This window comes from Syngnathus typhle, linkage group LG20 (genome assembly GCF_033458585.1).
Source record: "Syngnathus typhle isolate RoL2023-S1 ecotype Sweden linkage group LG20, RoL_Styp_1.0, whole genome shotgun sequence".
Taxonomy (NCBI): domain Eukaryota; kingdom Metazoa; phylum Chordata; class Actinopteri; order Syngnathiformes; family Syngnathidae; genus Syngnathus; species Syngnathus typhle.
Genome location: NC_083757.1, coordinates 975,729 through 1,264,086, shown reverse-complemented (window position 1 = coordinate 1,264,086; position 288,358 = coordinate 975,729). Strand labels below are relative to the sequence as shown.

The following is a 288,358-nucleotide window of genomic DNA, read 5'->3' as shown; positions in this document are numbered from 1 at the left end:
CGTGGGTTAAAACGCTAACAGCATCCTCCCTATTTAGGGACCTCAATGACTCACTGGAAAACTGAATGGCAAATCCCGACTTGCTGATGTAAAAGTCAGTCTCAAACTGAACAGTGACAATGTTGAGCGTGGAGTGGATGCCCTCGGGCAACAGTGACCCGCTAAGTTCCGCCAGAGACATTTCATTGGTGGGAGGTCCGTCCCAAACCCGTAACATGTCGTGGCTGGCCTCGGTGTCAAACGCCAGGAACTGAAGGCTACGGAAAAGAAAATAAGGTGAAGATATCCAAAAAGTATTTGGTTGGCCGTGGTCTTTTTCTTACCTGACAATGTTTCCAGAGTCCACCTCAATGGTCCAGGTGCACCGCAGGTTGTTGTCATAAGGAAACGGATAACCGGGAGAAAGGATCCTTCCCGTCGACTCGCCTTTGAAACGTCCGCCGCACTCGGCTAACGGAAACACAATTCAGAATTCAAAGTCAGATGTCTCATAATTGTAGTACAAAAACAGGACCAAATATATGAAACAAACAAGCAGGGTGCTAACAATTTAGCATAAAGAAACTACGAATCAGTTCACGTTTCTCCAGGAGCAAAGCAGCACACATATGACAAAGTATAAATTGCACCTCGCAATCTGGCCGTTCTATATTTCCACAATTCCTATCCCATCTTCACTTCCCCTCTGCGCCTCTGTTCCCATTTCCCGGCGGCGTCCGTCCCTCCCTCCCTCAGTGTAATATATTAGTTTGAATATGAGGAGCAATTTTAAGAGTCCACTCCTTACTTTAAAAAAAAAGAGATAGAAAGTAGAAATCCAAAGGTTTGGGGGGTGCTAAAGACAGAAAGGGGTAATAAAAAAAAAGCAATATAACATTAAGATGGGAGGGGTTTAGGGTTAGCTGTAGTCATAGTATGCGACTGCTAAAAAATAAAGTCGCAGAATATCGGCCCTCGGTTTTATGAGCGTTCCATTATTGATAGTGAGGAGGGACGGAGGCTTATTAAGCTGAATTTCAAATCGAGAGTGTTGAGGGCAGGCGGATGAAGGAAGAGAAAAGGTTCTTTAAACTTTTACGTTTCATGTTGTGCTTATTGCGGCCATCTGTTTTCCAAGAATTTGCTGCTAGCTAAAGCTGTCGCCCCAACTTTTGTTGCCGCAGTCGAGATGAACCGGCAACCCGAGTCGGAGTAACCGAAGAAACAATTCTGCTTCAAGACAGATAAATAAAAGTATGATTTTATCGAACTGGATTCGCATTATCGGAGGGGAAAAACTGCAAAGAAACAAATCTGTTTGGGGAAAAAGCTTGATAAGATCTTTGGAATGAATCTGCTTTTTTAGAGCGGATGATATTATCCCGGGAAATCCACAAAGCCATCTGTAAATAAAACTCTGATTAGTAGCAATTCCACGCGTCGGGTCCTGGTGGTTTCGCTGCTATCCGGCATAAAGAGAAGAAAAATAAATAATAAGTATATAAAAAGTACCGGTAGCGAAGCACAAAACCAATCAGTTGCATCGGTAGGTTGCCGTGGCGACGTACCGATACAGGAAGGAAGTGGGTTATCCCAGGCTCTCCTCTCGCCCGTCATGCACTTGAGCACGGTGGCCCCGTGCAGGGTGTAACCGGGTTCACATCGGTACGTGATGCTGCTGCCGGAGAAATGCCCTTGGTCGTTGACCTTGAAGCCAAACTGCGGCACGCCGGGGTCCTCGCAGTGAGACAACTCAAAACCTGCAACAGAAACCAAACAGCATCAGCGAGGCTGACGTTCTGAGGGATCGTATTTTGGAGATCTCATCCGGATCTAGTGTGTGGATACACACTCAAGCACGTAGTATAAATCATTTCTCATTTGATGTTGAAGAGTCTGAGCTGTTTCCATGGTAATATTAAGAAGATTGTTATTTTTCTGGCGCTCAACCATTTCCAGAGCAGGATATGAAGCCGTATAAAAAGAGTGTTTATCCTGGCAAGCCCCAAGCCAATATCTACGAAGATCATTTAAATGGAGAAGAGTATGATTGGATATGTTTAGCTGAGCAAAAGATTTCTATAAGCCATACGAGTTAACGGAAAGCTAAAAGAGAGTAACTCCTGGAAGAAGTCGTTTCACACTGCAGAATAAACGTCCTTAAACGTCCTTTGAGCACGTTTTGTTATTCTTCACCCGGACTACCCCCTGCCACCATCCATCTTATCAACATGCTCCATGCCCGTCTGGCAATTTATGAGGCCGCACAACCCGGCCAAAGCGTTGTACGTGATTCCCCGGAGACATGAAAAGAAAGTGGCGTCAACTCACTGGAGTAGACCAGTTTGAACCCCTCCCCAGTGGCTTCGGGGTCACTGTAAAACTCCAGCCACAGGTGGTTGGAGGTGGAGATGAGCGTCAGGCCCAGCATGGACGTGCCGGTGAACGCCCCCAGGACGTGGGCTGTGTTGTCCTTGCCGTCGTGAATCTGATTTTTGACAAAAACGTAGACCACAAGGTGAAAGCAGATTATTATTTTGGTCAGTATTATACGCGTCTCCATACTTTGAGTATGTCCCCCTGGGCCAGGTGAAATGTCCGGGCAGAAATGTTGATGCCTTTCCCAGCCTGAACCTGATTTAGTGACACAGAAGTAAATGGCAGAGGTTAGCGTTCATGATTTTATTTATTTTTTTATTACTGCTTGAAAATAATGCTGAGCTGAAATCGGTGGCATTTATTATTTATCAGCTGCTAGTCACCTGGATGCTGTAGATGCACTCGTGGTTGTTGTCGTAGTTCATCGGGTAGTTGGGCGAGAGCAGGATTCCTTCGTTGTTCATGACGGAGGAGCCGCACTCGGCTAAACGGAAAAAAAAAACAATAACAATAATCAAGTCAAATAAATAGTATTAAATAATGTTCATATTTGCCAATGCTGAACCGCAAAATGGCGCCGGGTGCAAAGAATGATATCATTTCCCAACCCATTTTCCTTTTCCATCACCTACCACCCCCGTAAACAATTGAACGTTCCTGATGTGAATTAGTGCGCACCTAATTCAATAACTGGGCATAAGTGCTGTGTCGTCAGCAATCCACCGCCTCCATTCTGAGAAAATGAGACACCCATGCAATCCCGATGGGTAATTCCAGCTCGACTGGGAAAAGATGCACCCCACTTTCCACCATCTATCAGCATGTCTCATGTTAATACACCTTCTCCAAAGCCCGCCTCTATGTCGCTACCGGTGTAATAGTCGTATTACAGCTGTCATATCGTCAATAAATCACCTTGCGGCAGCGTTCCATTTAGAAAATTACCTCTCTGCCCCGCCTCTCACGCTCCATCCCTTCTGCTCGGCCTTTTTATGAAGAATGCTATTTCCCCCTCACCAACTTCAATCACTCTCACTGTTTTCCCCTTTTCGTTCCCCCTCTTCCTTGCTAAATGGAAAATAATGCGTGGGAAATTGCAGGGAACAATAGGAGGGCAAAGAAAGAGCCAATGGAACTTTTAATGCTATCTAAAAAAAAACACCACTTCCCTCTGCTTGACCTACTTGGGAATAAACATGCCAAGACAAATGTGCAGCACTCCTAAAAAAATAAATAGATGGATCCATTTGTTTCGATTTTACTTTACAAAGCACTCGAGGAAAAACAGCAACAAAAAGAGCTGAGAATTAGCAACGCTACATTGGAGGCGCAATTATTTGACCGCGCCACCACACAGCCGTGCAACAGGGACTAAATATAGCGGACGTAAAGAGGCACGCCATGCCGTCACTTTGTATTATGCGTGGCGACAAACGGGCGCGGCAAAGCACGAACCGCTCCGGAATGAGGCTGACTTCTTTAACAATAATAAAAAAATCAAAAATGACTTGACACCTAGCTTTGCCCACTATGATACTATCTTTCCATTTTTTTTGTAAACTTGTCTGACTTTTGGGCAGCGATCCTTTTCCGATCTGTGTTTCCTCATTCTTTATTGACTCTTCATTGGTTGCTATTATTTGGGGACATTATCCGATTTCATTTCCAACCTTCTTGGCTGCAGATTCTGAGTTACTGCAATTTTTTATGCGGATCTGTAAGCTTCCAAGAACGCATTGAATATGAATTCTGAGGTACCGCAGGGCATAAATGAGCCAATTGAGTATTATGTATGCAATCATTGGATATTTCTTTCACACTTTTTAGTTACAGGTGCTTGCTCTATGTAAACACACACTTCCATTATGCTGATCCCTTGTCGAGGCAAGACTGTGATTTTTATTTTACTTCTATTTGTTTTTTTCCCTTCATCTCCAAGACGGCTTAGGCAGTGTATGCGCGTTGCCAGCATATCTTCACTGATCTACGGCCAACATCCACAGTCTTTGCTCCGAGAACATGCTCTGTAATCCCTACCAGTAGACATCTCGCTGATTGGGTCCCGAGGTTGAACGCAATCGCGGAAACCGGCCAAAACGGGCTCGGCGGCCGCTGCGGAGGTGTGCGAAAATTGGATTCTGTCCAGAAGAACGGCTGAGAACAGACTCTATTACTTCATTAAAATAGATGTTGAGTGATGTAAAGACGTCTGCTGCGCTCACAAAGTCAAAAGTCCTAACCCTGACGCGCTATGGACAGCCTTTTCGTTTTTGTTGGAGGCCATTAAAGCTGCATGTTTTGGTTGGCTCCACGAGCTGCCCAAGGCCAAACCATCCGCCTGCAAACGCCTCAAAAAAATGTTTTTGATTTTTCACTATTGAAAAAATGAAATCAAATGAAATTGAATGCCGTGCACATACCGACGCATCTCGGTAGCGGGCCGCTCCACATTCTTCGGCCGCCGCCCAGGCAGATCAGCTCAGGCGCCCCCTCCAGGCGGTAGCCCATATTGCAGGAGAACGACAGTGTGTCTCCGATGCCGAAGCTGTAACCGTTTCTCCGACCGAAGCGCGGCATCCCGGGATCCTCGCATGGCTCCAGGGTGTACTCTGTGGAAAAAGACGCAATACGTTATGTATATTTTTGGTACGTGTGAGTGTCTGGGTGTGAGCTGTGGCTGACAGCAGCTCTTGCAAGAATGTTGTTTTAATTTTACTGTCCCCTTAGTGGCCGATGAATGGCTAAAAATGACTTTGGTGACGGTATCTGTTCTGTGAAAGAACACAAGAACATTGCTGCTGTTTCTTTTGGAGCTTTTGTAACTATCTAGTGATTTTCAAACGTTTTCAACATGACATCAAGCCCCATGATTCATACATGCCATACACTCCAATATGCTGTGAGAAGTCACTCTGGACCTAATTAGACTGCATTTGGATCAGGTTTCTGCGGTTGGCTGACAACCAGTCAAAGGTGTAGCCCGCCCGCCTCTCTCGCAAAGTCAGCTGGGATAGGCTCCAATTTACTCACAAATGTGCACAAATGGATAGCTGGATCTGGCTTCTGTTTTAGATACGCATAGTGGCCTTTTGTCTTCGCTTTTCCAGGCTGCCGATTGGTCAAAATATGCTTGAGAGCCCAGAAATATTTTCACATGGAGCTAAATCTTCCTTCCCCTAGAAGTTTGGACGACTCCAAAATCTGAATGGACCGCTTCCTAATACGACATCTGGCCATGTGTATTGCCAGACGCTCCACTCAGCCGTCGTCCCTTTTGTTTTCTTGTTTGTTTCTAATCCCGTCTACGGACTCCCATCGCATTTATTTTCCCTCAACCGCCAGCCAAACCTTTAACGCATTTGGGTTGCCGTATCGCATCCAAGTCTCTTAGGAGACATCGCTTGCTTGCAGGCACTCAGAATTGCGCCTCAAATGACTTGACATACTTTAACAAGAGATTCCTAAAACCCAATACAAAAGTTCCGAAGCGGCACCTTTTGAGAGACTTTACCCGTAAACGTTATGTTGAAGCCCTCGTAGGAAATGGAAAAGTCGGAGATGAATCGTAATTGGGCTTTAAAGTTGCCATAGAGACCGGCGTTGATGTTGCCAGGCAACTCGTTGCCGGTCAGGCGGGCCAGGGGCTGGAGGAAACTCCCGTTCTCCGTGACCAGCAGGTAGTCGTGCTGGTCCTCCAGGTGGAAGGAGTTGAACTGAAACTGGACGCCTGTCGGACGCACAGAGACAGAAAGTTCTCTTTGTAGTGTGTTGTTTGCGGCAAACGCAAAACCCTTGAGTGACTTGCCTTTGCCGTGGCTGACTTCCACAGTCCAGGTGCAGTTGAGGGAGGACGGGTAGCTGTCCGGATAGCCGGGACTCAGGATGGTGCCCCAGGGGCCTCGGACGTCACCGCCGCACAGAGCTAGTAGAAACAATGACATACTATTGATTGTTGATCCTTCAGGTGTAGCAATCTATGTATGTCCAGTTGAGAGAAAAACAAATACTCAAGTACAGATCGTACATGAAAAGTCAGTGGGGTAACAATGTAATTGTTACTTGTCATTAGTGGTTACGATCCATTTTATGTTGACTTCACGGCAAAGTGATTTTATTTATGGTTTGACGAGGCAGAGTGACCCCGAGATGACCCCACGGGCATTCAACCACGCACATCGTTATGCATCGAGCGGCGCTCCCGAGTTGAAACGGAGGCGAAAAAGATGCGTTGCTGGCTTTATGCATACTAATGTAGCATATGGGCCGCGGCTCCATTGCGGCTCGCTCCGCCTGCTCCGTCTTACAGTCGGACAAGTCGCCTCATCATCGCCGTGGCAATAAAGCCCCAGCGGAAATACCATTAGCCTCAAAAACTGCAATGCCGGCAAGAGACGTTTGGCCGCCATCACCGCTACGCCATAAGGTCGGGAAGTAGCAGTTGGAAGAAGGACCTTGCGGAGGGGTCACAGATTATCGCGGACTTCCGGTGCCGCAAACAATCTCGCCAGGATATTGAAAACATGCTTAGACTGCAAACAAAGCCACAGCATGTTCCAACGCAATCCTGTATTATTATTTCTTTTTTCACACAATCGGAACACTATCCACTGCTAAGAAGAAAACAAGTTTGAGCAAGTTGTGAGATTGAGTCCACGTCGCACAAAAACGGCACAGACACTTGACACTTGTGCTCTGACACTAGCTCACGCGTCCGCATTGAACTGCAACATTACTTATTTATACTTTGCAGCCAGGAAGCTCTGAATATTGGATGCTGAGCCGGGTGAGAAATTTGGATTCTGATTGTCTTTTCTTTTTTTGTTCCTTTCCCCGCTGGCTCGGCTTCAACATCTGCTGTCAGTTCCGATGTCTGTCGTTGCTTTCTTTATTCCGGCAAAAAAACAAAAACAAAAAAAAACCTCAACGTCGCATTAGCGTCAAGACAAAGAGTCTTATTGCATCAATCAGCTCCCACAGAATGTGCGAGAGAGCTGGAAAGAAATGTTTTTTAAACACGGCTTCAGGAATTTGCAGATTTTTCGTCAGTCCAATAAAATTCCAGGAACGGGTTTCTAAGAACATAGCAGCATCATCTACCACATTAGCGCTATTTGTATGATCATAAAATAAACTTTTCTTACCGTCGCAAGTTGGTAAAGCGTGGCTCCACCAGTGGTTCTTCTCGCACACAAGCGGCTCCTCGTGGCTCAGCCTGTAGCCCGAATCGCAACCGAACGACACCGTGGACCCGATGGAGAAGTCCTGACCGTAGCGGATCCCGTTGAGGGGAATCCCGGGGTCCAGGCACGAGTAGCTGTCCACCGTGACACCTGGAACACAAAATAATCGGCGGTGAATGCTGACAGAAGCTATCAAGGTTAGAAAGGACGTCTGGCGGGTTCGAGATGTGATTCCAAACACCTACTGTGAGGTCAGTCAAAGTTTTTTTCGTACTTACTCTCATATAATATCTTGAAGCCAGCATTGGAGCGGCTGTTGTCGGTGGTGAAGAGCAGGTAGAGGAAGTTGGTGGTGCTAAAGAGGAACTGCGGAACCTGGGTGCCGTTGAAGGAGCCCACCAGCGGAGAAAGGAGATTGGGGCCGTCGTGGATCTCCAGGAAGTCGTAACCCAGTTCTGTCTGGAATCTGCGGGGATAGATTGAGATTGCCATTTTGACACAATTATTTGCATCGTGTCCTGTAGTGCAACACGGTGTTTTTTTGAAGCCACTCACTTGTCAAAGGTGATTTTGATCGATCGCCCGGGTTCGGATTCAATCACCCATTCGCAACTGAGGGAATCCTTGTAATAACCGGGCCACCCCGGGGACAGAATCACTCCGTTGGGGGCTGAATAATGTCCACCGCATGGAGCTGGAGGAAGAAACGGGACAATAGCCATGAGCTGTGAGGTCATCCCAGCTGCCGGCCCAGTTGGGAGCATTACACGCCGCCTATGAACCGCGCCAACTGTTCGATGCCGCAGTGGACAGAAGCTCATTCCGATCCCTCTGGTGCTGGACAGATTTCCACGCAGTCTCTCCTGGATTTGGACACAACTACCTACCCACCCGAGCGGCAGCTCAGCAGCAGATGGATAGCGGCGGAGTTGCTTTGTCTTGTAACACTAACTCGTGCTGGGGGAGCCAGTGACGGATGGACCCAATCTGACTAAAGCCCAAATTCAAATATTCATCTCGGCGGCGCTCAAGCACTGTTGATTTGGTGCAAAACCGTTAAGTTGTCGTCTGAAGACGCTGACATGGCGTACGTGCAGGTGGCAATAAAACAGGAGTTCAAAATATTCAATAAGTGTACTTTTCCAAGGTCATACAATTGTAAGTCAACATTTTACCTTCGCATTTGGGGATGGGCCCGCTCCACATGACCTTTCCTCTCTCCAGCTGGCAGGAGATGGTCTCGGTTCCTTGGGTTTTGATAAAGCCATCCTCGCACACCACAGAAATGGAGCTGCCCAGCTGGAAGCTGTCTCCGAAGCGGCGGGCATTGATTGGAATGCCAGGGTCCGGGCACTCGTTGTGGCCAAACGCTTTAGGGGTGAAAAGTTACAAGCGGACAAAGATGGAATTGGACTGCGGTTGGAAATGTCATTAGACGGGATAAAACTCATATTTTACAGGCATCTCCACTTTGATTAAATTCGGCTTCACGACTTGGAAGCGTCGGCCTTGAAAAAGATGTGCCCTTGTAATCTATCCGCTCCATATTCCAGCTCGTCCTTTTTAGGATTTTACTCGAATGCCTATTCGCTTGCTCGGGCGGACGATAGCAAAGCAAATCGGGTCGTTGATAAAAATCATGCGAGCGTGCCCGCCTTGGGGTATATGGTCCACTTCGTCGTATTACAAGTCGCTCCGGTCCCGACTCCGAAACGGCCCCGAAAAGGGGAAGTAAATGACGAGCTCAGCGGCCCGGAAATAATCGAATGGGACACCGGTGTTTACGAGCCGGACGTAGGGAAGTGGAGGAAGATTGGCGAAAAACATCATGATAGCCAGAAAGGGAGAAGAAGCGTGACATACTGCTATAGGTGATGTTGAAGCCTCTCCCCGACATGGAGTGGTCCGCTTGGAACTCCAGCCTCAGCGTGTTGGTGTTGGACGTCAGGTGAGAGGGACTCTCGGCGCCCGAGAACCTGCCGACGACGGCGGTGTCGCCCGTCTCGCCGTCTTTCACCGTGAGCGCGTCGTAGGGCGCCTCCAGGTCAAAGTCGTTGAACGCCAAGTGGATGCGCGAGCCCGGTTCCGACTGGATGAGCCAGACGCAGTTCATGTTGTTGCCGTAGCCTTCCGGATAGTCGGGCGAGAGGACGGTTCCGGAAGGCGCCGTGAAGTTGGACATGCAGGGGACTTGAGTTGGGGGAGAACACAAAGCAGCTTCCTGTTAAATATTCATGCCCGCATCATCGCCGGTCATCATCTGCTCCGAGCTGTGGCAAACTTGGTCGCCATGGCGACTGGTCAGATAGAATGTTATCAGCCTCGCAGCAGGCGCCGAGAGTTGGGGAAAACTCACAAATGCATATGGGAATGTTTGCCGACCACTGGTTGTTGTCCTGGCAGGAGATGCTTCTCTCCCCGATCAGCTCAAACCCAAACTGGCACTCGAAGCGCAGGAGGCCGCCATTCAGGAAGCTGTCGCCCTCCCTTATTCCATAAAGGGGCGTCCCGGGATCGCCGCAGCTTTCCTTGTCTATTTCTGGAAAGAAAGACGTTGACGTTCTGGCATTTCTATTTCATTTTTGAAAGGGAAATAGACTTTTTCATATCTCGGATAGAAACCAGTTTTTTTTTTAAATAGGGTCTTTTTAGATAATGGATTTTCCTAAGTCCCTCGATGAACAGGGGATCACTGGAGTTAGATGAAAACGTGCTATAATTCTTTATCCTCTGGGCTTTTTTTTGACAAAAATACCTGGAAACTGTTTTAAATTGGAACAGGAAATACATCCTTTAAACATCTTTTGGGACATGGTTGTGGGACACACATACACACAAACCAATGGGGAGAAGAGATGGGCTGAGGCGTTTGTGGATTTTGCTCCTCACAGGAGACCTGCTTTAAAAATAATAATAAAGGATAACATAAAGAAGCCCGCGCCTCATCGTTTTCTATTTTTAACGAGGTGGCACACCTCACATTCGATAAGATGTGGCGCTTAGATTGTGACTCATCGTTGGTCGCATTTTGCACAAGCAGTCGGCCAGGTTTTTGTAACACCCAAAAAAAAAAACAAAGAAAAAAACATCGGAATGTAGACATTATTGAGGATGGAGAGAAAAATGACTGCGGAAAAAAAATATTGCAATGTTGTTGCCTCAGGCAATATAGAGCAAAGTCAATGCTAAATCCAATAAAGAGGAGGATATGGGCTCCATAAAAGCCGGCCAGATTTCAGCCATTTTCTTGTTAACCCTCCAACTAATGTATAAGGGGTGAATTTAGAATGCTAGTTAGCAGCACAAGTCAAATCGTAGACTGGGAAAGTCTACAAGAAGCAAATGGGCCGTAGTTTGGAACTAACTATAAAACCACAATTCATCTATTTTTTGCTGACGTCCTCATTTGTCAAATGTTTTTACAAGGTGGGACTCAACCCTGAATGCTCTCAACTGCGAGGCAGACGGATCAAGCCCGTCACATTAAATTGCGCCGCTCTCCCGGCCCGGAAAGAAGGCCGTCTGCGTTTGCTGCATCAGACAAACGACTCCGGGTTCGAATCCATCACTTCCCGCGCAGCGTTTCAAAGGAATTACCGTGGGCCGTCTGGCGATAAGGTTAGACGGCTCCCCGTTTGAGTCTGCGTGAAATGCCACCGTGTCGCCATAAGTCTTTTTTTTAAAAAGTTGCCGAATGGCATTTGTGGGGAATCTATTTGGCCCTTTGGTTCCTGTTATTTACCGGATGGGAGGGGGGAGCTTGCCTTTTTTCGCTGTATGTACACTTCTGTGTGTGTTTGTGTCCTTTGTGATATATTGCATTAATTTCCGTCATGACACCGTCTTTATGAGAGGTGCCGACTCCACCAATCACTGCGCCCGACGCACAAGACCGGAGAACAAATGACTTTTGTTGAAATAATTCGACAGTACGACAGCCATTGTGTGTATGCGGCGTGTGGAACATGGCGTCTTTACGACGCACATGTACAGTAGGCGCATTTTTTCTCCCAACAACGTGTCAGGGGATTGCACCGGCCGCTCTCCTCTCATATAAATATTCCATCACGCCAGGGTCGAATTGTTCACGCATGCGATGACACTTAAAGATCCAAGAGGGAAGGGTAATAGATTTTGGGAGGATAATGAGATTTGGGGAGAAAGAAAAAAATGGACAGGTTGCTTTTGTGACCATTGTAAAATTGATCTGGCTGCTAGAATGCTAAAAGCACGGCGTTCTTGCGTGCTCTGAGCTTTTACTAGGTGCAATAAAGTGCCCGTTTCTGGGCTTTTGCATGCTCTAAACAAAGACCAGGATGCATTAAGGGATTAGGTGAAATATAAATAAATAAATAAATAAATAAATAAAGGGGTGGTAGGAAATCACCCCTTTTAAATGGCTTGTGAAAAGCAGTGATATATCGACACAGTTCTGTATTAACAGCATCAAACGGGAGTTTCTTTAATTATTGATATATAACAAAACATATTTGCAAATGAAGGTTAACAGACAGCGCTCACTACTTCATACAATGCGAATGTTTCCAGCTTTTGAGGTCATATCAGAGCCTCAAGGAAAGTGAGATAACAGCTGTGTAATTGGGCAACAGACAGACACAGCGCTTACATTTAACACCCATTCATTGCTCCGGCGTCGGGTGTTATTGAGATATAATTACGCGCACTCAGTTGTCTTTACGGGGTTCGCGACGGCATTTTGGTGGAGCTTACTATTTTGTGGGATTTACTAGAATCATTTTTGATAGTATCAAAACCGTAAAGAAAGCGCGATGACATCCGGACAAAGTTGTGAAGTGGAACACCAGACACTCACTTCCTTGACGCCTTGAAAACAATTGCCCTACAATTTGAGAGTCTATTTTACAGATGAGAGTCATTTTTGCAAAGATGTGAGAGCCGAGATCATTTTGACCTTGGCAGCTGTACTTAAAACTGTTCTGCTTTCTGACTGTCCTCAAAAGAAGCTCATGTTATAAGCAAAGTGGCGACGACGCCAGCTAAAATCACTAGCGAGCCAGAAATACAACACGAGATCATCGTCAGAGAGAAGGGAAATAGAAATGCATGTCCATGTTGTATGCACCAGCAGGAACGCGGTTGCTTCCTGTTAGTTTATCAGCACAGGTCAATAATTCATGAGCAAAAAAAAAATATTATCCCGTTGACGGTTTTGTGATGAAGCTGGTTCGTCCTTCGCGGGTTACCTCGACAGCACAATGCCCAATGGGAGCCTTATAGACTGTAAACTTAGTCGAATTTATAGGCATGCCATGACTGAATATTTTATAAAGTCATATTTCATGCTCTCTCGCTATCCACCAAGAGTGCTTTTTAAGATACTCATAATTAGCGACCTACGCTACGGCACTTTTGTGGGGGGGCTGAAGGACCCAAAAGCATTAACGAGCAACTTTTTTTTTTTTCCTCGTCTGTATTTTACAGGTGACAAGCGTCCCTTAATGAGCTCAGCAATGCTCATAAAAGATTTGTTGTCCTCCAAATTACACGCCAAGTGCCAAATTAAATTAGATGCTGTTGGTCTCTCATAGACTGATCCTCCTTGTTATTAAAACGATACGACGGGGCATCATTCTTGTTGGTTTGGACGAGTCAGCAATAACGTTAAGCTCCCACATTTTTCCTTCAAGACAGCTTATGGAGTTACATGCTTGAGTCTAGAGAGAACCTGCCCACACATTAAACACAATCAGAGAAACTTTTGTGAACTACCTATTCCTCAAAGTCTCTCTATGAGCGAGCTGTATTGTTAAACCACAAAAAAAAGAGAAAGAAAGCTCAGCCTGCACGAGGACCGTCACCATACCCTGGACATTTCTGGTGCTAATAAAAAAAAAAATCATATTAAAAGCCGTAAAACAGCAGATGAAGAACGTAAAATAAAATCTCAGATGAGACTCGGAAAAATAGGGGAACATCCCCGAGAATTACTGTGTAGTAATACTTTTTATCTGTTTAAGATATTACATATTAACCTATTCAAAGAGGAATACTACCTCAAGCCCAATATAATATTTGATGGCTTTATTCTACGGCTATTCGGGCTGCCGAAATTCTGAAATGCAAATTTATACATGTGCTCGGGTGCAGAGGAGAAAAAAAATCTCAGCGGTGGAATGGAGCCATGTTTGGATCGTGCAGCCCGAATTGGTGTATTCATATTGCGGGCACAAACTCACTGAATCTTTAATGCAAATGTGATGTCAATAATGTTGCAGTGCTGCCTCAAATCTATAGCGGGGGGGGGGGGGGGGTAATGCGTACGTGTGTGTGTGTGTGTGTGTGCATTGCAGCTGGCAGCAGAGACCAAGTGTTACCAGGTGGGTGAACTTGGCATTAATAATAGATGAATGGAAACATGGGGAGGAAGAAACGCCAGCGAATCAGACGGACGGAGTGACCGGGAGAGACCGACCGAGAAGCAAGAATAAAACAAAAGAATGAAACATCAAAGGAAATAGGGACAAGTTATTTGCTGGAAAACAACACCATATGAGGCAAAATGAAAACGTGAGGCTGCATACCACCGTGGGCTTTTACCCGTGAGGAATTGTACAAGCTCTTCACTCGCCGAGATGTACATTCAAGAGGTGACGCACTTGAGAACGTGCACATTTGATTATCTTTTGTGTCCATTTTGATGGCGTCTCCACACGAGCACACACGCACGCACCTTTGTAGTTGATCTTAAAGCCGATGGAGCCCACGCTCTCGTCCGACTGCAAGTGGAGCCACATCTGGTGGGTCATGCTAACGATCAGGTCGGGGACGAAGCTGCCCGACAGGCTGCCAAAGACGTGACATTTTAGTCAAACTGCAAATGAAAGGCTCATTTCCGACACAGTCATCATCGCCGCTCGTAATGGCGTTCCCCCGAGCGGGAAATGAAGAGATGCTACTTACACCTGAAGGATGGTGGTCGGATCCCCCACCTCCCCGCCGTCTCCGATGGTCAGCGTGTCGTAAGCGATCTCCAAGTCGAACTCCTCAAAGTTAATCTGGATCACCTGCAGCATACGGGAAAAATGCAAATTACAAAGAGGAAGGCCGGAGAAGTACGGGAATCCGACCTTGCATCTCTGAACTCCGAGGCAGATATGGTACCCACTAGTGCACCGTGCCACCCCATGTATGTAACCATGGTTGAGAGGAAAAAAAAAATCATTTGGCATTATACCTACACAAAAATAAACCACACGCTCATATCATTGAATAAAAAAAAAAGGCCCAAGATCTCTCTGGAATTTTACTGCTCCAAAGAGTTCACAAATGTATCAAGGTGAAGAGAAGCACAATTCTAGCATGACACTGATCGAGAATTATTCAACCGATACTTTCTGTTTCATGTGAGACCATCGAGAGACAAGAACAGGAAACCCGAGAAGGAGAAAGATGATGGTCACTAGGGGGAAGAAAGGGAGGCGGGAGGAAAGGGGTGGGGGTATAATAATGAGCACATCTTTGATGCTCGCCGAGAACGGCGCAAGAATATTTCAAACTTGAGTTCACCCTCGGGGAGAGATTGAAAGCTCGCTTGCTCCCTCCTTCTATCTCTCTGGCTCTCTCTCTCTCTCTCCTTCCGCTCTCTTGCTGGAGGGGAATTTTTCCAGATTTCCAGATTCAATATCCCGCTCGTGGACTTCACAAGCATCTCGCTGGCTTCAATCTGAGTCGAAATATCGACGTGACCTCAATGCCGACACACGCTGCAGCTTGAGCGTTTGCTAATTTGCTTTCTTAATGGTAATGATTGTCTTTTCACCAATCAGTGGGCTGTTTTTTATTGTCCAACATAGCTTCAGCAGCAATTAGTATGCAGACAAATGGCTGCATCTGAGCCTCTTTCTCGTGGAGATGACGTCAAACTCCCAAGGTTGACTCTGAAAAGACGAAAATAAAAGCGAGAACAGTAGCTCCGACTTTTAAGGCACGCGTAACCAATTCTTTTCGGTGTAGCGCCCGTGTACATATTTCTGCCCGCCTCGAATCGGTCGGAGGCCATGCGAGCATTCGTCTTTCCCTTCACCGTCCTCGACGGTCCGCTGCCGCTTCTCGCCAGTCGGACGACGGTTGCTGGCCAATGAGCCGGCAGAATTGAATTTCTGCATGATGAAGCGTCACCTTTGCTTGTGGCGGTAAAACATTTTTTAAAAAAACAAGTGAGGGTAGAGGAAGTGATGCAAAGCGGGTAGGCGCAAATGCTGCCAAGTCGATTCTTATCGTTGGAGTACCGCAGTCCAATTGACAATCAAAAAGTTAGTTCGGAACTTTTGCTTGAATCTACCATGGCCGTTTGAGTAGAAAACTGCGAGCAGCGCTGCCGTGAAGTGAATATTCAACACGGCGGCCGCGTGGTCCAGCCTCGCCGCGTTCCGACAGCGGCGGCCGGCGGGGGCAGATGAGGGAACGTGAAGGGAGCCAATGAAATAGAGCAAATGAGAAGGGGGGGAGGATGAAGAAGAATGAAGAGGAAGGAGGCGGCATTGCTAACGGCCTTACTGCGCCGCCATCCCCAAGGTTAAATGAGAAGAGGGGGAATGAATTGGCTCTAAAGGCTCATTCCGCTCAAACTAAATGAAGCAATAACGGCAGAGAGCCATAGAAGGCCATTAACACTTAACCCCGGCCGAGGGGAGAGAGAAAGCGGCCACGGAAAGAAAGCAGAGAGAACGGGTCGGCGTGAAGAAAACCTGCCGCTCCTCATCCTCGCAGATGGACGCACGAGCGGAACACCCGGCCGACACTTTCGGGCTCCTTAATGAAGAAAATGAGGAGAATTCAGAAGGGAGCATTTCCAAGCCCGGTGCGGGGTCACGACCACCTTTCTCTTCTTCTACCGTCGTCTTTGGATGATGTTGGTGTTCATTTTTTTTTTTATTTCCTTCTCACGAGATCCAATATTCTCCACAAGCTGCTCCTCCTTCACCCATCAGTGTTCTCGCTCATTAAAAGCAAGTCATTGCAAATACGCTCCCAGCTATTAAACTTGCTCCGCTTGGATTAAAACATGTGGAAAACTGTACGTTTGCCACTGGCATGTATCTTTCGGATAATTGGCCGAGGTCCTCTTCACTTTATATACTATAAAAAAAATGAATCTAAATTTAAATCATGCAGACATCATGCCAAATAATGACATTGGTATTATGAATATATTATTAGGAGTAATATTAAATTGACACAAAACTGTCACAAAATATAAAATAATTCAGCTAAAAATATTATACATAGAGGCATTAATCAGCAAAAGGATCATCAAATTGTAAAACACATTCTAATTGGATTGCATAATTTAGTCACATGGTTAAAAAGTACTGACAGGATTCAGGTGACTTAAAAGTTAGGGGATTGTTTTTGGACTTTCAGAACTTTAAACATAAGATTGATTGATGCTCTACTTTGGCGTTAAAACCTTTCCGGAATCTTCCTCGAATTCAACCCCCGGCGGGAAAACGATGACTGATGGCGCTGACACAAAATCCATGAGCAATATGGAACATTTACATATCACGTTTTGAAAAGATGAATCTTTAATTCACGTGGCAAATCACACGAGTCTAATATGAATACGAGAAAAAAAAAAAAAAAACTGCCAGGATGTAAAAAAAAAAAAAAGAAAACCGAAGGATATTAGAAGTGAAATTAAAGGATTTGTCACTCACGCGTCATTCCTTATCGCCGGCTGCTTCGGGGATTGTATTAAAACGTGGCCGTTTTTATTGTCGTTCACGCACGGAACTGCAATGACAGCTCGTGATGAAACTATTAGTCGTCAAGTTAACGCCTGCTATTTTTTTTCCTCTACTGACAAAATGACCACCATTTTTCTTGATAAACTACATTAGCAGATCGAATTCAGATGCAATCAAATAAGACCGAAAAGGTAAGGTAAGACAAAATAAAAGGAAATGCATCCACGCACACTCCCCATATAGCAATCGACCTTCCTCTCGGGACATAATCAGCTTTCTTTCATCCAGGCGGCTACGCGAGGCCGACGAATCGCAGAGCCGCACTCCGTGTCTACGATAAGTGCATAATCCTCGTCGATTATTATCGAGTAGCATTTTCAATGATTTAAAGCATGTCAGTGAATTGCTTGTAATGTGCATTAAAGTGAGAGTGGATGCTAACATGGACAGACAAGTTTCTGTACCAGTGAACCTCAATGTATCATTAAATCATTTCAAATAAGACCACCATTCATTCCACAAAGATCGCGTGAAATCATAAAACCCCGGGACTAGAGATATTTCAAGTCAATAAAGAGCAACTTACTTTATTGGGATTGGATGCCGTGATGATCCAAACGCACTGGGCGTTGCTCTCGTACTGAATGGGGAAGTTGGGCGAGGTGAAGGTCCCCGAGGGTCCCTGAAGGTTACTGCCGCACGTCTTGACTGTCAAACCACAACAAAAAGAGATTCTCAAACTTTTATCTGACCGAACATTGCTGAGTACACAAAGGGAGGGGTCAGCTAGAAGATAGCGATAAGGTCACCGACATCTCTCACACTTAATTGGAAGCGATCGGCTGCGGAATAGCGCAGGATTAGCCGGAACGGCGCTGGTGACTGATAGGAATGCCCATCAATTCGATCTCACGCAAGCGAACAATAAAACAAATGAATGGACCGCATTAGTGGTTGAATTCACGGTTAGTACACAATAACGTCCACGTTTTAATTTACAGCCAGATGACATAATAAGATGGTGTGAAAATGATGCACACTAGTCGTTAACACACCAAATAAAGTCTCATTTAGGTGGCGTAGAGTGTGACCATCAAGAAGCGCAGCTCGCGCCGTCCTTGGTTCGTCCCGGGTCGAGTCGGGAGGTAATTTTCTGCTTGGTTTGAAGCGACGTTTGTTCCTTAATTAGTTTGTTCGCACGGCGCGCGGCTAGTGAAACAGGCACCACACCCACAAAGAAAAGAAAAACAAAAGCACAGACGCTAATCTGAAATTCTCAATGGAGGCCTTGCACAAGTATACTGTGGTTAAATGATTCTCTTTACATGGCTTCTTTCATTTAAAACATCTTACATTTGGACCACACTAGAGAAGAAGGCAACCGGTGGCGGTGGGGAATTTTGGGCAAGTTGGGCAGTGCCTGAGAATATTCATTCATATGAAATCAATTTCTAATACAGAAAATGTGGCGAGTAAAAACAAACAATATGCAAAGATATACATTTAAAATATACATATACAGTACATTACTATTTGAACGCAACCTAAGGGTTTGGATCTCTGCAGAATTTTTGACAGCTGAAAAATAGACCGCTGCACTGAATCATCCCACAGGGTGTTTTTTCAAAGGATGCGTGTCCATGAAGTGTTCCATGGAACAAGTAAGAGACCCTTTAAGACGATCTATAGCCCCGCGGTGTGTCGTGGTGACCCTCAGCCCCTCAGCTTCTCCACAACTAACCCATGACTTATTATTCCGCTCATACGCAATGCATCTTCTCTCGGCCTTCTCGTGTTTGGCTCGCCGCAATCTATACACCCATACCGGCATGTAATGTGTGTGTGTGTGTGTGTGTGTGTGTGTGTGTGTGTGTGTGCGCGCGCACACATCTGCATGTGACAAAGTATGCATGTGTACACTTTGACAGCTCAATCAGGGCGGCCTGAATGGATGGTCACAACATTGGCATGCAACAAGGCGATTGGGGCACTGTGTTGCCATAGCAACAGCATAAAAAGAATTAACTCTCCTTCATGACTAGCCTTCATCTTAGTCTATTATCGCAGGAATCCTCTTTTTTTTTTCTCTCGAGTTCTTCATGCTAGCACAAAAAACATTCTCCAGGAGTTCCGACCTTCAAGGTTACTGGGTGGTCCTGGAACCCCAACATCTCACAACAAACACACTTTGGAGAACTAGTAACAGAGCTGATTAGCAATCAAGTTCTGTTGGGCTCGTTGGCCCAGATGATCATCATCATACTAAATGCGCTCGATTGCACGCAATCGATTTATCGTGTCGTGAAACAACTGAAGCAAAATGGATTTATTGGACCGTATCCATCTCACTTGTGCATTCAAACGGCTACTGTGATTTCATAGATATGCGGCGGCGTTAGCGTGACGGCAACGGCACCATGCAAATTATTCTGGGCCATCATCATTTCATGTGGGGTCGATCATGAAATTTACTGACATTCCATCTCAGCTTTTAAATTTAGTATACAGGACATGAATCAACACCTGTAAAATGTTCTTTGACGATGGCAATTTCAACACCAGTGGAACAAAGTGTAATTAATGGGAATGCATTATTTAAGGCCGGGGGGATTTTATTACAGGGATATGATAGGTAAAGCCGGCAGGTAGGCTCATCTTCGTGATAAAAAGCTTTGGAGGGCATCTTTTATTTTTAGGACGAATAAAAAAAAAAAGAAAAGGGGGAAAAAAACGCTTGAGGGGTTTTAATTATGAGAGTGTCCTTGTGAGTGTTTTTGGACTTTTCCCCCCGTAGAAAACGTGTAATGTTTTAAATGATGATACAGTTTTGGAGTCGGCAATCTACTCTATAAGCAATCACCTAGGCTAATATCACATGGCCGACATCCCTCTTTGAAACAGTACGTCGGCCATGTTCCATTTTCCTTTTCTGTAAATGATGAAAAGTTTCAAGTCCAATATCTAAAGCTTTTTATGTTAGGCAGCGTCACTCCCAAACGAGCACTTTGAAGCAGTAAGTAGGGATGGACCAATCGGTTTGGCGGCTGATTGATGACATCATTAAGTTGGCAAGGCGTCCCGAGCGTCGCCAGTAAATGGCTCGGCGCCTAGCAAAAACTTCTCTGAAGTGATTCACTTCTTTTTTTACACATACGTAGACAATGAGGCATTCTTCCTTCAGGTTGGTGATTGAAGAAGATCAAATCAACACAAATGCATGCACGCACGGATTGTTCTGGCTGGCGAGCCTCACCATCTGTCCATTCATCAACAAGCCACATGGACTCTTGCGACGTTTGTCCGTCTGTCTTGAAAAAGTATAGTCAGTGTGGACAGAAGGACAATCTGCCTTGTTTATTCTCTCCGAGTTTCACAGCCACTAAATGGCCGTTACGATTCCTCTCCATTTATTTTGCTTTACACTTTTTTATTTTTTTATTTAGCCCGCTGACTCTATTAGCACGGATGAGCGTATTATAAAAAGCTGGCCGGATGCTTCGCCGACAGATTGCTTCCTTTTGAGCGCTTGTACACACACGAGGTGGCGCGGATAGAAAAGGTCAAGCCTCAGATGTTATTGAACTTTGCGGCTTTGAGTTAATTGCATTGTTTTTGCCATTAAGGTGCTCCCGATGTCGTGCTCAATCGCCTGTTTGATAACTCACTAATTTGGTGTCCTGGCCAATGCCATCAAAATGTGCTTTGCCGCCATATTCTGGCATGGTGGTAGCCAGGAACTATGTCAAAGTGAGTTGAGATGATTCCCTGAGTGCATTTTGATCGTGAAAATGCCGTAAACAAATCAATGTAATGGGAAGGAGGAGGTTTAACAATCTTTTTGCAGTACAAGAGACTTAAAGATAAAATGCCTGTTTGACTCCATTCAGCTTCTTCTGTGACAAAGAAGAAGAGCTGATGCGACATTTACATTCACCGGAGCCCACCGTGACGCTACCTTCGCTGACAACGTAATCCGCCCGCAATTCCCTTTCTATATTTTTTTTCTTTTTCCAAATGCAGTCATGTTTGCAGCAACTTAAGCTCAACACGCCTCGCCTCGGCTAAAATTGCCAAAAGGAATTACGTGCGTTTGCGGTACAATAGAGGAGTTGGCGAGGCTGCTGGATTTTTCCAATGGCGGCATCATCTCGACAAACCCGCTTGCTAGACGAATTAGCTAATCTCAAAGACTCGATTAGCATCACACCTGCATATTTTTAAAAAAGAGATTGCTAATGTCAAAGGCTTCCTTGGATACCTTAATGCTCCAAATGGGAAGTCAAACCTGACCTGGAAACCACGCTAAGTAGCAATCCTTGAATTTCCTGACACCCTTGAACCCCTTCTTCATCCGCCGCATAAATATGACAAAAACGATACACATTATAATGTGAATGAGTACAGCCACTTAACATTATATGCGGTTAAGCGTCACCCGGAGTATATTATTCCCGTGGTGTACATCGCACGGCGAGGCCGAGAATATAATGGCCTGGTTACTAAGCAACAACCGGCGGAGCGGCACGGAGCACTCTGTCATGTCAAACAAAGTTGCCCGCTGTGCAGTTGCTCATAATGCCGCTGCTTTATTGCAAACAAATCAATGTTACGCAACATTCTTAAATTTGGTGGCTTCCCGGGAGGGAGTGCTCTTAACCAATTGTCACGTGGTGGAATTAATGGTAGGCGTTTAAATGCTCATTATTTCATCTTTGGGTGATGATGATTCCCTAACAGGCGTTAACCAGAATCGAGAAGTCTAATATCTCGAATAATGACTTTGATTGTTGTGGAGCCCATCCGAAACCGAGGGGGGGCGTGATAGCCAAACATTTAGGTCGACTTGTATGACCTCGACTTACGAAGGGACCTGTTCAACAATCCCTGACCTGAGAATTAGAATCCAACTGTCTCCTCATCTGCAATTATGCTTACCTCATTCTTTGAGCACGCGCCTGATTTATTATGAGTCAAGTGATGAAATAATTCCTTTCATTCTCCCACAAAGGGACGTGCACCCCATAAATTTCGTCTTCCGTCTCGTGGTATGTCTCGTGCCCCCGAGTCTGAAGCCCATCCCAAGGCCAACGTTGACAAACGACTTTGGCATTTACAGTGACGGATGCCCTCTGTCTTCGTCTCGCATCGCGTGGCTTTTGTACGCGAGTGCATCGCCAGCCCGGGAAAACCAGGATGGGTCCAAAACTGGAGGCTCTTTGGCCAAACATGGTTTTGCCCAAAATGTCTTTTTACAGTTTGCTTGTGATGGAAAGACAATACCCGAACGTCAATGCCAAATTGGCATAAACTACATCAATCATGTCTTTTTTTTTTTTTTTTTTTTTTTACCTTTGCAGACGGGCCTGTGGTCACTCCAAGCTGCAAAGACCTCGGCCACTCGCTGGCAGCTGATGCTTTTGCTGCCTTGGAGGACATAGTCTTCGTCACAGGTGAATTGGACCAGGCTGCTGATGCTAAGTGGAAAAGAAAAATAGACAAGTTAGGAGAAAAAGCTTTGAGGGAAAAAAACAACAGACCAATGTGTGACGGCTAGTGCAGACAATACCTGAAGTCGTTGCCATGGCGTTTACCATTTTCAGGTTCTCCAGGGTCAGGGCAAGAGTTTGACGCCTGGCGCACACCACCTTCATTTACTACAAGGACACACGGACGAGCAGAAGAGTCAGAAGCGGCTAGCTTAAAAATACATACTTCATGCAAATGGGAAAACATTCTCCCAATATATCACAAGGATTAAAGGAGACGCCATCTGAAAAGTGAATTTCAAATTCTACCCAGTTTTTCAGACTCGGTTGAGGTCTTGCCTCTCGTGGGAGTAGCCCTAATTCTACTTTACAATGGCGCTGGCACGACTTACTCAGAAACAAAAGTACACCAGCAGGTAGTTTAGCGCTAAAAAATTAAACACAAAATCCTTAAAGTTTCAACAAAAACAATTGTCCGCCGAGAGAATACGTTTTCCGCAAGAAGGCAAGAATGAGAGATTAAAAGTGCAAAACTTGTTTTTTCTCTCCCCGTTAAATCTTTGGAATATCATCATTGCGTGAATAAGTAACAACCCCATGGTGTGTCATGTTTGCACCACAGTTGTCCCTTCAGGAAACCTCTAAAAAGGGTGACACACTTGAAGATCATGTGAATAACTTGTTGAAAATAATACCTAATGAGGCCATAAATCCACTAAAATAGGTTAGCATTGAACCAAAGATAAATGACTAACTCTATTATTCATGATGTTATATCTTATTATTCACAATATGAATGTGTTTGTCTTCTGGTCCCCCGCAGCTCTGGGAGGGAAGCCCGGAAGCGACTTTACTTGTCAAAAGTTTCCAAGGCAGAAGGTCCGACCATTTTTTTTCTCTTTTCACTTTTACTCGTCAAAGAAACACAAAACGTCGGGAGTCATTGCTTGTTTGTTTGCAATAATCGGCTGCAATTTGTGTTGGCATAGCGACGATGTTACTAATTCGGCTGCTTCACAATCCACGTTCCAAATACTTAACATGGCAGAATTGACATGAAAATTAGCAGCAGGCCTTTCTTTGTTTGGGGTGTCGTGGCCAGCGGAAAAAATGCATCAGTGTACACTCAGCAGGTGGCGGTGGATGCGCGTGTGTTGTTTTGCCGACGGGCTAGTTTGTTGCTTTGCTGGAGCGGCTAATTTGGCCATCTGGACTGTATTGGAACGGCGCACCCCGGAGGGACTAACTTATAGGCGCGTAAACGGCGTCACAGCGGCGTATACGTACGTCCAGGCAAATGCCGGGTTACGCCCGACACGCGTGTCAGAAATTCGAAAATGAACATCTGAAGCGATCATGGTAGTGCCATCTGTGGAAGTGTGACTGGGTGACCTGTTAGGAACATGAATGGGCTTCTGTTTTGACTGACTCAACCGGCATCGGGGAGCGGTGGAGAACTCCCGAAAAATCATTTGAAATACGTCTTGTGCCAATGCAGTAAGGTTGCTAACCAAAACAGCAGCGACTTCAAGAAATTCAAGCGCAGAGCTAAAATTCCAGTCGACTGACATGGAGCCATTCCAAACTGTCGTGGTGCTTTCGCCAACTTTTGTTTCATATCTCCATAAAAGTCACTTTTGTTAACTTCTCAGTTCACTTGAGAAACTCCAACAGCAGATTATTGAGCCAAATAAATGCATCTCCACTAATGGTTGCTTCCACCCACCTGGTGTTGAGTAAATAACCGCCCCAGGACAGTATTTGCGGAGATGCAGCGCGTCTGTATTTATTTCTCGAAGTACATTGCTCATTCTTATTTGATGACAGCATTGTGCTCTTTGAGCAAACATGGGATTCCTAAATAGATCACGACGGGACTCGGAATCCAATTAGGCAAAAAAGCGCAGACGAGCGCACTCTTGTAGCGCTGCCTCGTATTCATGCATCTGGAACGATGCGCACGACCGTACGACTGTGTCCGCGCATGGCCGCGGGACTCAGGATGAAGTGAAAGGGAAAAAATAATAGCGTGCGTCGTCATGGTTACATGCAAAAAATATGTCTCAAAACAGCATGTCTGACAGAGAGAGTACAGGGAGGGAGTTGAAAAAGAAATGTGTGAAAGCACTCGAGAGTATATGTGATTATCGTGATCGCTGACAGCTTCAATGACTGGCAAGTCACTTATAACAAAAAAAAAAAAGAAAGCTAACCATGTGGCTTTTACTCCACATGGAATCATATCAAGCTATCTAACCACTGTCAAAGGTCCTGTGAAGCATTCGCAGCCCACAATGTGATCATCTCGCCGTGTATACGATTAGCCTGACCAGTGGGCAGGATTTATTTCATTCCAGAAAATATTGCACGCCCCAATAATTAAAAATAATGTCCACTTTGCATTTGTGCTCCATGCTAATTTAAGACCTCCATGAATTCATATGTCCTGATTTTATAAGTTAGTGATTAAAGCGCATGATGACTTACGCGAAGATTCTCGGCTTCAGATAAAGGAACGGAATTTAAATGTAAATGGAGAAGCCCCTGTCAGTAGCATTCTGGGAACAAAGATGACGCAGCGAGCAGAATTGAAAAGTTCTAAATGGGCCAGCCGAAAATTGATCAGCCTCATGATTAGAGGAAGACATGTTAAACTGAGACACAATCATCCAAAATCCAGATAGAAGAAACAAAACAGGCAAAATAAGTCACTCTTCAAAAGGATTTTCAACATATTTGTGCTTCAGATAAATTTGGGTAAACTGGATTGATCTGAGGCACTCAAGTGTTGAAAAGCCGTTGTTTTTTTGAAGCAAAAAGCAAGCAAAAGGAAGACAGAGACACGAAGAAGCAAGGCCATCAGCACATGTTAGTTCATTAGCCACAGTGACATTAAGATGGGAACTCACAGATTGAAAACTTGCCGCCGGAGTCTTTGCCAGGGAACAATTTAACGCCCCGCGACTTAAAATCTACTGAGCGCTTCACTGCAGAAGAGAACAAAAGACAGAGAGAAAAGAAAGAAATCAGAACAGATTGGATAAAGAGGTATGAATAAGAATCATAATAAGACAAGCCAGGAAGGGGGGGGGGGGGCAAAAAGCAGACAGTTCTTCTCCACTTGCAATGCTGAGAGAGGGAAGAACGCAAGCTCAGCAGAAAATGAGAGGCAAATAAATAAACACACATTTCATGTCAGGGTGCCGCATTTGCGTAATAACAAAACTAAGTCAGGTTAGAAAAAAAATAAAAGAGTTATTGGAATGGACCACTAAATAGAAACAATATTCGTCTGCAAAGCGATTCAACTTGTATCCGTCCGAGCGAATTCATTGGCCGCGTTTAGTGTGCGTCTTAAAACCTGCGTGAATATGCATTAAAGTTAAACATCCCCATGGCGATGGAGGGCAAGATGTATATATACAACTAAGTAAGTGGATCTTTTCAAACAAACAAAAAAACTGGATTGAATTAGAGCAAACGTCAAATTTCGTTAGGCAAGAAGCCGTTCCGCCGTCTAACATTAGCTTGGTGCTTCTTAAGGACAATTTAGGTTATATTTTTATTTATTAATAGACCACATTAGAAGAGTGGAATAGCAAGGGGGCACCCAGAGGGCTGAAACGTTTTTATTTGGAGGAAAGTCATATTGAAACAACGCCGAGCTTTTATGATTAGGTCACCACGTTCTCTGAGGACCTTATTTAGGCAGACACACAAACAAGCACCGTTTAAACTCAACATTTGGGTTTAGTGTATGTTCTAATGTGGCCACGTGAGGATGGCAATTACGATCTGCCACGGCTAAGAAGAAAAAAAAATATGGGAACTCAAACTCCATTCTTGCCATTTTGTGCTGCCCTGTTGCAGCGCTCGCCATTCTCTTGTCAATTTTATTTTTTTTTCCCAGTGACTGATAGTCGTTGTGGACCCTTGCCATGGCGACGGGTTGAAGGATGGCGCCGTCGTCTGTTCATTAAGAGTGGATGGTAACACCCCGCAGACACAGAAACTCATGAATAGGTCATGCCGAGGGACGGCGGCGAGGAAAGCGCGTGATTGGTGGCTGGCGCCTTTGGGCAAGGAAACGCCATCGTTGGCACCTGGCACTTACGACTTGCATACTAGAAGTGCTAGATTGACATACGAGTCGCCATTTTTTTTATTTCAATCGGTAAGTATGCTGTATTTAACACAAGGCATCCTCAAAGGACCCCAGTTTCTATTTTTCTCCGATGTTTTTGCATCTGACCGCACGCCACGTTTGTCGCTCGATTTCAAGGAGGTTAAAGTTGTCATTTTTAAAACTGGGGAGTTTACAGGTAGAACGAGAAAATTGCCGGAATCTCTGCCAGGTTTTTAGTTGGGCTGGCACCGTTTCAATTTCTTCTTTCACTGATGTTAGCGTTGTTGAACGGGGACCAAATTACAGATTTGTTTTTTACCTTTGAATTTGCATATGGCAGCTTTTATAAAGTTTCAAAAATGCTAGCAAGTCCACGTCTCAAATGTGTGCAAAACAAACAGCATTTTGGCGCATACAGCGAGTCGTTCCTCGAGTTTCTACTGCTCCCTACTCCGACCAGCAGTAATGACAAAAGTTGACCTATTTCCAGGGAACCTGAAGTGAAAAATTTGTGTCGACATTTATTTTTGTGAGCATGTTGACAAGTTCCAGCAGCGCGCCGCTATTCCGCCTCTAATGGAATTCATGTTCCTTTATTCCTTTTACCGGTGGGAATGAGAAAGAGCCGCAGCCACCACCACCATCGCCTGCGAATAATGCATCTTCATACACAGTCGATGGTGCATTCGCTTGGATGTGATCCGTACATGAATAAAAGATCAAACCTGTGCCGTAATTAATCCACACTTAATAGCTTTTTTTTTTCCCTTTTCCCTTTGTGTAATTGCCCTGAGGCCTCAAATGCTAATTCACAAATATCCAAGCAAGGCAACAATTACTGTTTTAAAGCATCAATAATTAAAACAAAACTCAAAAGGTCTTTGAAATCATACCGGTGAGATGGGGAGTTGCAAAACTCGAGACGTCTCCTTGATTATTCGAAATGACTAATGGACCCGCCTGGGCATCTCTTATCATGTTAGCACTAGCAGGAGGCTAAATACCGTCATTAAATTTTTCTCCAATACGTGTGATTATTAGAAAGTGCATTTATGAATTGCATTATATTATTTAGAATTATTGTATTTATGGAACAGTATAATGCACATCTATGTCTACAAATAATATCAATAATAATAATAATAATAATAATAATAATAATAATAATAATAATAATAATAATAATAATAATAATAATAATAATAATAATAATAACATCACCAATGCAGTCCCATGACCAGTGGGACATGTTTTCCTTTCTCCCGCATGACACATGACCACCCCAGGCTGAAGGACATCCAAGTACCACATGCAACCTGCTCCACGCTTCATGCCGTAGGTAGAATGTAACATGCGTGTCAAGGACCCCCCTTGTGCGGCGCATTATTAAGGCTGACTGAAAGAAGGCTATTATTCAAAGGGATTCAAGCCTTCGAGATGGAATAGTAATTGACAAGGCCAAGGCCTAAGAGCACATTATTCACTTTGCTTATTTGTGTGCGGTGATGGAATGCTGGCTGTACAAGCTGCCCTGCATGATCCTAAGGGCTAGTACCTCATTCACCACTGGAAAAAAATAGATATCAATCATACTCTTATAACCACATTTCATACATGGAGCATTCTATTATTTTTGGAGCTATTTTATCGAGTAGTAGACTTCATACCAATCTGCACTGTATTATAACAAAAAGGGCCAAGCCTCATTTCGACACCACAACAACCAAACATCGTCATAAATAGCATTAGCATAGGATTATTATATATCGGATGCGACCGGGGTGCAAACGTCCTCTCATCAATGAAGCGCCATTTAAAATGGCGTGTCTTTGGCCGTGAGTGATTTGACGCACTCTACAAAGCATCTATGACGGCATATGCTCATTAGACACTAGTTGACAACAGCAGGGCAAATATTAAGACAAAGCCAAGCTAGCCTGGCTGAATGTCACCGTTCCCCCACTCTTGTCTAATTCACCGCTTCGCTATTTGGAAAGCCGAAGCACAATTAGATGGCTATGCGAGCCAATTGGCTGACCTCCTGTGGCTCAACACAAACAAGCACACACTAAAACAGAGAGTCGCACAAAGAACGCCTGACCAGCTCGCTGGCAGTGCCAAAGCCTCGCCGGGAGGTCTCGGAGCCAGCGTCTTAGGAAAGCGACGCCTGCCTGCCTGCCAAAGTATATTTGCTCATGTTGTCTCTCCGGGCAGTGGGGAAAGTAAAGAAATATTGGAATTTTTTTGCGTTGCTAAACTGAACTAACCTTGACTACCCACACAGCGGGTCCGAAGGGCGAGGCAATTTAGATCATTTCCAAGTCACAGCAAATACGTTGGCTTCCCGTTCCCTATCAGCAATTTTGCTTTTGTAATTATGGCCCTTGTTTCGTTCAAGTACGACAGCTAGTCAGAAAATGCTGTTTACACGGAAAAGAGTTTGACATTTTCTTTTATGCAGTAATAAAGTGGATGTGAGTGTATGAAGCCTTCTAATCAATAATCATAATATTTTTGCAGTGGGGATGACTGACAGCTCCCGTTAGCTCGTTAAGGAACCGGCGGCTGATTAATCAAGGAACTTTTTCCAACCGCAACCCTTCATTAACAACCCTGATTAACCTTTTAAAAGGGAATTAGGCAATCAATCAGGATCAATTAGGCCGACCCTGAGGGGAGGCGGTCAGCTTGTCAGTCAGCCAATCGGGAGTGAGAATCATAAATGGTAAAACGTAAAAAAAGATCCCGATTTTCGCCAGGCTTGTGGAAGGTGAGTTTTTGTTCACGTTTAGTTCATTAAAAAATGAGAGTCGAAGAATGTTTGATGATAAATGAAAATATAAGAAAAAAATGAAAAAAAAATGATATCAATGATATCAATAAAATCAACCACCATCCCCTATTCTCACTTGCTTCTACGTCATTAGCCGAACCACTGCTGATTTGAATCAACTTAATTAAAAACTGACAGATATGTGAGGCGCCATATGCGATCATAACAACCATATAAGAGCATCACATTGGGGAATCATTATGATTAAACCATCATAATAATAAATGACTTTACATTGAGACCATCTGGGTACACGTAGGTTTGAAATGGCTAAAAAATGAAGAATATTCTCACTGGGGATCATAAATCTGTCACATATTAGCCACTAGCCGATATTAATAACGCACGTATCGAACGCAGTGATGGTTGGCTGGTTGTAAATATGAAAGAGAGATTTACGATGTTTCCACTGGCGCGCTTCTTGTCGGTTTTATAATCTTTAAAAAAAAATGGGCTTACATTAGAGTAGAGATTTTGTATGTTTACACAAATACTTGACCTGGCAAATTGGTGACAGGGTGATCCAATATTTTGTGTGTGCTCACTCACCTTGATAGTGTGCGCTGAAACCACGGTACCGGTGATTGTTGTCCGTAACAAAATGCAAGCGGAGCCAGTTTTTGTTGCTTATGACAGGTGACGGTACATTGCTGCCTGACAACCTGCAACACACACCAAAAACACATTTCTAGTATAACACACCAAGCAAGACGGCAAAAAGTCAGAGAACGACAGCGGCAGCTTTTAAAAGGGTCTCACCACATGCTCGACACACAGTGTGCAAGAATAGCCTTATGCAATGAGCCACATGCTGCTTCACCACGACTCAGGATATAATTATTGGATTGCAATCTGGTAAATCCGGGATTACAGTACGTACATTCAGACGCCGACTGTCTAATTGTGCGGCTTTCCTGCGGTGACGTGAACTGATTATTATGACGATTATCATCATTATTAGTGTCATTATTATTATTATACGCGGTATGCTCCGAATGTCTCAATGGCACATAATGAAGGAGCAAATGATCATTGGTTTCCATAGTTCTTGCACAGCTTTCCCCAGCGGCGGGAGGATTTGACCTAGCCAATATCACAGTGGTTCGTACAGTTAGCGGCCCGGCTAACGCCGCCCTCGCAACTACCTACACTGAATGCAAATATAGACACTGGCACAGCTTGCTTTTTTTTCTCTTATGGGAGGGGTGGCAGCAAGGATATATAAACAACAACATATCTACAAAAAAAAAAAGAAACCTAACCAATCCGGGGAAAGAAAATCAGAAAATACCCAAATGATCTGCCCTTTGGGGGGGGCAGTGACCCCACACCGCCCCCCATGTTCCTCCGCCAGTGAACATACATGATTTATAGTTGAATCAACACAGTGAAATGTGATTTGTTTTCCACACAGAGCTTCTACAATGTTAGCGTGTAGTATGTCAAGTGGGCCGCCTCCTCGTGAGCAGTGCTTAACCTTCATTTTGCATTAACATCACAATCCCACAAATAACTAGGAACCCTGCACAACACAATACCTTTAGTGCCATCTACTTGTAGTCTAGAAAATGGAGGCTGCGATGAGTTGTACAAGGATTTCATCTTAAAGGAATTGATTCATATTTTTTTTTCCCACAAAGAAAGAATGGAATTGACCACCTTGTTGTACACTAGAAAATATAATACATTGAGGTTAATATTTAAAATAAGAGTTTAAAAAAAGCATTGCATGCCGCTAAATGATTGTGAATACACACCAGATTAAAACTAATCGTGTATAAGTATGCACGCTTATTTAGCGCGTTAACTTTATATATATTTTTTTTTAAAGGCACCGGCTGTAAAATATTACTGCCGTGAATTTATAATAAACAACAGACAAAGCCACCAGACTCCCCCGGGGTGACTCGCGGACGTTTGTGATGGATTAACACGGCCGCATGTTGCGCATCCTGAGTTATAATTGTGACGGGTGGCCAACAAATGTACTCTGTATTCCGAATAAGTCGCTTCATTTTGGCAGTGGCATCATTACCTGCAGTGCATCATTAAAAGTCGAGGTGTGTGCATATCTAAGACCATCTAATAATAAAAGAAGAATGAAATCATAAATCTATAGAGGATCGTGTGCGCTGATTAAAAAAGTTGCAGCGTGAAGCGTAATTGAAGATGAGCTCAATTAAGGTGTGCAGAATAAAGCAAAAAGCCAACTGAAGCTGAGCAAAGTGAACTGAGCTTGAACCCGACGTGACTAAAAAAATCCAATGAAATAAACACTAACCAAAATTAACTAATCAATCACAGTGAGCTGAAACTAGAATACCTGAAGCCACGCTAACAGTAAAAATATTAGGTTACCTGAAGCTTAGCTAAGTGACAATATGATTCCAAAATATACTGAAGCAGAAGATGTCGCTGAAGTTAAATGTGTAAGGCTTGGCGAGCTGGAGGGCTAAGTTACTCCAAGCTAGGCTGATTCAAGTCAAGTAACATTATTTAAGCTCAGCCAACTTGCACGGAGGCGAAGCCTCCGAAATTTTGCTTTCTATTGACTGCATCTGTTTCATTGTATAAAATCTGAATAAATCCTCATGAGTACATTCTCCACAGTGGAGCTCTCAAACCTAACATGAGGAGACTCTAAGTGGACTCGACTTCACTTCCGCCACGAGGACAAAAGCATTATTAAATCATTAATCTGCGCTCATGGCATGCGTTGGCGACGGCGGACGCACCCTCCAAATGTACAGCGGAGGCTGATAAAGCACTTCGGGGGTGTCACAGAAGACGAGCTATGTGACGTTTCCCAAGACGGGGGTGGACGCCACTTTCCTACTTGGACTCCAGCATATTAATAAAAGACAAGAACAATGTAAGGCAACTCTTGTTCAAACAGGAGAACTCAAACAATGCAATGGAACTAATTGAGCAGTTTAAAGCATGACAAAGAGAAAACTATAAAGTCTGTCCTTGTCTGTTTTTCACTTCTTGGACTATTTTACCTGTCAATCATTAAGAATTCACCTCTGACTCCGCCAATTGGCCAAACTACATGGAACATGGCTAGCACACGTGCTTGCACAGTGCGAGCGCCCATTAGACAGTTGGGGGAATGCTTTTTAATCAGGCAATCTGTCTTAATAGCCCCGGCTAATTAAGACAGGTGGGAACTGCTATACACACTCGCGCACACCGACGAGCGTAGGCACTCGGTGGAAGTATGCCGCCGGGCCGAACGTAGTCTGGATGGAACCGTCATCAATCAGTTTGCACAGACAGCAGACGGCAGACAGATGTATGTGTGTGTGCACACGTGTGTCACTTGCTATCAATCTCGAGTGGGCAGAGGGTAATCAGCGCTCACGACGGGGGGGGAACCCCCCCCCCCCCCCCCCCTCTAAATGCATCCCCCTACCAATTGTCTCCTGAAAGACAAAGGACATTAAACACGACGGCACGCGAGCACGTATCTAAGCGGATGATGAGAACATAAAACGACGAATGAGTATCAACTTACACATTGTGGAGATAAAACACCCAAAATGCGTGGCCTATCACTCGGTGTGTCAGCATGTGCCTTTCACACAGAACCCTGCGAAAGCACTTTCACAATAATTGGTGCCACCTATCAATTTGGGACGCTAACATATCGAAAGATGACAACCTGCAGATGCAAAAGTGTTCCACATGTGGCCTGCACGTGCGCATGTAGCAAGTCATCAATCTGAGTTGGCAAAGTGTTTGCAGATACTTATGAACGGCGCCTGGTGTCATTTCTAATGAGAATTAATAGTGTTAACTTGCTAACACCTGGTGTTAGTATAAAACAACGCATCAGATTTAACACTATAAATATATCGGTCTATTGATGGAGCCATTCCATATTTTTATACTCAAATCTTTGGAAATGTATGAAATAGGTTTGTTCTCAAGGGGTCAATAAAGTAGTTGTATTATTTATTTTTAAATCACTATTTTAATGAGATAATTACACCGCTGAGACACAAATGGATGCAAGAGACCCATTAAAAAGGTTTTGGCAGGACACTAAAAAGAAGCATCCAAGTACATACGCAGACATTTTAGTTTCCACTTTATTTCTTCACATTGCAGTTTTGGCGCCGACCAATCTGGCAATTCCACTTTTTCCTTCTTTTATATATTTTTTTGATTAAATATTTCTCCAAGACGTAGACCACAGATATACACAATACCAATATCGACTAAGGTTTATTTTAGGGTGGACTATCGACAGATAATGCTGGATGAGCTCGAGTAACGAAAAAGAGCTTCAAAAGTATATTGCGATCGGCTGGAGAAACTTTAAAGCAGGGGGTAGAAAGAAGAAAAAAAGACGGCGGCGGCCATTTTTGCTGTGGCTGCTTTGTTTCCCGACAGATTCACCAAACATCACCGCAACAGTTCAATGGTACATTGATTAAACCCAACTGTGAGCGTCACTTTGTGTTGTCACCGCGTAGAAATAGCTGCATCTTCATTCAAACCATCCGTCCGAGCAAAATCTTTTCAAAAACAAGTTCCGCCATAGCAGGAGTGACCTATTTTGTTTCTCTTAATGTGCTTTGACGGTGACTTTCTTTGCGCACATACAATGAAATTATCATACCTTAATCTAATGATACACCCGACTTTGATTCTTCCCTCTTATTTTTTCCAATGGCAAATTTGATTAAGCTGTTTTGAAGCATATCGGAGCCTGATTCATTTCAATGCACCATTTCAATGCAATTGTGCACAGCGGGTATTTAAGTGTGTGTTTGCCTATAGGCAACATGTCGAGCCTTCCCGACGCTTGCGTCATGTTTACACCGTTTGGCAGATTAATAGCACCCAGAGTAGAATATGGGTCGCCTTTGCCGCCATTCTGTGCCTAATTTCACACGTGCTAATCCTGTACAGAAGATACATTCAAGTCGCATGGCGGCGGATTAGCGCTTAATTGCTTACACGCTTGTAATCTAATTGCGGTATTCTTATGTTTGACGAGTTTCTCGTGTCCTTTTAGCTCCAGCTAGCTCTCAGGGGACCCCAATTGGGCACCCCGCCCCTTCTGTCGGTCTGCAAGCACCTCTTCGTCGGCGATGCATCACCTCGCGCATTACCACATAATGGTCTCCTCGATTGCCTCGCCGGCATGGCAGAAGGTGGCTTTGGTAAATGCGAAGGTCGCAGGGAGCCTCCGACCCGCCGGGAAAAATAGTCTCAGTCGAAGTCTGTTTACAGTCATTTGGCCAATAGTCCCGCTAATGGAATACCGATGGATTGATATGTTTTGCAGTCAGGGTAGTTCATTTTTAGGGGTCGGAGACTAAAAACAACAAAAACATGTGGGCCAATTTGCAAGTCATATTCTTCATTTGTCTCATTTCAGTCTTATACAGTTGTTGACTTCTCTTTACACTTGTATGGCAGCTAACAATGTTACCAAATAAAAGTTTCATGATGGCAAATGGAATAATTTCCGAGGAGCAACTACCGCTAACGCATCAATCCGACTCCTCGACGCTTGACATTTCACTGGCTTCAGCTCCGACCTGACTCTGCACATTTCTAAGGATGCTAATAACAAATCTTCCCAAAAAAATCTATGATAGAAGCCCGACAAGCCGGTGATGTGCTGTCAAGTGCGGTGGACGCGCATAAAGATCACTAAACAGCAGGCTACTTCCTGGCAGATAACACATTTTCAAGGGCAACAACAAAATGCAACACTTGCATTTGTGTGTGTCTGTGTGCGTAATGTTAGGCTAGGATTACAGGCACTTAGCTCATATTGATATACTCCTCTCGCAGGCACGAGTACCCACTCGCTGCATACTGATTAGTTGAGCGTGAGAGGGAGGCTGCCAGATCAAGTGCGTGGATGTAAATAGGCCGTTTGTGTGCTCAAAAGACTGCTGCTGTCTGATAAATAGCTAACTCTCGTAACCGCTTCGCAGTATTAGCGGCGGCCGCCATTAGCGTTGTATGTTAATTGCCGGCAGGAAGTGAACATTTTAACGTCTGCCTTCATTGCCAGTGGAAAATCAGTAAACATGGAGCTTAGCGGCAAACTGACCTAGTTTCCAGAAAAGCCCGTGACGACTACAATGCAAAGGTTGTTGTGTGTTTAAATCATGCAAACTTGATTTAGAAATAATAATAATATAAAGCTTTCTCGTTAACGTTTAGAATTGCTTTTATTGTGAACACATGCAAAGCTAGAGAAGCTCATTTTGCTCTTTTGCCAAAGATTTGATAGCAGTTGGACATAATCTGTACGATTAGTTTCCGTAGAAATAGCAATAATAATAATCTCAAAATGGCTGCTTCGAACCAAAACGGCAGACTCGGTGTATCTTTTTAGGCATGGTGTCTTGAGACTTTTTTTGTGGCTCTACACACAATAACCACAGCGAACTAATTTCATTCTGCTAAGTCAAATTGCCTTCAGGGTCTTTCTTTTTTTTTTTTTTTTTTTAAATAATTCCGGTCCGGCTAATGGGAAGAGCCGAGTCAACAGAGCCACTTTGTCAACATGAGGCTTCAGCAGTTTTTGCAGGGGACACAAAGGACAAACATTAACTAATTGTAGTGTGTGAAGACGGCCGTCGCACAAAAAAGATTCATGGCTTGATGGCGACAGCTGTTTGCTTGAGGTGCACGCAAGGTCCTCTGACTAACATGGCGGCTTCTTCCCTCACTGCCTCTTAACCAAAAACATGCAATCGTTGACAATTACTTGAATGACGATTCCAAAGACAAATTTGTTATCATCTGCTCCCATACGGTAGCCTGATTTCCGTGACACAAAATGGCCTTTATGTATATCAAAACAATATTTCATAGCCTCCAACTGCTCATCGATTTTGGCAAATTAGGGTATTGATTAGTCGAGGTTGTAACCAATGTGGATCTAATCACAGTGCAGGCTATTAGTGTGTCATTGATCTGAGGGGTGGGGGGGGAGTCATGATGGCTGCTAATGTTGTCTACACCGTGAACCCGGGCCACTATTGACCAAAATACTGTAGTACGCTAGTTTCTCTCCTTCTGTGAATGCCGTAGAGACCTTTACTCTATGAAAAGCTTTCAAAAATTGGTTTGCACACGTAAATGTTTTGACAGGATTTTTTTCAAAAGACAGAAGTGAGTCAGCGGACGGGACGTGCTGACGTCTCCAGGGAGACATTGTTAGTTTATTCCACATCTCAACCGAGCCCCCGTCTGGAATGGAGTTGAAAACTTCATATTTGCTAAGTAAATGCGACGGGAGATTTCAGTTGCGCACCGTAGCCCATTCAGCCAGATCGGTGTGGACGTTGACACATAGTTGGCGTGACTTATCCTTCTCGAGGAAAGTAACATGGGATTGAGTCTGTTATAAGCCTGTGGTCGCTGGCTGCAAGGTCGGGAGATGCTCTACAGTCGGCTCGCTTAATCCAAGACTCCTCCCTTCCTTTTTTTAGGCCCTATCAAATCGGACATCGACTTGCACACAATGAGGGGCTAAATGACTAAATCTATTTTATTGCGCATCAAAATAAAGCAAACGCAGTTCCAATATAACCTATAGTACATTATGCTCTGGTTTCTTGGCTAATAAGCAGCTACATTATTATAATTCCCACAACATTTAGTGGTGCACATGGTATTTATGCTCAATTGGCATTTGGATTAAAAGGGCCTTGGAAAAACTCTCTTCCCTGTAAGGGGTCCCCGGAGAAGCTCTGCCGTAGGCTATGGCTTCCTCACTTTAACGCATGATCATAAATACGGAAAATATCGCTACGGAAAACGTGAATATATAAACAAAGCAATTAAAAAGAGTAATCATCAATTCTCAAGTCTTAAGCTTGAAGGAACTCAAATGTATATTTGTCATGCAACATCTTGCCATCCAAACAGGATAATGAGCGGAACTCACCAGATGGTTGGGGGCTCTGATCCCTCCACCTCCAGGTAGTCATATTTCTCCTCAGTGTGGAAGTCTGTAAAGACGACAGAGATGGTGTCTCCGGGTTCGGCCAATAGGATCCAAGTACAGTCGGCCTGGTTACCATAGTTGCCGGGGTAACCGGGACTGGTCACCACCCCACTGCCGCCCCGCACAGTGCCCCCACATGTGTCCTCAGCTGTCAATCAAATCAGAGTGACAAATAGAAAAACCTGGGTTAGGGAGAGGAGGAGGGACTTTTTTTCTTTTTTTTTTGGACGGGTGGGTCAATTCGGAAAAAAAAAATGGAATGGGAAACTGATTTCCACTACACCAAGCAGGCAAGACAGCCCGACGCCCCAGCTTCTCTCTCCCAATACGTGCTGATGTTAAAAATGGACTTGCCAATTGTTAATGATCAGAAAGGTAGCAATTAAAGATTTGTGCGGGAGGTTAGGCTGCAATTCCCGTGGTCGACATTTGACGCCCTCTCTCCTCAATTGGCGACTATTGCCTGATTTGCTGCGTAACAGATAAAGACACATGGATCGGCGCTGTGCACACGGCATAAATTATAAACATATAATTTATACAGAGGACGGGGTTGGAGGGGAAACATCGTACGCCATTGGACCTTTTTGCTCCGCTGGGGCATCAGATGTTAGTAGTTAGCGATTGCTGCTTAATTTGGTCCCCCAGTGGAAAAAGATGCAATGTCAACTGTGAATATAAATTATAACTGTATAATTTATTAATAGACACATGACAAATTGGGTCGACAAAGGACACAGACACCAGCAAGTGCAGTTTCCCAGCAAGTGCAATCAAGCTTCCGACTGCAATTGCTGATGGGTTCTTTGACAGCGAAGCGCTCCAGGTAGCCACAGGGGTTGCCGCCTTCAGGGTGACAACACCCCGCCCCAAAAAAGCAGAAACACACTCACCACATCAGGCACGCACACTCGCACAGTCGACGCGAAGTACGCCACAGAAGGAGCCAGGAATAGAAGCGGGGATCTCGGGAGCGGGTGGGTGAAAGCAAAACAAGACGTATGATGAAAGAAAAAGGAGGATTTTCTTTTCAATGTATTGAAGTAATGTAAAGTAACAAATGTGTTTGTTGTTCACGCTGTTGCCATGTTTCCTACCATCAAAGAAGCACTATCAAGGTAATGTTTAAAAGGAATTCGTTTAAGACGGAACTGTCAATGTCATCCACCCGGGGGGGGTGTTGCCGTGATAGCCTGGCTGCTTAAGGACAAACATTTGTAAGCTGCCTTCACACCTTTGCCCTCAAAGTCCCTGGAAATAGCTGCTGCATCGATGGGGGAGCGACCTGGCAATTTGCAGAAGGTGAGAAAATGTCTGGCACCGGCGCCGTCTCCCGCCGCATTCTGTACGGACATCACTGTGGTTTGTCGAAAGAGGAAACATCCCCCTAGGTCATGTGTTTGTGTTATCACAAACCCGTAGGGCACGTGGGAAATGGCGGGACTGACTTTACCGCTGTGGTTTCATGGCAGAGGCCAATGGAGAGTTCATCTATCAGTAAGCGCGTTTCTTTGCCGCCCGGTTGCACTTTAGATATATACTCGTGCTGCACACGGCAACCTGGGGAGGCCCAACTTGTGTTTCAGCACCTAAGCATTGACCCGCAAGATGGACTTGCGTGTGTCATTTCAGATCACATCAGCGAGCTACACTTCAGCCCTTTCTTCACCTTTCCCTGCAGTCGAGTGGAATCTTTTCCGCCCAACGCAAGCTTTAACACAATGTGGACCCATTTTTAGTTACATGCCTTAGCTGGTGCTGCTCTTTTGGTATGCAGAATTCCGAAGAGCTCAGGAATACATTCTCTACTACCTGTGCGTAAACAATTAGGCGTCTTCAAAGTGTACAAATACAGTTGCTAACCAAAACAGCAGCACACGAGTGTCGATAGGCCAAGATTTTATAACATACATTGATGAGTGCTTTTTTCCTGTGCTATATTTCACAAAATTCATTTTGTTTTTAAACCTCCCTTTCACCGCTCACATTGTTTAATATGACGGACTTGTACGACAAACGGTCACCAACGGCCAACAATGAATCCCAGTGGAAATCTTCACACTGGTCTTTTCTTCTCCTCCACTCCTTCTCATGAGGCCTTGGGAGCTTTGATCCCTGCTTCTTAACTTGCTTATCCCTGCCTGCGTTTACCATAAACCCCCCGCTGCGCCGTCATCAATATCCCAGTCATCGGCGTATTCCTTCTTTATCCCTCTCCGTCTCGCTGCGTGCTTTCCGGAGATCTCCTCCTCTTTGCTCTTCTCGCTCCTGATTGCTTTTGATATTTTTTTTTCACCTCTTCTACCACAACCACTATAACTCCAGCTCTTGTTTGCATCGAGTGTAATCTCCGATATCCCCCGGCACACAAATTCCAAAAACACCACGGGTTCAATCAGCCGCTGTCAGCATGAAGGGATTACGACCCGTCTACATCATATGCTTTTTTCCCCGACTTCAGGCTGCATCCATTCTTCCCCGACCGCTCTTTATCTACATCCGCACAGCCATCCATCAAGGTCGCCTTCTATAGTGTGTGTGTGTGGTACCGCTCCATGTATAGCCATCAGTCAGTCTCAACCAGTACCGCTTGCTCCCGAGTTTACCTGCTGGGAACAATTAAATGGACTCTATATGTGCAGTGAATTTCTCCATAACAACCCTTTTTATTTTTCCACTTCACCTGACATAAAATGTAATATAACTGCTCACTGGCGTCCCATCTGCAGTTGAGTAAACGTCTCAAACGCCTCCAGACACAATTTGTTGAAAGACCTCCCCATGTCATTTTACTTTCCTCCATTTTCAATAACAACGCTTCATTCCTCAACAGTAACTCGTTGAAGCGTTCCAACATTGCCCATCAGCACTTCCATGAAAGACGTCAGCCTCACTTTCCTCCGAGGGCAATCCATTTCCACTGCGCGAGGAACCCTGATGCCATCTGACACCATCTGGACTTTCCCAACCAATGCTAATTTCTCTTAACCCACCTTGGCTTTTTGTGCGACGACAGCATTAAGCTAATGGCTATTTATTTGACAAAAGGAGTGTCGAGTAGGCGTTTATAGTCAGGTGACTTTTATAAATAACGACCCTGGTCAGAGTCTTTTGTTGTCAGTCGTCGTCCCCCGCTCTACATACATAGCATCAGAAAAAGTGACAACGTGGAGTAAACAGAGTCGACACGGTGACCTTCAGTGGCGCCCACCATCTGCCCACAAATCAAGGAGCAGCTGCCGCCTGCCACTCAACTAACTTGCCCGACATTTAGTCCAATTAAGGCAGAAGCGCCATGGAACGCTCCATCATACGGAGGAGATGCGCGACAACGTCCATGATGGATGGCGTTTTTAATTCCGACGTTTGACCCCCGATTACATTCGATTTCCAAGTTGGATCAAATCCGCATGTCACTAAGCGGCTATCGTTCATTCCCCAACTATTGATATTGTTTAACCCCCTTTCTTTTTACAATGAATGATTCAATGACTTTTTAAAGCTCTGTAGGAAGTCCAAGTTTCTGTGATGGGCCACTTTTGAGGGGGTGCGTGATTAACACCTCACAGCAAGACACCAACCACCGCCGGAATCTTTTTCTTTTGCGTCGCCACGAGTAAACCATCCATGGCGGTTGACAAATCAATCATTTTGCGTGCGTCCCGACGACGCTTCATTTCTCTCGCCGTCGTTGAGCGAACGCCGCCCCCGTTGCTTTGGAAATGATCTCAGCCAAGAAGAACGATCAGAGGCAGGGGTACAAGTTAAGGGTAAACAAAGCAAAAGAGACAAGACGGCGTCTGTCTGAATCTGGAGCGGGTTCCAGATGAATGAATCAAACAGCCACTCCGTTTTCTCATTTGGGTGTTGTGAAGAGTTTCTAAATGATCCAGCCCGACGACTAACTCCTCAAAGTTGTGATTGATTGCCTCTCCCGCTTATTCGTTCCACACAGCTCCCTTGCTATTATTCACACGCATTTAAGTTGCATTGGCGGACGTGTTGGTAACACCGCCGTTATCGGTGAACGTTAAATGTCATCTGTGACATCTAAAACAAATAGCGGCACGCCGGGAGTTGAACGCATCATGGCCCTGACAAGAAACGCTCCATTGGTCTACAAGCAGCTAATCAAATTCATTCTTCTTTATCCCAGAAAAAAAAGGCGAAGAAATCAACTCATACATCTAACAGGGACAATGTGAGAAATTTAAATCTATTTATTAATATAGTCATACTAATAATACTAACATGACTACTAGCAATATTAATAATGCTAATAATAAAAACAACACATTATTTTTAATCTAGCTAATTTGGGGGAGTCATCGGTTAATTTTGAATCTCTTCCAAGCAGGTGCGAAGTGTCCAGTCAAGCTTATAGTAAAGGCGAAATCACACAGACCACCACGTTAATCATCATTGTGGATGGTTACAAGTAACATCCCCGGGGTCCCATTAACTTTTAGCGCAAGAGAAGAAGAAGGAGAAGAAAGCGTTTGTCGCATCAAAAAAGGTCACCCACGACAAGAAAGCGCTTAGGAAGGGGAAAAAAAAAATGAAGACGCCGCGCTGTGAGAAGTGTCACTTGCGTTTCCGACGTGAGAGTTTTTAGCAGATTGCTGTCAGCTCTTACAGCCGCCTTAATAAGATGCTGTCACAAAGAATTTGAGAGATAAATGCCACACGTCTCACAAGGTACAAAAAAACTTTTAATTGTCCATATCCTGGCAATTCCTTCAAGACTACCTCGGGTTTATACAGGCTGTAAGGTGCCATTAAAACACAACAAGCTCACATATAATGCCTAATTTTATTTCATCAGCGCACCCATAAAGATGCGGATAAAAGTCACAATGTGAAATGACTCATTTGTGCTTGGGTAGAGATGGCACTTCAAGACTTCCCAGCTTTTCTGGCGACCATTTCCCTCGACTTGTTGAGAGATGAAAATCAGCAATTGAGAAGCTGACAGATGTTTCAAGGACTTTGCAATGGTTAAAAGTCGTAAGTGGAGGCTATCTTGTAATCCTGTCAAGACTGGGATGAAACGCCACCAGATGATGGACAGAAGAGAGAGTCATCAGCGATGTGAAACCAAAACAAGGTCAACTTTAATACGTCTCGTCCAATTGTTTGTTCACGGGCGAAAATAAAAAGCGGGGGAAGTGACAGCGAAACAAAGCGATACGGCAGCTTTTCATTTTTTTGGTTGCTTTATTTTTTTGACAAGTTTAGCGAACCTGACCTATATGGCAGGAAGAAAACAAACTACTTTTAGCATGCTTATTTTATCTTTTTTTTTTTTTAAATAGCCTCTTAGCCACCAGGCAAGATAGGAATTTTTTGTATTTATTTTTAAACAAATCCACGGCAGGGCTCCTATCCTGTCCTGCTCTCTCACATGGTGTTGGTTTCTCACTAAATGTGTGTCTGGAGAGTTTAATCTGCTCTGTGACAAAACTCATAACATTTCTTGTCATCCGACTCCATTGAAATGACTGCAAAGTCCATTATTCAGGTGCTGCTACCACCCCAAAAAATATGATGTCATTTGAATTCGGAATTTAGGAACTCTATAATATTATCATTTACGAAAAACTATATCGTTATAATAATAGACTTTTAAACAGCTTGAGCATCCTGATTAATTCATTGCTGCTCCATCTGTTGTGTCCACCGGGGGCAGCATCATGCAGTCATGCATAATCAAAAAGCTTTTCACAACTTCTGTAAGTAACTCCGTAAACGGCTAAGTTGTTTGTTTTTTTTGCAGAGGACAAAGCATATGTATCTGTTACTATGGTTAAATTGTGTGTCGCCATGTGTTGCTCCATTGTTAGTATTCAATTTGATCATATGAACAACACATTAAACTAAATTGCCAAGCTTTTTTCTCATCTACCATCCAATGCGGGCACATTGATCGCAACTCTAAACTCAAACAAGGCCCGAGTTAATGTTATGCTCCTTTTGCTTTGGTATCTCTCCACTTCAGGACCGCCCAGTAACAAAGTCACACTCCATCCTCGTCACTCACGCGTCAAGAGAGGCCTTGCGGCAGAGCCAAACGCAGAACCTGGCTCCACTCGAAGCTAACTTCCAACCAACGGGGGAAGAAAAGGGGAGGTGATGACGGATGATTTCAAAAGTTGGGGGCTTGAGGCAAGGCAAAACCAATTAGAAGTCACAGGGGAAGCGGGTGGGCGGCCCACCGCAGGATGAACGTATGACGAATGGATATTGGATCAAGACGAAGATCAAGACGGTGATGGAGGGGCGGGAGGATTGTTGGGAAGACAAAAGGGAGATGAGATGACAGATGAATAACTGAGATGCAGATAGTCACAGTGAGAAAGAGGATTGAAGATTGTTTGCGGAGGTAAATTAAAGATAGCGATCGCAGATGGTCTGCGCTGAGCCGCCTTGTTGTTTACTCGCGAGACGCTTGTTCGCAATCCGCAATTGACATAGTGGATGAGAAGGCTAATAAGACGGCTGACGAAGCGAGCGATGACTTAAGCCAAACGAGACAGCTGCGCGCTGTCGTTGACGCAAACACATGAGTTGTGAAGGAAACGTTTGGCATCATGCAACAAGCAAAAACAGTCACGCAAATATGGCTGACATATCACGAGCTTTCTGACTCAAAATGAAATAACTCGTTAAAAAACATGAATGATAGAAGCACGCAGTCAGACCACCACCTTCGGGTGTTCTACTTTGGCTTTTCCATCAATTTTCTCCAATTTGTAACCCACCCACCATCTCCTATTCATGTTGTTGAGTCATGACAGAAAGGCCAATTGCATTCATTTTGTTTTCTTTTTGAAACGTGTCTCTCTTTGCTTGCTGCCTCTTCATTCTTGTGGAGAAAAACAAGCTCATTTCTAACGCGCAGAATTTGACCCTGCCGGCCTTTGAATAATTGATGACCCCAAAGCGGTCCGCTGGGGGGCAATGCACTTCTAATATTCAATACGTGTAAGTTTAAAAATTTAATGTCCGACCGCAGATCAAAATATTTTGACATCCTGCGACCAACCCCTTTTGATAGTACGTGTTATCACCAATGCATGCCTTCAAACATTTAACTAGCTTCCCTTTGCTCGCCACCGACTATTTCCTGGAAATATCTGAATATCTCAATGCCATGCATAGGTGAACAGCTCAATTGGCTTCCTCCCTGTGGGTGAGAAGAAACAAAATGCAAACCTGCAACAGTGTGTGGTTATTGTTCTCGTGTCATCGTTGCGCGTTCATGTTAGTTGAGCGTCCAATCTAAACAAAAATAGTGTTTCTCCTCGGGGAATGTACGTTTGTGAGATTACTTTTATGCCGCATGTGCAGCCGGTCCATGGGAAATGAATAGAAATGACTTGAATAGATGTGAAAAGACACTTCCTTCATTGCTGTTCTAGGATGGAAGGAGAAATGTGAAGTGAAAATGAGCATTCACACACCTGACTGTGTGATGGCAGAGCAGTCCACATGGGAATTAAGTGGAAAACCCTATGAAAATAGGTGTCTCGGCAAAACACACCAAAATAGACGACTGGTTCCCCTGAAATTTCAATTTGATCACAAAGTCCACAGTGCAGACCTCCGCCAAGCAGAAATTTCATTAGGCGTTTCGGCTCTCACTTTGACGACGACGTGCGGATTTCCCGTGCAATGCGTCCTACTTAACGGAAATTTCCATCTAATCTGTATAGCGCACGAGCAACATGTCGTCTCACCGCGTGGCCTCGTCTATTTATGCTAAAAAGGGCATTATGCATGCAGATGTAGCACCACAACAGTGGTCTCGGCGGTAACCCCCCCCCCCCCCCCCCCATCCTCCCCGAAAAAACAAACACATCCATCATCATTCCCATGACAACTGGGGATAGGGCTGTCAATCAGCCAGGGGTTCCGCTCCCCAGGGCGGGGAGAAGTCTGTATGGTAAAAAAAAAAACGAGGAAGACGACCGTCACGCACACCCAGGTGCATTAGGTTCATTAACTCGAAACATTCAAATAGTACACAGTGTCACTTCCAAAACTGCAATGCATGACACATTGCTCGTTATTGTCATTTAAGAATAATTGAGCAAGATTATCATCAGACACGTCACACGGTAAATGCTCGGTGGAGCTGTGACCTTGCTTTGCTGATTATTCGCTTTTGTGTAATTACAATTTCACTGGGAGATGAAAAATGGGACCTGCACGGTTTGAAATTTTTGCAGCAAAGTTAGGTGCAGTCCAAATACCTGCTTGAGGTTAGGGTCCTTAGTGGAGGTCAGTCAAATTTAAAGGTGGGATGTGTTTTTCATAACTCTAGCCTTGTCAGACTTCATGGAAAAACGTGCAGACAAAAAAGTGAGTAGTCACGTTTCCATTTTAACGAGCTTAAAAAGCTTTTCGTGTTGCTCCTCCAAAGTCTTCCTCATCTCGCCCCCGGCATGAATCGCAACGCTTCTCTATTTTATATTATGAATCGAGTTAGCTGCTCCCATTGTTGTAAAGGCATTTGTGATTGGGCACCGCATTTCATTTTTAACGTTCCGCTGATCGAGGGAAATCCTCATCTTAAACCTCCAACTTCTTCCTCAATACAATTTTGGCCCTTAAAGTATGACATGTCCCTGCACTCCACTGCTTCCACACATTTGTAATCACGCAGGAAACGCACATGGGCAAGTGAACATCCTGAATCATTTAGTGACTAAATGAGTCCCTGCTGACTCCAGCTCGAGCTTGCGTTAGTGATTTTGTGCGTGAACGAAAATTTGGTTTGTGTGTTGTGTCCGCATTGTGGCTCCCCTTTGCAGCGTCAGCATCTTGTCGCGGGGAAAGAGCCATGGCGGTAAACACACTTTTAATTCAATCACATTAGAGTTAAGTAAAGCGCACCTGCCATAAGCCTTCTGCATACGGTGCCGGCCAAAGCGCAATTAAGTCCACCCATTGAAACTTTTTTTTTTCCACTGACACGGACGGTGGTGTCATAAGTGAAATGCAAGACGCTGATAAATTTGTCAAAAACTTGCATAACAACAAACAGCGTGACATTTCTACTGATTATTACGCCTTGTTTATTTTGAATTAAATCCACCCACTAATCCAACAGCACCTGGCATTAAAATCGAGATACCGGATGAAAAATCCTCATTAGTCAAAACATGTTTTTTAAGTCATTTAAAAAAAAAAAAGTTGAAACAGTCTTCCTCGCCCACTGAAGATCAAAACCTTGTCTAGTGCAAAGCTAGCGCTTTGGCGCCTTCTTGTGGAAGGGAACTATGATGAAGTGAGGGGTGGAGCTTCAGTTAGTCTGTTTTGATCAACTCGCTATGTTGCATGATTATATTTAGGATTTTTTTTTTGTACAACAACAATGATATTTGTTGACAATAAATGAGACTCAAGGTCATATTTTCACTTATTAGTTTTGTGTCGAGTTCAAGACAAAGTCACAGTAGACGCGAGCACATTGGACCCGAATGCTACTTTCTTGTCTATGATTTTATGCAACAGGAGATTAATGAGTGTTTAATTACGTTGAAAAGTTCCGTAGTGAAGCAACGATGATTTGGAGTGTATCAGGCGGAGGGAGCATCAGGTGGCGTCGCGCTCCAGTTAAAGCAGCCGAGCCGAGCCGACCCCCGTCATGGTAGCGCGCAATTGTGCTCTTTGTCACCACGTGCACCTCCATAAATAGACAAACGAGCGGGTCGTATCGACTGCCTTCCAGTGCGATTACGCTAAAAACACACTTAATTGGTTGTCGCCTTCGCTCTGGTGGTTGCTACTGTGTAAATATGATTATCGGCCAAATGTGTTTGTTTCAGATTATTGGTCGTCCATCCAGCATGTCTTCTTTTTAAAGACAATTTGAGTTTTCCAAGCTGCATATTTGCGATTGAATAGAAATGAGGCTTTTTTTTTTTTTTTCAATTACTTTTTTCAAACACCATTACAGCCTTGAGGCCCGTACAAACAAATGTTAAACAGATGCAAACAAGCAACTCTACAAAAATCTAAGGAAACAAATCAGAGATATTATGTGTGGTTTGCAGGTCATGTAGAGCTGGTTGTTAATGAATGTTGGATTGACAGAAAGTGAATGAAGGTGAATGACGATGAGCAGGGGACCCGGGATAGAGCCCTGGAGCACACCTGGATAAGACCCTTGCTTACTATTTTCATTTTAGCCAGAGCTTTAATGCAATGCAAAAGGTACTTCAACATGGCCATTTAAAAGTTCTACAATGACATTTTTTTATATTCATAATTACTTAATGGGTGAATTAATTTTCAAGGCCTGCTCAAATGGCGGGTCAGACTGTTCCCAGGGCCCAAAATACAAATACGGCGGGGCTTAAGATCATCCTTATCCCCCCCCTCCTCCGATTGTCAAGGCTGCATCCGTTGCCCCGGTAATGAGAGACGAGAACATTAGAGGGGATGAACTAAGAAATGAAATATGTGGCTTGTGAGTGTGTGTGCGTGTGTGCGTGTGGAGTAGGAAGCAGTGAGCAGGTCTGCAGGCGAGAGATAAGACCACTTCAAGTGTCACTACAAGACACTACATTGATCTGCGGGAGACGAGGCAAGAAGACGGAGGGGAGGGGCAGGCGGGTAAGGAAGGGACTGTGATTAGTATGAATAATAGACTTCTAAACACAATTCCACATGCACTTAAATTGTTCTTATAAATGAACTCGGCTCACTATCTACCTGCCACATAAATAAAACCATTTGCAAAATTCCAGCAGGGGAGGAAAGGAGTCAGGATATCATATTGTTTACGCCGAGGATATATGACAAGGCAGTTCAAACGGAAGAATTAGCTCATGTTATTGCCGTATTTCGGCATAAAAGCAGCTGCCTGTCTGTCTGTTAAGTGGGAGGCCTTTATTAATATTCAACAATGTGAACAGGATATTACAATTTATGTCTCGTGAAACGGGAATTGAAAATCAGATAAACGGGACTATTACGGAGAGACGCAGTAAAAGGAGAAGAACCGAGGCGGACCGGGGGGGAGCCAATATACGGCGTACCTCGTTCAAACATCATGGACACGTGTCATAATTGATTGACTTGGGTATGTAGCGACTGTGTGTGTTCAGTATTTGTGTGTGTGAGCTCCAGATGGTAGCTTGAGTGTGCTCGTCTACTCCAGGGAATAGTTAGACTACTTAAGAGCTTGTGCATATACCAAACAGGGTTAGCCCAGAGTGGCAGCATTTTGTTTTTCCAGGCATTAAAACAAACAAAAGAAACATTGCGCAAAAAGAAAATCTTTTCCCATATTATTCATAAAGTGCGCTGTCGTACCTCATGCACATGAGTCACTGCTCACCCCCTCCCTCACCTGCTGGGCCAATGGCGATATTAATTGAAAATGAGAGGCGGAGCCATGGGGTGCATGGAACCCAGAGTCTAATTTAAGAAATAATTTTACCCATGGAGGTGGTAGTCCATCACGAGGTAGGAGATTTGTATTCATTTCTAATCGATTTTTTCCTGTATTCTGCTAATTCTAAATCCTTAATTTACAAATAATGGCATTGATTTTCCATTCAGTCCAAGAGATGGTATAGCCCCTGTTTTCTTTTTTTTTTTTCTTCGCTCCATCAAGGAACAAGTGCGGATGATTGCATGCCCTTTACAGGATTATTCGGCTTGATGTCACCAGAATGGGCACAGACAAAAAGTGAGCGAGCGACGTAGCATCTAAAGTGTGTTCAGGAATTTCAAAGCGATGACCCGACTTCGCCGACCACCTTTTTTTAATACAACATTGCAGGCTATTATTGTAAGGGTAGGAGGGGGGAAAAAAACAGTCGAAGGAGCAGGCTGCAAGCGTCCGTTTGATGAACAGGTTGTGTGAAAGGAATCCAGCAGCTGCACATCATCTCATTAGTAGCCGCCGCTGCCGCCATAGCAACCCGCATCAGCAGCCAGAACCAGAGCCGCGGACTTTACAGAGCGTCCCGGCCCGGCCTTTGTATGCTGGAGAAAGTGACTACTGAGAAGCACTAAAGCAGACATTAAGAGTATAATAGTAATGAGCTCAGACAAACATTAAGGACACTTTTGAAGGTTTTAGTTTGGATTTTTTTTTCTTCTCTTCATACAAATAGGAACAATGATCCAAGTAAAAATATATATTTGATCTCATTGAAACAAATTTCAAAACATGTACATTGACCACCGTAATTTTCGGACTATAAGTCTCGGTTTTTTTTCATCGTTTGGGTGGGGGGGCGACTTATACTCAGGAGCGACTTATATACATATATATGTTTTTTTTTTTCACTTTTTGGGGCATTTTATGGCTGGTGCGACTTATACTCCGGTGCGACTTATAGTCCGAAAATTACGGTAGTTAGCTTTAATATTTCATTCTTAGTACATATTGCTGTCACAGGATGGCATCAAAGCACGATTTTTCTTTTAGGCAAGGCTAGAGGAGCTCCTCCCCTCACTTCAACATGGTTCCTTGAGCCCAGAACAACCTTTCAATTGGCTCTAAAATAAAAAGTGAGCTGCCATCCAAGCATGCACAAAACAAATACGCTCAAATGATTCATTCTAAAACGGATTACCCGAATTGCACTGCTCGTAATTTGAATTAAGTGTATGACAAAATTTGTGAGGGGGGGGCGAAGGCTCCAGCCTGCTGCCCTGCGTTCACGGTGCTAGCTTAACCCCTCTTAGCCTCGCTGACAAGAGTGACAGAGACATTACTAATCCGCCAGTGACAAGTGGCTTTTCCTGCTCCCCAGCAGCCTCCTTCCCATTTTCCATCATCATCCAGAGTGACTTGACACTGGCGGAAAATGTTACAATATTACTCCTAATCGGCTGCGTAAATCAATACGGAGATAATATGTCTTTAATACAACATTAAATGATGTGAAGCGAGTTATTTACCCACTTTGGTATCGGTCACCGGTATCGGCTGACGTCGTAAAAACCCGATAGCTTGAAATAAGGCAGGCATTGGCCCGATGCATGAATACAAATCGAAAGTCATCCATTTTGGTTTGAGGCGGCAAATGAACACACCCCACGCTCTAAATTGTCCATGTTGTCATTTGTTGTTTGTCTGTGTGAATTCTAACGAGTCCTGAGTGCGTCCCGCCTCCCGCTCCAAATCAGCCCTGACCTTAATGAGGACCAGCGTTATAGAACACAGAATTGAGAGTGAATGTTCCCTATTAGACAAAACGCCAATGAACTCTTTGACCCTCCTCAGCCAATCTTAGGTGTCTTCAATTAGAAAAAGTAAAACGGCGGCTGTATGAAAGATGCAATGCGAGTCCAAGCCATTCTGCCACCACTGATGTCTCTGGCGCGGCTTCCATTTGAGTTTCTTTCATCATATTGGCAACCGCGCGCACCCCCCTCAGGACCCCCCGCTATTGCCGAGACTTGCGCCGCGTCTTCGTGATTGACACCCACTGTGTCCTTCATCGGAATTCGAGCAATTAACGGACTCATTTCCAGCAAAGGAGGGAAGAGGGGGCGTCAAAAAGCAAAACACGAATCTGTTTCACGCTGCGATTCTTTGGCGAAAGCCACGTTTGAGTCGTCTCCGTCATCGCTAGTCACTTTTAATCACATTCTAATGAGCTTGTTTGTGTGCCACCGTGGTTTTGTGTTGACAAAACCTGCTAGTGAGGTGGCGCAGCGTGAGTCCAGGACGTTAGATATGCCTTCTATTTGGTTTTTGGGATTGGGGGGTGTTGACTCATTTCATCTCAAATAACAACCATTTTGTACATGCTACATTTGTATTATGGTCCATTTTCTAGAAAGCTTGAAGTTAAAACAAAACTTTTGCTTTGGGAGTTGAGATTTCTAAGGCTCTAGGAGTTTGCGGATCATGGGTATGTTTAGAGTTTAGGTGTTTAGGTTCAGGATTAGATAGGAGACTAGGGGTTGGGACATAGGGTTAAAGGTGAGTGGTTTGTATTTTGGATTAGGGGTTGAGGCAAGAATTTAAGGGTGATGCTCGGGTGCTCAAGGTTTAGGATTAGGGTTGGAGATTCAACGTCAGTCGGGGTTCAAATTAGGGGGTGGGATTAGTGGAAATGGTCAAAAACATGGACATGATGAACAAAGACGGCAACGATCCGAGATCCCTTCGCTCACACATACACAAGCACGCACATGCATGTGCCAGGCCTTTCACCTCCGAACATTCAGTGAAGCCAGAGCACGCCAAGCGGCGGCACGGCGTGTAGTACCTCGACATATGGGCGCGGGGAAGTCCCACACGGCAGTGTTCCCGGCATTGAGCACACAGGTGAGCGTGGCGTGGCCGTCCAGGACGTAGCCGGACACGCAAGCGTAGCGCACGCTGTCCCCCACGGCAAAGCGCCCGCCGCCGCTTAGCACCGCTTTGGGCGGGACGCCGGGGTTCCCGCAGGATGTACTGTGCAGCTCTGTGGGCGGAGAACAGAAGAGAGTCAGTCGGGTAAACCGGGCGGAGCGTCACTACAGCTGCAAATTTATGATCATACAAAAGCACAATGCATCCCATCGGAGCGCTTATAGATTTCAATTAGCATGTGGTTGATGACTGGAGTGGAACTCCGAGGAGTGCAAAGCTTTATGACACTCCAAAAGGCAAAAGAAACTGGCATCTTTTTTTCCTGAAAATATTGCTCCTGCTCCAGTTTTCCTTATCCACATTCAAACCTTTGCATTCAACGGAGGCAAATCTAACGTGACTGAAAAATAGGTTGCCAAAGGTCGCTGAATTCCTCAATTCTGATTTCTGAACAGTGAGAGTCGCACAGGACTATGTTAAGCAATTATAAATCAAGATTACAATGGTAAGTAGCGATTCAGCTCGATTGTTTTGATGAACACCATGCGTGAGGCCCCGTGGGAAGCCAGACTTTCTTCACACACTGCCAACGGGAGACCAGGCCCGTGAAGTCGAGCAGATGTTTGCCTCCGTGCGCCGTCGTTTCTGGCAGCACAGACCGCCGCGTCCTGCGAGAGCATTTGCGTGCTCTCCGGTCGTGGCGGCCTGATGCCAAGAAACGCGATTCAACTTTTTTGGAGATCCAGACGCCGAGGAAAGCGCGCTCGCTGGGACGGAACTGACTCGTCTTCCGCTTCCTTGACAAGTTTTTCAGCTCTGTCAAGGTGCAGGACATGTTGAGAGCAAAAGGGTCTCCCGAGAGCAGGCACCATTATGAAAAGCGGGATCCCTCGGCGCAAGTCAAAGATGTCAGATGTCATCAAGATAGGCAAGGGGGGTGGAGTGGGGGAGAGAAACGCTTTCCAGATAAACAACTCAGGGTTGCGCAATGCAGGCTGAATTTTCAAAAAGTTTGCATACCGTACACACACATATACATACATTCTTGCATATTTCACTGAGTACAATATTACATCATATATTTGACAAAACTCCAAATGAGATGGAAATGATCAGCTGCAGCCGTGCAGCCTTTAAAGTCAAATGACTTTTCTCCCTCAAGACGCATTTGCCTGTATGCATATGTTGCTGGCAGATGTGTACTGTATACACATTGACTCGATATTTGAATCGGAGAGCGAGAAGGAGGGAGGGAGAGCGAGAGGGAGAGAGGAAAGGGGGAGCAGAGGACGCTACGAGCCATAAAGCAGGATGCTGATGGGAGACCGGGGACCAGCTCTGCTCTTACAGTTTCCGCGTGATTGATACAAGGATGAAAGCGTGCAGACAGATAGGATTTAGGGAGGGTTGGAGGGGGGAGGATGATTGAGGGGCGGCTGGGAAGGAGGAAAGAAAGGAGGAGGATCGCTCAGACTGGTTAAGGGCAACCATGTTACCAACGTTAGCGTCATACACGCTAGCGCCACTACATCAAAGTCAAGTTACTGCCCTATGTAGAGCGAAAGATCGTATCCTATTGTGTTAAGGCTTTCATCAATGATTCCATACGTCGTTTTTATTGGAGTTCAGATATTCTAATGAAGCCTTGTTACTATAAATCTTTTGTTCTTTATTATTAATGCCTATGTCAATGGTTAATCACTCTGTAACAGATGTTTCATTCCATGCTAATAGATGTAAATACAGGGAAGCCCCGCTGAGGAGCCGGTGGGCGGCGACGACTGATCGCTATCACGCCAATTAACGACTTCTAGATCGTCATTTAACTCCGAGACGCCTCGCTATTGTTGCCGGAGCGACGCTCATCGCTCGCCGTGAGACGTGCCTCCCTCTTTCTTTCTCGGTAAAAAGCTTCCACGATATGAATAGCATCCATTACTCGGCTAATGAGGGCCGCGGCGCTTCAAACTTTTTTGGGCGGAAAAGTAGAAAACGAGGACATAATTGACTTAACGGCGGGATAAATTTGCCTCCAAACGAGTCTCGGCTCCAGACGAACCAGTAAAAAACAGAAAGGAAATGAACATACTTTTACGTACAGTCATTAGTTGGGTTTGAGCTTCCCGGTAGAGTCTGCCTTCGCTGAGGACCCCCGGCTTATCTCAACACACACATAGAAAGGCAGGGTCATCCATCATTGCGGCGGCCCCACCGTGATTGGATGTCGGGTTGTGACCCGGCGGCCTATTGATTGTGTGGCGTCGGGATGCTCGCAGACAGATTTAATACGACGCGCACACATGCTATTGCCACGTTGCTTTCATGACTTTTTCATCCGGGCTTCCTTTAAATGACATTCCCTCATTCCAATCGTTTGCTCTACACGGTTGCACGTGAACCCCCGCTTTATTGCTCTTCATCTTTTACACCGCCGCTATAGTGTGTCATTTTTAAATCAATACTTTCGAGGGGGGCGTTTACATTTTGACCTTGAGGTAAGTATTACAGTTGGAGTTGAGCATCTTTAGTTCAGAGGTGGAGCTATAATAAATGACAGAGAAGATTTCCAACAACTTGAAGCAGTAGCTAGTCGTCATTGCATGGTTTGCATGTATTGCATTTGAAGACTTAATCCATGCTAATGTCCAGTAGCCTGTCTATGGACTTTCCCATTATATGTTAGCATTAGGGTAACTGATACTTATCTATCTTGTAAGCTAGCAGACCTGGGCAGCACCAGCAATCGCGCATTCCGCAACACCAACTCACTATTTTACATTATGAAAGTAAAATTGTCTTTGATCCGCCTCCCCGAGTTTGCCGACATTTCATAGTTCCATCACGACACTGGATTGGGTCGCCAGCGGTCGTGCCAGACTCTCGCCAGTTTACTGCCGGGCGCCCTCAATTATTTATCATCACCTTTTCTTCCTCCCTAATTACTCGTTCCGTCTTTCCGTCTCTGCCTCGCTCTTTCTCACCCCTTGTGGCTCTCCCCTCTGGTCCGCCATAACGATCATTCCGGTCTCATTCGCTTCATTACAAGCTGCTGCTTTTTATGGCCCATCTGTAGACTGATCTGCATTCGTCGCACGCACGCAGATACGGCAGGCCGGGATACAGTCATCTAACCTCCACTCCGGGAAGCATTTACCTGGACTTTTATTTCTCCCTTGATAAGCAATTACAGTTACGGCAAAAAGAAAAAATGATAATAAAGGAATGATGGAAGAAACGTCAGACGCTTTTATGCTTTTACCGGGTTTTAGTGAGATGGATGACACACCCAAAAACAAAACGTCTGTCAGCACCGTCTTGGATTAAAGAGGAGCCATCTTTGTTTTTTGTTCTTTCACCTTAACAGAACAGCTCAAGGAGCGCACAAAAGATACATATGACGGACGAATCGAGCAGCAAGAAAAAAAAAAGGCATTTTCCGTTAAAAATCTTTCAAATTTGGAGAGATACTCAAACGAGTAGTGTTCATCTTCTCGCTCCTTCTTTGACTCAAAAAAACAGAGTGGATACTCCACAACAAAAATCTTTGCTATTTCTTGAAAAAGTGAGCAGTCAAATGTTTCAGGCTCATGCTCCAAACCCGGCAGAAAACTTCAATATATTCCTAATTCACTGGCACATTTCCACTCCAGAGGCCTGTCCCTCCTATCGCCCCTGAGAACCTTCACGCTCTTCTCATCCCACCATGCATCAAGTTCAAAGTAGTCCTCCTCACTTTCAAAGGCTTCCCAAAGCACCTAGCCCTTTCCTCCGGCTCCACCGCTTGAGGTGTCCAAATACATCGCGGTCATATTCACATCTTTACAAAGTGCGCAAAACGGTACGAGTTCCCAAACGGAAATATGAGGTGTCTATAAAATGACTTGAAGTGTGAATAGCTGAGGGACATCCATCAAGGATTTAAAGTAATCACGCCTCTTTTGCTTCAATATACATCAATCTAAAACGGATCGAAAAGATCCAGCAGAAAGCTTTTTCCATTTGTTTTCTTCCCTTTCAGAAGCTTGGCGCTCTCGGCTGTAATATTTGTGCGATATTAGCAGTATTGACAGCGGGAGGACGTCTGTCTCCCTTCACTTTTAATAACGTCTCCGCTGAGCTGTCTGTCATTCAGACAAGAGCAAATTCTTTTTCTTTTGGATGACGGCTGAAAGCGCGCATAGGCCCTGCGCACACACATACACACATACCGTGAGATAATGCTATTATTGAATGCGTGGCATTGAAATTGGATAATAAATGTGGCCATGAGCCAGTCGCTGTTGAACAAAAATGTGGAATTCGAAAAAAAAAAAGTCTTAGCATGGTCAAAGTAAGCTGTTTAAAGATGATCAAGCTCGGGAAATGTCAAACAAAAGTGTGACAGATCCACATGACATAGTTTCATCTATTCTGCTTAAGCTCCAGTAAGTTTTTGAAAAGCTGCAATGTCAGCAACTCACTTTCACACAACATCCCAGCACAACCTTACAATGACAGTGATGAACATCTCTAATAAAGCAACGGTCGCAGCCACTTCAGCGCCGGTGTGATTAAAAGCAATTATCATTATTTATGGAGGCATCAACCGCAGGGGGAGGGGAAAGAGACTGCATCCGACGACATCTGGCAGCCGGGAAGGTGTCATTTCTCCGTGCTAGCGTGTCGCTAATGCTCGTGGAGATCAAACGCGACAGGACTGGGAGGCAACATCTCGCTGGATCTTTATTACGCTGCAAATGCACCTTCATCCCTGCAGCGAGCGGGAGTCTGGCTTTAGAGCGTCCGTGCCTTCATGTTATCCGGGTGCCGCGTGAACAATTAGACACGGGGTTAGCTGAGAAGTTGGTAAGCAACTCCAGGCCATTTTAGCTCCGTTCTGGACAACCAGATAAAGAGCAGGTTAGTGCTGAGCCTACTGCAAAAAGCCTTGCTACATAAAAGGCTAAAAGGAATTGAAAAAAAGGAGCAGGTTGCTGTTTTCCGTCAGGTCGACACAATTTAAGGGCATTGTGGTCTTTTGAAGATTCATTTTCTCCATTGCAACGCATTCATTCATTATTAAAGTCATAAGAAATTCATAAGAAAGTCAAAAAATCTTCTTTGCAATCATTTGTCAAATGCACTCCCACTAGTGTAAAAACTTTATTCTGATTTATGGAATATACGGTGCTGCAACATAGCTCATTAAAAAAAAAGAAATACACATCGCAAACTGAAAAATGCCATCGCATTGATGCAATGTCACAAGGCGCATCTAATAGCTAGCGACTTTAGAACAAACAAAGGCTAACCAGCGCCAAATACATGATAATTCACGGTTAGCTGCTAAGCAACCAATTCCAAATATACCAGATATAGTTAGAATAGATGGTCCAGCAGCGGAAGGCAGTCACAGGGGGAAAAAAAATATTACCGAGACAATCCTTCCACTAATGCACTGAATTGTTTTACTAGTGAGGACGAGATATCAATATTGAATCACTGCTCGGAGGGCAGTGACAATAAAAGAGCATTCTTCACCTTGGCGTGAATTAAAACTTGCCGTGTGCACCCGTGAATATCAGGCCCCGGTATTAATTAAAAGGCGACAATGCTAATTGGCTCGAACAATAACGGCTCGTTAGGCCCAGAGGGACGGAGCCGGCGTCCAATAGGAAATCGTTTTGTGCAACACATGCGCACCCACGCACGCACGCACGCACGCACTTTGAAATTGGTTCCATCTGGAAAGACGGCGTCACCTCGCATAGCGAAAGCAGAGGCGGACGGGGTTAGCCAAGGCAGATCGAAAGCTACAGTCTGTCCCGAAAATTGAATCGATATCCATTAAGAGACTCAACAGCACAGTGAAGCGGAGAGGCTGAGAGAAAGGGATTTCCAAAAAAAGATCAGATGCCATATGTGACATTGAACAGAGCTGAGTAAATGAACGCGGCCCTCCAGAGCTGATCAATAGCGCGCGACACTTCTTCGCTGGCCGAACACACATGCACACGACGCATCTTTTGCCTTTCGCTGTCTTCTCGGCTTTTAGTGTCAAGGCTTCATCGGCGATTGTCGCTACGATGTTCAGTCCCGTGGAGAAGATGCTCTGTAGCTTCACCTTGAGCAGGTCATAGTATCTTTGCCTTGGGACAATAAGAAGATGTTTGTTTGCGTGGAATGTTTGTCTAAATACGATAACCGTGATGTCAGCGAAGGCACGGGTAGATTAACTCTGCAGACTAACGATAGCTCAGGTCTGTTGAGGAACCGATCCACCCAGTCACAGTAGATGTTCCGCATGACAACAGTCGCCTTGCCAATTGTGACTCTGATGTCTCGGTCTTATCTTCCAAGGTAGACCAAATGAGTCCGCCTCCACTGACCGTATTCTGGCACTGGCGTTGATCTTCATGATCTTCTTTGTATTGATCCACAGCCCTGTCTCTACTGATGTTCTTCTTATCTCGCATCTGGTAGAGGCTATCTGAGTGCAAAGTCAAGGTCATCCAGTTGTGTTCCATTCCTGGTCATCCCTGCTGTGGTGCTCTTCACGTTCCAGGAGGAAGCAGAATGATGACAGTGGACAACTGGGCTGACTGTTTGACCTAAACAACTCCAATTGGTCAAACTAAATGAGGTAGATGATGTCTCTGGTCATTTTCTTCCATCTTCTCCAATGTAATTCTTCACATTGTCCAGACCATGATTCCATTGTAGGTCTTGAGATCTCCTAAGATGAGCTTCATCTGTCTCCCAGTAAAAATTCAGTTACCATTTACTAATTTAGAAGAGACACCTTCAACTTTATAAGCTTTCCTGTAATTCTCATGCCAAGAAGTGCCAACTCTCAAAAGTGTCTCTCTGCTCGATGTGACTGCGGTAACAAACATTGACGCCCCTAGGGGTCGCCAGAGGGTTTTTTCTTTTTTTCCTTTTGAAAGCCTCCATTTCAGCAGCCACTTCAGATGGATCTTTGACTTATCCTCAAAGAAAGTGACAGCAAGTGTGGTGGCGTAGGGGTGGAAGCCTGCGCAAGGTTAATGCTGCTAAGTGATGGATGAATTTTTAAGCGGTGTACACATTAGTGCCAGTGGGGACACACCCAGCATGTGTGCTGTCTTGGAAAAACTCTCTTCCACTGGTGAAGACTTTCTCGAAAGTTCTAGTCATTGTCTTAAGCAAATGGGAGGACTCTGCAAATGCATTAAAAAAAACAACAACTAGTAGCTCAAATATGTTTTTTAAATGACTGCAGCACGTAACCATTGCATATCAGCAGTTACGAGGACCATTGTGTTTGTTAGAAGACCATGCATCTGCTTCTTGCAACTATTGTTTTCTTGTGGTTAACACACCATTATACAACTTACCCTGGCACTGTCTATTAGGGCGGCAATTGGAGGAAACATGCTATATGTTTATTTGCGCTAACACCATCGGTGCGTGCGTTGCTTGGCTAGCTTTAGTACGCGCGTGTCAATCTGTGTGGGTATCTAATAGGCGCGCTTACTGCAGTGTGACTTATTAAACCCAACGTCACGGAGAGCTGAGTGGCAAATACAAGCATTACATGCAAACACACGCTCGTCAAAACTTCAAATATAACATTTAGAGATCGAAATGAAGAGCTTGGATATCTGGCTTAATTGGGCATCAATGGATCATTTTCAAGTTGACTATGATTCCCAGACAAACAGTTGTGAAAATCATTCCGATGAGGTCAATAAATCATCTGGCGCACATCGAACTTCTTTTATGTCGCTCGCTACACTTTCATTAAAATACAAAGGCCGATATTAGACCGATAACCACCTTTTGGGACATGTTTTGTCAGGCTTACACAAATTGGAAGTTGGTCATTGTTTTGGCGATGAGACTTCATCAGTGTCCTGTCAAGTCAAGATCCATTTACTGTGAGGACATCATTACGTCGTCACACGGACACACTGTCATTGGCGAGACTTTTGATGATGTAATATTACACCATTGAGCAACGTCTGTTAATAGTTGTACGACAATTACCGTATTTTCCGGACTATAAGGCGCAGCGGCCTATAAGGCGCACCTTCAATGAATGGCCCATTTTAAAACTTTATCCTTATATAAGGCGCACCGGACTATAAGGCGCACCATTAATGCATCATGTCAGATTTTTAATCCAAATCAAATCATTCTCCATTTGATCTTTTTTATTTCAACTTCAGACGGAACAAATTACTTTATAATCATAAAATAATGATCCATAGTCTTTTTGATTCATGATTCATAGTCTTCAGCGGGCCACTTATGATTGATTTCATGACACAATGCTTTGGGCCAGTTTAAATTTAGGAATTTGGTCCATATATAAGGCGCACCGGACTACAAGGCGCACTGTTGGTTTTTGAGAAAATTTTAAGTTTTTAGGTGCGCCTTATAGGGCGGGAAATACGGTAATCATCCTTAAACCAATAGCAATCCAGTTGGCGTAAGTGTACTTTCCACCCGGACGGATTAACATGGGATATATGCGCCGTACATGGATTTCCGTTACGGACACACACCTCCGCATTCATATCCAGGGCTTTACACCTCCCCCGTTTTGTCTCCGGGGACAGTGCTGACATTTTCTCCCTCATTTGAAATGCATGACCCGAGCCACACTGGTGTAAATGTGCACAGCCCTCATGCGTATTTGCTGGTGTGCTGCATGTAACAGTGTGGGGGGGGTATATAAGGGATGAAAGAAATAGATGTGAGGGGGGTGGGGGGAATAAAACAAGACGTGTCTCCTGTGGTGGCAGACAATATGTTAAGTCTAAAATTGCCACACACACACAAAAACACTTGTTCAGGTATTTAGTCCGTCAGTAAAACACCCATTCCCAATGAGAGCAAACATCATTTGGACAAAAGCAGTGCTTTGGCAGCGCCAGTAGTGCAGCGCCTTGTAGGCATTTATCATATTACTGCAATCGGATGACAGTTAATAATGATGAAAGTCCATATAAGACTGTCTCGAGTTAATTAAGGTTTTATGATCGGACACAGTAACACTAAGCAGACTCGGAAGGTTACGGGTCACCTTTCCAGGCCAAATCAATGGAAAGGTCCACATGCTAGCGTATGCATCACCTTTGTTCGTCCGCCGCATAGGATCACGTTTACTCGTCGATTAACAATTACCACAGAAGGTCAAGTATGGCCGCAAAGGGTTACATGTTTGATTACAGAAAGGTTGCCGTCGTAGGTTACTTTTTATTCACCGCTAGCCGAGGTTGCATCCAAATGTTTTCGCCCAATTTTTGGCTGACTGTTCTGTTTCATCTTGAGAAAAGAAAAGCTCCTTTGAATGGGATGTGCATCTTAAGCCCAAGCTGAATATTAAACAGTCCAAAGTCCACAATGGCAACATCAGACATGTTTTTTTTTTTTCCTTTTTGGTGCGCAAACAAAAACAGGCTGGCTCCCTGTCAGTGAAAAGGCCACATCCATTACATGACTGAGTGCCTTTGTCAGCTCACACTTGAGCAGTGTCACTACAACTGATATCGTGACTTGATCACGCTCGCACGAGGAATATGACACAACACTTAAAAATACACACCAAGTATGCTTGGGGATATTTGGAGTTGCGGGTAGCGTCGCACAATTGGTTTTAGTTGACTATAGGAAGTTTATGATGTCATTCATTAAACTTTGATTTTTCATTCCGAATGTTTTCTGCTTGACTTATTTTTGATTTGGCATGATCGATTTAATTGGCAAGCGCGCACCCGGCCGGTCCTATTGACTATTTAAACAAACCTAACAGGTGGGTTGGATTTCTGTTTTTGAGTTTCTAACTATTCTATTGAGTTCTCAAAGTTTCAACTTATAAAACTCTCAAGTCAATTTAATCGTGGTTTGCGAAGAGCTGAAAATATCCCGTCACGAAAACAGAAGCCTAGTGCTCATTATGACTTTCAATCATTCATAACTGAGGATGCTTATTGGGCATAATAATGAACACATTTAGTCCAAAAAACAGAACCAAAACAAAATTAGCGATTCAGAACATTCCCACACGATCTGACTTTTGATCCTACGAAGACGGAACACCCAAAGCAGGCGTCCTGGCCGCCCTGGTATGTGATCAGAACGCGGCCACCGCCATTCCAAATGGACGTAAGTGAACAATGTGAAAGAAAAGAGCGGAAACAAAAAGAATAATTATTCAACATGGTGTGTGTGCGTCTGTGTCCGCGCCATCATCTGTGATTCCTTCTCATCAGCACAATATCAAACCGCCTCTGACATGATGCTAAATAATACATCACTCCCTTTCTCTGCGCCCTCACACACACATACATACAAATGCAGCGTGCATGTGTGCTGCCCCATGAATTAATGATGGTCTGGCGGTCTTCACAAGGAAAAGTGCATGTGTGGAGATATCCCACAATGACATCAGAGCAAGAAAATCTCAAATTGCATGGATTGGAAGAAAGCATCGAGGAATCTTCGACACATTAACATGGCGGAGGACCTTCGCCGGGAGTTCACATGATCACGTCTTGTTTAGATCATTGCACTTGCCCCAGCAGGCCCCACACCTTTTACGCTAACTTCCACATCAAAGTTCTTCTGAATCTAAATTTGATCTCCACATGGTGACGACGGTGCATAATGAGTGCTAATTTTAGCCACCGCTTCAGCTATTTTTATTGATGTATTGATTTGGTTTCTATCCGGGTTTTCATCCGAGAGAATCACGTCGAGTTGGTTACCTGCCGCAAAAAAAGGAAGAATTAACGTGGACGATATGGGAAGAGGGAAAATTCTTCAAAGTTAGCGCCACACGGTAGTACGGAAAAAAAAGAAAAGGGCCATGACCTGAATTACTTTCCAGGCCAACGAAAAAATGGAGTCCCACAAACTCAGTCGTTTTGGAGAGCGACCAGAGTTTAAATCGATTCATCTGTCAGTCGGCTGGCCGGTTTTAAAATTGCACTTGGAACAGGCTTAATTTGCACGCTCTGTGCTCAACTTTTGAAACCGTCCATTTTCACTGACTACAAAAATGGAGGCCTGGCACTTTGGATACTTTGTCTTTTTTTCCCGTCGCCTATACATGTGAAACGAAGAGTCTTCGGTAAGTGGGTTCATCTTGAAAATGTCCCACTTTTTGGGTCACACCGCGGCACTTTTACCGCCCGACGCGATCGCTCGCACAACGCGGGCCGGGCTTGACAGCAACTCGCTGTGGAGAAGGAATTAAAGTGTCACCATTGACAAGCTGAAAAGTGAACATGTCAAATTCCTTGAGAACTTTCTCTGAGGTCCGTCAAAGATGCTGGACTTGGGGGGGGGGGGAAAGGGAGGCCTGCATATTGCCACGGAGCAACGCGGTGCCTTCAGGGACATTTTGTAACTCACTCCGAGTCTCACATTCAAGCTTGTTTTTTTTCCTACAGCTTGTAAAATACAATTCTCTTCTTATCACTCTCCTTCAGATTCAGTTCTTTTCAACGGAAAAAATACGAGAGCCCATCACAACCTTGGCTCGACTGAAAACAACATCTGCGAGAAGTTATTTGCTCATTCAAACCGAGGCGAGCTGTGCTTAATTTTTCTACCCAGCGCCGTTGCTGCAAACACACGCATACACACACACACACACACGGTGACACGTTCTGACCTTCGTAGATGAGCTTGAAGCCGTGTGCGGAGACGGCAAAGTCGCTCGTCAGCCTCAAAGAGAAGACGTTCCCGGTGCTAGTGACCGGAGGAGGCACCTGGAACCCGGTTAACCTACACAGGCAAAGAAAGAAAATGCATCAACAGCACTGTCATCATTTCTGAGTTGCCTCAAAGTCAGCAAAATACAACCTGAAATTTATTGGCTTTGATTTGATTTAATTATTAGGTTTTATTTGATCTAATGTCAAATTCTACCAATGGAGCAGCCTCCCATTACTATCATTTTGAATTAGTCTCAAATTAGAAACACATGCATAGTAGACTGGGAACCTAATATATATATAATATAAATAATAATGAAATAATTTACAATATATAATGCAAGATAAATCCATCAAGTACATTTTCAACAGCTGTAACAAAGCGCTGTCTACATGAGACAAAGACGAAAGGAAGATAAGGCACATAATTACACACTAATGCATTTAGCATCTCATGAAGAGGTTTTTAATCATCGAGTCAAAAATTGGTAGCCGCACCGAGAGTATAGACGGTGTTGAACAACAATAGGCGCACACGCAAATTGTCTTCCAGGAAATCATCTTCCTACTTATACTCGGCCGCTTTGATTACACCACTATTTGTGTTTGCTCCCCTCAGCCCAGCCTCTGAGGTACAACGCGTCTCCATTATTTCAAAGTACATTTTAAAAAAGGACCAAGCGCTGGGGGTGCGTGCGCTAGCTCAGTGGAGTGGGCTTTTAAATAAATCATGCCACAAGATTAAAGCTCATAGACTCGTGACATCACGCTGTTGCTTGATATATAAACAGGAAAACATCCAGGAGGAAGCACAAAGGCGACGGAAGTGGTGGATTTTCACTTTTTTGCCCCCCAATTACTTGGATTGATTTTTCAATATTGTCTTCGGAGCTAGAAGAAAACGAATGTTTTAACGACGTGCATATAAAGTGTGGAAAAATACTTCGTTCTTTTTCGATTCATATGGAACTCCGCAGCGGTTAGCTGAGGTCGTAAAGTAATAGTTTTTGTTTTAATTGACTGAAACATAGTAAAAAAGGAAATTATAATTTTTGTACATATAAATGTGCCGATGCACAAAATGCACAAGGCGATAATAGATCATAAAGAATACCTCTGTGAGCTAAAAAGAAACTTTGGCTATCGCTGCCAAATAGGCCAAAAAGGGATCTTGTTGCAAAAAGCACTTGGTTCCAAAGAGCCGTCTTCGAAAATTCGCTTTCCAACATCTTCTGACAGTTGGCTTTGTTGTTGCCGACCTAGCTCTGCTCCTAGCACTCTCTTCAATCACGCCTTTTCATCTTTTCGACCATTTCTTTCTTTCTTCGACAAACATGAGGAAAAGTCTCCTCGGTCTCTTCTGCTCTCTGGCATCCTCTGTTTGTGCAAAGACACTTTTCTAGCAAAGATATAGCAAGTTGTTTTTATTCAGGTCAAATATGAAGATAAATATGAAAGAGACCTGGCTGCAGAAACTCTTGAACTCGTTTACAAGCCGGGGCTATCTGCCACAGTATTTGTTAAAAAGGCCCAATTACTTATTTTACTTAGTTAGCCTCCAACTGAGTTTTGCATTTCACATTAGCATCAAGCTAGCTGATAGACTTGCATTTTGCACGTATTCTCCACATTGAAATAGATTCAAAATAAAGATAATGTCCTCACCGGAGATGGCTGTGTTTGAAAGTACGTCAAAATGAGATCGATACGCACGATAGCGAGACGTAAGTCACAGCCCGGTCGTCCAACGCTCCTAAATATGCCGTTTAATCAAGAGGCTTTATGGCAAGTCAGGCGTGCAGGGTCGCCGGCGGTCATAAATCAGTCTCGGTGGAACCGAGTTGTTCCACCCCACCCGGCCCGGCCCACATGTAGCTGTTTTGTTAGTATTTTCACTTAGTAACCATGACAACTGAGCTCCTAAGTGTCGTCCTTAAGTGAACAACACAAAGGTGGGCACTGTGTCAGTCATGATACCAACATGAAGTGAAATTGGAGGAACGCTGAGTTGCCATGCAGGATCCTCTTATCCGGGAATAGATTTCCAAAATGTCCAATCAAGTTTCACAGCTTATCATTTTCATCTCAACCCAACATCTGTGATTGCTTTAATGCCTTGAACGTTTGGGCCTACTACGCTACTGTAGTCCAACTGTGGAAGAAAAAAAAAAAACTCAATTTTTTTTTTGATCAGCATTATTATCACTCAAGTCCTTTCTATTCAAACATCTTTTCTTATCGTTTGCCATCACCTCACATTAATTCACCAGCTCCACAGACGTGCACGTTCACGCGCGCTTCCCTCGTTAAGGCCGTTAATGATGTTTTTATCTGAGTTCACAAACGTCTGCTTCTGTTATTTCGCCGCGTTTCATCACGCGTCATCTCGTTAGCATTCATATAATCATCAGATAAACTCTGGGTGACACGAGAGCAGGCACACACTGAGGAGGGAGATGAGGTCCAGGGGTTAGAATTGTCCAGGTTGGCTGCTGAGTCAAGGGCATGCACATCCATTTTTCTATCATGTTCTTCACTGCGGAGATTCACACTTTTTAACTTTTATATTATGTGCAAGGAGGTTGAAAAGCAATAAATCTCTCTCAATTATCAGTTGAGAAGATTCCATCAATACTTTTTCTCCTGTCTGCAGCTTGATTCATTTTCCCAGTCAGGTGCAAAGTTCAGGGTCTGGAGTCATGGGATTGACTAACAGCACTGGTCTCTGTGATATGTATACGCACACACAAATATACACATGCATACTCACACATACAATCACACACCCATTTTTCAGTACGTGTTTACAATCGACGGCGAGTCCTCGGTGTCAAGTAAATTAGTCACTAGCCAAGCCACATCAAGGTTCTTGGCTATGGTGGTGGGCCATTCATTAAATTGGTCTGTCTACCTGTGTTGCTGCACCGTTTGTGTTCAGCTGAAACACACTGTCCAATGATGGCTAACTTGCTGCAAACATGGTGGACATCCCATTACAACAGTCCACATAAATGGCAGTCACACCAGCTCTTAGCACCGACAGCCAATTCCTCGCAGGTTCGGGATTCGACAGACACCCCCCACCCCAGGAAGCGAGGCACTCTGACGTGGGGGGTTGAATAGCAGATTAACCTCGCTGTCAGCCCCAGAGGTTCAGAGGGGAACACGCTGTGACTCAGACTGACAAGTCGTGATGCATGCTAAAGACCAAGGCAGCCTTTTCTTGTCAGGAAATACATTTTCTATGCATCTTCTAAATAAAAAAAAACAATGCCTCTTCATTTTAAAATTTGCATTTAGATGCTGAGGTTGGACGGATAGAACACATTTCTATAAATAGTCAATTAAAAAAAAAAAGAAAAGCTACACGGACGGAGCATAACTGTTCAACTTCAAATGATATCAGGCAAGCTTTTGGCAGCCATCTTGTGAAAACTGTTCTCCCACTTCAGGTAACAGCAAACAAGACAGGTGGGTAGGCCTTTTTTCCAGTTAGTCTCCCTTGCAATGAGTATTTCTGCAAAATGTCACCTGCTGCGAGAAAAAAAGCAACACACGCATGGGAAGAACGCGCACGGATGGATTTGATGGCGTCCGCATGGAAAACGGCGCTCTCCGCGCACCCACGACACCGCCGCTGACTTTTCTACATTTGCCCTTTTGCCGTGCTGAAATAAAATGACTGCGGAGCTTCAATCTCAACAGGTCCCCCCAACCCGCCCCGCTCCGCTCACCCCCGCCTCTTCTGGGAGCGTTGTGACATGCCTCCTTGAGCAAACTTGATTTTCCTGGCGGTATTTTCAACAACATCCGTAAACAACAGCCCTGCACTCTTTAATAATAAATGTTGTGTACCTCTCTGTCTTCCCGCACCCTCTCTTTTCCTCTCTCTCTCTCTCTTTTAGACAGTTGGATAGATAGTGACTGCCGACCCCCCCTCCCCACCGCACTCCCCAAACTAAAGCTTGTTTAGGCTTCTGGCTATCCCATCACTTACTATTACACTTGACGGGCATTGGGGAAGAGTACACACATCGGCACACTCACATAAGGAAAAGGGACTAACACAAACGGACATGCATGCTGGTGCACACACACACACACACACACACACACACACACACACCTGTGTTGGTCAGATAGGCAGAGACAGATTGCATGCCTCCACTGGCATTCAAAGGGAAGGTGTCAGGCCTGACAGCGACTTAAAGCTACAGTCGTTAGAGCGATAACGGGGGAAGCGGAGATTAGATGCGCTGCTGAGAGAGCCGGCCAAAGAAGAAATATGAAGGCCGGCCGGGGATTGAACACGTGCGCCCAGCACACGTGGGAGCTCGCAAAGTGAACACATGACGATTGGGTAGGAAATTGACAAACAGTTAGCCGCCGAGAAAAAATCCAAGTCAAGCACTCCACCGCCAATGACTTTGCAGGTCTATCATGGGATGCTGTTTTGCCTGCAGAAAACACATCAACACACAAGTACGCACGCCCAAAGGCCCCTTTACACATCGCCGAACATGACAGACACACATCCAAGTTACAAGTCAGACGATGTCTTAAAAGCAAACAGTAAATCGAAGTTCCGGACAGCATTCTAATCGAAAATACTGCGTGGAAATGTAAACATCGACCTTGGAAATGGCAGATAGCTTCATCGGGAAGCGGGCCGTATATATTCCCCGACTTGGCATCATGAATCACTTTTACATAGGATGTCCTTCCAAGTCGGGTTTCAGGCGGTGTGGCGCAAAGCGGAGCAAATCCGAGTGGACGCTTTTACAAGGTTCGGCGTGATGAATGGTCACGCCGCAACTCCCGCCACATACGAAACACTTGCTGTTGTGCTTTTTCAACACATAACACATTTGGCAGTGGTCGTAACTAATTACGTTCAGTTACTTTATGCTTTCCAGCCTCTACCAAGGTCCCAAAAAAGGGAGATAAGGTGGAAAAGAACAGCGACATGGAGGGACGGGAACCACAGAACATTAATGATGATGGCAACCGATTCGGACAAGCAAGATATTCCCCATTGGCCTTATTTAACCCAAACTAGTGGGAACAATGTTGGTGGCACAAAAATGCTTGTTGCAAGGTGACAATATTTCAATATTTCTTGCCAGTCAAAGGTGCTCGCTGTTTGCCAAACACGCCGTTAATACGACCATTAAATAAAAGCAGTGACATTCGCAGCGTGCTGGGACATACAGGTGGCGAATTAAAAGGAATAAAAGGCATGGCCGTGCTCCTGTTCCACAAGCGCAAAGCTCTCCAGGGGTCACCGAATGATGGGATGATTACCAGAGTCATGGGTTTTGGTCTCGACCCTCGCGTGAGGGGACTGGGAACAGATGTGATGGATCCCGCTATCATCGCAGCACCGGATGAGGCCATAATGTTGGCAAAAGTGCTCTTTCCCGTCTTTTTGGATGATCTGGTACCGAGCCGTGGGGAGCATATTTGTGGAGGGGGTCAGTGCCCTTGTATCCCTCACCCTAGCTCCGCCAGAGCACTCCTGGCACAAGGAAATAATAAAAAAGAACTCTGCCCTGATTTGTCTGTACATGTGCCATTAGGTCGCCTGATCCCATCAACGCATAAAAACAACATTAACGCGACTTTCCGCTGTTCCATATTTGCATATTTTTAGCGCTTGCTAAATTATTTTGTATTATTGAGGCAGAGTGTGCTCTGTTTTAGCCAAGGCATTCGGGCCACATTTTGTCATCTCGTTTTAATGTTTAAAAACACCAGGCTGGCAACGGCTGCTGCATACTAATCGTAATACACACACACACTCATACACTCAAACAGACTTATTAGTGTGGCGCTAATATTTTAAAAGTTTGGGGATAACAATGGTCATTACAAAGCACACACACACACCAACGGCAAAAGTAGGCCACGGTCCAGTGAGGAAACACAGTCTATAATGGTCAAGTGACAGACGGTGATTAATTGATACGTCAACAAAAGGACCGTGTCCATGTGTTAAGGTCACTACATGCTCTTTTTAATTGAATTCTTGTACTTGTGTCTGCGAGGATAATGGAGCGAAGCACCGGAGCAGAGAGTAACACGCATTGTTCCCGTTCTGCTTTTTTTCCCCCGAACGACCGAACGAACGAACGTCCGCTCCATCCCTGCCGTGGCAACGTTTCAACGTCATTAGGCCGCCGACACAAAATCTTTAAACACGGCCGGTCTCGTAAATATGTGCGCACACCTGAGCGATTACCGATGCTTTACTAAAAACTTCTCCTTGCTAATGAGGGCGGCATTAGGGAGCTTGGGCTTTTCTAGGATTTAGTGGCATCGGGGCGCGGCTTTAGAAAAGAAGAAGTTGCCAAATGTAAGCGATATTTTGGCGAACAGCAAAAATCCATAGTGGAACTGATTCAACTTCACTTCCGATGGTGTTTATCTGTCCTTGTTGGAAACCCCCATACACGAAATGGTCACAAAAATAAGCAAGAATGAAAGTCAGAGGACTCAATGAAGTGCCGCTGAGATCAAATGGGCATAGTCCTCAAGGCAGGACACAGCCGGACGCCTTTTTACAATAATTGCGTTTTCAGTTCCATTTGAATGAGCTCATTTGTTGTGATTAGAAAAAAAAATCAATGACAACAAGAGAAAGCGGGCCGGAATATCAAACGGAATGTTGAGGTGCTGCAAAACTACGAGGTAGTATTTGTCCTCCAGCTAACCCAAAACTCCAAAGCCAAAAAGAAAAGAACCAAACCATCAAAGAGTCCAGATGGTGGACAGTAGAGGATCCCGCAAGCCTTCTGTACGATTGAGTCACCCCGTTTTTGTGAGTCACGCTCCGAGGAAAGAATTCCACATCGGCATCAATGCAGGAGAACCTCAGGCGTCGGCGCTGTTGTCTTTCAATAACGAGACAGGCGCGTCGATCCTTGCCTACGCAGCTCACCGCTAAACATCCTGTGGGAGGTCAGGTGGGCGTGAGGCTCAAGAAAAGACTGCACAACCAAACACTGAATGGAGAGGAAGAAAATCTCCCAATTCAAAAAAGTGTGGATTTTCTCCCCCCCAAAAGCCTGCAAATTTTTTTTAAAACAGGATGACGAATGGCGTTAAGAGTCTTGAGGTCTGTCATTTGGTTTTGATTCATATTTTGAGTACTCTGCGATTCATCAATAAAATATAGTGACTTCTGCAAAGGCATTGAATGATGCCATTTTCGAGAACCCCGGACCACCCACCCACTCCCTCGCATCATTTCCTCCGGCCTTTAAACTGAGCGCCATTCTCGGTTTTCTCATTTTTGGTCTTTTGGCCCTTGTCGCTTGCTCCGATTCCAGGCTGCAATTGTCAGAAGGCTTGCCAAACATCCGCTCTCATCCCCCCGGTAAAGAGAGGGGGGGGGGGGGTAGAGGCCAGCTCTGTGGCTCATCAAAGTGATCCCTCCCAAGGGAAAGAGCACGCCTGACACCTGGGTGACCACCCGCAAGGAGGTTGTGAGCGTCAAGAGGCTAATGGGAAGCTTGAGGGGATTACCAGTTTAGCCGCTGGGATTACTGGAACGCTCCGCACACACCGAAAACGCGGCGCGCAAAAAGACACACTGCTGAGTGTATTTACCAGACGGGGGAAAGTCATCCAAGACATATTGGCTGGCTGGCTGGCTCTCGGTGGCCCTCCGTTCAAAACAATCCCCGCTTAAGTCGACAAACCCGCCGGGATCTGGTCGCAAAGATTGTCCGACGGCGTTACGACAGAGACGTTGAACTCGTACGACGAGTCGCCCAACAAGTGTTTGCTCGGTCCCTGCTCCATTATGTAAAGGCGCCGATCCGTATTTATGAAAAGTGGAGCAGCGGGTACTTACTATCTTTGTCTTTCCGTGAGCACTGCCAAAAACTCTTAAGATCTGCCATTCATGATTCACCAGCCAGGAACATTATGCGCTTTTATTAGAGCTACATAATTCCTAATTTTAGCCTTTTTGCTGGATTTTATGTTTGAACAATCAAAACACTTGTCAGGAAAAAGAGTCGCACAAAAACCTGACGTTTGACAGACGTGAAAAACTTAACTCAATTTACATGTTGTCTTTTTCAACATGCCGTCAAAGTCAGCCTTTTTGCTCATTAAATCGATCTCAACTCATTCGGGGTACTCGTATGATTCTTCCCATTGTAAAAAAGTCAAGATTGATTGGGGCAAAGTGCGAGAAGCAGCCCATACGAGCCAGGAGTCCATTTTTAATAAACGTCAAAAAGAAGGACAATGACACAACGCTGGCTGTATTTTTCCCTCTTTGAGCCAATGGCGCCGTGTTCTTTGGAGATTACAATTGTAATCTGCGGCTGAACGGAACCAGAGCCCGGTTATCGGCGGCGAGTAAATGACGTTGACAAAATGAGTCGACACAGACGCGGTTACTGAAGTCATATTTGAGAAGAGAGATGAAGGAGTCCATTACAGGTACAGACACAGACAGACTGGATGATGCTAGATAACGGACACCAAACCAAAAGCCCCACATGCACTAATACTGTTACTCATTTTTACAGTGACAAGAAGCTGCCTGCTCAAAGAAAATGTAAAAAGTCATTTCCTAAATGGCTGTTAGAAGCTTCCAAAGTTCCCGTGAAAGCCTGCCCACCCCCACCTCCCCCTTAAAAATAGTCAGCTGCATCTTCCTACACATCAATTACAACACATCAACTGAAATGCTGATAGAGAAGCCAAATGTCCTTAGTTCACCTTGTAATAGTCTTTCAGAAGCCACTTACTCCTATTAAATGGCTACTCAAGCATTATTCTCTTTTTACAGGAAATGACATGCACAACTTGCTCAGGCTTGAGCTAAAGAGGGGCCACGGTGGGCACAGGCCCCCCTGAAATATGCCAGATGATTTTCCAATTTTTCCCCGATTTTTTTGAAGAAGCATACAATTAATCTTGGGGAAATTTGGAGGGGGGGTAAGATGCCCCTAAGAAAAAGAAATCCTAGCTCCGCCAGTGCAACTTCGATTGGTGTCATATTTAAGCACATCATCGTCAAGGTAGAGGCAACAAGGGGTCGAGTTAAATTACCCATACATAAAAAATATAAAACATTAAAAAAAAAAAATAAGGCAGCCTATTATCGCTTCCATCTTTGTGGCCTATAGGCAACGTTATCCACCAACACAAAAGAGCTGCACAACAAAAACACACACACACACAAACACACCTCTTACCCTCCTACAGGGCAGAACTGATGCGGCAGGAGATGAAATATGACAACCTCAGGGGTAAACACACCTCCATTGGAACTCCACACACACACACACATTTAGTGCACAGCTCCACACACACTCAATGGCATCCCCGCTAAAATATATTGCGCCAGCATCAAAAGTGTTTTCATAACCTTTGTATTTATATTGGAGTGTTTCCTGTGTTTATCCCTTTGAATCCTTTTTTTGGGCTACATTGTCCTGTGTTGTGTGTTGTGTGACCCCCGCGTGTCCCCCCACAGGAGAAAATATAAGAGTGACTTATTGAGTGTAAAAGGGGGCATTGCAGAAGATTACACACAACAAAGCAGGTCAGACAGAAGTGGAACGGTCAAAGAGCGCTTTGGATGGTGACAGATCGTACAAATGGTGCTGAAGCTATATTAACGTGCAAAATATGACAGCGTGAGCGTGATGACGTTAGTTAAGGTTGAAATTCTCTGCACTCGTACTGAATCTCATTAGACTGCGGACGCTTGAAATCAAAATAAACAGCAAACATTATATTCCCATTAAGAGGCCATTGAGGGAAAATACCCTGAATAAATCACACCAGACAAGCAGGCTAAACTCTGCTCACCTTCTTCACCTCAAACATAATTTTTTTTTTTTTTAAATCCCCTATACGGAGTCACAACCAGCGCAATGCAATTGGAGACCCGCATCACGACAACGAGTGCAGCAACCTCTCGGCCCTCTCCAGCAAGCTCATCTCTAACCTTGCCGTTCACCCGGCTGACCCGCCTAAAGACGGATGCCCGACACTCCGGGACATACGCCCTCGCATTGATTGCTTTTCTAAGGGCTTCTAACTTCTTGCGATTGTTTTTCTCCCCGCCTCATCTGACCTCAATTGTACTCCTCATTGCTAGCATATTGCATTCGCCGAACATCTAACGGCGGCAATAATGAACTGACGACAGACAGAAGTGCGCTTTCAAAAACCCCACGCACAAAATGCTTCCCGCGGTAAAATCTCGGGGGTGAATTATTGAAATGGCAGACATTTTGGGGGCTGCTGACGACAGTAGATGTTTTGCAAAGAAGTTGACTTTCCACACATTATCAGCAATCGACTTCACTAACTGAACAAATACGCTTTCTTTGTAAAAGACGTCATTCGCTGTTCTAACGATTGCTCTTTCCTCATCTTTCTATTTCGAGATTACACTTCCTAATATTGTTTGCCGGTAGCCGGTGAAAAGCCCGCTTTATCGACTTTGCGATACGCTCGCTGCACGTGTACGACATTCCTATACCAGACGCTGGAAAGACGTTTGCAAAGAATCCAGCCTGAGACGCGACGGATCGAAGCCAATCAGACGCCCCGACACCCCCAACCCACTTTGCATCGAGGGCCCCGAGGAGAGCCTTGAACGTATTGAGTTTGTTCTGGTGCAAAAATAAATACGGCCAGCTTTTAAAGCATGCTTACGCGCATAAACGTAACCAGTCACATGGAATAATAACCGGGAAGATGCGGAACTGAATTGAGGGAATGACGAAAGGGGGCAAAAGAAGAAAAACAAAAATGCGGGAACTTGATGCAAACGCGTCAGGTTGAATTAGCATGAAACCTGAGCGGATCTGTCGATCCCACGAGAGGCTCGGTATGCGATGAGCAACTTTTCCCGGAGTTGCATGAATACACGCATCGCTAACTCGCTGTAACTTTGCCAACCTGCGGGCGCGCACACTCAAACTAAAAACCAGCACATAAACATAACAAGGCTGAGTCGCCTCGTCCTTCAATCGGCGTTTCTCATCCAAAGTGGCTAAATGTTGCCATGCTGCGGGCCAACAACACCAGCGGCTGTCAGCGGGCCAACTTGGAACTGCTCTACGGAACATGCGGCACAAGCGAGGTGCCCTTTAATTCATTATGAAAACTTGTAATGAGAACAAATTGTTGCCATTGAAGTCGTTAACTCATAAATAGACGCAGTGCTGATTAGCTTGAGCGTGTCATTGAAATATAAGTTTGGCTCGTTTAATAAATATCTCCACCGTGACATCATCGAGACCTTTTTTTTTGTTCACTCTTTGACTATTTAGAGACACCTGATATTTAAAATTCCATTCATTCAATGAGAAAATTCAAACTTTTTGGAACCGACAAGTGAAACGAGCAACTTCTTTTCCAACAGTCGCAATTATTGCGCAATAATGACACAGATGGCATTTGGACGCCAGCTCGATGTACCGCCAAGGGCTTATTACAAGCCGTGACGTCTGTGAGTCAGAGGCAGAGCCGCACTGTGTTTGTTTACGGATTACAGCGGCTACATGGAACACATGAAGCTCTCCGAGCTGACTGACAATTGCAAGCTGTCGAGGCAGTCACGAGTCAACCCAGGACGTCTTTTGACTTCAGCTTTCCCGCATTATCTCCTCCCTGGGCATCCCAAACCCGAATCCCACGTTCACCGTTGCTTTTTTTGGCGTCTTCACACGCCATTTGAACAATAAAGGCGTTTTTGTTTGAGAATGCTGATTGCGTCAGGCTTCTAAGGGATGCCAGCCAAAGCGTCCCATGGTAAGAGGACTGCTTTCCAGCAACTATCAGGAGGACTCATTTGCATCTTTTGATGACCTAAAATCGCTTCCCCCTCATCTTGCCTCATCCCAGTAAATAAGTCAGACCTTGGCGTGAACCCTGGAGACTTTTTGGATTCTGCTGGCTCATGTTGACTGTGGACCTTATGGCCTGGGGGAGGTGACACAGGTGTTGGCATAACTTGGCAGATTTTTGTCCTGGATTCAGATCTGATATACATTTGTGTTTTTTAACGTTGGCGTAACCCGCCGATGAACTTTGTGGAACGTAACAGATGCAACGCTGGCATCTGCGTTCTTTTGCGAGCTGTGGGTCAGCTTTTGAATGTTTTGAGCTATTTGTTGACGACAACATACAAAGACACATAGACGCACCAAATGTCAAATCTAAATGACGTTCGGCCTACCTGGTCCTGAAATTGGCCGGATGCGGGTGGCCATCGTACAATGACAAAAAGTCGTACTCCTCTTCGATCGCAAAGGATAAGAAGAGGAGTTGGATGCGACTGCCTTCTTCGCCGATAATGACCCAAGTGCAGTTGGCCCCGTTAGGGTAGCCGTAGGGGAACCCCGGTGACTCCACGCTGCCGTTTCGCCCCTTGAGGGTGCCGCCGCAAGTGTAGATAAAACCTGCAAGAGAGACCAGAAAAAAAAACACTTTTAGTTTCCTGCCGCTTCATTGACGATGCTAAGAATGGAAACAGACGAGATTTGGGGTTTAGATAAATGTGCCAAAAAGTTTCCTTGCTTCCATTGACTCAGATGCACATTTTGGAGGTGTTTTATCTCACTAGGCTGAACAATACGTCAACATTGGGAAAAGGCCCCTGAGGTTAATATTTTCCCCCGAAGATATTAACCCAGAGGTTAATGTTTTCTCATTTTTATGCGCCAGAGGAAAATGTTGTGGAGCGCTACATTGTATTTGCAAATACTGGTCACCATTCAGTCATTTCCAAAAATAAAAATGGATGTTCTTTCTGCCGACTTGCGCCCTAATAAAATCCAAAGGTGGACAGCAGCAGCAGCAGACTATCTTTGCCCCCCTCTTCCCCCTGGCTGTGTTTAACGTAACACTCGGGCAGATTCGCTGACAAGTCCATCAGGGCTTCATCTGAACTTAATAGATTAGAGGATGTCTTGGTCTGAGATGAAGTGGAGTCATTAAATCGGATGGGCGGGTGAAAAGCGGACAAACCAACTGCAGAGCAAACAGAGAAAAGGAGTGTTTCGGCTTTTTTCTCCCATTCACCGCTCCCTGACGTTAGTCACCGTGATAGAGAGAAGAGGGGAAAAAAAAAAGGAAGATGATTTAAAAGTCATCACTCAGAGCCAGGAGATGTGGGTGGCGGCAAGATGTGGGGGAGGTAGGGTAGATGCAAGATGGAAAGAGAACGAGAGCGAGAGAAAGAGAGAGAGAGAGAGAGAGAGAGAGAGAGAGAGAAGAGAGGGAAAACGAAGAGTACACAGCGGTAAAAGAGAGATTTCTAATTATGCTGACTGCCAGACCGAAACTGACAGCCCTCCTCAACACAAACACACAAACAGCACAAACCAACATAAAAGACGCACAAGCACAGTTACAAATAACCGGCCAGAGTGTCTAATCATTCCCAGGCGTCCTCAACCGCTTGCACCCACCACTCATGGCGTGGTTTCTTCATTTTGCCATCGCTCACCTCAATCGACCTTGTTTTCGAGACCTCGATCACATCGCACGACGGCCAACACCCGCAAAAACAAGCAAGAAAAAAAAACATCGGGCGGTGGACGTTTATGGAATTCAAACCTTTACAAATATATAAGACAATGCAAATATATTTATATAACTACTGTATGTTTCTGATGGCTGATGACAAATAGATATGTGAAGATGACGGTGTTGTATCATTTGGGATTCGAGATCAGCACAGCTTTTAAGTAGACGATAAGATACGATGCTGTGTTCCCTAAAGGAGCCGTAAAAGTTTTTTTTGGTGGAGTTAAGTGACGTTTCCCGATGGTCAAAGAGATAACGGCCAAACTAGTTTTCCACGCAGGATTTACGCAGACACTAATTGGCAAACTGTCAAAGACTCGGGAAGAAATTGGGTGAGCGCGGCGGTGTTAAGGAAGCAAGCGGGCTAATGAAGAATGGGAAGGCTTTGCTGGAAAAGAGCATGCCCAGTCAGCAAGAAAAAAAAAAAAGCTGCTTAACGACAGAAATCTTGCTGGTGAATGGAGAGGATTTAATGACTTCTCCATAATAAGAAAGTCTTCTGGAATACCTCAGATAATGACGAGTAAACATGTACCGTAAATTCCGGACTATAAGCCGCGACTTTTTTCCAAAATTTTGAACCCTGCGGCTTATAGTCAGGTGCGGCTTATATGAGGATTTTTTTCGTGATTTTTGTGATGACTTGATCACTTTTATACACTGCGGTATCTTGAAGAAAAAAACAACAACAGAAATACTATTTTGAAACACTACTATGGCTGCTGCTTATTCTGGCTGTGTTGCTTGTGACTATTATGAGCTTTAGTAGGAATGCACGCTAGGTGACCTGCGTCAAAGGGCTCTAAACCCTTCGTCACAGGCAATGTTTAGAAAGACATGTTAAAGTATGTGATTAAAACTTTAAAAAGGCTTTCTGTGAACGGTCTTTCCTTGTAAAAAGACGCGTGTGCACGTGCGGCTTATAGTCCGGTGCGGCTTATATAAGAAAAAAACTAAAATATCCCCCAATTTTAGCTGGTGCGGCTTATAGTCCGGTGCGCTTATAGTCCGGAATTTACGGTACACTTGAAGAGCCCTGACTTGGAGAAAGACGTTTTGTTAGTATTCAAATGTTAAAATCTTCAAAAGACACTTGACGCCCTAGCAAGCCACTGCCCGTGTCGGTCGGCTTGAGGTTGGAGTGGAAAGTGAAACAGCAGGTGAGCTGGCACAGGCAGCAAGTGAGGAGGTATATTTCCACCACTTCCATTCCGCTCCACTACAGTCTTCGATGCCACTTGATCACAGAGAAATGGAATTGGACTTTTTGGTTTCCTCACGACCATCAATCCTCTCATTCATGAACAGGAAGAAGAATCCAACTGCGGCATTTCCATCGATATTGGACAAAAATAACATGCAACTTGAAATCTTATATATGTGTTTTGTTTTCATCAGGAAAAGTCCAAAAATATTTCGATACATTTTGTTTCGGATTCAAACCGTTTGAGCTACGCTCTAAAAAATGCGGAGCTCTTTGCTTTTCAGTTGTCTTGGTAATTTAAGAGGATATCTTAAGCCTGTCACAACGCAGGAAAATCAATTATCGGGCTTGTCATTTTCCACAGGGGAGAGGGAGGTATCCTGTGATCAATACGCTCATTTGGTGATGAAAGCAATCTTTTGCTCAACCACCGTAACAGCGGTGTCCATTGTCCATGTCCAATCCGTTCACGTCATCTTGCTCCTGTTTGTCCGCCTCTTTGAAGGGGCTATTTGGTCAGATCTCACACTTTCTAATTTCTGATTAATATATAGATTTCGGCCAGTGGAGCTACGTGATGGCCAGGGCCACCCTGGGCCAGTTTCTGAGTTAGCACCGTGAAGTTAGCACTTCTTGGTTACAGAGGGGGGTTAGAAAAATAATGAGGTCACCCTGGCCACCCCATTGAAAAAAATTCTAGCTGCGCCCCTGGATGGATGCAAAGCTCCCTTTTTTGAGATTTTTCTCAGATGGAAGAAAAGTAAGACAGACAGTCAAAGGTCAAACTAAGAGGAAAAAAAAGAAAAAAGAGGCTTCACCAACAGGGAACCAAGCACATTTGAAACGTCCCTCGGGGATTGTCAAACCTAGAATTAGACGCCTCCCGTCAAACGGGTGGTGGTGGTCGAGACTATACCCTGGAGTGGTGGAGGCGAAATAAGGGGAATGCCTAGAGAGTGTGAGACAGAGGGAACACACTGGGCTGAAAATCAATTTCTAGGCCTGTCAGTCACTAGTGAGGGGCCAGGGGGGAGTAGATGTGAATAAAAATGAGGGCCAAGGTAAAAAAAAAAAAAAAAAAAAAAAAAAACCAAGGGAGGGGATAAAACAAGAGAACAATACACGAAATAGGATTATGCTAAAAAAGTAGATTGACACAGGAAAGTTGAAATTGAGATTCAGCACTGCAGTCGTGTCGGTGAAAGAAGGAAATGTCACCAGCCAATACTCTTGGACATGATATCCGAAGAATTGATCCAGTGAAAAAAATAGCTGGACTTCAATTTTGGAGGGAAAAGTCACCGTAAAGTCACAAATGGATAATATTAAGCCATTTAAATTGCGTCCAGGCTTCATTTGCGCACGATGCAGCCATTCTGTCTAATTCCACGTCGTCATATTGAAAAGATACCCTCATAGTCAAATGTATGGGCTAACGAGCAGCAGGCATAGATATTGAGCAAACTCATTTGAATAATAATTAGCCATAATGTGCGCTTTTATCAGCATGCTGGCTTTTACGGTAATGGCAGCTGGCTCAATACATAACTATGCCAACCAACTTTTTTTTTTTTTTTTAAGGACTTCATTTGAAAGTGGGTGAACAGAGGTACTTGTGGCTGGGCCTATTTTTCAGGGGCATTTAGGGACCACGGCGGGGAGAATTGTCTCACGAGTCGTTGATTGATTGCTTTCATCCGTCAAATATCTTTAAAGTGGCCCTCCATCATGCACAGCCATACAAGGAAGTGACTAGTGCACTAAAGCCTTTGTGATTGGCACCAGGCGCAGGTAATGAGATGTTGATAGGTGTCGTCTGAAGGGGGCGCTATTGATTACTCTAGTGTCATTGATGCCGACCTCGCTAATGAGACCTGAAGCGGCTCTTGTTTGGTTTGTGAGGAAGATGTTGCGAGCATGTTACTGGGGAAACTCGTGAATGTATGTCGCCATGGTAACATTCGACCTATTGTGCACCTGTGTTGTGTAAGGAGTTTGCTTACGTCATAAACGACAAGTCTAAAAAACCTCCCAAACGCTGCTGTAAAAATATTGTTAATGTTTTCCATTTTAAAATATTTCTTATTCTCCATTATGCTCATTTTAGGCTCAAGTTAAAGTACGTTGCTACTTTCTTGGTGCCTAGGATCTATATGGAAGGCAATTGAGGCGATCCATTAGGATAAAAGTAAAGATACATTAGGACAAAAGTAGCGCTTTGTCACCATCTTGGTGATAAAGACAGGCTAATTTGATAAGAGACTACAAATCAATGACCCATTTTCATTGAAAAGAGCCAAAAAGTCTTGAACATTTTGCTAAGTGGGCTAGCCGAGCGAGCGAAACTCAATCAAAGCAGGGAAATGTTCATTCGCAGCCAGGGGAGGACAAGTTAGCGAGCGTTCCTTCGTCAGCTTCTGTGGGAGCGTCATGTGGAGGCTGTGGTGAGGTTCATCCAAGTGGTTATTTACCCCAAAAAGCGCATATTCAAACAAGCAAAGGTATTAAAAAGCCACAACCTTGCCTTTTCTTTTTTAATAGCGGGCGTAGCTGCTTTAATCACACACACACACACACACACACTTTCTCTCATTATGCTGTTCGCAGACAGAGCCTTACTTCAAAAACAAAAGGAGGCTCCATTAGGAGCTGAACAGTCATTAGAAATACAACAATCCCGCTGCCCTAAATATGCTGGATCCAAGTCAGCTTTTTTTTTCCCCCTCTTCCTATTTTGCACTAGGAACAATTGAATGATTCCATGCCTCAAAATCACCTCTGTTCATTTTATAAGACAGCCATCACCTTAACAGACGGATGGAGAAGTTCTTTAAGAATTATTACGATACATCAATTCACAACAACTACCATTGCTGCGTCACAAAGTGGGTCAATGTCAAGTGTAGCTTTTGGTTACGATGACGAGGCAAGTGAACCGCTGTTCTCGAACGGAGCGCAATCGCAAAGAAAATGTCACACTGATGACACTTGGACAAGTACAACAACTAAGAGGTCATAATTGAAAACCACTCAAGGCTAATTAAGGCACATTCGTGGACTTAATCACCATGGCAGCCCTGATTCCAAAATGGATGCATGTGACTTCCGTAGACTGACTTCCTTTGTCGCAATTTCACCTGATCTCAGTGGAATTGAGTCCAAATTCGGAACTAAAAATGCACAGTGACACACACACACAGCAAGATGTATCTCATGAAACATGAGAATGTTGTTGAATAGAAAAATAATGTTGCAAACTGCTCGTATATTCAATTTCGCTCTTCACGACGGATACACAGAAACATTTCTCGAGAGCAAGGCTGCCAAGACAAATGATTGGATTCTCTTCCTGTTCTGGCTTTTTTCAATCAGTTGAATGAAAAAATAAATAAAAAAAAGGAGGGGGCAGAAAATCTGGCTGTCAAATACGCCCGTCCGTGCTCAGCATGCATGCTTATGCTCAGCGGGAAGGAAGCAAACCTCATAAAGCCCACCACTTTCCGGGCCAAAATTAGATTTTGAAGCTCGCATCTAACGCTCAAATGACAATTTGTTAGAGTGAAGAAGTCGGCCACGGTGTAAACCTGATTCCATTTCCGCCGTTCTGCACAAATATGTAGAGCACATTTCAAATCAATATTTCCTCCAAAAGCACAAGTATGGCGTCAACAAAGATATATTTCGGAAAAGTTCACAAAGACACAATCCCGGAATCCGTCAGGCCAATTGTTCATTTTCAATGAAGTCAGCGCTTGGCTTTGGGGCTCGGCTTCTCACGGATTAATCGTCACCTTGAAAGAGTCCCCACTTGGTCATCCGTCACTTTCGCCGCGCTCTCTCGTGCACATGTACAGTATGTATTGATAAATCGATGGCTGCCGATGGAGTCAAAGTGGCGCCACGATTAATTACGCCGTCGCTAAGGAACACTTTGATCGCTGATTAATTATAGCTTACTTCTTAGTTAACTGTTCATTATAGCTGTGTATAATTTATCACTCACGACAGAAGGGGAAAAAAAGGGAATAAGTGATTTAAGGTGATCGATTATATTGTACACCGAAACATAAAAAGTGATGCTGCTAACAAAACGACAACAAAGCAAATGGAAATCGCAATGAGACACACAAATGGTTTGTTTGTAACTATGTCAGCATCCAATCTGGCAACCGCTTTTGACTTTTTGGGAAAGCATTTCCAGCCTCCCCGCCGCCTTTCACTTTTCAGCTTGCCAGCTTTTAGGCGGCAGAACTAGATATTAAATCACAGTGCGGTGGAGAAAAGAAAAAAAAAAAAAAAAAAAAAGGGGGGGAAGAAAGCGATTATGCAGAGCGCATTTTCAACCTAATTACGCTTTTGACTCGCCAGCACAACGAGACGATGATGGAAGTGTAGAAATTGGGAGAAATGGCAGAGAAATGCGCCACTGGATGAAAGATCATTAAGAGTTCATTTGCATGTCAGTGCAAATATACGGCGCCCAAAGCAGATCATGGATATTGGCTTCTGTGCTCGGCGAGTCTTAAATGTACCTTTAAGGTCACAGCGTTTTACTTTTTACAAGTGTTGAGGCGCGTTACCATGATAAATGTCAAGTAGCTTGACTTATTGTCGGGACTTATTGTCGGGACAAATGTCAACTCAGCATGCAAACATCAAAAAGCCACAGTCGTAAATCAGGAGCGTGCTGGGACATGAGGGATTTGGCTCACGCTTAACCTTTTCGTCGCAAGTCGCTGACTGGCCGATAGTGTGATATAGCCCGTCTTATTTAAGAAACAACAAGGCGCATTTACTCCTCCATACTTGTTACGTTTCAAATGACCTCAGAGAGCTGGAGAAGTTGAAACATCAATACATTATGTGCAAATGATTCATATAGTCTTAAAAAGATGCATGGTGTTATATATCATATATAAATCTATATTTCAGAACATTGATTAGTTCTCACTTTTCAATGCATAGTCCAAAAGACCGGCCCTATTTTTTTCATTTTTATTTCATGCATCATTTATTTCATGTCTTTAAACCAATTGAATCATTTCTTTGCTAGCCACATGACAAAGAAACAAACAACGTCAATGTCAAGCATAAAAAAATCCAACTGAAATCAGAGTGTTATTTCAGCACCATGGACAGCGCCTCTGTTCATTCTACCGAGTTCAGCGTCTACTCCGATTCACAAGTGCAAGGAAATCAAAAGTATGATTCATGTAATATTAACCAGCCGCAAACAACTGACAAACGAAGAAAAGCTTGAACTTCCCCAGCCGTCGCTTCCTGAAGATGAACTTATTTATGCAAATCTTAAAACGTACGGACACTTCCGCTTGGCTGGCGCTCCAAATTGAACCAAATTCTGTCGCTTTGTGGCATCTCCCCCCCACCCCCCACCCCTACTCAGTAAAACATTGATGCCGTCCATCATTCATGGAATAATGAACAAGTGAGTAGAAGGATGAGAAACACTGGCGGAAGAAAGCAAGCCGGCAAGCCTCGATGACAAAACACACGCACGGAAGAGCACATGTTTTTTTTACACAACAAACAGACAGATCACAACATTTGGGTTATCTTTGGATCATTTGGAATTTTGCTATTCCACTCGCAATTAAACTTTCAGAACCTTGCGGGTGGCCGCCACTTCATCAACAATTTAAACTACTTTCAAGCACGGAGAAGGCATGGGGGGGGGGGGGGGGGGTCTGGTGGTTGTGCTTTAAATTGAAAAATTGCTAACCCATTTTAGCAGCAATATTTTTAGCCATTTCATCAAATTGCTTTCATTTCTATATTCCGTTTAGACGACAAGCTGTTCAGCCCGTCCACTAAATATTTGCCCATTTAGTCAACATTTGACTTCCCCATTTCTACCGCAACCAGATTAGGGAGCAGATGACCGCCATTTACTCAAGCACAAGTCAAATCAATCCTCATCCCTAGTTTAGTCTCGAGCGATGCCTGCTCCAAATGTTTGTTTGCTGCAACCCATTCAGGCAGCAGACAACAGTCCAACTTTGCTGCTCACCGCCAAGTCGTAAAATCAATCACATGGCTAACATAACATTTAGACCACAAGATCAAGCCATTCCCAATTTAATACCCGCCGCTTCCTCCGACCTTGAATCTTAATGAACCCAAATGTATATGTACACAAAATAACGCCGCTCGACCCTCATAACATTGTCAATCATCCACTTGCATGCATTCCGAGCGGCGATAAATTGTTGCCAGGTGCGCCTTCCATTCTCCTCTCCCATCTGCCTCTTTTTCTGCTCCTTGTAAGACAACCGTGTCTTTTTGGCTGTTTCCGATTTCACGTCCCAAGGCGTAAATCTCCCCTTTGTGCGCATTTTCGAAAGAGGAAGGGGGGAAAAAAAAGGCCAAAGTGCGCAGGCTTGGGCTGATATTGGCCACGTGGCAACCCGCCAATCTCATTAACTTAGCACGCGGCGGGCAGGCTGCCCGCATACCAGCGTACGCGCATGGCCGAGAGCGAGCGAGCCTGTCTGAGTGGGCCAACGTCAGGGCCAGTAAATGCCACCACTCTGTCTGATGGTTCCAATAATGGTATTAAAGAGAGCGAGAGGAGGAGAAACAAGCCAGGAGAGGAATTTATGGATAGTGACAAGCGCGTAGACGTGTTTTTTCCTCCAAAGCGGCAAAATGTGCAACATGCATGTTAACGCGAACACCAGACAGAAGGCCGCGGCTGCTCGCTAATTAGGACGTTGTTGCATTCGCTGCTGACTGATAACATGAAAAACAGCCGATGCCGGTGGCAGAGGAAAGGCATGTCTACAGGCAGGTTAATGGGAGAGCCGAGATGTAATCGGGGGCTTGCTGTCCGCTGGCCGAATCATTGGAACGCATTTCGAGAATCAGAATTTCATAGCCATAGCAGCATAAGGCTAACCGCGGAAATGCTCCTCATTCGAGGGGAAACCTTTACGATCATTGTTATACAGAATTCTAGATTAGAAGGTCACCAGCAAACCTTGCAAAATTGGAAAGGTTAAAAAAAAATGACTTTTTTATATTTGAGCTCCTTTGAGGTAGTTGCTTTTTTTTTTTTTTAGGTATTTCAGGGGGGTGCACTGTATGCAGCCGTTGCTTTAAATGTAGTATCGGCTGTCCACACGTCCGGCGACATTTTAATGAAGCCAAAAGTGGAAACGAGAGCGAGCGAGAGAGAGAAAAGGTTAGCTAGCTGCAGCCTCCCCCATGCACGCATGCGTTTCTCCCTCGCCTTCATCAGCACTTCCTCCCATCCATCATCTTCCCCTCCACTTTGTACACTCGTCCTTCCTTTTGCATTTAAACGAAAACTTGGACTGACCGTAACGGCTTACAGGACGAGATGATGGGATGATTATTTGTTTAATTAGCCAATTTGCATAGTTAACTTAATCACGTCAGAAAGCCCACCTGCGGAGAACACCTGTTTGGAGCGCGTGGAGCATCCTGCCGAGGCTCGGCCCGCAAGATGCTGCTTGCTCAGCTAGAAACAAAAGCTTTGAGTGCACCAGGAGGTGCTTTGCAGAGCAATTGAATTTAACGTGTTGATCTGAAAGTATGGAAAAGCATTGCCGCAATTTGTCAGAAATGTAATGTTCCGAGAGCATTAAAAATTAAATGGGGTTAAAGTGCAGGCTAGGAGCTAATAATAAAAGCACACATGGGGATAATAGCACGCCTATAATCAACGTCTTTGTTTGCAGTCTAAATACCCCTCTCAAATGACACAAGTGACATTTAGCTGGTGTTAAAAAAAAACAACACACAAATAGTAATGAGCACACATTCCAACACCGGGTGCGCGTCGCTAAGGGCCCCTTTTGAGGAGCTAATGCTAATGAAAGTCTCTCATTAAAACGTTCAACTTTTCCACTGATGCCAATTAGCCAAAGCCTTTGGAAAATGAGATAATGGTATTATTTGTTCCAGCGGTGTCAAACAACACAATGTGGAACTAGAGTGTTAGAGGAAAGTGCACCAAAGGGATTACATATCAAAGGTTACTTTTTCTTATTTACCGTAATTTTCGGACTATAAGTCGCACCGGAGTATAAGTCGCACCATCCATAAAATGCCCAAAAAAGTGAAAAGAAACATATATATATGTATATAAGTCGCTCCTGAGTATAAGTCGCCCCCCCACCCAAACCGCGACTTATAGTCCGAAAATTACGGTAGTTTTATTATAGTGTCGTGCTCCAATTGTTAGATAAAATGCCTCTTAATACCGCACATTACATGTGACTGAAATCAACTATTGTCATTTTATTGACAAAAATAATTGCCAAAAAACGGAATATCATGACGTTTTCATTCCATACTTAAATATAATAAAATTCAAGCAGTGGCTTTCGGGTCGATTGTTTGCTCCAGTCAAGTCAATGAAGTGAGGGGGCTTCTAGTTCAGATATGCATTCATTACGCACTCATTTCAATTACATGCGAGGACACGGCGCAACGGGCAGAATTACACTGCGTGATGAGCGTATATTCAAATCGAGACTTAATGCAATTATCGGCGAGGCTGCGAGAGTGAGTTTGGCTCCACGCGAGCGCCTTTAATTCCCCACCCCTCGCATGGTAGAGACACACACACATTTCACATGTAGCTACATGTGAGAAGAGCACGCTAGGTTGCCCGCGGCGGCATGAGGTGCTAGATGTGTTAATGGCTGCAATTGACAGTCGGACTGAGAGGTAAAAGGGCGAGTGAGTATGACGACAAGTGACGCTTTCAAGACTGAACTTTTGGAGCGAGAGCAAAAGTAGCACACAGATAGCGTGAGGCGGTGAGTGATATGGACGCCGACATCCATTACTGCAATCTCCGATGTCCCCATAAGACCAACGAGTGACCCAGGTCCGGTCTTCTGTTCTTGTAAATGTTCCAAAATGGAAGCTCACAACAGGAAATGCTGGCCATCAAGCATTTCTGCTAGCAGGCAATGACAACCCCGCCCCTTCCCCCATCCGTGTATGCCAAAAAGTCTTTCTCAAAGAGAAAGCATTTTCTTTTTTTGCAAAGTGGGATAATGCCACAACTCGCTTGGCTCCGCTTCTACCTCTCAGGGTTGGGCTTAGCTATTAATGGGACGACTATGTCGCCTTCACGGCCTGTCTGTGCCGATTATAGCGAAAGGCGGAAACAAGCTGGCTTCTGGAGACATTGTGAAAGGAGCTTACCATGGCAAAGGGGTGGCTGCGTGTGTGCATCCAACAGCACTGCGAGCGTTTGGCTCGGAGCTAATAGTGCCTCTGTGTAGTGGTATAGAAAAAGGGCCATTTTGCATTTGGAAATGATCATACGGAAATATAAAAATATCTGAATGACGTCCGACGGGAAAAACGACTTGGTTGTGTCATTTGAGACTCGAGAGAGAACTATTTGGATACAAGCAATTCAAAAGCCCCATTCTACGTCATTTTGCGGTGCATGTTTTATTCCGACGTGAAGCACTTGCAAGCCTTTTCCGAAGCTACACTATCACAAGCGTCAAGAATCAGATGACGGAAGACATTTGATTTATCTCTTTTATTCCTAACCGCCGCGCCGCAGCAGGGAGGCGGTCACGGGGAAGGACCCGGATCAGATCAGATTGTGGAGCAAGCAGATGGAGAAAAGACGGGAAACGGGAACACGGAGGAGGAGGACAAAGATGGGAGCGATGATTGCAACCTTGGCGCGATGGCCTCTCGAGATTGCGCACGCTGATTTCGATTCCCTTTGAAACAAATGTGATTTAATCGGCCTTGCACGCAGCCTTGTGAGCATTCCCCAACATCACGTCAAAAATGCTTTTCCGACCTGGTTTGTTCGCCAAAACAAGCGATGAAAAGAGCAAACAGGCTCATCCGCACGTTCTCCGTTTTTGATTTGATACATTTGACACATTGCCGTAACATATTTGTGTTGTTTGATCCTGTCAGATATGCACATTACACACACACGCACACACAAAATGACGCTACATTACGTATACAAAAGCGTTATTTTTGACACACACAAGGAGACACGCTGGCGGCAATATTCCGCGTTGCGAGTCACAACAATGTGGCAGAGCTGACAGCTCGCGTTAAAACCACAAGGCTTTGCAAAGACCCCGTTTGCACGTTTCTTTGCCACTGTGTGTGTGTGTTTTTCACCAGCGTGAGTCACTCTTACGGGTAAATGTCAAGGGTTAGAATTAAGTCTTCAGAGGTGCCCAAAGCTATTTTTAGCAACGATGTTAGACTCGGGGCCATTTTTAAAATCAATTTTGAAATGAAAGCCATTGTGACACTAGCATTAGGTGCTGCCGTTTTGGTTAGCAAATGGTCATTATGTGTCTGCCTCAAGATGACAAAGTGAGGCGGTCAATATTTGTGCCAATGCAAGAAATTGGAAATTTAAATTTGACAGTCAGGTGAGATCAAAAAGATATTTTTAAAAACAGCTGAAAGAGCATCTAAGACCAGAAAGAATTAATTAATGCCTAATTACAACGATTCATCTGTGTTTGTTTCCCCGAATGATTTCTAGAGAAAAAGCCTCTAATGGGGACTAAAAATAGCCTCGCTCGTCATACAAAAGGCCGAGGTGAGCATTAAAATGTTCCAACCTGTTAAAATAACAAAAACAAAGTCTTGGTAAATGTTCAGGGACGGCGCGTGGGCTAATTTATAACATGCTTCATTTCATTAGCGATTCAGTCGGTGATGTCATTAACAATCAGCAGTTTGGCATTAATTGGAAGCCACTGTGAAAGCTTTTCACGCAAACAAAGTGTGACTGGTCCTCCGCTTGCTTTTGTTATAAGTCGACAGCATACTGAAACTGACATTTTGCTTCACATTCATATAATGACATGTCGTGAAACAATTTGTTTTATTTTCCGGCAACTGTCAAAAGAATTCCGCAATTACCCAATCGTCCTAAACGCTGTCCCGACATCGCCTCAGAAATCTTTTGCTATTCCGCCGTAACATTTTGCATTACCTTCCCACAAAATCCCAGGAAGGAGATGTCTTCCGAATCACGAGACAATTTTCGCAGAAGATACCGCTGACATTTCCTCGGTCGAGTCAGTTCCTCGCGTCAAAATAAGCACAAGTTCCACCTGGACAACCCGTGACATTTTCTCATCTCATTTAAACACGTACGTAACAAGTGCGGCGGATGTTGCGCCGAGGCCAACCGTCTGCTTCTTGGATGTCGTTGTCACAACGAGTCTTATTTCCTGTCCCCTAGTTACCTATCTATCTCTCATGCCCATGTCTTTCATGAATAGTAATGGAGTCTTGTACATTTGAAGTCGTTGTAAAAGCTTAATTAGGAGAATGACATCAGAAAGTCAGTCACCAACTAATTCCCAATTTCCCTTTTCAGTGTCATACTGAACAAATTGATGACGTCCCCGTATATAAATTGTAAATCTCATTGTACATTGAAATATTTGACGCACATATTTACTCATGTCACATGGGCCTGTTTAGTTGAGCAAGCAAAGACAGAACAATCCTGGCCCAGTGAAGTACATTTTCCATCACTTGGTACTTGCTGCAGACAGCAAACAAGTTTGGACTGAATCAATACCAACAATGTACGTGGCTTCATGTACGTGGTTTTGTCTGGCTAATTCTAAGCACAAGCCAGCGGCTGAAAGTCAATCCCTAAATCGCCGAGTAAAATCCCTCACCGTGCACTTTAATTAATACCCACTTGTCGATAGTGAAAGTGTTGCGTCTTAGGGAGTTTTCGCAGACGTCACCAAATCAAGGCTTGGCAAACATCGGGTGTCTTTTTTTTTTTTTTTTTTTACTGTTGCTCCGCCAGCTACCTCGGCTTTGCAAAGTTGGCCGGCGAAGGCGCGACAGCTGCCAGTGAATTTGAGATGTACGACAGCCCGGCAAGGTTGAAGCGAGATGTGGCGGCCGCTCTTGCCAGCATTATCGTCTGCAGATTTAAGAAAGGATACCTGTTGTGTTGATGAAAGCAGGGAGACGGAGGAGGCCAGGAAGGTTTGTCACCGTTTTGGGAAATAAACAACACCTGCACGATTGAATGAGTTTCAAACACAAATCAAATATTTCGGTCTCACAGAACACAAGTTGTTTTACATTAGGATTATAATAACTCATTTCTGACTCTTTGTGATCAGACATTTAGTAAGACTAATGATAATTCAATGAAGACATTTTTTTTTTTTTAATGAATGTGGGTCATTTGTTAATATTAGTCAAGATAAATTAAAAATATATATATATATATTCCGCATTTTACCCCCAACTTTTGCGTCTGAGGAAGCTGAAGTGATGCAATATTGTTGTGGCCAGTATAAATAATCCATAGTAGACCTTGTTGACTACAGATGCTCTTTTGTTTTTATGAAGCAGTCAATTCACATACGCTCCTCCGAGGACCCCGCCGTCTTTTTCCGTGTTTCCATTCAATGCTAATTCGATTGAATCCTCCGATTTAATTCAGCTGCTCTCCCGAGTCCTCTTTCCTTTGATCGCCTTCTTACGTTGCCATCCCCTCTCCCTCTCCACCTCTTTTTAATACCCCCCACCCCCCAAAGCCTTAGATCTACCCTTTTACTGGATTTCATCCTCTTTTCAATCTCATCTTCTTTTCAATCTCCCCCCTGCATCTCCAAGAGTGGCGGCGAGAAGGAAGGGGGGGTAATAAGAGAAAGTAACGAAGCTGAGAGAAATTGGAGGAAGGAAGGAATGGCGGAAATAAATGAAGTCAAAAGTGGGGGGGAGCCGGCCGGACGAGTAAACAAGATATGCTGATGTGTGAGCCGTTTCTCGTGGTTACATCATGCGGCAGAGTGTAGAAGGTACACAGCACCTTGGGAAACCCGCATCTTCAAAATGGAAGCCTAACATGGAGCAACAGCAAAATTCAACACTTGAAATCCAACACAAGCTTTCTCCTCGCATGGCCTTTTGAGATATTGGCATTACGCTCAAGCTAATCTCTTTCCTCGCTGGCTCATTACAAGCCGACCGCAAGTCGGCCGACGCATAAGCCGGCAAACGCCGAGGCCAAACGACACCCCCGGTGATTGGACAACAAGCCGACTATTTAATTAAGGGTCTCGTCCATTGGCCGCTTCCCGTTCCCTCGGGCAGGGAGGCAGGGAAACGGGCCTCCTTCGCACCATGCCTTATTAATGAATTACGATAAAAAGCCATCGGCTAGCTCAAAGACGTCCTTTTGCGTAGCCTTTGACGGATTTCATGATATTGCCATCTTGAATTGCAACGTATGATGTAGTGGATGGAAGGATTTTCTTTTTTTTCTATGGAAGTGGGGTGTCAGCGAAGTGGGTTGGTGAACATCGGAACCGCAACGGAACCTCCGTATCATACCGCAAACGTCACTGGAGTCGCTGCAGCGGCGCTAGCTGTCTTTCCAGTGATTCTGCAGCGGCGGCGAAGGGAAGGAGGAAGGGAGCGAGGGAGGGAGGGAGGGAAGGAGCGAGGAAGAGGCTCGTCCTTCATAATTATGATTACAACCGCGCTCGTTGACGCACTCGCAACCTTTTCTTTTATTTTCTTTACAGTTTCTCTCTCGCATCAGGGTTTTATTGTTATTGCCTTGATTGCCGTTTATTTTATTCCCCTCTGCTGGAAGTAGGGCATCCTCTCGCTCTTAACACACACAAACTAGCCTCGGGCGCAAGACAAACTACACCTGGTGAGAGTCACGCACATATGGGCAAGAAGAGACAAAAGGGGGGAAAAAAGAAGAGCAAATGGTTGGCCCTGAAATTGAGGACAGAGAGAAAAAGGGGGTGGGGGTGCACACACTACAAACACGATTGGTGACGATATGCTCACGATTCCGCACTAAGGAGACGTAGACGCGCAATGGACACAGAGCGCCAACAGCGCCACCTGCCAAGCGCCAACGAGGGGGCAAGAGATTGCGAATCCAGGTCACAGAGATGAGGGAGGCTCAGCCTTCGGGAACGCAAGTCATTGGACAACCCGAAACAGAATGACCGAGGGGTGGAATACAAACAAGGCCAGAAGCATTAATAAATGGATTTAACGTGACGCCGTCCTTCCGTCTAAGTTGGACGGTAACGTGAACAAAGGGCTTTATTGTGTTCTCACTAAATCAGAGATGCAGAGGTGTCGACGTGTCGGCGTTTGAGCTCTGCCGAAAAGAAAAAAGAGAATTGAGATGAGGAATAACTGAGTGAGGTCAACAGGATTGACTCGGCGGCCATATTTCTTTGTTTAAAGCGCACACACATACACGCACACACGCAGGCTAGCAAATAATGAGAGAGGGGGCAGCGTTTCACTTTGAAGACATACAAAGACGGAAAGGCAAACAGTGCAGCAAAATAAACATGATGCCAAGATGAAAAAAATCCTTCCGTTTGAATGCAAAAAAAAAAAAAGGCAGACTTTACTGCCTTTGCCACAATTTTCGTAGTTTGCAGCCATATAGAAGCCACATGTGCGTATGCAAACACACTAAAAATAGCACAGGGCCGAGACACACACACACTCGTTACATGAAAGGAAAACAACTCATGTGGTCAGCGAAACATTGGCCCTCAGGAGGTGGATGCTATCTCAAGTTTGTGTGCGCACTTCACCTAAAACTAGGCTAGCTGATACCTGAGGGTTGAAAACACACACACACACACACACGGCTGCAAGGAAACGCATCAGTGGTCGAGCACGGCCGCAGGGATGGAGCATGATCCTTCTATGCTTTTGTTTGACTGCTGACTCGGTCTGACTTTGCTGCAACTTTAAGCACGGCAAATGTGCTAAAGTTCGCTCAAGCTGCTAATCAAAATGCTTTGCTTTTCTTCTCAACTCAATTAAAATCCACCGACTCGTGCGGCAAAGGAAAGCATTTTTCCAAATAAACCCAGGGGCTGTTAAATCGACGGCCTTGTAATCTGATCACAACAAAAGCCATTAGCAACTTCCACTTTCAACTTTTGGATGCGAAATATGGATTTCTTTTAGGGATGATAACGTGTATTGATTTTCCCGTGAAGTCTCGGTGGCCCCCAAGAAACAAATCCAGATATTTCATAATGGATTTAAGTGTGTATCAACACTTCATTGCATTCCTTTTACAGTAGTAAAATTTACTGGGAAGCCATGCACAATGGAAAATAAAAAGGAGAAAATAATCACTGTACTGCAGCTTCCCTTTCAACAGCCACCTAGTGAGCCAACATCTTTCGCTTTTGCAACCCTCAGGGCAGGCTCCGCATGAGAAAATCTCTCCGTGTTCCACGTATAGAGGTAGTCTTCTCCGAGGCGAGCTTCCCCCTATGATACTCATTGTAATTGCACTTTTTTTTCCTGATCAAAAGCAGCAGCAGGAGTGAAGTGGAGATCTTTTGGACTGATGATGTTAATAGGCAGCAACAAGCTGAATCAAGTGAGCTACGATGCAGTGAAGCCGAAAGATTTGCGTGAACATTTGATCTTAGGCCTTTATCAGGAACTAAAATAAAACAGGTACAGCAAGTCAAACTAGCATTTTCTCCCCCCCCCCAAGTTGTGAAGCAGAGCTACATGAGCCGACGTTAATGATGCTCTTAATTAACCGTGTTTGTGTGTGTGCGCGTAAGCTCATCAAACGGCAGGCGGGTGGCTAAGAGTGTGAATGAAACCCGTTGACATCACATCCGAGTTTCACGCAGACATGATTGAAGAAGTAACTGGGACAATCAAGGGGCACGTACTGCACAATGCAGTTTTTCCAAATGATTGCAATTTAAAAATAAAAGTCATGAAAATAGCAACAAATCATCTGCATAGGCTTCTATAAATGGAAAATGTCCAAAGCGGCATTCTTTCATCTGGTTTGTATAATTGCTGTCCGCAGACTTATTTTTAAAAAGTCTCCTGTCAATCCAGATCAGTTCATTAAAATGAAACAAGCTCACAGCCGCACTTGTGTTTAGCTTGGGGAGATGTTTTTTTTTTCTTCTTCCATGATTGACATGAAGGGTTCTGGCATTTGTGCAATAGGTGTGTCTGGTGGCAAATATTCAAGTGATTTCAGATGACACTTTTCCTTCTTTCAATGAGTCCTAATTAGATGTTAAGTCCTCGTGTTCACATGTCGAGTTGATTTGTCACTATAATAAAATAAATCCAGTAAACTGCCCTATTACTGATTCATGGGTGCAGCCTTCTCCTTTCATTTGATCTGTGAGAAACCACCGCGTTGGAGGAAAAACCACCAAAAAGAGGCCGTGCACACCTGTTTTTCATCACCTCCGTATTTAAAGTGGCCTTTTTGTCATAAATCCGCTCTTAAATCCGCTTGTTCAGATGACAATCGAGGCCCTCTCAAGCATTTAAGTTGCGCAACCCTCGAGTAGCTAGAAAAGGCGAGTAGATGCCATCGCACAAAGCTTCGGTCGGCAACAGTAAGCCTAATGAAATAAAAGCCGTTTTAAAAGGCGGCCAATCTTTTCATGCCTCGGAAGTGGCTTCATTGGCTCATTTGATGCAAAGAGCTACAGGAGTCTACAGAGAGCGACCCGCATCGATTTTCCGAGGCTGTCTGACTTTGAATCTCCTCCGGCCCCCGACCAACCCGATCTCCAACGAATGCACGGCCATGGACGATACACCTGTCTGCCATTTGCGCCATATCAACACACATACATAGTGAGGGGGAGGATGTTTGCCATGGCCCTGCCTGCGTCCCTCCCTCAGCTGGACTTTGCACTTTTTTTAAACTTGACCAAAGTCACTCCAATAACACACTTGCCCGCGCACGCACGCACGCACACACACTCCCCAGTTGCGTCTTTCGGCCTCCTGCAACACACTGATAAGAAGCGTTCTGCTCTGCTCCCCCCCCACCCCCCCTTTGCCTCTCTATGATTGTCTTTTTTTGTGCTTGTTCTGGATTTCTCCTTACTTTCTATGTATGACCCTTGTTCCCCATCTCTCCGCTCCATTTGAGTGACAATGTACCGCCTGATTCATTTCCATGCAGCCGCAATGTTTGTGTTTTGCATTTATCACAGTACCTGAGCTCCCAACACGGGCTGAAAATGGCGATGTGATGTTTCGGCGAGCTAAATTCTCATCTGGGAAGTAGTCAACTTTAGTGACATTTCACATGCGTTTCCATGACGACATGTTGCCTATTGGAAATGTCGGTTTGAGCAATTTTTTTTCTCATTTATCTTTTATCCAAATGGGGGAGATGCTTTGGAAGCATTGTTCCGATCCAAACGCGACCATGCGTTTCATTCAGGCCGACTCGCTTCCATGAAGTGGCGTGTAAAAAACAAATGTGCGTTTATGCCTGCGAGAAAGCGAGACAGCGTGTCCCTTAGGACAATTTGCATCGACGCTGTCAGATTGAAGACGGGGCATTGGAGCTTTTGCGACATCACCAGTAAACACACTTATGTACTCTAACCAGTCACACGCAAAGCCAAGCCAAGCGAGGGCGCAAACGGCAATGTGAGGTTACATTTCGTCAGCCTTTTGAAAGAACGGGCCGTGACCAAAACAAAAAACGGGGATCTTTTCAATTGGTGGTGTGCAATCACATTTAAGGCCTTGTTTTGATTATTACAAGCGGACAGTAACTTGACACCGGCTATAAATTGCCGACTTGACATGGTAGCAAAGTGTCATTTCTTCAGCGCTGCCCGATAAAAAGATGTCATCAAATATTTACAGAAACGTGATGGGTGGATTCCCTTGCACAGACGTATCAGGCTGGCTGGCAAGAGTTTTATCAATGCCTACCCCCAGGCTGAATCCAACACCGCAGCATGACTGTTTGTACCGACTGATTCCACATCATCTTCAAAGCTGTTTGCGCTCCCATGAGTCACGGCGCCGCCGCCTTCGCCATCCCGCACACACCGGTTGCACTGTCACGCCGTCATGGCCGGCCGAGCCGTCTCGCCAATGGACGGTAACCGGCGTCAAAACGACCTTGAGCCGAAACGGCGATGGGCTTTTTGCCAGCGCCGCCGTGAGCGACTTTGATTGAGGTGCGACTGGAACGACAGAGCTCCATAATTCCACTTCCTTCTCTGACGACTAGAGCTGTCTTTTCTAAAGAGCTTCGGGAGGCTTACCGATTCCAAAGTAGCTAGTGACACGTAAGTCACGTTGCCCCGCAGTTGCCCAGCGCAGTCGGGATGGAGGGAAGAGTGAAAAAGCCGAGTGCAGAAGCGCTAACTTGTGGTCGGTCCACTTAAGAGTCGACTTGCAATGGGGTTGCTATGGAAACAACCAAATGTAACTGGCCTTGTCTATCACTAATCTACGCAATCGCAGGAGAAAAAGAATTCAAAAGGCTATGGGGCCTGAAACGTTCCAAACTGTCCATTGCACAAAGTAGGAATCATGAAATGTCAAACGTTTCATTTTAGGACATCCGCATCTCAACGAGGGATCAGCACCCGGCGGACGTGACCTATCTGGCCAAAGTCTCTGGTATCAAAATCCCTGACGTCCGCTGAAAAGCCTTTTTGATGGGCGGCCACCATTTGCTCTTCTCCCCAACACCGGCCCTTCTGAAAGCCCTTTTCTCCTCGGGCCGTTAAGACACATTCGGCTAATTGCCGCGATAAAGGGCTTAGCCAAGGGATCACTATACATTAGCACTGCTTCGTGCACAGATACCGAGTCCAGGTGCTTCCCTGCAACTGTCAGCCATGGCCGGGGAGCTTTCCAAATCCACCTACGAGCACTCCGATAGTGTTCCTATTATTACGCACCTGATTAATACCCAGTGCTTATGGCTCTCTAAAAGGATTGCCTCTCCAAGTTTAACGGCGATAATAACATGACTACCGCATGCATGAAGCGTACTTGGGGTGGAGTTGCTTGAACGCAGTTCAAGTGGTCGTTTTGAAAGGGCTTCTGCGTCACACGCCAGTGTGAAGAAAAAGCTGGAAATCGAATGTTCTCACATCGCAATAACGCCTCTTAAGTGCAGACTGGGGGGGGGGGGGGGGGGGGGGGAAGGCTCAAATAAAACGCGGTAATCTTTCACCACCCCAAAATCCAAAGGGCTTCCATTAAAGTTGACGACGGAAACACGAATCGATGAGTACTGCGTTTGTATGACACGATGACATTTTATCTTATCTAGAAGCGAAATATAAATTCAAATGTAACTGACTCCAGTGTGATCTGTCTAATTTGTGTTTTCATTATTCCGTACTATCTTGAAATAGAAAAAAAGGTAAAATTCCAGATAGGAACGGAAACACTTGTTGTTTTTTCAGAAGCTGTTTGGAGTTTGACCACTGAAAGGAAGCTTCCCCGAGCTCTCCTCCTACATGCGCAAACCTCGGCGGAATAAAAGTTCAGGGTCCCCCGAGCGTCTGGGGACCGTTGAAAGGCATTCTGTGTAGGCGATGGCTAAGTGCAGTGGGAGTAGACAAGGCCGGTAAAGTTAAAGTAAGAGTGTCATAAAAACAAAAGTACAATATTTCATCCACAAAGAACTTTTGAAAGGCATCAGAGTGCACAATGAGAAGAAAAAAAACAAAAGGTGCACGCCAGCCGCCAGGCAAATCCCAGTTGGGCCGTCCAATGGGAGCCGAGGGTAAAGTGGCCGCTTCTTAACTATTAACCTTAAAGTAAAAGTAAGAAAGAGAGGAGATCGTACAGGGAAAACCGACAAACTGCCACACTTCAAATAATAAAGGTATTTTGCGTCCAATGAATGAGTTAACAGGTTTTATATCATCGCTCATACTTTGCTCACTCCACTTTTGCTCAGTTTATTCAAGATGCATTAAGTCCAGTTTGGCAAAAGCTAATTAAGCTTCTTGAATGATGATTCCGCTCGGTGGGGCAGCGCAATTTAAAAATGACTTATGCCTTTTTCTACACAATTGCTTGTTTGCGTTGGGGAAACGCTTCTCATTCAGCACTTTTCTTAAGTCTCCAGTGACGTTGCTCAAGCTTGAAAAATGATACGGAGCGGTGTTTGGGATTTTTCTTTTTTTTCATTGACTTGACGTCATTGTTATTGTGAGCAATTGTGTTGTGTCAAACTCGGGGCAAAGAGGCAATTAAATAGCTTGAGTGTGGAAAGCAAAGAAAGGAATTACTAAAACACTTCTTGGGCGAGAAGCCGCCAGGGAAGACTGGGCAGAACAAAAGGGGGAGAAAATAGCCCGCAATGGAGAGATTCAAAATGATGACATGAAAGCGAGAGCAACCGGGGAGTTCAATATTTCCTCCGAGATACCGGAACGGTGGCGGGAATCAAACCGCCGCTCTTCCGGCTGCCCAACAGACGCCCCGTGGGCACGTGTCGTAATTGAGTGGAGAACAAAAACGCGGCCGTGTGACATGAAACCACACTCGTATAAATAGTCAGCTGCTTAGACCCGGACAAATAGAAAGAGGGAAAAAAAAAAAAGGCTGATTATTCTCTTTCAATCATAAGTGAAGGCAGTTTCTTGGATTTGTGACTCAATATTATTACGCCTGCCATTCAACAGATATGATAGATGTGCCACATCATCAAAAACTGAAATCAATGAACTGGATGAAAGATATATTTCTTTTAAATATGCACGCCATTCAAATTGAAAATTCAGACAATGTGTATGGAATAGGATGAAAACGTTAAAAGTGGCGTCGTGTGTTCATACCCCCTCTGATTTCCGTGACCTTTCAGGGCGGACTTCTGAGACGCTCGTAAGGTCAAGCAAGGCGAGCCGTTGCGATAAACCCGACGTAACATGCTTGTCAGAGAAGCACACGTACACACAAGTAGAAGAGCACACGCACACTGGATAGAGCGGCGTGGCAGAGGTGGCCTTTCGCCTGCGGAGAAACAACAACGCTGTCTTCATCCCAGTTTTTTTTTTTTTTGCTCGCCAGCCTCATGTTTGTCCCTTTCTTGCCAGAAATGATTGTCTTTGTTTTGTGAGGGAACATTTTTTTTCCCTATTATGTACCAGCTTTGCGAGACACAAGAAAATTGCTGCACATAATTGGATTGTCAGTTATGGAAAAACAAACATCTCAACCGGTCTTAATTATGTTCCATTTGTTGTTTTGTCGTCTCGTTTCAACTCCTGTCGTTTCATTCGTCTTCTTGAAAACAGCGAGGAAAAGCTCGAAAGTGGGGGTGCTTAAATTTCAGCTTGGGAGGCGTACGTGGTCAGCTGTAAATAAACATTTGTCCAAGTGAAATGTTCCACTTGGGCTCGGTTCTTCTCCCTCCTTCTGTCAGTAGCTAGCGGTAATCATGAGGTTATCCAGTTAATTAGCAAGGCGCACCCAGCTGTTTCATCCCCGCAAGACAAAAGGGCCGTCGCACACGCACACACGCGGCGTTACATGCGTTTACCTGGGGGAGTCTGGCGTTAAACAAAAAAAAATTGTCAGGGATGCTCAGGTTATAATTAACGGGAGGTTTGCTATGTTCTCTTGCTAGGCCGAAATAACCCAGCGGAGTGAGGCACGTGGTAAAATGCGGCTGGTTGCTTGAGAAAAAAAACGACGACCACTCAAAGCGAGAAACTAAAGCTCAGATTGTCGCGCTGGTTATATCCAGTAAATATCAATTATTCTTAATACAGCACTACTGAAATATAAACATTGATTTGACTTGGGAAATTCAAGAGTTCTGCACATAGACTTTCCAAGAAGATTTGTCACCTGGGTGTACGGAGCCCCAAATTGAAGTCAACTCTAGCAATTGCCAAACGCACTGGAAGCATTTCATTTACGGAAATTGTGTTCTGTTGAGATGAAAGCGATGAGATCCAGCATGTGGTCTCTCGAGAAGTACCTCTAATGAAATTGCCTCTAAGCAAGAGCACTGCGAGACAATCAAACCGATAAAGTACCTTACATTCTAAGCTAAAGCTTTCCTGGCCTCATTACCGGGCCCGTCAATCACGTTGGACTCATATTTTGATGAAAGACGCACATTTGTTTTCAAGACCTCTGATCAAATGCAATGATGTCTCCTTTAAAATGGATTTTTGTCGGGAACAAATTACACTCAAATGCTTCATTGTTAAGCGGCACTATACAAAAAAAAAAAAAAAAAAGGCTGCAGCTGGCTTTTAAGAACTCTTGAATATGTTTTGCTCTTTTTATGCAAGACACATATACATTTACATAAAAGAGCAGAGTGGCTTGAATGAGGAGGCAAAAAGAGACTTAACACAGGTACGATAAAACGAAATATAAAAGATGTGATCCGAATGACACGAGGCGAGTCCGGTGTTGGGCCGGCTTGAGTGGATTCCACGTCCGACTCAAAGCCTTTTATTCCCCCCTTCCTTATCGCCTGCCGTCTTTTGATCCGGCAAAGTCATTTGAGCTGATCCGCGAGCAGGTATTTGGGATTGTTGGAGCAGACGCAAAAGCCTTTTTATTTCCTCTGTGTTCTTTGAGAATATACAGTAAATGACCTCCACCAGATTGCGGCGGTGACGCCAAAGTGGCTTTGACATTTAGGATTTCATGATTTACCCAGAGATGAATTTGGGCCGCCTAATGTGCCGAGTAGAATAAATGTACTTTTTACTTTGTTGCAGCAAAGTCAACCTATTTTATCCAGACAGAATATTGGGGGGGTGTGGGGGTGATGCTTTTAAGGCCTTTGTGGTATTAATGATTTTTTTTTTTTTTTTTTTGAGGAGGCCGCAAGAAGAAAAGGAAAATAATTACCGGGATACATGGTTAACATTTTAAGTTGCTTAAAACGTTTTGCCAAGCAAATTTGGAAAGTTTTGCTAAAGCTATGTTAGCCTGCGTTTACGATTGGAACCGTGCGGAGTCATACGGACCGATGTGCCGAAAGCCTTCAAAGTCCGAATGACGTACAAAATGAAAACGCAAACCGGCTCAGCAATGGAAGTGTTTGATTGGAGCTTTCTAATAAGCAGAAGGGAGACTCAATCTTTTGGCTTGCATTGGACTCGAAAGAGACTTTTTTGGTTTGTTTGTTTTTCCCCTCACAATCCCATCAAACGTGAAGCAACACTGGCACTGAAAGGAAGACGAAGAAAAAAAGTGGACGGCGGGCTCGGCTTTGCCAACGACATCAACACTTTTCAATCATGACAATTGTTTGCGTGAGAAAACAAACCCGGCGGCCATGTAAAAAGCCTACAACGTGCAATTAAACAATTCGCTTCGACTCCTGCGTGAAAGCTTGAGTGTGAAACGAGTAAACAAGAGGAAGTGTGGAAGCGCCGGATTGGTTGGAGTCATGCCGTGAAAGCATCTGCTTGTTGTCTGACCTGCTGACCCACAAGTGAGCAGGTGAGGGCTGAGGGGGTGACAACATTGGGGGTTTCAGCTTTGGGACATGCGTGCACACAAACAAATAGCAAAAATTGCATTGAGGTCATAATTAAGCAGCTGTTCACTGATGTTAATAACATAATTGTCTGACCTTCTGCTTGTTAGTTCAGCCTATTTTGAATTTAAATATCGCATATTTATTTGACACGCTCCAATGACAAAATGATATTCCTAAGCGATGGTGCATGGCGTGGAGAGTTTAATGGCCATCTGCTATGATAATGACACATTGATTTTGGCTTTTTATACTAATAAAGCTTTAACGTCAGGATTACATCTGAAAATGGGGCTACAAAAGATGATCTCAAACAATTCCTGCCAATACAATTACTATTCACAGTGGAGTCTTAATCTTATTGCATAGCATATTTTTATCCATCTCTGTGTCCTGACTCGGATGGGCAAAGAAGACAGACAGAGAGGATGTTTGGTAAGAAGGTGAAAGCGGCACCCTCGAGCTGTGAGCTGAGTGCACCTCCCAACAGCCTGACAGGGCCTGCGGGGGCACCGAGCGTGCGTGCACACACACACACACACACACACAAGGCATATGGCATAACAGCACAAAACTGTCTCCAAAGGAGGGAAATAGAAGGAAGCCTTCCCGAGATGCTCATTGCCAACACGATGGCAACAAAGGATGCACGCACGGAAGCGTCACTTATTCTTACTTAGAGATGCACTGATATCAATATCAGTTTCAAGTGTGGACTATGTCTTGTCCAAATTCTTGTCATGAATTTCCCCGAGTGGGCTGGAGAGAGGCTAGAGCACAGCATCATTAAGGCCGGGGGATGTCTTACTCAAGGACACACTGACAGCAACACGCAACTGTCGACTGGGATCTAACCTTTGACCGACGCTGCCCATCTAACTTCCTATTCCACTCGCGTCACCATCTTCAAGGAAATACCTGCCACAATCCGAAGCTCCGTTTCTACTTCGCGAGGAACCCAAAATACCTTCACGCACGCACGAGTCGAGAGGAGGCACCAGCTGGATATGAAACTGTCCGTGTTAATTTTGCATCACAGAGTCGGTGTTCGTCTGCGGTCCCCTAAGGTTGACTCTAAGTAACAATCTTTTTTTTTCTTTTCTTTGCACAATCCTACTCAAACCCAAACGCTGACATCTTGAAGGCAAAAATGGGTTTTAAAAAATGTATTCATACGGCGGACTCTCAGTGACCCTGTATTGTTTCTAAGGCAGGAAGTCTTCTTTGTATTCACTAAGAGGAATTTGCATTACACTAATAGTGCTTGTGCAAACACTGTGTGGCCAAAGGCAAAAGTCCTTGGAAGAAAGCTACAACCACACCAAAAATGGACTTGTTAATACAGAATTCAGCCAGTCTCATAAACATGAAATTTGGCAGCAGAAAGCCAAAACAACAAGTCCTTGGAAGAAAGCTACAACCACACCAAAAATGGACTTGTTAATACAGAATTCAGCCAGTCTCATAAACATGAAATTTGGCAGCAGAAAGCCAAAACAACAAGTCCTTGGAAGAAAGCTACAACCACACCAAAAATGGACTTGTTAATACAGATTTCAGCCAGTCTCATAAACATGAAATTTGGCAGCAGAAAGCCCAAACAACAAGTCTGCCATTTTGCTTTAAAGTAGCCATGCCATTATCCAGTCTCCTTCCAAAAACGATTATGGATCATAAATTCATGCATATGATGACTGCATGCAGACTTTCATTTCGTGTCCATCAGTGAAAAATACACGACATCCATTTTCACTACAATAAACTGGCTTGGGAAAATTGGTTCGTTTTTGGACATGTTGATGCCCCCATAAGAAACAAACTCATTGGAAGGAAAATAAAAATCGACTCCGATAGAGGCTTCTCACCGCCTGGCCCTCAGGTCCTAAATAAGCAAGGAACTTGCAGTGATCGGCAAGTGCTTTTTTTTTTTTTTTTAGTCAAAGCAACACACAACAAGACGAGGCCAGATGGTGAGTATCCATCTTCCGAACTGAGAGAAAAATACAATGCGAGCAGCCCGAAAACCAACACTCTGCCTCAAAGAGAAAGCAAATGGACTGATTCCAGGTGCTCTCATCACTAATATCAAAAGGAGGCCATCATCCAAAGAATCCTAGATAGGATTTTTTTTTTTTTTAAGGCTACGGGGGTTAATTTAATTTTGATCTCTATCTGGAAAGATCCTAATCCAATAAGAAAATTACAACGCGCACGTGGAAGATATTAATTTAGAAATGTTCTCCTTCAGCAATATCTTTGACTTGAAAGCTAAGTTGCGACTGAGCAAGTGAAGTTAATTTAAGTAATGCTGAATGAGTTTTAAACGCAAAAGTCAGCCACTTTTTGGATTCACCACGGCACCTTAACTCCTTTTCAAAGGACTTCCTGAGTCTGCGTAGGATTGTGTTTCCGTCCCTAAGCAATCAGCAATAGAACATTTCAGCAACACCAGTTTATGACCTAAAAGAGGAGAAAACGATCGAAAATTATCACGCAGGAGTGACTGATTATACATCAGAATCATCGACACCATCCACTTTGTTGGACTGCGAGAGGCCTAAACGCGTGAAACTTCCAACTCCTTGATAATCAAGCCAAGATTCAGCGCCTAATCCAGTGCTTCTCAAATAGTGGGGCGCGCCCCCCTTGGGGGGCGCCGTGCTATACCTGGGGGGGCGCGTGTGACCCTGGGGAACAGGCTTTTTTTTTGCAGTACTAGAATAAAGTGTAATTGCGCATCTTCCCAGCAGGGGGCAGTGGCGCTCTCATTGTTACTTCTGTGACGTTTGCGACAGTGCAACATTTTACGACTTACAAGACAAGTTAGGATAGTCACGGTGGGGAGGGGGGGGGCGCGAATAGTTTTCTTCTTGCTAAGGGGGGGCGCGAATAGTTTTCTTCTTGCTAAGGGGGGGCGTAACAGAAAATAATTGAGAAGCACTGGCCTAATCCAAGCTTCCCTTCCCCTCAAAAGCCTCTCAAATCCGAGAGCTGCAACACCAGCATCTGCGGGGATATTTGACTCATTGCGGTGGTTTACAAAACAGATTTTCACAGTCAGGCTGGGTGGGACCCTTCGTGCTCGGCGATGTGGGAAAGCAAGAACCCTCTTGATGTTTGAAGAGCCACGGAATTAAGTATATGCTGATATGTGTGTCAAAGTGTGTCCACAAGAACACAAAAAGTATGATCATGTTTGGCCTCGGTGTCGGCTCGTAAAACAGAATGACTATCCATTACCGACTGAAGTTATTACAGCCCCCCCCCCGAACCAATAAACTAAAATAAGGTAAATGATTAGCAATGGCATGCTAATGGTTGACATCAATCAATGATTCATAAGCGCGCGCCGGGCGCCGATCAATCTACGATATCCGGTGACGGCTTAGGGGAAAGCATCACCGCGCCTATTTAACAGCCAGGACTTGCATTCAATTACCCGGCCGGGGATGACGGCTACTTTTCAATCGGGCCACATATGCAAAGAACAAATCGTTACGTTTTCACGCCTCGTCAATATGGATCGAAATGCTCTTTTTGAACCACGCGAGTAATAATCACGGCAAAATGTTGTTGTTTTTTTGTATTAAACCATCTTTGGACAAGACTGGAATACGTTGAAAGATTTGGGGGTTGGCTTCCCCGGTGTTCAAGTGTGACGTAGCGTTGTTTAAATCAAGCCTCTGGAGGAGGTAAAAATAATTCACCTTTAAACGACTAAACCTCATCTCTGTTCACAGGAACCTCCTTTACAATCAAAAATCTCTTGTGGATGAATAGTCTGAATTTAGACACTTTACACAGAAAAATGTTAAAAATAGAAACGGGATCAACGCTTTGCTATTTGAAAGATGGTTTTGACAAAAATGTCTTTTGCAAATGTCGCCATTTTGGATTGTGGATCTTTCGTCGTTATCCTTCACTAGCATCGCCAGTTGAATTGCGTTTAGCGCGACTAGTTTCTTGGTCACCGTGAACGAGTTGACCGTTTCCATTTGAAACGTCGCACGTAGTGAATCTGTGAAGGAAAACTTTGGTGGAGAGCCAAAAGCACTTGAGTTTACTCGCAGGTTTTCTTTCACCGCACGGGTTTATTTTTTTGGTTCCGATCCAAATGAGGGTTGTTTAGCTTTATGGGGCGGTCTGCATGAGTGCCCCCATTGTGGTTGGAGAGAGAATGACACCTCCGTATAACTGCCTATCCATTCCATTGGGTTCCTCCTGCCAAAGTATTTGCGCTATGCACCGCAATCTCTCCAAAATGTCAGCAAATGTCATCAACTATCAACGCTTTTTATTATTTACCTCTTCTTTGTTCAGCCTTTTAATGGATTTTATTTGCTTGGCTGCTTGGCCCACGTCTCTATTTACCTTTGACATTTTATTCATCTTAATTTGAATCTGCCCCAAGGCTACCCCCCCCCCCCCCTACTTGCTCTTTCCAGTCAGCTCTGGAAGGGTGTGAGGGACATAGTGGCAGGCTCAAATAAAACTCCAAATTAGATCTCGCACGTTGGAGGGAATCCTGTCGCACTGCATTGCCACGAAGCGAAGATTGAACTACCATCTGGAGATAGGATGCTATGACACAGAATTCAAGGGAGTCGTTGTTGTCTAATTATGGCCATTTAGCAAAAAGTCAGGCACTTCAAGTGAAGCCTTTTCCCCAACTGGTGCAGGTGCTCGTGCAGATGTTGCTCTTTTGCAGAGGGATTTTTTTGGGACTCCAAATGATCGCCCTCCACTTGGCCCTGACGGTGACAAACACTCCTCAGCGGCGTCCAGCATTTAGCTACCCACGTCCTGTACAAGCTCCTCCTCCTCCTCTTCTTCTTCTTTCACCCACCACTGGCAAGTTCTGAAAGTCGGGCCAAGGTGTCGGTCCATTCTTTAACCCACGCAGCATCTTCCTGGTCCTCAAAACCAAAGGATGTGACGCCACATAGTCAATATCGTAACATTTGAGTCCAATTGGGAGAGGAGGGGGGAGTGGGGGGAGCACCCTGTTCATTATATAAGAAATTTCGAATGAAATAGGGTGAGCTTTATCTATGGGAGCAAAAAGTGCTGCGTAAGGAAGGCTGGGAGATGATTGCTATAAACAACACCCGCACACATGCACACACACACTCACACACAATTTGGAATAATCAGCTCACGTTCACGCCGCCACAGCCCAAGAGCTACTGCAAGAATATTTATCGGCTACCGGCTCAATGGCTGTATTGAGGCGAAGCCTCGGCGGGAAGGAGGGAGGGAAGCAGAAAAACCAGCAGAGGAGAAGAAGCTACAGCTCAATAGCTCTTCACCCATTCCTCACACTCTATGCATTCATATCAAAGAAAGGGCAGAGAAGGATGTTGGCCATGAGAAGGAGGGAGGGATGGATGGATGGATGGATGGATGGATGGATGGATGGATGGATGGAGGAGGGGGGGGCTCAACCAGTGCCACGACCCTGAATGCACGCGGCCGTACCTTGCGCGTGCGTGCAGAGCGAGCCGAGGACGACGATCCACAGGAGACGGCGCGCAGTCATCCCTCCTTCGGTCATCCCTTGTCGTCCTCCGACACTTCCTCCTCCTCCTCCTCCTCCTCCTTCCATCAGACGGCGTTCCGTGCCGCTAGTGCGGGCTCCGACGCATCCTCCGCGGCGAGGTGAGCGCGAGCCCTCTGAGCTCTCACCGGGCCGCATGCTGCTTCACATCCAGAACACGAGGACGGGAGGGGAGGAGGGAGGGGGTGCGAGGTAGGGCGGGCGGGCGAGATCGGAAAGGAGAGCGGATAGGGGGCGAGGGTGGGGAGAGGGGGATGCGCGACTTTGCTCCTTCCTCCTACTCCTCCTCCGTCTAACATAGACTAAATAAATCCATCATATGGCGCTCGACGGCGAGCGGAGAAGTGACTTGTAAATCAGCCATCAATGTTAAGGGAGACTTGGCGTGTCAAATCCACATTTTTACTCCTTTGGGATGCACCCAAGCATCCTGGATGCTTGGTATTCCCCCTCCTTCCCCAAAAAATAAATCCTTTTTTTCAGTTTTTCACCACCTCACAGCCTCTTCCACTCTTCTCTTCAAGTGCGGATGCGGGAATTGTTGCATCCTGGTCCTCGCTGTGGCGCAAAACAATCAGCCTCACTCTTTCTTGACCCCCACCCCCCCCCCCCCAGAAAAAAAAAAATAGTCTTGCCGTGATATGTTCAAGTTATGTTCCCCCAGGATTGAAAAAACAAAGGGAAAGAAATCCCGGTGGTCTCAAAGCAGAGGAGCCGTATCCCGCTCCATCCTTCTGCCTCGTCTTCCTCCTGCGAGTGCGGCGGGCTGGTGCGAGATGCTGCCTTCAAGTGCTCCTCGGAAGCTCCTAAGTCACGCGCATCAGTCGTACGCGAGTCACAGCCCGAGCGGCTCCGTGATTAAAACCCAAGTGGGAGGAGGGAAAAGGAACACCGGTGTGGGCTGTTTGAGCTGGCACACACAAACCACTCCGCTACCCTCCTCTTCCTCTGCTGCTGTTTCTGCTGGTCTCGTGGAATTAAGTCAATAGAAGGAGTTGGGGAGTTGGTGGCGGCGGCAGCGAATTAAGCTCCTAGGCAGCGTGCGTGGGTGGGTGGGACTACTGGTCAGGGGATGGGCCGGGGAATCTATGCAGCATTATAAGTATGCCAAGTCCAACGGCACAAGAAAAAGACTGAAGCAAAGAAAAAAAAAAGCGGAAGCAAGACATTATTTTCACTCACGGATGCAGCACTTCGTCAGAAAAGTCAAACTACACCTATTGTTAGCTATATTATATTTCATCATTGATAACTAGCAACTAGCAGCAAAAAAATGCCAGAGAATTTTGTCAAATTCTGAATTGCGACCCATCACATCAAAAGCCATCTCCAACCATCCGTTACTCGCCGCATGGCATGTGCCTGTCCTGCAAGGTCACAGCGACAAGTTTGGGTCTCGCCAACTACCGATTAAGGATTTCCAGAGTGGAGTCGACAGAGCCTTTCGGGTAACAAGGTGACTTTTAATGACGGGGATTAAAGACTGCATTATCCAGATAAATGTGCTCCGTCATGACAGGAACAAGAATTAAAATCGAGCAATTTGCTTTGTTTGTTGTTGTTTTCCTCCCTAATCTGTCACCTGCATACAAGCGGGTCTTGGATTACAATGTTTCGAGGTTACAAGTGGCATTAGATTAAGGCGGAGCTTAGGAACTGCAAGAGAACATCATAAACGCAAGAGAGACTTTAAAGTCTCTCCACCAGATGGCGCCACTTAGCACCTCATTCAAAGCCTTCAGCAAAAGGTCACTTTTGACCGTTTTCGAAAAGGTTGCAAAGTCGGGATACGGAAACGAGCCTCCGCTGTACACGATTAAATTGCTTTCATTTTGGTACTTGGCTTTCCTCGGTTTTCCAACTACAAAGCCGGATCCAACTTTAAACAGTAAATAGAACATTTGCACGCATCAATGGTTAAACCAATCAAGTTAAGTCAATCTCTCACCCGGGTATAATCATCCAAGAGCTAAATGATGCTGCTGCTGCGGCTGCTTTTGATTCATTCATTTATGCAGCAATACATGCATCTTTAGTGTAATCTATGCAGGCCGATTCGAACGAGAGCATTTCATCAAGTCATATCCAAACAGGTGTATCGACGCAAATGTGAGGGGGTTCATGGACGTTTGTGTGTGTGTGCCAATGTGTGTGTGCTTGGCTTCATGAAGCTCTCTCCTGCCATCTACAGGCGCACTCCCTACACCCGCTCCTGCAACAACCTTCCGAGCAAGCGGCTTCACTCTATCTCCTCGCTTTTTCATCTGCATAGTGTCTTCCCCCCGTCTCGTGGCAACATGCGCACCTATGTGTTTTTGCTTTCTGAAGACTTCCAGTGGAAAGATTTCGCCGGCCGCCTTCCTCTCCCTCTAACGTCTGCTGCTTGTTGCTGCTCGGAGAAATCAATAAGTCATGTGTGAGGTTCACGTCCCAGTAAAGAGAGACACAGAAAGAGAGAGAGAAAGACGCTGGAGGGGGATTGGCAAGAAGGGAGTGCTGGGAGGTTGCAGACGCCGAGCTCGGGTGAATAATATCGAATGAGACGAGGAGTGGGGAGACGGTGGGCAGAGAGAAAGGAGGCGATTAAAACAAAATGAGAAGCAGCGGAAGGACGGGCGGGCCGGCGTGAGGCTTTCGGACTCGAAGGGACAGCAAGATATAACGAGTCGGGTAAAGATGGCCGAGGATGCGTCCGCTCGGGTGCTCCAAACTTGTTTCAAGTCAATCTGCTGACAGAAGCTGTTAGCTTGGAGAGCGCTCCACCAAGTGCATCAAATGAGTTGAAATTTATGAACTCTTCTCTGGCAACAGCCCATTTATTTGCCGCCATTAGGGTTGCGATTGCTTCAGTACCGGCGATCGGCTCGGCTTTGATACATTCCCATTCCGGTCCAACGACTCCTCGGCTTTGTAGCTGTCAAGATGGAACATTTATTTGTTATCGCCCTAAATTCCATGCCATTTGCCGTGTCTGTGAGGGGAACCCGAGGAAAAATTGAAGTCTGCGGCGGGTAAAGGCTCAAGGCAAAAGGAAGAGAAGATCTGTCCCTTCACTCGTACAAAGATGTGCACGGCAAAAGTCAAAAATCGATGATGTTAGCGAGACTGTTGCAATTGTTGCAACCATTAGCAAGTAGCTACTGGTGCGAGCTAGGTACGTAAGCCTCAAGGAGCGCACCAACATTTGATTCGGTGCATATTTAATGTTGTTTGCGTGGGCAAATATTTATATTCATGTAAAAAATGAACGGACAGAAAAAAAATGGACAAATGCTTTTCAACCCTACTTCTGATTTGCCGCACGAACTTCATCTATACTATACGAGTGGGAAAACGCTTGCCAAAAGCTTTGGTGCCATGGAGACAAGTGAAACATGATCCTCAGTAAGAGGAAAGGAACACAAGCAGGAACATTTGCTGCTAGGAGGCATTGGAGCGCTGACAAAAACAAATGTGAAATGGCTACGGCGGGCGTAAGGTGTTTTCAACATGCCGCTTCTCTTGACAAGCGGCGGGTCGCCGAGACAAAGCGGGAGCGACACTTGTTTGCTTCTTTTCAACAGGCGTTCCAAAATGTGCCGAGGCGGGCGCGGTAGGAGAAAGAGGTCGCCGATGTGTTAACGGAGAGAGATTACAAGTCGGGTCAAGGATCGCCTTTTAAAACAAAACATTTCAGCTCTTGATAGGAAAAAAAACCAAACAAGCGAGCTCTCATCCCAGCTTTTGGTCCACGTGGCATAAACGAGAAGTTTGCGGTTCGCCCCGACCTCTCCGTTGACTCGCAACGAGTTATGTACACCCGGGCGCAAGGCGAGACTTTGCCAGAAGATTGAGGCGGAGCGCATAAGAAAAAAAGTCGTGTTGGGCTTTTGCCAAGGTTTTCAACAAAGGCAGTCCGCTGGTTCGTAGGCCAGCTCTGCATTTAGCAAATTAATTTTAAAAAGAGTACAAAATGGAAGGCAAGGCCAGAAAAAAAGCAGGATGTTGGCGAAGCTAATACAATTTCAACTCATTCCTCGCTTGTGTGTCTCAACTTATTTTGTCGAATTAATAAATTCATCTCGGGGGTTGTTTCTGAAGCTACCCAAGCGATGCAACAAAGCATTTTTAGGCAAAGTTAACCGATGAGCTAACAGACAAGAATTTCGCGGGGGCTTCGTCGCTTCCTGTTTTGCAAACAGCGACAATGGCGCTCACGCTCTCCAACAAACACACACAACAAGGCAGACAAGTGTTTGTTTGTCCCCAGCTGCCTGTTTACAAGTGTTGTCGCTCGCGGGGAGGGTACGTCCACAGACAGATTGCTGGGGTGTGTGTGCGTGTGTCAATGCGGAGAGGCAACGTCATCGACTTTTCAGCAAGATGCCGGGGGCTAGCGTTGACACAAACACACACAAGTTTGACTGATGGCTTTTACACGTCGAGACAATATCACTCGCTCCGGCGTGATAAAAGATACGCAGACGCAATTTGATGAGGTGGAGGGTAGGGATGTCATTAGGCTCAATATCCTGAATGAAAAAGGGGATGATATGAGGTGCGGGAATTGAACGAGCCCTTTTCAAATCCAACGAGACCTAAAGTGTCATTCTGACGTCAAATTTCAAGATTACATTTCAGATGAAATCCTAAAGAATGTCTTGGGAACCCAGACTGCTTTTTTGCCAAATATATTTTGTCAGCGGCAGACCCTTCTGATGTCACGGAGAAACCTTGAAGGTTGCGATAAGGAACTTGACAAATATTTGCTCTTGAAAGATTTACCACGCTTGTCTCGAAAAGCCCATCGACTGCAAAGGTTTCCTGGCCAGGATGTTGGCTTGTGCGCTAATGCTAATTGAGCTATTCAAAATGGAAGCAATGTGCTACGTGTGTTTCTCCTCATTTCCAATCAAGACGTGACCAAATGTTAGTGCAGCCATTCTGGACTGAATTTGAGTTTTCGCTCCCTTTCTTTTGGTCTGTTTATCGCACTTTACTTTTAAGTCCCACATATTGCCCACAGGAGTAAAGTCTTTTTTTTTCCCTTATCCTCTATCGCAAGAGAAGAGATAACAGTGAAAAGACTTGGAGGGGCAGACCCAGGTGGAGGCCGGGGGGGGGGGGGGGGGGGGGTTGTTTCTAATCTAAAGGTTCAACCACTTAATCCAGGAAATCATTTGTAGCAGTTTGTCTCCATCTCAGCCCTTTGGAAGCAGTCGGCTGTTAATCCAGCTCCAACGTACAAGCTGTCGGCCGCAAACTCATAAATAACAAGTGTTTGTGGATAGGGGAGTGGAAAGGTTGAAGCAGGGCTCTCTCGGTGTGTGTGTGTGTGTGTTTGGGGTGATCTAATTGATCGCTTTCAGTTTAATGAAGAAAAACAACGAGGCTACACTTGTTCAAAAATTGTCAACAGAAGAATCATGCGCTTCAACCAGAATAATCCAAATTTTCCAATGAGCATTATTGACAGCAGATTTCCCCGCGCTACATTTCGCCGTGACGACAGAATCGCAGCCAACCTGGGAAGAGTGACGACTCGTGCAAATCAAAGCGACTCCAATGCGCAATTCTTTGCTTCCGTGTCAGAACGTGAGTCAGCCGGTGAGTCGATCCCTATCTCCTTTAAAAAAAAATCTCCCCATATCTTGAATCATTTAATGATTGGAAGGCCGTCAGCAGTAGGCAAAGGTCAGCAGGCGATGGATTAACAAGATGCAACGACATTTGCGGGGCACGGTCGCTCAACATGATCCTAGCTAGCACTCCACGGGTAGTCCTCAAAGTGAAAATGAAACTCGGTTGCAATTCAGCTAAAGGAGTTAAGAAGTGTCGCAGGGAGCAGAGATGGGAGCCGACAAAAAACACCGCGCCGACCAGAAAGTGAGCCGAATACCCGATAGGCCCAGACTATTTGGGCGCCAACTCTTTTGCGGTCGGGTCAAACATTTAATCTTGGAAAGAAAACAAATGTATACGATGTCACGCCCAAATCCTTTGCATCCCGTTCTGACTGAGCAAACAGCGACAGTTTGGCCTCGCTTAATCCGCCAGGTCGGAGTAACGCGACATCCATCGCCCAATTTAAATCTTGACGCCATAATCCAATCTGAATGGAGTCATATTCCTTTACTGTACCCGAAACATTTCCTATGCGCATTTATAAAGCACGTGGAAGACATTGAATAATAGAAGATATGGATTACGCAGATATCCGAAACAGAGCACGTGTAGGGAGAAGCAATCAAAGCCCGAATATGTCAAGGGAGCGCTACTTAAGAAAACACACTGATGTCAAACCGCCGCTCAGTCTGAGAGAAATCTGCACGACAAAGACCAGATTTTATCTGGGCTGTTCTTTTCCTTCGGGTAGCTCTTTTTGAAGCGCTATTCTGCCACTAAGCCCTCGCCGAGAACCTCTGAACCAGCCTTGACTGACTGAACAAAGCAGTTGCCAGCACTTGAAGGGAGGGCAGGGGTTGCTACACCACAGAGGCCGACATTGAATCCCAGACTTCAAGCGGCTCTTCTGCTCAGTTGTCGGCTCGCCAGATTCGGTGGGGCCGCTTGAAAGGACCGAGGCATTTTAAAACCGGACGGCCGCCCGGCATTTCTCGTGGATACGTTAGGCTTTGTGACTTTGGCTCGGCTTTAGGTGGCTATTTAACTGGGTTAGACCCGAGGTTGAGTTTCCAAGCCCACTTGGCGTGGAAATCTTTTGTTACTAGCCAGTGTTGTTCCGAGTATCAGCGCCGGAGATGCAATGAGAGTCATCGAGCGATAGAGATGCTAACTTTTGTCAACAAATGATTTTTTTAGCGTAGCCCTTTCAGAAAGACAAATGGCCACAAAATGGTGATTCACTTTCCAGCACAGGCAATGCCTCAAGCGGTAGGAAGTTGATTTGCCATCTGCGCCTTCCAAAATAATTTCAATTCATAGCCGAGAAATCAATTCCATTTTTCAATTGAACGAGATCCCAAATGAACTAGCAGCAACATGAGCTGGTTCTCCAACTTAAAGTTCAGAAATGGACAGAGAGGAAACGACTACAGTTGAAATAATCTCCTTAAAATTCCTGCCCAGCTGCACTTGCTGATGAATATGTCATGTGACAGCTGACAGGAAATGCTGCTGTGATTGACGCCTGAGAAAGTGAGCAGGCTCGCCTAAACTGGAATACACGCTTGATGTTATTTTCGGTCGGCTACTGCAATGTTTTTTTTTTCCTCTAGGGACGACGCCCATTTTATCTCTGAGCTAAATTAATTGGAAGCTCTAGATTTCCCGTAGGAATGAACTTTTTTCCTTTTGCTTGTCTGTATCCGTCAAGCCCAAAGCTGTCACGGGTCTTGTTTTCCATACGCCCCAAAAAAGAAGGAGAGCAAAAATCTTTCCGTGTAGGTCCAATGTGGTCGGTTTCCGTAACGGCCTCCATTGACTCCCGTGGCTTTAAAGTAAGGGCTAGGGCAACCTTGACCTTGGCCATATTTTAACTCAAAAGATAAAACCCTGATCTGAGGATGATTAATGACCACTTCAACAAATGACAGAATGATAAATCGAAAACCTTTAGCCTAGTCGTGTCCACAGACAAACCAATGTCGCCTAAATCGTCAACGCCTTGCTGGCAGGTAATTACAAACTGGGCCTAGCAATAAAAAAAGAATACAACGTGGGCAGTGCAATAATGGATCCAGAGTTGGTCACGCTTATTCGCGCGGAGGGAAAACTCCACCGTATATGTTGAGACTAATTAAAGACCAGGTCCTTGCAGCCAAGTCCTTCAAAACAAAGTTGCCGCGAATACCCACCAAGCATTCTCGATGAGAATAATGCAAAGGCAAAACAAGAAACGTAAAGTTACGTCACAAAATGGTCCATCTCGCAGTACGCCCAATGTGTTTGGAAGGGTGGTCAAGTTCTACATTTGCATTGTTCTTTTGCCTCCTGGATTGTTCTGAATAAAACATCGCCTAGTCGGTTCTAAGGTTTGAAATGGAGCGCTATTGGAGAAAATCACGTCTCCTGGCAAGATAGCTGTCCGATTTTTCGCCTCGTAAGATTTGCTCCAGCAACCCAAAGCTCGTCTCGGTCAGGAAGTGTCAGATGCTCATTGCATTGGGACTAGCTGTGTAGTCGTGCCACGACTATTGCCTCTTCTCAGGATCCAAATAAAGCAAAACGGAACAAGACCTCCTTGCTATGCGACAAACGACTACAAAGGATGTGCTCAATCTGTCGTGTTTGTCAATTCATGACATTCCTGCTGCTCTTTAACTAACCTGTAGTGGCCGATTCGGCTGGAGTTTGTTTTCTCTCCCTCTCCACCCCCTCCCTCCCCCCTCCCCGGCCGGGGAGGTGGTTAGGTGGTACCCATGCTGACAGCGGCTATCTGGATTCTCGTGGCCAATTCAGGATAGGGGAACTGCAGCTCAACCTCCTCGAAGAGCACTGCCAGGACAATTGAGGGCTCCTTTCGGCAGCCCTCTGCTGTGACATGGACATCCACTTTTTATTTAATTGATTTTCATGTTGTATCATTTGTGCCCTCTCTGCATCCATTTCAACCTGGTGATCCTGAAAGGGGGATCCTTCCATCTGTGGTCCCTTCTCAAGGTTTCTCATTTTCCCCCTGCTAGGGGTTTTTAAGTTTTTCCTTGCCCTTTTGGGAGCTTAAGATCAGGGGATGCTTTGAGAATAATTGTCAATTTCTGTCTATGTGAAGCCCTTTGAGACTGCTTGTGATTTAGGGCTATACAAATAAACTTGACTTGACTTGACTTGACTGACCATCGTTAGTAAGCGACAATATAATCGCATACGATTAAGCGTACATTACAAGGCTTCCGTTACTCCTCAAACAGAACATTTTTCCCCCTCGCATCATAGCTCAAAGGCCATGGAGATGAGAGGAAAGCTTTTCTTTGGAACATTTTATTTCAAACAACTCTGCTGCTCCCAATCAATGCGCATGGAATTTAAATGGCGGCATTGCTATGCAGGAAGCGGATTACATTACATACGGCCGAAGAGTAGCGCAAGGTCCAGATGCGAGAGGTGCGGGCCCATTTACTTTTTCTTATGTTTTCTTGGAATGGGCCATGTAGAAGTTGAAAGTGATGAGGTGCAACAAGCGGAGGTGGCGAATTGCCTGTGTGAGTGTGCAACAGGCATTCCGAGAGGCAATCGGAGTTGCTGATTGCGCACATTTCTAATGGCTTCTGCGGCACAATGGCTCTGACTTTTCATCATGGAGTGCAACAAGCCATAAAGAGGATGAAATATGTACACGAGGCGCGCAAATCGCTCGTTCGTGAACTAACAGAGGCCGCCCGCCCGCCCGCCCGCCGCTCATTGCTTTACCTAAAAGCGCTGCCCGGGGGTAAGTGTCCATTGTACACGATGACGCTCAATTCTGCTAGAGCAAACTCCAAATGCCGAAATAAAATATACTCCTTTTTGGCTCGGTGGGTCTAGCATCACTTACTTGGTCTCCTGCTAATGTCCGACTTTCTTAATAGTCACCTTTAGTTCTCCTTATCTTATCAGCCGTCCTGAGTCCTCCTTCCTGCCATGCGGCTGACGATTCAAACTGTCCGTTTTCTGTTTGGGAACGATGCTGTATTCATTGAAGCCCCTGACAATACAATTGATTCAGACAAATTCTACCAGATTCCAACTGTTCACGCCTCATTATTCTCACGATCGACAGTGATAATTTGAGCCATTAAAAAGCCCTTAGATGTATTCCACTCACTTTCTAATGTAGCGACGGCGTTCGCCTAGCCAATTAACCCCCCATCAGGCGGCTGGGCTTCAAATAAAGTGCTCGATACAAATAAAGGAAATTATTGCAGGCTGTTGCTGGAGGACATTTTTGTCTCGGTGATGGACAGCACAAAGACTCAGTTACACAATTGTCTTCAACGGGTATCTTTAAAAAACGATACAAAACAATCTTCATTGATGAGTGGCAGAGATGGTTAATTAAATTTCAAAATCATGCCTGTTAGGTTCATTGAAAATGATTTCCCAGACATTTTGAGAGTTGGCTACTGAACTGAAATGTGTTGCTAACCAAAACAGCAGCACGTAACTTGAATTTAAAGGTGGTGATTCAGAAGATGGACCAATCTATCAACAACCTGTTTACCGTACAGTCACGCTACACTCAAAGAATTTTTCTCCACAAATGCCCGATTTTGACTGAAATTTGAAAATGATGACTGAACTCATCAAGGACATCCCGGTCATTGATGCGCTTTCATCAGCACCTTATCTTCTCTCGCCTCGCTGTTTGACACACAAAGTGAGTGTGTTGGAAAGGAAGAACATGCCTTGTGAGTCTTGCTGCAAAGAGAAAGGCGCCGGGAGGGAGGGGAATTCAATGGAATGGATTCTTATTGGTTTCGCACTGCCGACACGCGACATCCTCAAAGTAAGCCGCTCCCAGCTGAGAGCAATTTCAGCTCTCTGAGAAGGGGCAGACTTATCGCAAACGTTTTTTTGTTCCCTTATGTGTGTGTGTGTGCAAACTGGATTACCATTTTTGGGGGGGGGATTAAAAAATTGAAGGGTAAACTTGTAAAGGAGACAGCAGGTAAAGGGACAAGACAAAGGGTTTAAAGGCAGCCACTGTTGTGTCTTAAGGAAAGGCGTGACGTCCCAAGACGTTGACGTGTGCAACGGTGTTCTATCGCGTCCTTGCAGTCCCTTCCTTCCTTCCCTCCTTGTCCAAGCGCTCAGTCTGCAGCAGGGCTGGCAGCGTCAAAGTGGCGCCCGGACTCTCAAATTTGGACCGAGCCCGGGCTTTGCTGGCAGCGCTAGAGCAAAGAGCGTTAGTCAAACTCTCGGCTGTGCCGAGCGATGTCCTTCAGCCGCTCTTTTGGTGACAGCGCTGTCAACCTGTCGCCAGGCTGTAACTCCTGGCCATGGCCTCCTCCTGCAGCTACATCAGCAGCAGCGGCGGCGTTGCCAGATTGGAAAGTGGCCAGATATATTTTGTATACATAATCTCCCACCGCCGCACATCTTTGCTTTTAAAGCCCGACGGCAGGCAGTGAGGGGAGTACTCGGGACACGGCTTTTACCAAGCTTTCAAAAAAGAGGCACATTTCAAAAAAAGAACTATTAAATGTTCACCTCCTGTGTCGAAACTTTTTGAAGTTGCTACATGCTAAGTAATTGTATGATCAAAGTATTGACCCGCACTTTGAGTGCAGTTTAACCAAATTGTGGGCAAACGGCCTGGGCTGATAACACACCAGATCCAAAGGACACGCGGCACTTGATTTATCGACTCCCCTTGGGACCGCACTGTAAATTCCGCCCGCCGAGTGCCAGCGTGAAAGATCGGAATCGCTACGGTTGCATCAATTCAATTCCAGGGATGCCTTGGGCTTTCCATTCAAAATATAAAACGTAGCGAGAGCACCTTAATTAAATGAGAACAGGAAAAAAAAAAAAGACGTGTTGCGCTCATTTTCTTTATACTCGGGGCCAAGCAATGAACTACATTTTTATATCAAGGACATCGAATTGGGAGGTAGGAAGGCAATCGAACTTGATTTTCATTTTTCCTCGACATCCACTTCGGGCCTTCAAATTTTGAAAATAAAATGCACTTTCAGGAATGGAATGAATGACGGAACCCGTCAGGAGTTACATGGTCCAGAATAGTCCCACACGTATGTCTACCTTGCTGCATATTCTAAAAGGGCAGACAGTAGAGGAGAATGTTGAAAGCCAGACGATTCCCCGAGGTATTAACTTTCCCGACGTCGTCCCACAGAGCTGCGAGCGCGTTGATAATCCCCTTTCTCGCGCCGAGCCTGTTCGTCACTCTTTCCCTGAGCGTGTATATATACGTCCGTCCTCGTTAAGAAATCTGCTGCTTTAACCGGCTTTATCTGGCTCACTGGCATCTGCTCTCCCAGCGGCCACATTGACGACCGCCGGAGACGACGTGACGGAACAGGTTGAGAAAAGGCGTATGGGAGGTGAAAGCAAACCAAAGTGATTCATTAGAAGAGGGACAGTGATGACGACGCACCCCCCCCCCCCCCCCCGCGAGGCAACTGTCGCATTCTTACGGGAAGGTCACATCACCCACCGTGGGGATGCCACATGATGTCTGAGTCGTCGGGGAAAACTAAAAGGAATGGAACATGTTGTTGAAATGTCTACTTAGCGGCGTTTCCGCACTCATCCCGTTATTTTATCTTTCCGAAAATTCAATTTCACGAGTACCGTCGAAGCGATTTGATTTAAATCGACTTAAAGTGAACTGGGTATCGACCGTTAGGAATGCAGCTCAGGCCTTTTTATTAAAGCGGCGCAACTCGTTTCATTTGTCTCGTTTCTTCAGCGCAGAAAATTTCAACTTGGCGAGGAGCGGGGAAGAAACGGCTCCGAACGGCAGTTAGGATGTAAAGGCCCGACGTGCGCTAAGCAGGAGGACGAGGTGACATTTTCATGTCATCTCGCAAGCATGCTGGGAGGATTTCAAACCTTTGGTCAAAATAGAAAGACCTTATCACCTTGCTTTATGTTCTACACTGCACCGATTCATCGCAGTAGATTTGCACCAATACATCATCCACTTTGCTTCAGCACTATGTCACGAGAAATGATCGACTCCAAATATCTGACTTGACTCATTAAAAAACGGATTACAGGTTGCTCGTAGTGAGACATACTAAATAAGAACGTTGGGGAGCTGCAGTGCAAACGAAGCCTTGAAAGGCTTTCTTTCATTTCATCAAAATATTTCTTTGCAGGGGGAAATGCCAAAACAAATTATATCTTTGCAGTGCTTTCAGGATGTAAACACCAGCTGGCCTTCCGGTGTCAAAATGGCATGGGAGGGAAGAGTATGAGCATCTAAAAAAAGCCCGACGGTTCCGGCACGCCATTCTGGTTCGTGCGTTCATAAACGCCCTCGGATAGACCGACTCGGCAGGGCGGGCGTGACCTCCGGCGGAAAGGGAGCTCAGGTGCAGCAGCTACCGCGTTAGCTTTCTCGCCACTGTGTCGGAGACATGTGGATATGGACGAGAGGGCAGGATGCCAGTGTCCTCTTTTGACAGGCGGACTTGCTGACGGGTCTCAAGGTCTGCCAGCGCGCACCCGTACACACTTATGCGGCATGCGCTGACAAGGACTGCCAACTGACATCTGTAAAACTTTTCATGACCGCGGGCTGTTATCAGGAACAGGGTGGGGGGGGAGGTGGAGAAAGATAGGCAGGGAGATAATCAGGGCTGAAATGCACAAACACACACACACACACACACACACTCAGAAAGGCTTCTAATAAACCTTTACGAGTAAAAGCAGAAAGCTGTTGGGAATTTGGAAGGAGGGAAGAATCGATAGAATAGAAAAGGCAGAGAGAGAAAGAGGCGAGGCGGCGCAAGGGAATCCATCAAGCCCAAAAAGGCTTAAAACCTGCTTTTTAATTAAGACGGGCAAACACTGGGCAAATGAAGCCCATATCAAGCACGATTTTAACTGTCTTTCCAGACCCGCTGAGTGTTGTCAGTCGGCACCACCGATGATTGGAAGCTAACGATCGGACAGCAATCTTCTCGCAGAATTACGACTGCGACGTCAGCCATCTCTTACAGTGTGAAGGATGCTATCGCGATTTTTCAGAAAGGACCAAGGCTACACCGTCTTGTAAGGTGAAATCAAACAGTCAGATGGCGCCATCACTGATATCCACAACTATTACCACTTTCAAATGGAACTGAAAAATGAATCGGAAATAGAAAGGGCTCGACGAGATCCCACTGCAGCGTTGGTGTCGCCAGCGTGCAGACAACTTATTGTTAACTTCAAATGAGAAAATACATACACAGCTACCATTAGCATTTCCTAGCTAGTGTCACTACGTCACGGGTTGGTCTTATGTTGAGCCACCGCGTTTCGATTCACCTCCAAACGGCCAAAATCGGACTACAAATGGCTCAAATGAAAAACAAGCAGAAATGTGTTGCTTTGTTGTTAGGGAGCAGAATGAATTTGTTTTGACAGTTGAAAGTAGGGCACCGGCGATACATATTTTTATTAAAGCCTTTGCCCGTTGCGATATTGCACGTTTTTTATAATAATTCAGGTGCATGACTTATCTGGCAATTCATTTCAATAACAACGATTGAAATATTTTTTATGTTTGGGAACAAGCCAGGCAACAACTGATGAATTTAGCAGGATTGGTAAAACATTAATTATGCGCATTTCTTCTTTGCTACGTGACCTAAAATCCAGAGATGACTTTCAGACACAGGAAAAAAACGTTGTCTTGGACAGAGATTGATTTTAAATATACGATATAGGCTACAGAGAGTCAAAGAGAAACATTTTGAAAAAGTTTCCAGGCAACTTTCGCTGTCGTACTAATCTGCTTGTTTAAGTGGAACTGTGACAAACACAATGTCGAGCCTAAGTATTTCACTTGTTATTGATTCTCACAGCGTGGGTTGGAATTTACGAAACGCCTTGGAAAATTGTAAAGTGTAATCCTCGCTTTGGTGAAACAACTGTGAGATTTGTTTACACGTTAGGAATAGCTATAGGTGGAAAAATGCCAGACTGCTGAAGTGTTCTTTGGGCGCTTTGCACAGAACAGGCTTTCATGGCTGATATTAAAAAGAAATAAAAATTGCATTCCGAGCACGATGGGTTCGTATTTAAGAAGCGGATTAAGTCGGTATGCAGAGATGGTGTGGCCGTATGTGTGTGTGTTGCATGAAAATCCAGAGTTCAGCTATCCAGCGCGGAGAGCAGTTCCTAAATGTCAGCCCGGCCCCCGCAGGGCTTAACTTCCTGGTCGTGAAGGATTATGGGAAAAATGTCAAGGAGAATCTGAGGTACTGACGAGAGCAAACGAGGGCAAGATTGAGGGAGAAACGGCACACTGGGGAGAGAGAGAATTAGAAAGGGAGATCAAGAGCGAGACAGCCAGAGAAGGTCTTCACAGGTAACCCAGTGGACAAGCGGTGGCTGACGTGCCTGCCAAGATGCTTTCCCACGTTTCCCTCCTTTCAAATTCTCATCATCATACTTCTGACATACCAAGTTTACCACATTTCATTCGGCATAATTGCCTTTGTTTCTTTTTTCCGCCCATGGGAAATAATGGGAATAAATTCATCAAGGTTTAAAACACTGCCGACGTGAAATGTAAATTGAGAGCTAATTTTACGAGTGCTCTGACATACAAGATTCCCAGGTTGTGAATCACACACAATGGACTAGCTTGCCAGGCATCCATGGCAATAGCTGGGCAAAGTACGTCCGAGATACGCACCGATTTGGCCGCATCCCTGGTGCCATTAAAACACAAGCTCCTTTCTTTGATTTACCGTAGCCTCCGCTGGCATCATCACAAAGTGTGCGTTACAAGCCGTCTATAGGGCCACGGACGGGAGTGGCGGCGCGCAAGTGCATTGTATCGCAGCCGAGCGCCATCCATCACCATTAGGTTGGAGCGCACCGGCCCAGTCATTCCCAGGAACAATTTCATTGGGCTGAAAACACCTTTCACCGTGTCGCTTCTGTGAGACCCCATCTCCACCCTCGCTTCCTTCCTCCTCCTGGTTTCCTCCATCTGCAGGATTGAAGAAACAGACTGCAGTAATACCTCAAGCACCCGCGATACGTACTTGTCATTCCGTAAGCAGATCGGGAAGTCGGCCGGAGCGGATCCCGCCGCGTGCTGCCGCAGCAAACGGAGGCGTTCCGACGGACGACCGCTCGAGCGGAGTCATTTTAGCGCCTTCAAAGCCGGCGGCCTCGCGTGCGTGCCATTAAAGGCGGTCGGTCACGTGTTAATGGCAAGTGAACAGCATGAGTTTTACGGTCCGAGCACACTCAACACTGATCAGGATGCACTCGTCTATATCAGACTAGCACGACGTTGATTTCCCAGTTTGAGTCTGGGAGATTTAGATGGCGGGATGGCCCTTTTCCCTGAAGGGTGCCCAAAGTTGATGGGTGCAATGAATGTCGATGTTTATCGGGGGAGGCCCTGACTCTTTTCCGTTTGAAAATGAAGTACATTGTCATTTTATTCCGATGTTTGCAGCAGTTCATGATAAATGCTTGGGAACGTTTCTCATATTACCAGGGGCTGCTTGGGCAAATGCACGCCACATACAAATTCGTTCGAATTTCAGAGTACAATCAATGAAGCCTAACTGTGACCGTCAGAAAAAGATTTGCTTTCGGCGCCACTTGGTGTGTTTGTAGAAAAGACAATCTCAAAGTCATTTCCACCTGATGACGTGTGTGTGGGTGTGTGTGTTTGCGCGAGAAAAAGCAAAGACTGTTTACAAGTGTGGCGCATGATGGAGAATGAAGCCCGCTGGAGCAAACCCAGAAAAAACACTTCAACGACAAATTCACTTCCAGCTAGCTCGCTCGCTCGCTCGCTCTTTCTTGCCCTTCCGCGCCAAAGAGTGCCTGAGAGGCCGCATCGCCGGATCAAGCCTGAGTGTGTGCTGTGTGTTTGTGTGTACGGGCGAGTGTGTGTGGAATTAGTTTCCGACGACAGGTGCTTGAGCACGCCACCCTGATTTCACAGAGATGAGGCCGACCAGCTCCTCCTGATGCACCCAAAACAAACACGATACACTGAGTGGGAAGATGAGTGCAATGGAAATTGGAGGAGCGTGAATCCAATTTACACACCAAGCAAATCCATCTCTCCTGAGCTTGATACGTTTGTCATTTAGTACTTGGACTTGCTTATTAAACAAATTCAATTACTGCTAATTAAGTCAAAGCGAGTTACTCACATTACAGGTCAAATTTGAGGTCAATGAGACTAAGGCCGGGGGGGAAACAACTCGATTGTGAGCCAAACATTTGTTAATGGAATCAAAAAGTCGCAACATGAAATAGGGTTTTAAAATGACGCAGTCACGCAATAAGAAAAGATGCATCGATTCAAAGCCCATCGATAATCAGTAGACTGATCGAATAATAGCCCCTGGAATGGAATCGTCAAGCGACGATTCCCACCCCCAGCGGGTAAGAGCATCGATTGCAAGTGTTGAGGCCCGGCCAATTTTAAGGGATGCTGTGCTCTTGTTCATCACCTTGTGTGACTTTCCATTTTTTTGCACATGGCCAGCTATTGTCTCTCCGCTCTCAGCCGAAGCCAATTAGCTCGGCCGCTCGGTCGCACACAGACGCGCACATTTGCGATTTGCATTTGCTCCTTTTGGTGAGGAGACAACAGTTAAGAAGCCATTTCTAGCAAGGAGAGAGTTTAAAAGTGCAGCATGGAAATGGCAGAGTCGCCTGTTGCTAAGATACGCCACGCAATACTTGGGTGGTAGCACCACTGCGGCAATTAGCTCTGTATCGCAAGATGACCGGTGCTAAACTACATGGCGAGCATGTGAGACCAGTACCAACGGACATTCTTTTCGAGGGAAGAAGGCGGAGAAAAATGATCAGAGTAGAGATGGAATATAAGATGGCATGGTCATTTTCTAGTAGATTTGGATTCGTAGAGGGTCTCTTATGTTTTGTAATTTGTATCATGGGAATAAGTGTGGAAACTAAGTATCACTTGTGGATATCAAAATACATGGTAAAAAGACCTTGAAAAAAATCATGTATAATGAATCACAATCGCAACATTAAGAATGAAAAACACATTGAAATATCTTGATTTTTTTTTTCTTTCAATATTGTTGGCGCTAATGCGAATGGACCTATTTTCTAACTCTGCTTGGTCAGCCATTTTGTGCAAGATACAGTAAAATAAAAACAGTGTCCAACACTAAAAAGTAACAACAATCAATGTTGTTGTTTTTTAATGGGTGCTATCCAATGGAAAATTGACTTTTTTATTGTTTGTATAGAACTAAATGGGACTCCGGAATGCCTGGCCACCCACCAAGCGGGAAATAAATGACCAAGTATATTTTATGAGCCACCTATTTCCTAAATATATCTCTCAGCAGTATGAACCACAATAAAATGTTCAAAAGCACGTCGCCGCAATGCTGCAAATTTACCTGACACTACCGCCAGCCACACAACGTTTATTTGTGGATTGGATTTCTAATCCCTGGAAGTCGGATCAGAGACGTGAAGGATTTAGCACTTTGCTGAGACAACAACTATCTCACCTATCTTATTCATTTATCTATTATTTAGCTAGCGCTCTGATCATCCGCGCTATCAGATGATTTCTTGTGGCATGTCAAAGAGTACACAATAGCGACATAGGACAGAGGCTGTGTCAGCAAAGGGAAGAACGCATCGGCTGTTTGATCAGCGAGGTCACTTTCACGCGTGTGGCCGGACGTGACCGAAAAAGTGAGCGGCGGGCGGGCGGGCGGGCGGGCGGATGCAAATGGGCGAGCCTTGCTGAGCGAGCACATCACAACCGGCCGGGTACTGTTCACGGAGGCTACAAAAAGGCAAATGAGGCAAAAAGAAATAACCCTCTGAGGGATCGGCGTTACGGCTCCGCTGCATGCGCTACATGCACTGATCCACATACTATCATTTCCTGCTGGTTTAAAGCTAGCAGAATATTTTCGTTGTCATTCAAAACAATGCACAGGGAGGGCGTGAATGCAGAATAAAATACCAATGATACAAGATATTTTGTTTTTGATACAATTACCCACTATTAGTTTTTACAAATGCATCAGATATTACTCATTCAATGGACACTTACCGTAACAGAAAAAAATACTAATTAGTACTAGCTAGCTACAAGATATTTCCTTTTTGACACAATTACCCAATACATCAGAAATGACTCATTAAATGGCCTTACCGTAACGTCATCTGCTCAATTTCTAACGTCCACCAGTGCCAATAGCAATCTGGATCATTCTCCTTGGATCCTTCTTTGGATTATTGAGATGTTTATCCAACTTCCATTTCTTTGGGGTCCTTGCCATAAAGACTCTTACCTGCCTGTTGGAGCAAGCAGATTTCAAATGGAAAAGTCGGTTCAGTCCAGCTACCGTCTTTCTAACTCGTCTCAATTACATTTGGAGTTGTTGCCATTGTCATTGGTGATATCTGTCACCTCATCGTGACAAGGAAGACTGACAACTAGACGTTATTTAATTTTTCCAAGTAAAAACTGAATTACAAAGTCTATTTTACAATTCACGCGTATGACTTTTCTCATTACAGACAGTTACAATTCAGTGGTGGATCATTGCAAGTGAATTACAGATACGCTTGTGGGTAGTAAGAATGTAATTATCGCTATCGAAAATGTTCTTTCTGCTCCGGCAAAACGGAACTGTAGATATCCAGTCTAGCTGTTAATTGCTTAGACGGGCTTGCCGTGGTCGGACTTGTACTGGAACGATCCATCACGCCGCTGTTCGCCGTCAGGGCCAGCGTCTTTCGGCTAACTACGTGGCGCTCGGAACATACGGAACTTTTTAATTACTTTTGAATTTAATTTTTATATAAAATGTGCTTCAACATTATTCTCATTTATGCTTTTCACTCATGTGTTCTGACAATTTGTTTTTATCATTCTGACCAAAGTACATAAGTATGTTTGCCATCTTTAAATAGGAGGTGGTAGTGGATCTGGAGCCAAATATCAAAGCCGGAGAAGGCCTTTTATGCCCGTATTGTTCCATTTGCAAACATGCTGTGAAAGACCACAAGCGGCGGCGTGCAAAATGTTTGCTAATGACTGATGGCGGCGGCGGCAGCGGTGACGCTGAATAAACAACATTACGCATCGAGACGCACTGGGAAGTCACAGTGAGGCCTCACTTCTTCTACTAATCAGCTTCCCATTACGGAGAAGACGGCGCTCTCCTGCAGGTATGAGCGAGGGAGGAAGGGAGGGAAAGCCAAGCCAGGCAACAAACAACTCCCACGGTTTATTTTTTCATCGGAAAAATGAGCGTGGTTGTAGTTTAGCACCCAAGAGACAAACTTGGAGAGAACTTATGTATGCTGCAATCATTTGGTTCGATGGTTCTTTTTGTTTTTTTTTTAAACGGCCAAATATCTCCTACCGTATCAACATGATAAATTTGCCATCAACTGAACTTTTCTTAAGGCCATCACTGCTTCCATTGATTTAGCCATGAAATGAAAAAAAAAGTGAGCTGCCATCCACCCGGAATGAATGACCTCATAGGGAGCATGTGGAGCGAAATGCTTTGCTCAAAGTCATCGCGGCGTGTTCTTCTGGACTCTGAAATCAGAGAGAGAGAGGATTTTAAAATACGCAGTGCATTCAGAAAAGTCTGCTGTTGAGACAAAGGGGATGGAGGGAGGGAGGGATTTAGAGAGAGAGAGAGAGAAGGGACATTGAATAATGTAAGCATCTGGGTGGGTCCAAAAAAAATGTGGGGGAACCCGCCAGTGAGAGCGAGTGAAAACGACTGTGTGTATGCAAGAGATATTTCCGTGACCTTCTGCCTCGCAAAGCCCCATCTGACTAAGAAATGAGCTGGAATGGAGTGATGTGGCAAAGAAGACAGGAGACTTTTAATGAGCAAGATGGAGGAGGTAGGAAAGGGAGGGGGGGGGGCAGCAGCAATGGATTTTTGACATGTATTCCAGTGACTCCACCAAGCCTCATCTCCAGAGTGCTAGAGAAATATGATTCGGTCTGAGCGGGCGGATTTGCAGGTCCCTATTTTCCCCTCCGCCACCTCACAAAGCAGTAGGGAGAATTCTAGCCCATCCCCGGCGTGTACGGTCAACAATTTGCCGTTCCTTTGTCGTTTGCGCCAGATCTATGTCACTGGGGCTACTTCATGCGTGCCTGCCGTGGCGTGATCTTTCTATTCGTCTTCCAAACGGAGCGACCTTTGTCTAAAGGCCACACTGTGACACGGCCCACATGCACAATACTCTCACGGAAGCCCCAAAGACATGTGCATGAACGTGCCCACGCAATGCGGTGGCGCCTCAAACACCGCAGGGGTGTTGAAGGGGCTTCCGAAAGCCGTCTAACCTTTGTCGACGTCGCGGCCCATAAACAAGACAATGTTGCTTTAACATGGCCATAAACGAGGCTAATTGAACATCTTTTCCTCGGCTGCAATTTCTGATCTTTACAACAGCGCGACTGTGACAAAAATATACCGTAAATTCCGGACTATAAGCCGCGACTTTTTTCCAAAATTTTGAACCCTGCGGCTTATAGTCAGGTGCGGCTTGTATAGGGATTTTTTTTCCGTGATTTTTGTGATGACTTGATCACTTTTAGACATCTTGAAGAAAAAAACAACAACAAAAATACCATTTTGAAACACTACTATGGCTGCTGCTTATTCTGGATGTGTTGCTGGTGACTATTATGAGCTTTAGTAGGAATGCACGCTAGGTGACCTGCGTCAAAGGGCTCTAAACCCTTCATCACAGGCAATGTTTAGAAAGACATGTTAAAGTATGTGATTAAAACTTTAAAAAGGCTTTCTGTGAACGGTCTTTCTTTGTAAAAAAATGCGTGTGCACGTGCGGTTTATAGTCCGGTGCGTCTTAAATAAGAAAAAAACTAAAATATCCCCCAATTTCAGCTGGTGGGGTTTATAGTCCGGTGCGTCTTATAGTCCGGAATTTACGGTAATGATCATTTCACTCTGAAATGACGTATCGTGTCTACAATTTACGTACGTTTGCCGAGGCCGTATTTCCTAAATGACGGTACAAGCTAAATGAATGTTTTGCATGATGAAATGGATTATAAATGTTTGGTTGTACACCCCTTTGCACCGACCGGAAGCTTCCCATTTGCATGTCCCTCTTGGCACGTCACGCTACATTTCAGGTCGTCTTCTCTCAAATCCTGCCAAACTCCTCTTGTCTCTTAATGATGGATTAGACTTCTCATGCTATGACCGCTCAGCCAGCCCTAATCCGGAACTGTGAAAGGCAGACCAAGGCCAGAAGCAGGCAGCGGCGGCGGCGGCGGCGGCGGCGGCTGCGGAGGTGGGAGGAGGACACAACCAGACTGCAAATAGTTTGGTCAAATCACAAGTATCAATTTCACAAGGGTTATTATGATCGTCATATATGACAGCAGTAAAAACATACAAAAGCACTTTGAACATTTTGTGGACGCCACGCCGCTTTGTTCTCGGTTACTGCAAAGGTCTCGAAGCTGATTAAAATGACGCTCTCATAAACGGGAGCCATAAAAAAAAAGTGTTTTATGAAGTTTCGTATTATCAAGTGAGTGGGCTTGATCTTTGACATTTCTCAAAGGCTGAAAACCTTTCTCATTTCCTCCACTGGATTTAGTTTCAAAAACGATATATTGCAAGGTCACTTTGACATTGCTAAAACACCGCAGTCACAAAACAAGATGGATGACAATGTAGTCCTGCAAATAAGTGAAAGAACGCCATAGTGTCCGTGATAGATCTATCGAGGGCCAATTCGATTTCAGAGAAGCCTTTTATCGGCATTAGCTATCAGAGTTTTTTGCCAAGGCAATTAAAAATCCATTTTTCATGATTCCTAATCATTTCAGGGAGTTTTATAATATCTCAAACACTCCACACAGCTTTATCCAAATTGGGTTTTAATGAGTGGACTCGCAGTCTAATGCTCACAAAAGCCAAGCGGCAGTCATTCTAATTACTTCGGTTCATTATTATCGGAGCATTGCACGCTGTTTGTTTATTCGCGTTGAGATTCCGTTCAACAATGTTACCGCTATATTGCAATTAATCCGGTGTCGAAAATAACTAGTTTACAAGACGAGGTAAAACTCTACGGGTAAATTTATCCGGGAGACCGTTTGAGGAGCCTCGGTAGGTGCTGCTGTTTTGGTTAGCGACGGCATTTAGCCGCGCTCCGTCTACGAAGCGCACTTACTACCTGTTGTTACTCTGATGGCGTAAAGGGAGGCGGCTATTTGCGGGGGGGTCGTGAGTATTATTCCATCTGACAGTACCCATGATCCCTTGCACTTTGAATTGAAGTTCCTGCACTGTGCTTCTCGTCCCAGACAACCATCTGTCAAAACTAATAAATTCTTTTGCGCCTGCCACCATCTCCCAGCTTGCTTCTTGCTGCCTGTGTCTTCTGTATGTGTGTGCGTGGCGCTGACCACTTTTATTGCTAAGAGAGAAGAATGAATTGGCCCGAGGGGACAAATAAAGGTCCACAGCGGGCCCGGGTGTACCGAGGCAGACACAGGTGAAGCGATGGGAAGGCAATCTATTTCCCCGTGAGCGCTGAGTGGTCTTTAACACTCCACGCCAAGCCGGTTGTCCTGGTAACAGCACATAACTAAAATCAGCAGGAATACTTCAGACGCAGCATCAGGCTATGAGTTCGGTGACTAACGTTCAGAAAATCATTTTGGGGAAAAAAGAACAGCAGAAGAATCGTATACGCCGCAGTGCTCTGAAATCCAAAAAAAAAGAAACAAGACTTTGGGAGAGTGGCGGCCGTGCCACTTGGCTGACGCCTCGACATTCTGTTGCACAATAACTTTTCCGTAATGAGACCGGCGTTGGATTTTCATGTCACACATCTTGTTTTCCATCGTGCCATCCCTACAGGTGGACAGGAAAGGCCCAAAAAGTATTTGAAACGAGGTCCGCTGACGATGACATTGGTACCGCCAATGCGGTTTATGCCGAGACAGGGAAGGTAAAACGGTGTCATCTCTTCAAATCACTCCGGCAGCAATTAGCTTGCAGGTCGCGACTGTACAGAATGAACAATGGCCGCCGCAGCGACTTGGCAGCTCAAGCCAGATAATAATGCTTTTGATCACTCAGCGCCCGCTACTAAAAGACTCAAATTAAAAGCTTTAACCTGATAATTAGCAGCATGTAGACTCGCTAAGCTCCCCACGCATGCCTTGTCAGCTCAACTTTGGAACAAAGGAGGAACTCCGGAGGACAAACAATCAGGCAAGCGCACACTTTGTTGCTTATTGGATGCACATGAGCTTTGACAAAGTCACGTGACTGGCTCTGCTGAAACGCCACGCGCTGGCGGGGATTTAAAGGGCTTAAAGCGCTTGTTACGTGATTGATGTCCATATTAAGCGGGTCGCTTTGGAAAATAAAGTGCATCCCATAAACGCCGACTTCAGCAATAGTGTGGTCAGTGTCTTTGATTTACTGTGTTGCTCATTCATGGAGCTACTTTCGTAGCTATGGAGATCCTATTTTAGACATGCAAATCATGTTTTTTTTTTCCGTTGATGTTTTTAATTGCTATTCAAGCAATGTGGCTTTGTTCACCTCCTCAGGATGCCTCAAAATAGGAGGGGTGAAAGTCGTGAAGGGGACAGAATGGAGCGGAATGGGCACGTGAGGAGAGAGAAGATGACATGACACATACTGTATGTCGGCGGCGTAATTGAAAACTGCAGAGCTGAAAATGTGCAACAGAAGGGAAGAGCGGATGGAAGAGGAGGCACAAGGTCGTACGTGCCGGGCTGCCTGATGTCATGTGTCAATGGCGAGGTGTCAGCGAGGAGGGAGAGCTGAGAGGAAGAGAGGAAATGTCACATGCAAATACGGCCGCGCCGTAGCACTTAATGAAAATAGGCGCAAAGGCCCGAAAACAGGGCTGGAATTTGAATGGTACAAATGTGCAACTGTTAATCATATTGAGGGACATCTTTGAAAGAGGAAGAAGAAAAACAAAACAATAAAGTATTCTGTCAAAAGGCCCCTTTGGCAGCATTTAAATGCAATAAAACACGTCACATTTTTAACCTGTTTTGGGTGCGAACAACGAATGAGCTGACTTAGTCCCAATTTGGCAGAAGCTCCTTTTTTGGAATTATTATTATGAATGAATGACATCACAGCAAGCAGCACAGAGCATTACACTGCCGCAATATCAGGAGATCTGTGTTTGAACTTAATGACATTTATTAACGACATTTAGGAGTGGTCTGTAAAACAAGCAATCATTTACAATTTGACATGTTTCAGCTGAATTTTGGGGGAAAAACAAAAATGAAGTCCAACTTTGTCAGCAGTGAGGCTCCATTACAGCAAAGCACATGTATCTATCTATCCAGCCATTTGTCTTCTCCTTGTCGGTGGTGCAGATGAAATCCCGGAATTCCCATTATCCCCACTGGCCCTTTGTGTTGCAGCGCTTGTCGCTACGAAGCCAAGAGTGCGGCGCGGCGCAAATGACTTCATCTACGCTCAAATCGGCCACATTTGCCCTGATAGTGTCCCATCACCCATCTGGGCTTCTTCTTCTCTCCTCGTTTGTATGCCTGCAACACCCTCAGCCCGTGCTCCCTTCATCTCCACTTGCACACATCTCCTCCTTGCCTTGCCTTGCTTCCTCATCCTTCCTTCACATCGGATCTACCAGAGTAATACTTATTTCTCTGCAGTGCGAATCAATCATTTTAGCATCCTAAAATTGTGACATTTAGGATATTGAACTTGACACCCGAGGAAACCCATGCTTCTAAAAGCCTTACTAAATATATCAGGGACATAGAATCCATCCCTGTGGAACACCTGCTATATACGCTAAAAAAAAACACCTTACAAATAAAATGTTGTTTATCCCTTATTTGAATCTGTATACACTAAGTCTCAGATCATTCAGTCTCAGAGGTTGCTTTATCAGAACACAAACACTATTCCTGATATATGCAGATTGGTGCACCATCCAATCTCGTGTGGAATTTAATAAGACTGCATTGCATCTCGTGAAAGATCCCACGTCAATCGCGGTCTTACTAAAAGAGGCAATAGTGCCTACGTGCGCACACACACACACACACGCACACACACACACACACACTCATAATACACTGTAGATATGTAGCGGGTGACCCGAGGCTGAACCAGAGCTGATTGCAGTCATCTGTCTGTTAACTACATTTTCTATAGGACGATGACATTGTGATTAATGGAAGATGGAGGGGAGGGGGGGGGGGGGGGGCATGAGAAAAAAAAAATACACTCAGGGTTGGGAAGAAGAGAACAAGGGGATGGAAGAGGAAGAGTGTCGACACAGATAATCAGAGAAAGGAAGTTGCAGCGAAAAGGAAGATGATGAGAGAGGACGCTTGGAAGAAAAGATAATTATCCCACTTTCCACTGACCTATGAGGTGAAGCCTTTTGGCGGCACAATTAAAGACAAAATGGCGGGCGGCGGCAAAATAGAAGACAAGCTAGTGGTGGATTTCGTTTGACGCCGTTGGGAAGTGCGCATTTTAGATCCAAATATAGCCGGGCTCGCTTTATTAGCCCTGGCGTCGTTTGTCTCCGAGCCTCACGAGACCTGCAAAAGATACAATAGGCACGTTAGAGGAAAACGGTGATCGCAACTGCACAGGTGTGATAATCGCCCCGAAAGCAAACTGCTTCTTCTTTCCCCTCAACGCGACAGAGGTACTAATACGCTGTAATGAGCCTCGGGGTCTCCAAATATTCTCATTGGGGGTCACAAGCATTGGTATGTTGGAAGCCACCTGACTGCCAGGACCGAAATTTGCTCGCTTGGGGTCTCCGGATGACACTAATAGCTTTTAATGAGTCCGCCAAGACAAAATGTGCTCGTTAAGATTTCCGATGAGTATGGCGGAGAACTGGCTCGTGCTTCCAACGTGCTCATCCACACTGATTTGTTTGTACAAAAAGATGAGGAATTGTTTCTGAATATCCAAATGATTCCTGCGGGCTACGGGACGTCACGTTAAATGAAGGCAAAGTACGTCAGAGCGGGAGGGAGGGAAGAATTTCATGCGGCAGGCGCTCGCTCGCTCGCTCCTTCCTTTCATTTGGTTCCCCGTAAAACAAACGTGGCCTATTAATGAAACACGCAGTTAGTTAGTCAATCCTCCCAACAAACTTTCGACGAACTCAAATGCGACAAGATGAGGAATTTAGCATCAATGCAAATAGAGCAGCAGCCTCTCTGTAGCTTTCCATTTGGTTCTGATCCAATGTGCGCGGCGCCATAACATATGCATGTATGGATGATGAGCCGTTGCAAGAATTTTGCATGCCGAATAATCACGGCAAGTTCAAACATGTTTCCTTTTGTGCCGCCACGCTTTCATCTCGCCGTTTTGATTCCCGTGACGACCGTTTGCATTCCAGACTCCATATTTTGTTCCCCCACCGAGAGGCAGAGGCTCTTTGCGGCAAGCTTGCCTTCTAACGCAAAAAAAAAAAAAATCTGTTGATGCACTAGTTTGAGGAAGCACTGAAGAAGACAAACTGCCATTTGACTTTTTCTTAGAATAATTGGATCAAAATGTGGCATCTGCTCGACTTCCTGTCAGCTTTTAATGAGGCACACCATCACCATGCGTGTAGACCCTACAAGTGACCTCTTGGTCCTCGGTCTGACACAAACGTGGAGATGTCCATATGACCCATGTGCGCACACACACACACCTAGACAACAAACACGTACGAGGAAGGCGAGAGGAGCTCGGGGACTCATTTGCCAGCAATTTGTCAGCCACCCATGTTGCAATATTGTATTTAAATGATCCATGAGGCATAAGCAGCCCTGGAGCAAACAAACAGGCGCTACGTTACAATACAAGGCATCATTTTAAAAACACGATATTTCCAGACAGAGCGCAAAAGCGAGCAATGTCAAATGGTAATAAAGCTAGTTGATGTCCTCGAAGCAAGCTGCTTTATAGTTAATCACCTCTAAGCACTTGGCAAAACAAGCCAAGTGAGGACATCTCGTTGTCTGCACAGATGAAACAATCCACATTGTTACCGGTGACGGGCGGCTCGGAGGGAATCGACGCGGTGCATTATTAAAGGCGGCGAGTGACGCATCGGAGTGTCTCACCCCGTCTTTGAGAACCGCCATTTTCTTTTAGGAGCGCAATGTATAATTCACCTTAAGATGTGGGGATGCCATATGATCCTTTTGGTTAGCAAAAGAAAATAACCAAAATGGAGATACAGCAGCAACAGCAACAAACTACCCTCATGAAATTTGGGGGAATTTTAAAGAACTGTGATTGAAAGTCAACTATGCATATAAAGTCAAGCTTGAGGAAGGTTTTATTTGTTTTGATTGTTGAAAATATCATTTGTTATACTACATGCATGAGCCCCAAGCAGTGAGGCTTCATGCAAATCTGATCGAGAAATGAAGTACAGAAAACTAGTGCTTTCTCTTTTTTTTTTTTTTCTTGTGATGATGAAATCTGAAGTGACTTTGTGGCTGATTTCCCCACACACACAAACAAAGGCAGCAGAGGGTGTAATAGACAGCAGCGGATGGCCTCATGCATACGCACGAGGACGCCGCTATTAAACAACAAACAGCGGCCGTCGAGAGGCCGCCATGGCTCAGTTCTCGCTGGTGGTGGGTGGGGGGGGCAGGAAGATGAGGTGATTAGGATGCCGCGCCGGCAACAAATGGATATTGCGCGCATCATTCCGTTAGATGACAGAGCCGCCGCCGCCGCCGCGTAATATTTACCAAAATGCTTGACTGATAGACGCGCTGAATTATTCAACAAACGGCGCCCGGAGAACAGGCGCTCAATGGCCATCTAGCAAATGTTCCCTCGGACGTTTGGCCGCCTCCTCGGCAGCGGGAGGACCTCGAGGAAAACCATTGAAAATTGACTTCCCTGCACTTTCACAGATTTGTAACACTACCTGGAATTCTCACACGCCGTTCAAATCTGCTCAGCCCATCGGAATCCTGTTGCCAATCAAAACAGCAGCACCTACGGAAGCAAGGCATCCACGTTTCGGTTTTAGGGGAGCTGCTATTGAATATGATCCTCAAAATGCATTTGATGCTAATAAGCATCTCCTGCCTCCCCCATCTGCAGTTGAGTAAGTAAACAGCCTCCAGCTATTTATGGAAATACAAGCGCTTGTATTATTTCTCACCGCCGAGATATCAGTTAAAGTTTACGCTGCCTCATCAGAAGTGGCTGGAAATTGTTTCTTTGTCCCTTTTAAGCGTGCGTGTCATCTCGGGCTCGTTTATTTTCCGCTTATGGTGACTGTGCAGCCGAGCGTGTAGTTACCTTGGCAAAGGCCAAAACTATTAGAAAGTCTTTTTATTTAAAGCGAAGCGAGGCTCTCGGAATGCACATTCAGCGCCATTTACTCCTTCAGTGATAGCCAAGGCCGCCAAGTCAAGACGAGGTGAGGTGAGGTGAAGACACCCAACCGCTCTGTTGTTTTCAGAGTGCAAACTAAAAGGAGAACGAGGAGAGGAACATCCAGCACGACCCATCGTTGCCATTCACGATGCGAGAGGGACGCTAAGAAGATGACCATCCTGCTCGGAGCAGATTTTCCAAGCATCAAAGACTGGAAGTCGCACTCTGATTTCTAATTGAGGAACGACCTCCAGTGTGGAGGGCTCAGGTTCAGACGGGTTAATAAGCACGGGTCAATTAAGAGGCGCGCTTACAAGGAAGGAGGTGATGGTGCCGACGAGCATCTACGGGCCGCTTTGTAAATTAATCAAAGCTCGGTGCGGATGCGTCGGTCGGTTCAATATCCGTCTTTGACCCGAAGGATCTTGTTTGATAATGACGTCACCCACAAATGGTGAATTTCAGACCTCGTTCTCTCTGCCGCCGGCAAAAAGGGCCAATCCCAGACATCATTTTTCATTTAAGGCGCTTTTGATTGCGACCGCTGTTCCTTTGCTCAGGTGTCTCGACACACGACCGAAGCTTTGCCGTGACGGCTTACGCCGGATTTGATGGCAAGACGTGTTGTGTTACCGTGTCGGATTTATTTGAAGCGATGCTACATTGGCAAGGTGTCGCAAATTCTTACGCGAGAGCAGAGTGCGCTTAAATCCGGATGACATATACAAGGAAGGCGGCGAGCGGCGGGCGGCGGGCGGCGCGTCCTTGTGCGTTACGGCTCCCTCGGATGCTCCATATTTAATGAGGGCAGGAAAAAGGGGAAGGCCACGTGGGCCGGCACTGCTTGTTTCCCACAGTGGCGAGGCAGGGGAGATGATTAAAGTGAGATTTTTATGTGTTGCGCTGGTGGCGGGATGTGCATGTGCACTTATGATGATGCGTCAGGCTCCTGACGGGGGAGAGCAAGGGAGGGTGGGCAGGTTGGGGCAGCACTTAGCGATCGTTAGGGCGACTAATGTGTTTATCATTGCCAATGATGCACACGCACGTAGTTGATTTTGGTGTCAAGTCCAAATTCGTTCAATCTGCTGGATGGATTCTGTTTAGCAACAAGTTCCCCAGCAGGAAATTCAAAGTGCCGAGTGCGCTTTGGCGCCTCGCAAAATGGCAATACGGGCTTTAGGGTGGTCGTCGATGGGTGACGGGCATCGGCGAGGAAACACGGGTCAAGTGCGCCGTGTCACGCCCATTAGGCCCGATGGCCGCCTAACGGCCGCGCAGTGGCAGCCCGTTTTGCAGAATCAGGTGTGGCCGACCAAGCGGCGTAAATAATCTTCCTGGTCAGCAAGAGCACAAGTGATTTACGACATGAGCCGGTCCAAGAACATTCGGGCTTCTTCTCCAAGATGTTCACTCATTAGGGAAATTGCAAAAGCACAAATAGGCATATTTTCACTGGAGCTGTCCTACTAAATGTCTTTTCTCAGATAATCGACTAGCACGCTAAGCTAACAAGAAGCCGGTCCTGATGTGCAGGTCACATGCGCGTGAATGAGTGCCAGGGGTCTAATCAAGTCCCACCTTTGACAGGCACATAAAATGGGGACGCTCACGGGATATTGGCTGCAACTAACCAAAGACATCTCGTTCCCTTAGAAGCACTTCTATCGCTCCACTGGGATGCAAACATTCAAGGAAGCTTTAATGACGACATCCTTCCAAACGCATTAATTATGAAACAAGCACAACAGCCATGCCGAGTTCTAAATGATCAAATATAAATTTCATGCCGACACACAGTACAAGCATGCATACATATGACACGCACACAGTCCACCTTGGATATTTATGACGCACATAGATTTTCAATTTGCGACGCGTTAGGAGGAGAATAGATCCATTACGCGCCTCCGATGAGAACCAGATGAGACCGCCGCCTTGGTCGATAACATGCACCGATAATCAGAATTTAGAGTTGCGCAACTTGCGTGCAGTCCCACGTGGTCTCTCATTATTGCCAATCAGATGCACAGAATTGATTTAGTCCGAATTCATATTTAAAAAGGAACTCTTCAATTATTACAAGTAAATATCCGGCTAAGAACAAAAATCAAATATCTCTGCCGTTCACGTTGATGCAGCTCCACCTGATTGACAGCGCCACGATTATTCCCAACACGCAAGAATGCTAATCACTGGCAAAAGGTCAAACGCAAACAGACAAACACACTCCGCGCATATACACGTACACAACAAATCGATACGGTGCGTTCGATGGACCATATGCGACATCAATGTGGTCATCAATCACATCATCGTGGAAAATGACTGGCCGTTCAGATCTAGGCCGGCCGGGAATGTATACAATCACACCTGGTGTGTTCATGTGTCTTTTGATCTATGGCTATTGATTACAAGTAGGCGCCATGTGTGTGTGTGTCCTTGTGTGGCAGACTTATTTGCTCATATTTAAAGGTTATGAGGCAGTGTCGGGCTGCTATCGATTGCGCGAGATGGAGGGCTTTACATCTTCTTGTGTGTCTGTGTGTGTGTGTGTGTGTTTGTTCTCTGCAAGCTGTAATCATGGCAATATTATATATTTGGTGGTTTTCTAAAGACATGTTGAGATCAAATGTGTTTATAATGTTTATAGAAATCAATATACTAGGTGCAAATAAATGCAAACTTGATTACACATAAATGGTATGTCATTGACAGAATATACATCAAATACAGAATGAACAATCAGATAAAGTGAGTATTGCTACGTTGTCTGTCAACTTGTGCTGCTTCACTGTTGGTCTTACATTAGCCATAGCGACACTGTTGGCATGTCTACTACAGTTTTTTGTTCGCAAAACTAATTGCCTTTTTTTATCGTTAGACTGACACTAAACTTCAACCGGGAGTGACATTTTGGAGTTCACAAGCACGACAAGGCACCGCCGTTTGATATGAAAACGCGTCTCACACTTATTTGATCAAAACATTGCACACGCTAATCATTGACCGCCCCCATTGATTCCTTTGGTGCAGGCATGGTGTGCGTTGCCGTGGTAACCGAGTACAGTGACTTGTCAGGTAATAAGTAGCCTGGCAGGCAAGGAATTGATCATGTGTCAGTTTACATGTGCACAAGGGGCTAGGTGCACACAAATGTCATTAGAATAAAGTTGCATTTTGGAGGAAATAAAAGAGGGGGGGTATATTATTTTGGAAGTTTGCAATGTGGCCTAAAGGATGATCGATTATGTGTCCGCCCATCGTGAAACTTCTATAATGGGCTCAGAGACCGAGGATATTTGGTTTTGAGAGCGGGGAAGCTGGATGTATCTCACAGTGCTAACAAAATGGGTGCTCGGTTGTCTGCTCAGAAGAGGGGGGTCATTAATGCAAGTGATCATTCAACTACTTTCTCAAGTATAAATGATTTTCTCTTGACCCTAAAAAGGCTGGTGAACTTCACCTTTCTTTCCAAATGTTCTCTTCCCGCACGCTGCATAATTTGGTGAGTTTTCAAGCAATGTGAAAGCCCTCGAAATGAAGACGACGGGAAGACAAAGAGGAATCGATTTCAATAAAACCTCAGGGGAACGGTTATAAAAAAACATAAAAGGAAACATACGTTCCATCATACATTTGGAAGGAGCGTTTTGAAAGAGGCTTGAAACAAAGATGGAGGCTGGCTGGCACAGAGAAGCAGACTTGGGGATGAAAGACCGAAGGATAAGGAGACGAGGGGGTGTTGTTTGACCTGAAGAGATACTCAATAATGGATGGAGTAAGAGGCGAGTGAGGAGAAGTAAAGCCTGTCGTCATCTCATTCGCAACTATTGATTTTACTTTGCTCCCGTAGCAGACTGAGAGCGGTTACTCATATTTGGGGCCATTAAAAGAAATGTAATCACAAATACGCACATTTATAATTCACTTTCATTCATGAAATACTTATTTGGGTTGTTTGTCATTAAAAAACATATTACCATTAATATCATTTGGGGATTTGATTCGATTTTTTTTCCTCTCAAGAAAAACAATTACCGTATTTTCCGGCCTATAAGGCGCAGCGGCCTATAAGGCGCACCTTCAATGAATGGCCCATTTTAAAACTTTATCCTTATATAAGGCGCACCGGACTATAAGGCGCCCCATTAATGCATCATGTCAGATTTTTAATCCAAATCAAATCATTTTATCTTTTTTATTTCAACTTCAGACGGAAACAAATTACTTTATAATCATAAAATAATGATCCATAGTCTTTTTGAGTCATGATCCATAGTCTTCAGCGGGCCACTTATGATTGATTTCATGACACAATGCTTTGGGCCAGTTTAAATTTAGGAATTTGGTCCATATATAAGGCGCACCGGGCTATAAGGCGCACTGTTGGTTTTTGAGAAAAATTTAGGTTTTTAGGTGCGCCTTATAGGGCGGAAAATACCGTACATTTCCTGTGTCAATACAAATTTCCAGCTCGAGCAAATTTCCTCCATTTTGTTCATCCACAAACTGTTTAGAGGTAATCCAGCACGCATATGATTTTCTTTTTTCCAGTAGCATCATTTCCATTGATGTTGCTTCTTAATTTGCAGCGTGATCATAATTACATGCACATCCAAGGCTCTGTGATGACCTCTGTGCAAAGACACTGGGCTGCTTAGCATTCCAGTCTGACATCCTCTATCTGCGCTAAATCATCATCATCATCACACACACCCCCATCCAAATGATACCCCGTTGCCTCTTAATTTCACTCCAGGCGCAGAGTTAATAAACTCTCATCAGTGTTCATAGCATAAACACACAGATCAATAGATAATGCTAAACATGAGATGATGACACCGACTACGCTGATTGTCAAAGTTGCCAACCCCGCCAGGGGCGTTGCAAGCAAAAGTGATTTATCAACTGGGATGTGATGCAACGTCAATGTGGAGGGAGGGAGGAAACTTTCTGCACGGGGCTATGTTGCCATTTAAAGTTGCATGTCAAACGACATTGCTTACTCCACATTTGTACCCCATTTTTGTGACGTCCCGATAGTGGTATCCATTTTTCAAGCCCTACAATTCCTCTCCATGCACCTTCAAAGCACACAACCCAATAAATAAGCACAATGAAATGACTTTATTTGCATATTTTCTACGCTTTAACGAAAAGAATGTATTTGCGTTGATGAAGTTTGGCGTGCTTGCATGCAACATGGCCGGCCAACTGTCATTTTCAACTTTACTTTGAATGATGCCATCAATTAAGCAATGACCCAATAAATAAGCACAATTGACATGACAGGGGTTTTTAAGTTTTTCCTTGCCCTTTTGGGAGCTTAAGATCAGGGGATGCTTTGAGAATAATTGTCAATTTCTGTCTATGTGAAGCCCTTTGAGACTGCTTGTGATTTAGGGCTATACAAATAAACTTGACTTGACTTGACTTGACTTGACATGATTTTATTTTCAGTGAGCATTGCATATTTTCTACGTTTGAATAGAAATCATGTATTTGCGTGATTGGATTTTGGGGTGCTTGCATGCAAAACGGCCAACTTTGCTTTGAAATGATCAATCTATTGCTCATTTCAAAAGCAGTCTTGCAAGGAAAGCAAACATTTCCACACATGCGGTGTAAAGTTATATTTGCATCAAAACGGGCTCATTCCATTTTTTGGTGCAAAAGTTTGTCCGCGAGCGAGTGACTGCTTGCACCTGAGTTTTTTTTTTTCCCTCCTTCACCTGACGTCGGGAGTGAGTTGCACTGCCGTGCTCCGTGCTGCCCCCTTGTGGGATAACTACGTCATTTTTCTTCAATTCCCCCAAAACGTCACAGCACAACTCAGGTGTCAATCAAATCTAGGTGTCTTGTTACTCCATACATTAGGAATCAATCCAATATGTTCAAATGTGACACAAACCCAGATGACAAGAGACGAGAGACATTTGCAGTATATTTGTTACTTTTATTAATTATTATCATTTTCAATATTTTTTTCAAGTTTAGCTGCGTAACAAATGTTTTCTTGGCCGTCCAACCGCCCACCCCCCTCCCAATGTCATCAAAATACAATTTTTGCAAACCTAACAAAGAGCATTCAGAAAGATAACAGAATAAGACATGACAGAAAAACTACCTTTAAAAAAAAAAAAATCCCATTTTATATTAAAAAAACAATTGAGACAAAATGTCTACAAAAAAGGATTAAATGTACATTTATTTACCCATGCATGATTTGGACCGAACTGGCCTTTCTCAGCTCCTTTCTTGAACATGATCGTACCGTAGGCCGCGTGCTAAGCAGCGACATTTGTGTTGCCCCTTGACGATGAAATGAAGCTACATTGCAACTTAATATCGAAACGCACAAAGCCAAAACATTTAAAGGAAGGCCTTGGTGTAAACGTTGACGTGAAATGCCATTCGTGTGAATTTTATCGACGCAGACTGAAGAAGAAACATTTGCCATTGATTCAAGTCGTTTGATCTTGGACGTAACTCCCAATGTCTTTAGGTGGGCAGAGTCAAAAAACCAAGAGCACGAGCTGATGATAAAAAAGAAAAATAAAATAAAGAAGCCCTCCAGTCTTTCCCCATCACTTCATTTCTTTTGCTACATTTCCAAAATGTAAACATGACTATTTTGACCGCCAGCATTAAAAAAGTACACATTCACTTCCCACGGTTGAAACTATTCTTTGAGTAAAAAACAATTATTTTCTTTTTATATTTTTACATGATAGTTTTTTTTTTTTGCGTTTTTTTTCTGATGGACTTTGGAATTAAGCTATTTTTTTTTTTTTTTTAGCCCATGTGACTTCCGAGCAGTAAGCACAGTGCAACCTTGACTTGTTCCTAACTGCTTCATTTACAATTTAGTAGGATTTTGTGAGAAAACTAAAACTACCGTATCCGCATGAATTCATTCTCCTTGATGTCCGTGTACTAGAATGCACTTTTTTCCTCACTAGTCAAACAATTCAGTGTGCTAATCGAAAGAAAATGGCTAAAGTTTTTTTGTCCCACTACTAGCGTCAATTGCACAATTTTCTTAGGGGTGAGTTTTATCCCTTTTCTAGATTTTTTTATTTTTTGGGTGTCTCCTCTGTGTCTTGCGGGGGATACTAGAGGACTTCAGTGGAGATGCAGGGGCATTATTCATAAATGATTTCAAAGACCTAAATTGTTCAAATTGCATGGAAATATAAAGACTTCATAATCAACAACAAGCATTTAAGTTGTATTTATTTGAAAAAAATGTGAATAACTCCAAATTTGGACTTCTACGACCAATATGACCTTAAGCAGAGACTTTTTTAAAATGATTTCCTATTTAATTTTTTTTTTTGACGTACCTTTTTAAGACAGAGGCTGGATTTACACCAATACTTCAAGTTGCACAATTTGGACTTGTTTTGCTGAATTGCAATATGCTGGCACAACAACACATTAAAACAGAAACATTAAAAACAATGCCCCATGGATATTGAAAGTACGTTCAACATATAGAAGGCTACATTAGAGGTGTGTCCATTATGAAAGCAAAAATTGTGACCCTCATAAATCACCAGAGTGCAATGTTGAATCTTTTTAATTTGTATTATGATTGCTTACTTGCATCCTTGGAATTGCGCACTTGGACCTGTGGTGCAAATCCAGCCGAAGAGTCAAACATGTTGAGTAGAAAAAAAGCATGAGCAGGCACTAGGCGGGATTTCATTCACCGATAGAAAAATATTATTCTAAGGCTTCTTTTTCCTTCATTTTAGTCCTTTTTTTTTTTTTTTTAAACTAAGGCAGCAAGGCTCATCTTTTCCCAACCTGGTTATGTCATGACTTTGAATGTAAACAGTTGAGAAGTAGAAAAATATTCTGCTGATAAATAACCGAGACAAGAATGATAAATGCAAGAAAAAAAATAAAGCAGGCGGGATGGATGGAGGAAAGGGGGGGGGGGGGGGTGTTCCTGTGAAATGATTGCACAGTAAAAATGTATCAGTAACACTACTGAGGAGGTAACCTGTAGCACACTGACTACTGATTATAGCCCAAATGTTAAACACTTAAGTTGACCTAATTAAAAACAAATGGGATGAGAACCTGAACTAGATAGAGGGTCCTTGGTTTACGATGGTCCCGATATATGACGACGTTACAAATTTGTGCTGCGGCTTTACAAGTGCGCTAGCATAGGCAAGTGATAGATTCCGATTAGAAACAGCATGGTGGGAATTTCAGAAAATATTTTTTTACTTTTATGAAAGTTGTGCTCTCACAGGTCGTCGTCATAAGATTGATACGCCATTTAATTTATTGAAATATTTTATGTACAAAATTTGTGAATAAATTACAAATGACAAAAAAATAATTGTCATTTCATTAGAAAAGCCCTAATCTTGTTAATACATTATTTTCTCTCCATTTGATAAAAATGCAATTTGAAGTGGAAAATCCACATTTTTATAGTCATCTTTTGAGAAGAAATTACATTTCCTTATGAATGAAAAAGTCAGATTTGCAGAATTGAGTCAATTTTACAAGGCATCATTTTATATGCTCTTAATCGTAATATTGCAGAGTCACTTGTTTACTTTTGCTCATTGTTGACTTTTGCGGATTACTTGAATGAATTGGGGAATTTTGCAAGTATAACCTTTATAATTGCATGAGACTTTACATTCAAAAAGGTAATGTTACATGGCTGAAGTCGTAATACTGCGAGAAAAAAGCTTCAGTTGCTCGGCCGCCATAATAATGGAACTTGTCGTAAATCGAGGACCCCCTCCCCACGTGAGAACGTAACGTAAGCTACATAATGTACATGTTCAAACATCATCACAAAAACAATCCAACAATAAAAATCCAAAGCAGGCGGGCTGGTGTGCAACACGCGTGACCCCTGAGGACTGAAATAGCAAACCTTCATTTTGTTTACATCCATGATTGGGGACGGACGCGCCCTTGACCCTCACTCACTCACACACAGACACACACATATTTTCCATGTACCATTTCCATAAAGGAACCTAAAATACACACACACACACACACACACAAACACTAATTTTGTAGTACCAAGTCCTGAAAAAAAAAATCTTTACAAAATAACATCATATAAGAACAGTATATGAAATTGCATGTTTTTTGTAATAGAACATTATTATTACTATTTTTATTGTTGGATACAAACGTTAAGCAGGTTAATAGATTGTTTTGTTCTATTATCAGGCAGGCAAAGGCAGCCAGGCACGCAGCTAGTATCATGGCACGGAGAAAGTACAAAATAAACTCACTCGCTTCTGTCCATATGGGACACAGAGAAAGAACACTTGGGTTCAGGGTTGGTCGGCTGGCACCGTTTCGGAGCGCTTTCGACTGGTTTGCAGATAGCCGCGTCCGCGCCAAGACAAATATTCTTGCCTTTTGGACTCTTTTAAAGTTTTTTTTTTTCCCCCAACCCAATAGCAGAAGACACGCTTTCTCACTTTGCATGACTCATTTTCACTGAGTCCAAATCTGATTTGGTTTTTCCACAGCAGGGTGGGAGAACATACACCGACGGGTCGTACCGCTTTAACAGCTGTGAAGCAGCTCTGATAGCATCAATAGGATTTCTGTCCAGTCATCGTTTCCTCCCATCCCGGCCGGCAGCACTTTGCAGGGTGATTTTTATTCCAGCATTGGGATGCATTATTATTTTTTTTTAATTTCTGAGGTGCACTATGGCTCGCCTTGGGAAGCGTGCGTCATGTTTTTGAGGGAGGGGCATCAATGAGCCTCCGTGTCCCCCTTCTCGGGTTCTTTGCCACCGTCAGTCGTCATCTTGCTGCCTTTAGACGCCATGGTGCTACTACCTTCCTCACTTGACTCTGTGAAGTTGTCGCAGGAAATTTCTTTTTTGCCGCCTTCACCGCTTTCCTCTTTTTTCTCGGCAGTTAATGCTGCCGCCAAATCCTGATCCTCGGGCTGCTCCGGATCCAAAGCTGGATGTTGGGGCTCCGAATCCAAATTCTTCGGCGTCACGGCGGCGTCGACATCGTTGTGATCCTCGCCCGGCGTCGTTTTGTCAGTGCAGTGGTGTAAGCCGCGCTGTATGTGCGTGGTGAAGTCGTAGCGGTCGGCGCAAACGTGCAGGCAGAAACCGCACTGAAATGGTCCCTGATCGCCATGGCAACTCATGTGCAGCGCGTACATGACTTCGTCCAGGAAGTAGATACCGCAGTGCAGGCAACGGTTGCTGGGCTCGTCTTGCGTGGCGACGTCGGCGGTGGCGCGGGTGGCCGGGTTGCCGTCTTCCACCTCCCACCGAGCGCCGCTTTCCTCGTCCTGAACTTTCAGGCTTTCGGATGACTCCCGCTTCCTCTTTTCCGCGCAATCGTCCCGTTGTCGTATGGCGAGGTCCAGAGGCGCGTCGCTCTCCATGGATGACGACGAGCTTTGAGGGTGGAGAGGCAGGGGCGGGTATTGAGCCGGGGCGGGCGGAGGTGGGAGCGGCGAGTACGGCGAGGCGCAGTAGGGCACGGCGTAGCTCTGCGGGTGCTGCTGCTGGACCGGCGCCACCATGGCAGCCAGGTAGTGCCCGGTGTTGGCCAGCCCCGCCGCGCCGCCAAGGTTACCCATTCCGGAGGCGGCGGCCATCTTGTATTTGGTCCAGAAGCGCAGCCAGTCGGATTCGGGCGTCAAGTCCGGCGAGAGCGTGAGGGGGAGCGGCACGGGGAACAGGGGGTACTGGTACTTCTCGATGGGCGAGCCCGGCGGAGAGTAACTGGACGGTTTGGAGGGCCGCATGTACTTCTCGATGGGACTCCCTCTTTCCGAGCTGGCGCCGGAGCCGACTTTGCCCGCTTCCACTTTGGCCAGCACGTCGGCCACCTCGGAGGGGGCGGGGTGCGAGGGGAGCAACAGCGGCGGCATGCGGCGGTGGATCTCCAGCGTCTGGTTGGCCAGGAAGACCTGCGTGGAGCGCGGCGAACGCGAGCGCGGCGACGGCTGCTGCTGCTGCTGGCTCTTGACCGAGGCGCAGCTCCTGTCCGACTCGTCGCCGTTGACGCGCTCCTCGGCGGTGGGGCGCTGCTGCTTGGGGGCGGGGTTTTCGGGCGGCAGCGTGTCCGGGTTGAGGCGCTTGCGGGTGCGTCGGCGGATGATTTGCTCGCCGTTATTCTGCTTGATGATGTTCAGAGGTCTGGGCGTCTGCAAAAACAAAAGGTTAGCGGCGTGTCTTCAATGACCCCAAAATACCTTGAATGAAAATGCATGCAGTCAAAGGAGGCTGGTCCGTGTTGAGTGAACAAAGACAGGCGGGATTCACGGCGTCATAAAAAGCCTTTCTATTTCAAAAGTGAGCAAAGCGAGGCGACAAAAGGTCGACAGAGTGAAGACAAACGGTGACACGCTCGCTCGCTCCCTCCCTCCCGCTCGCTCGCTCACACGCGCCTGACTCCATATTCATAATTCTCTCTGTGCACTCTCACCACGCCAGCGTTTTTACTAGCTGCGATCCTCGCTAATAATGTGTGTCGAGCAAATAGAACTTTTACCGCGCCACGTAAAACATGGCTGCCGTAGCGAGCGGACCCAAGGTTTCCAACCCGGTGCATCTATTTACGTTTTTCTCCATTCTCCCGTGTGGCACCAACGCTAACACTATCCATGTTTAAATCTCCACTCCTGTCAAAAAATTCATAACAGACAAGTGTCAATACCATTATTTCTTGATTACAATGCCACACTCCAGATATTTATTTCCACTGCTGAACAGGAAAATGTGCTGCAGTGGGTTGAATGTTCCTCTAGATTCCGTTCAAATGGAGGTTTAAATAGGTGAAATCAGTGCAAATGTGCTCGTTCCCCTTTTAAAAGGAGAAAACAACACGTGTGAAATAGAAAAAGGCCGCATGGGAGCAGTTGATGATGCGCCATGCTCTCATTTTTATTGACTGTTACGTTCCAAACGGCCGTTTTCTGGGAAAAACGTACGCGGATGTGCCTTTTGAAGACCCGCGAATGTCAGCTTGCAAGTATTTTGATGAAGACGTTTTGAATGGCAGAGGATCTGCATTTGTATTGCGACCCACTAAAAATCCCCCCGTGCCCCATTTTGGCTTGCCCGAGCCGCCGTTTGAGCTACAAACTGTAATTGTCAAGCAGGCGGCGCCTTTATGAAATCAACAATGCCATTTATTACACTGGAAGCACCTTAAAAAATGCAAACATGTAGCCATGCGTGAAATGACTCCGCACGAGCACGTCTGAGTTGATGGGCGCTCCGAAGCCGGCTGATTCCGGAACCCGAGTGTCGTTATGTCATCTGTAATTCATGCCGTCTAATTAAGTTTGGGATTTCCGTCGTCTTTCCCCAGGCTGGAGACGGCCGGCCGGCCGAGCGAGCGAGCGAGCGAGCGAGCGGCTTGGTTCACGTCGCAAAGCTTGGCGCTCCCGAGGAAGCCGACTGCGACTCCCCGGGAGCCAAATCAAATATACTCTGCACAATATTATGTTTCCGCGGCAGGAGTCGCGGTGCAACAGAGAGCGCAATTTGTAGCCTTCATTTGGTGCGCTAAGGGTGAACAGATGGGCGCTTTTCGGGAGCCTCGCTCGGACAACCCCAGCCTGTTTCCGCCGCCAAGTTCCTCTGGGTACTGCTTAGCCCCGTTTCTACGAGGACTGAACAATTCATCCAATTCAAATAGACCAAGTTGTCAGAGTTTCATATCGGTGACGTCATTTACCGAGTGCAGCTTCTGATAGAGGCCGCAGGCGTTGCAGACGTAGCCGCCGTTGGCGTTCTTCCTCCACAGCGACGTCTTGGTGGTCAGGCAGTTGGCGCAAAAGACCCCGCTGCCTCGCCGCCGCTGGAGGACGACAAAGGAAACACAACATTGACATTGGAGGACACAAACAGGGCATGGCAAGGTTCTCCATCACAGCCATTAAGTCCGCCGCGGGTCCCCCAGGTGGCCCGCCGCCGCCTTTACGACGACGCCGTTGCCTCATCTTCTCTCCTCCAATTCACTGGCTTTTATGCCGCTCCATCAATCTCCACTCGCAATCGTACTTTCTATTGACTTTCTGGAAAAGCGTCAAAGACCGTCGGGAATACAGTGGTATGTTGGCTTGCATCTAATTGGCCCAACACCTCAAATCAATTTTGCGGAAGGGAAATGAATGGAAAAGCCACGCATCTCCATTTTTTATTTGGAAAAGTGAAAAATAGCAGCATTTAGTATGGACAGGAAAAAAATTGCTTTTATGAAGTGGGATCGCTCTACTTTTGTCATTTTGCAGGAGAGTGATTTAAAGTTTTATGGCTGCCGTAAAAATGTAAATGTTATATCTTGATTTATACGCCACTTCTTACCTCCTCCAGTTAGACATTAAATATCTGCATGTGGTAAGAAAGATTCAAATTTTGGTTTGTAAAAAAGTGACAGTTAAAAAAACACATGAAGTGGAGCCAAATGGAAGTCAAGGCAAGCTTGCGCCACAGCTCGCTCCATGATGTTGCCATTCCTGTAAAGCCGCTCGCTATCTTTGCGCCTGCCATCTTTGGCAGTCTCCTCCTGTCGACTATCCGCCGGGACCTTCTCCTTTCAACGGTGCCATCTTCCCGCTTTACGCTCCTGACAGACTGGAGAGTTTAGCATCCATTCGGGGAGTAGGGGCTTGGAAGCAGCCGGCGCCACAACAAAAAAGAAACATTTTCACAAAAGCGCCACCGCTTTACTCGGGGACGTTGCGGCGCTGTTGCAGATGGAGGCGTGAACGGATCTGCAGAGAGGCGCCAGCTACAAAGCAGACGGACGGGTCCGATGGGTCCGCCGCTGCTACATTTTCAGCTTTATTTTCTCCCCGCTGGTGAAGTAGGGATGCAAATCTTTTTTTAAGGACACGATCACATGATAACAGCCTGCTCCGGTCGTCAAATACCCCAAAACAGCTGCCTACTAAAAACGATGAATGGTCTACAATCGCTTGTTTGATGTTACTACTGTTCAGCAACAATCTTTTAAAGATGGGCCATGAGGTTTTTTTTGCCAAGCCAAGATTTAAAGCGGCGCTTTGCCTCATTTTGACTTCGGGTCTCGGCTGACAAGTTCAAATATTTGCAAGCAGAGATGTTTATTTATCCTCCGTTCAGCCGTTTCCGAGTCAATGTGGGGATGATTAAACATCCTGTTCCAAAACATGTTGTATGGAATAAACAGCACATGGTTAATATTGGGGTTCTTTATGGTGCATGTGTTGCTTTCTGACACGGGACTGGGAACGGATCCAAATCCTCTCGCTGGTGTGGGTGCGTGCACCATACGGTCACCACATGTAGCGAGACAGAGCCAGGTGATTGATTGATGAACACTTCCTCTTCGACTGTGTGAGAGAGAAAGTGTGTGTGTGTGTGTGTGTGTGTGTGTGTGTGTGTAGTCTTCCGCAAGCCCAACAATGTGTCTGTCATCACAATTTAGCTTCTCTCCGAGCGAGCCAAATGACTCGCATATGTCCGCACAGCTGCCCCTCCTCCTTACGGGACAATGGACGGGGGACAGACGCCCGCCACACATGCACAGAATCAAAATTGATCCATAAAGACAGGAACCAGATTTTAGGCTCTGCAGCTATAGAAAGGCAAGAGAACAGATGCACGGACGCACTAATCACAGCGCTGACCATATGGGCGTTTTGTTTTGGTGTGGACCAGATAAGATTTCCCCGCAAGGACAAATATCGTCCACTTGGGTAGAAACGTCCACATTCGAGCACGCGTCTCATCTGCAAAGCCACTTGTTGCCTTTTTCAAAACACAACTTTGGACTTTTCAAAAACACTATTTAGTCATTGATAGAATTGCAGACTGCAAGAGCACATTGCCAGAAAGAGTTGGAGCTTTATTCGACGTAAAAAAAGTCATAATCCACTATTTTGCTCGTCACAGAAAAGAGATCAGGGCGCCCGGCACTCTCTCTCCCATCGATTTTAAAAAGAGGCTTTTCTTGCCGAACGAAATTACATTTGACTCACTTACAGAGTGGCGACAACTTGCTTTCAATCAGCCATTATTTAATCTAGGCACAACGCAACTGGCCGTCGGAATTAAAAGTAAATTCCGTCCTGACAAGTCACATTTCCCAGATGCTGGATCAGCCCTCTTGATTGCGTGCAGGAAGAAATGCGGACATGGCGTCAACAAGGTACTAAGTCACCACAACGTGCATCTGGGAGCCATCTTACACTTGTAAATCATGCTACCAACCATCAACTGCGTGTGTGTCCAGCATATGCTTCCACTCAAGCTACTGTACGAAAGGGATGGAATCATCAGGTTGGTGTTGAATGGATGTAAAGGTGATCCCGCTCGTTCCACCGCCGCCTTTGGCAGGCGAGGACCGACAGATGGCAAAGCAGATGATTTCTTACAAAATGACGACGCTGAAGACACAAATAGTGATTATCTCTTTTTGGAAACAATTCTTTGTATATTAAGTTTGCTGTCAGCGAGCATTAAGCGCTGCTTCGCACGGCAACAAACTTGTTAACAAGCAAGTGGAGCTTGAAAGAGTTTTTTTTTTGGCCTATAGAACATAGCCCGGTGTTTGTCCCGCTGCACCGTGCGCTCCATTACACATAAGCAAGCTTATAGTAAGAGACCACACCAGCAGGCTTTGGACTGGAAACGCAAACGCTATCACTGCAGCACATTCAAGCCCCCACCCCAACCCATGCACATCCCTTACTGGTCTCTCTTTGGAGCTTAAGAGTAAATCTCATTGCAAGACAATAAAGGCTGTGTGGCGCTATACGGAAGGAAGAGGGTTTTCAAAAGTGAGGCCCCGGTCGGTTGATGAGGAGGAGGCCACCGTTGGCCAGGCGAGCTCCCGGAAGTGTTTCAAGGGCTTTCAAAAGAGAATCTAAGCAAATGCACTTGATTCTTTTTTTTTTTGTTTTGGCCGGCGGCCAATGGGAGCAGCTACAACCTGAGCACTAATGTGATCACCTCATCTGCATGGGACTGTTTTGCTAAAGTGATTACAAAAAAACATGCTAACTCAGTAGCAAAGTCAGAAGTCAGGCAGAACAATTAAATATTCTTCCATGAGTAGTTGTCAGTCGGATTCCGGTATTACATTTCTGCACGTGCTAACCCCCCACTACCTCCCTCCCTCCCTCCAACAAAATGGTGTCAGGAGAACAGTGACCCACTTCTAGCTGTCCAGATTGGTGAGAAATGTACTTTGCATATTTCCTCCTGGGAAGAAGGCCCCTGTAGGTGGACATGAACACGCTTTACTTATCCAGGACAGCGCAACCTTTTGCCCAAAGCCGAACGAGCAAGATGAGCAGAGAGGAAGTTATTGCATGCACGCCCTTAATACCTGCAGCCTGATCCACAACTAATTAAGTGTCTGGCTCTCTGTTTTTCTTGTTTATCTGAGAAGAGACGATCCGCTCCATTCCCACACTGCCCACCGTCACGTGACTGTTCGGATCCAGGAAATAGCCGCTACTGCGTATGAGGAGATTGCGCCGGGGGGGAAAAAATGGCCGTGATGAAGTCGTCAGAGAAAATTACAAACTGACCCGGCAAGATCATCCGGGTATTAAGATCATCGCAGCCTGACGCTAACATCTGCGACGCTAATTGTTTGACACGGTGGCACGTTAAACAAGGTGCGCACGCCGCGCCAGTTGTACATCTTCATTTCCAAACGTCCTTGGACAAGCAAAGACTCGCCTAATTGTGGCGCAAACGAGGGATGAAGATGGGAAGGGCGGGGGCCCAAGCTGTTCAACAAAAAAGGGTGGCGAAGACGAGAAGCCGGTGACGACGGGAAGGAAGGAGGCGTGCGACCAAAAGCGTCTAATGGATGGCACTTTATAGTATTAAACCTTGAAACGACTTTATCTCTCCAATTAACGCGACGAGCAAGACGGACGGAGGAGGGGCGAAGGGGCCGAGGAGGAGGCCCGATGACAAAAAAGAAAAGAAAGGGATGCACATTTTGAAACAGCACTGACACTTGGGGCCATCTTTATTTGTTTATATTTGATTGCGCTATTGGACTGATTCCCTACATTGTTGTCATTAAAACCAAATGTATTGGGTCATCGGATGTCGGGAAGCATCCAGTCAAAATGGCGCGAACCAATCTTAACTCATTTTAGTTCAACATAAAGTTGAGCTACAAGTACCATTTTGATGAATTACAATATCGGAATTGTATTTTTGTTTATGACAGGTTGACTCTGCCGAGCGAACAAACATTTCAAGGAATATACAGCAGCTAACAGCCAAAGTTGCTGTTTGTGGATATTTTTATTGGTCGCTTTGCAAGCACAAGGAGCAGAAATCAAATAAAGCTATGCAGTGAAATGGTCCCGTGGTAAAGTCAGTATTTTCCAACAGTGCATCAGTGTGCGAGCGAGGGTGGGCGCGAGGGTACCAAGGGTCGCGGTAGCGGGAAATGAGCAAAAGTGCGTGGGCAAGGAGGTCAAGATGAATAACAAGCAGAGAAAGTGCAGCGTGAGCACAAACGGCCACCGCAAACCAAAACTACCACCCCAGAAACGTTTTTGCATGGCCATTCTCCTCATTTGGCTTCTTTTTCAACGGCCAACATTCCAGGATACGCAACCATCTGATATATTTTTCATTTAAAAACCGGGGCGAGCGCCAAAGACGAGCGACACTCCGGGCCTGCGCGCCCCGCTAAGTAGTTCACCCGTATCGACGTGCTCCATCAAATTGAAGCCAAAAGGACAAATGATAAGGCTAGCTAGCTCATTAGCGCTAACACCGCAAAGTTCTGACAAAAACAAATGGGAAATAGTCTCAGCTGTAAAATGAGAGAACGGTCCATGCAATACATGAGCCGAAATTACAATAGTTCATTTTCGATTCGTTGTGGTCTTACCAAACAGCTAAATGAGAAAAAGGATCAAAGTGCTTTTCAATTTTAGCCAGGCCTTGAAGCCTATTGTCGACAGAAATCATTTGTTAAACAGAATTCACCTTTTTAGACCCAAAAAAGCTTTTCATATTAGCGAGCCTTGATGTTTACCAATTGTGTACGGAAATCATTTTCAAACTGAATTCACCTTTTAAACCCAAAATTGAGGGCTGAAATGAAACACATTTGATCGAATTCATAGTTTGGGGGTACGTTTGCGCAACTGCAAAGAGTCTTTCAAAATGTCGCCGTCCCTACGCTGCAACCCATGTGCAGCCTTTGCATATTTAACGCATAAGCGAGCACAGCTCCTTGTCCATGTCAGCACTGAGGCACCACTGATACTAAGTGGGCAATCCCACCTGGGGCTTATCTGACATTTTCCACTTATTAAGAGCCTCGGGGTGGAGATGGAGCCTCGGTCGCTCGCTCGCTCGCTCGTCAATATCGGAATGACTCCCGCCCCAACACTCGTGCTGTTGACGATCCCGCTCTGGCTGTCGCCGCAAACCAAACACATCAGCTAGCCTGGGAGCTGGCCGTAAGCCACGTAGAAAAAAGCCACTTACGACAACCCGATATGTTATTCAGACAACGCTACGAGAACGTGGACGGATCGTCACGCCGCCGACTCAAACGGGCGCCCAAATCTGGCACCGTCTTTTCTCGTCCGAGGCCTTAATTGGACTTGAGCGAGCGTCTTGGCGCGAGACTCGGAGGCAAACATATCCAAGCGTCAAACCTGGCCTCGCGTCAAGCGGGGGGCCCTGCCACCGTCAACGGCGTTGCGTCGAAGGCGTCAATCAGACCCAAAGTGGCGGAACGGAAGCGCGCTACTTTTAGACAGCTTCCTTCATCTCCGCAATCTGCTAACTCGCTCTGTCACTGACCTCCTCTCTCTGGAACTTTAAAAAAGTAAATCAGTCAACAGATATTTACAGAATGCCGTTGCGTGGGCTTTGATCCCATTGCGTTGAGTCAAGTATTTCAAATTGTGAAACCATCAAAGTGTTATCCAGGCTTGTCTTTGGCATCCTGACGGAAGCAGACAACAAATTCGAAAACGCCTACAGTTTAGGTCAAAGGCATCCATGTGGATTAAAAACAGCAGCTAACATGCCGTACGTAAACAAATCCATGTTGCAGAAAACTCTTTTGTTTCAAAATGACTGACTTTTCTACAAAGCTTTTTATTATTCGAGTATTTGGTGAGCTGGCTGAAGTCTTGTCCGGTTTATTTTGGTCGACTACACAATGGACCGGGTCTGGTCACGATCGGTCTCGTGCCGGTATTAAGCCTTAGATGGAGTTTACCGCCCGCTTTGGTCTGCATTCACACACAGTGAAATGAATAAGCAATTGTGGCGAGTCATTCGGAGTCAGGAAAATCTCCATTTTTTTAATTCCCCCGCATCTCCTTTTACGGCTCAGAACAAACAATGGAGAAAAAGGACTTTGAGATGCATGGAGAAGAGCGAGTCGACTTGATGCAAAAGGCGGTGGTGGGTGAGCAAATGATTGCACAATTTTTCTTCCCGGGGCCTGATATCATGCGACGGATGGCTGGGAATCCGAGATGAGAGCGGGCTCATTTCCATCCTTCGGAAACACACTTGGAATCATGAAATGCAAGCGCACGCGTGTGAGCACAGAGACTCTTCAACGAGATGATGTGGTCATGAGAAGGGAGAACAGAAGGTACAGCGAGAGGTGGGCCCGCCCGATACGTCACCGATAACATGAATCGACGGTCGTGTTGTTGCCGAGAGGCTCAACGGTAAAAAGTTCTTGACGGCAAGCCAGGAAAACGGCAGCTGAATTGTCCGGTGACAGACGCTACAAACTTTGAATCCCTTCGTGGGCGACATTGCAAAAATCACCAAAACTAACGACTCCGAATCGATTGGTTATTTTCCAGGTGACTGATAAAAGTATTCCGATTTCGCACACAAAGGAGAGAGCGACTGCACCGGGAGAAGGTCGAAAAGCTGTGATGCATCCCTTGTTTCTCATGCTTTACTTTCATGATTTGATCCTCTTATGATATCACCTCTCTCATCTCGTCCACACGGAGGAAACAAACACAAACAATGGGCGCCACTGCAGGTTGGCGAGGAGCAAAGAGGACAGATAGCCATCGCTTGGAACACAAGCTGCGCCACAGAAACGTAACAAAGGGCAGACGGGAGGGACGATATTAAAAGTAACCACACGGCGCTGCAAAGGTAAAGAAGACGCATTCAATTTCCTCTGTGGGGCTTCGCGTCTTCTCACAGAGGTTTGCATTTGAGCCGTAACACAACACAGGTCTCGTCATCTGATAGAACTTGTGAAAATAGAACTTTGACAGCTTTTGTAGGCAGCGAGCGCCAAAGTGGCTACCACTCAGTTCGTCTCTAAATGATGATGATGCGCCCTCTAGCGGCTGAAGACATGAAGCTAGATTTCAAACGGCAACTCTGACTCTCCCATTTAAAATGGATTGAGTTCAAAATTGCAAATGTGTTTGAATAAAAATGAGGAGTTGCACATTCTCGGAGCAAACTTGCAGACAAGTGTTAGCTTGTTGGCTCTCGAGCGACGCGGCAATAAATTGCTGGACGACGACTTGCAGAGCAAAAAGTAGCTCACTGCACATCTGGACCACATCCGGGCACATGAGAACAGATAACACACAAAATGGAGGCAGGGGTATGATTTCGGGGAATCGTATTTTCGTCTCCTTCTCCTCTTAACTTTCCTCCCTTCCTTCCCTCCCTCATTCTTTCCTTCTGTTCTCTTTGTCTGTTCACTAATCCTGTACGACAGACACAGAGCACAAATCTCCCTGTTGGCAGTGAGAACGACAAAAAAAAAAAGAGTGAGAGAGAGCGAGAGAGAGAGTGCGGGAGAGAAAGAGATTGACTGTTGAACACCAGTTGAAGTGATTTATGAGGCTGGAATCTGTGCTGGAACATATGTAGACACTCCTTGTCTTTTTTTTTTTTCTTTTTACAACACAAACTGGGAGTCCCATTTCAAAATCACTTGTAATCCCCCAAAATGACCTCCGCTGATCTAACGAGTCCAAACGACAAACACAATTTATTTCAAGGAAAATGATGATTGAGATTTGATTTTGGTTTATATTTTTCACCATCAAGTGAGGATTTACCGCCGCCATCCAGGTTTGCTTTTGAATCTCGACTTGGCGTCGAGAATCGCAATTGCTACTATTCATGAAAACACTTTTCACTATAATAAACTCCAACATAACATCCCGTCCAGCCTCTGTGAGGGAAAAAAAAAGCACGCAGTTACAGTAAATGACGAAGAAGGGCCGTAAAAGCGTTGACAACATAAAGGATGCACTAAATAGCAATGACGTTTTTGCTGGCTTGCGACTCGAAACTTTCTCCCTCTCTCCCGAAGAGTTTATACGGCTGAGCGAGGGGGGGTGGGGGGCGCTGCCAAGGCCGTATCGCAAACAAAGGCTGTAATTATTGGCGCTGATGCGGCCGCCTTGACAAGACTGAAAGGCAGCAAATGATGGAGCGAGAGAGAGGGGGACGGAATGAAATGAGGCGTTGCGCTTCAAGAATGATAAATAAAAGATCTGATAGACAACTGATGCAATATTCTTGTTATTGTATCGCCGCGTTAGAATTAGCCAAGCCCAAAGCCCCTCGCTCGCTCCCTCGCTCCCATAGTAATCATTCAAACCTGATTGCTCCGATCTCCTCCATTCTATTTGTCATTCTACCTAAACACACACACACACACAAAAGACAGCCACAAATGCCTTTTAATCATATGATATCAATAAATAAAATGCGTTCATTTCCCAAAAGTCCATCTGCTAGCCCGCACATACTATCAATAACTCACATCACGCGCACACACACACACTTGACTTAATCCAACTCTACGGATGACCACACACACACGCCGGCCAGAGTTAGATGAAACTTTGTGTTAGTTCAATGCAAGTGCTCCACTATTGTAGCTCCACTTAACAATATTTGCGATTCTTTCATCGATTGGTGAATTTATAGCGAGCCCGTCTTTCGGTGTAACATTCCAAACAAGGTAGGAAAGACAAGTGTGATTTTTGTGAATATCAGCAGCGCATTCGAATAAATTGCCAGGTGCTAAGAAAACATCTGGCAGCATTTAAACAGCCTCTAAGAGGATCATCAGATCAAATCAAAGCAATACAACGTGCCACAGCGGCTACTTTTCTTGCTTGCCTGGATTCTTTATTTCCTAATTACGAAAAAAAAAAAAATACAAATGCAGCATTCTATTACAAAGAAAATGTTCTAGCTGTCCTACTGAATGGGCTTTTGAAAGGTCGGAATGGTTTTAGAAACAGCTATTCAAATGTTTTTGTTAGTTGCGGCATGAAAATAGAACGTGGTTTATTTTTCATGCTTTCTTTACGACTTCATCTTCACTTCCCGACATCTCAACACTGCTGTACTATGGCTCGCTTGCTCTGTTCCTCCTTTAAATAAGAATAAAAAGACAAGCTCAGGAAAGCCACATTTAGAATGTTAATAACTGCAAAGAAATAAATGTCTAGTCCCAAATAAAGCCCAATTTTGCTGTAGTTTAGAATAAATAGGTTGTAGTTGCAATTTGGTTTTCATCTGCCCGGGGCATTTACTGTACATCTATCAAGGGCGGAAATCCTTTATTTGTAATGACACTCTATTAAATATTAACTGGTGGATTATTTGAAAGTTCAACATAGCGGATCCCGATTCTGGTGCCCTAAATTTAAATTTTCATTTAAAAAAAAGAATCTAGATCTATAGAGCAAATCAACGCAAGAGCTTCTACATCAAGTGATGTCGGACATTCCGAAAGGTTTTATTAACACGCCGGCACCCACGCACATAGGTGAGGAGCTCGATGAATCAATCGCTCCTTGTCTGCAGGCTGATGGAGTGATAAAGTAAACAGCCACCGAGACCAGAACATGTGTCTTACATCAGGAGCGACTCATGTTAATGTCGGCAAAAAAAAAAAAAGAAAAAGTCCCCGCCATTCTTCCTATCAGCTTTTCATCTACGGTCTTTACCGGAGAGAACGCTAGCTGTGGCGCTCCGGGAAAACTTATCCTCCATCTCCCATTATTCATTTGGTTTTCCACAGGGCTCCATGTCAAGAGACAAGAGACTATTTGGGTGATTTTATTTTACCGTCTGGAAGTTTCATTTTTTTGGCTTCTCCGGTTACTTAGCAGGCAGGATTGTCGGCTTTCATTCCTCACTTAGTCTTCCCTGCAAAAGTGATTCTTTCACCGCGACCTTTTTTGGACCTCCCTTGCATTCAAATCCAGAGATGCATTTTCGAAGGAATCCTGCAGGGAAAAGGCGAAAGATAGCCGGACGGACGGACGGACGGACGCAGAAATGCACGGCCGCACTGACGCAGAGGCATTTGCGTGACCAAACGTGATTACAAAGGGGAAAATAAATGAACTGGAGGACGGCGGGTGCCAAAAGTGGATCAGGACTTATTGGCTGAGCCCATACAATGTGATTTGCGCCTTATTACGAGGCCTAACAGGTACAAGATGTGAGCCTTAATAACGTTGAAACAGATTGGAGGGAACCTCGCGGTGCATCACCTCAAAGCGCTTGAAATCCGCTTACAAATAAATGGGAGCTCTGCGTTCACAATGATGAAACGGTGATGTCACAATCTTGCGGGTTTTCCACTTTGCTTTTGTTCTTGGAATACTTTTTGGAGTAAGCGGCCATTTTTGTGCCTCAATCCGTCAAATGTTGCTTTGGAAGCGCACCAGGTGAGGCTCCTCGACATCTGGAGCGCCTTAGCGCTGAGTGACCGGCCGATGATTGCGTCGGGGCTTGGAAGCGTCCCGGGTTGCAAATGCTGGCCGTCAAAGGCCAAACAAGAGCTCGGCGAGATATCGCGGCAAAAGCCTTTTGCTCGCAGGGGGGCGGAAGCGAGTCACTAAGTGAAAGCTTGCCTGGCGTGTTTCAGACCTTATTAGGTTGTTCTTGTGGTGATGCTTAACCCCGCTCACAACTTGGCGGCGGCTGCCAACTCACTCACTCCCTCACACTATGGCTCTGTGTTGCCCCGCTTGCCAGCCACCCCCCCATCTTTATTGTCTTCTCCCATCGTTGTTTGATTAGCGCCTCACTGGCGGTGGTCTCCAGCTCATAGAACACTGGCATCCTGGCGCTGGTGCAAAACAGAGGGCTTTGGAGAACCATGATCCTCCACATGTGCTTTGCACGGCATGCTCAGAGGCCTCGCAGTTTCCGCCGCACCGTTCTTCTCTTTTTCTTTCATTATTTCTTGACTACTTGGAGTGCTTTTTACAAAAGTTGAGTCATGCCTCGTCCAAAATTCACTTTATTTTGAAGACTGAGTTCTATTCTGTTTCAAAGGCATTGTTCCTTGGCATACAAGGCTGCAGAGTGACGCAACAGTGTCCTTAAAAGTCTGGAAAGGTGCAACAATTATAACTTGTACAATATCTGCATGGATGGGGGGGGGGGACAACATGACATACGGGCTTGCCATTGAACCGCCACGATATGTATTCGAACAGTAACGCTACAAAGACTTAAGGCTGAGAGACTTGTTCTTGATCACTGAGCCATGTAGATTAAAGGAATACGAGGGCGGATGTTCTTCCCTATTTAGAAGCGTTTTATCTCCACGTGGAGTGGAAGACAAAGCACCTCCAATAGAATCATGAAAGAAGAGCATTGCTATGGATTCCACTAATGGGGAACATAAAGACTTTAAGAGGCACAGCCAAACTGGGTCTGTCAAGATATCTGGGAGGGCCGCAACAATTTGAAAAAGAAATGTTCAAGGACACGCGAGCACAGTAGTTATGGATGACACACACACATGCAGATACACACACACACACACACTCGCAGAGCATAAAGGGCACGTAGCCATGGTTCCGTTGCACCTGGGCCGTTAAGGAACGGGATAGCTGGAGCTCCGGGATTCGACCGCATGAAGGTTTGTGCCAAGGGTAGATCAGCGCGTGTTTGTGTGCGCGCGTAGCTCCGACGCCAAACATCTGCGGCGATGACAAGGCTTTGAGAAACGACGCAAAATCGGGAGCGAGCGAAGGCGCCATTGAAGTCTTCGAACGGCTCAACGTGTCATTATTCACGCACGGCCCACAGATGGCAATATCTTTTTCATAAAAGACAAACAAAAAAAAAATATTTACCATTGATCGTCGTCCATATGAGCTGGAAAATACATTTTTCATTCAGCCGAGCTCGGAAAGAAAATGGAGGAGTGTATTTAAACTTTTGCGAGAGAATACATTCCCACTTCATACAGACTATATAATAAAATATCGAATCGCCCCAATTTTATGAAGCAGTTTACTCTTCATAAAAATGCAATTGTGTGAAGAATCAACTTTGTCCACGATCATTTTCCAACGTCAGCAAACCACTTTAACCATTCTGCGCACCTGGAATAACTTAAACGGCTTTCGTCCATATTTTGAACGCGAGAAGATTCCATCCTTCAATAAATTCCCTCTGTACGTGCCTCTGAAGCGCAATACAATATATTTCATGTAAAAACAAGAAAAAAAAACGTGTGACTCTGTTGCGCCAAAGAGAATAGAAAGTGGGAGAAGAAAAAAGCCAAGTGCTCTTTGGGGAGAATCAGGGGATACAAGCTGCATCGCGCCCATGGAGCAGAATTCATAAACACACTTCGCACACAGGCAAGAATTCCTAATGAGTGAAGACCTCACAGGGGATGCGGAGGAGGAGGCGGCGGGCCGGGGGGGCGAGTACTAGTTCGGGAAGATGCCGAGGGGAGAAAAAGCTTTCACATCGTATCAAGCGATCTTCGCGTGCGCTAGAGTGAAAATCGCAGTGTGACCAGGGCAGTGCTGCAACCTTGCCAAGCTGGCCTTGGATGGCCAGGGTTGCCGTGGCAGCGCTCACCAACACACGCGGGTGCGGCCCAAGAGTAGTGGATTAGCATGTCACCACCATGGCTTGAGCCCGCGTTGTTGTTGTTGTTGTTTTTCCAGATCAAAAGTCCCATCTTCGTAACAATTGGTGACAAACCCTTTGAGGGCTGCAAGACAGCAGATGAGCCATCATTCGAAGCTGCTGACGCAGCTTTTTTTGCCGCTTGTGTCGTGACAGCCCGTGCAAATGCGGAAAGTGGAGGTATTTATTGCTACATTTCGACAAACGTACAAAAACAACTTGCTAAAAGAATCAATGGTCTGCAACGTTGGCAAATTGTGCGAGAGGACGTCTTAAAGTAAAGGAAGGCAGGATGGAGGGGTGTCCAATTAGCTATCGGTCAGGGGTCAGATGGACATTTAATCGAACCAATCAGCTTCCTAATTACACAAGCGCTGCCAGGATGCCATGTAGCGCCTGCGCATGTGTGCTAATATTGCGTGTAGAGGTCTTGTTGTAGCAAAATGAACATCTGGCCTCGATATTGCTTCCATGTGTGAAACACGCACGCGCACGCACACGCACAAGCCTGTGGTGAAGCACTCCTGCCCTACACACAAAGAAAGAGAGCGAGGGACGAACAACGGCGAGGCGAGGGCACACGAAAAAAGAAAATGAAAGCCGTACTAAAAGAACACATGTGCACTGTAGCTGATTGTAACAGTAATTGATGTAAACGCCTAAATTACAGCAAGGAGCTAAAGTGACCGCTGTGTTTGAGCGTTGCCGTGGCGACGCGATGAAAAACACCTGGTCGGCGCGCCGGCGGCCGGGGCGGAACATCTGTGTCATGGCGCCCGGCCCGAGAGCCACGACGGAGGCCCGGGCCGGGCGCCAGCGGCGACGTGACACGGGTGTTAGACGGACGTCAAAGTCATTCTACGCCACGACCGATACTGCAAACTGCCGCGTTGTAATTAGACGCCGCTTCAGAAAAAGTTGGGCTCCCGACAACTGCGGTTTCTCCCTCGTAAATAGGACGAGTCGGAAGAGATGCTAAGTTTAATGCGTTTCCCGAAAGGAGGTATTCCCAGCAGCGCCGCCGAGGAGGGCGAGCAGCTCAACAAAAGGCCCGAGAATAGAGCTAGCAAAGGAAACTCGGCGCCCGACCATCTAGCGTAGCGACCTAAACGCCGTTTCCAAGCTGCCCTGCGGCAAAAGAAGGGGCTCGCTCAAGGACTCCCCAGAAAAGTGGACCTCATCTGACAGCGTCACCATAGCAACCCGCTGGGAAGGAAGAAGCAAGAGTACAAAGCAGACAAGAGCCAAGTCCCGCGAGTTTTAAAGTCAATTTACATTGTATTTGGCGGCGCTGATCAAATAAAACGCATGGTTGCTTTTTGTTTGAGCCTCATGACAGAATGGGGAAGTTAACAACTGTCACCTTAGGACAAGCCAAGGTTGTCACAATTGGCAGTAGAAAAGACTTTTAAAATACAGTAAATAAATAATCACTTTAGTTTAGACGTTAAACACGTACACACAGACACACAAACACAGACAGGCATAAGCTCCACAATTTCCTGTAGCGGGATGTTAAATTATCAGCACGGAAAATAACTTCAATTCAAGCTTTAATTTCCTTACAAAACACACACACACACACGCGCGCAGATGGAATGCAAATACGAGGACACAACGCACATAATTAAGTACACAAGCGGAGGAAGGCTCAGTCGCGCAGATGGATACACACATGGATTTATGCAACACAGAGGAGGGGAAATGGAACGCAAAGTAATGAGAACTTTATGTAAAATACAACTCCGTGTCTGTCTTTTTTCTTTTTTTATATATAATTAGCTTCGTCAGGCAGAAATGTAAACGAAAAGAACTTTCATGAAAGTTCCCTCTGATGTGCCGAGAGCACACGCAGCCATTTATCTGACTATACGTCCCGTCTCGGTAGATGTTGCTGAAAGCCTTTAGGGAATCCAATTTTGGGTTTCTCATCTCCGTGACTTAATTCCGGCGAAATCTTCAAGACAACAGGGCTTACATGAAAGTTTCGGCTGCTCTTTGCTTTACGTGTCAACTGGAAACAAATGATTGAGTCAGTCAAAGAAGCAGAACGTCACAGTGGGGCTGCAAAGGTTGACATGGCTGCAATAAATCACCACGCAATTGGAGGCGGGCCGTCTCAACCACGTAATGTTTCGCCAAGCGGCATCCGGCCGGCCCTTTAAGAAGAAAGAAAACCTTTTCTCCTTTGCTGGGACTTGTCGTAGCCGATTATTGATTTGGCTCCGTCAGGTGAGTTGAGGAAATGGAAGAAAGAGGCGGGTCGATGCGGCGACTGGGGAATAAACGTACGAGACGTGCGGAAAAAAAAACGCGTGTCTCAATGAAATATGACTTTTGCTGCTTCTCCTCTTGTCATGCATCACTATCGGCCTTTCTTTGCAGTTGAGCCTGCTAAAAGACTCTCTGGCGCAAAAATAAGATCATTTGACAGTAGAGCATGATAGAAAGAAGAAAAAATGAGCAAGTCAAGCTTGGTGGTAGTTTCCTGGGTGTTGCCATGGCGATTGGTATTATTTTGGGGGAGGTTGGAGCAAAGAGACAAAATATTCAAAATAATGCAATATTCATGCCGGTCCTTTGCCCTGCCTGACGACGATGAGTCAAAATGATGAGTCAACGGCGGCTCTGCATGAATGCGTGTGCGGCGTGAAGTGTGCTTTTGTGTGTGTGTGTGTACGCCATGGAAACGTAGAGTAAATATTGTGTTGAGGCTAAAAGCAATAAAGTGTGATCACTTACTGCACGATTAAAGTAATATGTTACGATCGCAGTGTTTGTCTTGCCGCCTTCGTGCACACGCAAACAAACGAGTACACTTACTTAATAAAAAAAAAAGTTGAGATTGACATCGAAGGAAAACCCTATTTATTATTTAGATTTGCAAAAAAAAAGATTTACATCATACTGAGAGTGGTTCGGAATATTACCCGTTTCTTTGGATTCAAGAGTATCATTTGAAAATGTGTGACTAAAACGGCAAAAATAGTCACCGAGAGAAAAATGCCTCCGGATGGGTTCATTTTTCTCTCTTTAACGACTCGCCTCGATTCTTCTCATCTAAATGTTCTTCCCTTTCTTTTTGCCCAACCCGAGAAAATGAGTAAATCTCCTTGCCGCCACACCCTGCCTGCCTGCCTGCCTGCCTGCCTGTCTGCCGAGCGGTTGCCAACGTGCACACGCACTTCATAATAAGCGAGCCAGTACAGTGTATTCGTACACAGTGATATGTTCTCAGGCACCCCACGAGCTCCATTCACACACACACACACACACTCACTTTTGCCATTAAGATGGAGACGTGTCGGTGCAATGACTTCATATCCATCCGCCCACACCCAAAATACATGCTGATTTAATGCAATCATAGCCAATAAGCTTTGTGACCGCTAATCTCACCACTGCCAGCCTATGACATCACTTGCGAATGGAGAGCCCCCCCCCCAAGCCCATCTGGAAAAGTGGAACTTGACGGGCGGGTTGCCGTGGGAACTGTCAAAGTTTACCTTTGCGTCATCGCTAAGGCGACCGCGTGACATTGTCCAATTGGGGATTATGGTGTACTAAATCCAAGATAATCACTGCGGGGGTGATGGAAGGAAGTAAATTTTGCTCTTTGGGTAACGAACCTTCTTTGGTCACTTTGAAGGAAATACAAAAAAAAAAAATGGAATATAATATATATATATATATATATATATATATATATAATATATTTATATGTATATATGTATATATATAATACAAATCTTATATTGAAAACATATAACAAATAGGCATTATTACTGTAAATAATCGGAATGTATGATACATTATAAGAACACAAATATGTATTTATTTATGTGAGGGGAATGGAATTTAATCACTTAGTCAGAAAAAATAGTTGAATTTAAATATTGGGGAATTTAAATGACGAAGGTTAAGGGCAGGTTGGATGTGTTGCTATGTGGACAGTGCAGCCATGGAGCTAGCACGCTACAATTAAACTGTTTAAGTAGAAGGGGGGGGGGGGGGTGAAATGCGAGTGCGGCATGATTGACAGGAGTATAAAAGGACTTTTTTTTTTGTGTGCTTGTGTTGCACCTTACCCGTAGCAGCGACTGGGATTCCTCTTTAGCACCTCCTCCTTTCACTTCCTGAGCTCCTCCTCCTGCGTACTGCTGAGACTGAGACGGCATCTGGCTCATTTTCTCCCCTCCGCTGGGGGCGGCTCCTCCGCCCGGCCGCCCTCCTCCGCCGTAGAGCTTTGCGTCTCCCAAAAACGACTTGGTATCTCCAAGGTAGACCATGCTGGGCGAGGCCACGCCGCCGCTGCGCTTCTGCTGCGAGGCCGCATCGTGGTTGGCGGAAACGAAGGCCACGGACAACGGTGAGGGGAATAGGGAGGGTTCGGGTCCCATGCGCTCCTTGGGCACCCACAGGAGACCGTGGGCCTGCTCGCCGCCTCTGGTCTCTCCGAGCACCCAGCCTTTCTCACGCTCTCTGTCCTTCTCCTCGCCGCCCTCGCTCTTGACCATCTCCTCGCGGCCCCCCTCGGCCAGGCGTCCCTCGGGCGGCGCCAGCGAGTAGAGGAGCCGAAGATCCCCCTTGCTCTCCTCCTTGATGGCCAAGGTGGAGGGCGCCGAGCAGCCGTTGGCCGACGGCGTCAGGGACGGCGTCAGCAAGGTCGCCGACAGCGAGGAGTCTTGACAGTGGGCCGAGTTGAAATGGTCGAGGAGCGCCGAGGAATCGGGCGCCGTGAAGTCGCAGTGGCGACAGCGGCAGCACCCGTGGACGCGTCTGCACGCATCCACAAAGCAAAAAAAAAAACATTCGGAAATTGACACTCAGCATAGTGGTCAATAAGCACAGACATGACATCATGAGTTCACCTGTAGTGTCTGAAGAACTCCTCCTCCACCTCGGTGATGAAGTGACACTTGGTACACGAGTACTCCCGGCCCAGCTCTTTGCCCGGTCCGCCGCCGCCGTCCTGTTCCTCGGCCTTCACGTGCGCCGGCGCCCCCTTCAGGTTGATCAGGCTGTGGCAGCCGTCGTAGTGCTGCAGCAGCACGTCGATGTCGGCGGTGGCGAAGGCGCACTGGTCGCACAGGTGGGTGACGCCTGATGGCGCCATCACATTCATCCCTTTAGCTTTCTGTCCACTGGGAAATGGCTTCCAAACCAATTCTATTGGATTGGAGTCACTCCAATGAAATTACCTTGCGAGGCAACGGGGTAGGAGGGATGAACCGTCGAAGCTGACGTCACGCTCGGGTCGCTTCGGGGATGAGGGGGTGGCGTGGAGCCGCCGGCGGCGTCTTGCTGTTTGCTGGACGGCGGGAATTTGGCACAACATTTTGGACAGGTGGGCTTCCGGCACGCAAAGGGATGGGACACCTATTCAGAGAGGCCCATTTGAAAATGGAAGAAGTGTCTGTGTGCGCGCCTTCCGATCCTCATGACGCCATCATCACCTCTCCTAAGTGCTTGTGCGGCTGACAGAGGCCCTGCGGACAGTAGATGCAGTGCTGGATGCAACATCGGTGGATGGAGTGATTGTGCTGGTAATGCAGCAACAACGGAGCCACCACGATCACGTCGGCGCCGTGCGCCATGGAGTAGCGGAAGTCGCACAGCTGGCAGTTGTAGCTGGTGACCACGGCCTCGCCGTCGCCGCCGCTGTTGGGCTCGCCTGGGAAACAGACAGTTGGCGGGTCATCTTGATCCGACTGGAATATGATTCAACAGTACCATTTCTGAATTTTGATGGAAATTACCTTGGTGAGCGGCGGCCGACAGATTGGTGCGATTTTTGCCCGAGGCGCGCTCTCTTTCGCCTTCCCTTCTGGAGCCGTTGGGGCTCGCCGTGTTCATTCTGTGCCGCAGCTCAAAGTGCTCCAAGAGCTTGGCCGAGCCCCCCGACCACTCGCAGCTCCAACTGCAGAACTTGCACCAGTAGTACGCCGGCGCCGCCGCCGTCGCCGGCCAGCCCGCCGAATCGGCCCGGATGGGGACGGAATAGCCCACCAGGGAGTCGTCCTCCGTTCTGACCGCCACTCGCTCTGCCCCTTCCACTATCGGACTCCTCCCTTTGCTCTGGGTGTCGTTGGTCGGGAGGGGCGTGGCCGGCGGCGTCTTGGCTTTGTTGGGATGGGTGGACAGGAAGTGCTGCTCCAGCTCCACCGAATTGCTCCCCATGTAGGTGAAGTTGCAGAATTTGCAGCGGAAGTACTTGGTGCTGCCCTGACAATCGGAGGTCTTGCGGCCGATTCCGATCAGCGTGCCGCCCAACGTCACCTGTTGGAAGGAAACGAGCTCTCTGTACGTCCATGCGATGAAATGCTGCAGCAACTTTAACTAAGCGAAGCGCCAACATGTATTTCCACGGAAACCTGACGCCCATCTGTTTTTTATTAGGCCGGTCCCGTAGACTGTAGGTGATTATAACGTGCTGCTGCAGGCCGCGTCGGGAGCGCAGGGGCTTACAATGACATTACTACCGTACGACGTGGATTTATCTCCGAGCAGATCTGCGGTCTCATGCGGACGCTTGGCGGTCCGTCCGGCGGTGGCGGCAGTTTGTCAATGCAAAAGAAAGGCTCTTGGAAAATCCAGATGTAGTGTTAGGATTTGGAATTTAAAAGCCAGAAACATGACATCATGTTTTTTGCTCGACCCGGAGGATTTGTTTTTTGACCAAACGTGTTTTCTTACATAGCAAAACTGAGCACGGCATTAGCGTTGAGAACTTTATCTGATACTAAAAACAGTGTCTGACAGCTGCTTCACGGCGTCGACCGGTGTTTCAAAGGCTCCTTAAGTAAGCCTTCATCAGATGTTGACATTTTTTTTCCGCCGATCGCTATCATCCGCTGAAATCTCACTGGCTCACCGGGAATCCCGTCTTAGCAAATGACAGCATGGAATTTTCCAAACACGTGCGGGAGAGAGCCAGAGCGCGAGAAGAAACAACAAGGGAAAGAGAAAAGAGACTCCTTTCATTCCTTTCACTTTTTCTTCATAAACAGGCCTGGATTTCCTATTTGTGTGCGGTTGTGGCCATCACGTGGATTTGGGTTCATTAGCGACGGGAACGAAATTTGCTAAACCTGGCTGTGTTGAGGTGCACTCACCTGGATGTCATAAGTGCCGTTCATCATCACGGACCTGTGTTGCTGATGGTGGAGCTCCGGCCCGCCCCCGCCGGACTCTTTGGTTTGGTTCCTGGGCCCTTCTCCTCCCTGCGCGACTGTGACAACAAACAAGGACGGGCGGACGAGTCAGAACCGCAAAGGCTGTGGGAGTCGGACGGCCAGGAACAAAAATGTGACGTGTGGAAAATGCCAAATAGCGGTTGGATTAATGTCGCTTAAAGTTAAATGCCATGCCTTTCATTTGTGTCGGGGAGGGAGTGTCCTGCTTCTGTGAGTTGTGTCTGAAAAGTCACAGGTGAATAAATGAAGGCTTGCGATGCCTCGGATGTGGCAGGGAAGGCGGCCATTGTTTTTTTTTGGGGGGGGGGGGGGGGCGTTTTTAATCAAGTACCCTTGCACAGAGAAGGTGCAAAACGAGCCAAGCTAGGAGTTACCTAGAGGTGTGTGGGGGGGCGCCATGTTGTGGAGAGCCAGGATGTGTGTGTCGAGGGCAGCGTCCTGCCGTGTGCGGTTGTGCAGGCCGAGGTGATACTTCCTAAAGTGCTTCACCAGGTCGGCGGGGTCGTTGCCGTAGTAACCGTAACCGCACACATTGCACTTGAAGTCCTGCAGCTTGGGGGAGGGGCTGGAGGAGAGCGGCGGCGTGTCCGGGGCCGACTCCGCCCTGCCGGCGTCCGAACCGGGGCGATGGCTTTCGCCCACCTTGTCTTCGGGGTCCGACTCGGCCGCTTTGAGTCCTCGTCGCGAAGGCCTACCTCCGCCGCCGCCTCCTCCCCTCCTCCCGCCGCTTCGCTCCTCGTTGCCGACGGATGAGGGCGAGAGAGACGAGGAAATGCACTCACTTTCTCCTTCCTCCTCCTCCTCCTCGTCGGGCTCCTCATCGCCCCGAACTCGCTCCTCGGGCTCGGAGGGGCGGCTTATTCGGTCGGCCTCGGCTCCCACGCGCCCCTCGTCTTCCTCGCCGTCCTCCTCCTCGTCGCCCGCCGGCCTCCTCCCCTCTTCCTCCTCCTCCTCCTCCTCGCCTCCCACACTGCGGATAGGGGGATTCTTCTTCCTTACCATCGCTGAGAAAATGGAACAAAGTGGCGCGTTACTTCTATTTGTGGACAACAAGGGCGGGGAACAAACGATTCCATACGGTGCAAAACATGCAATATCACGATATAGCAATCGTGTGACAGTCGAGAAAGTCGGACCCCAACTTACTAGTTTTTCGAGGTTATGAGCCAGGACAAAAATGGATAAATCATCTCGAACTAAAAAAAAAAAAAAAACAACTCCACCAATGTATCATATAAAAGATTCCCAGATAATATCCATGCAATGAAGCAAAAACAGCAGCCATTATTGTAGTCCATAGTAAGCTAAAGTGTGATTATGTTTGCCGCCGCCGCCACCACAAAGACGCATGAAAAGTGCATACGAATGGACTGCAGGCTGAATGATACATAACTAGCAATACGCTCTCAGATTGCAAAATGGGTCAATGTAATCGGACAAAGAAGACTGTATAACCGTCTTCTCCTCTCTTGTCTTAGCCACGCAACTATTAAAATAAAGTCATTTATGTCTGCCGGGGCCCACGCCTCAACCAAGCCTGGCACAGAGTCTGCACGTGTGTGTGAGCGTGTGTGTGTGTGTGTGTGTGAGAGCGATAGAGTGCAGGGAGCAGAGGAAAATCTCATCTGACGCTCACCACACCCAAGTCAGAATTCATCACACGCACACACACAAAGTGGAAAACGACATCGTTGTGGTGAAGCGATGACGCAAAAAGTCCCGACTTAAAGGAGCTCGCGAGTGGCCAGAGTGTGTTTCCATCTGCCGGCCGACGGACGTCCATTAAGAGGAGGGTCATAAAACTGTGAATTTAATCCTAAGCAATTGGTCGCTAACGTGGCTCTTGCGTGCCAATTACGGCAAGTCTCGAATTTTAGAGGGTACACCAAACAAATGCTGAAAGATGCAAATGTAATTGCGGGTCCGGGTCCTGACATTAGGGTCACAACTCAGACTGGAATTTGCCGATCCTCAGCCTGCGCAGGCTTCAGGCTGTATGCACAGGCTGGAACCATTACGATCAAGTGCAATTAGGCGCGAGCCACCGCAACACACCGACTTCACTGCATATCTGCTCCTCGCTACAATTACCCAGCCCACCTCTGAAAAAACAAAGCTAAGCGGCCCCGCGATATGACAGCTAGGATGAATGCGACGCTTAATCGTTTCCATCATCGTGAATTAGCCGGTGGGACCATTATCGAAAATTGATGATAATGACCTGGAGACGAGCGCTGAGGGATACGCTGACATGAGCGTTACAGCTTCCCCAATCGGTGACAAAGTAGGGGAACCAAAGTGAAGAAAATGACAACGCAACATTTGGGGGAGCTCATTAAAAATGGCACTATTAAGTAACATGCAGGATCAAGCAAAAAAGAACAGGGCCGTTTTGTTGCCTGTCTAAAAATGGGCAAAACACATCAACTACAATCTAAAACTCTTTTTACATTACAATTCCTGACTTCTTTTCCGCTAACAACCCGAGCTAAACGTAGCTCCTAACCAAGATGCAAAACTTGGCCGAGACACGTCCCTTCAAATTGGACAGCGACAATTACTTCGAACTCAAAACGTCAGGCATGTCACAGTCCTGTTTCAAGAATACAGAATGCACTTCTGGACTGGTGTCGCCCCACTTCTGCCTTTTTGGGATGGAAAAAAGTTTGACTGCTAAAGTACAAAGGCGTTATTTAGACGTCATTGTCACACGTGATTACACGATGCCCAAATGATGGGACTTTGTGGCTACGTTGGCTTGTCACTTCAACTTAGCGCTCTTTGAAGCAAAAAGTTAATAAAAGCACTGTGTATGAATGCGGACGCTTTCGTGCCCAGACACACAAAACATATGCCTTCCTGAAACCAAGCCAAGCTTTAATGGGAATCAGACACCAGCGAGTCTTTTTTGTTGTTGTTTCTTTTTAAACATACGACTTGTACTTTTTAAACTCAAGAGCCTTGGGTGTGTACAAAAAAATGTATACAAACATCTACGGCGGTGAATGAGTGAACCCAACTGACCTCTTCGAAAACCACGCACCCAAGCCAGCCGATTCTAAGTTCTTCGCATAAATGTCAAGCCTAATTAGGGCACTTTCAAGACCTTTCGAATCAAACTCAACCACTCAATTGCGCTCTTGCTGGTTCCGCTTCTTTTGTCAATGGACCCGCTTCATATCACTCTCAATGAATCCGTCACGTACACCCGCAAACGTTCGGCACGCTTTGGGTTCTGCCAATTTGACTTTGCTCTGTCCGGCTGCTAACCTTAAGGTACCGTTTTAAGGTAACACTTCCTTGACAAGACTGATATGCACTAAATCAGCATTAATATACAATCCAGCTCCGAATGAGCCGTTTTGAGGGAACTAGGACCGCGTATCGGTCCAAAAAGTCAGATGCGGTTCCCTCTGTGTACACAATAAACACTCACACAAAAGATCACTATCCTCAGCGACTTGGGACTATTTCAAAAACAGAAGGCACGAGCGCAGACAATGCATCTCTTCTGTTATTTCAATAATCTGTGAGCGGAGAGTTTATACGACTGAATAGTCTGGCCTCTTGTCTGGATTTTGACTTTGCAAAACACACACATGCACTAAAGCACAGACAAAGCTTCCCCCACTACGGTCTTTAGAGCATACGCTGTCTGAGTGTGTGAATGTCATCAAATATAGCATGTGTGGTCACGTCTCGTTTTTTCTTCTTTCTTCATAAAAAGTATTTCTCTAGTGGTTAGCATGAGTTGCTAACCGTGCAGTCTACATGTTCGCTCGGCCCTTATTCTCAGATGGACTGAAACTCATAATAATAAATGATCCTTTTGGTAATTGATCAAAATTGAATTGTGCTAAAAATGCACCTTTAGGGTATTCAACCTTCGAGGTAACTGTGTGGAAAGCTCTGACTAACACAATGAGCGGGTGTAATTAATTACGGCTAAACAGGCTGCCAAGGCGAAGCAAGAGTCCAACCCATATGGATGTCTCGCACTCGCACGTAAACTCTCATTGGTCTATGCGTGGGTGAATTAGCTCTTGGTTAAACATGCTCTAACCTCCGCTAATGGAAGAAGTGGGAATAAATTCATTTCAAATAGCCCCCCAAAAAATGTTACATGCTCAATTGAGGGGATTACACCAACTGGGAGCACGCAAACTGCGCAACAACACAACATCCAATAAGGATGGCTCGGGCCGGATTAATTTCCTCTCATTGGTTCTGCACGATTGCAATTGATCATTGTAGCCTTTGTAATGTGCCCGCATGAACAACTCGGTGTTAATAACTCAAAGTATTAAAAAAAGGGATCCTGGCGGATTAAATCCCTTAAGCACTCCCAAAAGGCCAGAAGAAACACAAAGTCAACAAAACACAGAAATAGACAACAGTGAATGTAGTAGCGATGAGTTTGGATCACTTCCTGACACACATTTGGAAGAATACAGCAAACACAGAGATAGTTGAAAAAGCCTTGGAGGCCTCAGTCTGAGCTTTCATTTCCTCTGTCCTTCAAAAAAAATGTTGAACAACACGCAGACACCCCGAGAGCTGATGCTTATCAAGAACTGTGACCCGCCCGCAGGAACTAAACAGCACACAAAAAGATCCGTGCAAAAACAAGTCGATGAAACTCTGACCAAAAGAGTAACAGATATGACAATACGGGGCCCAAAAATGGCTTTGTTGAAAAGGGGAAGTCGCACTATTGTCGTCAATCAAAATGAAACTCAAATGACTCCAGTTGACTCGTTTAAAACAAATTCAGGTGCGGAGTCATAATGAAGGCAAAGCTAGACAATCTTTGATGGCGAAGGAATGCTATCGCTCGCTCTCACGCCCGTCTTAAGTGCCGGTACACCCATCGATATGAGGAAAACAAAATTGCACCCAGACACGAGATTTCGCTGCTGACATCAGCAGTTACTGCGCCCTTAATCTTTTCATGGCCTATCTTTTGTTGACAACCTCTCCCCTTTGCCTTTCAGTCCTCGCCCTGATTCTCCACTCATCTCGCACGCCGTTGATGAATCACGCACCTAGAAAAAAATTAAAATGAAACGATAAGATGGGCGTGCTGGCTGAGGCTTCCCTTTTTGGCGTGCTTTTGGAAAGCTGACAGTCGGATGAGTCATCGGCAAGCCAGTCGGGCGTAGCGTGTGGGAGATACGCGTGCGGCAATTGCTGAATGGAACTAAAATGGCGACTGTCAATCACTCGCCGCTCGTCTGATTTGCACGTGTGCTGTGACGCGTTTGAGTTGGGCGACCGCAAAACAAAGCCGCAATCTTGGCGGCGGTTCAGATGCGCAGGTGGGCGGAGGGAACCCGACATGCATCCTTGCTACGGCTTGACACGATAAAACATCTCACGGTTGAAGGTTTCACAGTCCTTTTTCTGGCTCAGGTAACAATCACTTCGAAGACTCACCAAACCTGCACTTCAGCATTCGGTCTTGGTGTCTCGCGACTAATTACATCAAATCTCGAGATAAAAAAAAAGAATAACACAAAAGGGCCTCGTGAGAGTCTCGGAAGAGGAAACAGCCAGATAAAAGCCAGCGGGAAGGAGGCCAAATTAAAAGCAGAGATGAGAACCTTGGCTCGCAAGACAAGGAAGGAAGGCGAGATGTGAATTCATTGCCTTAAAAGCAGATGGGAGTCAAACGGCGTGATAACAATCAGACTACGCATCCACACCGAAGGCCCATGACTCTCTCTCTCTCCTCTCTCTCTCCTCTCTCAGCCAGATAAGCAGATACCGAGTGTCAAATTCCAGGCCCATCACGCACCGACCGGCGTGACACATTGCAGATCCCCGGAGCGGACCGAGTTCTCCTTTTGGTCTTGTTTCGGACAGACGGAGATGCCGAGGGGTCGGGATGTCTCCGAGTCGGGTCGGGGTTAGGGTTAACTCTCAAATGTTTCTCATTGACTGTTTAGGAGCACGATAGCCAGAAAAGAAAAGTTCCATGCGTCAGCTCACCGCAAAACACTGTGGTGGCAAATGATCCGCCTCCCTTCCCTGTGTCTATGTGGCACTCGCGTTGACTCCCTCAGTCCTATTATGGACATAGCGACCGTGTTGATGTCAACGCGACGGAGGTTTGATTCACCGAGCGTCCCCGTCCGTCCCTCCGTCCGTCCGTCCGTCCCAGCGATAGCAGATAAGGCCATATATAAACAGCACTTGAAAGCGCAAATGTAAATGTTTAGACATGGCCGGGGCTGTATCGGGATACAGAGAGAGAGAGTTCACGCCGGGAGAAGGCCGCCGGCCGCCGTTAATCAAGTGCTGAGAAACGGCCAATCTATAGTTTCTAAGCGGGGATGCTGAAAGGTTTGTCCAGGTCAGAGGAGATGGATGTTGCTCTTCTGCGTGGCGCAAATCAAATGAAACGCTAATGACGTGATGCTTAAAAGAAAGGTGTTAGTATATCGGCTTCAACCACCAGCAGGACTTTTGAGTTGACTTTTTACACTGGGCTGAAAAAGGTATGAAAAGCCCCCCCAGGCGATTGGGCTTTTGCCTGGAGCGCCTTTCTCCTTTTTTAATCAACGGGCGATAAGCGCAATTGACTTGCTGCCTCCCCGCTCTTCATTTGCATGGGAGATCCAATCAGACATCTTACGACCCGGCGCAAATCCAAGTCCGCGGGGGTTCGCAGAGGACGAAAAGGACTTTACCTGACTTGATTTGACAGTCAGTGCGAGATCATTTGCTGGCTTGCGGGTTTGAAATCATTAAGGAGGCCAAAAAAACATTGAAGGTTCCTTCTTTTTTTTTCTCATCCATTCCTCTGGACCAGGGTTTGCTAACTTATGCCTGGGGCTGCTTGACCATATAGACAATACGCAACCCTTAGAGAAAGTCTATACCTCATGAGACCTTATTTTGTTGTGGTTCCCGGAAGAAAAGATCAGAAAATTGTCATTTTGACAGCAGTGTGGTTCGCCCTCCAGTGAATTAGTGATTTTATTTTTCTGTGATCATGATAACGAGGTCTAAACCCGCCTTTTTTGGGGGGGGGCGCACTCCATTAGGGAAAGTTGAAGGAGCCACCAAAACGAGAGGCTGTTCTCCCAACAGATGTTGTACATTAGATGGAACATGTTGAAACCAAAGCAAGGAGAGAGAGAGAGCAGCCATTAGAAACAAAAAGGCCATTCTTGCAGCTGTTACAATACAAATTGAGTTAGTGAGCCACTTCTGTAAGAATTTTGCGTCAAAGCGCTCGCTTTCGCCCGCCTGCTTTGACCTCATAGTCTGAGGTTTATAATCACCGGAGTAACAAGTATCTCTATGGCTGCTTTGTTCACTTAACTGATTAAGCTAAGCAGAGTTTGTTTTCGACTCAACGTTTAAAGAAGGTCTTGTAACTTTCAAGTTTCTTACATAGCCCTTCTTCCATAACGAGAGCCGAGGAGCGCGTTCAAGTGTTTCTGCATGTGTGAGACGTTGATTGTTCGCAGGTCTTGGCACCGGCGACGGGTGCGCCGACGGTTACGCCAAAGTAAACCCAAAGACGCGAGGAAAACGGACGCAAAGAAAACACCAGAAAAGTAGGTGGGAGGAAAAAGAAAAGAAAAAAAAACCAAGTGATAATTTCAGAACAAGCCAAAAACAAGTCAGAAACACTATTGGGCAGGATAAAGCGGGCTTGGAAATACATATTCAGCAAGTGGAGGACAGTAGGGGTCGGAATTGCATCGATATGATGTTTCAATAGCGTTGCCAAGCATATCAATGCTCTCACTACATGTATTCCGATTTGGAAAAAAAGCGTTATCGTCTGAGGTTTAGCCAAGAAGCGATAACAGTACTGAAATGCACATCTTATGTATACGGTGACAGCGATGGCGTCAATTCCCGCATTGTGATTACTTTTTAGGTGACGGTGGGCCAGGTAGCGTCTGACATCACTGCTCAGAGCGCAGTCTCCTTTTTTTTTTTTCCTCCACAAGACGTTTTTGTTTTTACAGCTTCAACTCTGGGCAGACCCGACCGCTGTGCGCGCACACAGCACACACACACACACACACGTGCACGTACAAACCCCTAAAGAGGCCTTTTTCCACATAGGGCCATATGGTGCAGACAGGCGCACGGAAACAATTCTCCAAAAACAACACACACTCTGCATTTAGAAACCTGTCATCCAGACACACACACACACACGCACACACAGTTAAATCTGCTGAATGAATTGCCGCCTTGTTCGGTGGTGCGCTAATGGCAAGGAACCTGCCATAGAGATTACCGCACTTGCACACTCACATTAGGCCAATTATCCATTGGTACCAAATTTAATATTCCAATAGAGGCCTATACACAGGCCCATAAAGACAGCTGATATTTAGCTTGTTCTGGCATGATTACGTCTTTAATATAGCAGTGTAAGGTCATAAATTTAGAGAGAGAGAGGAAAAAAAAAAAAGCAATCTGCAGTGAATGACTGGCTGGCTGGCTGTGGCGTGGCTCTTCAAAGGCAGATATGTGTTTCCATGCAATATTCCAAACTAGCAATCCAAACTTCCAGTAACTTCCACCACCCAACTTTGGCAGCCAGCGGACTGGAGGCGAGCAGGCAGCCGCCACATTCAACAACATGGCAACGCGTTCGGCCATTTGCAGAGCTAGACGCCCCGGATTAAGCGACTGTGTGGAATTGATTCATCGCGTCTCGAGGCAAAATGGAGCGCAGTGCGAGGTTTAGAACCCAGACGACGACGGCGCGACTGCAAGCGGAGAGTTTTCGCCGACCTCGCCATTATTCTGCTGCAGACAACAATAGCATGACTTTTATGTTTATTGAGGGAAAAAAAAAAACTCAAATCATTGAAAGCTCTCCGCCAGCCAAACGTCTTCTATAATCTCAGATCACAAGGTCAGACGGTATTTAAAAAAAAAAAAGTGTAACTAATATGGCTTAAACGTTTAATTCCTTTAGGAAGACCGACAGTCTCTGTGCTGACTTTGCAATAATTTCCTCCCAGACGCGCTCGCAGCAGCAGCAGCAGCAGCAGCAGCAGCAGCAGCAGCAGCTGTATGGCTCACCGGCATATGGATTAAATAAATATAGTGTGCACGGAGCTTGTTAACACTTGCTCGCTTGGCCACGGCACGCCGCGCTCGCCAAAACGCCAACACAAAAAGACAACACGCCCTGTGGCGGCGCTCGTACGAGCAGGTGAGCGGGCGGATCTGGGCTCAGCTCGAGAGCGAGTAGCGACACATAGCGTAATTGCTCGTGAGGCAAATGCAGCTCGTGGGGGGGGGGGGGAGCAAAGTTCACGCTGAAGCGCGACTCAAGTTTGCGTGCCCGTTGGCAATGTGGGTGCTTTCGAACCTAATCTGATTAAGGCATTTCAGAGCGGCCTGGCTTGGAACAAACACAGAGACAAATGGAAAATATCGGTTGGACCCCATGCCCTCGCTTTTGTCTGCTCACTATTTTTCTGATGAATGGCAGAGAGAGATCTCACCAAAATGAACTCGGCTAACACGTCTCAGTCACGTGTTTGCATTTTATGGTCCCGTTTTTTGGCGACTTATCTCGACACTTCACAAACATGGCTGCCGCATAGAAGGAAAAAAAAAAAAAGCTCTAGCGGTACTCCAAAATTCCCAGAAAGTCAACGCGGTATTGTTGATTTTTGCAGTTTACTCTTAATTACAGTGAATTATTTTCGACACCCTTCATTTATGTGAGCTCTCGTCCGATTAACACGGCCTGCCCAGCCCAAACTACGCAAGTGACGCCAAAGTCACTCCATCCAAGTGACTGAATCAATTATGAAATCATGTGCACAATTCACATAGGCGCACCTGTCATTTCTACCCTTTGATTGACTCTGCATGTCAATCATTAGCAAACTAACAAATGATGTGATTAATTGCAGTGACGTCTGGTGACAACGCCTTTATCCATCTTTGTCTGCATAACTTAAGATGCCTGGGCCGGGAAAATAATTGCTTGTAGGAGAGAAAAAAAATAGTCGTCTGTGAGATTGAGCATGGAGGCAAGGGTTAATGGCTTGCCACAGAAACATATCATGGGACTGGCAAAATCGAAATGGGCCGATTTTCAGTGACTGTTGCAAAAATGCCAATGCTTGCTACACTAATACACGTCAAGATGCAAAGTGCATTTCCCACGATTCGTTTACGGAAAACAAAAGAGCCACGATACAATTTAGGTTCATGGGATACTTTGTTTTACCGAGCGACTGAATCAGAGCATGACCGAACCGTGTATTGGTGCAACTTATGTTAACTGTGATGTAATGTTGGCAAAAAAAAAAAAAAACACAAAAATATTCAGTAAGAGTCAACAGACATAAGATCATGTCGCACTTACAGTGCCGTTACGTCAGAACGGTGCGGGGCCTTTTCAACGACAGTCCGACTTAACTTTCCGGCTCCATCCAATTGTCTCCACTTGACATTCCTTTGTTTTGCTTTGTTTTTTTTCGAGCACTGCACAAAAACATGTTCCAAATGCGACTCGCGCTGGCAACATCAAAGTCGTGGCAGCGCCACAACACACAGGCACGCACAAGCAAAGGCGCACTCGCTCGCACAAACGTGCAGCAATGTAGACAGTCGCAGACATACGCGCACGCAAACAAACCGCAGCTAAAAGCATCGAGCGGTTGAAAGCAACCCGCCCTGCTGAATAACATCACCGAGCAAAAGCCGCCGGACCGCATAATGAAAAACATACAAACACGCACACACACACACTCACGTGCTTAAAAGGCCTTGCGTGTATCCCGTCCCATATGTTCAGGCTTGTCCTAATCATTTATCTAAACACACAATGACGGAAAAAGTCATGAAAATTCTTGCTCTTTTTTTTTTTATTTTTGCCTTACCTTGCTTCTGGGGCAAACCTCCAGCAGGCTTTTAAACTTTGATCACAAAACTTTGAATAATACCCAGCAACGTTACTGACATGTTTATCACTCATAATAGCGGAGTTTACATTGGTTATGACCCCACTATCATGACCTACACGCAGATATTTGCAGATTGAATCTTCTGGGAATTAAAAATGGAGGGATTTGCCAAATGATTTGAGTCATGGAGGTTTTCTTTTTCAATCATTCATCAGATTATTATGCATGGTATTGGAGTAGTAGTTTAAAGTCTCACCTCTGCTGGTCATCAGGTTATAAAAACATGCCTGGGCATCGGTTCTGTTCAAGTGGCTCAGTTGGGCCGTGGAGGTTAGGCTCCGATAAGTAAAAAAAAAAAAAAAAAAAAGAAAAATCCAAGCGCTCTTTTCTCAGCAGGCCCACATAACTCCACGTAGGTCCATGGCGGCAAAACTTTCAGCTCTCAACTTTTTTCTGGAGGGGGGGGGGCTTTAGGAGGGTCTTAAACTCCACATACTGGAGCATCTGCTCGCACTGGTCCACCGCCGTCGTTCGGTGGAGCACGTTGTAGATCCACGGGAGAAGTTTTAAAACAGATGGCGCTCCGGTCTAAGTTCTGGTTTAGATCCTCGTCAATTTTTGGGTGGGAGACAAAAAAAAGCCCTCTGAAGCTCCTGGAACAAGAAAGAAGGACAAATAAGTTTATATTTTACATCAGCATGTCTTGTCCAAATTTTTCCGGGAACAATTTTCCCTCCCTTAGCCTCCCAAATTGAGTCTCGTGCAGCGGGATCAGAAAAAACAGTTTTGTGCCACGCTGCCAATGTAGCTGAAGTGTTGACGGATAGATCGATCGAATCTTTCCCACAAATGAGATCCAGGCGCCATTGAAATATGGCGACCTGTGACATTCGTGCTTCCTCCAAATTGCTAGATGGTGCACAGGCCGCTAAATAAGGAACATGATGGCTGACATCACCTTTTAAATGGACAGGTGAGCCAATAGAAATCTTGACCTGTTAGTTTTGAGAGTGGTGGAAATCACATACATCCATCCAACTTTTGCGGGGACGCTCGAAAACAAGGGCAGCGGCGAGTCATTATGTGGAAACGGATACGAGGAGAAACCCAAGATCGCTGGCGAGAAAAGTCACGCGCATTATGAGTCATTACAGAAACGATGAGTCATTTTCAGACCCTCCCATCAAGAAGGTGCGCTGCGGGTGTCTTTTGGGCCGCCAAAGGAGCAGCGCAAAAGAAGACTCGGCAATATCGGCCAATCGGAAACTGCCGAGTGACGGCGATTCCGATCGAATTCAATCCCGTGAGCTGCTGTGTGATGACATTTCGTACAAATCCAAACGCTTCCGGTTATTACGAGCTTGACCGCATAATAGCACAATTTAGCCATTAGTGACTTTTAGGAAGAAGAAGAAGAAAAATGAGAAGCTCTCACAACAGGAAAAGAGGTGTACTTTCTTTCCCATGGACAAATATTTTCCCCACGGAGTCCGCCCGCCCGCCCGCCCGCCCGCCCGGCCTGGGTCTCGCGGCTCCTCATTCATTGACTCAATCACAGTTGCTCTGTTTTTCTCTTCATCCGCCTTCTCCACCGTGACTTATCTCCATCCTTTCCACTGGCGTTGCTTCTTCCATCAACTTTTCAAATCTCTTTCCATCGCTGTCTTTCCCATCAATCCGTCAGCGAGCTCCCGACAAACTTGGCCTGATTGCCGCCTGTTTTTCCGACTCGGAACACGCTCGCGCACACGCGCATACATACAGATGTCTTCCACCGCCTCCTGCGCTCCGCAGCCGTGTGTGGTCCGCTCCGACTATAGGCCGTTACATTGTCCCAGACGGGTCGGGCCGCTAGCCGGCAGACGGGGGGGGGGGGGCTTGACTTGGTGGTGGGTCGGGGGGGGGGGGGGGGATGTTTGTTTTTCTGTTTCCAATTTGGTCCGGCTCGGAGGAACTCCACACTCCGCTCCGTCTCAAACACACCATTCATGACGGACGGCCTGACGCACGGCAAAGGCCCGCTCGACCCGCACGCCCCCTTCGCTCACCTGCGTGCACGACACATCTCCAATCTCATGCAAGCAGGGGTGATCTTTGAAAAGAAAAAACATTACTGGCAATCAGAAGCCGGAAGCAATTAAAAAGAAAAAATGTTAGGTGGATTGAAGGCTCCAAATCGGTTCAGGGTGTATCTTGCTTTTCGTCAACTGGGATAGGCAGCACGGCAGAAAATAGATCATTAGTCACGGGAAGAACTTTCTTTGGATACCTTTCAAAACAAGTCCATAAAAGACAACACGTCCACACTTTTGTTCGACATTCCTCACGAGCTCCAACCTTTCAACTTTTCCTTAATTTGATCAACAACACCGATTAAAACGGCAAGGCGGTCAGAATTGGAGTTTTATACCATTTTTAGCACCAAGCGCCATCAATTAGAGGCTGGAGTAGCACGCAGCATATTTCACATGCAATTCAAACATTCCGCAGGGGCCTGCTATTGAACTTCAAATAGATGGAGGCAATCTGATGTGTTGCTTTCCGATAGGATCACAAATCAAAATCACGGAATCAGACGGATGACGTTTTGTTTGACGAGCTGACGCATCTTTGGTGAAACAAGAATAGCCAAAAGATGTCTGCTTGTCTCCAATTCTCGGCGGCCTGGACAAACACAGCGCGTATTCATCCAGCTGCGTAAATCAACAGGTATCTCAGCATCATACTTTCAAAAATGAAATAAAACAAATTACAGGGAACTTTTTTAGCAGTAATCGTAGGCGTCATGGAAGGAACTAGTAGCGGGCATAAATCAACATGTTGATTGTTGACTCTCGCCTTGTCTGTCTGTCTTTTTTTTTTTTTTTCTCCTCTTTTCAGAAATGATGGAAAACAAACCTCAGGCAAGCCAAAGGAACACACACAAGATGCGCCATGTGCCAAACCTGACCAGGTATACAAAACGCTTCGCAAGTTCACCCACGCACGCGCGCATCTGGCTAATCTCAAGCATGACATCACTAGCACGCTGGGCTGTGCAAAGAAGGAAAAGAAAGAAGGCCATGTAGCGCTCATGCAACTTCTAGCCGCCTGTGTAAACACACAAACACGTAGACTTTTCCACTCCCGCAGAAGCGGACGTTTCCTGCAGGGGCAGACCACCCCCCCCCCCGCCCCCCCTACCCTCTCCGACTGACGGGAAATGTATCTGGACAAACTTAACGTGCACACGCGCAGAGGAACGTTTGCCGAGCCACAATGTTGACTTTTATATTGGCTTGCAGGGGTGGGCGAGCAAGCGAGCCGAGCGCCGTTTCTCCACTATCGGGAAGCCGGACTGTTTTGTTTTGTTTTTCGGCGGTGTCAATTTTAGAAGCGGGTGTCAGAAATTGTCTGGAGTGTTTGTCTGTCTCGATCGGCGCTCATCCGCTGACCGTCGGGCCAAATGGGGTCATTTGCCCAATTCCCCGACCATTTTGATCGTGTTCTGCCGTGTCCCTGTTTAAATTTCATTTTTGCAGAAGAACTAATCAATTACTAGGCCCACACTATTTCTAAGCAATGTTCATTCCCTTTCCGCAAATGGGGCAAAAAGAGCAAAACAGGTGCAGCCCATGCAGCTGCCATGGGATATTATCACGCGCCACCCTGACTAATTCCATTTGAGCGTCCCCGGCACTGAATTTAAGCGAGCTGGCTCTATTCAAAGGAATTTTTTTGGGGGGAGGCAGAGTGGGCCGCAAATAACGGTAATGGATGCTTGGTCGGATGTGCTTATTAAGCAGATTACATTTGCATAATCATCTGCAGAGACTTCTAATGGCGCTAGGGTTTAGACGCGCTCCGATGCCGTTTCCTCCTGCCCGCGACGCTTCCTTGCCACATTTTCTCCATCCGTATTCAGAAATTAAAATGGCGGAACATCAAACACTCCAATCTGCAATGCAGGAATTAGCCATGAAATAAAAAGAACAAAGAGAGATGGAGCGCATGAATGAATATGAACTTTTCTCCAATGTTGCACTTTGTTCAGACTCGGGAAGAGGCATACGCTAAGCCACAAGGAATTCGTTTGCAGGTCACAATGGCCTCGTTTGGTTTTGTTTGAATCTACTTGAAGCCGCTCACCCCCGCCTTCAACGCAGTAAATATCAAATGAAGCGAAATCGTCCTCGGCAGACAAGCAACTTTGTGTGTGTGTGTGTGTGTGTGTGAAAAGCCTAAAAGCCATGTTGCACCCCTCGCCGTGCCATTCCTCTTCCACACACACACACACACACACACACACACTCTGGCAAGTAAATTTAACTGTCAACCGTAAAGTTTTCAACTATAGCGAGTGAGCCTTTCCTCCCCCCCTCTCCGTCTTTCCTCCTCCTCTTCCTCTCACTCTTGTTTATGCTAATGAGCTCCTGGCTGGTCCATGTGCCCCTCTGTCCTTTTCACCTCAGCCGGCCGGGATTTGTCCTTTTCCCTAATGGTTTGAATGTTTGTGTACACAAACGTGATCCTTCCACTGCCAGCGTGGACGTCCACTATCCACTTCCTGTCTTTTACTTCTCGACACTTTCCTTCATAAAAGAAACGCTTCCTCATCCCTCCCTCCCTCTTCTCCCAAACGCTCTCCCTGAGCGTGGGCCTCGGACACCCACCGCCTGGCCTCGCCTCGCTACCACAAAGACCCCCAGATGTGTGCCCCCCCCTTCATTTCCATTTCAAAAAAAGAACGGGGGGAGCCACCTTCATCACATCCTGACACAACTACTCAAACGGCATTTTAGTTGGGAATGCACGAAAAAAATTAATTCTCCACGTTCGTGCTGAGATTATCGACAGCTTAAAAAGAATGGTCACAGCCAGTTCAATAATGAAAGTGGTTCCCGCAAACAGGAAAATGGAGGGTGCAATGAACGTCGCTCGCCATTGTTGTTAGCGTTAAGTGCGGCTAATGCTGACGTAACTGAGTGATTGGTAATTGGCCACATTAGGAGCTGTTCTTCTGCGGGAACGGAAGAAAGACGGCCCTCTGTCCTGTCACAAAGTTTCCACCGACGATGTTTTTCGACAAATTAGCTAACTTTCAGTAGGTCAACAAGAAACTTTGCTTCCCTTGAGTCATTAGGAGCCGGCATAAGTGCCGTGTTAAGTTTAAAAAAAAGAAAAAAAAAAATTGGGTGGCCATCAAAGATCAATTCATCTTTGAAATTGTTTCTTAATGGCATCGCTCTGAACGTTCTGAACTTTTCATTTCAATGCCATAGTGGAATTGAGCAGCGGAGCCAAATGGTGGATGAAGCTCGGCGTCTCAGAGGAGGACGTTTGTTCCGTCCGTCTCCCCGAGAGACTGGATCCAAAGTGTTTCTGATCGTTTGGGCTCACTAGCCTCAATAAGTGACATCAAATAAATACATTATCCAAAATCAATTGGTTATTATGCCCGTCTTTACTTATTTGTACTATTTGATGGAATTTTAACATCGCCACCGAACGAGCAATCTGGATCAGTTTCAGACTCAACTTTGGCGTCACCGTAAATGATATCATCAAATTTCCAATTTGATATCATGCTATCTACTTTAGATGTAAAGTTAGTGGGCCACCAACTTCCACCAAAGTTCACGTTCCTTGGAGAGAAGGGCCTGAGGGCATCCGCTCCAACTTCCTTCCAACTTCTGCCTTTTTGGATTTTCTCTCAGGGGCTTAGTCAAAATGTCAAGCTGGACCAGAGGCAAGCTAAGAGGACCGAAGGAGAAAAAAAAAAAAAGTCATTTCACATCATCATAGCAGGGCCTGTTGTTCTGCAGACAGAACATGGCTGACCTGGCCAGTTTCAGGAACTACATTGAAACAGTCGCCAGATGTTTTTTTTTTTTTTTAGCCGGACGACAACGCTAACGGAGCCCGCCGAACGCTTAGCAATGATTTAAAAAGCAGCTGAAAAGTATCCCCTTCCTGAGCAGGTACCGATGACGCCACTTGTAAACATGAGAATCCCGTACAAGCGTCATGGCGGGCAGGCGGATGGATGTACCACAAACACAAAAGAAACACACGAGCACTTGCGGGGGGAAAAAGAGCCGAGTACTTTTCCCCCCATCAGCCTTGTCGGATTCCAACAAAAAGAAACGTACAACTTTGATGGCATTCGAGCCACTTGCGCTTCGGTCACATTTTCCAAAGCTAATTTTCTCTGTCTGATGGCTTAATGTGGGAAAGAAAACAGAGGAAATTAGCGCTGTACTCCTGGGAAAGCGGCGGGCGGGCGGGCGAGCGAGTCTTGTAACGTGAACTCCTAACACCAAAGCATGAATATCTTAATTGTGCATTGATGGCTTTGAACGACGGCACGGGCTTTGACGCCTCGCCGAGGCCTTTTTAGCCCGGGACTAAGAAGGAATAAAAACACGCGCTGGTGTATTACAACAGACAAAGAAGTTTGCCAAGAAATGTGCGCCCGCTTAACAGTCAATAAAACGGCTCTTTCGCCTTGACAATTGGCGACTTAGTGGAAATTGACTTAGAATCCATTTTGGGTTTTTCCCATGAACGGACGGGACCCATCGAAAGGCAACAAAGGGATCTTTCTATTTCACATTGAATTCGTAATTTGATATCATCTGTCTGAAAGTCAATAAAGAGGAAAATAAGTCTGAACTCAATTTGCTTTGTGTGTGTCAATTTGGCCGAGAATGTTATTTACGTAAATATTAAGCCATCTACAAATAGGGAGGATCGCTTACCGTCTGAGGAAGCGAAAAAGCCATCAGAGTGACTTTTATGGAGTAGTTCGGAAGCGTTTGGAACCCATTTGCTGTCACCTGGCACTTGTAAACGCCTACATCCACTCGGCCGCCACTTTTATCAGCTTCCTGGCTCTTCTGACAACACGATTGTTTACTCTCTATGTGATCAAAGCAGCAACTAGAAGGGAAAAAAAAAAACACATTCGGGGGACGTCCGACAAAAGGAGTTCAAAATAACAAGAATAATACTTTCTCCCTAAATGAAGAACATGTGCAGTGTGACATTAAAAGCCTAAAATAAACCGGTGACAAACTCCAGAGGGCGGCTTTGGGATTCCTAGCGTTTGCTCCTATATAGCAACAGCCACCCACACAAAATAAAATAAGCGAGCGGGTGTTTTCCTGCATGGGCTGCACGTGCCGCGTTGAATCAAGATAAATAAAACACTCCTTTACATCAACAGAGACGTCGGATAGGTTGTCGACAGCCGTCGATATAAATTGAACATCAGCAGAAAAGGATGACAATTATTACAGTTCATTTGTTGGTTCAGCTCGGCGGATTTGATGCTATGAGCTTCTACCAGCCTCCCACCTCCCCAAAAAAAAAAACAAAAAAGCGGTTTAATTACCCAGATAACTGTGATCAAATTGGAATCACGCATGAAGCCTCACAGGAACTTATACAAAGCAAAAAGAATTGAAGTATCTGCTTAATCGTACGATTTAAAAAGAAATGAAATACAGGCCCCGAGAGGTGGCTTGGCATCTGAGAGGCAAAATACACAAAAGAAGAACTGCATCATCGTCACTAATTCAAACGTGAAACAATAGCGGAACATCAGAGTCATTCCATTTGCCTGGCGTAATAAATGGGCGGCTCGTCTTCTTCCGAGAGCCTCCAAGAAGCTTCATCGCAATCAGCAGCACCAGAGACGGGCACGAGTTATTAGTGGTGGCCTTTTATTTTCACCTTTCGTATTGTCACAATCCGAAAAACGAAAGCCGGATCTTCTGCTACTTGACAAATAACCCATTGTGCTGACTAAGCAAGTTAAGTTCGATGCATAAAGTACCTTACTGAAGTTAAATCACACAAGTTAATTTTTGGTTCATATCACATTTAAGTAATATAACAATTTTGGGGGGGGGCTTACTTAAAGATGCTATCCCTTTAAAAGAATTATTTTGTCTTTGTTCAGACTGCATTACCAATCAATTTACTCTTTTCTTTTTTGGGTGGGGAAAAAAAAAAGTATTTTTTCATTTCAAAAATGCAGTATAGAAAATGTCCATTTTACAACTGCGTACTGCCAATAATTAAAGATACGGCGCAATCCAACACACCTCCACATATGATGGATCCCTCCGAAAATGTGCATTCAAATATAACACAATAGTGCAATACGCTGGGAGCAATTTGAAATGGAGTCTCCAGCTGAAAAAGCACGCAAAGCCATTTCTACATAAACGACAAACTCGTTTAAGTACAGACCTGTCAGAGGCGAATTACCTAGTGTCCTACTTCATGAGGCACTACAGGCTCGCGGTCGGCGCCGTTTAGCCTCAAAAGTTGCACGGGCCAGGACTAATGTCTACTTTCGCTCCCCGTCGTCCTGCCCCTGTAACGCCGAGCTGCTCGCAAGCGACCAAAAGACAAACGCGCGGCAGCCCGCAAAATCACTACAGTTGTTCCTCCGTGTCGTACAGCGCGTCAAACCATCAATAAAACGACGGCGAGATGCATTCCGAGCGCTCGCGACTTCCTCCCCTCGCTCCCCAGTCCGAGGAGGCCCTGCCTGGCTCTTTTCTCCCACGCGACCAGGAAACTTTCTCCTCGGCCCGGTTGCACCGCAGAGGCTTCACATCTTGCAGCCATATGAGTAATCCGTGGTTGTCTCACACACACACACACACACAAACACAGGCTAAAGTGCCGGGTTCGCTCCCAAACACACACACACACACACACACACACGCATACGGGAAAGTGTTTTATAAGCAGACGTTCTATTTAATAGGTCATCAACTGGTTTGAGGTTTAATAGTGGCTTCGAACAAGGCCGTGAGACCATATCTAGCATCATATTTGACATGATTAAATAGATACTTTCAGGGTGGTGGGATTTTACCAAGATGCTGTGAAAGGTGTGAAAAGTTGAAGCTAAAATTGCCAAAGTCTATTTCAAAAAAAGAAAAGGAAAGAAAAACAGTTGACTGAGCCCGGCGGAGGCCTGAGGAGCTATAAGGAAGTCTATTGGGTGACATTTCAGAGCGCACAGATTTTTTTCTCATTATAATCAATGAAGTTACGATATTTTGTCAATATCCAATGAAAAACATGTCTTTTTTTTTCAATTTGGCGATACGTCCGTTTGAAGTAGCTGAGCTGCACTAACAGGATATTTCTTAATGCATCAAACAAAACGGAAAGTTGTGCTTTTGTTGCGTGCCAATTATTCTGAATTCAGGTTACCTAACCAAAGGTTTTCCTCCTCTGCAAAGTTTAACACACAGCTAGATAAAAGTACCAAAGTAGACATTTCTTAATCTTCAGACCTAATTGATCGGCGTAATTACAAAGTCTTAATGGATGCCGAAACATACTTCAAAATGTTTCACTTCCACGCAGTGACCCGTGGATGCTTATTTTCACTGGCAGATAAAAATAAACACATTACACAAAAGACTTTCCGTGGCTTTTTAAGACAATGTACAAAAGAAAACCACAAAATGCGGAAAGACATACTTGTTATTGGACAAAATGTCTCGCTTTTTTAAGAACCTAATCTGCTGAAATATGCTTGATCACTTTTAAATTCATGAAATGTTATAAGCGGAACACATGGTTTGTAACTTTTGTACAACTGCACCAGGTTAACTCACAAATGTGCAGCATTTGCTCTGCAGTGAAAAAGATTTTTGGGGCGCTTTAAGCAAAATTAAAGATTACAAAATGTGGATGGCTAGACATGCTTTTCATTAGACATTGTGGTTCTGCATGCATCAGCACTTAAGCTGCTGAAGCTTGAGTCCAAACGTTCAAACTTCACATTGATGGTTATATCATAAATGCTTACTACTGCTGTCCAATCAATCACCAGAAAAAAACTTTTTTCTTCACATTTCACATCCAAACAGAAAATCTCTTTCTTTCCTCCAGGGTTACAGTGAGGGCTACAGTAAGCTTTGGAAAAACTTCTGAAGGTTATCTATGCTATACAAGTGGGCGCACATGTGCAACTCTGTTTTTCTTTTCGGGGGAAAAAGGGGGTGAAACGGTGGCTGGAGAACTGTGGAAGGACTGTGTTTAAAAAAAAGAAAAAAAAAAAAACCTTGCTCGCAGTGTGTGCCTCATTGTGCTGGCCTCGCATACTCGGCTCTCCCCACAGAGTTGTCATGCCTACCCCGGGCTCCCTTATCTCAAAGGAACATCACACTTTCTTGCCACAGGGGAGGGAGGAACGAAGAAGAAAGGGGGGTATGGGGGTTAGGTTAGTGAAGGTGGCAGTAGTTTGGGGGGGGGGGGGGGCTGTGAGCAAAGTTGATTGCAAAAAAGGGCTTCTGGGCATCCACCGTGCAAACTTTGCATTGCAAAGTTGCAATAAACATTATCAGTCCATTAGAAGTTTCACTTTCAAAGCTGATAAGAGGAAATGGAGGGGAAGTAGGGAGGGAGGGATGCAGGATAGAAACAATGAAAGAGGTGCAAAACAAGTGCTTTGATCCGTGCAAGCGCCGTTTCCGACACTTTGCAACACGCCAAAAAAGTCATCAATGAATGACTGCAAAGAGCGCAGCGCACTTGGAGGAGGATCAAATGCAACAAGTCGCTCGAAAGACAAGCGCAAGATAGACAACAACAAAAAAACAAAACCTACTACTTGTGAGGCGACCGCAACCGCGTCTGTCTGTCTGTCCGAGCGAGCGAGCGAGCGAGCGAACCGCCGTGTCTCGTCTGCTCTCGCTGCGGGCCGGGGAGGCTCACTTTAGCGGCAGTAGCCCGAGTCGTACCCCCTCCTTCCGAACCAGAAGCCCCCTTCGCTCACGAACTTTGGATTGCTGTCCCGAGCGAAAATGTGAGCTGCCATGTGAATTCAAAGCTCTTCCTTTCCTCCTCCTCCTCCTCCTCTTCCTCCTCCGCCTCCTCTCTCTCTTTTTACTTCCCTCCCTCCCTCATCCAGCGGCTCGCCGTTAGTCACCAAGCGGCCGCCGGTTGTAGTAAAAGCGGTGATCACAGCGAGACTTGTCCCGGCTGATGCCTGATCTTTGCACTTGCAGTTTAAAGTGTGTTTCTTACCTGTTGATCGTGCAAGCGAGAACATTAGCTTCTTTTGAGCTCCGTGCAAAAGATGGAGGCGAGCTCCGGAGGACTAGCCAAAGGGACTACAACAACAAAAGGCTGCATGTCTCTTTTTCTTTGTAGTTTTTTCTTGTATGATGATGGCGTGCAGGATGACCCGTTTTTCTCTTCTTTTTTTTTTAATAAAGACTTTGATCGCTGCAGAACACGTCAAGTTGGGGGCTTACATTGAGTCTCCTGTTACCCGAGCCAACAAAAGAGGAGCGGCTCCCAGTTTGTTGTTGTTGTTGACGTTTTGGGTGTTATTTTTAAATCGGTGTGTCGGTGTTGTCGCTTTTGCTGTGACAGGCAGGACATCTCTGCTGTTTTTGTCGGAGGCGTGACGTCATCGGAGGAAGACAGAGCCGCAGCTCGCTCTATTAATATCAACAAGGAGCCATCGCGACTCTTAAAGGGACACGCACAAGTTCGTGTGCACGCCAAATTGGACCATGCATGCACCGATGACAACCCAAGTGAATCCCTTCAAGGTTGCACTGAGAAAAAAAAAAGTCTGTCATTCTTTTTTTTTCAAAAAACACCAGCCCTTGAAGTGACCCACACAATAAACCGACCAAACCTTTTGCTATGTACTCTAATGATTATTTAAAAGGATTCACAATACCTTTGAGAAAGGCTTGGTCCGTTACCAAAGTTACTTTTGGACAGTATTACAAGTAAAAGATAAGAGAAATATTCAATAAATTGCAGCGGGCTAATCGCATCCCTTAAATCTCAACCTCGGGCAATGTAACTTGATAAAAGTGTACATAATTGAAGGCAAACATGGTTTGCCCTCAAACAGTGATCACAGAGCAGGCAGCATACATATTAATAACTCTTATCTGGTATCGCTAAGCACATAACCGTGGGCCAAATGGGTCGGCGTGATGAAAATATTCATCGGTAAATGGATTTTAAGCAAAGATAAATGACTAGAAGATAAGGTAACACTGTTAGAAACTGTGTCAATACCGGCTATTCAATCATATGAAAGTGATCTCGGAGGCAGGAGTGGCCCATCACACCAGCCGAAGCTTTTGCACGAAAAAATAAACGGTGGCGTAGTTGGTTCTTTTTTTGTGATGCCAAAACGCCAACCAAATCAAGGCAAGCAAAAGTGGTTGCATAGTCAAAAGTGCTTCACACATTTCTCTCGGCAGGATCGCGCAATAAGGCTAAGTCAATAATAATAAACTTTAATCTAACGTCCACCCAAGCGTGCCGCCGCAATTACGGACACTTGCGTTGGCTCGCTCCGCTCTGCTAATTAGCCACGGCGTCGCTCGTTCCGATACGGCAAAGTCAACACTCATATACAGTAACAGTATACAGGCTGGGCCAAATTCCACTATGGCTTTTTTGAGATGAACCTATTTGAGGAAAAAAAGTCATGAAGGTTGGGTGGGTGGCACGTAGTCAGGAAAGAGACAGGAATGGGGAACCGGCTATGTTATGTAGAGCGGCAGCAAAAAAAGATGCTAATTAAACCTTTGCCAAATGACAAGAATTAGTCGGAAGCTTCGTGGGGGCGGGAGGGTGACAGATGAGATCATGGAAGGTGTTTAAATTGAGCGTGTTTGGAGCAGGGCCTTTGGCACGGCGGGGAGTCTCCGCTTTTAACGGCCTCGGCCATTAGTAGCGGCGTTGGCGTTGCGTAATGCCACTGGTGCCATACCGCGAGACAATCTGATTGCAAAACAGGGCCGATGAATCAAAGATCGTATTTTATATCTGCCTTGATGTTACAAGGCAACACAGAACATGTGGTATCAAAACAAATAATTTGGATTTTTTTTTTTGTCTCTGCGCGGGAAACCACAGCAAAGCAAATCATTTCCCGTTTGGAGATTTTTGGGTCTTCGCGTCAGGAAATACATCAATGGCGTCGACCTCAGCGCTTGTCATTGTGCAAAGTCATTTTGATTTAGTTTGAGGTCGCTCGTGTGATCGGATAATAGTATGTTTGCCGCGGTGAAGCAGCATGTGGATGGTTACGCAAGATCACTTTTGAACCTTCTGTTCCAAATATACAGAACTCGTCTTTGGAGCTTTACACTCCAACAAAATTGGACTTTTTAATGTTAATATCAGTGAATTTTGCTTATGAATGAGGGATCATTTTTATTGTGTGTCAGGAAATAATTCAATATTTATCTCGATGAGATTGTGCTGATTTTTCTTCTTTTTTTTTTTTTTTACAGTGCACATTGTCGCCCCAGAGGAACGTGGATTTATTCACACATAATGTCTCCTGTGACAAATGCGGCAATGACGTTTCAATTTCCAAGTCATCCATCACGGGCAGACAGATCAAATTAAATACGTCCCGGAGAGTATCTGAATGTTTGAAACCTCTGTAAAAAGCAAAAACACACAAAAGCGGGGGTGGAAAAGAAATCCATATTTTTCTTATTTTACGGCTATCTCTCGGCTTTTCTCACCGCTTTCTCTGCCCAGGACACTTCCAATAAAACACAATTTATATGGCAAAGTAGCTTAAAGGGTTTAGAGGAGTTATCTCATAAAGTGAGGGGGAAGACGTGTGTGTGTGTGTGTGTGCGTGTGTGTGTGCGTGTGTGTGAGATTGTTACTGTTAAGGAAGAAAAAACTTTGATGGATCTGACTTCAAACTAAGTACTACCTTACTGCTTTGATTGACTTTTTAAGTTGATTTAATTTCATTTTTTAATTCATGGTTGGCATCATTTGAATGACTATGTAGTCATTTAAACATCTTCATATTTTTGATAGATTTGGATTTCAATCAGCTACATTTAGTTCATTGTGAACCAAATTGATCTGAATTTAATATATAATAGTAATTGCAAATACATTGAAGTTTATGTCGTGGTTTGTTCAACTAATCTTTAAAACGTACTTATTTTCTTACTTATTTACTATAAGAGACGTTTTTTTTTTTAGGTTGTAATTCCTGCGCATTTTTCCAGATGTGTTTGCCTTCACGCATGACTATTGGACGCGCTCAAGTTGAAGTTCTATTGTGTAAGTAATCAGTCGCGGCTCGTTTGACATGGTCCCGTCGGCCCCCGCGGCCTCATTTGGAAAAACAAACACGCTTAATCAGAGCAACATGCTTACGGCGGCGGGCGCGTCACGCCAATTTTGTTTGAGAGCTTGAAATGGCGCGTGCGATGCGTCGTTTGTGACTGCGATTCGCTAATTAGCACGCCGAGTCCAACAGTCCGGAATCCACCGGCTTTCATGACGGCCTGATTACAGAGAAGAGGGATCACTGACTGAGCGACATACAGCATACGTGGGGCAATATATTTTTCTTGGTATCACAAACATGCCTTAGCTCTGCTTTTTAGATATTTACGATTCTTAATATATTCATATTGAGTCATTAACACATGTTAACAATTTCACATCCTAAAATGAGCCATCAAACTTCCACACCCACTCCGGCGCTCACATTCTTTTCCCATACAGGTGAGGCAAGGTGACCTCTGTCAAATATTTGCGGCTTGGAATCACATAGCTCAGGTCAAAAGTTCCCAACATGTCCATAAATCACTTTTTTGGAGACGTATAAATGGCCACCATTTCTTTTTTTTTTAAAACAAAAATAATGATGGTGTTTTTTAGGGCCAATATTGTGATCACTTAATGGCATTATAAATTTCATTGCAAGGACATTGTTAGGTTTTCTTTTGTTTTTTGAAGTCTGACCTAAAAAAATACGATTTTCAGTGTGGGCTAAATTCAAAAACACAGATTATATTTTCTATCATTTATTTGAGAATGCTTTCTAGGCATGAGCGAGTGAGCGCACTAAGGCATCAAGAGTAGTGTAGAATTGTATATGGCAAGCCAGCATTCCGGGAATCTAAAGTCAAATTGTAAGAGGATGAATACACTGGAGCATACAGTGCATGTCAAGTAAATGAATAATAATCTAAACACACACTGGAAAATGGAGACGCGGAACAAATGACGTTCTTAAATCGACACTCGGAATGCACGCCCGGCCAAATCGAGCTCAGCAGGCAGAACCTCACGAAAACCCGCAGAGGTGGCGAGGTCGGCGGCAACGCGGACGATAGTCTCCACGGCAGGCCGGGCGCGAGCGGCGAGCCGGCCCAGCCAATTTTGTACATGGCTACGTTTGCTCTAAAACGGCACGCCTCAATGCGTCCGACACAATCTGAGGATTCGGCCCGAGTTCTCATACGACGATAAACATTTAATGCTTAGCAAAATAGAAAAGCCAAAATTGTCCTCTCCAAATGTCTTTTGTTTTCTGAGCTGAGCCGGTCACATCACGACAAATCCAAGCAACTGGGGCTTCAACCTCACGTCATGCCACAGCAAAAAAAGGCTCAAATAAAAAAACGGAGCGTATCTAGAGTATATAATTAAGCTCCCACGCAATTGCGTGAGAGAAAGTCGCCGTCCGCGCTGTACAGCGCACGGCATAAACGACACCTGACAATTTAATTGCCCGTCAAAATACAAACGGGGGGGGGGGACAAATTAGAGCCGTAATTGCAAAATGATGTGTGTACCCCGCAGCCCTTCTCTTTTCCCACTCGGGGTGCGGTTGCACACACAGGTGCCTACGTTTAGCTGAGGCCGTCCGTCCGTCCGTCCGTCCGTCCGTCCGTCTACACGCACCAATGACGACAGAAAATCCCTCTCCCAAATATACTTGACATTTTCTCATAGAAGCACTGATACAATGACGGTATTTGTTTGCAGCGGTAGCTTCAAGTTGGGCCAAGTTGTGTTTGTGGGCCACATTGTAAAAAAGTCTCTCTATCTGACTCCCTTTTTGGTCCTTTGATGAGGTTCCTTTAACTGTGCGCCCTTCCATTTTGTTTGTTTTTCTCTTTTTTCTCCCCGACGCCACAACGAACCACAATGACCCGCAACGGCCGCCATTTTTCTTTTTTTTGTGGGTATACAACTCAAGTCTCATGAGAATTGGAACACATTTTGTCCTGCATATAAAAAAATAAATGTTTTTCTTAGCTCCGGTTGAACTGGACGCACTGAGGTCAGGCATTGTTGTTCGCGTCCAATGCAGGGATTTCAACTACGATAATCCCGTCAGATGACCCCGGTTTTTATTTGTGGGGAAGTCAAGAGAAGCTTGCTCAGAGCCTTTTGGAGGTCACTTCTTGCAGAAGGATGCAGGAAGAGGACACGCAATTCAAGTCAATCTTGAACTGCGGCTTTCATTTGAAAGATAAACTGGCACAACCTTTGCAGGACACATTTGATGGAGTAAGCATAGTTGGGAAGGGTGAACCCCCTGAATCAGGACACAGCTGTGGTCCATTTAACCCACCAGTGTTTTTCTAACCAAGCACCTGTGCCGCATCAGTCCTTGTCATCTCGCCCGTTTTTTGCGCCCCGAAACCAATCAGCTCCTCGCCTGCAATCACGTCCCGCCACCTGTTCCTTGTTAAACGATCAGCCGCGTCGAATCGTCATTGATTTTTCATCTTTCACGTCAGAGCAAAAGCGACGCTGGCTCACCTGAGCGAAGACGTGACTAGCCAGCCCCCTTATTGCACTCTTTGCGTTTTTTTGTACTGCAAACCGAATTTTAAGCAAAGCAGAAGAGCATAGAAAAAAAAAAAAGTGACTTACCATTTTGCTGGTTAGTGAGGTTCCATTGCGTGTTTCTCTTTTATGAGCCGGCTCCATCTTGGGCGAATGGGAAGAAAGAAGAAGAAACACTTACATTCATTCAGAACTAAATAAATAAATACTTTCAAACAGGCTAACTTGGAAAATGCACTTTTGTAAGAGATCACAATATGGTGAACCAGAAAAGAGATTGTGCCATTTTGCTCCTTTCTATATTATGATGCTCACATTTTGAAAACAGGGCGTGAAAGAGGATGTTTTTGTAAACACCGGCGGGCCGGTGCAGACGTTCCGTCGAAAGGGTAAAAATAAAACACCCGTCTACGGGTCACCGCCGTCTGTCTCGTCCCTGCTTGTGGGTGGGAAAATATTTGGGAGCAAAGAGGCGTTTTTTCCCCATCAGAAGCCACGCCAAAGACCTAAACGTCTTATTTTCACACGAGGCTTGGCATTAGCTAAATGGCTTCTTTCTAACACTGGAACAAAAAATCATTCTGTCCAACGGAGAGAGAGAAAAAAAAAAGTCTAATGATCTCCGCGACTGCCATTACGCTCACATCCAATTTCTTTTTCCTTTCCTTCCTTAAGCAAAAGCGCCTGTTTTGCTTTGAAAGCCTCTTTGATGCATGGCTGGCCTCTGAAGTCAACTTGTGAATGATGCTCCCTCCATTTGCCGCACCTCATTGCATCAATGACATCAACTGCTTGCTCGACTCGAGGGAGGCCATTAAGGGAGGAGCTTACCGTTCGCCGCCTTCACTTTTGATTGATCAAGGCTGAATGATGATGAAAAGTGAAAAGACAACAAATGTAGCGTGTCATTTCCCATTTCCATCCTCGTGCGAGGATGCCGCCCATCCTCGTAGGTCTCGTTAGGGTCGAGGTCAGGGGACGGCGGTCATTTAATGACACCGAGTTTATCGTTGGGATAGTAATCAGAAAAAAACAAAAAAACAAGCCAAGCGGAGATAAAGCACGATAGAAATGCAATGGATAGCGTTATCCCATTAGACTGCGTGTGTGTGTGGTCTTGTCTTTCTAGCTCACATCCTCAATTATTCGTGAGGAAACGTTTCTATCGTTCAAAAACGATGCAAGGATGATCTTATTCCACCCTATCAAACTGTGTGTGTGTGTGTGTGCAAAATATAAGTATGCAGAGTGTGTAGTTGATGACAGTGTCTGATCAGTAACCTGCACCTTGATTGCAGTGTGTGTATGTGCGCTGATTGCAGTGTGTGTGTGCGCTGATTGCAAAGTAATGCAGATCAGATGAAGCAAGAAATCGGCTTTTTGGCTCCATCGATCATCTTCCGCCTCAGCCCGCTTTCTTTCTTTCTTACTCCTGTCCTTTCTAGCTCTCTCTTTCTCACCATTGGGGCTCATTTATGCTCTTTGGGTTCGGCCGTCATTGTTTTTGCTCCTTCTTCTTTGCCGCCTCAACATCGACTTTTATCTTGGTTCTGCACACTCGCTACTTCCCATTCGCGATCTTCCATTGAACCATTGGACACACGCACGCACAGACACACACAAATGGCGTACTTAGTGCTGATTGTAAAAGGTGACATTTTCCCCATGCTTGCCATCTTATTTTCAAGTGAATGAGGGCTCATTGGAATAAATAGAGACACCATTTTTAGCATTTGCAATATGTATCCGGGTTGTGATATCACAGTCCTCGGGGTTCCACTGTGCGTGTCCAGCACCAGCTCAATTCCAATGCAAGTTACCTTTTGGATTTTTAGACGTGGCTCTTCAGGATCTTATGCTTCTTATTGGAATAGATTAGGAAAGCAAATAAAATCCACATCAATGTGCAACTGTTTTTTTTTTTTTAGAGCAACTCTCCTCTGCAGTTGGGATGCGTGAGAAAATCGGGACAATGTCGTGCGGAATGCAATGTGGTCGCCTGCCACCATGCATTTCCAGTTATACCATTTGAAACGTAATAGGCTGAGCTGTTTGTTTTCGCTGCCTGCTCCGCTTCAACTGATAATAACAGTGAGATCATCACTGAGCGTCGTCCAAAAATGTTTTCCCCATAAAAGCTCCCCGAGGAACTTCAGTCACCGCTGAAGATAAACAGACAGAGACGAGATAAGACGAGCACAATGGAAACGAAAATAATTAGAAACATGGACGTTTCTGATGATGATACCGAGCGGACGAGGGATCGAGGCCCGACACGAACTGGCAACCCCAAAAAAAACCATCGCTACCCCATCTTACAAACTACGAACGATCACTTGTTTTTTTGGGACGAGGCAAAAATCGGCGTCCCAAGCAAGACTCAGATCTGCTACTTCAATGATTTGGAATACAAAGCCATCCGAGAAAGACGGTGAATTTGCCGATCGATTGAAAAGTTTTGAGGAGTTCCTTCCAGAACATTGTCTCTCACTCTCTGTGGCTGAATCCCGGATCTGCCCGCCCGTGTGGCAGTCAATTACAACCAGATTGGGCCGAGTTGACTGAGGGCCTCCGTGCCACATCAAGCCTGCCCTTCATCTATCGCCGTCCCCAGCCTGCAGGACTGACTCCTCCCCTCCGCTTGGCACAATACCCAGAACAATGTGCCAGCGTGCCTCCACATCAAACGCGGGTGACAGGGAGCGGGGCAGACAAAGACACGGAATTACAGTGCGGCCCCAAATCTGATTGCGCATCAAAGCCAAAACTGCGGGGGGAAAAAAACATCCTCTTTAAAGTGATTATATAGCCATGAGAAGAGAAAAGCCACAATGTCTCCCGCTCCGACGTGTCGTCTTCTTGTCTTGCCGGTGCCAACTGTCTACACGCCACCGCCCCGCCTGCCGCTATCAAAGCCGCGGCAGTGGGAATCGATGGGCAAAGGGTTACGATCCGCCCTCGAGAGCAGAACCTGGCATCCCGGCTCGTCTCGGTGCGAGAGCGTCAGCTTACGCAATGACGGCCGGCGTCACATTTTCCTCAATTAGAACTTAACAATATGATTCGGTTCCCGGAAAAGGCTCGCCTTCTTCTTTCGGTCTCGTCCGCAAAGTCAATCTATTCACTTCTAACATGGGCAAGTTGGTCCTAACGCTTGCTCGGTCAAAATCATCTTTCATGTCTTCACACTTGAATAAACATTGAGGGACCGCTTTAGTCGATGCTGCTGTTTTGGTTAGCAATGGATTCCGCATTAACGTCCATAACGACATCTATGAAGTGAGAGTTACTGCTATTTTCCCCAGATACGAAAGCGGAGGCGGCTCTCGGAGGAAGATGTTTATTTATCATAAAGTGGTTAGACGCACCGCCGTGAGTGCTAATTGGAGCATAACGTCATCTGGCGGCATTGGCGGAAATGCGTTTATCTATCCGGGGAGTATGAGAATCCTGGAATATCAATCAGTTTGTGACTCGGATGAGATTGACTGGGCACAATTGGATTATCTGAAAAAAAGAACAACTCGCCACTCCCAAAAATGTCTGTACGTCAAGTCCTGACATTTTCCCGACGCAAGTACTCGGTGATGAGACGAGAGCGCTTTGAAATGTGCCGTTTGCAGCTGCGCTTTTGCAATACAAAGCGCCCGCCCGGCCGGCCGGCCCCATTACGCAAATGAATCCATTGTGCTCGAACGCAACACATCTGCGATGATGTGATATTGTCATGCATACTAAGACCCAGATTGCAATATATTATCATATTAGTGGTTATGAATCATCCCACACTTTCAAGAACGATGATAGTGTAGATCATACCAAAACAAGAAGAAGAAGAACAACCACGCAATGCGGCTCCAACGGCAAAAAAACCTTCACGCTTTTGATGGCAAAGCTGACTGGTGTGTTCCACGCACATGTTGCTGCCTTGTAAAGCTTGGCCATTCATCATCTTAGATCATGTGACGACGTATGAAGTCCATTTATCAATCGTCCCTGCGCTCTATAGTCGTCCTGTCCCGTTCCAGTTCAGACCACTTTTGACTTCAGAAGTTTTGAAGTTAAACTAGAACTGGCGTACAAGCACGAGCAGAAGTTAAAATAACACAGCGGCGCTGTGACTTTGGAGTTTCATTTGTTGACCAAAAACATCATCTCAAATCCTATTGCCACATTGTAATGAATGAAAACGCCATGAATCGGCTCCAGCTCCACCAAAAATAAAAATAAAAACAAGGATGCACGCACAAACAATACTGACACAAACATATTTTTCTTCTTGAATTTTCCTTTCTTGCACTTTCTTGTCACCATGTATTCTCTCGTTGAAAGACAGTGACAATGATGAATACGACTCGGGAGAGGTGAGGAGAGGAGAGAATTATTTCTGAGCATACGGAGAGGGAAATAGAGAAGGAGAAGGAGGAGGAGGAGGCCCGCTAAGCGTAAAGGTAATGCGAGGAGGGACGGCGGGAGGGAGCGAGCCACAACGGCAAACGAGACAAGTGAGAGGAAATACGAGTAGAAATATGACTAGGATGGTAAAATGGCCCCTTGGCCTCCAAAAAAAAAAAAAATGAAAAGAATTTTTCAGACAAAGACGTCTGAGGTACCATCACGTACGAGAATGGAGCGGCCGGAAGCACATTTCACGAATCCCGTGATGCTTTGAGGCTCCAGGCAACAAATTGAGGATAAAAAGAAGAAAAAAAAGGCCAGTCGAGATGAGGAAGGAAAAATGGAAGAAAAGACGAAAATATGGGGGACCCTGCAGAGGACGAGCAGCAAATAAAAACGAAAGTAGGGGTGACTGCTTATTAAAGGTCAAGTACGAAGACAAAGAACCTGGAACGCTCAAGACCGAAGCCGAAGGCTTTGAGTTAGGGTTAAGGTTCGAAAGTCGGCGGCCATTTGTTCTGGTCCGCAAAGAGCCACCGAGCAACACATTTTTGGACCTCGCTGTTGTCAGCGGCTCCCCGCTTTCCCCTTCTTGCTGTCTGCAGCTTTTCTCTGAGTTACTTGCGCTCTGACCTTTAGTCCCCGTGCGTGCGTGCATCCGTCCATTGGTGCGCGACATGACACGTTTGTGGAGCCGGCGGCCGGCTGGTGATGGCTACTGCTGAGTCATGGCCCGCCATGCATCACCGACTGCCACCGCCGTTCTTTATAGCAGCGTCATGACTTTGCATTTTCTCCCGCCCGCCCGCCCGCCCGCCCGCGTGGCTGCCAAGCGCTACTCTCCCTCCCGAAAGGCACCGGCGGCCTCGCATGAGAGTTCTAATCAAATTCCAGGGTGACCGTAACGAGGATTTATGCGGAGCGCCGATAGTCGCGTGATACCTTGAATGCCTTCCCAAGAAACCGAGTGCTTCTTATTTCACTCTTTCATGGTCACAATACTTCACAATCAATCTCAAACCTGGGGCTTACACTTTAAGCTTACGTATGTCCAACTAAAAAAGTGTTATTATTTTTGTGCTCGTGTGATGACTTAAAAAAAAAATGCTTTGAAAACGTCAACAACACCACTGCTAATTAAACGATGATGATGAAGTGAGCAGGCGGGGGCGTTTTGGCAAGATAGCCACTCTACGGATGACAGTTTATTTACTTTAATGATATAGTCTCAAAGGGGGGGGAAAAAAAAGCAGTGTCGATGGCTAGTTTTCGTCAAAATTCCTCATCTCATAATTTCAGATGTCCTGTGTAAACAGTGATTAATGGTCTCTTTCTGAGGGAACATTTTTTCCCATTACAGCCGTGTCTGGCACCAGACTGCCGCCACAAGTTTTGACTTCTTTCAACCGCACAATATCCCCCCCCCCCCCCAAAAAAAAAAAAAGGCCAAAGGCTTTCGCCGCCAAGTGGGAGTTTCTGGGTGGATATAGGCGGCGTCCAATCCGACCAGAGCCAATTTAGGACCGAGACTCCTATTCAGTAATTGAGCTAAATGTCAAACAAATCACAAGCCGACCTCGTCACCTCATGGAATATTCAATTTAATGTTACAAGGCGACTGTAGCTCATTTTAATTCAAGTCACTTCGGAAGATGACGAACGGACGCTGTAAACTGCATACACACCTTGACGTGATGAGTATTCAGTAAACTGGAATTTACAAACATATTACATCCGTACGAGGCGCCAATAAAACCAGAAGGTGGTGGTGGGGGGTGGGGGGGTCTTGGGGAGCCAATTGTCTATCCAATTAGCCGCAGAAAGCCAATATTCCAGCCTTTGTGCCTTCCTCCAGAGGGTTAAGAGGTTCACACAAATGCATGATTGGATAATAGCGAGATGAGGAGAGAGAGAGAGAGAGAGAGAGGAGAGATGAGACGTAAGAGCCATAAGAAGCAAAAGGATGAAAGGCTCCGAGGTAAGAATTACAGAATAAAACCTAATTGGATTAGATAAGACTTCCATTCTATATTATTTTTCAATTGCGATTCCATTCCCAGGGACCTTTCAATGTCAATCCTCCACATGTCAAATACTGCAAGGAAATAATCGATTCGAGTTGGCAGACAGTCACCATTAAACACAACAAATAATAGGATTCAAAATAGACAAATGCACGTCAGAGGAATTAGTCCCGCTGTCCCAGTACTTTTGCAGGGAAGCATCTTTGTAACTTTTGGCAATCTGTTATTATCAGTCAAAGCAAACTGACTTGCAAATATTGATTAGCAAGATTTTAAGAAAATGTTTTACCTTCACCTTTTTAAAAAAAAAAAAAAAAAAAAAAAAACTTGAATTAACTTCAAGATGGCTTTCTAAGGACTACTTTTTTTTTTTTTTTTCCTGTCCATCCTAACGCACAACAGCGGAACATTAGCGGATGTGTGTTCCTAATTAGCCAGAGTGCTTTTATGCCTCGCTAATGGAAGTTTCTGTAAGTGCAGCGTAGAGAGCGGAATCCTAATGTTTGATGGTGATGATGGTGATGATGATGAGTAGTGAACAAGCAGGAGTGCCATGGAGGGTGCTTGTGGGGGTTAGTTGACGGGCTAATTACAAGCAACGGCCGTTTATCCTGAATAACAGGAGCGCCATGATTACTTATCACTAATTACAGTGCTTGTCCCAACGAATGAATGAATGAACGAACGCTGTTTCATTCCTCTGAGGAAAATGTGTATCCCAGTGAAAATGTATCGATTTTTTTTTTTAAACCCATGCCAACTAAATTCCAGCCTCCTTATTGAAACCCAAATGCATTCAAGACAAAACGGATTGAACGGCTCTTACTTGTTAGGATGTCGGGCGGCAACAGAACATGAGCGGAGCTTCCATCACAAGTGCTGGTTACTATCAGCAACCTGAAGACAAGCATCACAAAGAATTACAATCATCATATTTCAATAGCTTATTGATATATTTTTAAAATGTCGCCATCCATTTCTGGTATTATTTTACAAAAAGTCTTTCCTTTTTTCTGTGAACTAAACGTGCGCACACGAAAAAAACGACACAAATTCATCAAGGTTGTCGCTTCCGCAATATTCAATGAGAGTGTGGTGTGTTGTGCAATAAGAGGCAAAAAGCACTCCTGAGACAATTTATGGAGCGTGGCAGGTGAGCAATGATATCCGCTCCATAAAGTCATGGCTTAAAGAAAAGAGACACTTAACTAATCAATCGTCAGCAAATCACTAATCACTTTGTCTTCTTCTTGTGTGCTTTCAAACGCCAGCAGGAGTGCAGTTTTCCTCTTTCTCTTATTTATTTAACAAACTGTTATTTAGTAGCTAGTTTGGGGGATTTTTTGTCCAGATGGGGATAAATGAACAATTCCAGAAATTGATTTTCATATTTAGCGCCGTTCAGTCAGTCTATTAACTTGGCACTTATCGCCGCCTACAGGACGGGAGTGGAACTGGACCTTATCGCGGCATATTTGTTTTCGTTACAATACAAAACATCTCTTGTTTGGCCTCGGCGGAGGTCCAGGCTCTTCTGAGGAGACTCTTAGCAATGTACATTTCCGATCCGGTGCGCATATCACAAAACGTTCACGTCCAAGGAGAAAAGCCGTCAACGAGGGAATACAAGCACACGCATGTTGCAGACAAAAGTGCAATCATGTTTGACATCTTAAAGGAAAGCGTCACACTTCGCCGCTACCACTTGGCGACAACACAGACGGCCATTGTCGTCGACGCAAGGCCTCGATTTTATTCTTTACGTTGTCTTCAGGTTTTGAGCAATTATAGTTGACTTGTTAGCCAGTTCGAAATTTGGCGGTTTAAGAAAATGAGCCACCCGCAATCTGTAGAAATACGGTCGTTTTTTTGTATCGTTAGGACGATGACACTTAAATGGGGAAAAGTAACAGCAATACTACGAGTCTGAAGCAAAAGTAATGCGAACAAAAGGCCGTCTGTACAAATGGTGACGTTCAAGACGCACACACGTACACGCAGTTACCGCTCGCTCGTTAGTTGAGGTAATGTTTATACAGCATTATGCCATGGCACACAAACATTCAAATGCTTCTTGTTCAACATGGAGCACTTGGACAGGAAGAGGAGGGGAGGAGGAAAAAAAAAAAATGTAAAGTTATATTTGAGTCACATGTAATAGCTGCAATTATATATTGGCGATATGGAAGGCCTGCCTATGTGTGTGTGTGTTTGTGTGTAGTGTGTGTGTGTGTCTACACTGGAACAAAGGGCCACTTGTGTCAGGGGCCCCCCGCTCACTGCACCTCTTACCGTAATGATATTCCAATGCTTGTGTGCGTGTGTGTGATGTTGAGTCTAGAAGGGAAATGACTAGCGCGCCATGCCAGATCCTCCCTACCCCCCTACCACCTCTCAAACCATTTGCAAAGACACACCCCACTCACACACACACACACACACATACTACTATACAGTATACATTCACATAAAATAAATGAGCTGTATCGCTACAATCTCAAGGTTTCGATTTGCCAATCAGTGTGTGGCTGTGCGGAGATGGATTGTTTGTGCATGTGTGTTCTGGATTTTTTAGTGTTGTGTGGCGCAAAACTTGACTTTATCATGGGGACATTTTTAATTGTTGGGTGTTGTAGTTGGCCAACACATCTATTACTTTAAGTTATAATTATTATTTATTCAGACTTTTTAAATACATCAACAATTAATTGGAAAATAATGAACTTTGTAATTTTAGAGAAAAATAATCCAATGTCATAAAAATATTTCTGCCTTCATGATTAGAACTTTTTTTACTCTAGGGCTCCCTCTACAGTGTTAAGTGTATTGAATTATTATTTTTCAAAATGTCAATGTTGTATTCATAGCTCATGGGTCAAATGCTGCCTTATTTTAATGATTTATTTTTTTGGAATGATTTTTTTTTTTTAGAATCCTGGCCCCTTGCAATGCCATTAAAGGCATCCAATGTGATGTGCAAGATATTTAATGAAATATTTTCAGATTTATTTTGTTATATGTTAATGGCCAGTGCAAATGTTTGATCATATATTTTTCTCCACTCCAAAGCTTACTGACTGTAACTAATATTTCATTTAATTCTAGTATTTTTACTCAACACATTAAATCATATCTGTAGAGAAATAAATTGATCTCAAGATGATGAATTTACAACATGTGAAATATTTTTTATTTTTTTCTAAAACGTGCCAACATTTATTTTTGTGCTGAGACAGCACAGAAGAAATGTGGCAAGGAGATCTCTCCTCCAGCCGAGGGGGGGGGGAAAAAAATCCATTTTCATTAACATACCAGTTTGATGATGTGGCTTTAGGATAAGGTGGCAACATAAAGAAGCCAAGGCGGAGATAGAAAAGGGATTTAGAAGCGCACTTGAGATGACAAGCGTATGAAACCAAGTGGATTTAAAGAGAAGGAAAACACAATAAAAACAACAGAGGAGGCAAAAAAAGGAGACGCTGAGTGCGGGCCGGTCGATGCGTTTTGACTTTTTTAAAGCTCTACTCTGCCGTGTGGGGGAAAAAAAAAAGTTGCCCCCCTGTGCCATCTACATATTGTCAATATGCTGTCTACATTTTAAATGGTTTCAATTTTCGCTCTCAACACACAAACACAAGTGATGTAAATCAGAGCATTGCCACAGGGGCTCCGGCAAAGAGCGAACAATTGGAATGAAAACCTTAAATAAACAACGGTTAACAATATTCATTCCTCTTTCACTTAATTACGGTAAGTTTCTAAATGAACAAAAGCAACGTTCAGTGGTCCCTATTGCAGTGTTTGTTTTTGTTTGGGTGAATATTTGGGCAAAGAAATGTTCAAACTTGAAAAGAAACACCATAATGATGAAGAAATAAAATGAAGCAATATCTAAAAACTAGTAGCACTGCAAAATATCTTACCCAACACAATGTCAAATCTGAAATGAGACCCATACTGACAGGGAGGGTCGTGGTAGTTGCTGCTCTTTTGGTTAGCAACAGTGAAAATGGGTTAGGCAGTTTATCTTTTATTTTCTCTTGAATGTAATTACAATCATTTGCCATTTTCTGGTATTTACTTGAGGGAGAAGACAAATGATTCCAATCTCACGACATCATGACGAGTGTCATTTAAGGGTTCGTGACCACGGTAGGACAAAAAGGGGGAGACGGAATGCGTGAGCAAGTGCGTGAGGAGGAACATAAAAACCGAGAGAGAGAGACAGAGAGAGAGAGAGGGAAAAAAAATCAAGGGAGGCACAGAGGTGTGCAACACTCCATCACAGCAAACGAGTTAAAGCCTTAAGGACCCCGAACACACTAGATCAGTGCTTCTCAAATAGTGGGGCGCGCCCCCCTTGGGGGGCGCGGTGCTATTCCTGGGGGGGCGCGTGTGACCCTGGGGAACAGGCTTTTTTTTTGGCAGTACTAGAATAAAGTGTAATTGCGAATCTTCACAGCAGGGGGCAGTGGCGCTCTCATTGTTACTTCTGTGACGTTTGCGACAGTACAACATTTTACGACTTACAAGACAAGTTAGGATAGTCACGGTGGGGAAGGGGGGGCGCGAATAGTTTTCTTCTTGCTAGGGGGGGGCGTAACAGAAAATAATTGAGAAGCACTGCACTAGATGGATGTCTTTGTGTTGTGTACAACAAAGTAGAGGGGGGGGGGGGGGGGGGTCAACCGTGTGTGTGCGTGTGCCTGCTGCCCCCAGTGCAGAGATTTGGAAGCTCCACAGGCTACCCGATCCATTTCAACACAAGTCCAAAATGTAATCAATTATACCCTGCCAGTTAGGTTACTTGGAAGTAGTGTCTTACTTATTTCCGATGCACCAACTCATGTCTGGTGATAGTTTCCACACAGCAAAGAGACGTTTGCTCCTTCACGTGCATTCATCTTCAGAATATCTGCTTAGTCTAACTGTCTAATCGTTTTTTTAAAAAGAAAAAAACTGGTATGGATCTACTAACCTGGAATGGATATTGCAGTACTTCTAGAATTTCTGGCAGCGGTATGCGCATTTCTATCGCTTTTCTATTTTTTGTAAATAAATTAAAAACTAGAATAATAATTTCTGGCTATAATTCCAGCCAATTTGAGGTAATACTTGCGGTATGCGCATTTCTATTGCTTTTCTATTTTTTGTAAATCAAATAAAAACTAGAATAATCATTTCTGGCTACAGCCAATTGTAGTTTGTTTGGTTTTTTTTTCTTCAGTGTGTGGGGTCTCCCAGGCAGAGTGACACTGATTTTCTGGTCGCATTTCGATGTGGTTCGTGCCATTTTTCGCAACATTTCCTACAAAATCTTTGTGGCAACAAACTTGATACGATCGGGGACAGCAATTCATCATTGTTTTACAGGCCATGCAAACTGGGAGGTGGAAACGCAAGCAGCCTTACCCCCTCCATCATACTTTCTTTCCTTTCAATCTGAGATGTTGTTGATTTGTTCCCTTTCCAAGAATATTTGAGCATCTCGCAGTCGCCGGCCGCCATTCTTCACATCTTTCATGTTTTTCTCATCCCCGCCATGCAAATCCGACTATATCTGTGGGCCCTTTGTAATTATTTCTCCTTCTAAATTCATAAAACATGTTCAGCTTGAGCCCCATGACACACACACACACAGATATTCATATACATATATATAGTATATAATTTGTGTCCTGTTTGTAATTATCAATCCATTTGAGGATTTGAAGAGTTTCTGTCTGGAGCTTAAAAAAGGCTTGTTGTTCTGTTCCGACAAAACCACATCTGAAAGAACACACACACACACACACACCACAAGAATCTCATAGGAGGGGAAGCCACAGTGTTTGAAGATAAGATTTTCTTTCCTCCTCATCCTCATCCTCACCTCCTCCTGTGTTTGTGTGTGTGTGTGTGTGTGTGGTGGTGGGGGAGACTCTCCTGAGTAATGTAGTTTATGAACAAACTTTATCAATCATATTTTGCCAACCAGAGCACACATACACTCATGCATACAAACAAACGTCAACAAAACAACGACGGCTGATTTGTTGCTGGTCCAAATATAATCCTCATATAATGTTATATGTTCTAATATAACATTAGCTTGTATTTCTGTGGGTGGAATGATATATATGCAAGTCACAAGCAAGAGACGATTTACAATGAGACACATTTTTGCGTTCCAATAATTCCCACTTTTTGGAAATTCCACATTTTTGCACCGCCCTCGAATTTATGCCATGTGTTAGCATGGCAGCATGTTAGCAATTGCCAGTAGAAATAGCACATAGAAACAAGGCAACACATTAAATCCACAATAATTATATTATTATATTATATATTATTATATTATTATTATATTATTATTATTATACGGCTCAATAATATTAACTATATTACTGAAATTCAACAAATGTAATGTTTTCATATTTCCTTCATCGGACGCAACACTGCGACAAAAATCGACTGTCTCGCCCTTTAATTCTGATATGGACACTAAATTAGAACTGCAGCCTGAGTCGTGGGCATTAAGAGCACAGTGTAGACTCTGAATGAAAGTTTGATCTAATGAGGCCAGGAGCAGGCAGAGTGACATTTAATGGCACGGAGCGACCGCCTAATTGCCTGTACGGTGGCCGCCGAGGTCCAAGTCAAAGAGCCTTGGGAACGACGCGCGGCGCTTTACATGGAGAGCCTGCAAGGGACAGCTGACCGAGGCCTGCGTGCATCATTTAGGACTTGAAAGGAGGGTCTACCAGATGGAGAAGAAAGTACTTTCATGCATTTTAGCACGATGGCGCTTCTCCAACATTTTTACACCTAGCCCCACTTACAACAATAAAATACAACACATCATACACACACACACACACAGCTCTCTCTCTTGCTCACACAGACACTCGCCGAGATGCACAGCAGGACCCGGTGAGAGGGGGGAAATTAACAATATGCAAACAAGTAGCCCACCGTGAGTGGTTGACACCTAGACAATGAAAACACAATTAATCTGCTCTCCATGCACGCACGCACGAGCAGCAGCAGGGCATGTGAAGTGGGGCAATGATTAAATTGGGTGCCACAGCCAGGCGACTCGGTGATATACCGACACACTCAACACATTGACTCATTACACTTTTGACTAAAAGTTGGACGGCGTAACGTAAATGGCGTAAATCATTCAAATGTTTAGCTGGCTTTTTCTTACACTAAGGAAGGGCGGGGTGGCACTATTTGCTTGCTCGGTAAAAATCGCTTTGTAAGTACAAAAGAAAAGAAGTGCACAATCCAGACTCACCTATACTAAAATGGTCATTTTTCACAATTGTTATTTTTTTGTCACTTTTTCAAGAAATAAATCAAATCATGCCGTAAACCATACTATAAAGGTAATTCATAAAATGATTGTGTAAAAGTTGAAATCACTAACTCCTATATCAACAATGAAAATCCCTCTCTCGCCAGTCTTCATCCAACAGCAAGAAAAACATAAAAAGAAAAAAGAAAACAAAAGCAACCGTCAATTCTGCACGGTCATCCACATGCCTCCAGGCAATCATCCCTGGAGATGACTATGATTTGCTCTCCCGTGTCAATAAGAAGTCATTCTGGTAGTCGCTGTCCGTCTTCCAGGGATGTCAACAAGTTGGAGGACAAATAACGACAGCATTCAAAGGCAAGCAGCGGCTAGATTGAGCTCACATATCAAGTGCTTGGCTCAGCATATGAGCGTTTCTAACCCCCCCCCACGCCCCCCCCTCGCCCCTTTCTTGATAAACAGCCGACGTGTTCGCCCCTGTCGCATGCCGCAGAAAGTGCAGCGGAATTTCCGATTAAGATCAGACCATTCAACAATCGAATATAAGTTGAGGTGAAAGAAAAACAAAAAAATCAATCAGACATGATGTGCGTCGCATTTTTGTGAATGTCAGCGACAAGACGAGGCATTCAATTCAATTGGAATAAAAACGATTGCCTTTTTAAAGGCGCCAAATACTACGATTGTCTTCATGGGCACTCATTTTTCACACTTTGACATTCTGCCCTATACTAGTTGAACCTGTTTGCTAAAAATAAAAAGTCACGCTCTGGACACGTGATCCACTTCACATGAGCGTTATTAAACATTTCCCCGTATGATATACCGTGTACACCACGAGGATAAAATGGGGGCTTCTTGAACGATCTGGCCCAAGTGTGCCCTTGTCCTCCGCCGCACAAATTATTAGCGTTGTTAAAACAGCAAGCAGGACTGCAAACGCTCCAACCTTCAAAAGTAGAAAAAAAAACCGGCACGCTTGCCAACATGAATCCTGCACTTTACTTCTCGTTGACCTTCTCTCACACACAAGCATGAGGAAGATGACGCTGTTGTAAAAGGTCAGCGTACATGCGGCTCAAGTCTCTGGAGTTTTGCGACCATGTATGTGCGTGTCATCCCATCACACGGCGGGTGATCCAAATCAGAAATAAATCAATAGCACTCACACAAGTTGGTATTTTTCAAGGCTTTCTAGTCATGCCTATGTTTATGGGTGCGACTCACCGGAAGTCATTGACGTTGTGATTCAATGCATACAAACACAAACTAGCGTGGGCCATAATTCACCTTCCTGCTTACGCGCTCAATCGGAGCACAGCGCGGCATCGTTCACTGTCGTGGATGCCTTTTGGGAATAAATCTCAAACATGCTAATGCTATTCCAAAACAGCATTCCTCTCATGGACCATTACACGGATGGCTGGATCAATGACAAACAAATGCCACTTGGATCGATGGACACTCCCGTTCCAATTGAAGCGTGTACAGTTTGGGCGGAAACGTCCGCGGACAGAATGTGGGATCGATCTCCGTTGGTGCGACTCAGCTCAATTAGCGCGGCTCTTTGTACAGGATCAACTTTATTAGCACCGTTGGGAAACAACTAGGGTCAGACGCAATCAAATGATACCTAATGAATTACACGACCGTTCGAGCGGCTCTGTCATCTTCTTCAACTTGTTTCAGTCGATAAACAAATCAATTCCATTCGAGTTGATGTGAGGAAGGGTATCAAATAAATGATGTGAACAGGGCATTTGTTATTGATCAGCATCGTTTAACGTTATGGGATCTGGCCGGGGACCAGGACGTCCGTCCCATTGTGTTTCGTCCAGTTGATTGACAGGCACTCGCCCCAGCTCCAACTTATCGTGGTGAAGGGGGGAAAAAAAGCGGGAAGGGAAAATGGGCGGATGAGACCTTCCGTAAATCACAATAGCTACACACACACACAAAAAAAAATAAAAATCGTCACCCCCTTTTCAAAAAGTGACGGCGCAGTATGAACGCCATTGGGGAGGATTTACTGCATGGCCTGTTGTATTATGCCGCATTAGTTTTATGGAGGCGGGCCCGATACAATGTTGTCGCAAAGCGGCAATTATTAATTATTGTTGGAGCAGGGGGGGGGGGGTGTAAATCAGAAAGCGCTGCAAAATATTGACAAGGCACTTTGGCTTCCAGATAAATCCACACAAACTGGCTGGCTGTTCTTCCCTCTCGGCCAAGCAGCAACGGCTGCTGTGTCGCTTTGAGTTACGCTTCCATCATACACACGGGCATCATGCGTGTGACCATGCTCTTTCTTTGCTTTTGCCCTTTATTTGTTCCAGCTCAAGCAGATGGGCAGTTCTAATCAAACAGACTGTCGCCCCCCATCTGTGTGAGGTATTAATTTGATTTTAAATTCACAATGAGCCAATCGGGAATACGAGCGATGCATGCATATTTTTGATTTTGCTCCTTTTGAATGCGCCTATTCCAATTCCATAGGGTAGAAAAATGTTGAAGCCATTTGCCTTGAACACATTCGCTTTGGAGGGACAGAACAATTCTGCCGAGCGACAAGCGGCTCAAAAATCCACACGGAGATTCGAACCCGGAACTTCTTGACCGGATTCTTGTTGGATTCCCAGTAAGACTCGTTTTGAAAAGTGTGAAAGGGGTCTTTATCTGGCACTTTGAGCTTCCATCGTCTCATTCCGTCACTTTGCCAAACACGACAATCAATCAGAAGAGGGCGCCCGCTAAAATGTTGACACTTTGGAGACGTCATGTTTTCATCTGTCAGCTGTGTCGTTTTCCAAAGCCGGTGTTTACTCCGACCAACAAACACATATGCGCTTCTTAAAATCTACACGTGTGTGTGTGTGCGTGTGTGCGCCTGCACACACTTGCTGCACCAGTGTGTTTTTTTAGGTGTGTTGTCAGGAAGCCGGCTGTCAAACGTGACGGCTGAGGTTGTGCTCATTAGAAGCACGCGCACACACACACACACACACAGGTTTAAGGGGGTGACTGGTGCGGAAAACAGAGAAGTCATTCAGACAAAGTGCACCTGTTTTTTCGAAAACGGTTTAACAGGCAGTTCCAGCACAGAAAATACCTGGTCATAAACACACACACACACACACACACACAAACATACAGGGATTGGAAAAGTGGAGGAAAAGAACCGAAACTATCCAATGAAGCCAACAGTCTCCAGTAATGGGCCGACTGACAGAGCAGTCACCTGACTTGACCTACGGACGCCCGTAGATAGACATGACGGGCCAACTTTGTCTGAGTTCCGCATGATGGTCACAAACTTTCCTGAAACACAAATGATTCCCCCCCCCCCCCCCCCTCCCAAAAAGAATGTTAACGAGCTATGAGCGCGGCATGAATTAGCCCGGTGGCATTTTACAGAGATGGTGTACATGCCTCCTGCTGTCAGGCGGGTGAGAAGGTTGACTCAGGGCATCATTTGCATACAATTCCTATTAAGCGGACGTTAGCGAGCGAGCGAGCCAGAGAGTCATCTCCGGAACACCGCCGAGAGATTCCAGGTGTCGGCGAGTCCAAACCACTACAGAGGCGCTGAGTGGGAAGATGAAGGAGGGAGAAATGTATGTTGCGGCAAAAAAATGAATGAAGAAAAAAAAAAGATGTTTTGTGGGAATAGCTCAAGAGCTTTGTGCTCAACACATGTTCTCCAGATACAAACGTCGAGCCTCGCTCACTCTTCACTGTCAGGAATGAATGAAAGAAAATAGTGCATTCAAAAAAATTCCAATGTGCTCATTTTGCCAACCTGGGGGGAACCTCACTCCGTTCTTTCCACACTAATCTGTTTTTAACACAATAGTAACAGTAACAACCAAGTGCACTAGTTGGGAGTGAACTTCAAATTTGATTCAAATTCCCCAATCCAGATTTTTAAATAAACAAAATAGCGCTAATTAGCATTCAGATGTCCTTCTCTCATCTCGGTGTGATGGGGTTGCGTGCTGTCAGGTCAGGGCGCTGCCAATTATTCATGTGGATAATAAAACAAAAAAAGGGCAAGTGAGTGCATGCAGGAGGAAGGGAGGGATTACATTCTGGCCACAAGATCAATATCACGTGTATACACAAATAATATACAACATGTAATCAAAGGTATGAGGTGAAGCAGCATGTGGCTAAGTAGCCATAAACAATCGTCTGGACGTAGCAGCTCAATGTTCATGGTACAGCGCCTGGCACGCGTAGATTTAGGCCGCGCAACTTTGAGTCCCTTGCGATATTAAAAGTAAAAGGACAACTGTGTGTCTTCCACTGTTTACTGCAGCCATATAAAAACATAGCACCACATTAATATATCATCAATTCTGCGGTTAAATGTTCGGAACAGACAGTAAATCATTTTGTGGCTTCTTGCTCTGACTTTTTTCCCCCCTCCCTTTTTTTTTTTCTTTTTTTTAAGCATTGCTCACGCTCGGCCTTGTTCTTATTAGATTTAATGTAGAAAGCCATTTGGAGATGCGCAAATCACAGCAGTGAAGCAATAAAAAGAAGAGTGGAGTCTTGCTGCAACACATTCCACATTGCAAAGCGGCTGTGGTGAAAATATCACGCAAGAGCCCCACAAATATGCTTTGGGAGAAATAATTACAAGGTATCTGCTTTTATAAAAGAAATACAATTTAAAAAAATAGAAGAAGAAGAATTGTTTTTTTTGTTTGGTAAACAAATTTTTTTCCGATTGGTTTATGTGAACTAAATGGAAGGGCAGAACACATGATCGGAACTAGAACAAAGATTAAACGTAAAAATGAAAGTTTCGAAGCCAAGTGCCCAATCTGAACAAGCGTATCACTGGAACAAATGAGTTAGTATTTGCTCCAGCAGAGGATTTGACGAGAAGTACATCAAATAAAGCTTAGGGAATTCTCAAGCCGGCAGCAGCTCCACTTGGACTCCAGCATCATCACGCACACGTGGAGGACCACACACGTGGACTGGACACGCTTCCCTGCAGCTAACGGCGCATCGTTCCTCGCACGTACAATTAAAGTGGAACGATCCCCCGGAGTGAGGGAGGCGGCTATCATAAATATGGAAAAGCCACGGCGTGCCTTCCTCCCTGCTTCGGCGCACGCCGGCGTCGGCGTGTTTGCGCCAGCCGGCTAAGCGCGACGGCAACAGTTCCGTCGCTCCTTGGCCCATGGTCAATGTGTGTGTTCCCCGTCGACGTTGGTGTTCTTCCCCCACCGGGCTCGCAATTGGGAAAGTGACTCGGCTCGGCCTGATTGTGTGCACGGAGCTTGTTTAGGTTTGCGCCAATTTGACGGGATCTGCCCGCTAATCCCCGGCCGGTGTGGGGATGCATTTAGAGTGAAGCTAACATATGCATTCCATCTACCGTAAATTCCGGACTATAAGCCACGACTTTTTCCCAAAATTTTTAACCCTGCGGCTTATAGTCAGGTGCGGCTTATATAAAGATTTTTTTTTGTGATTTTTGTGATGACTTGATCACTTTTATACACTGCGGTGTCTTGAAGAAAAAAACAACAACAAAAATACTATTTTGAAACACTACTATGGCTGCTGCGTATTCTGGCTGTGTTGCTTGTGACTATTATGAGCTTTAGTAGGAATGCAAGCTAGGTGACCTGCGTCAAAGGGCTCTAAACCCTTCGTCACAGGCAGTGTTTAGAAAGACATGTTAAAGTATGTTATTAAAACTTTAAAAAGGCTTTCTGTGAACGGTCTTTCCTTGTAAAAAGACGCGTGTGCACGTGCGGCTTATAGTCCGGTGCGGCTTATACAAGAAAAAAACTAAAATATCCCCCAATTTTAGCTGGTGCGGTTTATAGTCCGGTGCGGCTTATAGTCCGGAATTTACGGTAATCAAGTAAAAAAAAACAAAAAAAAATCCATTTTCAATGTGAAATACTAGGGGCTGCAAGAAGTCACACATTGCGCACCTTTGTGATCACAAACACAATTAATCAGAACAAACGATCTTGCGCAATGAGCCACATGCTGCTTCATCAAATACAGTATAATGGACCACTGATGGGATTTTCGTAGCGCAAACCATCACCATTCTTCTTGCACGCTTGCTAAACTGAAGCAAAACTAAAACTAAAAAAGCAAAAGACACTGTAAAGGCCAATATGTCTTGAGTTTTCCTCCTTTTTCTCATCAAGAATTGTCAGCGCCACAAGACAGAGGCGTATTTATTTGACTTGGGGCATTCAGTGGAGCCAAAGCCATGAGGAGCCATGGTAACGCTCTGGTGAGCTGACACGTTCCGCTAACACACGTACACACACCCGCGCACACACACACACACACACACCAATTCCCAGACTTTTCCACAGCTGTCATATATCTATGGATGCGTAACACTAATGGAGGGATAAAGAGTGTCTGTGTATTCTGAATATGTGTGTGATTATTTCTTCCTCTATTTTTTTTTTTTTTTGCTATTTGATTTGTCTCCTTCACTTTGGGGAGTTGTTGTTTCTGTCTACGAGCCAGTATCTGAAGACGCACACACACACACACAGACGTGCATAAGGGGAAGCCATTAGTCGCTATAAGAGGCACACAATAAAGGTTTTGTTACAACTGCTTCTGTCAAAAGACAATAAAATATTCATGGTAATAAACTGTAAGGGATCCAAGTCGGTTTTAATATGGAGCAACACACACACACAACACACACACACACACATACACCATCTCCCTCCCTCCCTCCCTCCCTCTTATGATATACGTATATATAGCCCATTATCATGTTCCTAATGACTTACTCATTAGATTAAGAACTAATATCAAACACACGAGTAGTTTACAAGGGATGCATTAAAATACTTTCTTTATGAGCTAATCAACTATTTCTCATCATCACTCTTATAAAATGATATCGATGAAGCAGGGGGATATTTACACATCGCAATATAATGGGGGAGTCACAATTTTAAAAAGGGGGAAAGAGTCACGTGAAACTGTCATTTAGGTGGTATTTGTTATTATTAGGGGAAAAAGGGGATATTCTGTGTTTGGGTGGGAATTTGAACCAAACCTCTATCAATCGAACCTGAACTTACCTTTGCGTTGCTGATTGGCCGGGACAGACAGATGACCCCATACGGCATCACAGTGGGCCAGCTGAAATCCTTGCGCTTCAAAATAGCTATGCAGCGGGAAAAAAGAGAGAGAAAGACAAACATGAGAAATGACTAAAGAGTAGAACTTTCTACATTGATGAATCTGCAGCGTTGATCTGACCAGACAAATGAACTGAGGCCACACAGGAAGAAATGTAATAAATGTGAGCGCCGCCTTTTTAGCCCCCCAACATTTGCATTGCAGACATACGTACGGTGCCGTAACGGATGACCCCTGCGGGGGCGGCCAGGCGCTTTAATGAAAAATAAATTCACACTCAGTGAGCGATCGTCCTTCTAAAGCGGGACATCAGTCATGTGCGATGGATTAAATGTGGTGGGGAACTTGCGCAACTTTTTTGCAGGGGCTGGCTGGGTGGAAGGGGGTCTTTTTTTTTTTCCCACACCATGAATAATTCATGTGTGCTGTTCTCAAGTGGCATCAGTCATTCGGATGCCAAAATCTGCGGCCTGGTGGCAACTTGTTGATATTTCAGAGCTTCACTTTGTTTCCATCCACCCACACAGCCACATTAGCCACTCTATGTGTCAGAGTCGTGACTCAGTGCTCGTCAAAAAATAAAGAAATGAATGGAAGATTCCTTCCGCGGACACTGGCTCCCAAGTTGGAGGTCGTTCACCTGTGATGCCCGGATACATTTGGCCTCTGGTCCTGATTAATCGTGGCAATTTAAGGGGACGTTTTGGTTTTTCCCGGAATGGCCATTGCCCGCCTACGGAGAAATGCCGTTTTTTGCACTCGTCACAAGTTAGTGGTCGATGGGACCCCAGATGGAAAGTCCTCAAACTGTTGCTGTCGGGGACAGAAAAAGTCTGTCAGGTAGCAATTTTGCAAAAGTGCTCCAGTGTCAATTGGCGAGCATGGGCAAGGGGAATGATACGCTTCCAAAAAGAGCAACAAAGCGTACACTATCAAATGCTGATGACCTGACTTCTGTCCAAACGGCAACTTAAATGAAATAAACAAACAAGCAAAAAAAGCAAGCGACTTTTAGGACACCCTGTACTTACGGCCGCGGAATGAAGTCGCCCCTACGATTTGTTCAACAGCAGCCTATAAAGCAGGGGTGTGCAAACTTTTACTCGTGGGAGTCATTTGTGTTTTATACATGTTCAAATAAATATATCTTAATATATATATATTTCGACATAAGCCAACTTTTTTCCACCTTTTTTTGTTTTGGAAGCATTTCTGGATGGAATAGTTCAGCCCACAATTTCCGCTATGCCACTAACCCAAATTAGCATCAATGCTACGGGAATTTGAACAAATGCTTCTCTTACCAACAGAGCTCACAACAACACTTACAGACATCTTGGCTGTCTTGGAAACAGCTATTGGTAGGGGACCTTCTCCGCCACTCCTTTGTGCTCGTAATTAGGCAGCATCGCTTCCAGCCAACCTCATTTCTGCCTGGTTTGTTGCAGCACGACGTGGTAGCACACTGAAGGCGTGCAGGTCAAAGGTTAAACTTGCCTGTAAATAAATAAATAAATAAAACGTGGGTGATGAAATGCAATTTCACTGGGAACACAATGTTTGATGTGAATTGAAGAAGAGCAGGAACGCAGGAGGTGGTTAGGGCTGGAAATGATACATTTAGAACTATTACTCATCTAATCCACATTCCAGCTCCACCTTTGGCACATGATTGTTTTTTTGCTGGAGCTCCTTCATTTAACCGAGTGTAGTGCATGCGTCAAATGTTGCACAATTGGCGTTGATGCCAGGGTCGGATGACTCACAGAGAACTCACACGTAGTCGGTCAATTAGGGGAAGGCTTCAATGAGGCTAGAGACACTAACACAACTACTCGAGAGAGAAAGATCAACATTTGTGACACACACCCTTGATATCCATTGGAAAATAATTGCATAAGTATCAAGTGTGTACATTGATGGAAATGGATTTCAAAGAGAACTTGCGTGTCTCCAGGCAATACGTTTCAAAGCTGCCAAGAACGTATTGATTAGAGCCGAGTGGCAACATCGCATCTCTGTGTCCGCCGTCAAATATTCTGTTCCCTCGCAGCATCTGTGTGAAGGTAATTGAACGTTGTGTGTGTGTGTGTGTGTACGCTGCACGGTGTCCTCGTTTCACCTCCCCCAATAACCGTAAATCCTGCGCGTAACTGACTCATTCTGTCAAGATGCGAGCGCGGCCATAACTATCGTTTTGATCAAACTGCGTGCGTTGTCTCTTTGCCAAGCAAATGAACTGCCCCTAAACACAACATTATCGCTTGCGCTCACACGCACGCACACGGGCCTTCCCCGTATGCCATTGGAGGGAAAAGTGGGGCCCGAGGGCCACGTCTGGCCCAGAGCAGAGCGTGCATCATTTGTCCATTGGGCACCGTAAACAAAGCCTTTTACTGCTTGGATATTGCAAACAAAAAAAACCTGGTCGAGATACAGATGTGAGAGTCCTTCCACATTTTCTTTTCAAATGCTTCCTTCCGCATTGTTGGCCCTTGGCGGAATTTGTCGCAAGCAATGGACTGAAAAAATAAACCATCCAATGATCTCTGCTCATGTAAGGGCTGTGAGCTTAAGCCCCTCACCTCTCCTGGAGCCTTCTAAAACATCAAAACAAGGTTAGGAGCAAGGTTATTGCCACTTTTCTTTTTTTTTTGGGACTCAAATCTTCAAGTTACGAGACAAATCCTTCAGCCACTTTGTCAATGGTGCTGAAAAGGAAGTTGAACTTGTGGTCACAGCAGAAGCAGCCGGGGGGGGCGGGGGATTTGTCAGGGATACAAGGATTATGTATTTTATGCTTAAGCTCAATTATTTTAAAAAAAAACCTGACAAGGCTGGAATACAAATTCATTTTGAACTATATCATCAAACCAGTGTGTTTATTTTTTTCACAAAATGCAGAAGGGTGGGGAGCCTTCAATTATACACCAGTGCAAAAAAAAAAAAGAAATCCCAAAATGAACTGCAGTAGTTGGTTAGTTGAAGGAAGTTCAGATTTGGTGAGAATTACAATCGATTCTAATCACATTAAAGGTTACAATAATTGACTTGAAAATGGAGGATTTTCCATCGGGCACAAATTGGTCTGAATCTAATTACCTGCGCCGGAGAGTCAACTTCTTCATCTAGCGCCCGGCAATTTCTTGCTGAAGCCTGCTACAGTTGCACAGCGAACAAAAAAAAACCTGTTGTTGTTTTTTCTTTTGCTTCTGTGTGAGCACACAAATCCCAGGAGAGACGCTACGGATGATGTCCAACCTTGTTGCATTATTGAGACTGCGGCTACCGAGCTGCGTCGCCACTGAGTAATCATTTTGGGACATGTGTGAAGTGGGACTACTGCCGCCTGGATAGAATTTAAAGCAAGGTTGTTGGATTTTTTTTTTTTTTTTAAAAAAAAGGGGGAAAATTGAGCAGCAGCAGCAGCAGCAGCAGCAGCAGCAGCAGCAGCAGCCGCTGCAATAAATGAAAAGGCAATGAGTGTATCTGCTTTGAAAGTGTTCATGAAATTCACCTCATTATTTATTGACAGAAGGAGAAGCTGAGGGAGACTCAGAAACATGGAAGAACATGTCCCCTACATTCATTCGTACACTGCAATCATATGAACAGCAGTAAGATTATAATAAAGGATAAGAAACTCACTTGAAAAGTGACATCTGATCAATAATTCACATCCTCTTTATAAGACGTTCAGGTTTGAATGTGGCAGAAGAAGAAGCATGGTATTCATCTTGCATTCAAATGGAGGAATTAAAAAAAGGCAGCGACAAAATGAAAAAGTTTTGCAAAAGTAAAATAGGGGAGGATGGAGAAGAACAAGTCGCCGGTGCAGCGGTACAAAAGGTCACTAAGGTTGTTCTTTTGAGTTGAGCGTCTGCGATGAAAGATGAAATAGAAGTGTTCACATCTCTCCAGACAGAGAAATGAAATGGCAAGGAAGGCTCAGCCAGAAAGACGACGGAGCTCAAAATGAGACAAAGAAGCTGCGAGTCATGATCTGAAAATCACATCTTGCCGGCCGGGGGAAAAAGAAAAGAAAAGAAAAGAAAAGAAAAGAAAATGAAAAAAAGTTTCATGATGAACAGTAAGAATCAACACTTTACTGCCTAACTTAAATGGCCACCTCACCCTCTCCAAACCCGTTTTAAGGTTACCCAAGTTAGCGTTAGGGGTGAGTCAGAGTGTCATATGATGCCAAAAATTGTTTACAGTTGCCTCGAAAAGCTTTTGCTGAAATGAAATCACTTCAACATCGTTCAAAAAGGAACTTTCTCATTTCAATTCAACATAGTTCCTGGCATCAATACGCCACAAGATGGCGCCAAAGCCAAATCAAGCACAAGAAGAAGAGCATTTTTCAAACTGAAATAACTCATTTTTTTAGGTTCTGTTCCTAAAGTGATTCTCTCAAAAGCTCCTCCGGTTTCTTCTCCGTCACACGACCACAAGCAAATATAATCCGTCTTTTATCAAACGTGAAAGCAAAAAAGCACGCTCGCAGAAACAAATTAAAGACCCAAGAGAATAATCAAAAGTTGCGTGTGTGTCTGATCTTGTCCTCTCTCCTTAAGCTATTCTTGGTGAATATAAACTACTTGTGTGTACGCCCACGTGTGTGCGTGTGTGGGTGTGTGGGTGTGTGTTGCGTGTGTCTCCTCAAGACGCACTCGCCAACCAAATTGCCAAAAAAAGTCTTTCGGGAGGTTTGGAGTTTCATGCCTCGCCTTCAATATTTCATAAGACAATTTGCATAAGTTCAAATAAGAACTCGTGACCTCGGCTTTTGCATTTTGATGCGATGTGCTCTCGACTGATAGTCGAGTCCGTCCGTGTCTTGACGACAACATTACACTTATAAAAAAATCATTAAAAAGAAATGTCATGGAGCTCTTTTAAGAGAATCACGCAAAATGTTTACAAGCAGAGATGTGAATTTTATAACAGTAAAGTCCACATTTGAAGATGAACTCGTCAATTGACTGGTCATTTTTCTCATCACAAGGTTCTTTCTATCCGCAGCCCGCGTCATCTTCTTAGCCAAAGCGCATTGGGTGTGTTTGCGTTTGCCGTAATCTGGACAGTGGACAATTCATCTACATTAGCAAGAGATTAACCTGCTCCCCTAAAACATCCATCACCGCCACGCGCACGCACGCAGGCACGGGCACGTACGCGTTTGCCGCCCTGGGCAAGGGCAGCGGTGCCCGGGCGTACGTGAAAATTATGCAAAACATGGTGATGCGATGCTGGCACACACACGCACACACACACACACACACACACGCACAGACTAGAAAATGTATTTTGGATCTATCAGGAGACCTTGACACCTTCCAGCAAAGTGAAAACATCACACTCTGCATCAGTAGTTTAATTTGGATCCACTGTGACAGCGGTTCAAAACGGCCAGTACCAAGTCCTATCAAGCCCATGGAAATGGCCATAAAAAAAAAAGAAATATGCTGACACGAGAACAAGCACGGCAGAAAATGGATGGAAGGCCAATTAAGATTTAAAGGAGAGCGAGGGTCTCCGGTGCTTAATTGATTAATTCATTGATCAAGAGGCCATTTGTAGAAGCGACGACAGACGCATGACAGAGGGAAGAGAAATAAAGTGAGTGAGAAAAAGGACGACGGGGTTAAAGGAGATGGAGAGAAAACAGCCAGTCATTCTAGCTCTTTGGCAGCATCGCGCTCTTCTTTTTGCCTGTTTGCTTGGGTTGCTGCGGCAACGGCGAGCCGGGCTGCTGATAAGTTGAGCAGATGGTGCGGACTGACTTGTTGGATGGCTTGCTGGTGGCAATGAGTGGGCTGCTGGACGCAAATATTGATACTGGTAGGTTGCGGTGCCCTGCGATTGGCTGGCGACCAGTCCGGGGTGTAACTCGCCTCAGGGGATAGATAGGCTGCAATTCACCATGACCTCATCAAGGTCTTCACCAGACCCAGTTTTCGGGTTCTACAGCCCATCGTACCTCCATCTTCAGTTTCGATCTATATCATTTTGACTTAGTGGGCATTTTTCAGGCCAAAAAAAAAAATGCCCGGAGGAAGAGCAATGTTGTGAAAGTCAACCAGTGGCGAAGGAAACATGCTGCTTGCACGTGCTGAAATGAGGATTTGTCACAGCTAATTACGCATGCTAAGGTGTGCTGGTCTCTTTCCAGAAGACACTCAATGAATGATGACTGCAGGGGAAGAAGGCGAGAGATGCTTGCACGATGAGGAAGGAGAAAAATGCGCACAGCGGAGATCAGAAATCTTTCACAGAAAGACAAATTTCACGTCTCCTTCCCCGCCGAGAAGGGAAACTGAGGCGAGGGGAAAAAGTCCACATGCTTGGAAGCGCCGGTTAAAAGTCAGGCACAGATAAGAACGGGAGGAGACGGGAACGGATGGAGGGGGCGAAAAGACGAGGAGCATCGCCGAGAGCGCCTGCTAACGGAAAGGCCAGCGCTAACATTCCTGGCCGAATAGATCAGCTGGCAAGACGAGAAAGACAAACACGGCAAAGGAAACCGCGTCTAGACTGCTCGCTCGCACGCACGCGCTCACAGATGGGACCTGCTACCTTGGACAATATGGGTGACCGCTTCCAAGAACATAAACGGGGAGAAGGATGATGACGATACGAGTCGAGGAAAAATCAGGCCCAAAGGTAGAACGAGACAAATGGGGGTTGTGGCGGCTCGTCAATCGTGACCTCCAAATTTGGACTCGGTCAAGACCGGTTGACTGATTTGAGTAGCTTCCGATGGGAACTCGCCCTGCCCAACATGGCCGCCACATTGACATTGCTTCGGCAGGCTGCTCTATCGTATCTGCTCTTGTTACTTCAACGTTGTCCTAATTCTATTTTATTCTTTTTTTTAACAATTTATAAAAATGGCAAACATATTTTTGTTGTTTGCCTGGACATAGACTGCGGTCTGTTTTATCTGACTCAAAAAGATTTGTGGTAAAGATAACTTCTGGTTACACTCAGACAGGCTTCAGATCTATGATTAATCCTCTTTCAAGCAGTTGGGAAAAAAAAATCCAGTAAGACACGACATTTCTTTTACTCGATGCCTCGGGTCAAAGAGGAAATCCACAAAGTTAAAATGAAACTGATGTCGGGCTTCGGGGCTACACGAGGACGGTAAGAGTGGCTCCTTAATAAACACGAGTGAGTCACGCTTTTACATTTGCTACAAATACGTGATATTTGTCATCCACTTCCATGTGAGTCAGTTTCCTTATTAGTGGAAAAATCGATGAGTCGCACGATGACAAAAAATAGATGACTTGATGCCAACATTACCGACCACTACAAAGACTGGGGGGGGGGGGGGGGGGGGAGTCAGTGATGAATGACCTTGAGTCTCATCAGAGAAAAGTTTGCGCTCAATTTCTCAAGGGACCGGGATCTCATAGTCACCTGACCCTGACCTCCAGATGTGCGAGCGTAGCTTCCTCGCCGAGCTCTCCCGAGTGATTGACAGGTCAAACGGGCTGTGCGCTGATTGCTAATTGGTCTCGGGTAAGTCCAAAACTTTCAATCAGCTCCACCACTTGGAGTGGAAAATAGACTTCCGTGACACCTCAGCGACTTTTCTCTGCAATAAGAACCTTGAAGGTGACCCGCTCGCTGGGATGCCTCCAACTGGCCACGGAAGATGCCTATCGTGACCTTATTAGACGTGCATGACGACGAGTCGCTCAAAATGTTGTCTGCCGCCAAAGTATCCAATCTGACCCATGGCTCTCACCTGTTGGACTCTCACATGAAGACTAAAACAGACGAGCTCAACCTGAACGTTCCCGTTGCAATCAGCCGTGGACTTTGCGAGCTGTTTGATGTGTTCGCCGTAGATGGAAATGAATCGAAAGCACTCAGCGGGACAGCGAGCGATCGAGCGAGACGAGTGCGAAACGGCGGCGGGGGGGATCAAAGAGCAAGCTTGGTATTATCCGGAGTTTCTTTGATGAGTCGCGAGTTGGAATTGACCACCTTCATATATGATTCCACCCAAAAATGTCTGGGCGGTCGCCATGTGTCGAAACGTGACAAATGGCTCGCCGCTCGGAAGGGCAAGACTGCAGCTTGGAAATGCGAGATGTCGCCGCCGCTACAACTCATTCCGCTTTCGGAAAAGAACAGATCAGATTAGCAGAGGATGACGTTTATGGATTGACCGCAACGTCTAATCGGAATTCGAAGTCGTCGTTTTACTTCCCTCCGTCACATTCTAGCCATCGCTGGAATTTCCTACTTTACTCATCATTAGGAAATGCTAAAAAAAAAGCTTTTTTGTTTTTCTAAATCTGCAAAATAGGAGGGTAAGATTTTCTACTTGGTAAAAACATGCGTCGTTGAATTCAATGTAAATCTTTTTTTTTGCTTCAATTCGACGGGCATTGCGCTGATCCTTCGCGTGGGTACGTCTTGGCCACCAGGGGGCAGTGACAGACATAATGGATTTGCTTTAGACGACGTTAAGAATACATCCATATTTATAGATGCACAAATGTTGCTATGGATGACACAACACACACAAAAAGATCTTAGCAGTTGAAGCGGCTTTTTTCCGGGAGCTTCGTGTCTCCGTTTGAAGCAGGATTACAGAATCTTTGGCAGTTCGTGTCACCGTCAGCGGCGGCCATATTGGACACGACCGCCACAAGGCAAACCATCTGGCAAATCAGATGCGACTTTCAGTACAGAACAAACCGTCTTACTGAAGCAAGATGTGCGAATACTTTGTCACTGTACTTAAGTATATCGCCAGGTATTTGCTCTTTGCTTCAGTGTTCGTTTTTATTTCAACCACCACGGAGGACAGCAGATAAAATGTCCTTGGACTCTATATTTTCTTCCTTATGTACAGGAAGTGAACCAGCACTTGTACTTTTTGCACACCTACGTAATTATAGCCCGTGGGCGCTTTCACCACTTTTGGCGGCCACTCACGACGTCCTCAACAAGTAAATGCCAAGCTGGACAATTTTCTGTCGAACTTATTCCAAAGTGTTTGTGACGTCTTTGTGAATTTATGATTTACTTGCGCTGCTCCGATGACTCGCGGCAATTTTTAGTTCCCTGGCAGCCGACGTGGCCGTGTTTTAACTGTCAGCTACGCCCCGGGAAAAAAAGAAAAAAAATGAAGAGCAAAATTGATGCGCTGGCTCGTTGAAAGAGATGAACACTCTTGAAATGTTGTTGATGGATAGCCATCTCTGCTGTCCTCAACTGAGGAGACAACTCTTCTCATTTATTACACATCCAACTAAGTAAGCCTGCTGACAAAATTAGCAAAGTAGCAACAAGGACAAGCAAATAAAAAAAAAAAACTAGCGAGCTTCTCGAGGATTGGCACGTTTTGAGATAAGCCACTTTATGCGACGTGAGTAATGACGCAAAGAGAGAAGAAACGCAAATGCAGGAAGGCCTTAGAAGGAAAGCGAGGAGCACAACCCAGCTGATAACCCAGCTGCCCAATTACACTCGTCGGTTGGAAAAGCTCCTCCACGGAGGTTACCAGCTTAACATCTTTTTACCGGTCTTTGCCGACAAGATAAATCATTTAGTCAACACTTGTTTATATTGGTCTGGGTGAGTCAATGAATGGATATGTTGTTTTTCAAGCATCTTACTCAGCATGCAACACGCCCTCTGAGCGCAAACCGCAACCTTTCTGATCTCCCGCCACGCATTCACTTTCGAGACGACGTGCAAAGCGCCAGGCTTTTTTTTTTTTTTCCTTCAACGTTGTACACAGCAGCGGGCCGCCCCGAGAGCCCGGCTCTCCGTGGGGTGTTATGGCGCCGCAACGACATGACGCCGCGTCCACTCTCGACTTGTGACGAGGGGGGTCTCGTTATTAGGCGGGCCCGAAAAATGCGAGGAAAACATGGCATCATGAATTACGTTGACGGGTGTCTTTCATCCGATTTTTGAGAAGCATGATTGGTCACAAGATTATGGGGCCGCTGCATAATGGAATGAAATCCATTACCTGGCTGCTAACTCTTAGCCACAAAGAAAATAAGATTCACTTCTGCTTGAGGGTCTTGAGGCTTTTCTGATATGGCCAATGACAAATGCATCAATGTGCAAGCTACTCTAGATATGCTACCGGGCTTTTATCCCATCAATTGTTCATATTTCCATACAGCACCAGCGTATAAAGTATCACTTTTTGTTTTTATACAACTGTAATAGCTCCATCATTTCCCAATTGTGAAGCAGACGAGCAAACCGCTTGTCTGCCCCGGAGCTTGGTGCAAAATGTTTGATAAGCATCTGGCTTGGGTCTGACGGCCGGCTCCGCCAGACAAAAAGGTGCCATCACCCTCTCTTGTCAAGTCATCTTCAGCCAAGCGTACGCGCGCTAAAATGATGGAGTGACTTTACAAGAGGAACATAGGCAGATGCACGTGGGCAGATGTTATATACGATGAATTGAATTGGTTGCATCAAGTCCGGCCCTTCCTCACGTTGACTTTCCACTCGCCGCTCAGAGCTCAGCGCGCGTCGACGTGCGTCTGCTTTTCTAATAAGAGCGCATTGCAACGTTGGGGCAAGGGATGGCTAATGTAAGCATGGAGGTAGCAGAAAGGGAGGAGGGCCCATGCTTGCTTGCTCCTGAGGTTTGTGCTTTTGTCAACAGTGCCATCCAGTGGATAACAACATCTTGGAAGAGATGGAAAGCACATATGATCCTCATCATTTAACAGCTACTGACATTGTCCTGATGATGACCCACCGGAACCTTTACTGTACATTTGCGTCCATTTTAATATGGCTCCGTCTATCAAAAGACTTTGCTGATACACTCGCGTTCAGGGACGCTCGGACACCTACCTACCTTCAAGCGGGTGGGAGGGCGACATCTTTTTCAGGAGATCCATGCTGTCGCATCCTGTCACATTATCTTTTTTTGCTCTTCTGCATCTCTGTGAAAGATTGAATACAAAGAATTTACTTTTGGGTTTTTTTTTTTGTGTCTGGATGAGTTGTCATGGAAACAAAATGTGCACCCAAGGCAGATAAAGAGAAAACACTAAATGGTGACATTAAGTACACTTTTGCACATCATAAACACTGCAGGCATAAAAGGCAGAAGTGAAGTTTAATAAGCTTCGGCAAAAACTTGACTGAGCTGAAATACACTTCCTGTTTTCAGTTTTATTTAGTCCGTTTTACAGTGGGGAACAAATGGGTTTGCTGCCATCTAGTGGTCGACAGTGGAATTACATCCGCCATAAACAAGAAGCGATACAAAAAAAACTGCGAAGCTGGAAGCCGGCATGAATAGGGCCTCGCTGTGCATAATTTGTGATAAAGCTACTTTAGTGGATTCTATCACATGGTGCAAGTGTAAGTAATGGTGTAAAAAAAAATTAAAAAAGACACACATGATGACTCACATGCACACACACTTTTGCCTTTTCTTTACCAAGAGCAGCAAGCACTGAGCTAATAGTTTATCAGGCAACACACACCTGCAATGGAGGGCAATGGAGCCTGCTACCACTTCTCAGTGTGTGCGAATGTCAGTGTGTGTGTGTGTGTGTGGGGGGGGGGGGGGGGGGGTCGCGTTAATGCTGTTGGGGCCCGAGGTGACAATAACACACCTCTCGCTTGAGTGTGCAACACACATCACTGCACGCTCACAGACTGTGTGTGTGTATGTGTGCTAGTATGCCTACGCGGCGTGCATTTGCTCTTGGGCGCTAAGCTCAACTTTATCGCATGTTGGCATCTAAATCCAGGAATAAATGTATTCTATATTGAACGCTTTGTAGCAAAGTAACTAATCGGCGGCAAATCACTTTTTGGCACCCTGCTGTTAAGCTGCAGTGCTTCGGTACCTAAACATGCACAAGACATAGCGACGTCCCCAAACTTACAAATCAAATTTCTGGAAATAAATCAAAGACAATTTAGAACTGAATTAAAAAAGAAGTCGAGCCAAACGTGTTCCTGCAAAATATGTATCCATCTCAGGGGGTGGCCATCTTGTCACTTGCTGTTGACTGAAAATGACAACCCGGTATGGAAGTTTATCTGTGCCATCGGATTTTGAATTCGAATTTGTAGCACTGAATTTTTTTACATCCAATTTTTAACACTGAATTTTTTTTTGCATCTAAATCAGACTTTGAATTTTAAAAGCCATCGAATTTCTAGCACTGAATTTTTTTTTCCTAAGACTTTTTTTTCAATGTCTCAAAAAATTCAGTGTCAAAAAATTCAATGTCTTAAAAAATTCAGTGTAAAAAAATTCGACATCTCAAAAAATTCAATGTAAAAAAATTCAATGTCTAAAAAAATTCAGTGTAAAAAAATTCGATGTCTCCAAAAATTCAGTGTAAAAATATTCCGCGCGGACATCCGGGGTAACCAAGGGAGAAGTAATCGATCCCTGTATCAAATCATCCAACGTTCAGCCAATCAAGTTAAACTCCATTGGTCATGTGACGTCGAAACAGGAACGTCGTGAAGTTCAAAGGTAACAGTAACAGTTAATACTGTAATACTGTAATGAACTTGAACTTCACGACGTTCCTGTTTCGACGTCACATGACCAATGGAGCGTAACTTGATTGGCTGAACGTTGGATGATTTGATACAGGGATCGATTACTTCTCCCTTGGTTACCCCGGATGTCCGCGCTGAATATTTTTACACTGAATTTTTGGAGACATCGAATTTTTTTACACTGAATTTTTTTAGACATTGAATTTTTTTACATTGAATTTTTTGAGATGTCGAATTTTTTTACACTGAATTTTTTAAGACATTGAATTTTTTGACACTGGATTTTTTGAGACATTGAAAAAAAAGTCTTAGGAAAAAAAAATTCAGTGCTAGAAATTCGATGGCTTTTAAAATTCAAAGTCTGATTTAGATGCAAAAAAAAATTCAGTGTTAAAAATTGGATGTAAAAAAATTCAGTGCTACAAATTCGAATTCAAAATCCGATGGCACAGATAAACTTCCATAACCCGGTTTCTAAAGTAAATAACCCATCGGGTTGGAATACAGGAAGTTTCTGCAAAGAGGTGGCAGCTTTAACTTATTTTGCAATCATCTCATAAGTCCTATAATGGGTCAAAGGCTAACAGAAGAAAGACAACAACTAAGGTGTGTATTTCGGGGCGGGTAGTAAAGCTTCTCCAAACGGGGCGATGACGAAGGCTGCATGGCCGCCTTTGTCACTTTGTCAAGCCGGCTGTCAGTCACTCTGTCACCGCCTGGCGAGCTAAGGCCGCATCAATCACACTCTTGTCAGCTGCAAAGGCCCGTTTGCCGTGGACGGATTACACACGTTTGGGCCAACACGCAGGAACTATTGATCCATCTCTCCTAAATGAACGCCATCTGGCTCATTAAGGAGGGCAAATATTTGCAGCTAGCTGAACAGAAAGCACAAAAAGGAGCACCACCACCACCACCACACACACACACACACACACACATCTTCTATCATAAACCAGTAAAACGCAAAAGTGACACTTTTCCAGAGTGATTACTTAAAGTGTGTTGTCACCTTTTAGGCCTGGTGTGTCCCACTTTGTAATCCACCTGTGTCAAGGAAATGCTCACTGCAGGCGTGTCAATACTTTTCCTTTACAGCACCACAGCGCTCCCCCCTGGTGAAATAGTAGAACAGCAGCTCTTACAAATCTGTGAGGGTTGCTGAAATTGTCTGGTTAAGATAAGTCGAATAAAACAGGCAGAGGGACACGAGTGCAAATAAGGATAGAGTATGAAATACAGAGTTTGAATCAGTTCCATTTTTCCTTCTCTTCCCAATCTGATGCGGCTCATTTTCTCTGCGTCAAAGAGCCTTTTGTCACTCGTGTGAAGCTTGATGAAGAGAGCACGGATGGATGAACAGATGGACGGATGAATGGATGGATGGATGGATGGATGGATGGATGGATGGATGGATGGATGGATGTGAAAGATAGTGCAAACACCTGAAAGGAAGAACGGAAAAGGGAGGAGGTGAAGGAGGACGGACGGAGGGGGGGGCACAACTCACATCTTGTGAAGACAGCACACATGCTGAGTTTCAAAGTGGTGCAGTACGACTGAGTGGGCATGCATACTAATCCCGACATGTTGGTGTCTGTTGGAAGGTCACCGCGTACCTTTTCCGTGATCACCGCTGTGACTTCTGAACATACTTCATACTTATATATTTTTGTGCTAAATGGATCCCCCGCCAGCGTCTGAACGCGTGAACGTTTGATGCCGGTTCACATTGGGTTTGCGCTCTTCCTTTCAAAGAGATTACAAGCAGATTGCGACTTGCCTCACTCGTTTGCACGTGTGAGTATGGGTTGAGTGGACTTGCGGTGCCCTGGTCAAATTGAACTGTCATGGCTAGAATGGCCACTTTGATCATTTCATGTTCGTGCAGTGAAGGGAAAAGAGAAGGATGAGTCGAGCGGAAGGGAGGAGGGGAAAAGCTGAGTGGAAAAAGGATGGACAAAATCAGGTTTCCAAATGCCAATGAGAGCAAGAAATACACATTCAAACAAATCAAAGCGGAAAACTATGAATGGGGCGGACAAGAGCGGGCCAGGGCAGGAAGAAACTGGAGGGCACGCGGACAAAAAGACGGGCAGCTGATGGAGGATGAGGGATGAAAGCTTCCTTTCACTCTCGCGATGGGGATGCGCTTCGCATGGCATGCCACTTACCCACCATCCATAGTGTGAGATGACTTCCCAGAATTCCTTTCATGTCCACCACGCCGGTATTGGTCCTCCAGGACGGAGCCTGAGGTGGGGAAACTTCAAGACACAAACATTGGGCATGATTAACTACGGTTGAGAATGGACATGGCAAGAACTTTCTGAGCCCACTTCTGACACTAAATGTAAAGTGGGATTTGATTATTGGATTGCATCAAGAATTGATTTGCAGAAGATAGTGACCGAGCGAGCCCTGCTGCAAACAGCAAAACTCTGTTCATTGACACCCACCTAAAAAGACTACCGTAATTTTCGGACTATAAGTCGCACCGGAGTATAAGTCGCACCAGCCATAAAATGCCCCAAAAAGTGAAAAAAAAACATATATATGTATATGTCGCTCCTGAGTATAAGTCGCCCCTCCACCCAAACTATGAAAAAAAAACGCGACTTATAGTCCGAAAATTACGGTAATCGTTGCCCGAGTATGCCACAAGAGGGTAGCAAAGTAATACCTTTCTCGAAATAAAAGATGCCACAATGACGGAAAAGCACTATCTTTGTCTAAACATCACCAAGGTGCCACAAGATGGTTAGTGACTGGTACCATCTTGTGGCACCAGTGACAATTGAGGAGCTTCATTTAAAGATTCAATAAAGCGTCTCGATTCACTTCAACATGTTTGCTAGATGAATAGATAGATAGTTGCGCGTGGGCCTGGTCAAGTGTGCGGATGTGAGTGTGTGCTACCTTGGAGGACAGCAGAAGGGTATCCAACTAACTTCTCAGCTCGTTCAATCACAAGGTGACAGGGAACACGAGGCTGCAGAGAGGAGGAGAGAAATAATGAAGGCGACAAGGCAAGACGGATGGCGAGAGGTTAAAGATTCCGATAGACGGGCGGGAGAGCGGCGCAGTGTGGAGGGACAGACGGGCGGCATTAAAAAGAATAGTGTGGACTCGCCAGGGTGGCGGCGGCGGCGGCATTCTTTAATCATGGGGATACAAGACTGCAGGAAAAGGGCTGGATGGAGATGGGTAAATGAGAAGAGTGGCAGATTTGAGATGGAAATAAGTCAAGCCAGGAGCCTGCACAGTCCAATTGGGCTCCAGCATAAGGCTACGTGGTAAAAAAAAAAAAAAAAAGATACTTATAAAAAATAAAATAAAGTATGCATGTGCAATACTCTCCAAAAAAAGTCACTGTTTTAAAACATTAAGTAGGTTTAAACGTTTGAACTGATTTCCAACCAGTGCTCCTATTTTTAAAGCTTATTTATTTGGGGTAAATTTTGGAAGCACAATTGCAGTTTGTGCGGGTGATGACGTCATGTGTCAGTCTAGACATCACTCTTCAAACAACAGCCGTGATCGTATAGTGGTTAGTACTCTGCGTTGTGGCCGCAGCAACCCCGGTTCGAATCCGGGTCACGGCATTTTAAATGTAGATCAAAATGGCAGTAAGCAACATTTTACATCCAAACATGATAACGTCACTTCACACAACGACTCGTGAAATATTATTATAATATATTAAGTAAATACAATGCATCATCGGAATACGTGCAGTTTGGGTCAGCGTAAATTGCACATCGTGCTACTTCCATAATTCAAATACTGCATGTTGACAGAAAAATTAACCATTTTAAAAAAAACTACAGATTGCCAATAGACTACCTTCCGTCGCATTTTATGGCAACAGTGACCAAATTGAAATGTCTTTTAAGTTACCGTTCAAAAGCGACTTGCTTATCTTGATTAGCTAACGAACACGTCGATCGATATATTGCTGACAGCGGCACTCGTTGGGGTAATAGTCCCGCTATTTCTCGCGTTAACTAAAGCGTCCAAATCTCGTCCAAATCCCAAACCAGGAAGTGCGTAACGGAAGTATTGTAAATCCACCTCACGTTAAGCGACAGCGAATGTGATTGGTTTGGTTTGGTTCCCTGAATTGCGATGCGGCTGAAAAGGAGTCTCGCATGCATCATATTTGGACCAGTGGCCGAGCCGGACTTTTAAAGAAGACGATCTCGTCGCGTTGAATGAGACAGCACCGAGAGAGTCGCTAGAGTCCCGTCACTCGGCGGTCACTGACAGCCTGACACTTTCTACACGGGTTAGTCTGATTCCGAACCATGCATGCCTAATCGATATTTATGTGTGGAAGCAACGTAATCGGAATCTGAAACACTTACAAATATTCGACTACCTTACACTTACTTCCTTGTGTATGTCACGTACTTTAAAAATGAGATGCATTTCATAGAGGTGGTGGTTCAAGTACAATAACAAAGTAGAAATATTAAGAACTGTTCAGGTATTTGGACTTAGTATTTATTGACATGGGCACGAGTACAAACTACAAGGCTGACTCAAAGGCACACATCAAAGCTTGGCAGTGATGCTTCAACTCCTCGTTTGAGCAGATAACGTTGCCAAAATTAAACAGAAATCTACAAAGACTGGAGCAAATAAAGTTTCTGCCATTACACATTTGTCATTTTGGAAAAAAACAAAAACAAATCTGAAAAGGTGTATTTTTTGTCAGTCACTTAACCCTTGTTTCAATTCTGCCATATATAAAGATGATCCAATGAATGAATGGTGCACTAACAATGATCAAACCAGATGAGCACGTTGACCAAATGTCCTTGTTGTTGTCGTTGCTGCTTATCGCCATCCAGATTGGGATGGGCCAGCCCTGCGGCTAGACGCCCAACCACCCCGCCGCTATGTTTCTGAAATCGTCATTCACCACCCTGGTGGTGGGTGTGTTTGTGGTGTACGTTGCGCACACCTGCTGGGTGATGTACGGCATTGTGTACACCACGCCGTGCGAGCCCCCCGACGGCGCCGGCTGCATCACACCCTTCCTAGCAGCAAACCCGGAGCTCCAGGTCAGGAACGCATGATGCCATTAGAAGACCTGATTTTGGGATTTAATGCCATTTGTGTGCATCTTCCAGATGAGCATCTACACAGCCCTCCGGCCCAACGCAGAAGGAGGGCACACCCTCATCCACAAAGAGGAGATTCTTAATATCAACGAAAAGTTTGAGAGGTCCGGCTGACATCATGTATCAGCAACTTTTGCATGACCAAGCCAAATTCTGGCATCACCAAGTGTTGCTTTCTTCCACAGGACTGTGAACGTCTCGTTACCCAAGAAGACGCGCAACAACGGCACTCTGTACGCGCTGGTGTTTGTCCACCAGGCCGGAGTCACCCCGTGGCAGGACCCGCAGGAGGTGCACCTGGTGGCCCATCTCACCGCCTACATGGTGCCCAAGCCGCCCGAAATCTCCCTCATATCCCGAGAGGACCAAAGTGAGGTGAGGCGCACTCGAGCCTGCTCGACGACGGTTACCGACCGGCGCGTTAACGTGCGTATTTGCGTTCCCATCCCGCAGGATGTGACGGAAGAAGCTCGCCAGACCAAACAACGCAAAGAAGAAGAAGCAAAAAGAGGCGTGTCCGACCAGCCTGTCTCGCACTGGCGCTCTCGCCTGACGCTAAACATCGTGGCCGACCAATTTGTTTTTGACAAGGAACACGTTCCGAATGACGTGCGCCGCTACCTCCGAGCGTGAGGCTCCCTCCGCAAGCCTTTTTATCTATCCGTGTGTATCTCCCCTGTGTATATCTCAAGATGTCGATTGTTGTTTTCAGGTTTCAAAAGGGCAAGAAGCTGGTTTACCTACCTCTGCTCTTTGTTGACGAGCTCAGCAACCGCGTCAAGGATCTCCTGGTAATTGCGACCCCGTTGCGTTTCTGTTGCACGTGAAAAAAGTGACATGAATGCATCTGCAATGACAAGGAAAGCAGCATTAAACTTTGCAACCTCATGTCGTGTTGATAGGAGATCAACAGTACCAGCCGGGTACTTCCTCTTACCATCTCCTATGACGCCATCTCCTTAGGAAGACTCCGCTTCTGGATCCACATGCAGGATGCGGTCTACTCCCTGCAACAGTTTGGTACGAGCCTCAGAATCACTTTGGTCCTGTGCCGCCATTTCACGCTGCCCTTCGCAGGCTTTACGGAGAAGGACGCCGATGAGATTAAAGGAATCTTCACAGACACCAACCTGTACTTCCTGGCTTTGACCTTCTTCGTGGCCGCCTTCCATGTGAGTCTCCTTTGTGCTTGTTTTGGATTAAGGTGAATCAAACGGATAGAAGAGTCAAAAAGATGTCCTCCTCCTCCCCATTGTCTCCAGTTGCTTTTTGACTTCTTGGCCTTCAAGAATGACATCAGCTTCTGGAAAGAGAAGAAAAGCATGGTGGGGATGTCAAGCAAAGCTGGTAGGACAACGAATGTATATTCGAAATGCCCCCACACGTACACACCTTTGAAATAATCATTTCCCTCCCCAGTGCTGTGGCGATGCTTCAGCACCATCATCATCTTCCTTTACCTGTTTGACGAGCAAACCAGCCTGCTGGTCCTCATCCCCGCCGGCATCGGCTCAGTCATCGAGGTGAGCACACGCAGTTTAAATTGTACAATCCACCACCCCCTTCCAGATCATTTCATTGCACGTCTAACTTCTACAACTCGGACTTGTTGTAGGTGTGGAAAGTGAAGAAGGCCTTGAAGATTCAGGTCCTCTGGAAAGGAGGGAAACCGACGTTCCTGGTAGGTTCAGGGGCACAAAGAAACATTGACTACAGCCGTGTTCCCCAAGCAATGCTACTGGGCTGCACGCAAAGTAGTAGCACATCATATGCAAACAATAGAAACATTGTTTTTTTTCCCCTCCGCAGTTTGGCAAGTTAGACGAGTCGGAGAGAAGAACAGAAGAGTACGACACTCAGGTAACTCCTTTTTCGCTTTTGTGTTTCGCAATCGAATTAATGTGATGATAATTCCCCCCCCCCTCCGTAAGGCCATGAAGTACCTCTCGTACCTTCTCTACCCACTGTGCTTGGGAGGAGCGCTTTACGCCCTAATATTCCTGCGATATAAAAGGTTGGTAAGTTCATAAGCGTTGCTGGCTGAAGCGCTCACTAATGGCGTGTCTTGTTTGTGTCTGTTGTAGTTGGTACTCGTGGCTCATTAACAGTCTGGTGAATGGTAGGTTTGGACGGGCAACTGCTTGTATTGGTCAACTTTCGAACTCAATCGTTTTTGTCGTTGTTGTTGTGTCCTCGTTTGTTTTAGGTGTCTATGCCTTTGGCTTCCTCTTCATGCTTCCTCAGCTCTTTGTCAACTATAAGGTGAGCTTCCAGCTATTTATCAGTCAGCTGTCATAAATGAAGATGTCATCAAAATGTTTGATTTTTTTATTTTCTTTGACAGTTGAAATCGGTGGCCCATCTGCCCTGGAAGGCTTTCATGTATAAGGTGACTTTAATGTTTGGACCTAAAGATAAAAAATGGCTGAATCTATTTTGGTAGAAGCCATATCATTAAAAGGGATAATAGTAAAAGGATGAGTCACTTACAAAAGTAAAGTCAATTCAACAGACTCAACTCCTTGATAATAGTCATAGTATTGGCATTTGAAACTTTCTAGCTTAAGAAAACGCATTATTAAGTTTGCAGGCATTCTAAAATTGACCCTGCTGTTTTACAAGGATGTATGCAAGTATGTCTTTTTTTTTTAAATCGAACGCTATCGTCAGGCATTCAACACCTTCATCGACGACGTGTTTGCCTTCATTATCACCATGCCGACGTCCCACCGACTGGCCTGTTTTCGAGACGATGCGGTCTTTCTCATTTACCTTTACCAGCGATGGTACGCACACATTAACACGCGCACGCACGCACGCAAGCGCAAAATTTCAGCTAAAGCTCTCGCCCTTCCGCAGGCTCTACCCAGTGGACAAGACGAGAGTCAACGAGTATGGAATTTCGTACGACGACAATCCCGAAAGGAAATCTCACAAGGACTAAAAAAAAAGATGAGGCATTCAAGTGAAGTAACATGAATATCCTTATGTGATTGTAAATGTGGTTTTAACTGGATTCCCCTCTCAAATATTGAGCGGATCATTTTTGGGAGGATTTGAGAGGGCACAATTTTGTATTTTTTTTCTTTCCGATGCCTCATCTCTGTTGCATCCAGCAGACAGTTTCGATCAATCTTTTGTTTGCTTTGTCCTATTCCTATCAGGCCGCCACTTCATTCCATTTTGCACAAGTATTTAACATATGGAGCATGTTAGTGCCAAATGTGAGAGGAACATTTATGCCGCTTATTTGCGTGGAGCAGAGTCGCTCTGTTGGGTGTTTTTAAATGGCCACTGAAATGGACAGACAAAGTATTATCACACATTTGTCACATTTAGATTCCTTTCCATTGTTCTAATGTGTGACTTTCTGAAACATTCTCACCAATTTCAGGGTTTCTCTCCCGGTGTAGTTGCAGATGTTTTTGTTTTTTTATGGGTTTAATTGGTATCATTATTTGAGATTAAATAAACTGACTGAATATGTCAACTGGTTTGGATGTTTTTTATTCGTACTAGTGTAATAATGTACGGAAACTGTCAAATATAATAAAATACATGTATATTGTATTGCACATTGTATACACACACATCAAAACAAAGATGTCAATTATTTAAAAATATTTTTCTAACTGTACTTTGAACTGAAGTCTTTTTGGTTTAGCTAAAGAACGACGTAAAAACAAAAACCACCGGAACCCCGTGCGGATACGTCAGTCGTCACTGGCCTTGCGTCATGACGTCATGTCCCCGCGACGGAGGCTATAAAGTTGAAATTCACGCCCACAATCGTCCCTTTCTCCATTAACAGGAAGTAGACGTGCCTAAGGTGCTCGGTTCTTCATCCGAAGCTAAGGCCTGTAATCCGGCGACTAGCACCATTAAAGTTAGGCATCCGTCACCCTAAACGTGAAAACATATTAATACGATGGCTTCCGTATCCGAGCTAGCTTGTATTTACTCGGCTCTCATCCTCCACGACGATGAAGTCACTGTCACCGTAAGTGTCCCGTACCAGCCGTTAGCCACACCACCAATCGGGTTCGTTTTTAGCCTTCCAGTTGCCACACAATGACCACACTTCAAGTTACCTTTTGAGCGTAAAGGCTGGGAAACGACATTTATAGTTAATTGCCTTTTATTTGACATTTAGAGTCGATTTAAGTCGAGCTGCTATCGCAAATGCTAGGCTAACTCTTAGCAGGACACGAGTGATCACGGTCAACAACATGTACGCTGTAGCTTTAGATTTACTATTGTTTAAGAAGATAATAAACAGATTAAAAATGCACGCCTAATGGCTCTCATTTCAAAATGCTAATAGTGGAAGCTACCATTTTGCATGTAACCATGTAATAATGCAAAAGTTAACTATTGCTAGTATCCCTGCTTGAATGAGATTTTTGCAGATCACAACTCAGTAAATGTTACAGACTCCACACTTGATATGAATGCATAATAATGATCTCATATTTTTGTATCTAGGAGGACAAGCTGAATGCCCTGATCAAGGCTGCCGGCGTGAGCGTGGAGCCTTTCTGGCCCAGTCTCTTTGCCAAGGTAATGTTTAAGTGCAATTTCCACGCCTACACGACAAGGACCAAAGGAGGCTCACCTGCATTTTGCATCCCGTAGGCGCTGTCCAACATTGACATCGGCAGCCTGATCTGCAATGTCGGTGCTGGAGGTGGCGGCGCGCCAGCCGGAGCCCCTGCCGCCGGAGCGGCTGTTGCCTCTGCTGGAGATGCCCCAGGTAAAAAAGAATATTCATCATAACCAATGTGGAGACTTGACTTTTCAGGGTTCATCATCAATGTGTTCATTTGTCTGTTAACCCCAAAGCTAAGGCAGAAGAGAAGAAAGAAGAGAAGAAGGAGGAGTCTGAAGAGTCTGATGACGACATGGGCTTCGGTCTTTTTGATTAAACTGGCTGTTTTTCTAAAAACAATCAAATGTGCAAAGCATCTTCTGTGTGTTTCAAGGCCTAGCGAAAAGAATGTTTACAGGAATTATAGTTTCACATCTTGTAATGCAGAGGTGTGCAAAGGATGGTCTGATGTTGCTCACTGAGCATTTCAATCAGGGGTGTCAAATTCATTTTGGAACGGTCATAGTTTAAGAACTAGTTTTGAAATAAATAAGAACCGTTCACCTTTTTAAAATGACGAATGGTCTAAAACCTTTCTAGAAACATCACTAGCTTTTGAAAAGTGAAGACCAATTGCAGATGCACAATTTGTCTTTACGAGCGATACCGCTGATTTAAATCATCGAGTTTGGTCAAATATGTCCACTTGGGCTAAATGCTAACTGGAAGCAACTCGCTCATGAATGCAACACCAGAAACCAGAAGGAGAAAGTTACAAGATAGTCATCACACTCTATAACGAAATAGTAGGAAGCAGTATTAACTTATCCATGCCTACCCTTACGTATAGCAAATAGTGTCAATCAGGAATTTATCTGGCACCAATATAACATGCATCGAATTAAATGGACTTGCGTAATATGTCGTTTGAAGAGTAAATTGATGGACAAACGGGTGTCCATTGCCCAAACACCGACGCCATTGCCGTAAAACTGACGTCATTACCGTAAATCGGCCTTATTCGTCGCGATGCTGTGAAGTGACTAACCACTTAATATGCATGGAAAGAAACAACCCAGCGCAACTCTTCAAATTCTATGTTGAATGACATGAATCGTAACCATATGAATTGATGGTGGGTGGATGTTTTGAATGGCTCTGTCGCCCTCTCGTGGTTAATGTCTGAAGCACATGCTTAAACCATTATATATATATATATATAATGGTTTAAGCATGGGCTTAATATATAATAGTTATATATATATATATATATAATTGTATTTTATGTATAGTATATTATTGCAGTGTTAGAGCTGCACTACCATTGACGGCTACGCAGTGGTGTTACAGGATACTGTCAATATTGAATGCATTTAATTAAAGTCACTGATTGTGTAGCGTAGTCACCGACTTGTGCGCGGGCAGCGTGGGACTACTAGTGACTTCATCAGCCAAGCCGATCAATCAGCAACTCTCTGTGTTCCGTCATTCGAAGGTTAATGCTTCCACCCAGCGGACAACTAAACCTGCAAGGAACTATTTGGAGAAACGCTGCTGTTGCAAATGTTCAGAGGGGAGGGAGGCCACAATGACAACACAGATGATTTAATTTAGGTGTATATTTAAAGATGACTGAACAAACAGAGCAACAGTGTAGATGCTGAACCAACGGGCGGGCGAGGAGGACTGCGTCAAACAAATAACCCGGAAGAAAATCAAAGAGTGTCAAGAACAAACGGCACCGACACAAAAAAAACAGCAGTAGTGAAGGAAATTGTGGTTACTTAAAAAAACAAAACACAGGAGGGTAAGCGTCTCGCATCAGGCTTAGGCTGAACTCTTCCTTTGAAAGCAAACTATAAAGAGGAATCGAGGTGATGATGGTCTGAAAGCCAAACAAGATGTGATAAGAAACACCAGTGAGGAAAGAAACGTTAAAAAAACAATAGTGATACAGATGTGACATAATGATCATATCGATACGACAGTGGAGGCGTGCACTTCCAGAATCACAAATCGGACATGGCAACACAATGAAGCTTCAGTGTCTTGGGGGGGTCGGTCAGAACTCTGTCTTTGTTCCATTATATTGAAGCAGGCAAATAATGTGATAACTGCATTTAGTCAAGAAAGTTGACTTTTACAACGGAAAACCCTTTGGCTGATTCAATCCTGACTGCTATCGCTGATGGAAAGAAAATGTTCAACCAAGACTTTTTGCTTCAAAATTGCTCATCACAGTAAACGTAAAAATCAAAATGAGATTTAAGACATGGGTAGGAAACTTGCGCGAGCGTCATTTCCATCTTTAAGAAGATATTTCAGACTGTTAAGGGCCACACCGCTCAGAAAAGAATGGTGAAATTATGAATACAGTATTAAGTTGGAATGTTAACTAAAATGACCATTTTTCATTTCAACTGTACTATAGTTTAATTTCTTTTTAGCACTGATGCAAATTTGGAAGCAACAAGCGCCTCCTGCAATCCCTATATTGTGTGTTCAATTACAACCTAACTGTAAAATGTTGACTTGGCTCATTCTATTTTTTGATTTTTCTCCCAGTGTGGCCCATAACAGCAACATTTACACACGAGCCAACGCAACAGCTCTGGAGTGGAAACCATTAAAGGGTGTTTCCCTATGAGATGGGAAGAGCAAGGCAAGGCAAAAACGGAACGATGAAACTCTTTACATAGTCTCCGTATCAGACGAGGCAACTGTTGCTAAACCACGAACGACCAAATGACGGAAGACTGAGTCAATGACGAGAGGCACTAGGGCTTGCTTACCCAACTAGAGCTCCCTCTGCAGGAGGGCAGGCCTAATTTATTAACGTCCCTACTTTTTACATATTGTTGCTTGCCTCTATGAAGCCCTAGCAGCAAAAATGTACAATCTAGAATACTTATAAGGGGGGGGGGGGGAAATGGGCGGCATTGTAAAAACACATTCATTCCATCCGTGAACAGAATCTCTGTACAAGAATTATTGCATTCACTGATCTATTTGCTGCCATACAAAAAAAACATCCAAAGAAAATTTGAGAAAAAAAACTCCATATTAAAAAAAGAAAATCACAACAATCCAATATATTATACTCCTTTGACATTAGTTTTACATAATGACATTTTAGGCCAATTGTTTTTTTTAGATGATCAGAAAAGGAAGAGTGAGTGATGGTGATGATGATGATATATCATGATTGTGAAGGTGATTTCAAACAGGTGTGTGACGTCCCTCCATACGGCGTACGTTGACGTGTACACGTGTCAGGAACGGGGCCCGAGCGCTTCCTCACTTTTTCAGGGGTTCTCACGTGCCATTGAGCAAGCTCACGTCGATGGCTCTTTGGTGCAAAATGTTGCGACACCGCCCCCTAACCTCTTTCTAAACCTTTGCCCCGGCCCACTGATAATCACATGGTTCGTGTAGCACAACAGTTTTAATCGACAAAAACCAACAGAGCAGCCCGATGCCACGCCACACATTCAAGTACAAAGTTAAAAAAAATGAAGAGCAAAATGAAAAAAAGTGGAGAAAAGAAGCAAGACAAAATGTCCCCCCACACCCCCCGCGAGATAAAATGGACAAGGGCTCTCTGAGGAGAACCAGAATTTGACACTTCACCTTCCCGGCCACACGGGGGTGCTCTTTATGAGAAAGTGCCACAAAAATCCTCACCCAGGTGCTCTTCTTCATTGTTTGTCAGAGGTTTCTTCGCATTCGATTTGTTTTCCTAGGAGGAGAGTTTGTCTGGGTTACTTTTTTTGTACTTTCTTTCCTTTCTTCAGGAGCAGCTTGTTCTTCACGTAGCCACGCTTCCTCTTGGCCGTCTGCAATTCCAAAGACGGCACACATCAGGTCGGGTTGATTACGCCACATTAATAATGCGACGAAATAAACAAAGGTCGAATAGAAACGAATGACCTGGAGGTGCACGCACGCACGAACGAGCTGGTTGTACCTTTTTGGAGGTGTACTTCTGTTTGGGCACGATGCTGCGAAGCTTGCGGTCGATGGGCTCCCTGTTGCCAAGGTTTTTGACCTTGTAGATCCTGACCAGCCAGTGCTCGGAGGTGAAGGCCTCCTCTAGGTGCTTGAATTTGATATCCTTGTTGCCAATCTCGGCGTTACGTGTCCGGTCGAAGCCCGGGGGCGTTCGAAAGTCCAACTGGGGGAGAGGCGGAGCAAAATGTTAGAAGAAACACCATTTCCCGGAGCAAAAATGAGAAAAAAAAAAATATTCGGCAACCTGTCTTTCTAAGAAGCAATGGAAGACTTGGAGAAATCTAGCACAACCTTCAGGCAAGTTGAAAAAGGTTGAAGGGTCATTTTGCAGAGTAATGAGAAAAAGTGCGGAAGCTGCAAGTTGCTAGGCAATATCTGATTTGGGTCGAAAAAACAATCCCGTGTGCTGTGAGGGATTGGTCTGACAGGAGTAGCTTTGTCTATCCATCCAGGAATATTCCAGGCTTTTAAAGAACACAGTCTTACAAGTGTAAAACAAGCTATCCGTTATCTTCCACTTCGATTTAGGCGAGATGTGTTTTTCAAGCGCTCGTCTGCGACCGAGCGACTGCGTTGACCCCGACTGAGGCAGCAGTTACAGCGGTCGGCTCAGTTCAAGAAGGACCAAACCAACCTCATCTATTACCACAACACAAAGCATGTGATAAGCCTTGAAATCCTCCTACCCACCGCGGGGACCAGTCAGACGGAGGCGGTGGCTGCTGCTGCTGCTTGTTACTGTCTACAAAGTGGCCTAGCACACCATAACTTGTTGGGAGATAACAAGACCTGTGTCAACTTCCCGCTCATTATCCCAGCGCCTGAAGTGGATCAGAGCGGCAGGTGGATTCCAACAAGACCCGGCGTGCCCTCAAGATGTGCAAGTCAACGTGTTGTAGTTACAGCGCCAAATGAAGCGGTCGTTAGCTCCGACTCACTGCTCTGCTCGGCTCAGCTCAGCTCACCTGCATTTCACCAAATCGATAGTAGGACATCTTGTACATGAGGCAGTTGAGCAGAGTGGGAGAACCCGCCTTGTCCACTCTGAACTCTCCCTGAGGGGTGAAGTAGTCGCTCTCCTGGAAGAAAACATTGCAGACGATTACTTATTATAACCTTTGCTTTTCACTCTTTAGCACACCAACTTTAAAATGTGTTTAATCGGAGAAGGAAAATGTCACTCTGGGCTCTGCATGAAGCTCAAAGTTGCAAACTTGAGGATGGAATGTCAACGATTACATTCAAGGGGGGGTGAAGCTGCACTTGGGCTTTTGGGGTTTAATGGAAACATCCAGACTGGGTGCTTAGTTGAAAGGATCAGGTACTAAGACAGAGTTGTGGAGACGGTTAAGGAGCCGGGGGGGGTGCATTTAAATAGATTGATAAGTCTTCAGTTGGCCATCATTGTTGCGGTCAGGTGTTAAGGCGTTGGCTCCATTACTGGCTGTGTTGAAACCTGCTGGACTATTTGCTCATCCTTGTCGAGCTGACACTTACCCTGATGTCCTTTGGGTGCTCGCCCTCGGCTATCCGCACCATCCATAGAAACTTGTTGATGTCGTCGCCCGAGTAGCCGATGACGCCGCCGAAAATGATCAGCACATAGTCCACGTCCAGGGACCTCATGATTTTGTAGGCCGCACTTTCATTGGAAGACATGGCTTTCCCCACCTAAAGTGTGGCAAAAGTTTCAGACATTTACAACCATAGCTCATTGACGCTAGCGTCGAGTGTATTTAGGCTAAAAATATATTTAAAAAAAAAATCGATGAAACATGAAAGCAGCGTATATTCCTAATCTTACGACCGGTCCCTCATCCCTCCGAAATGGAGGAGATGCAGACAAAGACATTCAAAAGCGCCTTGGACACATTCCGGCCGGAACTTTTGATGACGCTTGTAAAGTGTCTCCTCTCTGCTTTGCGCTCTCACAGTTGGAGATGAAAGAAAGCGCAAATAAAACGCAACAGCGCGCAGGCACAGGTTGGAAGCAGGAGCAGTAGCCACTAGTCGATGACACCCTCTAACGCGCCGTGATTATATTTCCCAACAACAGATGAGGAGCCAACGGGCAGCAAGGGCAGTTAAAGAGCAGATGGAGTTTGACACAAAAACATTTCAAAACGCAGCAGAGAGACAAATCAACACTTCCGCCCTCCGACAGTATGTGAGTGTGATAGTCAATGAAACAGAAGAGCTCACCAGCGCTATATGACTGTTGTTCCACGTGTTATTATCCACGAGCGTGGTCCTGTTGGCCATCCCGGCAATTTGATAACCGTAGTCCCACCATGACATGACGCGGGCGTGCTCATCAGTATTCTGCCTCAGCCAGTAGTACGCCTCCCTGAAGTCATCCAGGATGTTACGTGACCTGACAACACAAAGACCAATAAATCAAGCGTTAGAGGGAAGTCGTTAAATTTAGCATGTTTCCCCCTCCTTCCTGTTATAATTTCATTAGTCAAGTGGAGACAATGCGAGGCCTGCATTAATTACAGCGAAGGTTCTTGTAGAGGGCAGAAAGAAAAGTATCTCGATTTGCTGGTGGCAAGGGTATTTCGTTGAAAAAGAGGTATCCAATCAATTGATGATCAAACTTGTCAATTAATGGAGTTGTGGTCGCACCGCTACAATTCACCGTTCTGGAATTTATAGCAGCAGCAGCAGCTTTTCTTGGAACTCCAACAAACGCAGATGGCGGGCGTTTGCTGTGGGAATGACATGCACCCACCGACACTTGGGTGTATCTCACGTCAGAGTGGGAACGGCGGCAGCCAGCTAGTGGCACCACCTGTCTGTCGTTCTTTTGTCCTGCGGAGGAGGAGCCCAGCGTCTATTTGAGATGCAATACGCCACACCCCGCCCCGCTTCATTTATCCAAGCTAGCAATGCAGCTGCCAAATATTTGAGCAGCGGCCACTATTTGAATTAGCACACTATGTCATGGGAACATAAAGCACCACATAAGTTTAACAGTAGCAGGACTGGGCTGAATTTAGGGGAGAATAAATGAAGCCGACAATTTGATCACGTCTCGCTGAGTCTATTTAGCAAGTCGGTAATGAGTGCTACGCTACTCTCTGAAGACGAGCGATAACTGCGGCATATCCTTAACACAAACATTTACGTCATGACCTAGAAACTCAAAAATAAGTAGCCATATCAAAGCTTGCGCTGTCTTGCACATCATCAATATTTCAACAAATGGATGAAATATGCATGCACTCCCCAGCTCGCTGCTCTTTGTGGCGCCATGCTACTGTGAACTTCGCCTCCTCCTTATGCTAATTTCACAGCCATTATCAAATTACAGCAAGTGTGTGCGTGTGCGCGCGCAACTCCTACCCGTCGTGGTTGTACGAGGCGAGTACCACGCTGGGGCTGGAGTAGGCATTGCTGGTGACCCAGGTGCAGTGGACGGCAAACATCATCAGGAGCATTAACATCAGCATGGTCACGATGGACTTGATGTTTGGCCCCAAACCTTCTTCTGCTTTCTCTTGCTCCGACACGTGTTTTCGCACCTTGCCAGCCTGAAGACATATGCAAAGTGTCTTAAAGAGTGCTCGGGTTTGAGCCTGGTTGATTTCCTCCACCTCGACAATATGAGTGTAGGCCAACCTATTGTAGAAATGCGAGACAAAGAGTTCCACTGTTAGTATTCTCAGGCTTTTGGCTGATTGAAATGCCAGTGGTCCGGATGTTGCGGCGAGGATACTCATTGGAAAAATACGTATGCGCATTTGGCTGACACTTGTAAACAAACAATAAAGGCTATTAAAGCACCCGTTGATCGTGTGAGACCGCTTGGAGATGAATAAAAAGTATCAAATAGCTGGATGAATCACAGGTTAGCTGAAACGGCTCGAAATCTTTTTGTGGGATGCGTCGATGAAAGCTGGCTGACTGTCTGCCAGCCTTCCTTCCTTTTGAGCACCACAAAGGGTGTCGAGCCAAGTTCACAAACAAAAAGTGACTTTGAATCGAGGGCTGGATTTACACTTCCATTTCCGCCTCTCGAATACGATATGCATCACAGCATTTTTTTTTTTTTTTGCAAAGTCAATCCACCCCAGTATGGTATAATACACCTGAACAAGCCAGGCTGTTGAAATGTTTTTTGGACAATGATTCTACCCAACCTTATCATAGAGATTCCCAGAATTCCTCTTGTCGTCCTCATCACTGCTATCTTCGGCGGGGGGTTTCTCCCGCTTGGTGTCATCTCCCATGTAGTGTTCAAAGACGCTGGAGAAAGCTACCGCCGACAGCATGCACACCACCGGAGTCAGTGTCAGCATGAGACGCACCATCACCCCGGCGAAGTACACCGCACTGATGGCGTACAGGGCGACTGCAAGGAAGGAAGCGAGAGAGAGAAGAAACAAAAAACAGGTGACTCATTGAATAAGACTGGAAATATATGCTGGATGTCGAGAGAGGAAAAAAAAGAATGAGAGTAAAGGGAATCCCATGAATAAAGTGGAAAAAGTAGCCCCAGACTCAGTTAATCCGTCTTGTAATTCTTCTCCGCATTGCACGCCCTGAATAGAAAACGCCTTTATAGCTTTCCGTCCTTGAAAAGCGCCGGCCGGCCGGCCCGGCTCAACAAGCGAGTGGCTAATCAATAGCAATAATTGGCTGAGTAAGTTGTCGGAGAACCAGACTGCTTTTGCGATTGCTTTAAAGGTTCTCTGCCCTTCATCTGGACAGAGCTAATCTTTCGTCTTGAAAGCTTGTAATAATTTGGTGACTTTCGTTGCGTTGTCCTTCAGACGCACTCAGACTGCTGCCTATTCAGACTGCAGCCTTTTCACCACAAAGAACACATTATTGCCTTAAAATCGCCTCGGTTTATTCAATCAGAGAAAATGGAGTGATTCACCCAATTCCACGAACAAAACAAGACAGTCATCGTTTGTCGCACTGGGACCGCCAACTGGCTGCTGCTGGAACAGCAGGCAGCCAACAAAAGGACTGTCAGAGTTGGAAAGATTCAATGATCAGATTGCCGGAGCAGAAAATTCTCTCTATTATTATAAATGTATTCAGCTATTGCCATGCCATACGTGGATTCCATACCTCCTTTATCTTTTGGCGCAAAATTAGTCAGCAACAACACAAGAGAGTTGAAGGTGACAGACAATCCCTAGATTTCACAATATGCAAATGTTTAATCGTTGAGGGATTCTTGATGGACAGCCATTGAAGAATATTTCTTCCTCCCACACTCAACATCCTTTCTTTAAAAAAAAAAGATAAATGTGAGCGTTTTCTTATCTGAATGACGGCGACTTGGCACTTCGTTAAGACTCGACTGACTAAAAATCAAACTGTCAGCATTCACTTTCTGCAGCAGCACATTTGGCTTCAGAGAGACTTTTGCGCTCCATTCAATTCAGCATTTCCTTTCCATAATTTAGCTTTTGCTCACATCATAATATTGGAATAGACCGCAATTTTCCTGCATGGATATAGGTACCCATAGTGTCCCTCAAGGCTTAATGTTGGGTCCCCTTGTGTTCATAATCACACTGGCCACATCAAAAGTTACAAGTCATTCTAAATAACAACAACAACAACAAAACACCCTTGGCCTTCCTTTCCACCCCATCAAAGTGACTTAACGCTATCACGCCCTGGATGTCTGCCAACCACTTGAAAGTGAAGCGCGCTGTCCCCAAATCTATTCCCTTCAAGGGACTTGAAGAATTTAGTGTCTTTTGCATGCCCTTGATTCTCAATTAGAGCGAGTCTTACCAAACACCCGTTCGTCATTTATGTTCTTGATGCAGAACCAGAGGCCTGCCGGGAACGTGCACACGAGGATGTGAAGGTCGAAGAAGAAGGAGACCCACGTGGTCGGCTGGTGCTCCGACACCGACGCTATGATGGGGATGTGGATCTTGGCATAGCTAAGGGGGGAAAGTTGGAAGGACACAGATGAGCATTTTGACAGATCCATTCTCTAGAATAAGAAGGTGGGATGAAGCTATATCACCACAGATGAATTACGCTCTTTCTTTGGTGGTTTTATGCTATCTGTTCATTCATTACAGCCTGAAAGAGTACAACTCACCCAGTGTCCCAAAGTGAGTAGAAACGCCCGCTCCACGGAGCAATGTATCCTAAAAATAGAGAGAGAGGAAAAAAAATCAAAAAATCATCACATTCAATATATCCTCTATTGTGCAATCAATCTCATCTCAGCTGACACAGGGCGAGAGACACGCCAGCCAGCCAGATCATTCAAGTCGCTGAGGCCGACACGGGAGATTGCAAATTACTTTTGTTTTCTGACTGCCAATTTGACTGGCGGCCGGCCGGCCGGGCCCTGTGGCCAAATATGACTTCTATCAGCTCGAGTTTGGCTCTATTGTGTAGCCTTTCATTGTGTGGCCAGCTTCCATTCTAGAAGTCCATCTACTCTCTCAAAGAGCAGAAAACACAATCTCTGCCATTTTTAGACAACTCACTGACAATATGTGTAAGACCACTTTAAATCACCATTCATTGTGCTGTTATAATTCCCTGCAAGACATTTTGTGCAGGCTATGAAAATATTAAAGGATGGACCAATCAAAGGCTCCAGAAAATGCAGCGCTCATCTGTGATTATAAGAACGTGTCTACAGTAGTATCCTGACAACTTAATTCTCATATTTATAAACATAAGCCATTTCAGCTGCAAATTACACACAGGGTATTTCATATATATATATGCATCCATATTTGGAATACATTACAGCTTTGAATTGTTGCTCGGGGGGCCTCTCGTCGTCGTCGTCATCCACGTGCCATACCAGACAACACAAATGAGCTCAGCTGAATATTTAGAAATGCAATGTTACCCATTTTTGAGTGAGTGGTGACCCATTTGGTTCCACATTACACCTCAGCTATTGATTATCAGCAACTTGACATAAATTGCCCCTTAATAATGATCGACAGACTATTTGATACTATTTGAGTGCGCTTGTAAATTGATTCCATTCATCGCCTTTCGGGACTTTCATTTGGTGTGCTCCCGAAATGCTAAACCAACTCTAATTCGTACAAATGTAATTTTGCAAAAAGCACTCCATCCCGCGGCAAAAATTACAGCTTGGAAATACTCGAGGAAAATCTCAACGAAATCAATAAATGACAACGGAAGCATGAAATGTAGGCGGCTCAGCTCGTCATAAAACCACAGCGGAGATGCACAACACACAAGACAACATTAACCAGGACAATGTGAAAAGCGAAAAAAAAAAAAGAAAGAGAGAGACCCTGACACATGCTGAGAGGTATCACCAAAACCTCAGCATATATGCGGATCTTTGGGAGGTTGTTTTTTCTCCTTCTATTCTTTTGTCATGCCAACCCCAAAAGGATATCGCTGATGCAGACTAGCAAAATGTGATGACACCCAGAAAAAGAATTTCTTGTGACATCCAGGTAGCGAGCTATCTACCGTGAGTGCTCAGTACAATCCAGTACAAGCGTCTTTGGGTTTTCGAAAAGCGCTATACAAATTTAATGAATTATTATTATTAATTATAATACTCCAACAACAATAATATGAAAATCTTGTATGACTTTCACATAAAGGTGCCATGTATATAAAATTTGCATTTAACTTCTGTTGGACTAAGAATGTTAGTTACTTGAAAAACGACCTGCTCAGTTTGTTTCCATTGTGCCACTAGATAAAAATGCATTCCATTTACACGACTGCTTGGCCTCACCAATCACACGAGAGCTTTAATGTGGCATGAAATCAACGAACCCTCAGGGCAAGTCTATTTGATGGGAGGATCCCGGCCGGATCAGTTCGTTGACCTATTTGAGAAGACGCTTATTAATCTAATCTGCCTTGGGACCCGTGCAAAAATGACACGGTGTGCATAAGAGGACATTACGGCACGTATTGTAAAGAGCAGTAAATCAGATTCATTTGATTAGAAAGCAAAGACATTTACCAGTAATAATATTGAGATTGCTCGCACGTCACTAATTACATTAAACGCAATAAAATCTTATAATTACCGAGTGCAATAGAGCAAAAGATAAAGAAGCTCCGCAAGAAATATCCATCTCAATATGAAAAACAAAATTGCGAGTAAAGCATGAGCACATCTGTATAGTGAGTGATACAGAGGATATTAGAAATGCATACGTACCTGTATATGTGAGATAGATCACGGTGAGGAAGACCCCGCCAGCGGCCAGAGAAACGCCGAGGAAGAAGAGTGTTTGGAATTCTTGCCTGGTCAGTCTGTCTCTCAAGTACTGCAGGAAGGCGTATGCTTGGAGAAGTGCAAACACGCCTGGGAAGAAGAAAAAGAAAAGACTCAACAGTGAATATCTTGTCATTCATGGCACTCTTTGTTTTCACTGCATGGGTCTCTCTTATTCAATTTGCCCCCCCTTCTTTTAAGCATCTGGTGAATTTGATTTAAGAGAAATGAAGCACTTCTTTCCAGCGCTTTCAGCATCTCCTTTGACGATGGGCATCACCCCGTTCCTGCCTTTCCTTCCTTCAATGTGTCCTGGAAAGCAGCCAGCCAGGCTGCTAAAATTCCATCCCGCCTTCCCGCTGCCACGGGGGGGGCACCGTCCCGACAATTCCATGGCTCACTCGTTCTTCTAAGTGCTACCAGCAGATGTTCCGAGCAGCTGCTACGCAGGCAAACATCAAATATACTTGGCTCTCTCGGAGTGAGCCGTGAGTGGCAGATATTTACGGTGTTGAATTGTTTAACGCCGTTTGTGTGCAATGTAAGAAGAAAGGGGGGGGGGGGGGGGGGTGGAGAGAGAAAAACACTAGTATACTGCAGCGGTGGTAGTTGGAAACATCTGTCACATCTGACTTACCGGCAGCAGCCATATGCTCGCTGGTCCTGATCGGCTGGAAGCCCACAAACGGAATCTGCATCGATAGCACGAGACCAACAATGTAGAATGTGCTGTAAGCTGTAGGGGGGGGGGGGGGGGGGGTTGAAGAAAAAAATATTACAAGCTCAAACTCTCAAAGGGATATCAATGTCGGCTATTTCCAGCTTGTCTCCTTGCATCCCCCCCCATGTTCATTATCCGTCCCACTGTAACCAAAGCATCTTTTTTTCATCTTCAATGACAATTCTGAGCAGCTGTTGGTAGGTCGTATAAGAGGAGGAGATTTCTATTTGCATGCATTTACATTGGAAATCCAATTGAAGCGCAAACATCAAGTCAGTCCCGCCCGCCCGACAAACGCCTGCGCCAGCCATACCGATGTAGACTCTTTGGCTGTAACGTTGCATCAGCAGCAGCACAAACACGTGGAGGGGAATCAGGTTGATGATGAACACGTAGCCTCCCCATGCCGACACCTGCAAGAGACAACCAGTACATATATTTAAAAGTTACCTGACCATATTAATAACGTCCAATGAGTGGCATGTTTGCATTTGGAGGTTGCGTCGTCAACAGTTGAAATACTCAATTGGGCAAAATGAGCGACGGCGCTCCCCGATGATTGTTTAGACTGAGGGATAATGAAAAGACATTACCGGAAGAACGAGCATGACGGCAAGAGAGATTCGGGCATAACGCTTCCCCACCCTCCCCATTGGAAAGAAAAAGATGTCGCACAGCAACTAGAAAGCTTCTGGTGGCGTCCCTCCATCAGCCCAAGCCTGTCGCTTTGATCCTTTTACCTTATCTCGCACTTCCCGATGAGGCCGATAGCGAGATCGAGGACCTCTTTTTATCGACATGCATCTCTCGCGCTTGTCGCATTCGGTTACACCCAGTGTTAAAAGCAAAACAGGATTGAAAAAAGAAGACAAAAAAAAAAAATTCCAATGCAGTATGATGCCGTACTTTAGCCTCACGACCAAAAGCTTGTTTGTTGTTGCTAGGACGACTGTCTCAACAACAGTGGGCTCAGGGATAAAATACAGATAATATATAAAATGCAGATAAAATACAAATTAGCAATTCAGATTGAGGGTAAAAAGAAAAAGGACAACCCGCAATTGTCCTTCTGGATTCAATGAGCTTAAAAACAACCTGTACTTGACAATTCAATAGACTCTCAGTTTCTTCGCTGACACAAACATCAGCAGAAGGAAGGGCTGGAATAAAACAAATAGCAGCTGTAGCCATGGGGTGAAACATCAAAATGTCAGCAGTGTCACCGTCTGTGTGCAACGACACTTACCATATAAAAATAGCAGAGGCAACAGCCGATGGTCCAGAACACGGAACCCGTCTTCACAGATTTCACCTGGGGAAAAAACAAGCAGTTCATTCATGGCCGCAGTGAAGATAGATTGAATAGTCGTACATTTGTTTAATATACATCTCAGGTTGCTGTCACATTCTTCCGATTCCTGATCATGAAACCAACAGAAGAGTGCTGGTGTTGCTCCAACCGGTTATACATGTTGAGCAAATTAGCGGCTGTGCTTTGTTTTTCTATGACACGGTAGTTACAATTTGGGGAAAACCTGCATGAGGGCATTTTTCCCCTAATCAATCAGTGCTGTGTGCAAACTAGGAGCTTCTAATCTAATCTCATACGGTCCCTGCGCTCCTATTCGAGGTATTTAGTCAAAAAAGAATAAAGTAGCGTCCATGGAAAGGGAATCCCACCAAGATGATTGCATTATGTCCAATGAATGGCTCTCCTGCGGCATGATGTATTAACTAGCGCCTTTGGTATTTGAACTCGGTGACAACATTCACCATTTTAATTGGAAGGAGAGAGCATCAAACTAATGAAATTGAATCCGAAAAAGACGGGATGATGCGCTTGGCCAAAGCTCTCCTTTTGTCTGCCATTACTGTGCGTCAGCATCGAAAGGCTCCCGTGCAGGCCTTTTAAGACTGCTCATCTATATTTCATCATCCGAGACCGTACAACATAAAACGGGGGCCACTTTTCTGGCTGCGTCGACCCAACATGAACAAACGGCTGTGAAAGATGCTTTGCGGCCGTCCCGAATCCAACGGCGCATCCATACCCAGAGATAGTACGTGAACTGGAGGGCAAAGATGGCAATCCCCTCGTTGTCAAAGGAGCCGGCCACGGAGCGGGAGATGTAGCCGGGGACGATGGCGATGAAGCAGGCCGCCAGCAGCCCTGCGCCCTGGTTCCACAGCTCCCGCGTCAGCAAGAACGTGGAGATGGCCGTGAGACCGCTGAACACCGGCGCCAGGAAAACGCACACGTCTCGAATGTGGACCGTGATGTGAAGCAAGTTGAGCACGTAGTGGATGAGTCCTGCCGTCACCATTAATCCGGGATAGACCTGGCCAGATGGGATTGGGGGGGGGGGGGGAACATTTAGTAAGAGGAAAAAGGTTTCTCATTTCAAAAACAAAATAAGTACCAAGAAAAAAGCTTTCACCAAAGGTGCACTTGTGGTGCCATTGTCTTAATCATAACAATGTTTGCTTCTATTGTGCTTTGTTCCGACCATCACATTAAAAAAAACACTTCTTTCTTATCTTTGGTGTCAGGAGAAAGCATATCTGGCAGTTTCTCGTCTGCATGACGGCTGGTAGTGAAATGGAAAGAAGATGGACCGGGCTCAAAAGAAAGTCGACCGGCACGTTAACTGCTAAAGGCCCCGTCTATTTGCTAAACGGCGGAACCACGCGAGTGCTCGGAGCACACGCAATTCATGAGAACAGTCTGAATCTAAATAAATTAAAAAATAAAATAAAAAAGCCAGCAGGCAGCAGCTTGATATAATGCAGTGGTATAAAGGGCACAGAATTCTATTGCTCCCGTTACAGATTTGAAAGGGAGTTATTAGCGCACGTTTGCGTGCAAGGTTAGATTTAGCTAGCTTTCATAACCGCTAATGTGACACTGATGCCATTTCGTGGTGTTTTCCTCTTGGCCCAGTCAATGTCGGCGGTAGGCGCAATTGCTGTTGTAACAGTGTCCCCCCGCCGTGCCGTGCACCAGGTCGAAACTCACAATCGCGGCTTGTCGGCAGCCTCGGACGAGGAGTACAAGCAGTTTTGCTATTCCTCGCTGCTTTTGTGTATTACGGAACACAACGAGCAAACATTATCGGTCGTGTTTTTTTTAAGCGGCTGCCCTTTATCATCAGCTTAAGTAGGCGTTGCGATGATAATGGTATCTGCGCAAAAAAACCAAAAAAAGTCGAGAACTGTCGCATGACTGACATGGGGGATTTTGGATTTAACAAAGAGCATTAAGGCCAAAAGTGTGACGGAATTGCGGGCTGTGCAATTTGTTTATGAATTCAATGACTATAATTGGATACGACAGAAATGAAAATATTGTGGCAATGAACAGCCACGACACAACGATGACTGACAGACTCTCTGCTGGGCTATTAATGAGCCGAAACAACAACAACAACAGTCCCTGTAAAATGTGTTCAAAGGCTGCTGCGTTTAAGACGCGTCCCATTTGAAGAAATGTTGCCATGGTGCTTGACTTTGAACACAGCACCTCGAAAACCTCTGCTACAAATCCTATCCTTATTTTTTTGTGTATGACAAAAAAGGAGCCTGGTGAAAGGTGATTGGAGTCAAAGTCATTGTTAAATACATTTGTCAAATAACATGCATTTGATCCACGTCAATGCAGCATCTAAAACTGGGACCAAAGAGAACATCTGGTGTGAGCCTCAAAATGATACTGCGTTAATAAAAAGATTGCAATTTCATTATTTTCCTGGCTAAAATGTGTTCTTAATACCTAGAGAGGCAATCTAGCAGAAATGTGCGATGAGGAGCGCAACCTCATTTTGCAGCAGAGGAAAGAAACGTACCGTGCCCCCTACGATCCTTCCCAACGGGTACCAGGCTCTTTCATCAAACCAGTTAAGAAACTCGTAGAAGCCATTGGTTGTGAGATGATGTGTTGATCTGTAGTTGAACCTGAGGAGACACAAAAACGATGAAGGTTAAGAATGACTGCACCACATTTTCGTCCTTGTCACAGCTTGCCAAATTGCTATGTCAGCTGACGGAACAAAAAACACTTTTCCAAAGAAGGACGGCTTTTGTGGGAGTCGAAACAATAGGGAAGCGGCAGATGCTTTGCCTTGCCTTGTGAAAAAGAGGGAAGATAGGGCTTCAATTCACTCCGAGCCTTTGCGGTGATGCCAACCGCTAAGGTCAGCCTAAGTTAAAAAAGAAAAAGAAAAAACATGGATTGCAGGCCTGCGGAATTATGCTGTGTACAAATAATTCTAACCGCAACCAACCATGTGCCAGGGTTGCAGCAACCCAAATGAAACCATTTCAATAATCGACAGGACAACAAAAAACACTTGAGGACAAAAATGTTGCCATTGCTGGAAAAAACAAAGTATTTTTGATGCGATCCATATTCAGATTCCATTTGTACTGTTGACTATTCAAGGGGCACATCCTTAATCCTATTAGCAGACACATAAGCATGCAAAGAGGATGTCAGCTCGAATCCTCCTTGTGACGAATATGCCTGATGGACAGAATTTATGTTTAAGAGCCAGACGACACAAACACCAGATAGATTGCGATTAAATACTCAGTGTCAATATCTGCCGGTTGGCACATAATTACAACTCCACATAATCCCGCTGGGGATGAACGGCTGGTAATAGTTGAAAAAGAAAATGCTGCAACCCCCTCAAACAGTTTTAGAACTATTAGTTCAAACCATAAACATCCCCCAAAGGATGATTCCAAAACACTTCAATCTCATTTCAAATGTATCAAAGAGCATTAGGCGAAAAATAAACGCTGGCATGTTTGATCAAATGCTCTGGAGGTATGTCATCTGGAAGTTCTCCTAAAAAGCCAGGCGAAACTTAGTTCTGTGCAAGTATCTCCCAAAGAGGATCGAAATTGCACCCACGTTTGCTTGAGTGAGTAAAGAAGTCCATTAAAAATCCAATAGACACAATTCATTTTGGCAACTATGTTTATAAAATGGACTGTTCTGAACAGAGTGAAATCAAATGGTGTGTTTCAAGACACATGATGTGGTGGGAAATGAAAAAATGTGGCCAATCCAATCAAAAGAAGAAAATTAAACGCAACACCCAAAACAAAACAAATCAATTCAAACAGTGGCATATGAATCAAAGGAAATGGATTTCGGAAGAATGGCTTTTATCCCACCCCAAAAAATGCCATTGCAAAAATAGGATAAGCCACTGGAGAAACAACGGCATTAAACCGCACACATTTTCATTCATTACTGACAAAAAAAAAAAAAAAAAGTATTTTACACTGCAAACCAAAGCTGTCATATGCCGATTCAATGACGCTGATGCTTAGTTAAAATCAGTCTCTCACTAATCTTTATCACCATGCGTCATTAAGACTTGAGGCCCGCGTCTTCTATTTACTGCACCACACTATGAGTGCAGGACGGCCATCTTGTTCTTGTACGCAACTGATACATTTACTTGCTGTGGGGAAAGCAGAAAAAAAAACTTTTCCCAAGTCGTAATAAATCAAATACATCTTCCGGAAATGAATAAGCCATAAAAGGGGATGATGAAGCAAAGTACAGCAGTGGACACTTCTAGCTGTCGGCCATACAATTGATGAGTGTGTTCCAAAAAACCAGGTGGTTATTTTTCCTGCGTCGATCGTAATGGCTTTGCTATGTACTGCAAAGTCACTAAGAGAACGTGGAGTATATCTCCATCCCAATGGACTGAACAAGACACGGACATCCTGCAAAGTAAATCATTAAGATGATGTGCTAAATCAAGTTCATCAATAGCCGCATGAAGAGACTTGCCATTTGGGTCTCGCTAATCCTGGGTGGGCAGGACTGAGAACACTTGGTCACGCAGGTAGTGACCGAGATGACTACCTGCTGAATGGAAACATCTTCCCTGACTGATTGCGCGGCAAATGAATGGTAGACTTGCTTATCCGATACAATGAACACCATTGTTGGACACAAAGTTCACTATGCCTCTGATGTTGCGCGGTCTCTGCAAAGGTTTCCAAAACATTGTTGGCTATAAAGCTGGAGTAGTTAGTTGGCAGGTTCTCCAGAGTAGACCTAGGAATGGATGATAATGACTTTTAGGGGACAGATCAAATCACAGTGACAATACTGCATTTTTCAAAGTGCTACCGACGCAGTGGAAGGACAAGTTCAGTTTGCGCTAAGTCACAAAACACCATCTGGAATGGCAAACTTCATGCAAGCATCTTAATGAAGCCAGTGCAGCGTTTGCAGGGGCTAAGTACGTGCTGGCTTTTGGCCATCAAAATAATGGAACATCTGACAATAACTCCGCTACGAGGCCAGTTTTATTTCGCTCCACTTGTTTAACAACTACCGTGAATGAACACGTGTCCATATTTATAAAAACAAGCAGGGGGGGGCGAGAGTCGTTTGCCACCTCCTGATTCAGAGAGGATTTAATGTCCGATTATCGAAGCACACTTAAAAGTCATTTGACGATCCGTTCAAAATAACCTGCCGGGGAATTTTTAATACTAAAAACAAATGATTTTGTCTTTTTTCTTTGGAGGGAGCGGAAGACAGACGACCAAAAGCGTGGTCCCACGGCACGAAAGCCCCAAAGCGGCAGCAGTTATTCACGTCAATTAATGAGCGACCGAGCAGAATACAGATAACGCAAAGTTACACTCTTAGAACTGCGACTGCATGCATAATTTAGTGAAGGAAAAAGGGCACTGATTTGTTTAGTGTGCGGGGGCAACCAAGTTCCTGTGCTAAATCAAGCATTGGCTATTCATCCAATTAGATCGTCCCGCTTTTGGGGGAGTTTTCACACTTAAGGGCTTTGGTGGCAAGGATGAAGGATGGCTCGTGGCTAAACGGATGATACTACAGCGTACGCTCCGCTCAGCCTCAGGCAGAGGAAACCCAAATGAATCTCGGCACCCGGAGAATGGAGTTCCTCTGCGACACAACGCATGCAGCGGAGACTTTTTAAAAGGTCCGAGCTGAGTCACACTGGTTGGATTTTCCATCAATTCTCGATGTGCCATGACCCAATTTGCTCCTATAGCACTAAAAGATATGACACTTGGAAAGTCTCGGAACAAAGAGGGCAATTCCTTCCTTTATTTGGCCAAGGTCAGCAAAGGGCTGAAAAGTAACGGCAAAAATGACGTCAGGTGACTTGAGGTGAGAAGTGCACCACACCCTTGGACTGACGGCCAGTCGATCACAAGGTGATCACGGTTGCAGCATTCACCGCTGCGTGAAAGCCATCTTAGTGAATGGCGACATTGCCATCTTGTGAATGCATTTTTCACTCCAGAGGAATTCCACTTGCTTCATTCCTGTAGGTCTTGTATTTCGGAGGGCCTGGATGAGACCATTGAATTGGAGAAAGAGACAGACGAGCGAGTAGGCACTTTGGGAGCCAAAAGTGACAATTGGGCCACACGTTTATTTTGTCACTCGAGTAGACACAGAAGGCTTGTCGCAAGCTACTTTTTAAAAAAAAATGGGAAACTGCTCTGTGCCATTTTGTTCGATCCCTTTGCCAAAATGGCACAGAGCAATCCCCCGAAATGGGAAATTGCTCTGTGCCATTTCGTTTCATCACGTTTTCCAAAAACAGGACATCATGTCAAATGGACTGGACAAAATTGCACTGTTATGACTCAGTTACTGGTTTGACCTAAAACATGGCCAAAAATAGGCAAAAGTGTTCACCCTTATTTTATTGCACTGGTCTCAGCACTCACTCCAAGTCACTTGGATGCTGCGTGCGACTAATGGCTTCTTCATGAAGAATAGGTACCAACGCCGCCACGTTAACTCCATTAAAAAGATTCCAGCTATCTTGAAGAGTCAGCTAAGTTCACGTTAATAGCGTTTGGAGATCCGGGCCCATTTTGATATTGTGCTAGCCGAGCCCTAGGAATACTAATTACACATACCGTTGGTTTCAAGTCGCGCGGAATCCTCTCGGCTGAAGCAAACAAAAGAGCAATTAAAGTGGACAATAACAAGCGCTGTTATAATAAGGTGTTTTAATGAGCTCCTGCATGTCGGTCACCATTGACACACAGTTCATTTTAATAACGAACCTCATGTTACAAATAGTAATTGGTCGCTGCGAGCGATCCAATGAGTGCAATTGAAAGCAGCAGCCGCCACCGCCGTCTGAATTAGAGTCTTAATAGCACCATTCATTCATTCATTCATTCATTCCCCTTTGCAAATGAGCATGGTAGATCTGTCCGTGCTCAACTTTATCTGACAACAGCAGTTAGTTTCCGTTTATTGGACGCCACTGACCTCTACTGTATTCATTCACATTCATTTGGAAGTCTTTGGTTCTTTTGAATTTGGATTAAGACTACAAAAAATGACATATTTGGTTGCAAAAGGAATATTTGTCGAATCAACTATCCTATTAATTATTCTAATAGCATTGAAGTTTGCTCAAGTTGTTGTATATGAACTTTTGTCCCAAGTAAGCAACATTTTTACATTTTTTTATACAAGCCAAGGTCCCTTACCTCATCAAGTGACTCCTGCGGCCATTAATTCCGCCGGCAGTAGGAAAACAATTATCCGGCGGGCAGTCAAGCTCACGGTCCCTTTATTTTTCGTCCACAATAAGAACAACAACACTTTGCACTCAAGCCTCCATCGTTGCTTTGCTATAAGAGATGCAGGCTTCAAGCTAGGCAGAGAAGCTTTCAACATGCTCCGACACAAGTTTAAACAAACATGGCAATTTAGAGGAGGCTTGTCCAAAAAAAGACAATCGAAGAAACTGCAAGGAAAATGACTTTGAGATGTGCTGAAATCCCTTTTTCAAGATACAGCCAACTGTTTGAAAAATCAATCCAGTCTTCAGCGGTGTCTATTTTATGGGCACTTTTGAAAGAAATCTCTTAGCCACAGACACTTTTTTTTTTTTTTTAACACAGTTGGGACACGGGCAGATAAAAATGCGCCCAGTGTCATAAGAAAGCAAAGATGCACGAGAAGAAAAAACAAAGCCATGAAACAATGAAATCTCTATGGCTCCATCGATAAAAGCTCCCTCAGATTGGATGCGTGACAGGTATTAAATCCTTCTCTCCCTCTGCATCGCCTCGCATCCTTGCGCAATTTCTCTCCCCCATCTTTCTTTGTTGCAAATGTAGTTGTGGGCTCCCACGGAGCTGCATGCTGACACCTGTCAGTATGCCAACCTTCAAGCTTTTCATTCTACCAACACTTCCGCCCCGAAGCCCTGCACATAGCATAGAAGGGATTTATTTTAAGAAACACATGACGCTGCGTTAATTAACAATGAGACCATGTTCAAGAATCTCCTATGCACAAGTATAGACACGGCAATCAATTGCTCCCGTCCCCTTGTTTCTGCATGCATGAGTGACTTTGGAGCGGAAATGAATTAAATACATTTTAGTAAAAGGCTTCAACAAAATGAATGCGACACCGCTAATGAAAAATGCGGCACGTGACCGAGGTCCGAGTCAAACCCAATAGCAGCGCTACAAGCATAAACCCTGTCAAATTCCTAAGTGTGTCACACAAAGTCAAAACCGTGGGGCTGTGCTTCTCGCTTATGTGATGAGTAATCCCCTGACCTGACCAAAAAAAATAAATCAAAAGCAACCATTCCATTGGCAATTTCTTTGTTTTGGAATCCAATCCGGGGGAACATGACTTCACGTTGGCTGCGAGTTGTTTCTCAAATGCACAATGCAGTGTGGCAAAACATTTGTGTGACCAGCCAGATGCTACGTGGCTAGGCTCTAATGAGAGAAAGCAGCCTCTGAGCACTATTTAACCCTCAGAAACAATGTTAAGGTCATGGCTTGGGGCAAATTCCAAGCACTAAGTCCAAATAATCAGACTCTTGTCACATTAACAACATACTTTGCCTGTCTGCTGTTAATCTTCCAAAAGGGTACCCATACCAATGAGGGCAAAGCGAGGAAGACCGCAGAACCTGAAGCCAAACTTCATGAGGCGTTGTGGTAGCATAGCAGAAAGAAGAATGCAATGATTACACAATTGATGATTTTGAAATTGTCTTACACGCAAGGCAACTTCAGTTTGCATGAGAAATATAAATAGTTCAAACATTGCCTACAGCAAGACACGTCCTAGTGGGATGTGTCAAAGGTCACAAAGTCCAGTAGAGTAGGTCAAAACATGCACTTCCTGAGGTCACGCACAAGGCCCCGCCCCGCCCCCCTGCCTCTGCTTTGATAAACAACCGCCAACCTTTGTTTGTATTATTGGATCTTAATGTTTGTGCTTTTTAATATAGGGATGGAGATTAAAACGTGATCGGATAGTTACAGCTCTGCATTTGTCCAAGCAATGACAGCCCGATCTTTCCATATCGCATCCCCCTTTATGAAGCTGTTGATAGCTGTGACTTATTTCATTAGTTTTTTAAAAATGTAAAAAATACTTTTACTGTTCGTGTAAGTGAGGTCGTGAGCGCAAAGAGGAAGTCCGATCACGTGACTAAATTCGACTGAACATTGTGATGACAGGTCACAGCGAATCCATCTGCTTCCGGGTTACAAACCGTCCGCAGTGGTGACGAGCACCAGCCTGGAACGTCAACGAAAGCCTCCATTTATTCCTTTAATCGTTCATTCCCAACGACTTAAAAGATACGAGTGAACCCCGCTGGCGGCACAACACTATCAATCACAGCGGTCACGGTCGAAGCGATTTCTCTCCACAATGCGCAACGTCATACTCCCACTCGGATTGCATTCAAAGTCTTTTACAAAGCAAAGCCTCATTCATTTCTCACCTCCTATTTAAGTCAAGTGCAGACCCAGTGGGAGCACGAGTGTGGAAGAACATCAGCACGAAACAAGTAGTCAACTAGACCGGCTAGCTAAATAAGACTCCAAGCGTCATGTATAAATGTCACCCTTCCTTGGACGTGCCAAACGTCCGGACCGTGACATTATTATCAACCGCTTGCACCAGAAGAAAAAAAAATGCTTCCTTCAGACAGCGTGACAATGAGCAGCCATTCAAACAGGACAATTAATGCAACTACGATCGGGATTGCAAGAATACGAATAACCATGATCATCATCTTACCATGGGTCGAACTCGTGGATGATGCTCTCGAAGCGAATGACGGCGAAAAGTCTGGAGCTGAATCCGGCCAGGCAGGCCAGAAAAAGAATGCTGAACGAAAGTAACGACTGCCACCCAGCCGGCTGTGTCAGTCCGCCCGACAGGCCTCCTCTGCCGCCCGTCGCAGCCGCGGCGCCGGCTCGGCTGTTCCCGTGCACCGAGCTGCCGGCATTAGCGGACGCTTTGTGTTTGCCGTCGCTGACTGCGTGGTGCTCCGCCATTTCTGCGCGCGGTGGAAGTCGGTCGGTCGCTTTGCTAGAGTCCCCCTCCAGCCCAAACTAGCCTATCTTCTTCCGCTCCGTGCTGATGTAAGTTCCCCTTGGTTTGCTGCCTTGCCAGGAATTTCCAAAGGTTTTCGGATAAGATTTGGACTGGTAGCGGTTACATCCCGTGATGCACCGAAACCGCAACAGTGAACCCGCACGACGCTCCACAGCACCGGTGGAAAGAGGAAGAAGAGATGCGATGGGCGGGGTTACCGGAAGCTGTGGCGGCCTGTTACAAATTGACAGGTATTGGAAGGCGGGACTTCGTACCGTTCGACCAATGGAAGAACAGCGTTGGGTTGACTGACAGAAACAACACACCACTTAAAACGGAGTCCAATTCAGCGTTGACAGCCAACTTTGAGCTTTTTGAATTGGTGTCAATCTGGCGCTGTCTGCTAAGCAAGCCCCTGCTAAAACATGAACGGAAAATGATATGCATGTTTTTGTGGGAGTTGTACACTTGCAAGATTGAAAACAGGAATCTAATGCGAATAGAAATGCTCGCAGCATTCATTGGATTACAGTATACATAAAGGCCATGATGAACGATGCCACTTTTGACTTAAACATTGAAAATACATGCTGAAATCGGGAAGGGATAACATACTATATTGTGTTGTTTGAAAATGGTTGCTTCAGAAAGAGCCCACATTTGACTCCAGACAAGCGTTCTGCTATACTTGTACGCAAGATTGTGACGTTCGTTCTTTTTTGAACGTTTAATATGAAAACGATTACTCTCGCGACGTTTGGGCGCCCTCTCGTGGTCAAAGAGCCCAATGCAGCCGCTTTGTGCGTTTATGTTTACGCCTTGCTTAATGCGCGTGCAACGTGTCGTGCGTGATACACTCTTAACACACTGGTTGCTTTCAAAATACAACATTGTGATGCAGCCAAAACGCCATTCATCTTTCAATACGATCGCCCATCTTTGCTTTGCAGCAATAATATTTACAGCCAGCCCACAAATGATTTAACATTAAAATGAAATATTCATGTTGAGAAAATTGCAGTGAAGTTCGAGTCGGTTTAACGGAACTGCGGATTGGGGCTATGGTCTGGAGAGGGCTAACCCTCTCAAGCGATGAGATCAAACGATGAGCACACGCTTTTTACATGGATGGGTAGATGAAAGGCGAATGAGGATTATTATGAGAATTGAGGATCATCTTGAAGAGTACATTGGCAGAAGTGGATACAAGTTTGGGGTTCACGAGGATAGCACAGAAACAAAGGGTAGACGCAGATGACATATTCCGCATACACAGCAATGTCAATGTAAATGAGATTTGCATGTGCAGATTATAATATGACGAGTTGCTTCGAGCAAACGCAGATGAAATGTGAATGGGCGAGAAAGCTCGGTATTACCCAGCTGTCTCGACACGAAAGACTCCCCAATAACACCAGCCGATTTTCTTCTTGGCATTCTAAGCTGTTTGTACTGCTCTACTCTGCCAAAGGGAAAAAGCATCGTGCTTGGCAAGAAATACTCATTGGACTTTGCTCTGTCGAGCTAATCTTCAGCCTATATTGACAGAATTGACTCTAAATTTCTCAAATTCAGAAAAGGTTTGAACGCAAAATGTCCTCTCACAGGACAGTGAAGAGCGTGAAAAAGTATGCTTGAGGAGCACGATGGAGATAATTGATTGTTTTGCCACATGGTTCCATCGACTGTACATGACATTTGAACGGTCAGTGCTGCCACAAAATAATTTGTAGTTGGCTTTTAATGGCGCTGGCGGGGGAATAATGAGGCACGACTTGGTGAGGTGGTTCTGCAGAATGCTTACCTGTGGGCTCTCATCAGCGACAGCCCATTTCACTCGGCGCACGCCTCATTTCTCCGACAGGGCTCTGGGAAGTTGTTCAACCCTGATGTGAACATGGCGCAGTAAGGCCCAGGAATGAAGAAATGGGCTTGTTGCACTTTATTATGTCAAGACAAGCTCATCTCAAATTGCTTTCTTTCTTTCACCTGATCTGCTCAGGCTGCTGCTTATCTTGAGAAGTACATGAGTGATCTGCAGGGCAACCCCGTTTCATTTTCACGTCAGCGCATGGAATGTAAAATAGCCCAGTCAATGGCCATTATGTCGTAATCCATCAAGCTTTGATTAATGTTTTGATTCATCTTTGCAAAGCGCATGATGAATTAGTGCTTCTTTGAGACTAGGAGAGCTGACACGTTGACAGTTTTCCCATATCGAATCTGCCTTTTGATTTCTTACTTTGCTTCCAAATACATTAATCACAAGAAAGGGGGGGGGGCAATTATAGTCTCTATGTCAGTGTGAATATTGGCCTTCTGAATATTGCCACTGACGAAGGTTCCAAAAATGTAGCGAGATGGAGCCTCACAGACAGCCTGAAGGGATGTCTTGACTTTGAATTGACAAGAGCTAGAGAGATAAGCAAAGAGAAGTAAAGTGGAGCTATTGAACTGCCTGCGAGCAAAATGTCACCCACTCAAATTCGATTCAACATCTTCACAGCAACATTTCACTTGGTTCAAGAATCCTCCCCATGAACTTTTGAATGAAGGTGACCTCCAAGTAAAATAACTACAGATGTGATATCTATCTGCCACCGGTGAGCCTGACAAAACACTTGTTACTTTCTTGAGAGGCTTATTTGAGCTTTTATCAATACGCACGACAACAGATGAATGTTCAACTTTAGTCTGCAGTGATCACAAAAACAATCAGGCCGTGTACGACGAAGAACTCGCCGAGCGCTCGAGATGGATGGACAACGGATGGTTGGGTCGATGGAAAGAAATGAAATGGCTGACGTATGGAGAATGAAAGGAGGGATGGACCAAAAGACTGCCAGGTGGATGGATGGATGGATGGATGATAGCAGATGAATAGATCGATTGTCAGACAGACAGAGCGATAAATAGATCAATCGATTCTCCCTCCCAGACAAGAACATTTATTAACCACCGGCCCGACCGACATAAGTAAAAGAAGGTTCCTTCATTCTATCACTTTCATCCGAAAATCGATGTGCGCGTCAACTCTCTTCAGACCCCCCAAAAAACATCAAGCGTTGGAGGTAGAGTGACCACTTAGTCACTGCTCAGGTCTGATGGATCGTCTTCCCGGTTGGCCTCAATCGCCCATGTGACAGAGCACCTTTCACAGCTCCTAAATAAAGTTACACTGGCCCTCGTGCTGAATACGGGACATTCAGCTGCTACGAGGGCAGAATCCCCAAACGGGAAAAAAATCCCCCCCGCCCTTCAAACAATATATAGAACCGACTGGGCCGCATATGAAAAGAGGTTATGACTTTTACTGCACCTGAGGAGGAAGTCTTCATTGAAGCATGGACTATTTTTTGTTTTTATTGCTTACGCCACACAATGGATTCCGGCGCCTTTAATTGATGTATGCTGCATCCCCATGGCAACCTGCATCAGGAATGAACAATGACTGCCAGGAGAGCATTTCCCTCGGATTATTATTATATGCCTGCCTCAGGGTTATAAAAGCATATGCAGAAGCTACGAGAACATTAGGTTCACTTTCATACGGTATAAAAACAGATATGAACAATATGTACATATATGCAGATAGATATACTCAGAGAGAAATACACAAAGATGTGCACCTAATAGTAATCTAGCATTTTTTAGGACATCTTCTCTGTGCCGGTGTGAGCATGTTGTGATCAAGGATGTGCAGGCCGGCTGTTGGCTCATACAACAGAGTTGAATTTCACGGTTTAATAAGCCAAGAAAGATGCTTGAATGCACCTTTTTTATTTTTTTTTGCTGAGTGGCGTATGGCACAATGACAAACAACACCCCAAGTACCTTATGCTTGTACAATGAGTGTGCACACATTCCAACAAGCACACTGACTCCAATTGGATCGGCATCGGGTGTGTCCAATAGTCCAACATCGCCCCCCTCTGGTAGAAGAATATTTCATTTATTCCAGTTCAGATGGAGGACAGTGCTACTGTCTGACCAACTGGAATGTTTCCTAATTCGAAAATATCTCCGATTTAACAATCTAGCCATTTGTGTTTTGTATTTTGGTTCATGCGAACAAATACAAATATGCTGCTACAATAAGGGGGAATGGATGAATACATAAATAAAAGCGCTGCATAATTTGCATTCTATTACTGCATCATTAACAATCATGACAACTGCTACCTGGCTGTGACACAACTGTGGCAATCCATTTACAACGGAAGGCCAGCGGTAAATAATTCATCCGTGCACGACGGTCCAATTTATCTATTGCGGCTCGCCATTGGTTATAAATCCAGACGGTGCAAACAAGCAGCAAGCCAATAGAAAATCCGCTGTGGATGATTCACTCTCCAGGCAACTAACCATGTCATATCTCCGTCTAAAGGTCCATGGAAAAAGCGACAGTACTTGAACACACAACAGTGTACAGGAGGTATCGTTTTAGAAAGCCTTGAAATGTCTGACAGGGAGGAATTTGACCTTGACAGCTTGCCACGTCATAAGCATTTGTATTGTTGCCATGGTTTCTGCCCGTTGCCTACCTCGCGACTCCACATTTGAAGCTAGAACAAACATTGCATCATGTGATTAGGAATCGAACACTGGGGGCTCGATAATTAGGAGCTTCTCGTTTCATTCAGATAATAATCAAGGATCTGGCCACTCTTTTCATCCAACAGGTTTAGCGGAAAGGACCAAAGAGCCGGGGGACAGATTCAAAGGTTTAATCCAGAATATCATAACGATACAGAGATGAAAATGACCAACTGTGATGCGAGATTCTTTGGCTTAGATCAGTGCTTCTCAAATAGTGGGGCGCGCCCCCCTTGGGGGGCGCGGTGCTATTCCTGGGGGGGCGCGTGTGACCCTGGGGAACAGGCTTTTTTTTTGGCAGTACTAGAATAAAGTGTAATTGCGCGTTTACTACAGCAGGGGGCAGTGGCGCTCTCATTGTTACTTCTGTCACGTTTGCGACAGTGCAACATTTTACGACTTACAAGACAAGTTAGGATAGTCACGGTGGGGAGGGGGGGGGGGCGCGAATAGTTTTCTTCTTGCTAGGGGGGGGCGTAACAGAAAATAATTGAGAAGCACTGGCTTAGATCCTGCGAATGTCTAACGGAGGCAGGACGACAAGAGAAGAAAAAGAGCGACAAAGCCGCTGTACACTAAGTTTGTCATTCAAAGTGTAAACAAGGACAATTCCTGGGAAATTGGACCAAAGATGGGTGCAATAACAGAGGACGCACATTTCCCAAGACTATGCGTATAGGTTTAGAATTGAAGTCTGCACTGATATGAAATTAAAAAAAGAATAGCAACATACTTTTGTCATTGCTTGCGTAATATATAGACGACGACAGTCCATCTTTCACTGGCTTGCTCAAACCAGCTGACAAACCTCGATAACATCATATCTCCTATGGTAATTATATTTGAATACTTTCATACTGTACAAAACAAATGACTTTGGTATGGATTTTTCTTTCTAACCATGGGAAGTAAACTCCCTGTTTCTGTCAAAAAAGAAGAAACAAAAAAATAAGACATCTTTTTACACGCAGCAGGCTGAAACGTTTAGGTGTGATTTGTACAGACTGTACATACCTTATTCCCTTTTAATGTCTGCCAATGATTAAACAGACTTCCTCATTTACTGTGGATGACACACACGCACGCACGCACCCACGCAGACAGTTTTTAATCTATGAGGCTGATTTGTTTTTTTGGTTTCAAAGTGGCTTTTAACACAAACGATTGCCGTGGGTTCTTTAAACATGCGTCAGTGCTACGTTGCACCATGAAACATACACATGGGACATTAGTGTCGTTAGCAATCTAAATACACATTCCTTTTCAATGTATTTCTCCTGACATTAGAGGCACTGCTCATTTAGTGTGCATAGATAAAGTGCAAAAGTATTTGGTTAAAAGCTTTAGATTTGGGATATCCCTGTTTGTTTGTTTTTTGAAACCTGTATATGAGATGAGAAGAGTCCATCTGTCTTTGGAGTTAACCTCCCATTCTTCCAGTTTGCTTTTGTGTCACCCGAGAGGGGACGGTGTGTTTGGAGTTCTACTTCTCATCCACCACGATGATTTCTTCGGGGATCTTCTCTTCCGAGTCGGAGCAGTCGGACAGCTTGTCCAAATACTCCATGTCTTCGAAGCGTTCCACCATACACTGGGCTGTCAGGCGGGCTTCCGGGTCGTGGTCCCAGCAGTCGTCGATGGCGGAACAAACCAGCTGGATGCCCTGCGGATTGAGCACACGCGGAGTCAGTCCAAATGTACGGATGTGGGTGTCGTGTATGTGTACAGAGGCACACCGTTTTTGCAGGACTTCATACTCGCTCTGGTAAAAAAAAAAAAAAAATCCCACAGGAAATAAGGGCAAACACTGCAATGCCATTTTTAACCATTGTAACATTCATTCAAGTGTAAAAATAAGTCAACAAATGTGACCAAGAAAACATTTGTGGAATAAAATTAGCAATCGTTTAGAATAAGGAGCAAAGCATAGTGCCAGGAGACAACCCATGTCAAACATCCTTATTTGAGTTTCCACTCACTTTCCCCATCTCGAGACAATCGTGGACCACAATATGGCGACACTCAAGCATCAAGACACTTGCATTCATTTTCCATGACGTTCAATAAGTGGGGATTTTTGGGAAGGCACTTGGATGCAGTGTCAGTATCAGGCATCAGTAGCTTGTGTCATATTAGCCACGCGAGGAATGTAAACAATCCTAATGGACAGGGGAAAGTAATATGGCTGCTAACAACAGTTCAATATCCGGCCCCAACACACAATCCTTGAGTGAAATGTCCCGGCTTGCGCCATCTGTTGCTCCCTCGCATAGCAACTTTCCCCTCCCTCCCTCCCTCCCTCCCTCCCTCCCTCCCTCTACTCTTGTCCGCCAGCTCTGAATGCAATTCCTATCCGCCCACAGCCCCACACCAACTGGAAGGCGGCTAAACTTACAGTCGTAGAATTGTGGTATGCTGACATGCAGCCGTGTCTGAATGAAGTGTCTGGAAAAGCCCTCAAATTGCAGTCCGGCTTTGTCAGGGATACGAATTGTCACTGATAATATCACATCTCATCAGACATGACGACGGAAGTAGGAGAAAACTCCAGCATTTTCATGTCATGTCTTTTAGTTGCGTGCTTCCTCATCCTTAGTGTTTTAAATCAAACGACACCACCCAAAAACTAATGTCAGGATATTAAATACCGTAATTTTCGCACTATAAGTCGCTCCTGAGTATAAGTCGCCCCCCCACCCAAACTATGAAAAAAAAACGCGACTTCTAGTCCGAAAATTACGGTAACAGTGATGGACGGGTAAGATTCACACACACAGTCGAAAGAATATTTTCCAGTTTTGTCAAACTGGAATGAACTCAATATAGAAATGATTGTTTCTGAACCTAATCTCACACTGGCGGAGCTAGGGGGGGGGGGGCTGCAGGGGCACTGCCCCCCTGAAATATGCTAGGCCATGTAATCGATGTGTGCGCGTGTCCCTTACTGTGTGGTTGAGCCAGCTGTTGGGAATCTCAGGTCTTCCTCTGTCTCGGAGCACGCTGTCCTTCATGCTCTCTACACATGGGTGCTCCCTTAAATTTCCAAAAGGAGGCTCATACTCCTTCACCTCTGTGTGGACAAATAAAAGAAGACAAAGCAGCATTTAAATAACAACAATAAAACATCAGTAAGGAATGTATGGGAAATCTTTACAGCACCGTTAACTTTTCTGTCTGGTTGATTTTCGATATAAGAGAAAGTATTCAGCGCTGACAAAGTGGCGAGTGATCTGGTACAAGGCGGACTTCATAATAGGATGACAATAACATTGCTTGTTTCCCAACGTCTGTGTGAGTCATCCATTCGCTAATCCACTCCTCCTCCGCTGACTTTCATTACACTGCCGTGGCTGAGGCGCTTCATGTACAAGCACACTGCATCCATGTAACCTTAAGACAATTCATCTCAGGGTTCATCATGTGGAAAGTTCAAACAAGTGACCTCAAAAGACACACACCGAGCGCTGTGGCCCTGACAGCGCTGACGATGTGACATCTGGAAAGCAGCTGCCCTAACCTCTCCTCCTCTCCTCCAGTCTCTCCCTCCTGGGACTCCAGGCATTTGGCTGTCTGCTGTCTCCCTCACGCTCAACTCGTACTCCACCATTATCCCCTATTTCCCTCCCTCCCTCCGTGCCCCACCCGTCGAAGGAACGCCAGCAGATGCTTTTTTTTTTCTCCCAAGCTCTAAATCCGTACCAGCTAAATTATAGAGCAGACATTTTGTAGGAAATAAAAAAAGGCTTCCACTCTAGCATTTGAGTCTCTCGTGTTCATCGCGCTCAAACGCTTCCTCTGTACAAAGGCGGATATTTCATTTCACTGTCGGGAGGAACAATAAATACAAAAATGTCTCGCAAGAAACATTCCTTCAGGGTCAACAGGATAAATAAGTTAATAGTGGCACATGACATTGTTTCAGCTTACGGGAGACAAACAAAACAACCACAAATGACCCAAAAAATACAAATGAATCGCATTGCAGTCAACAAAATGATATTTTTCAATTTTCGACTTATTTTATTTTCGACTTTTTTCAAGTCGTGTCAGTCAAGCCGTGAAATTTGATGGCCCCTTGGGCGTCATTATTTTGCCATGACTACTGCATGTCATGCAAGACTTCAACAATGAGCAATAAGGCGTTAACTCTGGGTGGATGCACTTCTGGGAAGAAGAATGTTGCTTGACTCCAAAAGTCTTCCAATTCTATACTTTTGGCCAACATCCCCATGTAACATTACAAAAAAAATTAAAAACCATCCTCTTTTAAGGTTATTAACAAAGATGAACTTCTTTTTACACTTGCAAAAGTTTTACCGAGTGCTACGATCATTTTTAGATCTCAGGAAAGATCTTAAAGTCTTGTGACTCCCGCCCCCTGAGCTAATTCATGAGAACTGTTTGGGACACGACGGCGTCAAACCAAAACATGGCGGGACATGTTTGTTAATTGTGAGAATGAGTCAGCAGACATCTGTTAGTTCCAATACAGATTTGTACTCCTTTTAAGTGTTAACGGCCCCTCAAAACTAGCAAGCTGCCCGAGTCCCCCGCCAAAGTCTTATTCTGCTTTCCATCCCGCTGGAAAACCTTTGTCTCGACAAACTGAGTTGGCATGAGTAAAGCTCTCGAGAGTGTTTCCATGCAGCGGGGGGAGTCATTAACCGCTGCATCACCTGCCTCGGGGCAGGAAATACTTCCGAGACGGACGATGTGCAAAGATGCACGAGGAAATATCGAGAAGCTGTCAAATTTAGTAGCGCGCAATGACAGCCGTATTCCATGTTGTCTTCAAATGGGAACACAAATCATGTGGCGACCCTATAAATGTACTGCCAGTCCTAAATGTAGCAGAGTTAGACAGGAAGTAACACATAAAAGATACGGAGCGAGTCTCCAGTCAAACTCCGAGAGAGATTTTTAATATAGCCCGGAGCATCTGGTCAGTCACGACGGGCATAAATTCTGTCTGCAGAGAGACACGGCATCGGCAAATAAAAACATCTCGACATACGCAGTAGTTAAATTGACGCTATAACAGTCAGTCTTGGGCTCGGGCTTTTGCAAAAAAACAGGAAATGGGGGATTTTCATTTTCAAAGTATACCCACAGAGCGAGCGCACATGCACATATTCACGTACCAAGGAGAGGGAAAAACAAGTGGGACCGTGGGACACTTTGGCATTTGGGGCGATTTCAAGAAACCCACGGAGGAGGGGGGCAAAACAGGAAAAAGAGCTCAAGCTGACACGTTCATGCCCAAGCTAGCTTTCAATCTCCACAATGGAGACAGGAGAGGTCGCAAGCCCCCGGAGACATTGAGGCGGAAGTGAAAACAAATGAGCCAACGTTGACATTAAAATAGTGCTGTAATGGCTTACCCTCAGATAATCACCCATTTCTATGATTGGCACATATCCTGACCTTGTTTTTGCAACTGGATGACAAACACACGTGAGCGGCATCAAGTTCAATCCTTCAGACTTCCACGAGATGAAGCGTGGCTTTTGTTCTCTCTTTTGTTTTCTTCTCTTATACCAACAACATCCACTACATGAAGCAAGTTGTATATTTACCAAGCGGACATTGTTTGTGCTTGGTTACTGATAGCGATAAGGTTACACTTAGACGCTAACGGTGCCTTTTGCAATCCTAAAAGAGGCCGCCAGACCAAATGCTATCCGGGTCTTATCAGCGTGCGGTGATATCTTACCTCCGATAGCGCTGCACCTGGAAATCATCTCCCACAGTACAAGCGCCATGGAGTACACGTCCGCCTGTTTAAAGCACTCGATGTTTTCCAGGTTGATCCTGGACTCCAAGACCTCCGGCGCCATGTACCTGGCTGTTCCCACCTTAGAGCAAAACACAAAGTATTAGAAGTGTTGAAAATGTTCATGTTCTCACATTTGGTGAAAACTACCAAGCACCCTTCAGTCCATTTCAATTGAAGATGAAAACATCCTCACCTGTCCACTGTTTGCAAGCTCATCCACAGACAGGGAATTGTCCAGACGCAGCGCCAGGCCAAAGTCACACAGGCAGCAGGTCAGGTCGCTCTTCACCAGTATGTTGGAGCTCTTAATGTCCCTGTGTGCAATGGGCACCTTATAGCGCCCGCCCGGCGAGTGATCACTGTGAAGATGAGCCAGTCCACTGGCGAGCGATCCTCCCAGTAACCACAAGTCGTGCCAGCTGATAATACGGTGGCTCAAGTATTCTTGGAGGTTGCCTCTGGGTTGGTACGCCGTGATCAGCCAGTACTGTCTCTGCACCTTCCTCTCCTCGGCCGTCAGGAAGTGGAGCACGTTTTCGTGCCTCAGATCGGCATCCGAGAAAATGTCCTTCTCGTTCTTCCAGGAGGCGTATTCCTCGTAGGAGAAAATCTTGACCGCCACCGTCTCAAAACCCTGCTCGTCGCTGACCGAGGAGCCCTGCTTGAGTTTGGCCTTGTAGACTTCGGCAAAGCGACCTTTCCCCACCTGGATATCCAGTTCGATGGGCAGCAACTCGGTGTTGTGGTTGAGATTGTTGGCGTGCGTCGAGCTGCTGTCGGAGCCTTCGTCGTCCCCCATGATGGCGTGAGCGTCACTGAAGTCCAGAGGGGTACCTTTCTTGCGTTTTGCGTTTGCTAGCCGCTGGCGGTACACTCGGTAGCAGTAGAAAGAAGTGATGACCAAAATGGCCATGACCAGAAGAGGAACCAGGCTCACTAGGATGACAGCAACCTGGGAATCCGCGTCTGAGAAACAAAAAGAAGTCAATTAGTCGTCGTTGTACCTCTTGTTGCCTTTCGGCTACACTATTAAGTGAAACCCGGAATAACATTTGCATCCAAGAGGAAGTCAAGTCAGAAATAGGTTCTTAGCGGCCCCACTAGTCCAAACACTGTATTCTGATTACCGTAATTTTCGGACTATAAGTCGCAGCGGAGTATAAATCGCACCAGCCATAAAATGGAAAAAAAAAAAACGCGACTTATAGTCCGAAAATTACGGTAATATAGTGTTTGTGGAATACGCATTAAGGAGCAAAATCCCCCCAGTTTGATCCATATTAGGTCATATTTTTACACACCTACTGAGCTCAATAAAAACAAGTGGATTTTGCTGCTGTAATTCTTGTAGATGTTTTTCGTTTTTCTTTTGACTTTGCTCTAAAAACCTCTTTCGTCTCTCCTGAATTTGCATTGTTGTTGTCAGTAAGAGAGGAGGAACGTGCCCCTTCCCTGAGGAATGTGTCTGATGTCTCAGGGAGCTAAAGTTAGGGCTTGCGCCGCAGAGGCAAAGTGCTCCAAACCATGAGCCAGCCAACCGCATATTGTAACTCTTTGTCGTTTAAGTCTGAGGCTTCAAATTTGGAAAGTCTTCTGTCTGGGAGCTTAGCTATGGCTTGGACATAAAAAGGGAACTTTTATAATTGCCCCCTTTTTATGGTGGACTTACTAAATCGACGACTTTCAAAATGTTATCGCCAGACATAACACGCGGAAATGTTCTTTCCAATTTTGTTCAAACCCAAACCAGTGAATCTTAGTTTAGAAGCAAGTCTTGTTATGAGGCACAGAAAGAAGCTGTGTAAATAAGGGAGGAGGAAGTATTGGGGAGGGCATCTCGTCGCTTGCCGAGGCAAGCTCCCTGCTTAGCTCGTTTTTTTTCTTTCTAAACAGGAAACCACATGTCTGAAATCCTCAACACGGCCCCCAGACGGTTTGTTTGGATTCTCATAGCGGAGCTATTCCTTATAACAAACCTGTTACTCTACCTGACTACGAATGCAGAAAAGCCATAGTTCATCACACTTGGTGGGGAGAACAGCGGCAAGAAATGAATTTGGCTGCTGACGTCACTATCCATTCAAAGAAGCCAAAATGCTATACGGGTCTGACTAAATATCTGACCAAATATTAGATGTCTATGCTACTTCTTGCAAGGCTATCTTGAAATTGACGAAAAACAACGGTTTGCAATGATTTCGTTGGAGGAAAACCCAGTGCGTGTCTGTACTGACAGCTACCGGTATTAGAATACTGGGTCAATTCTGATTCGGACGTAAGCAGACTGAGTTGCGGAAGGTCGCAAATTCCAACTTCCTGTGGGGGTTAGGGTTTTCTATGGCTACGCTTGAAAATAAAAAGTTCACAAACCTAATGAATCGCGGTAGGAATTCAAATGACGAGCGCTGCGACTTACAAGTGTTAAAAATGATCCGCTCGTTGCACTCGTCCTCCGAACAGGAGCACATGAAGAAGGTCGAACCCATGCCTTTCCTTTCTTTCATCTCACACTCGCCGTGGTCGTAGTCGTCCAGGACCAGGCCGTACAACTTCTCAGCCGGGTTGTGGCAGACGGTGTCAAATGTGACATTGTCGTCTTTCTTCCTCCTTGTGAGTAGACGGCAAACAAAAAAAAAATGATGTCATCACGTTTTCAGATGCGGTCGTCAACATGAGCGAGGTTCAAATTTAGTCATCTTCATTGTTCGTGTTGACAGTTCAAAAGTCAAATGAACGACCCCAACATGAAGCAGATCGTTTTTGACAGTGTGTTGTATTTGCAATGGGCTGTCATGACCTCAGCTCTGCGAGGAAGGAGCCTCACCAAATAGCCACACACACGTCGTCGTCATGGGTGCAGATGGAGGTGCGGTTACACTCCACCTTGCAGCTTCCTTGACCCGCGCAGATGGTTGCTTGTACGTCGCAAAACTTGCATAGTCTTCGAGGCGTCAATATATACGAATCTGGGAAGAAACAGACGATTCGGTCCGTCAAAAGAAGACATTTGAAAGTATCTTTGCGACTTTGGAAAACCATGACCAGCAATCTTTCTGCTGGGATCATGCGAAATTGCTTTTTAATCACTAAATAATACAGAACAAACACAAGACAAAAAGAATACACTTGCAAATAAAATGGTTTCCGATTATTCAATTAATGGATGGGATAATTGCTAGGATAATCGATTCTATCGTGACAGCCCTAGATTAGAGGGAATTAATAATAAAAAAAAAAAACTACATCCCTCCCGACATTTAAATGTCTTTAATGAAATCTTGGTACCCCAGAGTACTCAGTTACATCCAGCGCCTTTGCTCTTGTTCTGACTTGCCAGCAGACAGACAGCATTGCGGCTGAGTGCCTGCCCGAGGGTTGGATCATTATCGTGGAGACAAAAGCCAGACAGCCGAGAACAAAGCAGACATCTTCACACTCGCAGGGACGTTGCTCATTTGTCATGCATACCAGTCAGAAAGTAAAAGTCAGTCAGTCAGTCGAGTCAAAATGTGTCGATGAATGTACTTGTCAAAAGACAAATCGTCCGTGGAAACGATCAATTTGATCGCTTAACTTCTCCCCTTAATGTTGGTGAAAGTTTGAGTGTGGAAAAGAGCCATTCTGTATTTTGTTAAATTTATTTTGCTAGCATATCGGTAACCTACCTATTTGTAACTGCGGCATGTAGCTTGTCATGGACTATTGCTGCACCCCCAAAACAAGAAAATATGAAAGGACATTTTTTTTGACAAGTTGCTATTTTGTCCAGCACCACTAAATAACTTGGAAATTCAATTGAATTGAATTTACTCTATTAATCTTGACACTTCTGACTGGTTGGGGGAAAATAAGAAATATTTTTTGTGCGCTAGAATAAAAATGTAAACACACACGTCCTCAAAATCATAAAGAGTAAGTCTGTGCACTCTAATTGTTGAGCCATCTTGAAATGCACGGAGCCGCTCGCGGCGAAGATTGACGCCCAGTGTCTGTTTGGACATGCCTGACTTCACACCGGTAGGAAGGAGGGGAAGGTAGCGTGGGCGAGCGCGTGGATGCACTTCCACAAAAGCCCTCTTTGTCACTCACTACTCGGGCCTTGGGTTAGCGCCCTGAGCTTTGCACAACCTGCAGCACAGAGAAAAGCATGCATCCTCTTCCTGCAATGCAAAGCTTCCTTAAAACGGATGCACACAAGAGACAAAGCAGAACGTGCATGGCTGCTTATGACGACGCAACTTTTGACAGCAATTCTGCTGGGGCCTGATCGTGTTTGATCATTAGTGCAAGCCCTCTGCTGCAAAAACAAAAAGGTCATTTAAAGCCATCGGGGTGGCTTTAGAAAGGGTGAATGGTAGTAATTGTCACCCGTGGCTTCATCTAATTGCAGGGAGAGGGGAGGCGGATTAGGAATGACACAGATGAATGCACAAGACTCAAGAGTGAGGGTCTTTTTCATCTCCTCAGGCTCGCTCGACCTGTAAGTAATGGGTGGCCGGCCAGAGCGCACCAAAGAAGCGCACCAAAGAAGCGCACCAAAGAAGCGCACCAAAGAAGCGCACCAAAGAAGCGCACCAAAGAAGCGCACCAAAGAAGCGCACCAAAGAAGCGCACCAAAGAATCGCACCAAAGAAGCGCACCAAAGAAGCGCACCAAAGAAGCGCACCAAAGATGGACATATTCGAGCACCAAAAATGGACATATACGACTGTAGACGAGTCCGCCCCGTGGAGCTTATGTAGCGTTGCTTTAAAAGACAACCCCCTTCCAAAATAAACATTAAGAAAAAAACCCCCACACCATTGACAGTTTCGAGCCGTCTTAAACTTCCGCTCAAAACAAAAAGTTACAAAGAGTAAACAGCGCGCTTCAAACGTCTGCGGAAAAACCAAGTCGCCGTTCTCAAAAGGGACAAACAGCACAAAAGTGTCAGTGAATTAACTTTGGCGGCTGCAAACACTTTTTTTTTTTTTTGAACAGTAAAAGTTCAACTCACCCGCTTGCCCGAGCACAATACTCCCAAAGAGTATCGCTCCACACCAGAAAGCGGTAAAGCGAAGTAGCTCCATGAAGAAACGGACAATGCCCTTCCTCTCTTTCTCATTAATTAGCCGAAGCTTTAAGATCCAGATTGAAGCGAACTTTCTTCGCTCCGCTTGCAGCTGCAGTGAGAGAGTAAACACAAATGGCCGGCTAGGACCTTCTCGTTACTGTACGAGCACTTCATGAAACAGGAAATCTTCTGAGGGGCTGGACTTTTTTTTTTTTTTCTTTTTTTCTTTCCTCCTCCTTTAGTCATGCTCATGTTGCTCCCAAAAGTCTTGAAGCATATCATTAGGAGGGAGGCAAGGCAAAACTTGAAACGACATGTTTGCAAATAACTCACGGACTGTACCTTCTAAAGTTTTTATGCTTTTCACCCTTCAAATGACTTCCCAAATAGAGAAGTGTGATGGTTCAACGTGAAGGTCGCATCATCTGTATTTTTGGAAGCCTTCAATTAGGATGGGCACATTCAATGATGAATGGGGGGGCATAGGAGCGCGCACTTCCTCACCAGATGTTTGTCAAAAATTGGAATATGGAGGAAAATGTGTGAATTTGTGCAAAATAGGCGTGGTTCTAAAATTGAAGTGGTGGCCTTTGCTTAATAAGAATCTTGCTTGAGGACGCAAACTTGCAACCTTGAACTGCAGTCAAAGTGTCCCCAGTTATTTTTGGATTTGATGAAGCAGAAGCACCAATTTATAATTTACATAGCAACAATGAGACTTCTAAAGTTGAATTCCATTGAGGTCATACGGTATGGAATTTGACCTTTTATTAAAAAAAAAAAAAAAAGCCTGTAAAACTTTGGAATTTAAATCAGCGCCTTCCAGTAAAACGTGCACATCATGCGTGAACTCATCATAGCTTGCGAGACCTCACTTCAGTGAGCGGCAAAGGATTAGCTCCGGAGTTAATCCTAATCAGCACCTATTTTTTCTTCCTTTACCTTTTTTTGCGGTAATATTGAATCCAGAATAATCCGCTTTAATAACGTTGGGAAAATAATAACTTGAGAAAAACCAACAATACGTCATCACTTCTTATCAGCCTTTTTAAAACCGAGAGCTACGTGATATTATCGACAACGATATTATTCATTTCTCATCGGGGACAAACTATAACCAATATGCAGCCAGTCTGCAAGTGTCCATTTCCAATTGCTCACTTTGACATCATCCTTATAATGGCTTTGCCTCATCACTGGCGATCTATTTTTAGAACAGGCCCTCCCTCGGGCCGCTGGTGGTCGTTGGGGCAACCTGCTGCCTGTTGGTCACCATTGCATGTTCTCATTTTTAGATTGTCTTGAATCAGCTACTTTGCAATAAGTCCTTTCCGAGCGGGAAATAGCAGATAAGCGTCTAAAGCGAAAAGTTAAGACTCGTTTCTCTCGTTTTGTTTTTTCCCCTCCCTCTGTTGACTCAGCGGTGGGCTACATTTTTGTGACGCAAGACCGAGGCAGCTATCGTCAAGCGTCTGATTCACACCGCTGGGCAAACACAAACCAGATTGGGATTTTGTATTCTATGGCAAACAAACTAATGGAAACACTTTCCAAGGGACTTTCCAGACCTTCTCAATTTGTGATCTTCTTATCTCATACTTTTATTGAAGCCACACGGGGGGGGGTTAAGTCTATGATGACCCTCATATTTTTTCCGCCATTATTGCGTAGGTGTGGGGTTTTTTTTTTTTGCTCTGCATACTTGAGCACTGATGTCAGCTTTCAGTCATGACCTTGTGACCCTGGAGCTTTTCACTCCCCGCACAGGACGTCCTCCCCTTTCTCCCACCCAGCGCTGGCTCACTCCTTTTTTATCAAACAACTTTTCTATTGATTGCGGTGAGCACTTTTGTCGAAAACACCACGCAGGGCACATGAAAATCACTGTTTGGACATTGGTTGCTAGGGAATGCGTGTGTGGGCCGTAGGGTGTGTGCGTGTCCTGCTCGCCGTAGCGTGTCTGCCAGGCACTGCAAGATGGTGTCCAAGCCACAAGGTGGAGATCCGGCTGCACTCTGAGCCCAAAACAACCATTCCCTCGTAAAATCACAAGCACCTCGCTAACCTCGAAAGTCAAACAAACTTATTAGCTTCATCTGCTCGCTTACTTACTGGCTATGCGTGCTTCTCAAATGCCTTTCTCTTTCCCGTTGTTGCGCCTTTGAAATTTGTTTCCACCTCATTGCACAAACACAGATAAACAAAAGTGAGACAAACATCCTGAGTGGTATTATGTTCAAGAGCAGGTGCTTGGCATTCCCACTAAGCTTCTTTGCTTGAGTGCAAAAGCAAACAGAGAAACTTGATGACAAATCTCTGGACACATGCCTTGAGATAATTCTGATGGCAAACAAGTACGACGTGATTACATTTGATCAAAAAAAAAGAAATTCCAAAGTCGTGTTGCCTACATGCATAATATTCTTTTCATAGTGGAGTAAACACACATTTTTTTTGCTTAACCTTTAAATTCCCTCTTGGAAGGATGGCAAAAACTTCACTTTTTGCCCCAAATCGTGTTTGATCCGATTTTTGGAGTTCCCTCTGTCCTATTAGTTTCAGCAAAGTTTTCAAATCCCACCAAAAATATCATTTCCCTTTTTTTTTTGTAATTTTGTTGAGGAAAATGTCACCTCAGCGACAGTATTAGGAAACAGCTTTGAAGATAATTCAAAGTCTGAGAGTGACAAAGGATTATTTGTCACCATTTTTTTTGTACTCTTTCTTTCAAACAGATGTCAAAACCTTTCCAGCACTCAAAACAGGTTCCGAGCTTTCGACGTTTCTCCAAAAGAGTGCCGAGAAAGATGAATTTGCATTTGATCTCTGGAAGCACAGAAAACAAACTCATTGACTCATGTCCATGCTGTCAATCTATGCGCAATGAAAGCATCGTTATCTCTAGCATCGCACCAACTTTGGATTTTCGGTTCTGCACACACTTTTCCAACACACAGAAGATTCTTAAAAGGGCAGCTAGTGGGTCTTACACAATATCACCCACACAGTGAATTAGTGTGCTTTTCCTGACTCACAATGGCTTATTCTAACAGCGACAAACTCTCTCTGTCTTCTAACTCCTCGCATAACATGACAAAGAAGGGAAAGTTAATACTCAAAGTTGCAAAAGGTTACAAGCTACAAGACCACAACACTTTTGGCGTTATTGTTTGGGGACAAGTGAACATGATTAATGGGCACAACTTTGCCAAAAGTTGTTATGGAAAGCGGGCCAACATGGTGAGCGAGTATTCCCAGCACCATTTTGTGGAATAGGAAAGCATCCTGTTTCTCACTCAAGTTCATGTGAATGTGCACTTCAAATTTCCTGCCCAAGATTGATTGATTCAATTGAAATCTCCAAAACAATTATTCACTTGTCTTTTCATTTTCCTTCACATCAAAAGTGGACGATGGGCATCTGTTCAAAAGTACCACACGCTAACAAGTATGTTCTCTCGTTGGTCTGCGGCCAGCGGACGACGAAGACCATGATCATACCATTCACGAAACCCAAATTACAGAGAGAAGAATATTTTTGCAAAAAGAAAATGTAATTATTACTTACCCTCAATAAAATGCTTCAATAGGAGTAGGCAATGAGGTCTTGCCACAGTGTGGCAGAGGTACAAATCTTTCACTGCATTCATCTGCAGGAAAATAATTACAGCTGCAATTTTGCACTCTGTAATTGCCAGAAAGAAATAGTCAGCAACAGCTTTTAGAACAGTATTAATCACAGGAATCAATGCTACTCTGGAGGAAAAGTATATTACCAGGTTTAAATTCGGCTTTTGTGCCGGCCAAACGGCTTCAATGGAATTGGAATATACAATTTGAACATCTCATATCTTCTCTTCATGAAATATTTCTCGGTAAATATCCAACAAATGTTTTGTTAATTAACCTGGAGATGCTTATCGGTGGCATTGAATTTAATTTCAACAGGCGAGAGGTCTGTTTGATAATATTAAACGAAATGAATGACGATAAAAAGAAATAATTGGAGTGTTATGGAATATTGTTGTTGTTTTTTTTAAAAAGAGAAGCAAACCAACACAAATAAATAAGTAAAAATACATAAGCAAATAACAAGTCAATTTTATGATACACATTTGCATTTTCTGACTAATTACTGTATAGCGTAGGCAGTGGTCTGAATGCAAATGTCAATTTCCACTTGACTCATTATGGGAGCGAGAATGGGTGGATTCAAAAACAAGTCATCTTGCAAAATACACACAAGCAGCCATGGTCCAAATACATTCGCAGAGCAAACCCAGTGATCAGGGTTCCCCAAGGAAGCCACTTCTAATAAATATACAGCATCCCAGTGTTTGATGGCTGAGCCCTCCCTCCCTGCTTGCAACAGCTGCTTGTATTCATTTGAACCACATCTGCACATTTTCTACCATGACATCCACCAACGGGGCACATGTGCTCAAGATTGAGATGAATCATACGTATATATACACTTTCAAAAAAAGTGCAATATACAATGTCACAGCAGCCCCACCCAGTCTGCCCTTGGCAAAAAGCATATAAACCAGTGTAAAGATCCATCCAGAGAGAAACAACCACGTCAGTGATGGTAATAGAAGTGGAACTTCTTTGAGCTAAGTCCGTTTGACCTCGGCGCAATTCAATGAAACTACGGGCAAGCTGTCAGCAGGCACTGCAGAGGCCAGTGGATGCATCCAGTGGGTGCATGTTGGGTGTGCCAACAAAGGAAGTAGCTCTCATCCTGTGCCACCTTCTGCTCTTGTTAGAGACAGGAAATACCACCGTGACCCAACACTGATAAGAACCACAAATGCAAACATGGCCATGCGCTCGGTGTTCAATGCAGGACAGAATCCTAAAACTAACATGAATTAAAGAAAGGATAGCGATCAATATTTTCGGTCCACTCCATTCGAGGAAAGCTATGCAGCATATCCAGTATTTAAGAAAACAATTGATTTGATTCATATGTGCAGCTTGATTTAAAATCTCGATTCATTGTGTGCTGGAAAAAGAAGTTAGCCAACACCATGTAATGGAGCAAAAGCAACGATGTGTTCCAAATGCGATATGTTTTTCCCATCCATTTCACACGTATTCATCAAAGCCGGTGAATTACGTGTAAAGTCGGCACTATCTCGCTCTGCCAGATCTGAGTGTGTTTATCCAAACAGAGCCACTGCCAGCTCCCTTGCAGAGGAAAGTCCTTAAGGAGAGTACTCCCATCAACCTCGCCTGATAACGTGATGATTTAGATAGTTGAGGGAAAATAGACCTTTGGAGTTTTGTATTTCTTTTCATCATCGAGTCGAATCTGAAACATCCATTGGAGATAAATTTGCTGCTTATTTTTTATAATGTTAATACGGGTAAGAAACATAGGAAATATAAATCAATGGTGACAAAGAAAAAATAAATGTCAACGTTAATGTACGGCAATCTTTCTCAATTAACAGCTTGTGTCTTACCGTATTTTCCCGACTATAAGGCGCACCGGACTATAAGGCGCACCTTCAATGAATGGCCCATTTTAAAACTTAATCCTTATATAAGGCGCACCATTAATGCATCATGTCCGATTTTTAATCCAAATCATTCTCCATTTTATCTTTTTTATTTCAACTTCAGATGCAACAAATGACGTTATAATCGCAAAATAATGATCCATAGTCTTTTTGATTCATGATTCATCGTCTTCAGCGGGCCACTTATGCTTGATTTCATGACACAATGCTTGAATTTAGGAATTTAGTCCATATATAAGGCGCACTGGACTATAAGCCGCACTGTCGGCTTTTGAGAAGATTTTAGGTTTTTAGGTGCGCCTTATAGTCCGGAAAATACGGTACTTAAACAGGCCTTTTGCTGAATGCTCGACCTTTTCCTCCAATTCTGCGGACCTTCCTGTAGTTGTATTTTTTGAAAGCAGCCAGCGTGATCCCGGTTCATTAAAAGGCAATGTTATTCTGGCTCAACTTACTCTATCTAGCTCAGGTTGCTGTGTAAGCTCTTTGTTTCAAGTGCAGCTGCGCAGCCAGGTGAAGTTTCCTTTCCCTCCACCGAGACCTCGTTAGCGACAGCTCTACGTTTCCAATCCGATAAGGAAAAGAGGGTGCACGCAGTGGATACGTGCTGCTCTAGCTGTCGAGATGAGATTTCCCGATTGACCCCCGCTCTGTTTGCATGATCAGACCGCTGGCCCCGACCGAGGGTAAGAACAATGATGGTGGCAGCTGCTTGTTGTTGTATTGTATGCGCAGGAAAACTGCCGCTGCTACTTCTGGCCACAGTTTGGTCACCTGAGATCAACCAGAAAATTACAGGCTAGGATTTCTTCTTTTCTTTTTTTTGTGGGCCTATTGTGCTGGAGACAATTTATAGTGCACTAAAAGAGGAAAGTGGAGTGCCCAACTATGTAAGGTATTTCAAAAGAATAGTTTGGACGACTATAAACCTCCCTTGAAAAAACAAATAATATATATAGGCCAAAAAGAATTGTCAGTCTGAGTCTTCAGTGCATTTGCCATAAACGACATTCCGCTCTGAGCTCTGGGTCGATCATATCAACAGAAATGCTGTCAAATAATAGGACGCACTACCCGAGACTCCCTTGTTGTCTTCTTATCAGTGCAGGGATTGTATTTCTATCAACTCTAATCGACACTCAAGGGTGAGGCCATTTTTTTGTTGCCTAATGAGGTCTCCAGATGTCTTTGGGAGCAGCTGCCTGCCAATGGTGTCCAGACCTACATATGTTATATCACCACGACTCTTTCCATGCCTCTCCCTTTTGGCTGTTTATTTCAATCCCTCTTGAACTTTTCTACACTTCCCTGGAAAAAGGAATGTTGTGGAACGGTAACATCATACAGCGTGAGCCAGCTCCAGTTTGCACATCTTAATCTTCCCTACTGTGTACCCCTGTTGTCCAGCTGATACCATGGTAACCGAACCGATTCGGTTTGGTTTTTACTAAGACGGCACACGCGCGCACACACACACACTTTCCATGGCTTCAGAATATTATGCAGAGCCAAAACACTAAAAGCTACCCCTTTACCTTAACAATTTCCTTTTCTTCAGGAAGACCAACATTTCTGTTTCCAACATTTCAGCGCCGTCCATTTGTAAACACATTTATGGTTGACTAATGAAATAGGTGGGCCTCAACCGGGTGGGTAGATACTACGTGGAAAGATGCTGACCTGCTTCCACACACGCATGCAGCATTAATAAAGGACATGGAAGTACTTACGAAAGAAAGTTCAAGCCCCTCTTAGATTTCTTTCGTAGCGGAGCATGATTTTGGTCTGCCGCAGACATAACACGTGTCGTGCGGCATCATTCTGGAGAGATTCCAAAACATTTGGCCTGGAGGAGGAAACACAGCTCGAGAGGTATCCATTTCAGCTGTGCGGACGCTATTTATGTATGTAATTATGTGTGCTGCACATGTGCCACACATCATTTATTTCCTTTGCTTACACTTTGGGAGCGTCTCAAATCCAGGACGGCCAAGTGGCCGTCGACTCCGACACGTGTATTTATAGTAGGCTATTTCCCCCTGCTTGATGGCCTCGAGCAAGTCCAGTCCACCATCATGGCCATTGTTATTCGTGCAAGGGAGGGCATGGCTTCTGTCATATAGGCGCCATTCTCTTACCATGCTGTCAAAACACGGAGCCTGATATGGAGAACAGGAACAAATACAATGTGTTATTTTAGGGCAAAAATTGGAGGCAGAGAAATCCTATTTTCAATGCTCTTTTGAAAACAACACTGAATATACTCATTCACAGTATTAGAAATCATATTGGTCAGGAAATATTTCTCTCATGACATGACAACGAAAAGAAATATTTCAATAAACACTTACCTGAGATGCTGAGAATTTTGATGTATTCATGTTTGCGGGTTGTTATTGAAGTGTTTTGGTGGTCCAAGTTGGCTTTAACCAGTTGTGACTTTGTCACAAAGTTAGTCGGCAACTTTTTGTTGTTGGTCGCATGCCCTAGTTAACAGAAAGTGAAGCAGGATGATGTGAGCAAGTTGGAAGAAAAGACCAAAAACCAAAGTGGAGGGATGCAGGAAGCACGGACCTTGAAAAAAAGAAAAGGAAAGAAAACAAAAGGCACAAGGAAGACTCATACCAAAAGAGAAACAAACAAGACGAAAAGTAACAAAGAAAAGCCAAAGAAAAATGTACCTGAGTGACTGGTGGACGCTGATTGATGGACACGAGGAACAATGCCGACGGCAAAAGGTGAAAGAAAAAACAACATTGAACAAGGTACACCGAAAAACCAACAACAAAAACATTCATCATGATCATTTGCATATATTT

At 45.0% G+C, this 288,358-nt stretch overlaps 6 protein-coding genes, 1 long non-coding RNA gene and 1 other non-coding gene across 18 annotated transcripts in view; 4 read left to right on the top strand and 4 right to left on the bottom strand.

Moving 5' to 3' along the window:
- Positions 1–107,511, bottom strand: part of csmd3b (CUB and Sushi multiple domains 3b) — a 138,035-nt gene extending 30,524 nt beyond the window's left edge. The window contains exons 1-26 of the mRNA XM_061267724.1: positions 107,295–107,511; positions 75,941–76,163; positions 63,678–63,790; positions 51,948–52,145; positions 37,642–37,849; positions 30,264–30,376; positions 22,836–22,923; positions 22,619–22,743; positions 17,856–17,977; positions 14,481–14,584; positions 14,251–14,363; positions 9,895–10,077; positions 9,402–9,728; positions 8,714–8,908; positions 8,094–8,232; positions 7,817–8,004; positions 7,500–7,688; positions 6,164–6,280; positions 5,870–6,085; positions 4,779–4,967; positions 2,742–2,842; positions 2,545–2,613; positions 2,311–2,467; positions 1,548–1,739; positions 324–450; positions 55–257 (exon numbers count right to left, since the gene is read on the bottom strand). Coding sequence (XP_061123708.1) covers positions 55–257; positions 324–450; positions 1,548–1,739; positions 2,311–2,467; positions 2,545–2,613; positions 2,742–2,842; positions 4,779–4,967; positions 5,870–6,085; positions 6,164–6,280; positions 7,500–7,688; positions 7,817–8,004; positions 8,094–8,232; positions 8,714–8,908; positions 9,402–9,728; positions 9,895–10,077; positions 14,251–14,363; positions 14,481–14,584; positions 17,856–17,977; positions 22,619–22,743; positions 22,836–22,923; positions 30,264–30,376; positions 37,642–37,849; positions 51,948–52,145; positions 63,678–63,790; positions 75,941–76,163; positions 107,295–107,511 — 4,216 coding nt within the window. The remainder of the gene's footprint in view (positions 1–54; positions 258–323; positions 451–1,547; positions 1,740–2,310; positions 2,468–2,544; positions 2,614–2,741; positions 2,843–4,778; positions 4,968–5,869; positions 6,086–6,163; positions 6,281–7,499; positions 7,689–7,816; positions 8,005–8,093; positions 8,233–8,713; positions 8,909–9,401; positions 9,729–9,894; positions 10,078–14,250; positions 14,364–14,480; positions 14,585–17,855; positions 17,978–22,618; positions 22,744–22,835; positions 22,924–30,263; positions 30,377–37,641; positions 37,850–51,947; positions 52,146–63,677; positions 63,791–75,940; positions 76,164–107,294) is intronic.
- A 35,686-nt stretch (positions 107,512–143,197) lies between these two features.
- trps1 (trichorhinophalangeal syndrome I) lies at positions 143,198–234,490 on the bottom strand. Of its 11 annotated transcripts, XM_061266704.1 has the most exons (21): positions 234,407–234,490; positions 233,426–233,498; positions 232,681–232,773; positions 231,519–231,621; positions 228,831–228,918; positions 219,302–219,469; positions 219,004–219,046; positions 217,912–217,997; positions 204,344–204,414; positions 197,183–197,239; positions 187,216–187,396; positions 180,732–181,128; positions 169,943–170,572; positions 169,488–169,603; positions 168,132–168,651; positions 167,829–168,046; positions 167,574–167,751; positions 167,244–167,475; positions 166,461–167,151; positions 149,153–149,275; positions 143,198–147,614 (listed from the first exon to the last, which is right to left on the bottom strand). In XM_061266704.1, exons 12-21 carry the CDS (start codon positions 180,742–180,744, stop codon positions 146,193–146,195), a joined length of 4,143 nt encoding a protein of 1,380 aa, XP_061122688.1. In that variant the 5' UTR covers positions 180,745–181,128; positions 187,216–187,396; positions 197,183–197,239; positions 204,344–204,414; positions 217,912–217,997; positions 219,004–219,046; positions 219,302–219,469; positions 228,831–228,918; positions 231,519–231,621; positions 232,681–232,773; positions 233,426–233,498; positions 234,407–234,490; the 3' UTR covers positions 143,198–146,192. The 11 variants fall into 11 exon arrangements, with proteins under 11 accessions (XP_061122688.1, XP_061122689.1, XP_061122687.1 ...); XM_061266705.1 differs by lacking the exon at positions 219,004–219,046 and having other exon boundaries at positions 228,827–228,918; XM_061266703.1 differs by lacking the exon at positions 219,004–219,046.
- Positions 191,183–192,153, top strand: LOC133144195 (uncharacterized). The gene is made up of 2 exons (XR_009710618.1): positions 191,183–191,297; positions 191,870–192,153. It is a non-coding gene; the product is annotated as an uncharacterized LOC133144195 (long non-coding RNA).
- Positions 234,040–234,111, top strand: trnah-gug (transfer RNA histidin (anticodon GUG)). The gene has a single exon. It is a non-coding gene; the product is annotated as a tRNA-His (tRNA).
- Positions 234,491–234,529: 39 nt separating the features above from the next.
- On the top strand, positions 234,530–239,125 carry clptm1l (CLPTM1 like). The gene is made up of 18 exons (XM_061266715.1): positions 234,530–234,794; positions 235,363–235,575; positions 235,645–235,739; positions 235,821–236,010; positions 236,089–236,264; positions 236,348–236,426; positions 236,538–236,655; positions 236,713–236,807; positions 236,898–236,982; positions 237,055–237,158; positions 237,251–237,316; positions 237,445–237,495; positions 237,567–237,649; positions 237,720–237,754; positions 237,842–237,897; positions 237,980–238,024; positions 238,306–238,421; positions 238,495–239,125. Exons 2-18 carry the CDS (start codon positions 235,411–235,413, stop codon positions 238,577–238,579), a joined length of 1,644 nt encoding a protein of 547 aa, XP_061122699.1. The 5' UTR covers positions 234,530–234,794; positions 235,363–235,410; the 3' UTR covers positions 238,580–239,125.
- Positions 239,126–239,418: 293 nt separating this feature from the next.
- Positions 239,419–240,588, top strand: rplp1 (ribosomal protein lateral stalk subunit P1). Its single transcript, XM_061266716.1, has 4 exons — positions 239,419–239,635; positions 240,121–240,195; positions 240,271–240,388; positions 240,478–240,588. The coding sequence occupies exons 1-4, from the start codon at positions 239,564–239,566 to the stop codon at positions 240,558–240,560; spliced, it is 348 nt and encodes a 115-aa protein (XP_061122700.1). The 5' UTR covers positions 239,419–239,563; the 3' UTR covers positions 240,561–240,588.
- A 1,239-nt stretch (positions 240,589–241,827) lies between these two features.
- On the bottom strand, positions 241,828–264,782 carry stt3b (STT3 oligosaccharyltransferase complex catalytic subunit B). Its single transcript, XM_061267016.1, has 16 exons — positions 264,287–264,782; positions 257,022–257,130; positions 255,231–255,518; positions 254,426–254,491; positions 253,493–253,592; positions 253,096–253,194; positions 252,402–252,548; positions 250,317–250,365; positions 249,998–250,152; positions 248,380–248,591; positions 247,583–247,770; positions 246,437–246,608; positions 245,732–245,905; positions 245,200–245,313; positions 244,191–244,397; positions 241,828–244,059 (listed from the first exon to the last, which is right to left on the bottom strand). Exons 1-16 carry the CDS (start codon positions 264,544–264,546, stop codon positions 243,985–243,987), a joined length of 2,415 nt encoding a protein of 804 aa, XP_061123000.1. The 5' UTR covers positions 264,547–264,782; the 3' UTR covers positions 241,828–243,984.
- Positions 264,783–270,403: 5,621 nt separating this feature from the next.
- On the bottom strand, positions 270,404–280,215 carry tgfbr2b (transforming growth factor beta receptor 2b). Its single transcript, XM_061267393.1, has 7 exons — positions 279,955–280,215; positions 277,783–277,924; positions 277,375–277,565; positions 275,152–275,924; positions 274,896–275,037; positions 272,128–272,252; positions 270,404–270,845 (listed from the first exon to the last, which is right to left on the bottom strand). The coding sequence occupies exons 1-7, from the start codon at positions 280,025–280,027 to the stop codon at positions 270,666–270,668; spliced, it is 1,626 nt and encodes a 541-aa protein (XP_061123377.1). The 5' UTR covers positions 280,028–280,215; the 3' UTR covers positions 270,404–270,665.
- Between the last annotated feature and the right edge of the window lie 8,143 nt (positions 280,216–288,358).

Coding starts and splice junctions, on each gene's coding strand:
- trps1 (XM_061266705.1), bottom strand. Junction 168,652..169,487: donor ACGGCACTTATGACATCCAG/GTGAGTGCACCT, acceptor TCCTTCCAACAG/GTGACGTTGGGCGGCACGCT. Junction 167,752..167,828: donor CGCACAAGCACTTAGGAGAG/GTGATGATGGCG, acceptor CTCTCTGAATAG/GTGTCCCATCCCTTTGCGTG.
- clptm1l (XM_061266715.1), top strand. CDS start 235,411: ATGTTTCTGAAATCGTCATTCACCACCCTGGTGGTGGGTGTGTTTGTG. Junction 235,740..235,820: donor ATCAACGAAAAGTTTGAGAG/GTCCGGCTGACA, acceptor TTTCTTCCACAG/GACTGTGAACGTCTCGTTAC. Junction 236,808..236,897: donor TCTTCGTGGCCGCCTTCCAT/GTGAGTCTCCTT, acceptor CATTGTCTCCAG/TTGCTTTTTGACTTCTTGGC.
- rplp1 (XM_061266716.1), top strand. CDS start 239,564: ATGGCTTCCGTATCCGAGCTAGCTTGTATTTACTCGGCTCTCATCCTC. Junction 240,196..240,270: donor GGCCCAGTCTCTTTGCCAAG/GTAATGTTTAAG, acceptor TGCATCCCGTAG/GCGCTGTCCAACATTGACAT. Junction 240,389..240,477: donor CTCTGCTGGAGATGCCCCAG/GTAAAAAAGAAT, acceptor TTAACCCCAAAG/CTAAGGCAGAAGAGAAGAAA.
- stt3b (XM_061267016.1), bottom strand. CDS start 264,546: ATGGCGGAGCACCACGCAGTCAGCGACGGCAAACACAAAGCGTCCGCT. Junction 247,771..248,379: donor CTGGGAATCTCTATGATAAG/GTTGGGTAGAAT, acceptor ATATGTCTTCAG/GCTGGCAAGGTGCGAAAACA. Junction 245,906..246,436: donor ACAACAGTCATATAGCGCTG/GTGAGCTCTTCT, acceptor GCCACACTTTAG/GTGGGGAAAGCCATGTCTTC.
- tgfbr2b (XM_061267393.1), bottom strand. CDS start 280,027: ATGGAGCTACTTCGCTTTACCGCTTTCTGGTGTGGAGCGATACTCTTT. Junction 275,038..275,151: donor AGCTTGCAAACAGTGGACAG/GTGAGGATGTTT, acceptor TTTTGCTCTAAG/GTGGGAACAGCCAGGTACAT. Junction 272,253..274,895: donor CAGGTGCAGCGCTATCGGAG/GTAAGATATCAC, acceptor TTGTCCACACAG/AGGTGAAGGAGTATGAGCCT.